At 37.8% G+C, this 288358-nt stretch overlaps 7 protein-coding genes and 1 long non-coding RNA gene across 8 annotated transcripts; 6 read left to right on the plus strand and 2 right to left on the minus strand.

Moving 5' to 3' along the window:
- The first annotated feature begins 11610 nt into the window (after positions 1 to 11610).
- LOC140146101 (cytochrome c oxidase assembly factor 7-like) lies at positions 11611 to 22464 on the plus strand. The gene is made up of 3 exons (XM_072167854.1): positions 11611 to 11819; positions 17725 to 17865; positions 19573 to 22464. Exons 1-3 carry the CDS (start codon positions 11717 to 11719, stop codon positions 20013 to 20015), a joined length of 687 nt encoding a protein of 228 aa, XP_072023955.1. The 5' UTR covers positions 11611 to 11716; the 3' UTR covers positions 20016 to 22464.
- A 2894-nt stretch (positions 22465 to 25358) lies between these two features.
- LOC140146102 (NADH dehydrogenase [ubiquinone] 1 alpha subcomplex subunit 11-like) lies at positions 25359 to 38021 on the minus strand. The gene is made up of 4 exons (XM_072167855.1): positions 37801 to 38021; positions 33820 to 33912; positions 30916 to 31035; positions 25359 to 26750 (listed from the first exon to the last, which is right to left on the minus strand). The coding sequence occupies exons 1-4, from the start codon at positions 37922 to 37924 to the stop codon at positions 26653 to 26655; spliced, it is 435 nt and encodes a 144-aa protein (XP_072023956.1). The 5' UTR covers positions 37925 to 38021; the 3' UTR covers positions 25359 to 26652.
- Positions 38022 to 38676: 655 nt separating this feature from the next.
- On the plus strand, positions 38677 to 50429 carry LOC140171538 (store-operated calcium entry-associated regulatory factor-like). Its single transcript, XM_072194811.1, has 9 exons — positions 38677 to 38695; positions 41735 to 41829; positions 42786 to 42878; positions 43675 to 43785; positions 44337 to 44446; positions 45635 to 45739; positions 47479 to 47712; positions 48302 to 48468; positions 48984 to 50429. The coding sequence occupies exons 1-9, from the start codon at positions 38677 to 38679 to the stop codon at positions 49007 to 49009; spliced, it is 960 nt and encodes a 319-aa protein (XP_072050912.1). The 3' UTR covers positions 49010 to 50429.
- A 26484-nt stretch (positions 50430 to 76913) lies between these two features.
- LOC140140120 (uncharacterized) lies at positions 76914 to 78458 on the plus strand. Its single transcript, XM_072161958.1, has 2 exons — positions 76914 to 77134; positions 77972 to 78458. Exons 1-2 carry the CDS (start codon positions 76914 to 76916, stop codon positions 78456 to 78458), a joined length of 708 nt encoding a protein of 235 aa, XP_072018059.1.
- Positions 78459 to 107730: 29272 nt separating this feature from the next.
- On the plus strand, positions 107731 to 137226 carry LOC140140129 (allatostatin-A receptor-like). The gene is made up of 3 exons (XM_072161969.1): positions 107731 to 108070; positions 133943 to 134244; positions 136666 to 137226. The coding sequence occupies exons 1-3, from the start codon at positions 107731 to 107733 to the stop codon at positions 137224 to 137226; spliced, it is 1203 nt and encodes a 400-aa protein (XP_072018070.1).
- Positions 108563 to 113816, plus strand: LOC140146104 (uncharacterized). Its single transcript, XR_011858188.1, has 3 exons — positions 108563 to 108975; positions 111447 to 111540; positions 113677 to 113816. It is a non-coding gene; the product is annotated as an uncharacterized lncRNA (long non-coding RNA).
- A 6890-nt stretch (positions 137227 to 144116) lies between the features above and the next one.
- On the plus strand, positions 144117 to 166157 carry LOC140140138 (monocarboxylate transporter 12-like). Its single transcript, XM_072161982.1, has 4 exons — positions 144117 to 144153; positions 159127 to 159270; positions 164771 to 165121; positions 166030 to 166157. The coding sequence occupies exons 1-4, from the start codon at positions 144117 to 144119 to the stop codon at positions 166155 to 166157; spliced, it is 660 nt and encodes a 219-aa protein (XP_072018083.1).
- Positions 166158 to 178453: 12296 nt separating this feature from the next.
- On the minus strand, positions 178454 to 200872 carry LOC140146105 (uncharacterized). Its single transcript, XM_072167856.1, has 8 exons — positions 200589 to 200872; positions 196409 to 196499; positions 190179 to 190231; positions 188538 to 188666; positions 186408 to 186604; positions 181852 to 181929; positions 180752 to 180962; positions 178454 to 179023 (listed from the first exon to the last, which is right to left on the minus strand). The coding sequence occupies exons 1-8, from the start codon at positions 200770 to 200772 to the stop codon at positions 178977 to 178979; spliced, it is 990 nt and encodes a 329-aa protein (XP_072023957.1). The 5' UTR covers positions 200773 to 200872; the 3' UTR covers positions 178454 to 178976.
- Between the last annotated feature and the right edge of the window lie 87486 nt (positions 200873 to 288358).

Genomic DNA, 288358 nt, shown 5'->3' on the forward strand with positions numbered 1-288358 from the left:
GAGAGGTTGGGCTGTATATCATTTGTCTGTGAGATGCCTTGCAGTCATAGCGTAAGCTTGGTAACTTAAGCATTTGTGTTATTTGGCCCGATGTCTGAAGTGCACTACATTGCAACAACATTAAAAGCATCCATGTGAATATTTTTTTCTGTATTATTAAGAATTAAAAATGGGCACAATTAATAAAATATAAAATCATGAATGCAGTGAAGTGTTGTTTAGGTGAATCAACCTTGGTTTGTATCGTGTGATGCATTGTAATGCCGTGAAAATGTCTGGCTGAATTTTGTAATGAAATTGTTGGGATGACCCGTTTATGTTAAAGCTTTTGATACTGAAGATCTGTTAAAATTTTATGATACAATATCTCATTCCGTATTATATCAGAGAGGATTTTGTAATGAAATTGGGTCGTTTATGGTAAAGTCTGATATTAAAGATCTGTCGCTCTCCTGAGGCAGTAGGAGAGCTGTTCCAATTCCAGTGATACAGCATACATAATGTCCTGGGTAGGATTGGGCCAATGCTCAATGGAGGGGCATGAAAACGACCACTACAACACTGTTGTATTGATTTTTCAAAGTAAAATGCTAATATATATTTACAATGCATCAAAAGGTCCAGAGAAATTAATGATGTGTCACTGGAGCTGGAATAGATCATAGGAGAATAGCTGTAAACTTAACCCCATTAGCACTACAGACTTTCTTACAAAGCCCCTTATTGGTTAATTATATGATATAGTCATCCGATTAACCAATCAAAACAGAGCTTTCAGATCTCTTAGCAATTTTAAGCTTAGACCCCTTCATCCTTACTGGGCATTCTTATATTATCTCTTATTGGCTCAGTTCATGATATAGCCCCTTTTGTAACCAATCAAAATAGTCCTTACAGATCGGTTGATAGTGCCATGGGGTTAACAATTATTTTGTGTGTGTGCAATATTTGTGTACATTTTCGTATTTTTTGTTAGCCAATCAAAGTCTCACATGTGCGATATAATATTGTAATCTAAACTCAAATAAATGTACAAAGTATTTGTTATAATTCAAATAAATAATAAGCCTTAGATAGCTATTTTGTATTTTGTAAATTTATCTTTTAAGATTACATACAGGGTGTCCCAAAAAAACTTCCATTTTTGAACACCCTAAGCTGCAAGTCTTAAAACGTCTATAGGGTGTCCCAAAATTTGTACACATCTATTCTGACATCCTGTGTGAAGTCTTTTTAATTTACAGGGTGTCCCAAAGACCAATTGAACATGTGATGTCATTCGGACACCCTGAGTAATATATGTTACACAGTACTAAATATACTGCCATTGGTAAACAAAAGTTGTTTGTCTCTCTCTCTCAACCCACGCGTAATTACTACTTAGGAAGTTCAAATCGGACCAAAACTGCCCGTTCTACCTTTGTATGCAAAACATTCACCGTTTTAAGTCTTCAATTTATAGTACCTCTCAGACAGACAAGCTTTATGAGTGGGTCATTTACAAATCTACGACTAGATTAGTAAATCGACATCAAGAAGGATGACTTGACATAATATGTGCCCATCCACCACAAACTGGTCATAAAGTCAGCATTTTCCATTTTGAGATAAATCAAAAACAGTATATGGATTTCTATGTAAAATATATTAGGAATTTGACCTTTGATGAACCATAACTTCACTTCCAAATGTCCGATGAAGCTGGTTGAGGTGTCATTTTAAAGCTGAAAGTGAAATCTTTCAAACATAAACAGAAAATGACCTAGAGCCGACTTTACTACCACTTTGTGGTGGATGGTCACATATATGGTGGTCGTCCAGATGTTGTTGTCGTAAATCTGAATAGGAGACAAGGGTTACAATCACTGTTTCAAGTCTTCAATTTATAAATTGATATTAAAACTCCACCGCCAAGACATCTTTTTTAAGGCTACCGGTCAGAGCTCTGGCTGCTGGTCTCTTGCCAAAGTGGTTTGAAATCCAAGTAGAAACATTGAAATGCTGCATTTTTTTTTTTTTTTCTACAAAATCCAGGTACAATTTTCCAAGTTGTTGGTGTTTGAGTTTGCACTTTGACCTCTTGAACTTTAACACATAGGGCTTCCATTCACCTTTTCATTGAGTCTCAAAAGCCTTTGCAATGTAACCCTCACGTGACATCCAAACGATGCGCACATCGTTTACAACCATTAGCAAGCTGTGCAGTACTGATGTGCAGCGTGGCACACTGGTTAAGGTCTTTGCCTTTGGTGCGAGAGGTCCAGGGTTCAATTCCCGCAGGACCAAAAAAAACCTCCGCTCTCCCCGTGGTTTATCTGGTAATGGCGGGGCAGATGATCCATGATAAAGACCTCGTTTACAGGTGGTTTCGATCAGGGCTATCTACAGCGACCCTTCGCTCACCAGGTCACTTGTGCCTGGCTGAAGTTTCGCCAGCGTTATCACCTAGATTTCAGCTGTTAATGCCTAGATATGCCTGACATAAAAAAATAAAAAATATCGTTAGGTGACATGTGCAAGAGTAAATTGCCAAAGCTTTCGGGATTGACTGAAAAAGGTGAATTATTAAGCGTATCCATCGCTATGTCTTGTCTATCTTTCATACAAAAGCAGTGCTACTTCAATTGGCCAATACCGAGGCTGGTAACAAAACTGGTGCTAATGTCCAATTTGGCGTAATTGTTTTCCTTTCTTTGTTTGAATACTCAAATTGGGCAGTGGAACATTTATATGCAAACTGTGCCTTGACAATGCAGAGAACTTGCGATACTTAATAAAGCACAGCCGATAAACAGGGGGCTTGTATGATCGTACTAGCTGTTGCCACGATCAAGTGCTGGTAGCAATTTGAATGCTCAGTGCCAGAAGTGGGTAAGTGCAATAGCTGCAATGCGTAGCTGCCATGTGTAGATGTGTAAATATACTGTGTGTAAATTGCCAAATGTTCACAGAGCAGCTAATGCACTTACTCACATTTGTTGACCGAGTTCTACTTGTAGTCCTGATTTGACATACCAGCTATATTTCTGATCAATATCAATTTTCAAGTGACTGCTTTTAAATAGGAAAATGTCGTAACTGTAGGAAAGATACACTAAGATTGTGTTGATGTTTGTCAGGAATGGTGCACACAAATATCTGGTATAGGGACTTCACTTCCATCAATTGCTGTAAAATTAGACAAGAAATTGGTTGTTCCATGTGAAATCCATACACCCCTGTGGAGGACATGGTTTAATCTTCCACACAGGGAGTGTGATTACCAGAATGGGTAACTCCATTTGAAAACTAAACTCCCTGTGTGGGAGATAAAGGTAACATCTTCTGCAGGGGGGCGTATGCATTTTAACTGCAATAGCCCAATATGGCTGCCTTGTTTACTAAACACCTCAGGGATAGTTTAGGGTTAAGGTCCCTATGTAGAGAGAATGTCATCTGAGGTCACCAGTAGAGGGAATCTTGCCCAATATTATATGGCCTATCTGTTACAGTATATAGTTTGATGCGGTGCTGTTGGCACATGTAAAATGAATACTACATATTACTTGATTGTAAAATGTATTAGGCTATTCCAGATGAAACCCATACACCCTTATGGAAGATGTGACCTTAATCTCCCACACAGGGGATATATATTTCAAATTGAAGTCGGGTAACACTCCCTGTGTTGGGAGATTAAGGTCATGTCTTCCATAGGGGGTGTATGGGTTTCAACCTAATTATGCGAACGCTGGCTACAAAACAAGGAACTACATACTAACTCTGCCTAAGATGGGGCAAAGATTATCATGCTGAGTACCTCATTTCATAAACACTGCAATATAAATTGCTGTTTCCAGCATGGACTGTTATCGTACGTTGCTTCGACCCATTGCTTCTGAATTTGAATCGACAGTTTTACTGATACGGTAGTCGGTAATCAAATTATGGGAGCACTTTATCTCGCTGTCATTTCGATATCAGATTTTGTATTTAGCAGATTGCTTTCACATTGCTTTCGACTTATTTGCTGCTTAAATTATATATTTATCTCCAGTCAGCGGCACTAGCGTTCAGCGTGTTCTGCGTTAACTACTTATGTACATACCTTTACGCGCACGATCAACATGGCGCATTTGAACGCCAAACCAACGCAGCACACGCTGAACTTCAAAGTTAGTGCTACTGACTGGAAGTAGTGATAGACTACAGTACACCTTTAGTTGTTCCACAAATGCAATGTTTTCTTTCAATACAAGAAAACAAATTAAACTTAAACACAACAACTTCACTTTTTTTTCTGATTCTTTAAAAAAAATGAATTTGAGTATCATTAATGCCAGTGGTGCTATTATATGCCATACATAAAATGCTGCATTCTTATAATGTCCGAGTCCTCAGATATACTCCAATTTGTGTTTGTTTATGAATCTAATAAAGTTGCATAGGTATAGACAAATATTTACAGTACATTGTATGATTGTAATTACCTAATAGTTCAACTTGTTCAAATTTTTTTTAATTAATAGACCTTGTTCTATGTATTAAAAATAACCAATTTTGGTGTAGATATTAGTTTTTTGATAAAACAAACCCTGTCGCCATGGTAACTTCAGTCTGCTATAAAGTTCAATCAATATTTGTCAGATTTTGTCTTGTGTTTTAAGAGAATTGGCTGTTCCAGTTGAAATTCATACACCCTTTGGAAGACAATCCTCTTTGGAAGACAGGACCTTAATTTTCCACACACGACTGAATTTCAAATGGGATTATCTGAATGGGCGACTGACTCCCATGGCTCATTGCCAACCCTTTGTCAGTTTTGGCCTTGATGCCCCAGATCTTTCTCAACTTCAAGGCATTCTTCATCAATTGTTGGTCTTGGTGTCCTACTTTGTTTTTGCCCAATGGCTTTAAAAATGGGTACCCTAAAAAAAAATTAAAATTAGAGGCCTGGTGACTCTATTTGAAATCTACACCCCCTTGTATGGGAGATTAAAGTAATGTCTTCCATAGGGGTGTATGGATTGTAACTGGAATAGCCCAATGGCTGCTGTGAAAATGATTAGCAGTCGTCTGCATGTATGTATCGAAGTATGTGAAAAACATGTTGTTAAGGTGTTGCTAGGGAAGTACTTTGAATTATGGGTAATATTGCATTATGTGACATGATCAAGTAGAGCAGATTTAAACAAGAATCATGGATCAAGTTGTACGTTTATCAAGTGTGCTAGTGTAGATTTCACAGCAACCTTTATTTTTACCTTACTCGATAGTTGCCAAATTATAAAACAGCTTGAATTACAAACGTCCGAATTTGGAATTTAGAGGTAAGCAAGGCTGAAGCCGATAATAGAAATTGCTGTTAGTTTTTTAACACCCCTTGCACTCATCCAAATAATGGTGCTTAATTCTGTATGGTACAAATACTGAATACCATCCCACTGGAATCGGTGTTCATAAAAAACAATTTATTTCTGTAGGAAGTGTTAAGAAATTTAAAATGGAAGTGCTCAAAAGTAATTAAGCAAATAATTTATACAATTTGCCTGTATACTTGTTGTTGTTATGGTGGGTTTACAGACAACTAGTTCGGATGTGAGTGTAGTGGTTGGACTTTCAAGAAATTGGGTTCAAAAAAAGGTTGAGAACCCTGTGACTGGAGAAGATATCTTACCCTTCCCAGAATCCTTTGCAACTCCTGTTGAGAATGGCACTTCATGTTGAGAATAGACTGGCTAAACATTAGTTGATGATAGTCATGAAATAAATATATTTGGCAAGATCTGGATGTGCTCTTGTTTATTTCGACACTTTTTGTCACTAACGACCCATGATGCACTAGATAGCAAATCGGTACAGACAATTGAAATGGAAGAAATGCATTGTGGGAAGTGTTAGATATCTTCTTTGCTCGGTGACTAAGAGGCAAATCAGTCAATTGACCTTTTTGGTCAATCCCATAAGCCTTTGCGAGTACACCTGAGAACTCGTCATTTGACGTCACACCGACTTGCAATGCGCAGTAACGATGCTCGATAAACGATCGGCGCAGATCGGTGTGACGCCAAATGACGAGGTCTCAGGTGTACTCGCAAAGGCTTATGGGATTTACAGAAAAGGTGAATAAAACTTTGGGAAAGTCAAATGAAGAGAAAAGATTTTTCCTTGCACAGTACATCTTTTATTTATTTTTGATTATTTTGGTTAATAAAGTGGTGGTTACATAAGATGCTGCATAAGTGGTCATTATGGGATTTAGATTTAGATGCAAATAATGTAAGAAAACTTTTGTAATTTTCATCAGGATTGTACAATTTGTTAGATATAGTAAATGTTCTTCAGGTAGAATAGTTTAGAATCAGATGTTTTACAGCAAGTGACTGGAACTCTTTTTTGCCTGAAATTGTTATCATGAAAGTTCACTTTCAACACAAATGTATTTTTTTTTGTGATTTGATTCTTTTTCATGCTTTTCACCAGAAAATAAATAAGTCTGAAAAGTGGTAGAAATGTGTTTGAAATTGTGAACCAACCGATCGCCTTTAGTATAACTATGATTATTATACTTGAATGCCAGTAACAGAAGTATGTGTACGTTTACACTGCATGGTGTGAAAGCAAAGACTATTCCATTTGGAGCCTGTCCTACCCCTGTGGTAGATTTAAGAAAAATCTTCCACAGAGGGAGTATGTTTTTCAAATGGAATTGGCTAAGATTAATTATTTTGAAACCCATACTCCCCCTGTATGTGGCTGTACTTATATCATCCACAGCTGGAGTGAATATTTCAAATAGAAGTTACCCAAATTTTATCTATTCTATTTGAACTCATACTCCCTCTGTGGAAGACTAGCAAAATCTTCCACAGGGGTTGTGTGGGTTTAAAATGGAAGATCCGAATGGACAACAGGCTAATTTCACAATATTTCAAGTTACTTTAAGCAAATTTTGTGCCTAGTTTTAGTTGCTTATTGTCTCTCAAATTCAGTGATGGCTTAAAATGTTTGTTTTTTTCTTGTTTTTTTTTTTGTCAAAAAAAAGTTCCATTCACTTACTGTTCCTTAAAACTTTGTAAATGTACTTGTAATATATTATAACCACAAAGTCTTTAATTTATTTTAAGGGTGTAACACAGGTCATGTACAATAGAAAAATGTGTTGATAATTATGTAAAAGAAGATATTGTAAGACAATATAATGAAAAGACTGTACAAACAATGGAATTATTTTATTGTTGGAGTGAAGCTATTTTTTTGAATTTTTTCTTTTTAAATATTACTATTAGTAATAAGAAAAAGATATTTTGGGTCAACATTTTGTAGTGAAAAGGTGTGCTGAAAAATGGTGTATGCATAGTATTTGAACTATGGGTGACAATTACTAATAGGTCGGAGGGAAGGGGTCTCGGTTAGCTCTGGGATAAACAATACTTAATTTGTAATTTGGGGCTGGATCACAGCCATCATGATGATCAGACGGCATGTCCCACTGAATTTAACTTTTACAAAAATCCATTTTAAGGAGATTTCTAAGACTGTACATCTTTTTTCATTCCCTTTTTGGTTTGTGGGCCGCAAGTCCTAGTGGACCAGATCTTATCAGCATGCTGCCAGTTGTGATGTTTGCCATTTGGGATATCCACTAATTGTGATTTCCACCAATTGTTCAAAAGCTGCTTTATTAGGTAGATTATGACTTTGCAGGACCTGATTAAACACTGAGTGAAATAGATAGGAGCCCAGCAAGTCCCTCATGGTACACTGGTATCAAGAGAAACAAAACACTTAGCCTGAAGCTCACCTATAGGGCTTTCGGTACAATTCTGGTTTACCCTGTGTTTTCAATACAATTCTGCTTTACCCTGCATACCCTATTTTTTAGGGTTGAGGTTAGAGTAGGGTTATACTTGTGCGCAGGGTATACCAGAATTATTCTGGGCTTTCTTGGTATTCAAAAAAAGTGAACATCGTGTCAAACTTATTACATTTAAATCCAAGCCAACTAAGCAATGGGCTATCCCTGTTGAAATCCTTACACCCCCTATGGAAGACATGACCTTAATCGCCCATATGGGGTGTTGATTTCAAATGGATTCGCCCATTCAGGTAACCCCATTTGAAATTCACACCCTGTGTGGGAGATTAAGATCATGTCTTCCATAGGGGTGTATGGATTTCAACTGGATTGGTTAGTATTACTTGTCCTAAATTTGTCCATGGCTCTCTAATGGTAATTGTTCAGCAGGCTTCCATTAGCTATAGGTAAGCCAGATGAGTTCTCAATAATAATATCTTAAAATTATGACCTAACCTATCCTCTCTAATGTGCCCTCATTCAACAGACCGATGTTGACAGTTACCTCGTTTGTGATTGGTGGATACACGCCGTGGTCACTGAAAAATTGTAGTCTCAGGGCTTCTGCAATCACAGGACTTATGCCGTCTCATGAGGGGTTTGTTTTCCCGCCACAGCATCTGCCAAGTGTTTCTAGAATTTTAGGGAATTGGGAAAATTTATGTATGGCGTAGGGAGGAGTGTTTTACCTCCAACATCACATGAGTTATTCCGGTTGAAATCCATACATCTCCGTATGGAAGACATAATCTTCCACACACTGAGAACTGAGTGTGAAGTCCAAATGGGGTTTACCTGAATTAAGTGACTTCATTTGAAATGTGAGTGATAAAAGTCATGTCTTCTATAGGGTGTATGGATTTCAACTGGAAAAGCCCAATAAGTGGCAGTTGACCAATATTCGGTCTCAGGATTTTGTAGGCATAGTTAGGGACTGCCTTTTGAGGAGAGTGAGAGCAATCACTCCACTGCTCTCCTTAAATCTGATATAGGAGAGTGATTTTTAGCTCTCCTTAGTTGTCCATTCTCTCCTTACATTCTATTGTAAATGCTCTAAACAGCTCTCCTTGACGGCTCAAGAAGAGCTATTTAATGCTCTCCTGCAAATTCCAAAAGACTATCCCTGCTGATAGTAAGGTTCTTTTTGAAGGAGGACGGTGCCAAAAGACCCTAAACAGGGTCAAAATGGATGAAGTCCAAAACTCACAGATGAATAAATGGAAACCAAATTCCTACCTTTCTGAGACTTTTTGATACAATTTCTGGGAACTATTAATTTTGGTCCAGAAAATAATGCCCTTTCCAGGAAAGAACTGGTTTTGATATCCAGTAATATAAGTGTACTGTCTATTATTGCTACATTTCCCTGCCAAAGTAAACCTGAAGAAATTCCATGACCTACTGCGCTGCTGGACAGTCACTGGCCTGATCAGGACACAATTTCTTTTATTTTCAGCCCGCTTTTAGGGCCAGTCTGGTCATTTTCATGCTGTTTTAATTTTTCGGGCGTTTTGTGAAGTGGACTTGCATCCCTGCCTGATAAATTGGGCAAAAGCAATTACTGTAACCTGTGGAATATAAGCCACCACTTTTATACATTGGACTATTCCAGTTGAAATCCATTCATCGCCTATGGAGGACTTGACCTTATAACCTCCCACACAGCCTGACACAGGGCATCTAGATTTCAAATATGAAATTGACACCCATGTGGAAAATTAAGGTATGGATTTCAACTGGAATTGCCTATAGTACAGGCGGTATCAAAATAATGAGGATGCTATTTCTAAAAGGGGTTAAGTCACATTGAGTGCATTGTACGATAAATGGCAAAGAAGGATGTCATGTCCAGTTTCAATGCATGGTGGTGGTTTTGTCCATGAAGTTTCAGTGCTCTACCACATTATTTCACTATGAAAGTTGTACAGAGGGTGTAGATAAGCCTGTTGTAGCAGAAATTGACACAAACTCCAAACGCCCCCCCCCCAAAAAAAATTGTTCAGGGATAAAAATGGGGACTGCAAAGAGTAATGTGTTCTTAAAATGGGCCAAAAAAGTCTTTGCCCCCTCACACTAAAATCCTGGCTAGGATATGCCACTGATTAGGGACTTATAAAAAAAAGGCTCTACTTGGAGCTGCTCTGGCAGTAAATATTGCTTTTGATGGAGTAGAAATTCCACTTACATGTGGTTGAAGGGTTTGCAATTATGTCTTTTGTGACATATAAATAGACCTAGTCATCAGCTACCTGTCACTGCCATTATAAAATTGTAATGTTATGTGTAGATAGAGTATTCAATTATATGCCAATAGAGGAAATAAAACAACCTATCTTTGTATTGTCACAAGTACTTTATGTGTAAACTGAAGTTTGCCTTTTGTCTATAGAGTTTTGCTGAGGTAAAGTGTGTGAGTGTAGAGTTTGGCTTGAGGTAAAGTGTGTGAATAAACCTCACTCTTAATTTGAATAAAAAATCGGAAGGTTTCCCACCTCATTAAAAGATTAGGCCATACGGTACTCTCTCTGTGTTCTGTCGTTCGTGTGAAAAAAAATCCATCCTAGCCCAAAGCACGGCCCCACCCCCACACACCGCAAACAGCATGCAAGCATGTGTGACATGATCTGCTCCATGGGAGCTAAAGGAGGCATTATTGATTGAGTTACTATAATTATTAACTTATAAAAACTATAAAAACATTAATAGATTATCATACTGAAAATACCCTCCAGTCAGAAAATCTTGCCCCCCCAGTTCCCCACCAGTAAAAACCTAATTCATTCATTGGCATTTCTCAAATGTTTAGCCCCCTCTTGCTTCCATCAGGGGCTGTCCAATAATTATGAGCCCTGGGGGAAAATTGGGGGCGGCAAAGATTTTTTGGCTGGTCGAGACGGGAACAAGCAAATTTCGGCATGCCGAGAGGTGGGGGCAAGCAATTTTGGTACATTTACGGGGCACCATTGAAATAATGCCCTAAGAAGGCTTGGGTAAACAGACCTTGTTCTTATAGCCTATATGCACAATTTCCTGCTCCCTATGCTTGCATGATACATGCAGGGCTGTCAACTCTCACGCATTGGCCGTGAGTCTCACACATTGGGTCACTTTCTCACGGTCTCACGCCAAAGGTAGTATAATCTCACGCCTAGGTAGTAAATGTCACACAAAAAGCTGGAAAATGAGTAAAATCTCACGCATCGTCATTAATAATTTGTTGCTCCTACATTCCCGAGCACCGTGGCTCACATATTCATGGTACAAAATGAACATTGGAGTCGGGCAAATCCCGGTACACCTGTCTCACGCCAAGCAATTCCAAAAAGTTGACAGCCCTGTACATGATAGTGACCATTTAAGGTTTGCAAATTGGGAACCCACTTTGGCATGTGCAAAGGGGAGGTGGAAGCAAATTTTTATAAGCTGAGGGGGGGGGGCAAGCAATTTTGGCACGGCATTTGGAAATTTTACTATGGGGGAGAGGCTCATATTTATTGCACAACCTTATTGCCATAAAAAAGACGAAAAGAGAAGAGGGAAGGAAGCTGAAGGCCGGGGCTGAAGGAGGGGAGAGGAGGTGATGAGGGGGAGGAGAGAAATGATAAAATAATAATAATATGGAATCTCAAAAGAAAGGAGGGAAGAGGAAATAAAGGTGGAATGAAATGAAACTGGAAGGAAAGAAAGCAAAGAAGGAGGATGATTACACAGGGGAAAAAAAGACAAGAAAAGTTTGTTTCCAGTAGATGGCGCTGTTTGTTTGACCTTTGACATTATGTTACATGACATTTTCGTCTGCTTCGTATCAAAATAAATGTGTGTTGGGTAACTGGAACTTGACACTTTTTCGAAGTTTTGCTGCTCATAGACGTCAACAACATGTTTGCCGTTGATTTCAAAAAGGAAGAGGAAGTGAAGGAGTATATCCAAAACCTGGGTACGGAGTATAGTTACCAGTGTTACAAGGAAAAAACGGGTGAAGGTTAGACTCGCTGAGTCTCATGGACGCCGTTCCTATGTCCATCAGACTCGTATTTCCCATTTTGGATGTCAATGGGAAATACACACTTAGCGCTTTGCGCCGGTTAAAAACTTGAAAAAAAATCTTTAAAATTTTATCAATGTATATAAAAGTGGTACCAACCGTATTGTGCTTGCTAATTTAAGACTCGGTTGAAACAAAATTAAGGATCGAAAGCATTTTAGTGTCCAAAAAGGCAAAATTATCGTCAAAGTTCTGCCGAAATCGGCACCCTTGCGAAGGGTTCAGAATTCGAATCGGGAACGAAAATATCCGATCTTTGCGATCAAAAACACAAAATTACAACTTTAAACATACTATTGGCAAAAGACATTATTACCAAACAATACAGAATAGAAAATTTGACATCATTTTCTCAAAATATTGAAAAAATTTGCTCACTAGACATCGAAAAAGTAGGCAATCCAATTCCCGTTCAAACGCGTGGGAAACTGAAAGTGCGATAATCGTGACTAGGTGAAGGTAAGCTTACCGAAATGTCGGACTGGCTTCCGAATTTGGCACCAGCCATACAGCCTCTTATAAACATGTGAATGCAGCCCTTTCTCATGCACGATCGAATGTTAGGTGCTGTGCAATAATTATGAGCCGGGGGGTAAAATTTGCATGGTGTGCTAAAACATAGACCCCCCATCACTGCCCATGCACCCACCTAGTTCACCACGTAAACTTGTATGGCTCAAAATTCGGACCGCTCGCCATAGTTTACTGCTTTCTGTGTTTTGAAATTTGTTGACGCTTTAACGATCCCCGATTCCCGGTCGATTATTTTAGCTGTGTCACGTCACATGCATGATGCTGGGTACCAACCAAACTTCAGAAGAAAAAAACCTCGATCGCCGATAACATCTATGGGACTTACATAGGATTACATAGAGATATTTCTTGTCAAAATTTGACCATTTCTAGGCAAGTTGGCCCTACTTTGTCTGCATTATGTGAAAAGGACAGTTGTAAGTAAGTATAAGTGCAACGCTTTTGATGTTTTGATGTTTCGGGAGACTGGGAGGATCATAATCAAAAGATGATGGAGCCTATTCTTGACTGTGTAATATTCCTTCACCACATTGCCGTACGGTAACAGTCTTATACGATGGACAGATAGTATCAGTTTGTGAATGAGGACATCGTATAAGTTCCTTGTACTAGCACCCACCCCACTTCGCTCGGACAGCTGAGACTGAGTTAAAATAAGCTGCCCTTGAGAAGTAAACCAGGCATATGGCGCGGACGCATCGTTGAATGATCGTCACCGATTTAGTTTACATGATTGAATTCCTACAGTTTTGTCAGAGAAGAACGGCACTTGTTTACATTTTGAGAGCATGCAGAGTGTAAGGAAGTGGGGTTCTGATTGCCATTGGCTGAGTCAATCGTCTGACAATCATAGCAATAGACCGATAATCTAATTGGCCGATTGTGTGTCAAATCGTTTGTTGGCGCAGATTGGTGCCCTTGCCGTGAAAGCTCCCTGTATGTTGCTCATTAATAGGGCACTCGCGTCAATCTGAGCAAGGGACTGCCCTTCTTCTCTGAAACCCAGTGTATAAAATATTCCATCCAGTGCACTTGCACATTTTTCACGTAGACCTGTCAAAAGGGACACCTAGCGAAATCCCTAATTGGTTTGTGGGGCCTTTCAGTTCCAGTGAATTTTCTCTGAGAAAACATATATATGCACAATTTTGCTTTTGTAAATTTTTATTGGGAGTTGATTCCCCTAAAAAGAAATCAAACATTTTTGAATTGTTAAATAGCAAATTGATGATACATTCATATGTGTTTGAATAAATAAAAACTGATACTTTGAGCTTTAAAAAGTTATCGGCCGGGCCTATAGCCGAAGGAATGGCCAGACATGAGCTTTAATACTAAAAAATGCTACACCATGAGAATACATCGCAAGAAATCGTTTAGAATTGTTTAGTCTCGGCAATGTTGGTGATGTGCTGCGGGAGGTCGTTCCAATCATGACTGGTCTGGATGAAGAAAGAGTGCTTGTGGGACTTGATGCTAGTGAAGGGTACCTGAAGGTAGTTTGGTTTTGAACGTCTGGTTATGATTTCTGATTTCCTGGTGACTATTTCTGGAGGCAATTTTACATCCATCTGGCTGTTGATGATCTTGTGAAAGTTGGTGAGGCGTTGAATGTATCTCCTTTCCTCCAGGGTTGGTAGGCCAAGTTGTTGAAGGAGGGCGGTGACAGAAGTTGTATTGTCCCAGCTATAGGTGTTAGTGATGAAGCGTGCTGCTCGGCGCTGGACCATTTCAATCTTGTGTTTATTGGTGGCAGTGAAAGGATCCCAGACTGATCCACAGTAGTCTAGGTGGGGTCGAACCAAGCACTGGTAAGCCTGGAGCTTAACTCTCTTTGGTGCGGATCCTAGGTTGCGCCTGAGAAAACCAAGCATACTGTTGGCTTTAGCAGTGGTTGCATCAATATGAGTATTCCATTTCATGTCCGTGAGATAGGTGGACGCCAAGATACTTGTGGCTCTTCGCACGATTCCAGCACATGACCCGAGAGTGTGTATGAGGACTCAATAATCTTTTTCTTATTTGTAAAGCGGAGGATGTTGCATTTGTCTGGTTTAAATGACATCTGCCAGCGCCGTTCCCACTTCTCCAAGGTGTGCAGGTCTTGCTGGATAGCTTCGCAGTCAGATGGTGATGTAATTTTGCGGTATATAACGCAATCGTCAGCAAATAAGCAGGCGTTTGATGAGAGGCCATCAACGATGTCGTTGATATAAACTAAGAAGAGGAGCGGCCCCAAAACTGTCCCTTGTGGGACTCCTGAAGAAACATGAACTGGTTTAGAGCCAACTCCTTGAATGACAACTGTTTGCTCACGTTGGGTTAAAAAGCTAGCGATCCATTTATGAAGTGAACCATGAATGCCAATGTGACGGAGCTTCAGAAGCAATTTCTGATGTGGTACAGTGTCAAATGCTTTGGCAAAATCAAGCACGATGGCATCCACCTGACCTCGGTTCGTAGCAGAGGAGAGTATATTATGCACAGTGGTAAGAAGTTGGGTCTCACAAGATCTACGTGCCCTGAAGCCATGCTGCACGTCGCTCAGCACATTGTATTTCTGGAGATGTGACATAACATGACTATATATAACATGTTCAAGGATTTTACAGCATACAGAAGTCAACGATACTGGCCTGTAATTTGCGGGATCTGTTCTACTTCCCTTCTTGAACACAGCTGAAATGTTCGCTTTCCTCCAATCTGATGGAAGTGAACCAGTACTGATGCTCTGATTAAAATAGATGTCAATACAGGTGCAATTTGAGCAGCACAGTTCTTCAAAACAAAAGGATGAATACAATCTTGCCCAGGAGCTTTAGATGGTGTGATGTTCTCCAGGAGTTTCAGGATACCATTCATGCCTATCTTTAAGTCAGGAACTTTAGGAAGTGATGTGCTTCCCAGGCTGGGCATGGTTCCTGTGTTCTCATGAGTGAACACAGATTTGTACTGTTTACTCAAGGCTTCGCTTTCTCTGCTGGTGTACTCACTAGTTTACTACCATTAAACAGTGCAGCTATGCCAGAGGCATCCTTCCTTCTACTCTTGATAAAAGTCCAGAACTTCTTGGGGTTAGTGCCCATGGAGTCAAAAACATTTGTAGCAATGTATTCTCTTTCAGCTTTTCTAAGTTCTTTCTGTGTAGAACGCCGTAAAGATCTGTACCTTTGCCAGTGCTTGGTGTTATTACCTTGTTTTGCTTTGTAAAACGATCTGTTCTTCCTCCGAAGGTGCTAGGTGAATTCAAATTTGCCATCAAACTGCATCATTTTACATATCAAATTAAAGCCCTTGAGTTAAGAAAGCCAAAACTGAAAACATTTTTGTCATGTAGCACTTTCCGTAACAAAGTTACATCTTGTCAAAGATTGACTTTCATCAAAAAGATTCTGCTAGCAAAATTCCCCAAAACGGCATTTAGGGGTGTTTCTAGATCTTAGTCTCATGGCGATAGCAGCTTTTTTTTTAATGGAACTGCTATCAAAATCCTCTAAAATTCCATCTGCGACTTGATTATCACCATAAAAAATCATATATTTGGGTCAGGTGAAGTATAGAAAACATATTTATGTAGGTTTCCTTCACCAGCCTATTCTCAAAAAAAATTCAAATTTCTATGTAATATGCATTGTGTTTGGGCCCCGGTCTCGGCGAATTTCGCTGACTAGTAAATGTGTTAACTAAGATTTGCCTGGGATACCTACAATCATACCTCGGTGTTGGACTCCATGAGCGGCTCAGCTGGAAAACACATTGAGTCAGTAGCATCCAAGGCAGGCAGAACACTCGGCTTTCTAACTTGGGGCCAAGTCCATGCCAAAAGTGCCTTTGTAACGTCCGTAACAAAATTTTGGAACATTATTGCTCAAAACAGGAGCATTTATTTCAAACTTGCTAATCATGCCTCCATAGATTGATGTCAGACCTACTTCAAGATAGCAAAGAAAAAAATCTGAGGAAGCACCTTGACATTTTTTTTTTTCATTAATGGAAAAGCGTTACGGACGTTACATTTGAGATAAAATGTAACGTCCGTAACACTAAATCAACAGTGTAGGAATATACAGGAGTATTAATTTCAAACTTGCTTTTCATTTTTACATAGAATGGAGTCAGGGCTTGCTCAATATAGTTAAAGGGGCATTTCGTGATCCACAGCCTCATCCCCCCACTTTTCCCAAAAAAAGTTGAGATTTTTACACCACTGGATACCTCTGGCTACATAATGTTTACGTACCAAATATTTCTTGCAGATAAATTCGCTTAGCAAAAATATCGCTAAATTTGAATTTCGCTCTGGTGCACCAGAACGAAATTACAACACATTGTCTATGGAGCAGTGTAATACACATAATCATGCATAACTCACAAACGCAAAATCGGAATCAACTGAAATTTTGGAAATACGCTTTTTTCGTGGATATCTACTGGAAAATGTCATAAAAAGAGGATGCTAGGATCACAAAATCCTCCTTTAATAGAAAAAAATAAAACACAGAACTGAATGGAGATTTCAGGATATGTACCATCTGTCAAAAAGGCAGGCACTTTCGCGTAACGTCCGTAACGCTCGTTTCTAATTTCTGTAGCTAATTAACTAAGAAAGCCAAAACAAAATTGCTTCATTATATTGAACATTAGAGTGTGTACTAGTAGCATACCAAGAAATAAAGTGTTATCCTAACAGCAAACATGTGTGCTATTCACTTAAAAGTTGCAAGTTGCATGTATCTGTAACGTCCGTAACGGTGGAATTGGCCTTAGGAGGAACCTGGGAAAGTGCTCAACAGAAATAAAAAAGCAAGCCTACACCTCACTCATGTGCTCACAACTGGAATACGCCTCTTTCGCGCGGGATCCCTATAAACAAAACCAAATAGACCAGCTTGAGAAGATCCAAAGAAGGGCTATCCGATTCTGAAGAAGTAGATTGTAATTAGTCAGGAAAGTTACCAGCCCAGCCAAAAAGTTACACACCAATGGCCGTTGGACCGGCGCTATTTTGAATGTTGAACATCACCAAAATCACATTGTCGAGTTAGGGCTCTTTTTGAAATTCCCTTACACAGGAAGGTGTGCGCCATCCTGCAGCTTTCCTGTGCTAGGCTTCTTTTGTTAAAATCCTGTGTGATTATAACACTGCAATTAGCCACTTCACTGACTTAAATTAGGAGCGCGCTTTCCTGACTGAGCTTTCCTAAGGCGCGCTTAGCGAGGGGAATCCTGCCTTCTTTCTGTGTGAAAACGTGGTAGGGTATTTCAATATGAGCCCTTATCCTTTCTCTTCATTCACTTTACATTGCAGGCTGCTATAGACTGGGTGACTTTTTTGCTGCAATGAAAGCTGACTTTAAGCAGGCTGCAGAGGCTTATCGCAAGAGTTGTGATGATCATGACTACGGCAAAGGATGTCAGAAAATTGGGGCTCTACACATGTATGGAAAGGGTAAGTAAGGGCCTTTTTTTTTTTTTTTTAATTTTATTAGTTTGAAGTTAAGGTGGTACTGTGCCTCATGTGGAGATAAGCTCATTGTAGTTATTGCCTTGATAAATTTGTGACTATTTTTGCATTTTTCTCAAAAATAATAACACACTGGTAACAAAAGATATGTATATTATAGGGCAAGGAATCCAGTTACTACACTGGAATTTCAGTGACTCAAGACAAGCGGTACGTTATTTATGATAAGAAAAGAGGTAGGCCTACCGCTAAAATGTCATCATCATCATCATCATCAGTCGGCTGCGGAGCAGGCGACTACAAGCTTTCTCCAACTAATGCGATCTTGGGCAAGCGAAACCATTTTGTTTGGCTGCAGCATTCCTTCAGTATCTCCCAGGAGGTGCTGGACATAGGCCTACTGTAAGTACAGTGTGCGCGGCCGTCCCGGTTTCCTCTTCCCATGTACCTCATTTCTTAACATATATATATAATGAACCACTTGTCTTGAATCATCGAAATGTCTTGCCCCTATAATATACATAACTTTTGTTACCAGACTTGTGTAGTTATTTTTTGAGAAAAATGCAAAATTAGTCATAAAATTTATCAGGGGGTGTAATACCACCTTAAGGTGGTACTGTACCACATGTGGAGATAAGCTCAGTGTAGTTATTGCCTTGATAAATTGGTGACTATTTTTGCATGTTTCTCAAAATATAAGGCCAAATAAAAAAAATAAACATGTTTCACGTCCCCTCCGCTTCCTTTTGGAGGTTTCTTCAATTATTGTTTTATTTTTGAAATTCAGTTATAACTTTTCTTTAAAATATGTCTAGGAAGTAGAGATGCTTTCTATAGCTTTGCTAATATACAAGAAACACTTTTTGAAGGTTTTGATATAATTAGAGGGGGCCTACCTCTCAAAACAACAAATAAAAAGAGGCCTCCTCCTTTTTCCAGGCATTATTGTGTATAAACAGCTCTAATTATGGGTATTTACACCGATTTTGAGATAAAAAATAAAAAATAAAAAGCTCCCTCCTCCTCCTTTTTTTAAAAAATCCGGACGTGAAACATGTTTTTTATTTTACTTGGCCTAATAACACACTGGTAACAAAAAGTTATATTATAGGGCAAGGAATCGAGTTACTACACTGAATTTCAGTGACTCAAGACAAGCGGTACGTTATTTATGATAAGAAAAGAGGTACCGCTAGAATGTACCTCATTTCTTATCATAATGAACCACTTGTCTTGAATCACTTAAATTTCAGTGAACTAATTGTTTTTGGATTCTTGTTTATATTGTGTTTCTTGTTTATATCTCAAAAAAAGTGTTGATGGAATTGGGCCCTTCTTCCACTCAGGTATTCAATTGATTCTGAAAATTTATGAAAGATTTATCCTTCTTTCACTTTTTAGGTACAGTACTGCTACAAGAATATTCTTACTCAGCCCTCAAATTAAAATTTTGAAAGGGCAGCCAATCCAAGGCAATTAGAAAAAAAAAATGAAGGGCACCAAGGCAACACTATAGATAGGGCATCAAAGGCAATTGCCTTCAATGCCTTTGTGATGAGGGCTGTTCTTACTCTTTCAGTGTATTAGATTATAATAACCCATCCCTTCCCACACACTTTGATTTGAAACCTCCAAGTCTGATGAAATGTAACAACATAGATCCTTTTTTAATCTTTCCTGTCATTTTAGGTGTTGAAAAGGACCAAGAGAAAGCGTTAAACTATTTCACAAAAGGCTGCGATGGGGATGCCGCTGAATCCTGCCTAGGTGCCGCCGTCATCCATCAGCAAGGTGTGGGGCCTGACAAAATCAAAAGCATACCAAAAGCGGCCTCGTTTCTAGAAAAAGGCTGCACGAGGGACAACGCAAACTGCTGTTTCCGTCTAAGCACCTTATACCTTCAAGGCACAAAGGGTATACCAAAAGATTTGTCCAAGGCAGGGAAATTATCGGTAAAAAGCTGTGAATTAGGCAATATGTATGGATGTTTCAATGCTAGTAGAATGTATAAGCTTGGAGATGGTGTAGAGAAGAGTGAAGAGACGGCTAAGAAATATGAGAAGATGGGAAGAGCTATACATGACGCACACACTGCTGAAACGCAAACTGTGAAATTTGGAGCAAAGTCGTGATGTAATACATCACCTCAAAAGAACTTGAAATGGACAAAAAGTTTATATCACATAGTAGAGTGGAACCCTCGTTAACACTAAATTGTCAGGGTCTCAGATTTTAGTAATAGGATTTTGTGTTATCAGGGGACCATTTCACTCAACTTTATGAAACTTATCTTAAAATCAATATGAATTACACCAAAATGACTTCCGGGGGGGGGGGGGTACTCAGGTTCGGTTTGGGTAGGGGAGTGCTGCTGATTTTAAAGTACCGGTAATGACAGAGTAAAAATGAGGCAATTCCAGTTGAGTTGATATCCATTTACATGGAAGACATAACAGGTTCCTAAATCTTCCAGACAGGGAGTGTGAATTTCAACTGGGGTTACCTGGATGGGTGACTCCATTCTACACCCACTGTTTGGAAAATTAAGGTCATGTCTTCCATAGGGGTAGGCTTGGGCATTGTCAGTTTTTCGCATATTGCGGCCAAAAACATATCACGATCGATATCGCCATCTGACGATATTTTTATCAATACATGCATGCATGCATGCCATATCAAAAGTTCACTAGTATACGGGTGCAAAAACGGCCCGGCAAACAGTGAAGCAACAAGTATACAAATAAACAAGTACAAAATATACTTATTCAATCCACTGCCATCGTTCAAAACAGCTTCTTTATATCCGAAACGTTATTAAAAACAGTATGAAACCATTTCCCGCCATTATTGTGTGTGGTTTCCGCTATTTTGCATTGCATGAACATTAAACATTTTGTTGGTCGTGGCCTGCTGAGTGGATGGGAGACCAATTATAAGTATATCGCCTGTCACTATTTCTACATATCGTCATCGCGATAAGGATTTAATATTGCGATATATCACAGGGTGTGATATCGCCCAAGTCTACATAGGGGTATATGAATTTCAATTGGAATGGCCCAATGGACACAACACATTTCATATAGATATTAAGGAATCGGAAAGCAAAGTTTTCACAATATTTTTTGTGGGACCTGAGAGCACACCAGACATATCAAATTGCATTTTGAATACGAGGAATGTCCTTCTGATCAGATAATTTTGATTTTTTGAAATTCGCAATATAATACAAATTTTATGGCAAATTATTAACATTTGATATTTTTTATATTTTGATATTTAAAAGTCCTTGAAGTACATGTAAACTTTATACATCTAATGATATATACTTAAAGTGTATGTAGCTGGTATGAAAAGCTGACCATTAATTGAAAATTTTGACCTTTCATATTGAAGATATACAGTTTTTGTCCCAAAAGACCTACATTTTTTGGTGTGTTGGGAAAAAATCTTTATCTTCAATACGAAATGTCAAAATGTTCATTATGATGGAAAGCTTTTCATCCCAACTACATACACTTTAAGTACATATCATTAGATTTATACAATTTACTTCAAGGACTTTAATTTAAAAAACATCAAGTTTTAATCATTTGCCATAAAATGTGTATTGTATCGCAAATTTCAAAAAATCAAGCCAATTTATCTCTTATTTTTAAAGAAAAAACCCTGAATTTAAAGGTTGCAGTAAATTGCATTGATATGAATTCAGCACGAAGATGTAGCAACAGTCAAAACCAAATAACATATACTGGTATCATGTTGGAATACTCTATTATGCTAAAATATGCAATAATGAGAACATGTAATATTTTTGTTTTATTATAATGAATTGCAGTGATTACCCCCCAATTTGCCCCAAATAAAGTTCCTCCAACAAAAGATTGATTCCCAAATTGTTTTTCCTTTGAAGTGACATGCCCCAAGATAATGTTCACTATGTGTAAATTCAGAAGATATCGTACACTTCCCAATACATTTCTTCCCTGTACTGATTTGCTATTCAGTGCAACAGGGTCCCCGGGCATGGTCAATAGTGACAAGAAATACCTGAATTACAAGATCTGGATGAGCTCTTATTTAGGTATTTTTTCACTATTGACCCATATGAGACCGAATAGCAAATCAGTACAGGAAAACATTCCATAGTGGGAAGTACAAGATACTGTATACGCCAATATTTCCGCGTACAGATATTTTTCGCGGTTTCAAGTATTAGTATCACTGACAATATCGCGAGGTGTTGAATATTAATTCGTGAAAATAAAACCACCGCGAAAATTTCAGCGTATACAGTATCTTCTCCGATGTAAATTAATTATTTTAGGTCATTTTTAAAGGTTGCTACATGTTCAGAGATTCCACTTTTCAGGAAATTTCCTTATGTCAGGAAATTTTTAAGAAAATGTACCAATTTCAGGAAATTTTTGCTCTACCCTTCCTGTGCAAAAGGATGGAAAAGTGCATTTTCAGGATTTTTCCATGTTTTTCGGGAAATTTTGACAACACCAACGTGGCATCTCTGCATGTTGCTATTGGTGTAAATATCCATGAAGCACAAAAGAATTCAAATCGATTCTCATATATTACAGAAATTGTGAAAGGTGTGTGGTTTTATCAGTATGTGTAATAAAATATAATACAGGTCTTCCACCATTGACTTACATGTAATTTTGATTTGATTTGTTCAGGTTTGACAACCTTGATAATAGAGAGCTTAGATTTCCAACGTACATAAATCATATGCTTGTGCATCTATTCAAAATCCTGTCATGAGTGATTTTGAATAGATGCACAGGTGTATAATGCGTACGTTTGGAAATAGCAAGCTTTCTATTAACTCAAGAGAGAGACTCTTATGAAGCTTATTTCTGTGGTAGACCTGAAACTGACCATTTGTGAGAAGAGGAAAATGCTTTTAAAAGAGGAAAATAGCTCAAAATCATGCTAAACTCAATTGGGCTGAAAATAACAAATAATGCATAAATTTCAAGAATGAAAAAAGCTGATTCAGCTAAAAAGAGGATTTCAGGTCTGCTGTTGGGATCCATTTGAACACCAGGATGCATATTATGTTGTTCATGAAATGGCAAATACCATAGAAATGATTCCACAATTTAATGAAAAAAATAACACTAACAAATTATTTGAGCAGGGATGCAAGCTGACCTGAAGAAAAAAGCCCGAAAAGCGTGTGCATCTGGGCCAAAAGCCTCCAAAACGGGCTGAAAATAAAGAAAAGTGCAGGAATTTGACTTCATAAGAGCAGAAATTCCTGCAAAAGCAGGAAAACTTGCATTGAGTAACATGGGTTGGGCCCAGGGGAAAGCAGGTTTTTGAAAGGTACTTTTTAATCCGATTCCGGATTATTGGACAATAACACGTTCTAGATATGACACACTTTTCTTGTCATTTCAAATTCAATATTTATTTACACTTCATTCAATCAAAACAACAGTGGGTCTGTCAACTAGTGAAATTCTGTGATATATACTGTACGCAAATCCATTCAGCATTAGCTGGGAGTGATAGAGGACACCTCTCCTTCACATAATTAAGTTAAAAAAAGTTATGTCCCAAAGCCCCTGTGCATGTTTGCTTTTTCTTAGCTGAAACAGTAAATTCATTTTTATTTCTTTTTTTTTTTTTAATAGTTTTTTGCCGTAAAGTCATGAAATTCTGAGAAATATTTTGAGGAAAATTTACTTATTCAATACTTGCAAATTTTCGTAAAATTCAATTTTAAAAAAATCTTAAAAACCAGCAAAACCCTGCATTCTGCATGTTTTTGAAACTGCCATGGGCTTTGAGACATAACTTTAGTTTTAGCCTTAGTTTAGTGTCAAGATTAGCTCCATATAAATGGAAGAATTACATAAAGGAAGAATCCAAGTTGAGCCATCATGCTAAAGCTTAATGAATTTGTGTATATAGTGCTAAATATACAAGCACTCAACAAATGGGGCTACACATAATACTTCATTCATTCTGCAGTATGGCGTTGCCTAACTAAATGCCAATAGCTGAGCGGCACACAAATGTATTATCCAGTAGCTGCTTTCTTGCAATTACTTGTGATATATGCGTTGAGCTTACTCATTCACGCATGTATATGTACAAGGCATATACTGCAATGAGTGAACTCTTGCATTATAAGTCAGGCAATCATACACATAACAGCCAATGGACATATGTCTATCTGCCGCTGAGCCATCACATGTTTCTTTTATGCAAGCTTGTGTTGTCTATCTGCAATAAGCTGTTTAGTTATGATACAGCCCCTAAAGTGCATTAATCACATGTTGACTGTAATTGGAGCAATAAGGGTCAACTAATGCAGTTATATCCAAGCAGCCAATACAGTCAGTCATGTTCATGCTGATCTTCATACAAATTGGACAACCTGTATCCAGGGCTCGATTTAGAGGGGTTTTACATGCACAAATACATGTGACTTTGGCTCTGTGCATGTAGAATTTTGCATTTGCATGCAAAATTTTGTGTTATTCAGCCCATTTTGAGGGAAAAAAGTTGTGCATGTAAATTTTATCTTCTAAATCGACCCCTGCCTGTATCTATTGGGTTTAACAAACCAACTGGATCACAACAAGGTGCAAGGCTCAAAAGGCTTTTTTTCATAGCAAGGACATTATTGACAAAATTCTTCTTCCAGAGATAACACTATGTACTTTTTACCATTTTGAGCCCTAATCAGGTAGGTGCCCATTTGCGCTATTTCAGTTGAAATCCACACATCCCCTATGGAAGACATGTCCTTAAATCTTCCACACAGGGAGTGTGATTTTCAAATGGGGTTACCTGAATGGATGACTCCCATTTAAAATCTACACACCGTTTGGGAAATTAAGGTCATGTCTTCCAGGGACTGTATGGATTTCAACTGGAACAGCCCATTTCATAAAATATATAATATACCACCTATCAGTACCCCCCCCCCCCTCCCCTAATTAGCACCCCTTTGCACTTTTCTGATTGACACCTGTTTAACCCCCTTCAAAGTGCACCTTCAGCATGTAATGGGCTATTCTGGTTGGATTTCCAATTTCAAACCATACAAGGTGTATCAAAATGATTGGTACTTATCAGTTTTCAGTTATTATGGACAAGACTGCTTCATCAAAATGCAACATAAGACCCACAATTTTGGTCAGATTAATGTGGTAAAAGGTTACAAATTATAAATTCTGTCCTTTCCAAGAGGATCTATGTTGCATTTGGAAGAAGCGGGCTTTTCAATAAACACCAAAACCTATGGGTACCAATAATTTTGATATAGCTTAGTTTTTTAATGGCTGCTTATGTGCAACGTCAAGATTTTTAAAGTAAAACTTTGAAGATCACTCTTTCCGAGCTGAACCAGGACATCCATTCTTCCCCAATTTTTATTTATTGAATCCATCCCATGAAATCTTTTTAGAATATTGTGATTCTTTCAATGAAGTCCATTACAAATATCTTGAGAAAATATTTTAATCAGGAATTTCCAACTTGTGGGTCTTGATCTCAAAAGATTACCAAGTTGTAGGTCAATTGTTGTAACCTCAAAAAATTCTAAATTTAGTGTCCAAAGACTGTAAGATGAGATATGCATAGATTGCAGAGGTATAGATAGCGCACCAACAGGCAGAGTCCCTGTGCTTTCTATGCAATTAGATTTCTTGCATATTCATGAGAGATTGTTCTATCAATTGTGACTAACAAATCAAACATTACATCGTGTGCCTTTGCGTTTTAGATGTGAAAAATATGTAGCAATTTCATTTCTTGCACTTCATGGAATGATTGTCCCTCATTAACAGATGATGCTGGACTTTGCCAGTTGGTGAAGCGTCAATTGTCGCTGGGCAGGAAAAACCTCTTATGTGTCATTGGCCCCTGAACATGTTTAAAGCAAACCTCCTGTTTTAAACATGTTCAGGGCCAAAATCACATAGGAGATTTTTCCTATCCAACGACGCAATATTGATCTATGGGGATATGTCATATATGTAACACAATATTCTCACCTTCAGGATCACATGTGGTATGATTTGCAAGAAACGGTGTTGCATCGGGCTATTCCTGTTGAAATTCATACACCCTGACCTCCCCTATGATAATACTCGACTACAGAGGGATACATCTTGCTACAAAGAAGACATGATCTTAATCTCCCTCATAGGGGCGTAGATTTTAAATGGATCGCCCATTCTGGTAACCCCATTTTGAATTAACCCTATGTAGGAGATTAAGGTCATGTCTTCCACAGAGGGTGGATGGATTTCAACTGGAATAGCCCATTCCACAACAAGTTGAGAATCCCTGATCTAAATTGGAATCCGAGTATCTTCTACATTGAGATGAAATTCTTGTCGCATGGACATTAACCCCATGGGCACTACCGCTTTTCTTACAAAGCCCCTGATTGGTTAATTCCATGATATAATCATCTGAGTAACCAATCACAATAGAGCTTTTAGATCTGTTGGTACTGTTAAGCTTTATCCCCTTCATCCCTACTGACCATTCTTACCATATCTCTGATTGGCTAAATGCATGATATTGTCCTCTTTGTAACAAATCAAAGTAGCTCTTAGAGGCTGGTAATTTGGCAGGTAGTGCCCATAGGGTTAACCCATATCTGGCTGTCATCGACTCACTGTCACAGAAACTCTCACGTTGCTCCATTTGAAACATGTACAGTTTTTGTTGTCAACAATCTCATTGCATGCAATAAAAATAACACACTAGTTTAGTTTTTGTCATATTTTATCTGAACTCCCATCCATTTTCATCATAAAATTTCCTTAGTGCTGCAAGTCCACCAAAGAAGACGCATCCCTGGGCTCCGACGGCTATGCTCTTGCCTGTAGTGAAGAAAGTACGGTATATAAAAAACACAAACATTAGAGCATATTTTTGTTTTGACCACTGGGGGAACATACCAGCTATATATGCTATGGTATACTGGTTCATACATTGTAAAACTGTTAAGGGGGTACTACACCCCTGGCCAATTGTGTGCCTATTTTTGCATTTTTCTCAAAAATTATAGCGCATTGGTGACAAGTAAGATATGTATATATTATAGGGGCAAGGACTACAACTACTGCACTGAAAATATTGGTTTTCCCTCATTTTTGACTATAACTCCACAACTTTTGTCTGTGCTGAAATAAAATTTCCAGTGCAGTAGTTGTAGTCCTTGCCCATATAATATGGTCATTTTCACGGTAAAGGGTGTAACTTTGGATTTTTAACATTTTAATCCGTAGTATTCTAATAAAGCCACAGAATTCCATGATTTTTGGCCACATAAGTCATTTAGTTAGCAGCTACCTTGGGTAGCATAATCAGCTTTGGGAGTTACTGCGCTCAGTTTTAGCAGGCTTAATTGTACCTAATATTGCCATTTTGAAAAACTATAAAAAACAGTAACATTTTTGTAAAACCCTGTGTTTTCTTCAGTTAGTTCATGGATATTTTTTCTTATCCTGAAAGTACAGTCATATGTTCAGTAAACACTGCCACATTAGATTTAATTGTGAACAGCCCTGTATTTTTGAGAACCGGACTTCGATATTTGTCGCTTCGAGGCTTCATTTTCCGTTAACAAATGTTAACAAACTTTGTGGGTGTAGCTTTGGTTCATAATTCTTGGTTATTTCTTCACTTCTTCTTGATTCATAACAGTTGTTATCTTAACTTAAAATGGGTAACAAAAATTAGTCGATTTGCAAGCTTTTAAAATTTTTATAAAATCTTGACTTCAAAGAGCCGTTTTTCCGTTAACTTTTTGAAGCCTCCGAAACAAACTGTTCAGCAAGCTTGTGCAAATATAAATAAAAGAGCTCATCCAATCTATTTATCAAAATGTAGCAAAGTAGATCCTCAAGTGACTTGTTTTTAAAGCGTGGAGATATATATCACCGCTTGAAAATGGGACCCAATACAAACTTTCCGTTAACAATTGAAGCCTCCGAAACAAATGAAGCCTCCAAACAACAATAAGATTAATTATCATCTATGCATATCTAAATTGGTGTTTCATACTGATATCTGCATTGTAATCGTTACTTGATATGTGCAGAATGTCATAAATTAAAAATTTTTTTGATATTATGGTTAATGTTTGAAAAATATACTGATACCCAAAAAGCCTGTTTCGGAGGCTTCACATGAAAAAAACACCATACTTAACAAATGGGTGAAAAAGTTAACATGCTATAAATCTACAATATCTGCCGATAGAATCATTGATTCAATACACACAAGAAAATAACAGCTTAGATGATCCCAACAGTGTTGTTTTCAAAAAAACCACTCCTGCAGTGTTTAGCCATTGTTAACATGAAGCCTCCAAACAAAAAAAATGACTTGCTGTGATAATTTAATTTTTGTCACAACTGAAATTCAATACTTAGAAGCAAAGCATGAAAATGGGTAATTGTGATATTTTTACCTATTTTTTATGTCAACTTGTAGTAGTTAGCCAAATATTTTACTTTTATGATCACCTGTGTTGTTAACTGAAGCCTCCGAAACACAAATCGCTTGAATTGCCAATTCTAAAAATAACTCCAATTTCTGTGAAACTTGGCTGGGAGGTTCCTTTCATCAAGTAGTATTTGTACATGAAGTTAGACATTCAAATTATTTTAGGCACCCAATTAAAACTTAAAAAATATGTTTCAGGTTTGGAAATTTCCATTGTAAATGACACTTGATGTTAAAAATTTTCAAAACTGCAATTACAAACATAGCAAAACATGGTATAAAATTTAACTTATATCTGTTGACTTACTTTGGAATGGGATTTCACATGTATTACAGCTTTCTTGTCATAGTTTTCTGACGTTATGTAAAATACATTTTTTCTTAGATTTTAACCAAAATGTTATGGAAATGTCAAATTTTTATTAGAAATCAAAAGGTTTAAGCCTTGAAACATTATTTTACTGGAATTTAAGTTGCTTCTATGCATGATTTCAGTAAACAGAAACATATATAAGTGGTTTGAAATTTTGACTCTAAAAATCAAAAGTTACACCCTTTACTGTGAAAATGACCATATACATATCTTATGTGTCACCAATGGGCTATAATTTTTGAGAAAAATGCAAAAATAGGCACAAAATTGGGCAGGGGTGTAGTACCCCCTTAACACAAAATCTGTTAATGCAAAATTCATGAATCCTAATAAAACAAAGTGCTTTTCAAGCCCAAAGCATATATTTTAAACATTGGGCTATTCCATTTAAAATCCACACTGCCCCTGTGGAAGATTTAGCTAAAGTCTTCCACAGAGGGAGTATGAGTTTTGAATAGAATAGACAGTTTGGTAACTTCGACTTGAAATAGTCACTCCAGTTGTGGAAGATATAGTTGAAGCCATAATACAGAGGGAGTATGGTTTCAAAATGAATAACCCTGACCAATTACATTTGAAATTCATACTCCCCTTTGAATGATATTTCCAAAATCTTCCACAGGGGTAGTGTGGATGTTAAATGGAATAGCCCATTACATATATTAAAGACCTGATAAATCCTGTTTGTTTTCCACTGTAGCTGAAAACATATAGGTTGCAGGAGAGATGTAGCGATGCAGTGTGCTTGGTAGAACACTGTGAATACATGTGGAAGTCTTTTAAGCTGATTTCAACAAAATATTGCATACAATGTATACAAGTGGCTAGAGGTCCTCATCATGGCACTATTTTATAATCGCCAGAATTAGTACTGCACAGTTTTTTATGTATTGTATTATAGTGTACTGAAAGCCAGGTCAAGAAGGGTTCACATGATTATTTTATTCAATTTACAATCAAGCGATACCTTTCTTTCATTGTGTAATAGTACATGGTGTCGATCTTCACCACTCAGTGGCAGGAAGGTAGGTGCCTATTAATTTATATATACGAATGGTGGATACACCCTGAAATGTACAAGTGGATATTCATACGTAGTGGTAGAGAAAATAATTGAGTTTATGAATAAGAGTTAAACCTCAACACTACACCATTTTTTCGCTCACCTGGAACGTTTTCACTAGTTCGATTAGCGTCTTCAGCAGATGGTGATGCTGTGATGATATCTTGTCTATAATCGGGATATCCCTCACTGATGACGTCACATGATTGACAGAATGACGTCATAAGATGTTACAATGTAGTGCTCCCCCCCCCCAAAAAAAACATCCCGGGATAATCTGCTGATGCCCAGGGGGCCGGCACTACATCATAACATCCTATGACATCATTCTGTCAATCATTTGACATCATCAGTGAGGGATATCCCAATTGTAGACAAGATATAATCACAGCATCCACTCACTACCAGAAACTGGAACTCACTACCGGAAGAGACGACAAACACAACCAGCAACAAGCTATTCAAGACAACAATCATCAAGCACTACCTCAAGTAAACACAGAAATCACATCGTACTACCACCGATCCTGTCCAGTTATCTCCGACTTTGGGGCGTGGGACAGTACACCTACAAGACAAGATCGGCTGAAGACGCTAGTCGAACCAGTGAATACGTTCCAGGTGAGCAAAAAATAGTGTAGTGTTGAGGTTAAACTACATGTAAAGTCCGAAGTTCTCCGTTTTGTAAATGTTAAATTCTGTGTTGTCTTCCGTTTTCTAAAAATGACCATTTTTACCCACTCTAGGAAAATCCATTTTTTCATATTAACAACAAAAATGTATGCAGTATGATGTTTCTATCTAAAAACAAATGCGAAATCCGTCGCCGGCATAGCCAAAGAAAAAAGTCATGACAATGCAAATATATGACCTCTAAAGGCAAGTAATGATCAATTTGAAGTAAATTTCAGTGAAATATTTGATCAATTTGTTGAATGAACATTGGAAATTAGATCAAAATAAGTATTGTATTGTATTTTGCCTGTTGTTGCAAAATGCCTTTTCCGTGAAATTTCTCCGTTTTCCGTAAAACGGAGAACTTCGGGCTCTAGGTTAAACTCTTCCATTACACTGAAATGAAATTGAGAATTGCACTTACTTCTTACTCCCAGAAATGTCCCAGCAGTGCAGCCTCCAACGAAATAATTCAGTTTCCTGTCATGTCCTGTTGCACTGGCTAAAGCTGATGTTGTCCCGGCAAATGTGGCACCCATTATTGCTATTGGAACAAAAGAATGAAACAGTTTAGGGACCGTTCACAAATACTTGGTGGGGGTGCTGATGCAAAAGGGGGGGCCTGAAATTTTTTACCCTCTAAGGGGGGGCCTGAAAAAATGACCACAAATTTTCCTGGAAAAATTAAGTGTATATGCTTTTCTATGGGGTTGACCCATAATTTTCATGTCAAAAGGGGGGGCCTGAAATTATTCAGGTCTGTAAAGGAGGGGGGGGGGGGCCCTAAAAATTTTCGCGATGAAAATATTTCACATCAAGCCCCCTTACAAGTGTTTGTGAACGGTCCCTTATAATGCTCTGCATGCTAGCCATAGGCTTCAACATAAAAAGTCCCAAATTTTGAGATATTTTCTCAAAATATCAAGAGCTATCTCAAGAACCACTGAACTGAATTTTGAATACTTTTTACTCTCCTTGCACACATACACAGGTGATGAGTCCATCCTGCTTATAGTACAGGACAATACATTCAAAAACAGTGTAAAGCCATTGCTACGGTAAATAATCCTGTTACATCACTACTTCTACGCAGCGGCGTAGCTGGGATTTTTTTCCAGGAGGGGCAAGACTGTATGGGGCGGGGGTCCAAATCCACCAAATTTCCCACTTGGGGGGGGGCCCAAATAGACAATTTTGCCAGGCTTATTGATAATGATCGCATGGTATTGCATATCATATGGATTCCCCATCTCTCTGCCCCTCCTCTCCTCTTTCCCCTTTCTCTCCTCTCTTTTTCCTCTCTCTTCCTTCTTTTTCCTCATTTTTCGTTGCACTAGGGGGGGGCCCAAATAGGCAATTTTTGCCAGGGGGGCAATTGCCCCCCTGCCCCCTGGCAGCTACGCCACTGCTTCTACGACAAATTGGGTACCCTCACACAAAAAAACTTTTTCACCTCCCTCACAACATTTTAATTTGTATAAAATTATTGGTTGACTAGGATGGCAGTCTCGTTTGTTCATTCAAGTTGGGGGTGAGAAAAAAAAAGCCCTTAACAGTTATTTAAACCCCAAGAGCACTACATGTAATTTGACAATAATAACTGCGCACTATCTATTTTGAGGTCATTCATTACCGTCATATCTGTTATTTTGAACAAATCGCAATGGCATTTTATGTTGTTTTATGCCATAAATGCTGTTAAATTTAAACAGTTTTAATTATTGTTATTTATAACCTACACTACAAAAAAATTGACCAGGTAAACTTGACATCAGCGTCGGCAACAGGGGTAGCTTTAGCCCCCGAACGGGGGTGAATGACCCCCTAAATTTAAAAAATATGAATTTTTCACCCTCTATATTGGGAATATGTGCAAGCTCAGGAGTGAACTCTGACCCTCTACTGTTGGACCTTACTCCTACCCCTGACTACACTGCAAAATATTTTTCACCCCCGAGATTTAATTTTCACCCCATGTATTTGGATTTTCTGCAAGCTCGGGAGTGTAAAACACGGGAAAACAATCCCGGACTTTCGGGCCTTAATGCTACCCCTGGTCGGCAACAAGAGCTACCAATCACAGAAGCGTGACGGCATTGTGTGGCGCTTTGCATTGCCATAAATAATACTTAGCTCATACACACACGTGCGCACAGAAGTTATTGTTTGTAGCGCGTATCTGTGATGAATACCGTGTTCCAGGAGTCATTGTGAGTTATTAATGACTGCGCAATAAGTGCACAGTCAGGCAATCAATTTCTTTTGATTGGATCACAGGCTTCGCGTATATTTATGAGGTTATGAATGCCATTTTCCAGAGCTCTTGATTGGTTGATTACATGATATAGTCATCTTGTGTACCCAATCAAAATGACGCATATATTTAGATCTCTTGGCACTTTTTGGCCTACTAATCCCCTTGAGCTCCATTGACTATGCTTTGACTATATTGACTATGCTTACTATTGGCTCAATATGTTAATATTGTAACACGGTTGTTTGATGGCATTAACAGTGAGTCATTTTAAAGAAAAGTTGGACAATGGTGGCGCTATTTATATAAAATCTTGTTTGCATTTTTACAAGGGGTAGACACTTGTAAAATGGTATTACAACATCAGTAAACAGACTAACAAATGACGAGGGAATTTTCAAACAACTTTTTATCGTGAATCGAACTCTTATTATTTGGCTAATTCAAATTTGAAATATATGTAAATAGCGTCCTCAATTTGAACACAAATTTACAGTTTATACAATTAAAATTACCGCAAAAAGGTGAATAATTTGATAAAGAAACAAATATCTGTGTTAAAAATTGCTATAAAATATACATGACTGTGTATACAGTTTAGTGTGATAGCTGTTGGTATTATTCAGGTCAAGAATTGAACATTGTAATAATGTTTTGTTAGAAAAATTAATAAATGATCACATCAAACAACCGTGATAACTTGATAATTTGGCTGGTAGGGCCAATTGGGGTAACTAATCAATCAATACCTACCAATCAATCAATACCTACCAAAAAGTGCTGTTTTATTGGCTGCACTGAGTAGAGAACAACCTGCCGATTGGCCAAAAAGAAGTTTTCATTATCAATTGGCCCAATCATCAACATTGTTAGAATAATTTCACCACGCAAAAAAATTGGGATGAATTATTTACAAAGCTCCATTCTGATTGGTGAAAGTGAAACTGACCAATCAAATGTAACTGACCAATCAAAGGCATGTTAGATTGGCAGGTAGTGCTCAGGGGGTTAATATTGTAACTTGATAATTTGGCTGGTAGTGCCAATTGGGATAACTGATCAATGAATACCTACCAAACAGTGCTGTTTTATTGGCTGCACTAAGTAGAGCCATTCCTGCTGAGGGTGGATGAATGAAAATACCATGCATTGCTGCCCACACTAACCCTAAAAGAGAGTAAATGACAAAACAATGCATGATTAAATGATACAAACTGTTGTATTGCAATGTACACTTAAATTTATGTAGTGCTGTTGTCGGCAAGACTCTGCTTTTGAGGCCTATAGACTCCTGATGTCGACAAAATCAAAGTTGAAAAGTCACAAAGAGTCTCATCATGATCACATGCTATCCAATTTGAAGTATGCCAAATACAGCAGGTCTGCACACTGTACAGTTCCAATACTCTTCTTGATACATAAACTTCAATATTTTTCAGTGCATAGAAAACTTGCACATTTTCTAGAGCTCTGGAGTAGCTAGAAGGAGCATTAAAATAGCACGAGGAGGATAAAATCCATGCCAAATTGCATGTTTCTAGTTTTATAGATCTTATGTGTCCGGTCTCCTCAGGAAGGCAGAATTCTATGGTGTCCGTAGTAACATCTTGGACCTGACGAGGGACATTCTGCAAGGCCGCATACAACAAGTCTTACTCAAGGCCAGAGTAGTGTAGAATCCAAAGTGACATCTGGTGTGCCGCAGGGAAGTGTCCTTGGTCCGCTGTTATTCTTAATTCTCCATGCTTTTTGCCGACGACAGCTTGTTGTACATACCGGTGCATATATACTCCAAAATGATCTGGATCCTCTTGTAGACTGGGAATCTAGATGGCTAATGAAGTTTAACGCTACCAAGTGCCAGGTCCTGCGTATCACAAACAAGCACAAACCTATCAACGTCAACGGTACTTACACCATCCATGGACATGAGTTGGAACTGGTAGAGTCAGCTAAATACCTTGGTCTACACCTGGACTCCAAACTGAAATTCAACACACATGTGGATGCAGTGTCCAAGAAAGCTAGTTCCACCAAAGCCTTCTTGTGTCGCAACCTCGGTCATTGCAGTAAGAACATCAAAGAAACCAGCTACAAGACTTTCAGAAGACCCATCCTTGAGTATTCCATCTTCTGCATGGGATCCTCATACACAACGTAACACCAACAAGTTGGAGCAGGTACAGCGGAGCTCGGCAAGATTCGTTACTGGAATCTACGACAGAACAGCAAGTGTAACAGCCATGATGGAACGTCTTCAGTGGCCCTCGCTCGCCTATCGTCGCCGATTGAGCAGACTACAGATGATGTACCGAATCAGGTTTGGCCTCATTGACATCGAGTGGTCGAGTTACCTTACTCCATCTACATCCAGAACCAGAGGTCATTCATCTCTTTTCCTGTGCCAACACTGCAACTCAGCTGCCTACTCCAACTCCTTTTTCCCAAGATCAACTAGGGATTGGAACATCTTGGAGAGTGATCCGGCAACCTTCCCAACCCTCAACGCATTCAAATCTGCGCTGAGGGCCCAACAACTGTAGCATCTTGCAGCCAGCTTTTTACTTGCACATGTACATGTATAGGCCTATATTGCACCCGATATTTCAGCACGTGTTGCTCCACGCATGAGCCACCAACGCAGTGTGATTATCCATATGTGGTCTGCACTTTAACGGAAGGAAGGAACTCCAGGCATTGCAATGAGAAAGATCAAAGAATTGAATTTTGAAACTATAGTAAAAATTTTCCGTGTACACTGCAGAATGTACACCAGCGTGTGGGGGTGTGGGGGTGTGGAACGCGGAAGTGGTTCCAACCATTACTCACTTGTGATTGGTTAGTAGAAGTCAAAAATGATTTTGATGCATCAGAACTCCAAAATGATTTAAACACACTCATGAGCTGGGAATCAAAATGGCAGATGCATTTCAACCCAAGCATATGTTTCCTTATGAGACTCACACCCGCACGTTCACCCAAAATATTTAGCTATAAGCTAGGTGAATCAGTGCTAAAGGAAACAACTAGTCATTCATACTTAGGTGTGGAATTTACCAACAACCTAACATGGTCCAAGCATATAAATAACATCACAGCATCAGCAAACAGGTCGCTTGGATTCATTAAAAGGAACTTACACTCTTGTCCTAAAAGCACCAAAGAGCTGGCATATAAGACCATTGTCAGACCACTGGTAGAATATGCTCCATCATGTTGGGATCCACACACTAAGAAAGCCAAAAATCAAATTGAAATGATTCAAAAGAGAGCAGCGAGGTTCATTCAGAGTGATTACCACTCAAGCTCTAAGGATGTGTCACAAAATGACAGATGACCTTGATCTCACTTCACTTGAAACCAGAAGAACCAGTCATCGCCTCACAGTTCTCCATAAAGCTGCATCCGTCACCTATCACTACCCGGCCGGAAATCTGCTTCAGCCTCCTCTGCGCCAATCATGGCTCCACAACCATTCAGCATATCAACAACTCCACGCCAACAAAGACAAATACATGTACACTCGGGGTCACTCCCATTGTGGCCTGTACACCATCCGCGATAATCAACTTTTGAAAAGCACCCTAAACAAGGATTTATCCTTGGCTAAAACGACACCCTAAACAGGGATTTCATTCCTAACATCAAATTTCATACCCTAAATTTCATTTCCGCGTATTAAGAAATTGCAATTTTGCTACCCTTTTTTCCAATTTTTCATGTTTTTGACACCCTAAACGCGATACGCCAAGGATCATGCCTACCCACTTTAAAAACGACCCTTTTTACGCTGCTTTTCATTATCGCGATGGTATACAGGCCACAATGGGAGTGACCCCCCCGGGTGTACACCTTCCTACCCAGTTAGAGAGTGGAACGAGCTACCAAATCATTTGGTTGACATTCTAGACCCCCACTCAATTTAAAACCAGCGTGACAAAACACCTACAAGAAATCAAGAACTAGCAAATAGAGACTAATTTACATGAATGAAGCGCATGCACCTATCTGGCTCCGCAAGGAGTGTTGGAGACAGTATCTACATCAAGATCAAGTATTTTAATGATTGTAAGATTTTGCGTTCACGTTGTAGTCGACCAATCTCTGCACAAGCAAACTTGCACCATTGGCACTGTACAAATAAATTAAGAGAACACACCAGGTACCACCACCATGATGTTCAATTGCCAGGGTTCGAATTCGGCTGTATCGCATAGCAGTTTGCTCCTTATTTTGAAGCAACTGCTACCCAATTTTGCATTTGTATAGCAATTTTTATAGTGCTTTAGTATATGGAAGTATCCTGTTATGATGAATTAGCCAAAAACTGCTACGCAAATTTTTTAAACAAATTCGAACCCTGTCAATTGCACAGTTGGGAAACCACCAACCAACAGTACACACAGAGCTGCTCACATTACAACCCCATGCACTGAACTGACCAATCAGGTGCATGGAATTTCAAGAAAATTTGTTCTGGACTATGAAAAATGCTCATGCATATTATGTTTGTCCATCAACATTTGACTGTCTCCACTTGTACTTTCTACACAAGTAGCTTGAATAAACCTTAAACTTACGTAGAAAAACTTTGAAAATCTCTGAAAAACTTGTAATTTTTTACAAAAAGGCCTTGAAATTTGAGTAATGTTGGTTCCACTTACATGATCAGTTACATGTATTTCAATGGGGTGTAATTTGAGCTGGTGATGTCATTGGGTTATAATGAGCTGAGCCTGTGGTTGATTCATTTGCATAAGTTGAATTTGTACAGAAGTTTGCTTGTGCTCTGACTGAATGGGCCTTTAACAATGTAGGCTAGTTCTTCTCTTTTTCTTCATCTTCTTGTTGAATCCCCTTTTTTTACGTGATCTGATAATCAGACAGAGCAGAAGTACTAAATTTGCTATAAAATAGTATAGAATTAAGAGTAAGTTCAAATTGGAAGTAAATACTGAATTGAATTTGAAAGCATCTCAAGTTCGCTTTATTTTATTTTTTTTGAATTTTATTTTGAGTAAATTATGTTACAACTGAAAAAAAGTTTAAGCTTACCGACATAACCACCGAATCGTGCGTTATCTACCATTTTCGCTGTAGGATTAGTGCCATCCATATTAACAAAATTTGTATGTTTTATTTCTTTGATCCAATCAATGACTGCATTTGTTGTCGCCATGGTTACTAAGGAATTTTGAGAGAAAATCTCTCAGTTTCAAGCAGTCCCAAAATTCAGCGATGGAGCAAGCAACCTTTGACCCTCTGACGCAAACCTTTGACCTGGTACTTCCGCTGAGGTGTACCTTATTCATCCGCTAAATTATGGACTACTTTTTAAAAAATATTGATATTTTGGCTGAAATATTTCCTAAAACATTGTTTTCGATAAAAATATAGAATACCAAAGTTAACATTCATAAATTTTCAAACACTTTAATGGAGATTGTGTTTTCCGATTTGAAATTTACTGTGTAACTATTTTTTCAATTAGCGGCAGAATTTTGTTATTTACAACCTGTTATTAGGCACAGGGAATTCCCGAATCATCCTGTATTGATTTTATGACGAACTCGAGCAGTTTGTTGTTACACGTAATGTTTAAGCTTATATAATTTCTAGAGTTTACAATTCTTGCATCAGAATATCGAAGTGAATATCATTCTTTTTAAGTTGTTGATGGAGGTTAGAGTAGACAAATTTTTAAGCTCGTGATCAGTCACTGCATTCATCAAAGAAAGGAAGTGCAACTAGAAAACTCATGTCATGAACTCTTTTTATTTCATGAACTCAATACAATGAAATTGAAGTTTTGCACCCAATAAGAGAACATTGCAGAACATTTTAATTATTACAATTTATGGTAAATGAGGATGGCAAAGCTTAATATACAAGATATCACTGGTGTGGTGCTACTGTTGGCAACATTTTTCAATGGAGCAAGAGCTTTTTGGTAAGCATTGATAATTGACATTATTTTAGGTATGCCAGGTGAATTCAAATTTGCCATCAAACTGCATCATTTTATATATCAAATTAAAGCCCTTGTGTAAAGAAAGCCAAAACTGAAAACCTTTTTGTCATAGCACTTTCCGTAGCAAAGTAACATCTTGCCAAAGATTACTTTCATCAAAAAGATTCTGCTAGCAAAATTCCCCAAAACTGCATATGTTGGTGGTGTTTCTAGATCTTAGTCTCATGATGATAGCAGCTTTTTTTTAATGGAACTGCTATCAAAATCCCTCTAAAATTCCATGTGCGATTGTCTTATCACCACAAAAATCATATATTTGGGTCAAGTGAAGTATAGAAAACATATTTATGTAGGTTTCCTTGACCAGCCTGTTCTTTTAAATTTCTATGTAAAATACATATTATGTCTAGGCAAATTTGGTTGACTAGCAAATGTGTTAATTAAGGTCATGTTGCCTGGCATACCTACATTATTGTCATTGTGCTGACTAACTGGATTTTAGTATTGTAAAAAATAATATATATGACGTGTCATGTCAAAAGGAGACGCTTTTGGGCAGGGTTGTAATGGAGAAATAGCCAAAAATCTGCCCGGTGATTTTTTTTCACAATTTGTGTTTGTTAAGCTAATTTGTAATAAACGCTTAAAATATTGTCGAATAGTTTCAGACCAGAATATAACTGGCATCTTCTTTTTTTGGAGACATTTTTCAAACTCTCAACATTGTCAATAATATTTTTAAAGGCCGATATCTAAATTTCCAATTTTATAATACCATAATTTACGAACTCAATATGTCCGATTTCATTGTGGAAAACAAATCTACCTTACTTAACTATCCACGACGACACAATAGTTACTGTGTGGATCATAAGGTAGACTGGGGAACCATACCGGCCCAAGTCAGAGATCCGTTGACTGTTTTTTTGACGCTTTAAAACAATTTTTAAATTGTCAAATTTGGTTACAATGTAGCTTGGCTAACATTTATGTATCTTTGAAAGATAATTTGCTTACTTTTAACCGGAAACACAGGTGCCAAGTACAAATTCTGACCATTTAAAAATGGTAATAGGTCCTGTAATTCTGCGATCTTGCTTGATCAAAGTTGTTTTGACGACTGACTGGTTCGCCGGCTTCATGGAGCCTCAAGCTTGCAAGGTACCATGATACGTCACCTGCTTAATTTGTTGAACGGCTGGAATAGCCTAAGTCTCTCGGCCCCGATCTCGAAATAATTAACATTATGCGGAACAAAATGACCGTATGTAGCAGTTGAAGGACTGGTGGATTAACTCTGGGTTTTTTACAGTTAAAAAACTTATAATAAAATAACTTTTGTAAATTCAAACAAAGGGAAAATACCCATGCTATTTTATTCTAGGTTGTTTTGTCTTTTTAACCCTAAATTTTGGATGTTGTTGTACATATTAAACAGTTTTTAACATTTATTTTCCTTGGTTATGTACACTACTTGAATCTTTTTAAGATCCATTCAAAGTTTCCCTGCTGGTCAGTTGGTACTGTTTTAGTTTGCTTTTTTGCTCAATTTTATTCTAATCATATTATTTTTAATATTTATAATCAATTACCTCATAAAACTTGTAAAATATACTGATAAATTATTGATAACACAATTTGGCTGCACATCATCAATTTGGCAGTGTTGCAAGTATATGTATTTAATTACAATATGGCGGCTGCCTCATCTTGTTGATGTCTGACGATTACTCCAGAAAAATGTACACAAAATGACGATTTTAGTACGGTAAGTAAAATAATGACGAACTGATAAATTAGTATAGCACAGTGTGTCACTATAGCCAAAATAATAAATTCTCGATCATTAGGCCTGTTATCGACTGTCGAAAGTGTCGATAGTCGGAAAACTCACAGACTTCCGACATGTTGGAACACTCAATGGTAGTATCGATACACAAACGATGTACTGTCACAACATCAAAAGCCACTAGCCGCTGATAGCTTAAACATTTGAAATATAAATAGCACAAGTTTGTTGACCTTAAGTTCACAGTTCAACAAGTATTATACACCATTATATTAAGACATACCCCCTCAACGAGGAGCATACTCAGCATAGAATTCACAAATTATGTGACATGCAAAAGAAGTCATCACAGTGATGTGAATAATAACATAATAAATGGACAAACACATATACATTGTATGTAACTATCATGTCAGTGACATGGGCACCTTCCAACCAATTACAGCTTTGGAATATCATGACATGACATAATGTTCAGTACTGTTCACTACTGTGCAGATCACGTGAGGTAGAGCAGTAATGCCACACGCAGGATCTTAGTAGAGCATTTGTTTTGATGAATTGGGTAAGCTTAATTGGAGGTCGGTTGGTGATCAATGGGCAAGTTAAGATATTTCCCACGCTGTCAGGTTGTTGACTGTCGATACATGTCGATTGTCGGAAGTATTTTCTTCCGACATGGCGATACACAAAATCTCTATCGATAACACCACGCAGTTATTTGCGCCGATCGCACTACCCAAAGACCAGCGCCTACGGCGCAAACACAGCTTTTGAGAATTGACCAATCACATGGTCGCTTGCTAGGCAAGGTCAAGGTTCGGTCATGCAGGTCACGCGATCGTGTTATTCTATGAAAAGTACGCTGACGCAGAAGGTACATCCTCTCATGATCGAGAATTTGTTATTTTGGCTATAGTAGGGGTGTGATTTTCGGGTAATTTTGTGCCCGGGTACCCAGCGCATTTTTCAGGCGGGTAACCGGGTACCCCGAAATTGCAAATTTTGTTTAGAGCATTTACCATAGAATGTAAGGAGAGAATGGTCAACTTAGATGAGCTAAAATCCACTCCTACATGTACAAATGTATATCAGATTTAAGGAGAGCAGTACGTAGAGAGCGATTGCTCTCGCTCTCCTCAAAAGGCAGTCTCTGCTTCTGTCTCCTTTAAAGATATTGATAAATCATTAATCACTTTCATACATTGTTTTACTGTTCTCATATTCAGGTAGTGGTGATAAAGTGCGTCTGAGCGGTGTCAACACATTGACCCTGTATAATGGGAAAATGACGACAGGTCGCAGGTCAAGTCCTGTTAAACAGGTATGATGTCTGAGGAAGAAGCATGAAATTCTTGAAAGATAAAATGATAAAACTTAAACATTTTCGCTGAAAGATCTGAAGAGCCTCAGAGGTCTACATACATTTGTTAAAGCTTATGGAACAAACTAGTCTGAATAATCAGACCCAGAACAAAATATTAATTTCTGACATGATCCTGTTCTGGGTCTGAACTGTTTCCATATTAAATCTTGATGGCAAATTGGACAATAGAAGCACATGGTTCTACGTGACAGCTTTTTAATCCCTATTCATGTTACGTGAATCACGCTATTGTGGACCATCATTCTGATACTTGAGTGTTTGGACAAGCGGAACGGTCTCTTGTATACCTCTCTGTTTGTACACAAACCAGGAGGTCGAAATCGTCCTCCTCGCCGAATACGAAAGTCAGCGTAATAGTACGGCATTAGGAACAAACCAAAAGTTTGATGATGTTCTATAAATGAAAGTTCTTTCATTTGGGGGAGGGGTCAAAAGGCTGAATATGTTTGTAAAGTCAGAAATAGTTCAAATATTATCTTTTCATCTTTTGAGATTGTAATTTTCAATATTTTACACAGTATACAGTTTATGTGACCATCAATGACAAACCCAGTGTAAAGTCGCAATTTTCAGTTTCTTAGATTATTAAACAGTTGCAATCTCTTTAAAACAAGCTTTAAAATAATATATCACATCTAGGTGCTCAAAAAATGCTCTTGTTCAAAATTCCTTTGTTTTCTATTGATTTTTGTAAGCACTCTGAATAAGCACTGGCTACTTTACCCTGGCTTTGTGGTGGATGGTCAAATATGCTAATAAAAGTAATATCTTAAGAACATTGCTATGCAAAGTAAATCCAACACGGATGGTAGGCCTCAAATGTAAGAGGAACATGATATGAAATGAGTGTGAATGTTTGTACATAAATTGATATATTTTTGTTTTTATGACAGTTGCAATGTGTCGGAGGTAGTGCAGGTTGTTCAGCATTCACACCTCAAGTTGTTCAGTGTTATAACAGAGGCTCAGATGGCTATGATGCCCAGGTAGGTGCAGTGTGTGTGTGGGGTGGGGGGGTGGGGGTGTGTCGGAGGTAGTGCAGGTTGTTCAGCATTTACACCTCAAGTTGTTCAGTGTTATAACAGAGGCTCAGATGGCTATGATGCCCAGGTAGGTGCAGTGTGTGTGTTTGAAGGGGGGAGTGTATGTACACCCCTATGTTTAAACACCACCAACACAAAGTGCTGCATATTCCACAGATTGTTGTGTATGCTATGTAGTGAAATCCATGTATATTTCCATCATAAATCAATTTTGGGTAATAGCACATGCCGGGACTCCCGGATTATTTAAATCTGAATTTAAATCATCTGGAGATCTGACGACCAATCACAAGCCAGATCCATGTAAAGATGCATTACATCATGGCTAATTTTGGTAGTCCAGTTTCTCAATGGGACAAAAAATGAAAGCAAAAATTGCCCCTCTGACAAAAAATGAAAGAGAAAATCAGGAGGGCAAAGGAAAAGAAAGGGAAAAGGAGCCCTTTTTCTACCAAAATTCAGCCTGATCATGGGCCAAAATAGTGTAAGATACAAATTTTTACACACTACGCCGCACACATTGTAAAGGTACAGCCATTTCCATCCTGATAATGGGCGAAAATACTAAAATTTTGTATCGTCCCATTAGAGCCTTTTTTGAAACTCAAAGACTGTAATTATTTTCGTCTGTGCCCCAAAAATTTTATTTTGCCCCCCCCCTGACCAAAAAAGCTGGCTACGCCCCTGGGTGGAAGAAGTATTTTTATATTGTAAACCATCTATGGTTTTTTTTTTTTTTTGGGAGTGTAAATCTGACATGGATAATGCATATCGATTTGGTAGCATTGAAGTCACATGTGAGGGCTATGATCATCCTGATGATGAGTATGTACTCAAAGGATCTTGTGGGGTAAGTATTAAGCTGAATTTATATTTGATCGCTGAGCGATTGTGATGCACCGCTTTTGAAAAGCAAGGGGTAATTGCCGAATTTCGCGATGCATCACTCATCGCTTTTGCATTTATACTTACCATGGCGATAGCCACAAAATACATTTTTAGAACATGCATTGCTGTCAATAATTATTGCTTTGAATTAATTCATCACCAAAAGTTAATGATCGAGTACTCTATATTAATTAGCAAAATAATAGATCTAGTTGATAGGAAATGATTGGTTGATGCATTCATGTGTCATGCGATATTGGTCGAAAGTTGAGATAGTGCTGGGTGGTATTTGGAATTTTTTGTGAACTTGACAATTTTATTGAAAATTGCCTAAATTTGGCCAAATTTGATGTGATTTTGCAATTTTTGACACTTGAGTGCTGGGTGCAAGAGCTTAAATTTTTTATCAGTGATGGGCTCTAAATTTGAGTGCCGGGCTCTGCCGTCTGCCACTGCCCGCCGTACGTAGCTACATCCCTACTCATACATGTCATATCCCTCTATCTTTTCTAGCTGGAGTATACACTAGATTTAACCAAAGAAGGGATGAATAACAACCAGTATAAGAAACAACACAGTTACTATGGTAACGACAACTATGGCAGCAGTCATGATTATTATGGGTAAGTAACACTGCTTGTAAGAATTGTGCTATTCCCCTAAGTTTAAATACACACACACTCTGTGGAAGACATGACCTGAATATCCAACACAGGTGGTATAGTTTTCAAATGGAAGCGCCTTATTCAGGTAACCCCATTTGAAATTCATGCTCCCTGTGTGGAAGATTAAGGTCATGTCTTCCATAGGGGGTGTATGGATTGCAACTGGAATAGCCCATTATAACAGATTTGGCTTCCTCTATGTTGGAGTTACTTCACACATGTGTTCAGTAGACTGTCCCACAGTCTTGGTTCCATCTCTGGGTAAATACTCACGGTGCTTAAACCACCTTCCCCTTTACTCCACAGATTAATACCAACACACCACTAAGCCCTAACTGCCAGCAACAAAGTTATAATGCTCCTGGAGCATTGTGTGTCGACGAAAGCTCAATTAATCTACAGTCCTACTTTTTTTTTTTTATAATAGCTCTCCTAATCTGAGACTTTTTTACATTTTGAATAGAAAAGTCCCTTCCAAATAATTATCAAGCTATGTAACTTGACTGTGGCGTCAATTATGATAGCCCCGCCCCATTGTTAATTCAGATATGGTAGGCACATAACATGCATGACTCAGTTCTATTGTCATTTTGCGCGCGTGTTGGTTATGATCATGGAGCTAGGTTATGATCAATAGACTATCAATGAAAACCACTTCAAATATCGCCTTGCTTGCTGAGATCATTGATTGGTCAGGCTAAGTAGCCGCTTACACAAACGGCAAGACAGTGAGACCACGGACGTGATATATAGAAAACTTGTCTGACCCAGGATCGGTAAAAGTGAATTCCGACAAAATGCTGGGAAGTGGAAGGCAACTTGTCTACAGATTGGGAGGTCCATGTATCGGGTTTATTTAACGTTATATAATCGACATTGCCAGTCGTTCTCCATGGACCCGAGGGAGGGTCTAGTGTTCAGATGTACCACTTTGATCACGTTTGTAAGCAAAAAAGAGAAGATTTTTTGAAAAAAGTGGACCTTTTGTGAATCGTAACTTCAAATAAAGGGGTGATTTTTAATGTTTTTACTGAAAAAGTGGACCTTATTGGATTATGCTAGCTATCGCAGGGGTCATCATCTATGGTATATATCACACATGTTTAGTCCTTATAACTTTGCATCATTTTGTTGTCATTATTTCAGTTCACACAAGCATTCCTCTGGACTAGGAGATTGGATTATGCTAGCTATTGTAGGGGTCATCATCTATGGTATATATCGCACATGTGTAGCTACGTCTCCAACTGAATATCCTTTTGATTAAAAAAAAATAAAAAAAGGTCAAGGGAATGAACTTGTGTTCACAGGCTAAAGTGCCCATCTCTCTTTCAAAGGGATTGAGCCAGACTTCTCCATGTAATGTTGCTGCTGGGGATCACTACACCTCCTCCACAGAGAGTCTGTTACCTTCCCTGCATTGAAAGCCAGTATCCATTTGTGCACCTGGGTGGGGAGCCTGGCCCCCAACTCAACACAAAAGTTGGCAACCATGAGAGTTACCAAATCTTTTAAAGACACCCTTTGCAATGATTTTTCATCAAATTTACCCCCCTTTTTCATGCAAAATCAAGGACAAAATTTGGCCAAAACAACCCCTTTTTGTGGTTTTCAATGACTAGAATTTCCAACACCCCTTTTCAATGACTAGAATTTCAAACACCCCTTTTCAGTGACACTAAATATTGACATAAAATTACCGGATTTTCCCAAGTACCCCTTTTATCCAAATTTCGCGGACAGTGTAAATTAAATACCCCCTATTTTGCTGATTTCACAGTCAAATTTCGCGGACTGTCCGAATAAAATACCCCCTATTTTCCCAATTTCAAGGTCCTCGCTACTGGTAAAAAAATGACCCCTTTTCCGCGCTATTTGGTAACTCTCATGGTTGTCAATCTTTGTGTTGAGATGGGGGCCGGGTGGGGAGAGGCAATAGGGGTGAAGAGCCTTGCATAAGTGCACAACATGTTAATGCTGCAAGGATACGAACCCACAACTTTGAGCTGACGTGGGTAAGTCAGTGATGGGCTTATATAACCTGCAGGAGTCCGAGGTACACATGTTCTGTCATCAAGTAGCATGTATACCACCACCACACACATGGAAACCAGGGTCCAATCGTGAAGTGATTGTCAAATTAGAAAGATGGAGACCTTTATTGGTGATGACTGTTGCTGTGGCACCAAGTCATTCAAACCTTTTTCAACTTACATGCAATATTTAGATTTTCCTCTTAGTAAACTAGTTTTGGCAGAAAGCTGATTCGAAAGTAAAGCAAAATAGGATTTTTTCCATGAAGGGGCATTCTCTCCTAAAAATCCCAATAGAAGTTAAAGTAAAGAAATATTTGCCCTGTGCATTTTTGTTTTTTAACCAAAATAACTTTTGGGGCAAAATAGATTAAGATTGTACATTTTTTTGCACTTTGCGCACACTACATGTAGTCCATCATATACCAAAATGCACCTTCAATTTGATCTAAAATAGCCTGAAATTAAAATAATTTTGTGTGGTGCTTCATATGCAAATGTCCATTTAAAGTAGGCACAAAATATCCTCATTCCCCCTAAAATATAATAGCTTATAATAATAATAAGAAGAAGCTGCACTTATTAAGTGCCTTTAACCCAACAGGGTCTCAAGGCGCTTTACAAACCATGAAAAATACAAACTTAAAGCTACAAATTACTACCGGTACTTAAAATACAGTCTTAAAAACTACACAAAAATAATTTCAAAGAAACAGAAATACTGGAGGGACTGATTTCGCCAGACCGCAGCGCCAACCCAGAAAAAAGAAAGTGCATCACGGAATGACAGGAACCCTCGCTCCAGCATCCCTATACATATTACATACAAGCAATGAGGTATAATCAAATAACTAGTGAGATGCATGCATATTAAAACATACGCTTCTGCCTCCACTGGGCACATGTCATTCAAATTCTGTAGTATTCTGTGTTAACCTCTTTAACTGACCCGCTTACTTCAGACTACCCAGATGACCAAAGTGGTAACTGCTGGGGTCAGGGGCGATGGGTGGGGAGGTGGAGGGGTAATCCCCGCCTCTATTCACCAGGTAATTCAGGGGGATGCTCAGGGACAACAGGGAGCAGTACAGCAGGAATAGGATCAACAGGAGCTGGAGTAGGAGGAGGTGGATTTTGGACAGGAGCTGCTGCTGGAGGACTTCTAGGATATCTCTTTGGAAATAACAGAGGGTGAGTAATGGTAGGGGATGAGCAGCAAAGATATCGAACACTTCCTACAATGCATTTCTTTGGATTCTTCCATTTCAATTTTCTGTACTGATTTGCTATCTAGTGCCGGGTCAATAGTGCAAAAAAAAAGTACCTAGAACACACCAGATCTGGCAAAATATGTTTATTTCTTGACTATTGGCCCATGTTTAGCCAGTCTATTCTCAACCTGAAAACAAAGTAATATGAGTGGCATTTGATGTGGCGAGGTGATGCATTATGTTGCAAAGGATTCTGGGAAGGCTAAGATATCTGCTCTGGTGTGGGAGTATGGGAGGGGAATTTTGGGCAAAAGATAAGGGTGTAGAAGTCAAAATCGTAAAGGATAGTCCAATGATCATGTGTCTATTCACCATAGAAGTAGTGATGTAACAGGATTAATTACCATAGCAATGGGTTTACACTTTTTGAATTTATTGCAAATTGGGGACTTTTAGTGCGTGCGAGTGGGAAAGCACTTTTGGGCATGCCATTTGTGTTCCTGGTCCTTGGGCATATGTATAATAGTTGTACAATTATTACAATTTTTGCATTTTTTTCTTTTTTGCAGATATGGTGGCTACAACAGAGGTTATGGCTACAATCGTCCACGATATGGCTACAGAAGTGGCTACAACTCAGGCTGGGGTGGCTCTGGATTTGGAGGGTTCAGTAGAGGAGGATCCAGCTTTGGGGGTGGAGGCGGAGGGTTCTCTAGCGGAACACGGACTGCATCAGGTAAGTTTCGAAAATTGTGTCGAGCCACTCCAGGTTGCCAAATCCCTTGATTTGGTAGCCCAATTGGATGACTTTTGAAGATTTTCCCTGTAACTTTTGACATTGCCCTGTCCCATAGAAAGACAAATGGTTAAGAGAGAATTTGGCAACTTTACAATTCATTCAATTAAAGTTTGGTAGTGAAGTAGGCATATATTTCTGTAGTTGCATTACCAAATTGTACACATGAACTTAATCATGCAGAGTGTACAGAGTTTGTTGGCACGCTTGCAGCGCAAATGCAAAAAGCATTGACGTCACTACCAAACTTGAGGTGAACCAAAGAATAGTGGTTACATTACTGTCTTGCATCTGGTGCATCCCGGTTTCTATTTGAGGTGTTGAGTTGGGAAAAGAAAAAAAAATCCGAAAAATGGAATTGGATAAATGGACCATGTGAGTACTTTGTTTTTCTAACATGTTGTAATGTTTAAGATATTTTAACACCTGTTTTCTATAATTTTTTCTTGTGACAGGGTTTGGAGGAACAAGACGAAGATGATTTCTGTACAGTGACCATTAGTGCTGCAAGAAATAATGGGGTATTCCATTTAAAATACACACTCCGCTGGTTATAGTTCGTTCACTATAAGATGGCACATGACCTTTAGAAAGTACACAGGGTCCTTAGGGGCGACAAAGTTCAAATGGTATACAAAACTTTTGGAAAATGTGTGGTAGCTTAGTGAATGTTGCCACAACTATTATTTGACTAGAACAAGAACAGGGTCATATGCCATCTTATACTGAATAGACTATAGTGTAGCAGTTTAAAACAGTCCTACTTTACTTGTGACAGGGATTACAGCAGCAAATTTTGCCTATTTTATGATAAATTTGAGTAGAGAATTATGTAAAATCTGTTTGGATTTATACGCTTTTGCCTCAAATTAGAAAATGTTATTTGGAATTCCAAAACCTTTGTCACCCTTTGCACCATTTATGGATGAAAATGGTTGAAGCTGGAACTACTCAAGCTGAAATTTGGTCGGAATTCCACAAATTTTTCTCAGTAGGGGTGTGGAATTCAAATGGAATGTCCCATTGAACAAACCAGACAAAACTAAATATTTTTTCTATATATATATTTGATCTTGTAAAAGTGTGTTTATAACTGTCATTCATTATTGTGCAACACCAGCCATTCCTGTATAATACAACTTTATCACTAAATTACTAAATGTAAAGACCTCATAAAAAGTAACTCAGTCATAAATAAGTTTATTGCTTCATAAATCAGAATTATTAATCATACAACATTTTAACATAGACAGAAATGCAGTTTATTGATGCGCATTTTGATACCCTGTTCACGCAATATCATTCATTATTATTTATATCAGCCTTTTGGGTGATACAATAAATCTGCGTATTGCATATTAAACACAAGCACTGAGCACTACCTGCCGATCTAACATTGCCTCTGATTGGTCAATTACATAATATCTTCACTTTAATCACCAATCAGAATGGAGCTTTGCAAATAATTCACCCCAATTTGGTGAAATTATTCTAACAATGTTGCTGATTGGGCCAATTGATAATGAAAACTTCTTTTTGGCCAATCAGCAGGTAGTTCTCATGGGGTTAAATCAATACAATTCATGAAAATGTGAATTTGTCACCTTCACAATTCTCTGTCAGTTGTAATAAATGATATGTTAAAATGTGCTGTGTTTATAACGGCTGAGTTACTTTTTGTGAGATCTTTACTATATTCGGCAATCAAGCCTTGCACCACCCGTGACATCATACAAGTCATGTAGTAAAGCTGTATACAATCGTTACAGTTGTGTGTAATCAGTGTAGCTAGGGGATCAACAACTTTTCTTGATGATGTCATAGGTGGCATACATGCAATTGCAGTGTATTCAACCTAATTAGTGCCCACCACTGTGAACTTTACAAGTTTTTAATCTGTTAAGGGGTACTACACCCTGTAGTAAATTTGTGACTATTTTGCATTTTTCTCAAAAAATAATAACACACTGGTAACAAAAGTTATGTATATTATTGGGGCAAGGAATCCAATTACTACACTGAAATTTCAGTGACTCAAGACAAGCGGTTCAGTATATATGATAGGAAATGAGGTACATCCTAGCGGTACCTCATTTCTTATCATAAATAACGAACCGCTTGTCTTGGATCACTGAAATTCCATTGTAGTAACTGGAATCCTTGCCCCTATAATATACTTAACTTTTGTTACCAGTGTGTTATTAGTTTTGAGAAAAATGCAAAAATAGACACAAATTTATCGAGGGGTGTAGTACCCCTTAACTTTAACTTATTGGAGGATTTTTGGCAAAGTGGAAGGAAGAAGATGAAGAGAAAAGTTGTTTTCTTGGGTGTGGTTTTGAGCCACGGACCCCTCCTATGCTAGACAAATAAGCGGGGATAGCATGCCATGGGGGTGTACCTTGGCCAGTTTTCCGTACTTATATGTGTGTTTGCATGATGATGCAATCGGATCATGTGGGATGCGTGTGCAGCTGTATGCTTTTGAAACTTTCGGATACTTGCACAGCTGTAGGCTTTTGTAGCTTTTGGGTAGGGTTTCAGTAAGATCGATATTTTGAGATTTTGTTAACATGCTGTTGAGGAAGCTGAGAGTACATCAGACCTATCGAATTACATTCTGAAGACAAGGAATGTCCTTCTGATATCAGAAAAATGCAAGTGACACAATAAAGCGTCACTCTGCTCAGCAGCAAACGGCATGCAGTATGAAAGCAGCATAACATCGCTGTTATGGCAAAACCTTGTAACTCCAATAGCTGCTATGTGTTAAATATGTACAATATAATATAAACATCTCAAAAAAAGTAACTAACCCCCCTTAAATAATGACCATTATTCAAAAACGGGTGATTGTATTACAAATCTGTAAAATGCGTTGGAAGCAGAATTTATTTCTGCACATTTTGAGATCTCATTTGTAGCAATTGACCAAATATTCACGTCACAGCGTACATTTAAATCAATGTAGCCCAAGATTTTAAAGTTGCAGTAAATTCTATTGATTTTGCATTCACTGTAATGGATGGAAATATGTGTAATGATATCTGAGTGTTTTTGTATTGTAAAAATTTGTATGTAAGTGCAACTTTCAAATCTGGACCTCACTACATTAAATTGACCGGTGTTTTATTGTTTTCTGGGCTATCGTATCAAATGAGGTGTCAAAATGCGCAGATATAAATTCTGCTTCCAACGCATTTTACAGATTTGTAATACAATAGCCAGTTTTTGAATAATGGCCATGATTTAAGGGGGGGTAGTTACTTTTTTGAGATGTTTATTATATTGTACATTAACATCTAGCAGCTATTGGAGTTGAATGTTTTGCCACAAAAGTGTCGATATAAAGTGGCCTGGGTGCTAATAAGGTTGAGTACATTAAATAGGGGGGCAACAGTTACTGCTGAATGTATTATACAATATATATACAACATATACAACATATACAGCATAAACAGTGACTCTGTGTGATTAACACACTATTGTATGTGAGTGTATGTTGAATTCAATAAGTTTGCCGGAAAATGTAACAAATAAGTTTTCTCTGTATCAAAGTGCCTGGAAATACATGGTATTACATAATAGCATTGTTATTTGTTTTTCTTCAAAGTACTTGATCAGGCCTGGAAAAATGGGCAAATTATGGAATCTCATTTGTGGGAAATTTGGTAATCTGGAGGGAAATTATGCTTTTTTGTATAATGAAGTACATAAGAAATGGTGGGTAATCCTGATATGTTGGAGGAAAATTTGTCTACATTCCTGGGAAATGAACATTTTTTTCCAGGCCTTTACTTGCTATGCGGGGTAGGCAAGTTCATTCAATCAATTCATGATTAGCATTAATTATAGTAATAATAGAACTGAGAATAAGCTTTATGAATGAAGGGGGCCTTTGATAGTCGTTGAGGCCAAATTATTTACGATAATCTTTTTTAAAGGGACATTGTGAGATTTCACAAGAATTGCACCAATTTTGGTCAAATTCCAGTTTATTAAATTTATGCAATGTTTGTCCATATACTAAATCAGCATGTGAAACAGTTACACTGTTCTTTGTGTAAAAAAAATTATGATTTTGTAATAAAATCCAGAACTTTATTCCAAACACAGTTCAATTGTAGATAAGCTAAACACAATGCTCACAATATGTCTCTTATTTTCAGTATTACAGATTTTTTCTGTAAAGGAGAGTGCTGTAGGCTCTCTGAGTATTCAATATACAAATATGGCAATGTTTCCTCATTTGATTTTTTTTTTACGAAATCTCTCAAGAGCCCCTATAAAGTAATTTTTTAATATATTTTTTATCTCAACACAGTATTCATGCACTTTTTGTTAGTGGTTACACTTCTATGCATTGGACTATTCCAGTTGAATCCATACACCCCCTATGGAAGACATGACCTTAACCTCCCACACAGGGGGTGTAGATTTCAAATGGAGTCACCCAATGAGGTAACCCTTTTGAAATATATACTTCCTGTGTGGAAGCACATATTCTAGAATCTGTGGTGGAAGATTAAAATCATGTCTTCTAATGGAGGTGTATGAATTTCAACAGGAATAGCCCATTTTGGAGCAGACGACCCTAAATGTGAGACTCCATTTGAAATTCACACTCCCTTTGTGGCAAATTAAGGTCATGTCTTTCATAGGGGGTGTATGGATTTCATCTGGAATAGACCATTAGAACCCTGCTTAGGTATTAGGTTTTATTATTATTATCATAAATGTTTTCAAGTCTTGTCTTTCAAGGTGTATGATTACCTAAAATGATCACCAGTTTAAGAATGCGTAAATTTTACTCCATAAGTATGTGATCTCCATTAGGTAGGGTGTTCATGTGTGATGTATGTGTGTGCATGTTATCAGCACTATACACTGTCCTCACAAAACACAAACTGCATTCTTATAATTAGGGATAACCATCAAAATTTCATGTTGACCCTATTGCTACAAAAGATTGTTTTCTGAGTAGAACTAATCAACAGAAGTTGCCAAAAATCATCCAAGATAGCCGATATGGCACAAAATCAAAATTGCACTAAGTAGGTGAACTTTTTTTCACAACCAAGAATTTCAATGTTATTGGGTTTAATATGACCAATTAGTAGGTGTATGTAAACAAAATCTTAAGTTTTGAAGGTCATTGACTCATTCACAACAATAGAGGTTATCCTCATCATGCTCATGTGTATTCCTGTAGTATTCCTCATTCAAACCAAAGTAGCACTCAATACATTATGAGTATCTTTGTTCAAAAATCTATATTCAATATGAAAGGTTAAAATTTTCAATTGACCGTCGGCTTTTCCTCCCTGCTACATACACTTTAAGAATATATCATTAGATTTATATAATTTACTTTTGTCATAAAATTTGTATTATATTGTGATTTTCAAAAAATGAAAATTATTTGATATCAGAAAGACATGCTTTGTATTCAGAATGCAATTCGATAGGTCTGAGGTGCTCTCATGTCCCACAAAAAATACTGTCGAAACGCAATAAACGCTCATTTTAGATCCCTTAAGAAATAAAAAAATATTTCTTTTTCTTTTTTCTTTGAATTGTCCGGAGGAAATTGACCACCCCCTCCCCTGGCATACCACCGTGCATTGCAAAGTAAATCTGTACTCTATTTTATTTACCATGAGTGACATTCTGGGATCAATCTCTTTGGGTTTTTGTCATTTTGCATTGACATTTGTTGTACATACATTTGTGAATATTAAAATATTTTGTATCAATGTTTAGTGGTGTATATAAACAAAGTATACTAGAATACTTTGGTATGAACCAAATAAGATATCTTACACTTCCCACAATGCATTTCTTCCATTTCAATTTTCTGTGGCTAATTTGTTCTGCAACATGGGTCGACAGTGAATGAACAGAGCACATCCAGATCTTGTAAAATATGTTTATTTCTTGACTATCGAGTCGACTTATGTTTAGCCAGTCTATTCTCAAAATGAAACAAAGGGAACCTGTACAAATTAATGGGAGTGTCATTTGATGGAATGAGGCGATGTATCATGTTGCAAAGGATTCTGGGAAGGGTAAGATATCTTCTCTAGATATAAACAGTGTTAGTAAATGGTGCAATTTTTACATCTAAATTTATTCCTTGTAAATCAAATATATTAATAAGGTTGTTTATTATAAAAGTTAAACAATAAACTTGTAATGATAAAAGGGAACTGTAAAAGTACAATATTATCATGATTTGAAGAAAAAAAATTGTGGCATGTCATTTTGCAAAATTCTACACTATTGGAAAAAGAGCATGAACATTTTGTAAAACCATGTCACTCACAAAATTCTAAAAATGTTCATGCATGTAAAGATTTCCTGGTTTACAGCAGCGGTTCTCAAACTGTAGCTTGTGACCTGTTTTTGGGTTGTTAATTTTTTTCCACATCAATATGGTGACTTTGGTGCCGGGCTTTGGTGAAACCAAGATCAAATTTTTGCTCCTCATAAACCACAGCAAAAAGGATTTTGTTAGCCCAAATGTGCTGAAATGTGCATATTATTCACATGGTGTGCTATAAACGGAGTAGGCAAAGCGCTTAGAGAAAAGACAAGAAAAGGAAAAGAACTACACAGTTGGTCTTAGAAGATTTTTTAAGGTGGAGATATTTTCTTGACCATCGATGATGGTGGGCAACTCATTCCAGAAATATAGCCTTGCATTTGAAAATGCATAATCGTCAGCTTGTTTATTGGAACAAGGCTCTTTGAATATGACAGCAGAGCCAGATTGAAGTGCATCTAAGGAAGTTTTGTGGGTCCGGGTTGAAAATATGAAGAGCTATAACAAGGTGGAGTGATTGAGTATGGAAAGCTTTGAATGTCTGGACAATGAGCTTAAGGGTATACGAGGTATTGTTGGTCGAAGCAGCCAAAACAAATCGATTTTCATTATCTGAATCAATATATTATTGAAAAATAATACTTTGGTGTTTTGCAAAAGTTCATTCTACAAATCATATACTTTGAAAACTTGCTTAATTTATTGTTGTTAATGAGTTATGTACGTTTTACAAAAGTGTTGTTGTTTCAGCCCTCTTTACAACATAACTCAAGAACCACAGGACCTACAAAAGTTTATTGTGATATTTGAATTCTTCTACACGCACGCTATGAATTGAGCAATGCAATTTTTGCTAAAGCTCACTGCCATTCGCAAGATGCTGTGCACTAATTTTTTTTCTTGCTGCTTCGACCAACAATACATCGTATACCCTTAATACGTTGGTTGTGAAACTTATATCTCTTTTTGTCAAAAATGGCTGATACGACAGTATATCACCCTATAATATTATTGTACTTACTCTACATTCATGTAAGTCATGTAAAGTGCCTTCAAATATAGATCAATATTTTTTGATTTGGAAATAATGACATATCACCTTTTTCTGTCAGTTGGACATCCAGACTTTAGTTCCATCCATCTCTCTTACTCCCCAGAGCTGGAGTAAAACTTTGCAATGCAGTATAGTGAGTATACACTTTCTGTTCATTTTAAAGTTTCAACTGTTATATGAAACACTGAGGCTGTTGTTTTAAAGACCCATTCAGTGATCCCAGCGCAATTGTAAAAAAATTAAAATTGTTTAAAAGTGAAGGATAAGTCATTCAAATTGTCGTTTGGTATTTTCGAAATGACAAATTTGGCAAAAAAACGAAGAAAACAGCAGTACTGACAAAATTGAAGCCCCATTCAAATACATGTAGCTAATTTAGATACTGTCAGTATCTAAATTACAGATTCGTGTAAAATGTCTTATTTTGTCTTAAATACACAGCTTTCGGCTGAACCACTTGCAGGCTATGTTAATTAGCACACCTATAACAATGACAAAGGTACTAAAATCTGAATTTTGATGATTTTTGCGATCGTCCGGATGAGCAAATCACTGAATGGGTCTTAAAAGTCAGGAAGGTATTTATAGAATAAAAGAAATATATTGTACTTTAGTTGAAGAGCTCTAGGAGCGATTTGTTAGCCTAATCGTAATTACAACAATAAACAAAATTGCTTTGTTTAACTACAAACATAACAAATTTGGACGATTCAAATTAGGTTTAAGTTGGAATATATCCAAAATAAACATTACAAAATATGACTAATATCAAGTTTATGTTAATGCATATTTTAAAAGGGCGTATATTATGACTAAAAGTTCTGTTTTAATAACAAATAAATGTCTGCTGTATCTTACATTATTCTGTATGTATCATTCAATCGCTTTTTGTTTAAAAAATGGTAATAAACTTGGCGTAAGGAAACTTGCTTCAAGAGCAATGCCTGTTCCTTTTTTGTGTGAAAACAAATCATCTTATTGAGGCCTGTCGACTGCATATCCGTTTTTACACGCTTTTCAATACGGAATGAATGCTAACCTCCCGTGACATCATCCAAGCAGCAAAGTTCATTTCCCATTGAAAAGCGTGTAAAGATGGATATGCAGTTTACCATTATGTATTCTGTGTGAACATTCCATGGGGTGTATGGATATCAACTGCAATAGCTTACTAAGCACCACTTGCAAAAAATAAGCCAACTTCAAGGGTGATGCAGGCTCCTAGTCTTAGGTTTAAAATCTACACAGCCTGATCTTTTCTACAGGCCCAAACCCAAATGTTAAATTTGACACATGTTGTAACATTTGCTGAGGAGGATGCTCTCAATGTTCTATGTTTTTCAAAATTCAGATTTTTAAATGATTGTAACCCTACCTGAATAAACTAACATTGCAAAAATGAAGGCTTTAGTTGCTGTATTGATTACAATCAAGATATCTAATCAAATACGGTACAGGGTCGGATTTACACCCGGGGTGTCACTCCCATTGTGGTCTGACCATCCGCGATAATCAACTTTTGAAAAGCACCCTAAACAAGGATTTAACCTTTGGCTAAAACGATACCCTAAACAGGGATTTTATTCCTTCCATCAAATTTCATACCCTAAAATTTCATTTCCGCGTATTAGCAATTGCAATTTTGCTACCCTTTTTTTGTCTCGCCTGAATGTTCAGGGAGAGACTTAGTAATCACTATGGTGTGTGTGTGGGGTGTGTGTGTGTGTGGGGTGTGCGTGCAGGGGGGGTGCGTGTGTGTGTTCGGAAAAAGCTTGTGAACGCGTTATCTTGAGAACCGTAAGTGCTATGATGATGAAACTCTATAGGGGGTAGCATGACCAGAGGGTGTCGACCTGATTAGATTTTGAGCGCAAAATATGGTAATTAAGTACCTAATTTGCATAATTTATGCGTAATAAGCAAAATACCTTGTGAACAGATTATCTGGAGATCCGTATGGGGTACAGTGACGTAACTTGGTGGGGAGTAGCGTGGCCAGATGTTCTCGACCTGATTAGATTTTCAGCGCAAAATATGCTAATTAAGTACCTAATTTGCATAATTTATGCGTATTTGATGCGTATCAAGCAAAAAAACCTTGTGAACAGCTTATCTGGAGATCCGTATGGGATACAGTGACGTAACTTGGTGGGGAGTAGCGTGGGCAGATGTCCTCGACCTGATTAGATTTTCAGCGCAAAATATGCTAATTAAGTACCTCATTTGCATAATTTATGCGTATTTGATGCGTATCAAGCAAAAAACCCTTGTGAACAGCTTATCTGGAGATCCGTATGGGGTACAGTGACGTAACTTGGTGAGGAGTAGCGGGGCCAGAGGTTCTCGACCTGATTAGATTTTGAGCGTAAAATATGGTAATTAAGTACCTAATTTGCATAATATATGCGTAATCAGCAAAATACCTTGTGAACAGATTATCTGGAGATCCGTATGGGGTACAGTGACGTAACTTGGTGAGGAGTTGCGGGGCTAGAGGTTCTCGCCCTGATTAGATTTTGAGCGTAAAATATGGTAATTAAGTACCTAATTTGCATAATATATGCGTAATAAGCAAAATACCTTGTGAACAGATTATCTGGAGATCCGTATGGGGTACAGTGACGTAACTTGGTGGGGAGTTGCGTGGCCAGAGGTACTCGACCTGATTAGATTATCATGAGGTCAAAGGTCACATACAAGGTCAAAGGTCAACTGAGGTCACCAAATCTTTTAATAATTAATTTTCAACTGTGCATCACATATCCCAATAACAGCTTGATCGGTCATGTAATTAAGGAAATATGACGACTTTAAGATAGTCGCTTTCTTTGTAAAGTATAGCAAAGTAGCACTTTCAATGAGTGATAACTCGTAAAGGAAGCATCTTTCTGTTTTGATTTATTTGATGAAATAGTTCTTTGGTATTGCCAAATTTGATTTTTCAGCGCAACATACTTTTTCCAATTTCGTGAGGTCAAAGGTCACATACAAGGTCAACTGAGGTCACCAAATCTTTTAATAATTAATTTTCAACTGTGCATCACATATCCCAATAACAGCTTGATCGGTCATGTAATTAAGGAAATATGACGACTTTAAGATAGTCGCTTTCCATGTAAAGTATAGCAAAGTAGCACTTTCAATGAGTGATAACTCGTAAAGGAAGCATCTTTCTGTTTTGATTTATTACTTTGATGAAATAGTTCTTTGGTTTTGCCAAATTTTTGGATGGTCATTACGGGGTCATCCGAGGTCACTCAGGGGTCATCTGAGGTCAAGTTATTAAAAACTCGTATGGGCATGAAACTTGGTGGGTACAGTCATCATTTAAAGCCAAATTTTTGGAAGGTCATTTTGGGGTCACCAGGGGTCATCTGAGGTCAAATTAGTAAAAACTATCGTATGGACATGAAACTTGGTGGGTACAGTCAACATTTAAAGCCAAAATTTTAGAAGGTCATTTCAGGGCCACCAGGGGTCATCTGAGGTCATATTAGTAAAAACTGTTGCATGGGCATGAAACTTGGTGGGTACAGTTACCATCGGCCAGATAATCGTGCCCAGCCGATAACTGCCAAATTCATTTACCTCTCTACCAACAGTTATCGCAAAAGCAGGCGGTCACAAAAGCAGGCGAGACTCGTGGTTCGAGAACCGCCTTGTTTCTCCAATTTTTCATGTTTTTGACACCCTAAACACGATACGCGCGTATCGTGCTTACCCACGAAAAACTACCCTTTTTACGCGTTTTTATTATCGCGGATGGTGTACAGGCCACAATGGGAGTGACCCCCGGGGGGATTTACCTTTCTGGGGGTCCTGGGCCAGGCCAAAATTTGGAGGCCCCCATTACCGTGAGGCATGTTCACTAAAGTTTTGCTTTAGGTATAGATCGATTGTGTCGGCATGAGCATTACAACATAAAGAGAGAGATGAACAAAGATTTAGCTAGGACATTCCTAATTTCAGACTATTTTAGCACAAAATGAAGGTGAATTTTTCAATACAACTTGCCAGTTTGCACGAAAATTTTTACAATGTTGGCCAAAAACATGGTGTTTTGGGGCTAAAAAGGATGATGCACAGGACAATTTTGGGGGCCTCCAAAATTGTGGGGCCCTGGGCCTGGGCCCAATGGTAAATCCGGCCCTGTATGTGTGCTATCATTATATTCATATCATTATATTCATATTCACAGGCGTAGATCCCGGAGATCTGCATTTGAAATAAGGCGCGTCCTTGCGTCAAATACCCGTGAAAGTAGGCGCGGACCCGCAAATTTCCTCCAAGCAAAGAGCAGAAAATCCTAGTTTAGTTGTTATCTGGTTCGCATAATACGTCCAGCTCCCTGGGTACACTTTCATTTTAGTTTCCCATCAAGTTTTCAACCCAAGTTTTCAATTTTCTTGAAAATTAGTGAGGACCCTTGAAATTTCAAAGGCAAAGGTCCGGTGTACGTGTCGGACCCTTGAAAATTGGTGAGGACCCTTGAATTTTTTTTTCTTATTTCAAGGCCTGCCGGAGATCCCCCCTGGCAGGGGGGATGATCCATACAATCATCCCCCAATGTTGATGGCTGTATGTGGGTTTCTCGGGGGTTTCTGATAAAATTTACATCATATTTGGCCATTTTAGGCCCAAAAGTGCGTACACTTTGCATGGATTTAGGCCTATTCCACATTTGCACCATATTTCAACAGCTTAGCTTCAAAATAGCGCGCATTTAACTTATTTTCCCGCAGGGGGGGGTACTCAATTTTGATTTTGGTAGGGACGTGCCGCTGAGAATTTGAAAGTGGAAACATACCGTAGCTGTTTTCATTTAATCATGTGAATGGGTATGAATAGGTTTTATAGGGTTCACGGGTACCCCGGGTTTGAAAGAGGTTGGTTATGTGGACTAACCCACTTAAAAGTGGGAAGAGTTAAAGGGCCAATCAAAATATGATGTGTTATACATGTTCTACTTTTAATAATAATTTCATCATGACCAAAATAATACTGTTTTATGTGATAGACCTATAAGAAATATTCCAAACTGAGTGTATATGCTTGGAGTACAGGTAAATATAATATCAATATATATCAGCAAAGGAACAAAGCACAAACATGTCTTTGTAATACTAATATCAATAATACATGTATAAAAGGCTTATTGGAAGTTGTTGCGTCCAACTTGGTTTATACGAAAACCATAATGTTTGGTTATTATGGCCTGTCGCCGCCCAGTCGATTTCTATTGGTTGTATGAATGCAATTCCATTCCTCTTACGGTGTATGGAATGACCGAAAAACTTAAATGAGGTGTCAGTTCACTATACGCTGGCGAAGTTACGTAATTAATCGGATTAATTACCATAGCAATAGGTGAAAACAATTTTGTACATATCGCGCTGCACTACAAGCAGGTTACACTCATCAACTGTGTATGTCTGCAATCATAGATTGAATACAATACTGGTCTTTTCAAAGATACTAATCTTACAGGTGCAAGTAATCAGCATGATATGGTTCAATGAAGAGGTACCGAGTGAACGTATCAGTGCTGCGCGGTATATTCAAAAATTGTTTTCACCTATTGCTATGGTAGTTAATCCGATTATTACGTAACTTCGCCAGCGTATAAAGGTACTATAGAGGTTATCCGTGTTCTATTATAAGCTGCATATCCTATCAGCGACTATACCTTGTTTAGGACTTTCAAAAGAAGTACCTGCATGTGCAACCACAACTGTTTCAAAATAGCCCGCCAATGTCATGCAGGTAACTCCGAGGTCATGCATTGAATTGGTTTGAATGGGGAATACTACGGGAACCAGCGCCTTTGGTTAGAAGTCACACATGGGTAAAGTATATATAACCTCTATACGCTGGCGAAGTTACGTAATAATCGGATTAACTACCATAGCAATAGGTGAAAACAATGTTTGAATATACCGCGCTGCACTGATACGTCCACGCGGTACCTCTGCATTGTGTTTTTAAGCAAATAAAATTCCCTATTAATAAGCTTATTTGCATATTTTGTCTACCTTTCCATTAATCCACTCTCCAGCTTAAACGCTATCACCAATCAACTTCAAACTTTGTCTTGTGATAGTATTCTTTATATTTAGGCATACCAACCGTTGTTGTGGGGGGCACCTCAATTACGAACCGCGTAATTCTAGTTTCAAGAACTGAATGTCACCACGTGATGTCACCCGCCACCATAGAAGGTGTGCAAAACAAGCAAACAAGGCCATTAGCAAAATTAAGACAATTGACAATGATTGAAGTCTACTCAATTCCGGATGTTTAGTAATTGCCTTATTGTTCATAAGACGTCAGTGCAGACAATTTTCTTAACATATGGGGACATAAGGCATGATAGTCTATAAATGTACATGTAGAAAATATTAAAAGAATGAGGATAATTATCTTCTCTTCATATGTGCTAAGCACAAGCTGTCGCTGTTTTCATTATTGGTTTGAAAGAGAGACATATAGAGACAAAGGGAGGGGAAGGAGAGAGGAGGGGTGTAGGGAGAGGGGGTGTATAGAGAGAGAGAGGGGGGGGGAGAGATATGTTACTGGTTAAATGGACACTATCGGATACAGGGGTGAAAATTCAAAATTGTTGAAAAACTTTCCAATGTATTCCTCCATTTATAAGGATTCAGAGCAAGTATATATATAGTTTGACCTATTGGCTTAAAGTTTCTTTAGGCAGGGTAGCACCATTCTAGCCCTACTATATACTCCGAGACACCATGCTTTAAACTGAGATTTGCTGAAAACCCAGTGATAGCTCACAACCCACTAACCGCTGTCCCCGAGAAATGTCTCGGGGACAGCGGTTAGTGTGTTAAGCAGTTCTCGGGGTATAGCGTGTCTCTAGTTTTATAGCATGTAAAAAAAGCCCGGGGGCCAATTACATTACGTGATGGACACCATGCTCATGTATGGACTCTTGAAACGCACCCTAAACGAGTATTACTCAGCGCGTGCAAAACATACCCTAAACAAGTATTTTGCCATTTTTTTAACACTAAGGGAGTGATCGTTATTTATGGCAGGGGGGAATGGGTAAATTTAGGGGAACACAAACATTTTTGTGGTCTTGAGGGGGGAACCTGAAATTTTTAGTTGAACCAGGAGGGGGATTGTTAAATTTTAAATGGAGAAAATTGGGAAAACACGGGGAACGCGAAAATTTTGAGCGGACGCGAGGGGGAACGCGAAATTTTTGTCGATATTTTGCCAAAACACCCATTCCCCCCTGCCGTAAATAACGATCGGTCCCTAAGAAAGTAAAAGTTGAGGTTCTTGTTTATTATTAGTAGTTTGATGTTTCTTATATTTTACGCTACGATGTGTTCTGATAGAAGTCAAACATAGCCTCTATTTCACCCTTTTTTACCCTAGCAAGTATTGTGCTTGGAAAAGTATACTCTTTTTCCTAATTTTTGGCATTTTTGACACCCTAAACCGCCTACAGCGCTGTACTTGCCCAATGCTGAAAAACAACCCTTTTTACTTGTTTTTTTTACATGAGCATGGTGTCCACCTTGAAATACAAGTGGCCCCCCGGGAACAAAGAAAGAAAAAAAGGCCCTGTAGTAGGGCTACACCATTCTCCCGTTATAAGCGAATAATACTGATAGTGGATTCATAAATACAGTGCCTGGAAAAACATCTGTTAACATGGTGGGCTCTAATCTAATGTAAGAGTGGAAAAAATCACCCCCAGAAGAGTGAAAATCACTCCAAAAGAGTGAAAATCACTTCCTAAAAGTGAAAAACACTCCTAACAGAGTTGGAACCACTCTTTCAATTTTAAGGTGTGATATATTCATATTGTGTTCTGTGAAATCATTTTTGTTCTTTTTAAACAATCTGTTTCTTGCAAAACATTTAATGAGGTTTTGTTCAAATTTGAAAACCTTGAAAATTAAAGCTTTATTATAGGGGAAACTGGGGTAATTGTGGCCCCTTTTGCATTTTTACCATGTAATTCTTTAAGTATGAACTGGAGAAGTAAAATTTCTGCATGAGTGGATAGAGTTAATGGGTACGTATAAGATGTGATAAATATAATTGGAAAATATATTACAATTTGCATAATAATTAACATATTGATGTTTTAGGGGCCACAATTTCCCCAAGTGGGGTAATTGTGGCCCCTGAACAAAATATAAAATTTAAAGAGTATTGTGAATCCAGTTCTTCCTGATAACTATTAATAACATGTTTTATAGTCATTGCAATAATTCTAGGCCATCTGAACTGGTTTATTTACCAGAAAAAGGTATTTTAAGGCATTTTGTAAAATACTTGTTATTATGCTAATTTTTGCATGCCGAAACTGTGGCCGGATCTGACTGTTCATTATACTTCCTTGTTTTGACTTGAAAACATACTAATTATGTCTTTTTTGTTTCAATAATGACCCCAAATGGCTAATTTGATTAACATATAACAGATTAATGACCAACATAGCTTTTTAGGGGGTCAAATGCAAGTAATTTGCATAAGACATGAACAGGGGCAACATTTACCCCAAGCGGGGTATTACATAATATGCAAATTTAGCTCATTAAATAAACAATTTTTTTATAAAATTGCTATATCAATGGGAACTGTTATGATTACCTTTCATGTCAAACACATACAAAATAGTCAGTGATACAACCAACAAGTACCACCCCTATGAATAAAAAGTGGACTTGTCACTTTTTTAGAGCCATTTGCGATGTCGCTCCACTAATTAGAACCCCCTCATAAAAATGTTAATTACATCACACATATTATTGATTAAAATTATGAACAACAAAGGACCGAGTATACTGCCATGAGGAACACCCGTATTGACAGCTATTGACAGCGAGTGACTCAGAAATGGACTCTTTAAAAGAAACTTGTTGAATCATGTCCGTTAAATAGGATCTAAACCACTTAACAGTGTTCTCGGTAGAACCAATGTCGTGCAATTTATTTAACAAGATATCATGATTGACCGTGTCGAAAACCTTACGAAGATCTATAAAGACGATTCAATTCATCAATTATTCCCACCTTAACGACAGTTATTAACATATCACTAAAGTCTGGCACTTTTCCCAACTCCTTGAAACAAGCTATTGTCACCCCTATCATAAAGAAAGCAACCCTGGATCCTAATGAACTTAAAAATTATAGGCCTGTCTCCAATATTAAATGTTTTTCAAAAATTATGGAAAAATGTGTTATGTCACAGATGTTTTCCCATATGTCTCCAAATTGTTTGCTGGACCCTTACCAATCTGCTTACAAGCCTAATCATGGAACAGAACTGCTCTTCTGAAAGTGAAAAATGATATTCTATGTGCACTGGACAACAAAAAAGCTGTTTATCTTGTATTATTAGATCTAAGTGCAGCTTTTGATACTATTGACTTTGATATTTTGAATGATAGACTTGAAAAATCTCTTGGCATTAATGGAGCCGTGCGATCCTGGATACTCTCCTACCTCAAAGGACGCAATAGCCAAGTTGGTATAGGTGGTGATTTTTCTAAAACTCAAACAATGGAATTTGGCCTACCCCAGGGATCAGTGGTAGGTCCTGGGATGTTTAGCTACTACACATACCCACTTGGAAAAATTATCCAGAAACACAGATTGAACTATCACATATACGCAGATGATACGCAAATAACTGCTCTTTTCAAATTGGAATCATGTATTGCTGAAATCAAGAATTGGATGAATGTAAATAAGCTTAAACTGAATGAAGATAAAACCGAATTCTTTGTTGCTAGCTCTGCATATAATTTGAAATATATATATGAACCAACTCTTAACGTATGTGGAACAATTATCAAACCATCTGATTCTGTACGCAACCTTGGAGTTCTTTTTGATTCAACCATGTCTATGTCATCTCAAATATCTGCTGTCTCTCGCTCTTTAAATTATCATCTTCGTAATATAGGACGCATTCGCTGTTGTATTGATAATGATACTTGCAACCATGCTGTCCGCTCACTTGTTATTTCTCGAATTGATTATTGTAACTCTTTATTATATGGAACAACTGTAAACAAGAAATGTCTTTAAAAAGACAACGCCATGGATGAAGATCATGTTTCATAATTTTGCATTGCAAGTACTTGGAAAGCTAGTAAATTTGAATGTTTGGCACAACTAACCGGGTGCGAAATATTGGCATTTATTGGTAAATACCGCCAATGACATACTAGGAAATACTCAACATTTTCATGTCGAAAGCTGAATTGGAAAATGTGTGCTAAATTGGTCTACATTTAATTCATACTTGTAACAAACGGCTCAATTGAAATCACATCCTCTGAGGTTTACAACAATCCAACAATCTATATTCAGATAACCTTAAGAATGTTTGCTGCTTAATTAAGGGATTTCATATCAACCACATTTCATGACAATCCAATTATCTATTATCAGTAACTGTTAACCTTGATATTGAAGCATGGTAATTAATTTTAGATATATTTATTCGCAATGTATAGTTTACTGGTAGTTACAATCACATCATAAGGCCACTAACAGTCAATTTTGAGTTTCCCGTCACATAATTTCTGAAAACAAGTGAGGTAACTTTTTCATTATTCATTATTTTTCTGCCTTTCGTTATATGACTAACACGAATGTAAATGTGTTGTTATTTGCCACTCACTCACTTGAAGATGGATGTTTAGCCCTAATGAGATTCAAAAGTATATTAAAAATAGTCACAATAATGAATTCAAATGAGGGTCAGAAAATGAAGTGAGGGCGGTGACAGGAAACTCAAAATCGACTTTCATTGGCCTAATCAAAAAGACTGATTACTCAATCCCAGGGATTCCCGGTTGCTCTACACGTACCAAAAATGTATAAAACCAAAGCCACTATCTACCCCAATTACTGGTACCCCCCCCTCGACGACTAGTGTCACTCCCAACATCAATTAGTGTTGGTAGTAGTGCACTATTTATACCCAGCTCTGGTCAGATCAGGGAATGGTCAGATAATGCTCATTATTATTGTTTAATTAGTGGTCACACTTTACTTGTCACTGCTTGTTGACAGCTTATCAGTAGTCAGATCAGCAGGGGTGCAATTGTATCCTTTTTCATAGAGCAAAATTGTTCAAAATGTTCTAAAAACCTTATTTGTGAACGGATTTTAAACGTTAACAAAGCAAAATGTATGTTTAATATATTAATTATTTCATTAATAGCAATTTCCTAAGTTTCCATCCATAAATAACCACAGAGCATTATCTGTTTACAAAATAAGTGTTTATTTTCAATTAGCCATCTTATCAGTAAAACTGATAGGAGGCCAAATTATAGTCAAATCAATTAGCCATCTTATCAGTAAAACGGAGAGGAGGCCAAATTATAGTAAAAAAACAGATTCTTTGTCTGGTAGTCCCGGCAACCCAGTCTATAAGTGGCTCAGTTGTAAACATACACAACACAAACCGACTGTGAAGGAGCCTATATGCACGTAAACAACTTTCTAGTACATGTATATAATAAAATCCGTTTTGAGATAATAAAGAAAGTCATGCATTGGCAACATGAAGGAAATACCTATTGCTAACTTGGTAAAATGCATACTCGTAGCCCAATCTTGTACATCATAGCACCCAGTTTGGGTTTGTAGTTTCGAAATGTTGCAATTAAACATTAGTTCTTTCAAATATGAAACGCTAAAACACAAATCTAGAACAAACAATCATTATATTTAAGATATAGCAAACTTTCCATGATAGAGATTGGACCCAAGACAAAGTACACCCAAATTAGGTGACAATTCGGAATTAAGCCATGGCTGGAAAAACACACAAAAACTACAAAAGATACAAAACAGAGCTGTCAGACTTGTTTTCAAGGCAAACCGTATGGAACACACCACTCCTCTGCTGAAAGAGCTTCACTGGCTTCCAGTAAATGAGCGTATTACCTACAAACTACTCACATTCGCTTATAAAAGTAGACATGAAACAACACCACTGCACATACAAAATCTCCTAAAATCTCGCACATTTTCTGATGATATGTTCCTACGATCACATGCTGATGGCAGTCTGCTTGAATGTAAAAGAACTCACACAACATATGGGAATAATGCCTTCTGTAATTCTGTGCCAGCTCTCTGGAACAAATTACCTGTAAAACTTCTTCACATAGTCTGGCCACTTTTAAATCTAATCTGAAAACCTATTTGTTTCCAAACTAAGTTTTTTATTTTTTATAAAATTGTACATTACATGTAAGTGTAGCCTAAGATGTAGTGTAAGTTGTACTTTTAAGGGATGAGTCTATAGGAATAACGACCAAACAAAGAAATTCTTGTTTAAGCCGTAATATTGTAGTCTTTCAACCCTTTCACAACTTCAGCTGTGTAACTTACAAAAATTCCCGCTAAAAAGTGGTTCTTTTAATTTTAGAAAATACATTAATAATCGCATTGGACTTTTCGTACTGATCGTACTATAGTGACCACCAGCCTATAATGTTCTAATCACACTATAGACTGGGATTACATGTGACGTCATTGCCAGGCAATTGGTCTCTATTGTTCCTTGTCCGGAAATATGCCCACGCAGTCAGGGACCGTGCTTTTAAAACTCCCGCCAGATCACAATAAGGCCATTGAACTGCGTAGTAGCCATACGTACTCATTGAAGTATAACGGTAGCACGTTCCCTTACCGACTCATTATTAATGTGTGGAAAAAGGTCAGGGACGACATTCTGATCATTCTAATCCTTTCTTTTGAGGTCAATAGATAAAAGAAAGGCCTTGAACACAGGTGCCGAGTTGTAGATAATATTTAATCATCAAAGCTGATGGCATAAGAAATTTCGAGGAGGCAGCGCTTATTATTTCTTGTAAACACAATCTAATGTGGTACTCACTACATGTAGAAGGCCAAGGGGTCTGCAAATTAGTGCATGAAGCTAGTAAAGATATAGCTTTATGTTCAGTTTAATCAATTAAAATACTATGGCTGTATATCAAAAAAATCGCGAGGCATTAAGTATTAATTTTATATTATTATGACAAAATCCAGTCCCTTCTCAATTGAATAGGCTCCGAGATTAGACTTTCCTTTCCAAAAATAAATTATATGGCCTAGAGGACATGATATAGGCCTAATCTAAACCCATATTCGGTATCCAGAAACCTTCACAGTCTGAGCGGCGCTTGCACTCGCATCGCATTAAACTACACAAAGTTCGCTAAACTGAGGCCCGCTTCAATAGACCTTTTTCCCTCTTTCCCATCATGCACTATTCCAGGGGGGTATGAGTGTCGCAAACTACATCATCTCCCCCCTGGGGAGTACAGAGTTAAGTTCATTACATTCTGGAATACGGACATTTCGGCTGGTGCCTTCATCACAAAAAAAGGAATCCCCAATAATCACGATAATGGCGCCGCGATCACTAATACCTTTCGGGGGCAAAAAACAACATATTTATGCCTTACGGACATGGTGTCCTCAGCCAAAAAAAGTTTCCTGCTATTGAAACCTAACTTTGTATACATTTTATAGACTTAATGGTGAAAAACTAATGACGGGACACGCAGTGATATTTTGTCGGCGTTCAGAATGTAGTCTCAGGTACCAGTTGGTTTGTGCTCCTCCGTCACCGTTAGTGACGGAGGAGCACAAACCGGCTGGTACCAAGACTAGGTGAAATGGTATTGAACAACGCAAAGCAGCCAAATTTGTCATAAGTTTGAATAGCCATTAGAACAACCGTGAATATAGTGTCAGAAAGTCTTACACATCTTAGTATAACCTTGTCGTTTAGTGTGATACTGAATGCAGCGCCATATTTGGAATATATTCGTACACGGTGTGGGCAAATAGTTGCTCAAATGTAGGCTAAGTAGGCCTAAATCATGAAAATCGCTTAATCGGAATAATACTAACCAGTAACGGACACTGAGACAGCACTACGTTTGAAGTTTGAGGTAAGTAAAGCTTTTCCTTGTTATAAAAAACAAGGAAAAGGCAGTCATTTTATCACAACGCGATATTTTAAAAAGTACATTTTGAGAGGGCCTACGCTGGTTCTTTTGATTCTAGTGTAAAATATGTTCATCACATGTAGTCCGATTTGGTATCTATGGTCTCATCAAAGTCTTGAGAACTCTTTTTTATGTTATGTTGGTTAACAAAAACGATACTGTTAAAAATAGCGGTATTTATGCAAGCGACGTATCTATTGTGTAAAATGCATTGAAAATTGTCGGCTAAAGAGGGCATTAATTAAAATCGCGAAGAGTAATAGCAACAATAACTATCTACATTCCAAGCGGAAACGCTTTTCAAAAACATACCACCTTTTTCGGGCAATCGCTGAAACCGAAATATGAAATTCCAGGCCATCTGTAAAAAGTGCGTGAGCAGAAATGACCATGAACTTGGGTCACCGAAACAAGTGTTTATATTGGTGTCAGGCCTATCATAGTGATACAACAATTAGCCCCCAATAATGGCTTTCATTTGAACCGTTATTGTTAAACTGCGATTTTTACTTTTTGAGAAATCAATGAATGTATCAAAAAAGTTTTCGAAAGTCGATTTAAAATGGCATAACCCGTTAAGATCATTGTAAAGCGCTTTGTTCAAACTTATGCTAAGGCGCTATATAAATTCCGTTTATTGTATTGTTTATTGATTCCAGTCAGTTTACCAGAGTTCATATTAACAAGCCAACCATCAATCATATCAGTGAGAGAAGTTTCAGTGGAGTGAAATGGCCTAAAACTCGATTGATGATGATTAATTAGGTTATGCTCACTGAGATAAGAGTAAACGTGCTTATGAACTGTCTTTTCAATTATCTTACTAACACATGATAAAATGGAAATTGGCCGATAGTTGTTGGTGTTATTCAAATCGCCCTTTATGAAGTGGCACAACTTTTTCAGCCTTCCAAGCATTTGGAAAAATACCTGTACACAAAGACATGTTCATATAAGTTTGACTGTCTACAATGACAGGCCTGGCAAGTTTAAGTAATTTACAACTAATATCATCAAAACCAGTTGCCTTCTTAGTACTCATACTAAGGATTTTATTGTTAACGAACTCACGAGTAATATATGGTAAATTGAGTTTAGGTATTATTACATCAATTCATCACCACCGTTTGAAATATCGGAGTACCTTTAGAATACCCTACCACATCGACGGCGCCGCGAAGCTGCACCTTTTTTGGTAAAACTACACCGACGTCGCGTCGGCGAGAATTACTTATTAATGGGATAGATTAGAGGTATATGAGTCAGGTTTTTAATAAAGTATGTGTCGGCGTTTGACTTAATGAAGTTTGCATTCATCAAGGTAATAAGTGTTAGTACGATTAAATTATTGTGGTTACTTCTAGATAGTAGTAATGTCATATTTGAATTTAATTTAAGCATAATGAAATAACTATATTGCATATAATGACTTAGAAGTATTAATTATGCGTAATAGATTTTAATGTACTCAAGTAATAATGATTGATCGCATCAAAAGATGATGTTAATAAGCATGATATAATTATAATTAGTGTGACGTATAAGAGGCCGATTGTAATTGGTTATGAATGATTATATAATTCTAATTATTATGATGGATTAGAGGGCGATGGTAGTTAATTAATAATTATGACATAATAATGAGTGTGAGGGATAAGAGGGTTGTTGTAAGTAATCAACAATGATTGTTAATAGTGATTAAAGTTATATTGATAAGAGGAATGTTAATTGTTAATGAGTGGTTTGATTAAGAATGAGTAGCATTTATTTCATGGAGTAAATACGTATCATAATATTGAATATTGATGTGATGGTGAATGAAGGTATCGTTGTTGCTGTGCTACAGCGACGCCGCAAAGGTATCGCTGTTGCTGTGCTACAGCGACGGCGCGAAGCTAGACCTTTTATGAGGGGCCTACACCGACGGCGGTAAGGTAGACCTATTTCCGTAAGGCTACACCGACGGTGCAAAGGTGCACCTTATGTAGGCGTAATTGTTAAAGTTGCCATATTAGCAAATGAGTGTGGTGGTGGAAGGTATCGTTGTTGCCGTGCTACAGCGACGGCGCAAAGCTAGACCTTTTTTACAGGGCTACACCGACGGCGCGAAGGTATCGCTGTTGCTGTGCTACAGCGACGGCGCGAAGCTATACCTTTTTAATGGGCTACACCGACGGCGCGAAGGTGTCGTTGTTGCCGTGCTACAGCGACGGCGCAAAGCTAGACTTTTTTGAGGGGCTAAACCGACGGCGCGAAGGTATACCTATTTCCATTATGGTAACACCGACGGCACTGAGGTATACCTTATATGGTCATGTCACCAAATGAATGTAGGGGAGGTAGGTATATCGCTGTTGCCGTGCTACAGCGACGGCGCGAAGCTATACCTTTTTACGGGGCTACACCCATAGACATACCACCTAGACCTATTACTGCCCATCCTTTACCACAGCGGGAGGTGAAGCCCCGTATCCAAGGTGATATTGACGGATTGACGGGGTTACTAGGCGCGGAGAAATATCGCATACATGTTTGACGCGCTCGTTTGCGTGATTACTGCGCCGTTATCGCCGCGTCAAATGTAACATGTTCCATAGACGCGAACATGTCTGCTTGTTTGCGTCCGGTATGCGTCCTTGTCAAATTCGTTGCTAAGCAGTGTCGGCTTCACTACGCGAGTCAAAGTCATTGGTCTAGGTTCTCGTTTGTCTGGGGCTACACCGACGGCGCGAAGGTATCGCTGTTGCCGTGCTGCAGCGACGGCGCGAAGCTAGACCCTTTTTACTGGGCTACACCGACGGCGCGAAGCTATCGTTGTTGCTGTGCTACAGCGACGGCGCGAAGCTATACCTTTTTACTGGGCTACACCGACGGCGCGAAGCTATCGTTGTTGCTGTGCTACAGCGACGGCGCGAAGCTATACCTTTTTACTGGGCTACACCGACGGCGCGAAGCTATCGTTGTTGCTGTGCTACAGCGACGGCGCAAAGCTAGACTTTTTGCGTATTTTGTAATGACTTGAATTGATCATGTTAGCAAATAAATGTAACGAAGAGGAGGAAGGTACCGCTGTTGCCGTGCTACAGCGACGCCGCGAATGATTTTTTTTATTATTTGATTATTTAAAGAATAAAAATTAATGACCTGCTTGGTTTTAGGATTATTAACCAACACATGTTTATTTACGCGTCGCCCGCCCATGCCCGACTATTAAAAAAGCCGTTAAAAAACTAATCCCTATTAATCAACATGCACGTATTGAATCATATATTTGCATATTGATACAAGTGATCGTTGGATTGTAGATGATGATGCTTGGGAGATATACATATGATGCACATGTGAAATGGGGAGTTGCTTGTTTGTTGACAAGAGCAAATATTAAGTTAAGTTGTCATTGGTAAGCGCATAATGCACATAACTTAGTATGCACCTGGTTGTCACTGGTTATGAACGACGTATACACTGGTTTATGTGATTTCATAATTTCCAGATATTATAAATAAAAACAGGACCGTGACCACTGAAAAATTAATTAAGAAGAAACAGAACTTTTGCCCCTGGGTATCACTGGTTGGGGCCTTTTATGAACGACGTATACACTGGTTTATGTGATTTCATACTTTGCAGTTGTTATAAATAAAAACAGGACTGTGACCACTGAAAAGTTAATTAAGAAGAAAATGGTCATTCATCGCTCATACAGTTCCGACTAATTAGGTGAAAAAATAAGCATCATAAGACATTTCTTTTACAAGTTCAACAAAACATTGTGAATGAAACAGAACTTGTAATTATCTTCCATCTTTATTCAGATTTGTATTGAAACGCGGTCAATGTAAAATAAAGCTTGTGAGTGGTAGGAGCGTTTTATGAACGACGTATAATCATGATAATTTTTATCATTTATACTTAGCACGGTCTTTTAAAAAGAAGAAATTTGGTACAAAAATCATGGAAATCGGTAGTAGGGTTGTTGAGAAATTGTCCTTCAAAGTTCACACGGCGATGTCGCTGTAGCCCTGCAACAACGATAACCTTCCTCATAGGCATCGCATTAATGGGTGAATATTTATAAAGTTTGTTTGTTTGTTTGTTTGTTAATTAATTCATTAATTATCAAACGGCGATGTCGCTGTAGCCCTGCAACAACGATAACCTTCCTCATGGGCATAGTATTAATGACTGAATATTGATAAAAGTTAATTGTTTAAGAACGTTAATTAATTGATTAATTATCAAACGGCGAAGTCGCTGTAGCCCTGCAACAACGGTACCGGTAACCTTCCTGGTGTGCATCAGAAAATGTACATATTATAATTAATAACTGACTATTGTTAAAAGTTAATGTTTTTAAGTTAATTAATAATTTTTTATCTCTTCTTTAAATAAGATAATTAATGAATGGAAACTGATCATTATGCAGATTTATGATTCCTGGCTGATTATGGGAAGCAAAGTAATAATTATGAATATTAATTAAATTTAAAATTTACTAATGTTCCTCTTCTTCATTATATAGTGGCATTATTAATTAAATTACTACAATGTTGTTTTGAATCTCTCTCGTTCGTTAATTTGCTGAATTAAGTGATTTATTTATTGCACTGAGTTAATCCATACATCATCAATGTAATCCTATCATCGAGTTTCGCGCCGTCGGTGTAGCAGGGCTAAAACTAGGGTAGCTTCGGCGACGGCCAAATGTGGTAGGGTATAGTAAAGCTTAGCCGAAATATCATCATTACAATTAGGAACATCATCAATATTATTAACACAATAATTTGCATTAATACATCTTTAACTTCAACATTTATAGGTTAATGAACGCGTATTACTTGTTGGAAGAGAAATTAGACAAAATAATGCATGCGCGCTGATGTTGATGCATCTAATGCACGAGCCCCAAAGGGGGGAGTGCATTAGACGCATCAACATCAGCGCAAGTGCATTATTTTGTCTAATTTCTCGAGCAACAAGTAATACAAGTTCATTAACCTATAAATGTTGAAATATCCTTGCCCGCTGTGTACCCTTGCATGCAAGTATGGTCAGAGATGTGTGCAGTGCGATTCCTGTGATGAATGGTATCACACAGAATGCATGAATATGGATACCATTTCTTTCCAAGAGGTTGACAGTCCGGTTGACAGATCGGGATATCTGTGGATTTGTCACAGTTGTGGCGGGCCAAATTACTCCACCTTTAGTTTAGGCTGCGGTAGCCCTTTCGAGCTCAGCAACAGTTTTAGTAGCCTATCATCAATGGACACGAGTGAGTTTGCACCATTTGATACATCATCACCTAAAAGTCATAACAATCCAAAATTGCAAACACCGGAAGGTAACCAGAAGACCTAACGGGCCTTTAAGGACATTGGTTGTAAACTGCCAAAGTAGCTCAAAGTGTAAGAGGCAGGAAAGAGGGTTTGCCACATGTATTGAATCCCACAACGCCCATATTGTGATTGGTACGGAATCCTGATTAAACGGCAACATTTCCAGTAGCGAGGTTTTCCCTGATAACTTTACAAGATTCAGGAAGGACCGCGACTCGAGTGTTGGAGGTGGCAGCGTTTTCATCGCGGTGAGGAATGATCTAATAGGTACGCATGAAGTCGACATGGACACGGATAGTGAAACCATATGGGTTCGAATCCAGTTGATTGGATGTAAAAGCATGCTATTTGGAGTATTCTACCAACAACCGAATGAAAAAGATCCCAGATACCTGGACCAGTTGAGATTAGCGATGGATAGAGTGAAGGCGGATAGTGGTACGGTGATATGTCTTGGTGGAGATTTCAACTTGCCGGACATCGCATGGGACACATTATCGTTGAAACCTGAGTGTAAAAACCCACGGGTCTCCCAGAGGATGCTTGATATGGTGAGCGACTTTGGTCTTGAACAGTTGGTTAAGAAGCCGACAAGGAAGAAGAACATCTTGGACTTGTTTCTAACGTCAAACCCTTCGCTTGTAGAGCACTCAACAGTAGCTCCTGGCATCTCAGAGCATGATGGAATACCAATAATAAGCCCAATCGCCATTCTAACTTCCGGTTTTTGAGAGCAGTTTTAGGACACTTTGACCTCTGACATATCGGGAAAATTGACGTAATTATTATTAATTTTCTTATTATTGTCACAATTTTGATCATTAAAAATACCAAATAATTAATTTATAAAATACTAATATTTTTCATATTTGTTTTAAATATTGTAAAACATTTTAGATTATATTTTGTACGTACAAAAACCCAATATTTCTGAATTTTCTGAAAGGTCAAAGGACAAAGTGTCCTAAAACTGCAAAAACTGTCCTACAATGCATTGCAATCTTCCAATGCCGATTGGGCTTATTGACATGTTAACCAAACCTAAGATCAACAAAACCAAACCCCGTACCATTTACCAGTACCACAAGGCAGATACTGAGAACATCAAGAAGGACTTAGTGACAGAATGATAAACAGAGATAACTCAAATAAAACCACAGAGGAGCTGTGGCAGGAGCTGAAATCTGGCATCACCAAGGCGATGGATGATCACATTCCTACCAAAAACATCACAAAGAAACATCAATCTCCGTGGATCAACAGAGAGATAAGAAGTAAACTTCGGAAGAAACATCGTGCCTACAATAGGAGTCTAATAGGGCAAGGGAGTCGCAAAAAGATGGTGACTGGGAGAAGTTTAGAGAAATTAGGAAAGATGTGAACAAAAGCACAAAGAGATGTTATCTTGATTATGTGCGCAACAAATGCCTTGAGTCTGAGAAACAATTTACAGCTTTATCAAGAAACTCAAAACTGAAACAGTTGGCATACAAAGCCTGAAAGAGAATGGAAGGCTCACATCGGATAGTAAAGGAAAGGCAGACATACTAAATAGACAATTTGAGTCCGTATTCACTAACGAGGATCCAATTGACAGGGTGAAAAACATCACCATACACTCATACCCAGCTATGCCTGACATGGTGATCAACAGTGACGGAGTAGAAAAACTACTAAAGGAGCTGCAGCCAAACAAGGCAGTTGGACCCGATGGAGTTTCAGGGAGAATATTACAAATGGCAGCACAAGAGCTTGCCCCAGGACTCACACTGGTGTTTAACAAATCTTTATCTACTGGTAACCTGCCTCAGGATTGGTTAACAGCTAATATAACACCCATATACAAAAAAAGGTAACAAAACAACACCAGCTAATTATAGACCAGTGTCAATCACATCAATACCATGCAAAATCTTAGAACACATCATCCACAGCAATGCAATGAAACATCTGGACAGACACTCAATACTAACGAGTTGCCAGCACGGTTTTAGGGCTAAACATTCATGTGAGACACAATTACTCCAAACAATGCATGATTTCTCTACTTCACTTGACAAAAACATACAAACAGATGCAATAATAATGGATTTTAGCAAAGCCTTCGACTCGGTACCCCACAATAGGCTATTGCTGAAGATGGACAGATATGGAATAACCGGAAGTGCGCATACTCGGGTAAAAAAATTCTTGACAAAACGTAAACAGAGGGTGGTTGTTGACGGAGAGCATTCAAATTATGTTGACGTGCGTTCGGGCGTGCCACAGGGCACCGTGTTAGGCCCATTACTCTTCCTGCTCTTTATCAACGACCTCCCTCTGAACACAAAGCCAACAATCAGACTTTTTGTTGACGATTGCGTGATGTATAGGAACATTAAAAATGACACAGACGCACAAACACTCCAGAATGATCTTGACACCCTTTCTGTATGGCAAGACAACTGGCAACTCAGGTTCAACCCTGACAAATGTTATGTGCTTAAGTTATCCCGTTCAAAGAAACCAAAGACTCATCAATATAAATTAGGTAACACCATATTAGAACAAACATCATCACACATGTACCTAGGTGTTGAGATATCTGAAGACCTTAAGTGGAATAATCATACCAACAAGATTACCGCTAAGTCTAGTAGGGCTCTCGGTTCATCAAAAGAAACCTGAGATATTATCCAAGCAATTTAAGATCAAAAGCTTTCCAGACACTGGTCCGTCCTCACTTAGAATATTGCTCAACAGTTTGGAATCCTCATACCAAAGAGTTGATTGATAAAATTGAAACCATCCAGAGAAGAGGAGCAAGATTCGTATTCAGTGATTACAGACGTACCAGCAGCGTTACCACCATGCTGGAGAAACTAGACTGGAAACCACTCCACCTGCGGAGGAAAGTCGCATGTGTCTCCATGTTCCACAAGATAGTCAACACTCAGGTAGCCATCCCGGCACACGAATTCGTGCAGCCGGTCCAAACGCGCAAATCTTCACGCCCTGGCCACACTCAATCATACAGCAGACTAACTGATCAATACATGAACTCCTATTTCTCACTTACAACCAAGAGTTGGAACAACCTACCGCAACAAATAGTGGACATTAAACTAACTACACAATTCAAGACAGCCGTAGCTGAATTCATCTACAGCCAGGAAGAAAGCACGCAACGAGATTAAAAAACCGAAAGCACCCCTCATCATCCTCTCGTCTGACCTCCGAAAGAGGTGTTGAGAGTACCTATCAGATTCAGATTCAATCAATTCATCACCACAGTTTGAAATATCATCATTACAATTAGAAACATCATCAATATTATTAACACAATTGGCATTTACATCTTTAACTTCAACATTATCAATCAATTCATTAGCAATACTGGCAATTAAAACCATTACACATGTCATCATTAGAAGACAAAACTTTACCATCTACAATAATAGATGACGGGTTTGCAGATGATTTAGATGGAAGGATATCATTCAATGCTTTCCACAGTTTATTAGAATTTCCAGCACCTTGACTTACAGTATGATTTAAAATACTGCTTTTTTAAAGATCTTAACATTGCAGTTACTTTATTACGGTAAGCCTTATATGCATCCCAGTCTGATTTTTCACCAGACCGTACAGCGTTTCGATGTAAAAAGTCACGTGTCGACATGTGCTTTATAATATTACTGTTAAGCCACTGCGAGGGAGTAGCTCGAACCCGCTTTCTTTGCCATGTGTTTGTCAACCTCATTAAGGGGACTCGATCTTTTGTGCATAATTATAGAGGGCCAGGGGATTCACTCTATCATTAAAAAAATTATTTGAAGAAGTCAAAGAGCCCTAGGAATAAAAACTGTGGTGTAGATACAATTTCTTTATACGACAAAAATTTATTTTTGTAATCGATCAAACAACAAACGTTTTATATCAATTTCAAATTTAGCCTGAATCCGTAAATATGGTACCTCTCGCCCTTTTTTAGGTCAAGGCTATTTTTACCATTATGCAGCGAACCATTGTTGAAGCTATTTCACATACATGTACAAAACATTATAGAGAAAGAATGAGGACATATAGTGTTGAAATATCTTTTGTTGATTTCGAATGATAATGTCAAGAAGTCGTAAATTTTAAGGTCAAATTCCTAAAACCAAAACAAAACATTGCGACGCAGATAATTCCCGACTTACGCAATTTCATCATCACATCAGTGTCTTTATTATTTGTTTGAAACCTTTCCAAAACGTTCGTGCTATTTATGCATAAAACGGCTAATCTATCTTTACACAAAGCGTCTATTTTTAGTAAACAAAAGGCTAAAGATGGCATTATGAGATTTATCTTTTATCATTACACTAATCCTCTCAACTGCCACGGTGGCCGAGCGGTAAAGCGCTAGACGCGTAATCGAAGGAAGTTTATAATCGCTGGTTCGAGTCCCAACGAAGCCTGTGGAAACTTTTTTTTCTTCAAAATTAATGGCGCATTCCGAAATGAGTCACTTGTCGGTAAATCATGTATCGTATCCTTAAACATATATTGTCACAAATCTAAAGCATCATTAACATTATCACAATTCTCAATATGGAACATTTAATAGATCATTAATGAAAACATTCTCCTCGAAACCTTTGTAGGAACGATACTCCATTGTTCTGTGAACACCTTTTATCGGTTTGACTTTTCTAATTCCATATCATAAAATGATCACTTTAGTAGCTGTTTGGATTACGCCGCAATTAGTACAATTCAGGTTTGGAAGTGAATAACAGATCAATTATTGTACTACTATGATCAGTAACCCTGGCTGGAAGATCAATCATCTGCTGCAATAATTGATGCATATCAGAAACAAATTTCAACTCATTTACTTCTCTAGAATTAACATTAATAGTAAAATCACAGTTAAAATCACCAAGGAGAACAATTTCATTGTCTCCTGAAGAAACATTAGATAACATAACAGATAACTTATTAATAAACTTAAAGGAGTATTTCGTGATCCTAGCATCCTCTTTTTATGACATTTTTCAGTACATATCCACGAAAAAGGCATATTCCTAAAATTTCAGTTGATTCCGATTTTGCGTTTGCGAGTTATGCATGATTATGTGTATTACACTGCTCCATAGACAATACGTTGTAATTTCGTTCTGGTGCACCAGAACGAAATTCAAATTTCGCGGTATCTTTGCTAAACGAATTAATCTGCAAGAAATATATTGTACATAAACATTATGTAGCCAGAGTATTCCAGTGATATAAAAATCTCAACTTTTTTTGAGAAAAGTGAGGGGATGAGGCTGTGGATCACGAAATGCCCTTTTAATATCTTTCCCATTTGGATTATATACGGCACAAATTATACTACGTCTATTTATAGGAGGTGATAATTCAACACAAATACATTCAATATCTTTATCAATACATAAATTATCTGTCCTTGTAAAATTAAAAACATCATTAATATACAAAGCAACCCCTCCACCACCTCTGTACCTGTCCCGCCACAGCAAATTATAACCAGGTAGGTGGAATTCATTGTCACTTATCTTAATACTAATTATAGAGAGTTTGTCCGTCTGTCCGCGCGCTATCGCGTGCGCGCGGAGCTATCGCGTGCTCGCAGAGCGGGTACGCGGCGTATCAACGGGCGTGTGCGCGGAGTACCGTGACGGGCGCAGTGCGGGTATCGCAAAGCATTACAGTGTGCATGTGACTAATTTACAGGTGCATCTCATCGGACCAGAACCAGGTAAGGCCTATAGCCCATTATATTGATCACTAAGAGATGCAGGCCTATATCATACATGATGCACTTATGGTCCATTGCAAGCCCGATTCGACCTTTGTGGCATTAAACCCAGTTAACAGGAAATTAATCCAGTAAATCGATTCAATAAAGCAAATAAGCTCATGCATTCGATCACTAACGGCAACCAGCTTCGGTCGATTACCCCAGCTGCAGCGTGTGTAAACTCTAATTTGCATAGAGGCTGTACGTGAAATTATTGATTGGCTCCAAACAAAGGATTTGAACCGGTGCACGTAATCATGGCGCAGTGCAGTCCATTCAATCAAATGTTGTCATCAACCTATTTGATCGCAGTGCATTGTTATGTGTGTGAGACGAACTGTCGCGGTTGATTGCAATCAAACAAACGATGTCTTATGTATTACTTTGTTCCGTGATGAAAATCGTGATGTTTTATTTAATCACTCTCGAAAAATGTATTTCTTTTGTAGGCCTATTACTTTGTTTTGTGATGAAAATCGTGATGTTTTATTTCATCACGCTTTAAAACAAACGATTTCTTATGTATTACTTTGTTTCGTGATGAAAACCGTGATGTTTTATTTCATCATCACGCTCTAAAACAAACGATTTCTTATGCATTATATTTGTTTTGTGATGAAAATCGTGATGTTTTATTTCATCACGCTCTAAACAATAATTATAGTTACATGCATTTCAAGAAAAAAAATCTTATTAAAACGGTAGGCCCTATGTTGTTTAGAAAAAATGTAGAAAGTGATGATGATGATGATGTCGATGATGATGATGATGATGATGATGATGATGATGATGATGATGATGATGATGATGATGATGATGTCTCCAAAAGTGTCCCGGTTTTTTTTCTTGCCCTAAATCGTGCGTATCTATTAATAAGGCACTTCAATAATCAATAATCAGTCCCGTGACGGCCTCCACTAACTAGCTACTAACTTGGGTTATGGGCCCTGATTTTCATGTTCACTGTCACTTACTCATCAGCGAAGTACGACCCTTTGTCAATTACCTACAGTACCAAATTTCGGCATACTATTTAAAAAACTCATCATGATGATCGAACAGAGAGTACTTTAAATGTAGCTTGTACCGTTTTCGTGTGGCATTCTTCAGAAGTGAGCGGTCCGTTTACCAAAATTTTCGGTCAAATCTCCATTCAATTAACACGGGATTTGGCTAGCTATGCCTTGCCCTCACTCACTCTTTTACCAAAGTACGAATATTTCTGAACATCTAACCTAGCTGTAATTTTAGGTCATGTTAGAGAAATATATTTGCTAGAAGTTTTTGAGAGTACTTTTAATATTGGCCGGTTATTTTTCACACATTGACGTTAACTAGGCAAATGCCTATCCTTTTAACGTGGCACGATTTGTAGAGGTCACAGCTCAATGGTGAGAGCACTGTGTATTGTGTATAGGAAAACGGACAGTAACTGCAGTATGAGTAGTTTAAAAGGTCAGGGCGGGTATATGGGTAACGGGTGTTTGGTAATTAGAGATAGGCCTATAATGAGAACCACCCAACCCGAGAACCGCGAAACTAGTTGTATTAGAGTCACGCGGTAGCCGTGACCAGCAAGTTTTTTAAAAAAAAAGACTGATAAAGAAGACTAATAACAGATGCTCCCGCGAGACTATATGTACACCTAACATTAAAACACTTGACTTCTATTGTTCGATGTTATTTTTCGCTGGGTACAAAATGTATCTAAAACCATGCTAAATGTTATTTACAGTCCCAGGTGTAATATCTTGACAACTTATTAATTCCAAAAGGGCCACCAATCCTACAGTCAATCATTGTTCGTAATAAACAAATATTTTTGCTTCCATTTCACGCGGTATTTCATAGCGAAAATTAGTTGCAAATCATACTGATCCAGAATTTTTGGACACTGCTACAGGTCTACCTGGTTATCACCTTCACACTACTTTTTCAGATTCACTTCCAAATATACCCTAGCAGTTTCTGAGATACCCTACATACAAATTCTGAGCCCCATTCGCCAAAAAATCAAATTTTTCACAATTCTTTTGTTCTTATCGGACGACGGATCCATTTATATAATAAATACTGTATTTCGACACAGTAATTTACAGCAGAGGCCCGTGGCCTAATGGTTAGGGCGCTTGACTCCAGATACGCTTTCCCGAGTTCGAAACCCGGTGACCAACTGATTTTTTTTCAATGTTTTATTAAACAATTTATTGTCATTAATCAAGGATAACATAATTTTAAACATCCAGTGCTATTGTGATATTATTTTTATTAAAGCAAGTTGTTTGATTCTCAGGGAAATTGTTTATTGTGTTAAGGGCCTATTTAAAAACACAGCATAGTGTGATACAACACCATCAAGGATCAAAAGAAATCTGAATAACACAAGAAACTAGATCAGGTATTATAGGGTATGCAATACGACGTTACTCATTGTTATTCTCATTTAAATATATTTTGTCCTACCACGGGCAAATTCGCATGATAATAGGACAATAAAACATGATTGTGATGAATGGTTGTTGAATCGATTTAGAGACCTGACTCTCTCATCTTCAGCTATCGTAGAACATGACAATTGTCATACCGTCCCGGTAGGTTGATTACAAACACTCTGCAGGTGTGGAATATTGTTCCGCTAGTATGGAAGGCCAGTAGGAAAAAAATATCCAAATAACATTTATCAAGCATATATAGTACGGAAGCGTCTATGTGACACAACTTGACAAGATAATTATCTTGCCATGTCGACTTATTATCAGCATGTCAACATGACAATATAAAATATCTCACCAAGACAACTGAACAAACAAGTCAACATGGCAAGATAAATTATCATGCTAAGTCGACATACCAAAAATGGATGTCGTCTTCGCGAAATAAATTATTATGCCAAGTCAATTTAGCAACAAATTAATGTCTACATAGCAGGATATTTTGTCACGTCCAGTTGACTTAACAAACAATATAAGTCAACATGGTAAGATAAATTATCATACCAAGGAATAGTAATTTTTGACACCGTATAATTTAAATTATTGACAAGCATCCTCGGGATGTAGAGGAGGGGCGGCCCGAAATTAAAGGGAAAATTAAATCTCAAAAGACCGCCGATATCCAACTAGAGTGCCCCGCAGGGCTACAAAGAACCACAAACCGCGAAATTTGGATATCCAACTAGATTGCCCCGCAGGGCTATAAAGAACCACACACAGCGAAATATGGATGTCCAACAAGTTTTAACTATAAATTAGCCCTCGATAGAGGGCAAGGCTTGAAGGATTAGGGAAATTATAAACACGAACCGCGAAAGTTGCCTTAACAAATAATATAAGTCATCATGGTAAGATAACTTATCTTACTGCAAGATAACTTATCTGTACTGCACTGTGGTACTTTCTCAAATTGATGCCACCAACGTCAAGTTCCAGTAGGAATCAGACGAGGAGTGTGAGTGTTTATCAGTTAGTTTGATATAGTGCTACGGTGTGGTTTGGGGCGTCATTGGGGTGTGCAGGGGATCTTTGTGCAGAGGTGTTCCTGGATTTGTTCGGGGGAACATTTGCAGATTGTGAACTTATCAGTTTACCTACCTTGTGCAATTTCACTAATGTTTATTGAATTATGCGATGTCTTTTGGCAACTCAATTTTAGTATTATATTGTATTTTTAATGTATTTTATAGTGTTTTTTAAACATGTTTATAATTATGTACTGTGTAATTTTAGTTCTTTTATTTTGGTGTGTGTATAAGGGCCCCCATCCAGTGGGCCTTCGTGCCTGTTCGGGGTTGCCCTTTTGCACCACACACCGCTTTTTGATATATAATTGTGCAATAAAGGTATTAAACTATTAAACTAAACTATAAATTATCATACCAAGTAATAGTAATTTTGACACCGTATAATTTAAATTATTGAAAAGCATCCTCGGGATATAGAGGAGGGGGCTGCCCGAAATTAATGGGAAAATATAAACCACAAATCTCAAAAGACCGCCGACAACCGCCGCTCAATAGGGATATCCAACTAGATTGCCCCGCAGGGCTATAAAGAACCACAAACCGCGGAATTTGGATATCCAACTAGATTGCCCCGCAGGGCTATAAAGAACCACACACAGCGAAATATGGATGTCCAACAAGTTTTAACTATAAATTAGCCCTCGATAGAGGGCAAGGCTTGAAGGATTAGGGAAATTATAACCACGAACCGCGAAAGTTGCCTTAACAAACAATATAAGTCAACATGGTCAAGATAAATTATCATACCAAGTAATAGTAATTTTGACACCGTATAATTTAAATTATTGAAAAGCATCTTCGGGATGTAGAGGAGGGGGCTGCCCGAAATTAATGCGAACATTTCAACCACAAATCTTAAAAGACCGCCGACAACCGCCGCTCAATAGGGATATCCAACTAGATTGCCCCGCAGGGCTACAAATAACCACAAACTGCGAAATTTGGATATCCACATAGATTGCCCCGCAGGACTCAGGAACCACAAATCTTGAAATATGGATATCCTACAAATTAAAACCACCGACCGCGAAAAACCGCCAACAACTGCCGCTCAATAGAAATATCCAACTATATTGCCCCGCAGGGCTACAAAGAACCACAAACCGCGAAATTTGGATATCCAACTAGATTGCCCCGCAGGGCTATAAAGAACCACACACCGCGAAATATGGATGTCCAACAAGCTTAAACAATAAATTAGCCCCGATAGAGGACAGGTCTTGAAGAATAAAGGAATACCATGAACCGCGAAAGACCGCCAACAACCGCCTCTCAGTAGAGATATCCAACTAGATTGCCTGCAGGGCTACAAAGAACCACAAACGGCGAAATTTGGATATCCAACTAGATTGCCCCAGGGCTACAAAGAACCACGTAGATTTTAGTTATAGGTATAGCTACATATACTCGTATTTTTTATTGTCATAAATCAAGGATAATATTATTCAAACTTCTATTTTTCGCTTTCTTCGTCTTATGGAGTACTACGTAACCGGATGACTTTTCAAGCTTGGAGCTACTCGGCTTCATTCATAAAAAGAAAGGAAATCTACCAAAAAAACGTTGACAACGTAAAGAAAGCAGCAAGTTTAAAAAGCCCCACCTCGGCTCACTTTTTGAAACTTGGTCCCATTTTGAATATCAACAGCAAATCGGTGTTTTTAAAATAGCATTATTGCCATTAACATGCCTATTTGTTATTCGTTTAATTCAATCGATCATTCAATTGATCATGAACTTAATATTATAAAACAAAACATAATTATATAGGATATTGGCCAAGAACAATAACATTTCTGATCGTTCCAGATTGCTAACAACTTAATATCGCATCGGCACATTAAAGATACATAACACTTTGTGTTTTAAGTTGATAATAATGACAAAGTTTAAATCAGTATCTTTTTCAAATGGGACCAAGTTTCAAAAAGTGAGCCGAGGTGGGGGCTTTTTAAACTTGCTGCTTTCTTTACGTTGTCAACGTTTTTTTGGTAGATATATTATCACACAAGGTCGCACATATTATATCAAAAACATCTGTACACATGTGACGGAATTCGTCAACGATGCTCGGTACTTGTAAATATATTTTTCGTTAATGTTGATATAAATATTGCATAAAGAATTGTTGCATAAAGATTTCCAGCTGGCTTAAACAATTTCTCACACACATTAATGTTTTTGGAATATTTCTAAGAAATTGTAATGTAAAGTTTAAATCTTTTAAAACCTCAACATTAATGTTGCATGGTATCAAAAATCACACATACACGTAAAGCTGTAAGCACTTGATCATTGTCATTCTTGGCTCAAAAATGTTCTCTGGAAAGTTAAAATATAACATATTTGCACAACCTAAAGCAGTAAAGTTGGAAAGCTTCCAATTGCAGAAACCAAAGTTTTCTCGGACAAAATGTTATTCATCTTCAGTAAAAGCATGAATAACATAACACAGTCGGATTATAAAATAGATAATGTGGACTAAATTTAATGAGATACACAGACTTTAAGAAGCGGTGAGCGAGTATAAATAGCGCATGTTGATCAAACTTCATTATTACTTCGCGCATTATGTAATCGTTAATTTCTTCGCAACCAGTCAACCAAATCACATAAAATTTTCGTATGTGATGCACAATAAAATCGGCTATGCGCTACATTTTAATTTTTTTAAATTATAAAGTCTATATTTCGACTTACATCCAACTTTATTCACTCGGTAATTTTTCTGGGACACCCTGTATATCTGATATTTGAATTCTTCTACACACTCGCTATGAAATGATCAATGCAATTTTTGCCAAAGCTTACTACCATTCGCAAGATGCTGTGAACTACCAAATTGCAACCGTTTTAAAATAGTTGCTGTAGTGATTTCTACTCTTATTCTTTTTCGAGTAAAGTCAGTCCCTTACCTTGAAAGAGTAGTTTCCACTCTTTTAAGAGTGATTTTAACTCTTTTGCTAGTAGGTTTGTGGCTCTTATTCGTCAAGATATAGCACCAGTTTTCGTTATGTGATACGGCACACAATTCAAATTCAAGCACCATCATTATTTTCTCAAAACAATGCACTTAATAATAGGCTTATTATACCTATATACCATTTAATACACGCAATTAGGCTATGCAAAATTATATGTTGTATTTTGCATATGTTTGGCGCAAAATGTATTATACTTATCATATAAAAAGGCAACGAATGAGCCAAGCAGCGTTCGAAATAGGGCCGGTCAGCCGGCCATTGGCCTGTAACGTTTTGGCCGGGCCGGTTACTTTCATGATTTGCTGTCTAGTTGCCGGCCAGGCTGGCCGGTAACTTTTTAAAGCTCAAAGTTTTAGTTTTTAAACATGATTCGTGAATAATGCATCGTCTATCTCTCATTATTTATTAAATCACATACGAAGAACGGTACAAAATAAATAGTTTCAATTCGAACAAGAAATGTCTTTAAAAAGACAACGCCATGGATGAAGATCATGTTTCATAATTTTGCATTGCAAGTACTTGGAAAGCTAGTAAATTTTAATGTTTGGCACAACTAACTGGGTGCGAAATATTGGCATTTATTGGTAAATACCACCAATGACATACTAGGAAATACTCAAAATGTTCATGTCGAAAGCTGAATTGGAAAATGTGTGCTAAATTGGTCTACATTTAATTCATACTTGTAACAAACGGCTCAACTGAAATCACATCCCCTGAGTTTTACAACAATCTATATTCAGATAACCTTAAGAATGTTTGCTGCTAAAGAGATTTCAATTTTCATATCAACCAAATTTCATGACAATCCAACTATCTATTATCAGTAGGCCCTAACTGTTAACCTTGATATGACCTTGATGGTTTTGACCCTTAGGGCCTAATTGTGATTACATGCACCACGTTTTATGAAAATCAGACTATCGATGCGCTCACGGTTGTTTGATGTATATAGATTTGGCTTCATTATTAAGAAAATGCAAACTATAGATGGCGCTATTTATCCTAAATCATATTTCATAATTTGGAAGGGATAGGTAATCAATACTGCCAATAAAACAGATGGAATAGGTGAAATAAGTAACAAAGAAATTTTATAAACATATTTCATCAACAAAGAAAAGGAATTATTTGTAATGAAAGCTTGAAAGTGTAATTTCCAGTAACTAAATAGCGCCACCAATCTTGTCATAAATTGATACATTTTATGTCCGCAAAAGCTTTAAAAAATGATATGAACGTGAATAATGTTGTAAATATGTGAAAATTAAAGTTGAAAATGACTCAAAAGCATCTGTATACATTAGCATAATACTGCTTTTAGCTGTTTAAGTCTAAAATTAGGTAGTATATGACGTTTTGTTTGAAAAACTAATAAATGATCACATCAAACAACCGTGCTGTTGACATCAAATGCGCTTGACACCACTTTGAACATTCTGACAATCCACCACAATACTTAGTCGACCTCAAATGACCTTTAACAATTTTGGGCAGAATTGTTATCCACAATCTGACAATCTATACTCAATTCACCTCGGGTGACTTTGACCTGCATGACCTTCAACATTTTCCGCTTACTAACCCACCATGTCCATAACAATCTAACTCCTTCGAATTCCTCTCAAATCTTTTATTCATAATTTCTCTCCTTTATTACCTTTTCTCAGTGTTTTACTATTTACCAATATTTAGTATAAAATCCATTAAAAGCATAGTAATTAATTTTAGATATATTTATTCACAATGTATAGTTTAGTTGACTAAATTATAATTCTATTCAACTGGACTTACTATTTATGATGGCTACGGTATCACGTCATATCCATGACGCATCATCAGGCCGAGTGATCTTGAATTGGCTCTGTATTCTTGACCTGTGACGTCACGATGGTAGAAGTGACGTCACACGAGAGTCGTCGAGGATCTTCCTGATGGTCGGTTCGTAACTCTTGGACAAGTTGTGGCGTAGTCCCCCTCCGCGATTCAAGGTTGGCTCCTCCCTGCGAACATATATCGCTTCTTTCACCCCTCTTTCATACCACCTGTGTTCTTTATCAAGCACAATCACGTCCTTGTCCTCAAAGTTGTGTTTGGCTGCTTTGAGGTGCGTGTATACCGCAGAGTCGTTAAGTCCTGTTGAACTAGGGCGACGATGTTGATACATGCGCTTGTGGAGAGGTTGTTTTGTCTCCCCTATGTAGTAGTTCTCACAGTCCGAATCTACGCCACAACTTGTCCAAGAGTTACGAACCGACCATCAGGAAGATCCCTCGACGACTCTCGTGTGACGTCACTTCTACCATCGTGACGTCACAGGTCAAGAATACAGAGCCAATTCAAGATCACTCGGCCTGATGATGTGTCATGGATATGACGTGATACCGTAGCCATCATAAATAGTAAGTCCAGTTGAATAGAATTATAATTTAGTCAACTATTTGATCTACCTGGATGATTGATAATATTCATAAATACAATGTATAGTTTACTGGCAGTTACAATCACATTATAAGGCCACTAACAGTCAATTTTGAGTTTCCCGTCACATAATTTCTGAAAACAAGTGAGGTAACTTTTTCATTATTCATTATTTTTCTGCCTTTCATTATATGACCAACACGTATGTAAAATGTGTTGTTATTTGCCACTCATTCACTTGAAGATGGATGTTTAGACCTAATGAGATTCAAAAGTATATTAAAAATAGTCACAATAATGAATTCAAGTGAGGGTCAGAAAATGAAGTGAGGGAGGTGACGGGAAACTCAAAATCGACTTTCATTGGCCTAATCAAAAAGACCGATTACTCAATCCCAGGGATTCCCGGTTGCTCTACATGTACCAAAAATGTATAAAACCAAAGCCACTATTATCTACACCAATTACTGGTATCCCCTCCCCCCTCGACGACTAGTGTCACTCCCAACATCAATTTATGTGTTGGTATAGTAGGCACCTGCACTATTTATACCCAGCTCTGGTCAGATCAGGAATGGTCAGATAATGCTCATTATTATTGTTTAATTAGTGGTCACTGCTTGTCAATGCTTGTTGACAGCTTATCAGTAGTCGGATCAGCAGGGGTGCAATTGTATCCTTTTTCATAGAGTAAAATTGTTCAAAATGTTTATTGTCGAATGGTTCCAAAAAACCTTATTTCTGAACGGATTTCCGTCGTTAACAAAGCAAAATGTATGTTTAATATATTAATTATTTCATTAATAGCAATTTCCTAAGTTTCCATCCATAAATAACCACAGAGCATTATCTGTTTACAAAATAAGTGTTTATCTTCAATTAACCATCTTATCAGTAAAACTGATAGGAGGCCAAATTATAGTCAAAAAACAGATTCTTTGTCTGGTAGTCCCGGCAACCCAGTCTGTATGTTGCTCAGTTGTAAACATACACAACAGAAACCGACTGCGAAGGAGCCTATATGCACGTAAACAACTTTCTAGTACATGTATAATAAAATCCGTTTTTGAGTATAATAAAGAAAGTCATGCATTGGCAACATGAAGGAAATACCTATTGCTAACTTGATAAAATGCATACTCGTAGCCCAATCTTGTACATCATAGCACCCAGTTTGAATTTGTAGTTTCGAAATGTTGCAATTAAACATTAGTTCTTTCAAATATGAAACGCTAAAACACAAATCTAGAACAAACAATCATTATATTTAGAAAGATATAGCAAACTTTCCATGATAGAGATTGGACCCAAGACAAAGTACACCCAAATTAGGTGACAATTCAGAATTAAGCCATGGCTGGAAAAAAAAATCAGTCCCGATCTTGCATGAAACATTTCAACGGTTCAACCACCGTTTCTATGTTTATTCTGTGCATTTTATATTATAACGAGATGCCCGTTTTGAACAGCCTTAAGGGAGGTGTAATGAGCGTGAACCTGGTTTGGATGCAGAGGGAGTGTGCCTGTAACAGACACAGCCACCAGAAAAGGACCAGCTCAGATCGCGCGCCAAATAAGTTTGCAGTCCAGAAATTTCTTTTTTTTTCTCAGCCTTGCAAAAAATAGGCAGAGGTGGGAATCGAACCCGGGACCTCGGTGTTGTAAAACCTACTGCGTTACCACTGAGCCAACTGACAATCAGCTATGAGAAGTTTGATAGTAATCCTTGATATTGCTGAATAGAATAAATCAATACTGATAGGTCTATTTATCTAATGTACGATGCTATTCAAATTGGCCTATAAACTAGGAATATAATGTGAAATGACTATCAATCGATCAATCAATCAAGTTGTCAAGTTATCAACAATCAATAATAAACCGACCGACGTAGGCCTATCATGGAATATTACTAACTAGGCCTACTAACTAATATACCAAATAAATAAAATAAATAAATAAGTCAGTAAATAAATAAATAGGCATAGGCCTAAATAAATAAATAAATACATAATGCATAATGCAGTTAGTATTTTAGTTGCAAAATTCCAAACATTCTATTCACACATTCTATTATAATTTTCTGCTATACACGCAAAGGACCTGTGCCTTTAATATGTCCGCACCTAATCAATAATGAGTCTTTCACCATGCTCACTCACCATGTTAAACTATTGTATCCCTGCAAGTATTATCTACTGACCAAGTCCTAACAATGAAATGGATGCTATAACGTACCCAATCAAGCGAACATATCAAGGTCATATCAGGGCGTTATACAAAGAATGGTCAAAGGTCAACGTTTGCAAAGAAGTATAGTAATAGATGTAGACACAAGCTTTCGTGCGGGAAACATAAACACATAGTCGTCAGTCGTGTGGTTTTTATGAGATTTGATACGGCGCTGAAGTCTATTGGCTGTCCCAAAATCAGTACCAGACCCGGTTTCCAGACGGCAATGTGTGTGTTGTTACAAGGAATGCAAACTCATTTTATCAATGAGTGAACCACATAGAGGAATACGACATCTATCGTGAGCCAGTCTGCATTCTGTTGCCTGCAAAAGCCGACGATCAGGTAAAATTCTAAAAGCAGCGTGACTAGATATTTGCGTTAATTTCATGATACGTGTAAAACGCATTGAAAACGCCAAATTGCAGTCATAAAATATATAATATTAGTAAATCACCCAATCGAATGTTAACGTAGGTATGTGGAAAAGAACTGCAATAACAATAACAAACTATGTGCCCAAAGAGTTGTCTTTGGCATGTCGCTTTTTTGAAATATCACCAAAAATATCACATTTTGGAAAAACGCCCCAAAATTTAAAACAAACACGAACCTTCCAAAATAAATATATATTAGCACTCGGCGGCCCAGTCACTACCTGCCGCTGTGATTTGGGGTAACTCATTGCTTCCCCTCTCCAGATACCGGTACTTCAAGGTCGCTCATACCCCAGCCCTTAATCGGACTCTACAGTCTATGACATATCAGTAATATGGATCATAATTTAATTATGTAAGAAGTTTACGGTGGAGGGGGCGTACTTGAATTACATTTTGACAGAGCGTGCCGCTGGAACTCTGAAACTTCTACAGTGTTTACGGATTTTTCAACCTAAAAAATGCGGCTGATTCGACCGTTTTGACCATCTTATTTCCCAAATCTGGACCCATGTTTGATTTTTTACCTAAAAATCGGCTGATTAAACAGTTTTTGACAAAATTTTCTCAAATCAGGACCCTGCATGTTTAGGGATTTTTTTTCTCAAATCGGGACCCATGTTTAAGTTCAGACTCCCAAACTAGCCGTAGTAGCGTACACGTCCCTAAAATACCTATTCAGAATTATAATTATACAATTCATTTTAAATATCATGACAAATAATTCCTTGGTTTAAAACGTCACTACCCAGCAAATACAAAACGTTTTGGACATCATTCGCATAAGGTTAGAATAGGTTGCCAGAAAGCGTTTAAATGTCGAGTTATATAAAGGATATACCTTTTCATGACATTCATAAACATTTTTTGATAACTTGTTTGCAGAAAATATTTCCAATAACATTTTGAAAACATTGTAAAAATATTTTTGTTGTATGTTTTAAAACGTTTCCATGGATTTTATATAACCAACATTTAATGTTATTAAAACGTTTTTACCAAAACAAAAATATAACCTGTTTAAAACGTTTTAAAAACGTTTTTGTGTTTGTTGTGTACTGAACTTGCTATAACTTGACGGAAATATGTTGAAATGTGTCCGGTGGACTCCGGTCCCAGCTTATAATTTCCCGTTTCAAAGCTCTAAAAAGTTTTGACCGGTAACTTTTCACCCGGGTCTGTCACTTTTCAGAGTTACAGAGCCGGCTGGCCTGTAACTTTTCGAGGCATATTTCGAACACTGGAGCCAAGTAGACCATTAAACAATTAGACCACTGGATTGCATAACGGATTGATGTAAATCCATTTAATGATCAAATTGATGGGGAAATCCTACTAATTAATTTGATTAGAATCATCAAATTGACAATCTGATAGAAATTATCATTTTTACCTTTTACCTTGACTTGGGTTTAAGAAAAAGATTTATTGCAAGTATTATTAATCATGTTAATTGGAATTTCACAGACTTATGATGTTATTGTAAATATTATACAGAACTTAACTGATCATTCATTCATTCATTCATTCATTCATTCATTCATTCATTCATTCATTCTTTCATTCATTTATTCATTTCAACAATTCACATAAAAATACCAAATACGCACTAAAATATCATTACATCAAAATACCATCAAAGAATCATGGAGGAGATGGCAGAAAGGCCAGTAAGGCCAGAGGTAGCCACCCCCTTTTACAGAAAAGTTACCAAACAGAACTAACGCAAAAGCAAATGATAAAAATTAAAAACAACAAACAAACATACAAACAAGAACAAAAAAAACTACAATGCTCGTCAATTAATCATATTTTGAAATTAAAGTGTCTTTTGTACACGTTCCGGAAATGTTTCATTGAATAAGACGCTCTTAAAGATTTTTGTAATGAGTTCCATATAGGACCAGCTGTACCATGTGTACGGACAGCGTGATCGGTGAAAACCCTGCTATTGTTAGGCCTATAGTTTAATAATAATTAGCGTTTCTTGTTTGGTAATCATGAATATTAGATCGTAGGGTAATTGGGTAAATAAGCTGTCAAATAAGCTCGGTAATTTCTTTAAAGGGCAGGTCTATTGCAAAAACATCATCATATTATTGGCAAGCTAATATTATGAGGACAATGAAAATGACTTCTTTTTTGAGAAAATAAGACGTTTAAAATTGATATTCCGCAAAAACCAACTTAAGCGATGAGTTCCTTCGAACGAGACAGATTTGGGCTAGAAAAAAGTGACGTCATGAAATGAGACGTGCGTGCCCGCTTTGAGAAAAGGGACTATAAACTCTCTCAATGGACAGAACGTACCGGTATACTGTTGTTGTTCACAGAAAAAAACCTCCAAATTAAGTATAACAAATTTAATGGTTTTTAAACATATGGATAAAATCAGCCGCTTCTTTTTATATATATATTTAGTAAATTGTGATATTATAATTTATATGTATATCAATATCATGAGAAATATTGGGCCTAAAAAATAAATACATAATTTGAGCTTAGAATTTCATCTGAGACTAGCATATAAACCGTTTTAAGTCCACAAACTCATGTATCTGATTTCCCTGTATATTGCACTGCTATAGTTCTTATAGTTTCAGTTGGATGAAATATTACAAAGCAAACGCATAGTAACAATACTGTGTGGGCTTTGTTCCCGAAATGAGAACAATAGTTGTTATTGTTACTAGCGGGACACCCGCGCTACGCGCGGGTCCCCGCTAGATGAGTAAATGGGAGCGTTCACTAAAACAGGAGGAATTACTGAACAGGTAGAATCATTGAAAAGGTAAATTTTATTTATCTGAACCTGACCATCTTTAAGCCTACGTTTCCATTTTAACTTCTTTCTTTCTTTTTAGTTTTTTCTACATGGGCCAATTTTGTTCCATTTAAAAAAAATTCTGCTGCTAAGCTTCCGATTTTCCGTTACCATGTTTTTTTATTTATTCAACCCCGTTCCCGTTATTTTCTAAATCTGTCCTTTCTTACATTTCCATTTTAGCCTCAGTTCTATTTTATTTGCTGCATAGCTTGTGATTTCCCGTTTTCATGTTATTTATTTAATTCTGTCCTCAGTTTAATAGCTTTTTTATTTAAACTTCCTGATTTTATTATAGCTTTTTTTCCCCTTACATTTCCTGAAGAGTTTCTTTCTTTCCTACTTTAGCCTATTTTATTCCCGGTTTCATTTTGTGACTTAGTATAACCCACATACTCGTACAGCCTGTTTGTCCTCATTTTGTTTTCTTTTTTATTTATAGTAGGCCTACCTCTTCATGTTGTTTGTACTTTTTAACACACATCTGTTTCCCGTATTTATTACGCTACGGTCGGTCACCCGTAATATCATTCATTACGTGACTCTGCGTCGTTTACGCGTGCCATGGCGTAGTGCTGCGTTACCCGCGCGGTATCGCTGCGCTACGCGAGCGGCTTGGCATTAGATACGCCCGTGCGACGCGCAGGCCTAGCTTAGTAACTGACTCCTCTTTTGTTTACCTTGGATAGCAACGGACCACATTTTCACTGATTTTGAGGCCAATTCTTGACCGTTTTCAACCAAATAAAGTTTAAACACGTCCCCGTATATTCCTCGATCTCCCGTATGAATTTGGCGACGTTTGCATCGAAACTGACGGAGCCTTTATAGGCATACATAGATAGATAGATACATAGATACATACATACATACATAGATACAACATTCCCCTATTTATAGTAAGACTAGCGGGACACCCGCGCTACGCGCGGGTCCCCGCTAGATGAGTAAATGGGAGCGTTCACTAAAACAGGAGGAATTACTGAACAGGGAGTCATTGAAAAGGTAAATTTTAGTTATCTGAACCTGACCCTCTTTAAGCCCACGTTTCCATTTTAACTTCTTTCTTTCTTTTTAGTTTTTTCTACATGGGCCAATTTTGTTCCATTAAAAAAAAAATTCTGCTGCTAAGCTTCCGATTTTCCGTTACCATGTTTTTTTTTTATTTATTCAACCCCGTTCCCGTTATTTTCTAAATCTGTCCTTTCTTACATTTCCATTTTAGCTTCTATTTTATTTGCTGCATAGCTTGTGATTTCCCGTTTTCATGTTATTTATTTAATTCTGTCCTCAGTTTAATAGCTTTTTTATTTAAACTTCCTGATTTTATTATAGCTTTTTTTTCCCTGACATTTCCTGAAGAGTTTCTTTTTTTCCTTCTTTGGCCTATTTTATTCCCGGTTTCATTTTGTGACTAAGTATAACCCACATACTCGTACAGCCTGTTTGTCCTCATTTTGTTTTCTTTTTTATTTATAGTAGGCCTACCTCTTCATGTTGTTTGTACTTTTTAACACATTGTTTCCCGTATTTATTACGCTACGGTCGTTCACCCGTAATATCATTCATTACGTGACTCTGCGTCGTTTACGCGCCCATTGGCGTAGTGCGCATTACGCACGAGGCGCCGACGCGCTGCCGGCCAGCTGCAGTGACGCGTAGGCTGACAACCGATTTTCATAACAAAAAACCCGTTTTTACCCATATTTTCACTGTTTCTGCAGCCAATTCTTGAACGTTTTCAACCAAATAAAGTTTAAACACGTTCCCGTATATTCATCGATCTCCCGTATGAATTTGGCGACATTTGGATCGAAACTGACGGAGCCTTTATAGTGATACATACATAGATACATACATACATACAACATTCCCCTATTTATAGTAAGACTAGCGGGACACCCGCGCTACGCGCGGGTCCCCGCTAGATGAGTAAATGGGAGCGTTCACTAAAACAGGAGGAATTACTGAACAGGTAGAATCATTGAAAAGGTAAATTTTATTTATCTGAACCTGACCATCCTTAAGCCTACGTTTCCATTTTAACTTCTTTCTTTCTTTTTAGTTTTTTCTACATGGGCCAATTTTGTTCCATTTAAAAAAAAATCTGCTGCTAAGCTTCCGATTTTCCGTTACCATGTTTTTTTATTTATTCAACCCCGTTCCCGTTATTTTCTAAATCTGTCCTTTCTTACATTTCCATTTTAGCTTCTATTTTATTTGCTGCATAGCTTGTGATTTCCCGTTTTCATGTTATTTATTTAATTCTGTCCTCAGTTTAATAGCTTTTTATTTAAACTTCCTGATTTTATTATAGCTTTTTTTCCCCTTACATTTCCTGAAGAGTTTCTTTCTTTCCTTCTTTAGCCTATTTTATTCCCGGTTTCATTTTGTGACTTAGTATAACCCACATACTCGTACAGCCTGTTTGTCCTCATTTTGTTTTCTTTTTTATTTATAGTAGGCCTACCTCTTCATGTTGTTTGTACTTTTAACACACATCTGTTTCCCGTATTTATTACGCTACGGTCGTTCACCCGTAATATCATTCATTACGTGACTCTGCGTCGTTTACGCGTGCCATGGCGTAGTGCTGCGTTACCCGCGCGGTATCGCTGCGCTAGCATTAGATACGCCCGTGCGACGCGCAGGCCTAGCTTAGTAACTGACTCCTCTTTTTGTTTACCTTGGATAGCAACGGACCACATTTTCACTGATTTTGAGGCCAATTCTTGAGCGTTTTCAACCAAATAAAGTTTAAACACGTTCCCGTATATTCATCGATCTCCCGTATGAATTTGGCGACATTTGGATCGAAACTGACGGAGCCTTTATAGGCATACATAGATACATAGATAGATAGATAGATACAACATTTCCCTATTTATAGTAAGACTAGCGGGACACCCGCGCTACGCGCGGGTCCCCGCTAGGTGAGTAAATGGGAGAGCGTTCACTAAAACAGGAGGAATTACTGAACAGGTAGAATCATTGAAATTTTATTTATCTGAACCTGACCCTCCTTAAGCCTACGTTTCCATTTGAACTTTCTTTCTTTTTAGTTTCTTCTACATGGGCCAATTTTGTTCCATTTAAAAAATTCTGCTGCTAAGCTTGCGATTTTCCGTTGACCATTTGTTTTTATTTATTCAATCCCGTTCCCGTTATTTTCTAAATCTGTCCTTTCTTACATTTCCCTTTAAACTTCTTTTTTTATTTGCTGCATAGCTTGTGATTTCCCGTTTTCATGTTATCTATTTAATTCTGTCCTCAGTTTAATAGCCTTTTTATTTAAATTTCCTGATCTTATTATAGCTTTCTTACATTTCCTGAAGAACCCACATACTCGTACAGCCTGTTTGTCCTCATTTTGTTTTCTTTTTTATTTATAGTAGGCCTACCTCTTCATGTTGTTTGTACTTTTTAACACATCTTTTTCCCGTATTTATCCGTATTTATCATGTCCACTGGTCTCTGGCTCGCAAGTCGTGTGGCTCTGCGCCGTTTACGCGTGCTATGGCGTAGTTCGCATTACGCACGCAGCGCCGACGCGCTGCCGGCCAGCTGCAGTGACGCGTAGGCCGACAACCGATTTTCATAACAAACAACCCGTTTTTACCCATATTTTCACTGTTTTTGCAGCCAATTCTTGACCGTTTTCAACCAAATAAAGTTTAAACACGTTCCCGTATATTCATCGATCTCCTGTATGAATTTGGCGACATTTGGATCGAAACTGACGGAGCCTTTATAGCATACATAGATAGATACATAGATACATAGATACATACAACATTCCCCTATTTATAGTAAGACTAGCGGGACACCCGCGCTACGCGCGGGTCCCCGCTAGATGAGTAAATGGGAGCGTTCACTAAAACAGGAGGAATTACTGAACAGGTAGAATCATTGCAAAGGTAAATTATATTTATCTGAACCTGACCCTCTTTAAGCCTACGTTTCCATTTTAACTTCTTTCTTTCTTTTTAGTTTTTTCTACATGGGCCAATTTTGTTCCATTTAAAAAAAAAAAAAAGCTTCTGCTGCTAAGCTTCCGATTTTCCGTTACCATGTTTTTTATTTATTCAACCCCGTTCCCGTTATTTTCTAAATCTGTCCTTTCTTACATTTCCATTTTAGCTTCTATTTTATTTGCTGCATAGCTTGTGATTTCCCGTTTTGATGTTATTTATTTAATTCTGTCCTCAGTTTAATAGCTTTTTTATTTAAACTTCCTGATTTTATTATAGCTTTTTTCCCCTTACATTTCCTGAAGAGTTTCTTTCTTTCCTTCTTTAGCCTATTTTATTCCCGGTTTCATTTTGTGACTAAGTATAACCCACATACTCGTACAGCCTGTTTGTCCTCATTTTGTTTTCTTTTTTATTTATAGTAGGCCTACCTCTTCATGTTGTTTGTACTTTTTAACACACATTCTGTTTCCCGTATTTATTACTCTACGGTCGTTTACCCGTAATATCATTCATTACGTGACTCTGCGTCGTTTACGCGTGCCATGGCGTAGTGCTGCGTTACCCGCGCGGTATCGCTGCGCTACGCGAGCGGCTTGGCATTAGATACGCCCGTGCGACGCGCAGGCCTATAGCTTAGTAACGGACTCCTTTTTTTGTTTACCTTGGATAGCAACGGACCACATTTTCACTGATTTTGAGGCCAATTCTTGACCGTTTTCAACCAAATAAAGTTTAAACACGTTCCCGTATATTCATCGATCGCCCGTATGAATTTGGCGACATTTGGATCGAAACTGACGGAGCCTTTATAGCATACATAGATAGATAGATACATAGATACATACAACATTTCCCTATTTATAGTAAGATGCAGCATTGTTATGGTAAATGATAGTACAACTCATTGTTGCTAATGTCAAACTTGTCAAAGTGATTGTGATTTTGATTGTATGACGAGAACATGATTATTATAGTGTCCGCTTCATTTACCTACGTCATCAGCCAAACGGGGGGAGAACACGTACGCTTAAAACGGAGGAAGAACACGTACGAGTCTGAACTTCACCCACACAATTTCTCCTTTTTCAGGAGAAATACGCATAAAAAAATTGCAGCAAGTGTCAAATTGTAATGTAATAATTATTCTCTTCGCATAGAGATAAACTTGTTTTTGCAATAGACCTGCCCTTTAATACTGTACTTATACATAAAAACTCCCAATTATTTATAGGTGTCATTGTTTGCTTAAATGTTATATTTGGCAAACAAGGGGGCTGTATGACTTCTGTAATGACTATTGGCTACTGTCAGTATCGCCCATTTTTGGAGTTTCACAATTTTATCCAAATATGTTTTGCACGTGATTCCCCAAATCAATATTCCATCTTACTATAAATAGGGAAATGTTGTATGTATCTATCTATGTATGCTATAAAGGCTCTGTCAGTTTCGATCCAAATGTCGCCAAATTCATACGGGAGATCGATGAATATACGGGAACGTGTTTAAACTTTATTTGGTTGAAAACGGTCAAGAATTGGCCTCAAAATCAGTGAAAATGTGGTACGTTGCTATGCTGGGTAAACAAAAAAGGGAGTCAGTTGTCAAGCTAGCCCGTGCGCGTCGTACGGGCGTATCTAATGCCAAGTCGCTCGCGTAGCGCAGCGATAGCGCGCGGGGAACGCAGCACTACGCCATGTCGCGCGTAAACGACGCAGAGTCGCGCAATGAATGATAATACGGGTGAACGACCGACCGTAGGCGTAATAAATACGGGGAAAAGATGTGTGTTAAAAAGTACAAACAACATGAAGAGGTAGGCCTACTGTAATTAAAAAAGAAAACAAAATGAGGACAAACAGGTAGGCCTACGCAGTCGGAGGGCCATCATGCGCGTTTTCCGTTAAAGGTCAAATTATTAACGGACGCGACCTTGGCAAAAATGACCGTCGCACTCTTGGGTATGCTTTTTACTTTTCCCGCGGAAAATTTCGATTTGAAATGTATCGTATTATGTGTAGCCAATCATCTTGGGCAATTAACAAATAAGTTTTATTAGAAAATATCTTCACAATTCTCTACTTGATTTCCATTTTGTCTACTTTTGTCGTTAGAATTCGTGATTTTTGCGTTTGCTTTACCTTCCAATTTATTTTCGTTGCTAAGGACTTCTAACCCGGATATTTTCTGTCTTAACGCTTTAATCATTCTAATTTTTAGCCAGACAAGTAATTTCAACCTTTATCTATCGATTAGTCTTTGTCCCAAATTTTGAACTTAAAATTCTAAATTGTTATAATAGTTTAAATTGGTTACCCAGATTAGGCCCATCGACGAAAATTAAGTAAACAACTTCATAACAATACCGCGTGACTTGACACCATGAACGAGTACACGCGCGTGACTTTGTTGCGCCCAAGCGCGCCATTCATCTGCGTTCAGTGAAATACGCGCGCGCAGTTTAACACTGCTCGCATGAACCTTCTCAATGCTGTTGTCGCATGGCCTACTGTTTACTGGTATTTTTCCGTCTTGTAAAATACCCTTTTCATCCCGGCAGGTTTTTGTCTTAACCAACCAAAAATCTTGATTTTTTAATATGAGGATAATAAGCCATGTTTCTAATCATATGCAAATTCCTGATTTATGAACTCGCACCATTTTTAAAATAACGCAGTTTTTCTTACTCTTTTATCTCAATTCATGACAAAAATGTGTGTTTATGTGCCCATATCATATTCCTTGCAAAGTTACGGTATTTTTTGTGAACATATATGGAATGTTGAAAGCCTTTCTTGTAGTTATATATAAAATATATAGCTATTAGGAGTTGTAGAGAGAAATTTGGAAGCTTTTAAAACTGCAACCCAAACCAAGCAAATTTAAATTTTCGTTGTGTGCGTATTCATAGCGTACAGTTTAATAATAGCGCGTCAAAGTTGAATGGCCCTCCAACTGTACGAGTATGTGGGTTAGCCTATAGTTAGTCACAGTAAGAAAATGAAAACGGGAATAAAATAGGCTAAAGAAGGAAAGAATAATAAAATCTAATAAAATTAGATGATTTAAATAAAAAAAGCTATTAAACTGAGGACAGAACTAAATAAATAACATGAAAACGGGAAATCACAAGCTAAGCAGCAAATAAAAAAATGAAGTCAACAGGGAAATGTAAGAAAGGACAGATTTAGAAAATAATGGGAACGGGATTGAGTAAATAAAAAACATGGTAACGGAAATTTGCAAGCTTAGCAGCAAAATGTTTTTAAAAAATGGAACAAAATTGGCCCATGTAGAAGAAACTAAAAAGAAAGAAAGAAGCTAAAATGGAAACTTAGGCTTAACGAGGGTCAGACTCAGATAAATGAAATTTACCTTTTCAATGATTCTACCTGTTCAGTAATTCCTCCGTTTTAGTGAACGCTCCCATTTACTCACCTAGCGGGGACCCGCGCGTAGCGCGGGTGTCCCGCTAGTCTATAACAAATTACCGAGTTGCAAAACTTTTCGGGATAAAAACTCGAACGGAGGTGACGCAACTGCAAATTTCACTTTTGCAAACCGAATCATTCACCGAGTTACGCTGCATATTCACCTCATTTTTAACAATCTTAGTGATTAAAGTCTAAAAATTAGCAAAAATAAATGAGCAAAAATAGTTTTAAAAATATCCAGGGACCTCAAAATAGTGGGCATCAGTTACCATGTCCGCCTAATAACTACATCGCGTCAAACAAACAAATACTGCGTCGTCCCAAACAACAAAACGTGTATCATTTAATTCGCGTCATCTCGCGACATCGCGTCAACACGCTGCCTCTAAAGCAAGTGGGAATATTAAGCACGGGAAAATCAAAATGAGTGAGGGGAGTGCATGGGTGCCATGGGTTGGTGATATTATTTAACAATCCGCGATGCATGGGTGACCATCAGACTTTGCGAACATGGCAAAAATACAAATTAATAGCCGTTGTAAATTTTTTGAGCATAGGACCCCGTGATAGGACCTACTTATACTGACTTAAAATTGTACATTTTACGTTTCACATTTTTAGCAGTTGACTAGGAAGAAGTACTAAAACCATGATACTAGGGACAGATAAGAGGAGATCGGATAAGAGAGAGAAGAGGGATGTGAGCTAAAGGGGGAACAGTGGAAAGAACGGGAGGATAGGGGACAACACGGGGGGGGGGCAACAGAAGAAGAAGTTGATTAAAATGAATTAAATGAAACGACTGATCAATCGGTGATAAATTAGGGAGCTGGTAAAATTGTTCGCATCAAAACTCGGAGGGTGGTGATGCACTTGGAAAATTGCATTTATTTACGAACCGCGAAAGACGGGTGACCGCTAGTCTATAACAAATTACCGAGTTGCAAAACTTTTCGTGATAAAAACTCGAACGGTGGTGATGCAACTGCAAATTTCACTTTTGCAAACCTAATCATTCACCGAGTTACGCTGCATATTCACCTCATTTTTTTCAAACTTAGTGAGTAAAGTTTAAAAATGAGCAAAAACTGCTTTAAAAAATATCCAGGGACCTCAAAATAGTGAGCTTCAGTTACTATGTCCGCTAACAACTGCATCGCGTCAAACAAAAAATCTTGCGTCTTTGCGTATCAACACGGCGCGTCAAACAAGAAAACGCGTATCTTTTAGTTCGCGTCATCTCGCGACATCGCGTATCAACACGCTGCCTCTGAAGCAAGTAGGAATGATAAACACGAGGAAATTCAAAATGAGTGAGGAGAGTGAATGGGTGCCATGGGTTGACGATATTATTTAACAATCCGCGATGCAAATTAGCCGTTATAATTATAAACTTTCACATTCACAAAGTTTTTAGCAGTCGACTAGGAGAAATAATAAAACAATGATACTATGAACAGATAGGAGGCAGAGCGGATAAAAGGGAGAAGAGGATTTGAGCTAAAGGGGAACAGTGGAAAGAACGGGAGGATACCGATGAACGGTATGGGACAACACGTGGGGGGGAAGTTGATTTAAATGAATTAAATAAAATGACTTATCAATCGGTAATAAATTAGGGAGTTAGTAAAATTGTTCGCAATAAAAACTCGGAGTGCATGGGTGCCATGGGTTGGCGATATTAGGAAGAAGTACTAAAACCATGATACTATGGACAGATAAGAGGCAGAGCGGATAAGAGGGAGAAGAGGGATGTGAGCTAAAGGGGGGAACAGTAGAAAGAACGGGAGGATAGGGGACAACACGGGGGGAAACAAAGAAGAAGTTGATTAAAATGAATTCAATAAAACGACTTATCAATCGGTAATAAATAAGGGAGTTGTTCGCAATAAAATTAAAACTTGGAGGCTGGTGATGCATTTGTAAAATTTTATTTATTTACGAACCGCGAAAGACGGGTGACCGCTAGTAGTTCAAATAAGGTTGAATAAAGGTACAATATATGGTCGAATCCAACCAAAAGTGTCCACGGGCCAAAAATAAAAAGTCCGAAATAAAAATGTCTCCACAATGTTTTCCTTGTGCCCATTGAGTAATGAGATATTGGCCTTATAGGAGCCAAAAGAGCCATTACTAATCTTGAAAAATAAGTCCAGGACGTGTGATAGTAAATGTGATATCAAAACCCAATGTTACCTACGAATACCACTAGGATGCGTTCACTATCGCAATACTAATCAACCTAAAACAAATGGAATATTCCCATTAATGCTTTTTTCGTGTAATGTAGACCACAGGGTGTCAGGAAAATGCTAACTCAACCAGAAAATATTTGTTTTTATTTTTATAACGCGATCAATATGACCTTAGTCAATTTATGCTAGTTTATTTTTGAAAATGAAGTTTAGGTCAGTTTCTGTATTTTATTTATCAAATGAGTATGAATCAATTTACACATTGTATAAGAACGAGTATGATATATGTTTTCAAGAATATTAGGAATTATACGCATACACCTAACGCTTTATACAATGAAAAGGTGAAGAAACCCGGGTATTCGTAGGTAACATGAGCGATTTAACAATATCTATATTGAGTTTATAGGTTTAAATTTTGCTATTATGGTAATGAATTAATAAAATGGTAGTTTTAGATCTCTTTCAGATGGTACGTCCAAATGAATAAATGCTATTACCTTAGATCAAACAATTTTTGATGCTTTTAGCAAGATTTTGACCACTTCATTTTGATATACAAGTAGTTAATCAGCAATTTTACATAGTAAATAATTGTTGAATGAATCCGTATATGGGTAATAATAGTGTCCTGGGGTACCGCTTAAAGTTTTTGACAATTAATTTCCATTGGTAGGGACACTTCATTACACATGTCATGTATTATGCTGTATTCGTAAGTAACATTTCAGTATTTGTAGGTAAGAATTAGACTTTTGGTAGATATCGCAATCAAAGCTTCATTTTATAAAGCACTTTGAATGTATTATTTTCTTTATGTGCGTTTATTGATACTTTAGACCCTATCATGTATTAATAATGTCGGTTCACAGCGGTTGAAAGAGGATTGAAGTAAGAAACAAAGGCACTAAAGTGACTTTAATTTGCTTAATTGCACACAAATCGCTTAAAACCGTTATTGCAGACTTGTGAAGTCCATCTTGGAGTCAGTTACGTCTTGTGGCCTTTCGTTTGAGGGCAACTACAATTAGCTTAATACCAGGGTCCATCAATGTGTTGTCTAGATCATGAGACAATGAGAACAGTCGTTTTTCCATGGTATTCGTAGGTAACCTTAGCGAAAACGTCAAAAGTTACCTTCGAATAAATCAATTTGGACACAAATTACTAAGAAACCAGAAGGTCGGTAAACATTTAAAATGAAGCACATATGACAGTTGACAAATCCAAGTATTTATCCCTTCTAATCTTCTTTGAATCTGATTTTTCTTTCAAATGAGCAGACCGTCGTCTATTTCAGTACATATTTTTCACCAATTAAGCCGTATTCAGTTTTGCATGGTGGGCATGTATGTGAATTCGCAACTTTCATTGACATATGATTTGATAGCAAACATACAGGCCTTCGTTATGTACCAATATGGGCATTGGCATGAATGGCGGTGTTTCACAATACTGTCATGATAAACAAAGTGTATTCGTAGGTAACATTCGGTTACCGAAATTTACCTACGAATACTTGCTTTTATTGTTGACATCTCAGAAATATTTAAACGCAGGTTATTGAAACTTGGTAGAAATAAAGAGTGTATTACCCTGCACCTATTGCTTAACTATTGTTTACTATTCTCTCACTTTGTGGAAATGGCACAGCTTTTAACATGTATTCGGAGGTAATGCATATTTTTTACCAAACGTACCTTTGTGCCATTTAGAATTTCTGGCAGCTAAACACAATAATAAAGATGTCCGAATGCAATGCATTTCAGTATTGGACATATCAAAGCTTGTATCAATTGCGCATTTATTAGTGATTTCCATTTTTAAAGATATATCTAGTGCTATGAAAAATTGTATTCGTATGTAATGTAAAAAAATACCACTCAAAAAATTATCACAAAAATTCATAATTATGTACAAATATGTGAAAAATTGAACAGGCAATCTTTGAATACACACCTTTCAGGAAATCAATTTAGATTCAATCCAATGACTTCGTTTCATAACTGATTTAGATGTTTTTAAAAATACTTTAAGAAATATTTGGGTAAAAATAGCATGTTTTGGGGTCTCTGTGTCTAAGTTATTCACAGAAGGGGGTCTTATTATATATGGCGCGAAGCGTATGATCAAGGCGAATAAACACAATACAAAAACGAATGCCAATTGATTAATACTTTTAAGTTATGGCCCTGAAAATGCCGTGTACACTTTTCGTTGGATTCGACCATATGTGCAATGCAATGATACACTGTACACATGTCACCTACTTATTCTGTGACATTAGAAAGTCCAATTTAAAAAATCTAAAATTCAAAAGAAAGCTAAATATACAGCACTTTAATTCAAAACAATGCCACCAATAGTAATGCTATTCATACCTAAAACAATTCCCATTTCCCGGTATAGATCATTCTGGGACACCCTGTATTTCTGCTATGCCGTTTGTTACATGAGCTATCGCACAAAGGCGTATCAATTATTTTCAATCACAATGAATATTAATTAGTTATATCCGATCATATAACCAGACAAATGATATAACAATGTAAGGTTCAGTTGAATAGATCGTTATAAAAGTTGTGATAGGCACTGGAAAGAGTCATAAGATCAGAGTCCTATTGTGCAACGTTATCATGGCATTAGCAACAACTGATTTCAAACATCTTTCGACTAGTGCCAAAAATACTCCGACTACAACTACAGATTTTTCTGAAAATGAAGTGGTTTCCACCGTCTCAATTTTTGACAAGATCTTGGTTGATGACAAAGATTCATTTTCAACCATCACATCTTCAACTGATTTTGGTGATTCTGATATAAAGATTGCCTGGAATAATGTGGAATTTGAGGTGCCGTTTCTTCTTGCCGTTGCGATTTTAGGAGTTCTTGGTAATGCTCTGGTGTTGGCTGTTTATTTGCAAAAGCGAAATCGGAAATCCAATGCCGCACTTTACATCATCAACTTAGCCATAGGTATGTGAACAAGGTTCCCATAATATTTGTTTCTTTTCCCTTTTTTTCCCTTCTCAAGTTGGTAGCGGTATTATGCCTACTATTCATAACCTCATTAATAAACGCGATGCGTGCGATCCAATCATATTTTATTATTTGCAAAAACGCGAACGCAAATCGAGGTCATTAATATCTCACAATTGACCGCAAAATGCGTAATTGTTCCAATGTCGCACACAATTGACTTCCGCGTTCGCCGTATTGTGCGTCCAACAAACTGCGCGCGCGCTGGCTGCCGTATTTGGATTGCGCGCTACCATATTTGCACAGATTCTGATACGCACTTTTGTTATTGGTCGTTCTGTTTTAGCCTGATCGATTTTTGGAAAGGGAAGATGTAAAAAACATCTATTTTTATAAACTTTTGAGCAAAATTTGGTGTTATTTTGTAAGGTGAAGAGATTAAAGTGACGGTTATGAATGAGGTTAATAACTTTGCATCGGTAATCACCCCTGTCCGAACGCGATTTTTTATATAGCGCCGCCAAATTTGGCGAAATCGTGTGTTCGATTCATTGGGCATGTTGGGCGGATTGTCTCAGATTGTATGCGCCCAATCTAGTCTCTGTTTCATGTCGCAAAAACGTACGTGTATTTGTAGTGAGCAGAATCAAGCCGGTCGCGGAGACTAGGCCATTGTTGTGTTTACATGTTTTTTGATTTTCAATCAGCTGTTTTCGTATTGAAAATGCCTTGGCCAACGAATGGAGCATAAATTTGCTTTGCCTTTGCGGCGGCGGAGATTTATATTACCTACACCGACTGTGTACATTATACACAGTCACAGCTATGACACTTGACAGCGACAGTCACATGTAGATCATCATGATGCCGTCATGTAAACAGTAACATGATGATGAAGGAAAGTAAGCTTAAAATTATTTGTCTTTTCGTCGTGTTGTTACTTAACCCAGTCGCTCATAAATGCAGACACAACACCACACAACATTGAGTTTTTTATCAAACAAAAGAGCAAAAGAGGAACCATATTTTATTTTATGCAGTCCAGTCGACATGTACCTAGCCCTACGGTACTTGAAGTTTGTACATATTTCATATGACAATTTACTTTTAGAATTATTCATTTCATTTCATTTTTATTTATACACAGGAAAGCCCAGATCAGCCCTTGAGCTGATGTCCCTGTAGCCGACACATCATGGCCCTATTGGTTCCTTCCTCGCCATACATGTATAGGGCCATGACTTCCATAGTATTGGAAAAAACGAGGCACTGAGGCAGTTGAACCGTGAACTCATGTCGTAATTTCAAAGGTTCACCCTGCATTCACAAAAGTACTCACATACGTTCAGTTTTGTGATTATAATCCGGGTTATAATCCGTAAAAATACAATGTAACACTATGAAGACTTCCTGCGCATCTCTTTTCATTAAATCTGCATTTCACAGCAAAAAATGAAATTTATTCGCCACCATGGCCACCGTGTTATCTGTAGACTATGAGATATTAATGTTGTTATGGTGACGATCGCTACGGTCACAGTCACAAATTGAAATTTGGTCATTTTACAGTCTTACCTTAAATTTTCACACATGCACCAAATATGTTTTGTTTAAAAGTCTTATTTTCATGTGAGGAGGAAGTGATATTTTGTTAATAAAATTTGATACTGTGTACCCTGGACCAGATAGGCTCAGACCTTTGTACGGAGAAGGACAGTGGAAATCGTAGTGATGGAGGTGCGAGTACCTTGGGCTAGTGTCTCTGGGGCCGTGTTGCAACTTCGAATTTGCTCGAGAAGTCTAGCCAAGAAATTGCTCACCGATACATGTAGCTTCACATTCTAGGCTAGAGACCATTGCATTCAAAATCTAGTCGGATTCGCTGAAGCATGACACCGTGTAAAGCAATGGAAGTTCAGAAGTAAACACAGCCGACTCATCAAAATAACTTTCATTCAAATTTAGACATTCAGAATCAATAACCTCTGGTGAAAAAACTTGCACGCTGTCCGACCGAAAAAGCGATAGCAAAGCACTCTAGCATCGAATGCGTAACTATCCTGTGCAAATACAAAGCTAGAGTTCTCCAGTATCTTCAAATTTGCACACGATAGTTACGTATTCGATGCTACTTGCTAAAGTGCGTTGGTATCGTTTTTCAGTCGGACAACAGTACAATTTTTGCACCAGAAATTTATTTATTCTGTTAATATTGAAGTGGATGAAAGTCATTTCGATTAGTCAACTGTATCTTTTGAGCAAGATTTGCCTGTTTTGGACAATCTAAAATTTTGCTGAGTGAAGTGTAATTTTAGCAACATTTTTGATGCAATATGCTTGGTTTAGGGTTTCTCTAGATACCGAAGTCAATTTGTGCGAAATTCCTTCCCACAATGCAATAAGCGTTTTGCATAACAATAGATACAGTTCGGAGGTTAATCAATATTCTTTGTTATGCAATATGCATATTTTTTGCATTGTTTTTAGTAATTTCGGCACAAATTGACTTCCGGTAGAGAACCCTAACTCCGCATATTGCCTGTCGTAATCGGCTGTGTTTACTTCTGAACTTACATTGCTTTTCACGGCATAATGCTTCACTGCTTCAGCGAATCCGACTACATGTAGATTTTGAATGCAATGGTCTCTACTACTCTCATAGCCTAGTAGAATGTGAAACAAATTTGTATTGAAATTTGGAAAATTTGGAACAAGAACAAGAATTTTGCTCCATTTTTCCAAATTTTCTACTCGATGACCCCTTTTTTGAAATCCGGTGTTGGTCGCATTGCATTCTCTAAATTCACTAAATTTTCATAAATCAACCGTGTAATTGAATGGGATTATTTTGAAATTTTAAAAGCGCTTGAAATATCACAAACAAATAGGCCTATGTAAATAAATAATATAAATACAAGCTAAAACCGTTGGGGTTCGATAATGAACCCCACAAAACTAACCTAGTATATGGAAAATGTCATGCGGCCGGGCGGTTTCACAAGTTCCTGGCTCGATCATGCCATTCGCCGCCTGTTTGAAATCTTACACCCAATGACCATCTTTTTTCAAAATATTATACCCAAATGAACCCCTTTTTAATTTGCTTGTACCCAACAACCCCCTTTTTAAAATAATGTTTTGTACCCGATAGGCCCCTACTTCATGATGCCGATAGGCACATACTCGACACTTCTAAAGTTTAGTGCCCCTCCCCCCCCCGGATTTGAGGCCTACAAAATTTGTTATCTTTAATTTCAGCCGAATATACTAGCTGGTACTAGTATATTCACAACACTGAAATAATAAAACACAAACAAATTGACACCCAGCATTGAGTGACATTGACATACTACGTATGGATTTATTATTTCAGATTTTGAAAACATATACTCTGGTGAACTGGTCCAAATCATAGAAAAGACATGACAGAGAGAAGACCGACACTTGTAAACAAAGATACAATTTAGGTGAGTTATTTCTGCGAATATTTTTGCATTCCATAATTACTTAATTCAGGACCATCACCATGGGGGGCAGGGCTGTCAACTTTTGAAATTGCTTGGCGTGAGACAGAGGCGTGCGGGCTTAGCCGACTCAATGTTCATTTTGTACCACGATTATTTGAGCCACGGTGCTCGATAATGTGAGCGGCGGGGGTTATTAGGAGTAACAAATTATTCATGACGATGTGTGCGATTTTACTCATTATCCAGCTTTTTGCGTGAGATTTACTTCCTAGGCGTGAGATTATACTACCTTGGCGTGAGACCGTGAGAAAGTGACCCAATGCGTGAGACTCACGGCCAATGCGTGAGAGTTGACAGCCCTGATGGGGGGTGGTGTATGAGGTATTTTCAATGACTTGTTGTTTTAAAGCAGGAATAGCGGCATGCCATAGGTTCCAGAGTAGTGCATGATACTCTTTGATTTAAAAAAAAATCAGAAAAATATAAAAAATAAGTTTTTTAACAATTTTGAAGTGTATTTTATGTCTGTTGAAATATTTGAAAACATAAAACATGCCAGGAGATCCTTCCTATACCACTTTCAATGGCCAAAACCAGGGCGTCGCTGAATAATATGATTGGGGGGTGTCTGTGTTTTGCAGACGCAAATATTTTTTGACCAATTTTTAATTAGTAACTACTATAACATTCACAATGTCTATTACGTAACAACAACTATTTCAGTAACACATTAAGGGGTACTACACCCCTGTGGTAAATTTGTGACTATTTTTGCATTTTCTCAAAAATAATAACACACTGGTAAGGCCAAAAAAAAAAAAAAAGTTTGTCTCAAACCTCACGAGAAATTTAAAAACAAATGCACAATGGTTTTTGTTTTGTTTTTATTCCCGACTTTTTCATGGTATTTTGATAAAAAGTCTGATTTTCACCGATTTTTTTCTGGAAAAAACTTTAAAAAAAAAAAAATTTTGAAATAAAAAAAAATTCCGCATTTCTTTTTTGTCAAATCGCATGCGATTTTACAAACGCAGCATAAAGCTTTGAGACAAACCTTTTTTTTTTTTGCCTCATAAAAGTTATGTATATTATTGGGGCAAGGAATCAAATTACTACACTGAAATTTCAATGACTCAAGACAAGCGGTTCAGTATATATGATAGGAAACGAGGTACTACTAGCGGTACCTTAATTCTTATCATAAATAACAAACCGCTTGTCTTGGGTCACTGAAATTCCAGTGTAGTAATTGGATTCCTTGCCCCTATTATATACATAACTTTTACCAGTTAACAGTTACCACTGTGTTATTAGTTTTTAGAAAAATGCAAAAATAGACACAAATTTTCTAGGGTGTAGTACCCCTTAATCTTATGTCTCTTGCAATTTGCCGACAATCACATAGCTTTGACTACATTTGCCGACAATCACATGGTTTTGACGACAACTGCCAATTTTTGCCGACAAAATTGTGTATGGAGGGTGTTGCACCCCCATACCCCCACTAGCGTCACCCCTGGCTAAACCACAAGCTTCCAGGGACCCCGAACCCCACCCATGAGATGCTACGCTATATTTGATTAGTGGCATTGTGCACAATTGTGGTGACACAGTACAACAAAAGCTTTTCATACACTCCTATCAAAGCAGTCAATCAGAAAAACTGTTAGAAAAGTACGCGAAATGCATTGATTGTGTATAATGTGCACTCTGCATACTACGTGCAGCGTTTCGTGCTCGTTCACATCGCTTAGGATTCATTCATTTTTCGGGTGGGTTGATGCATTTATATTTGTTTCTATTTTCCCATATTTTACTGTGATAATTTGTATTTTCAGCAAGAATCTTAGTTTTTTTCTTCTCTTGTATGAAATAGATTAATGTATTTGTTGCTGGATAAATTAGGCAAAATAATGCAATTATGCTGATGTTGGCGCATCTAATGCACGAGCCCCGAATATTAGATGCATCAACATCAGCATGCGTGCATTATTTTGTCTACTTTCTCTCCGAACAAATAATACACATTCATTATTAGTACATGTAAATATCAATATTTATCAATGTCATGTTGGAATATTGTGTACGAATTGAATCACTGAAATAAATTAATTTACAATATTTGTTTTTTTGCAGCTTCATTCCGACTAATAGGGCCAGCCAGGCAGAAGAACAAGATCACCATGTCAGTTACTACCGAAGAGCTGAAAATTACCTTTGCTACCCCAACCCTGTTTGCAAAGAAGAACAAGATCACCATGTCAGTTACTACCGAGAAGTGCGAAGAGTTGAAAATTACCTTTGGTTTAACAGGGTGTTTCTGGTGCTGAATTTGCTATTAGATGATCCTTTGGCAAAAAATAAAACTTGTCCTCGCACTCTCTGTGGAAGACAGGGTCGGGTTGGTCGATTAAAATAAGAAAGCCAAAACATGTTTTACATCTAGGCATATGCTATTTGGGATATTTATCTATGAAATATACACATGCGCAATGTGCACAGGGACAATATATGCAGGTGAGGTATTCACAGGTGCAATCTGCGCATGTGGTTTATGCTTGAGGGGTATCTGCACATCCATGAGGGGAAATCTGTGCAGGTACTGTATGCGCTTGCACTTGCACAGGGGCAATAAGTGCAGTTCATGTATGCACATGGGCAATCGGCGCATGCACAATGTGCGTATGGGCAATCTGTGCAGGTATAGTACAGGAGCAATTTGCGAAGGTAGTATATCTTGAATGTCAGGTTGGAAGTGTGTGAAAAAACTGTTTAAAAAAAAATAACCAAAGAATAAATGTTTTCCAGATTATTAAAATTAGGGTGGGCCTGGTGAGGACAAGCAATTGAAATGAATTATTTTTTTGTCTTATCTATCCAGGTCAGCAGTAAATACAGAGAACTCAGTAATGCCAAGGACATTGGTCTTCCTATCTTAATGTGGAAAGGACACAAGCATTGCATAATGCATTACAAAATACAACATACTACTTTTTCAAATTCTGTTTTATTTTGACTTTAATAGCTTATATTGTACAAATTGTATAGAATATGAACTTATTTTGACTACAGCCATGTATGTACCAATCACAGGTATAAAAGGTTTGGAAAATCAACATTATTAAGCTACTTGCATGGTTCCGCCATAGTGCACAATGTACAGGGAGAGCCTTGAACATACATGAAAGGAAGAATTACATAACCTTACGCAGAATGTTATACAACAATTCCCATTCATGTATGCTGCCAGTTCGAGGCTCTCCCCTGTACATTGTACACTATGGCGGAACCATGCAAGTAGCGAATAATGTTGATTTTCCAAACCTTTTATACCTGTGATTGGTACATACATGGCTTTCTGATCTTGGATCTTTGTACGTAGCATGATAGAACATCTACTTTGTTTGGCTTATAATTTGCAAGAATGACTAGCTTACTTACACTTGTTTATGTGCAACTAGCATAGGTGCTTCGCCCGACCATGTGCATGCCATTCTATATCAATATAAGATGTTTATGCATCTTGTTTTTACCAAGTATAAGCTGAACAAAGTATAGTACAAGGCATTATAGTGCTTCTCTTCTGAAGTTGAGAGTAACAATTTTGCAGTGGCAGCATCAAATTGTGTGTTGTTACCATAATTCCGCAGGCGTATCGTATACACACAGGTAAAGGGCAATTTGTACCCATGCTGACGATGCAGCCGTGCAAACTCACTGACAGTTCGAACTAGTTTCTTCCGGGGTGGGGCACTCACTAATAAATGGGTGACAGGGATGTGCGGCCACATTGACCCCCATTTTTCAACTCCGTCTCACCCAATGAACCCCCTTTTTATTTTACCGAACTCCCTCTCCCCCAATGACCCCCTTTTTTGTTTTCCCGTTACCAAAAGACCCCCTTTTTTCAAAAATTTTGGAGAAATTTCTGATAATCTCTCACAGAATTGTATGTATCCCCATGATCCACCAGTGGATCTTCTGCGACCCCTACGCAGAACTTCCAATAGTGGATTAACTGCACACGGTGGGCGCAAATGCCAATGAATCCACAGTCGGATTTTCTGCAAGCACGTGGCAGAAACTCCCTCCATATATAAACAAATCCAACAAGCCAAGTGATAGTCAGAATTCAGGCGGCCATTACTGGGTCCCGTTTGCACCAAACTGGTGTTGTTACTGCCGAATTGGGTGGATTAAATCCGCTTAAAAATTGGTGTTGAATAGTATTGTGTTGTAAACCTTTATCATTCTTTTGTGTAGGGGTGTATGTGTAACACAGGTGATGGAATGCAGTTTAATATCCCCGCCAAGGCCATGTCATTTCACATTTTAGGTGGAATACACCTAAGGGGACCCAGCTATGGCTGCCATTGAGGTGTAGGAATGCGTGAAAATGGATTCGTCTATAGCGCCGGTGGAATTAATTCTGCGCACAGTCACAGGGAATCCACTGACGGATTTTTGGCGCACGATATAATCTGAGACGATTAGGTCTACCTTAGGATTAAAACATTACTTTCAGTGCATGTACGATGATTATTTATTATACTTTTTTTTTATTTGTTATATTTCTTGTATCTTAATACCCACTGACGGATTCTCGGCGGACGTGCGCAGAAATTCCCCTCCGTATATAATGCCGGTGGAGTTATTCTGTGCGAGGTCGCAGGGAATCCACTGACGGATTTTCGGCGCATGTGCGCTGAAAATCCCCTCCATAGTGTAATGAAGCTGCTTTTTCCCCCTTATTTTAAATATGTCATAGGCTTATTATATTACTATATTAACGTGTGGCATAAATGTGCTGGTATTAACTAAACAATCCTTTAATAAATGTAGACCTTAAAATTCAGCATGATCAGATAATAATTACAAGTAGGCCTTAAATTTCAACATAAACAACTACAATGACGTCCGCACTGCCCTGGCACGATTAGTGCGCCCTCAAATAGGGGCGGAGTCAACCTTGCTGGAAGTTGCCGCGCCTAGCCAATCAGCGTTCAGATATTCCCCAGGATTTTGGCGCCGCGTCCTTTTTGATTCATTCCGTTTGTAGCTGTCTTAAAGTCCAGCAGGAAGAGTTTTTAGCTTAATATATTTTATCTTTTTGGCTTTGGAATCACCGAATTTGGACATTAATATCTGCAGGTGAGACATGTAGTAAGTGTTAGAGAAGCCACTGCCATGCCGGCAGTGGCCCCTGCCAAATCCGGTATTTGGTACTAAATTTTAGGCCTAATTAATGACTAAATCAACTAAATCAAATCTGGACATGTAACTGTTTATGTATTGTAAGCCGGCTCGCTGATGAATGGAGGCTGATGGGCCCCCCTGAGGTTCGTGATGGAGATGTGGTTACTGCAATGGCTGTGCAAAAGGTTTAATTCTTTGCTGTATAATATCTGGTATCTTCAGCCGTGCGACCCATTTATGAGAGCTTCTTTGCTCCAAGGTGTCAATGCACATTTAAGATGACTGATACTGCTGGATGAAGCAAAGGTTAACCAGGGTTTTTAATATTTGGTTTAAGCTTAGCATAGACCGTTTGGCCTATGCAGTGTGCGTGCATCGGTTAAGCTTTTACCTCAGCCATTGTAGTGAACCATATCTCTGTCACAGAACCGAGCCATGTACTTTTAAGCTAAATAACATCCCCCTCATTATTATAAATCAAAATCTTCCTGTGTCAACATTTGAACATCTAAAATAATAAACAACCCGCATTAACGCAAATGGAGTCTTGCCAAATTATCATTAATTCAATATTGTATGCACGCATGTTTAAGGTATGAACCGCGTGAGGATTTATGCGTGTTTTAGTATAGGTGTTTATTGCTTGAGGTCTGCTGGCCTGGTGCTCGTAATTTGGTGTTAAAAATAACACACTCTTTTTAAAGACTCCTTTCTGTTTCTTGCTAGGTTGCACTAAACTTTAGGCATAAATAACAGGTAGGCATTTGTCCTTTGTAAGCTTATGTATAAATGCCTTGTCATTTCTATCCCTCATTCATGTCATTACAGCATGTAAATCCACACCAAAAACATTGTATTAACTTACGGCTTTGACTACAACTATGTATAGACAGCTATTGCTGTTGATGTTATCCAGTGACAAAAGAGAAATATGACTGTGAACATTCTACATCTTGTGTTTCGTCTGCTTTACTAGTAATTAGGCCGTCCATTTACATGTCATTGTGACCCCAGCACGGGTCCGTCCCGTCCGTAAAAATGGTCTACCGCCCTCATATTATTCTCACAATCCCCTACCGGTTTTCCTGTTACACTGGCGTAGCGCGGCAGGATAAATCTTCTTTCCTAAGAAAATTGACCTCAAATTTATTTATTTTTTAATATCTGCAGTAGGAAAATGGAGAGTTTTGTGAGAACGCACCGAACCAGGATATCAACTTTCCAATCTGGTGAAAATGGATACGGAAGAGCGATCTGTCAAAATGTAATGCCCTACCAAAGCTTACGTGCAACTCCGATGGTGGATGGCAAAATTCAGGATGTTCCGTTAAAATGGATAATTGACACGGGGGCATCAGTCTCCATAATTAATAATCATGTGTTTGAACAAATCAATGTAGATAAACGGCCCGTATTAGAGCCTATTCAAAAAGTTTTGGTCCTAATGGAAGGACAACGTGTTCAAACAGTAGGTGTCGGGAAATTTGCTATAAAATTAAATGGAACCGAGTATAAGCAAGAAATATGGATAGCAAATACTCCTATCAATGGTATCTTAGGACAAAATTTCTTGTTTGATCATAACTGTCAGATAAATTTGCAAGATGAAGTAAACAACGGTATGCGGTGTTGTTGTGTCTTGTTATAAAAAGAAAATAATTAAATAAATAAATAAACCCTTCCTGACCCCTAAAGAAACGTGTACATAGATGAAATTTGTTAAATAAGAGAAAATTTAACGTTGAATTTAAAATTAAGCAAATATATTTTACGAAAGGTCTATTCTTTTTTTTTTTAAAGGAAAGTTATCGGCAAAATTGGGAAACATGGAAATTCAAGAAAGTAACGTGACTTTACGATCGGGGAAGCAAGTAGGAGCAGCTAGTAATCAGCCCTCAAATGAACAAATCACAGAGCAAGAAGGTGCGAGCGCTAGCTCTGCAAATGGAGCGACAAATCGTCCCCCAGCCCCTGTCAGGCAAACCCCTGGTCCTTCTAATGACCAAGAAAATAGAGATGGTCTATCTGATGGTTCTGTGCGTAGAAAGAACACAGAGACTGTGAGCCATTCCATTCCTCAGGTTCAAGAGGAGGAAGAGGAAGTCCCTTTTGAAGATGCGAGTGCCCTTCATGAATGGGCTGGTGGTGATCAAGGTAACGATCTTGCTGGTATGGTCAAAGAAATAAGAGAAAGTCTATCTCAGTTAGAGCTCGTCTCCAAAAGAGATCAAAATACCCAGCAGATCTCTAGTAACCCAACTCCACCCAGGCCTTCTGAATCTAGACCAAATCGCAGAAAAACTGAAAGTAAGCCACGAACTTACGATGGTACTTCTTCCTGGCCTGATTACCTGATACAGTTCAGAATGATTGCGAAATTAAATGGGTGGGCTGAGGAGGAAAAATTGTTGCATTTAGGAGGATCTTTGGACGGTGTTGCTCGTGAGATTTTGGGGGATATAGATGTTAGTAAGCGTGATACCTTTGAAGGTCTAGTCCAATGTATGGAAGATCGTTTTGGGCCTAGTAGGAAAGAGGAGATCTTTAAGACACTGTTGTGGAGCAAAGTTCAGAAACCAAACGAAGATTTCCCAGATTTGGCTTATGGTATTCGTCGCATGGTACGAAATGCTTACCCCAATGCTTCATATGACATGTTGGAGCAGATGTCCAAAGATCACTTCATGAAAGCAATTAGAGATCCTCATGTTCAGTATATGGTACAGTTCAAAGAACCTGACACCCTTGATGAAGCAATCCGCACTGCAATTAAACTTGCTGCTCGTGAAGAAAATGGACACCCAAAAATGGGGGGTAAAAAGTCAGCAGCGGTTTGTCGATCTATCCAATCAGAAATCCCGGATGCAACTGCTACCCGTAAACAAGGAGAACTTGAAGCGAGAGTGTCCCACATTCAGAGTCAAATTGATAGACTGGTATTCATGATGAACAAAAATCAGTCATCTGGATTTTCTGGCCAAACCCGTCATGTCAATGGACCATCTCCAGGTCACATCAAACTTAAATGTTACTTTTGCCACGAGGAAGGTCATTTCCAAAGAAACTGCCCACATAGAAATCAGAGAGTAAATTATCAAAAAAACTAGAGCAAGTCGATCTCGAGGGTCAGAGTTCGACACCGGGTAACCATTTGGAAAGACCCTTTGCAATGAATGAAAACATTGAATTGAGAAAAGATGGCGCATATATTTCAGGAAAGGTTCAAGGGGTAGATTTATCTTTGTTAATTGATTCTGGATCGTCAGTTACTATTATGAATCCCAGTATTTATGAACAAATTCCTGTCACACATAAACCTCCGCTTAAATTAGATGACCACATTTCAATGACGACCGCCAACGGTGAAAATTTGAAGTGTAAAGGGAAAGGCATTTTCAAATTAGAGGTAAATAACAAAACCATTGAGCATCCGATATGGGTAGCCGAAATAGATGAAAATGGTATATTGGGCTACGATTTCTTAGCACATCATGGCTGTTGTTTAGATCTAGCCAGTGGTGAGTTACAATTTGGGGAGTTACCCAAATCACCGTATGACGTTGACGAGTTCAATGAAAACCAATGTTGTCGTATAGCTAGCAATCTTGATGTGATATTGCCTCCTGAGAGTGAAATGCTTATTCCCGCGCACTTTGTAGATTTTCTTCCCAATAATACATGCGGAGTTGTTCAGCCTACCTTTGAGTTCACTGAGAAATATGAAGAAGTACTCATGGCTAAAGGAGTTGTAAATACGGGATCAGAAAACGTAGTGATAAGGATGCTTAATCCAAGTGATGAAATTCAGAGAATCTATAAAGATATGATAATTGCTACTTGTGAGCCTATTTCAGAGTCAGACATAATTCAGTTATCAGAAACCAATCAGAATGAAAATGTACATTGTAATTCTATTAAATCTGACCAAGTTGAAAACGCCAAACATGACCAAACTGAAACTATACCTGAGCACCTCCGAGACCTTTACAAAGAGTCGAGCGAAGGTTTAGATACATTTCAGAAAGACAAACTAAAGAAGCTTTTATTAAAGCACGAGTCCATATTTGCCAAAAATAAGCATGATTTAGGATATACCGAAGTGGTGCAGCATAAGATAGATGTAGGTGATGCAAGACCTATAAAACAAGCACCACGTAGGTTACCAATTCATCAACGAGAAATTGAACGACAGCAAGTTAGAGAAATGCTCGAACATGGTATAATTGAAGAAGCTAACAGTCCTTGGGCTTCCAACTGCGTTCTAGTCAAAAAGAAAAGTAAAGACCCCAATAAGACAGAGTACAGATACTGTTGTGACTTCCGGAAAGTCAACGAACTTGTGACACCGGAGGCCATAGCAATGCCTCGTATTGACGAAACTTTAGACTGTTTATCAGGAGCTAAATATTTTTCCACGTTAGACCTTCAGTCTGGATATTGGCAGATGGGTATTGAACCAGAGTCACGCCCCATTACGGCTATAAATACTTCGCTAGGCAGTTTTCAGTTTCGAAAATTGTGTTTCGGATTAAATGGAGCCCCCGCAAGCTTTGTGAAATTAATGACGAAGATCATGTCCAATTTACAGTGGAATATATGTTTGATATATTTGGACGACTTGATTGTATTTTCGAAAACGTTTGACGAAGCGGTGGTGAGACTAGACACTGTCTTTCAAAGACTAGCTAATGCTGGCTTAAAGTTAAACCCTGGCAAGTGCTGCCTATTCCAAAAGAAAGTACAATACCTAGGCTTTGAAGTATCTGAGGATGGCATTCATACATGTCCATCAAAAGTCCAAGCTGTAGTAGATTGGCCAGTCCCTGGAAATTTAACAGAAGTGCGTAGTTTTTTGGGGACTTGCTCTTATTACCGCAAATTCGTGAAAGATTTTGCCCAAATTGCCAAGCCATTATTTCTTCTCACAGAGAAAAACAGACCATTCATATGGAATGAGGAGGCTCAGGAAGCGTTTCAAACCCTGAAGAACGCCCTAACTTCTAGTCCAATATTGGCATACCCAAATGAGACCGACCCTTTTATAATCGATTGTGATGCAAGCGCTGTAGGTCTGGGATGCGTGCTCAGCCAAATTCAAAATGATGAAGAGAAAGTAATAGCTTTTTATAGCAAAACCTTAAACAAATCAGAGAGAAATTACTGTACCACCCGAAGAGAATTACTCGCTATAATTGTAGCTGTGAAACATTTCCGTCATTATTTGCTAGGTAAAAAGTTTTTGATTAGAACTGACCACAGTAGCTTAAGGTGGATTACTCAATTCAAATCCCCGGAAGGCCAATTGGCACGTTGGATTGAAGTACTGGGCCAATATCAATTTGACATAGAGTACCGACCAGGTAGATTTCACGGAAATGCAGATGGTCTCTCTAGAAGACCGTGCGATGGACACAACTGTGTTCAATGTGAAAGGATGGTCAAAAATATGGTCGAAAAACCGGTACATGTAGCCAAAAACAAGAAAGGCAGAAAATCAAAATCTGAGAAATCAAAAACTAGAACAGCCAAACTACCTATATCTGACAAATCCACTGAAAAAGTGAGAAAAGTTAACAAGTCAAATAAAGCCAGAAATAATGACTCATTTATTCAGAGCTTTAGTAACGAGGAACTTAAACAATGTCAATTAGAAGACCCAGAAATTGGGGAAGTGTATAGATGTTTTACCGAGAGTACTCAGAAACCGAAATGGGAAGAAGTGAGTACTCGTAGCCCGATTTTTTTGAAATATTGGGAACATTGGGAGGACTTTATATTAACGGCGGAAGGTCTGTTGTGTCTAGTCCGAGTAAATAGGGATCCCTGGAAAAGAAAGCCATTATTAGTGTTACCTGAAAAATTGCGTAAAGGCGCCTTACGACAATTGCACGATGCGAGATGTTCTGGGCATTTGGGTCAAGACAAAACACTCGAGCGTGTTAAGGAACGGTACTTTTGGGTGGGGCAACATCGGGAGGTCGTTGAGTGGGTCCGAAAATGTCCCAAATGCATACAAAAGCTAAAACCCACAAAATACGTAAAACCCTCCATGACACTCCACAATGTTGATGCCCCGATGGAACGATTAGAAATTGACGTATTGGGCCCGTTGCCCATCACGGATCGTGGTAATCGTTTCGTATTATGTATTGGAGATCATTTCTCCAAGTGGTTGACTTCTATACCCTTGCCAAATCAAGAGGCCAGCACTATTGCCCAAGTACTAATTGACAATGTTATAAGTATATTTGGAGTTCCAAAACAGATACATTCGGATCAAGGCTCCAATTTTGAAAGTAAACTTTTCAGTCATTTATGTGAGATGCTAGGTGTACGTAAGAGTAGAACCACTAGTTTCCACCCGTCAGGGAACGGTTTTGTGGAAAGATGGAACAGAACCTTACAACATTCACTCAAATTATACACTCAGAAAAATCAGAAAGATTGGGACCTTCATCTCCCGTATGTAAATATGGCCTATCGATCGTCGGTGCAAAGTAGCACTGGGTTTACACCCAATGAGGTATTTCTCGGTAGAAATGTGAAGTTGCCCGTAGACTTGATCATTGGTCAGAATAATCACATTAACAGAGAAAATCCAGTAGACCTTAATGAGTATGTCGAACAACAACGTGATTTCATGCACCAAGTACACTGTGCCACGAGACGAAATAACAAAAAGGCCAGTTTAAAACAGAAAAAACATCACGACAAAAAGTGTGCACCTGAAGGTCGACAAGCGATATTCTCTGTTGGTGAAAAAGTCTGGTATTTTAGGCCTGCCAAAAAGAAGGGAGTGTGCCCAAAATTACAATCTTTCTGGGAAGGTCCATACACCATAGTGGAACAAATTAATCACATTTTATACCGTATTGAGTTAAACCCAGGAGGAAGGAACATAGTGGTAAACGTGGGAAAACTCAAACTAGACCTATCTGAATCTAGAAATGAAGAAATCGACGATTTCTTTGATGAGCCTAAAGACATTAGGCCTATGACTGCTAATGTCCCAGAAACCCGGTCAAAAGGGGGACGAGTGATAAAGAAACCCCAGTGGTATGGGATCAGTCAATAGCAGATTACCAGGCCTACTGTATACCTCGTATAAAATTATAAATATGTCGTGTCTTTTACTAGGCCTAAATATGAGCAGGAAGTGACTAAAATAAAGCTTGATAAAAAAAATAAAAAAATAAAACGTCTCAGAAAGGCGTTTGTGTGGTTTTCTCAGCCCCTTGGTATATAAAATAAAAATAAAAATATGAGGGTTTATCCTCATCAAAATAAATATGAGGGATTATCCTCATCTAAATAAAATTGTTGTGTGTGTTTTTTTAGAATGCCGTTACGGTTAGAACCGTCGCCTGTGAATGGTGGTGTACAATATTTGAAGTGCTTCAAATGCGACAAGTTCGAGACGACAGACCGGAAAGCGTTAAGGGCTCATATTAAGAGTCACAAAGTGAACTATCGTTGCTCTTACTGCCCACACTTTACGCATATTAAAGAGCAAAGAGTACGAAGACATGAAAAGGAACATCACCCTCATATGGTTAACTTGACTTATAATCCGGTAGAGCAACTTCCTGACCTGGCAGAAGTGGTGGAGGCAGTATTCCCAGAGGAGGATTTTACCACATCAACTAGCGCATCCTACTATGAGGGATACCAAGCACAAGCAGAACCGTGGCCCATCACACCCGCTACTGAGGTTCTACCAGCTCCGGGCCCGGTAGGCGTTACTACAGAAACCCCAAGCTGGCCAAGCACAAACACCAACGCCCACGGTAATCAACAAATTCGCGCTCCAATTCCCCCCACTCTTCGGGAGATGCCTCCGGCAGGCACGCGGACAGGTGATATAGTCCAAGAAGCTCGGATGGAAGCCGCCCGCGACCCAACTATCCAGAGACTTTGGGAAGACCCAAGTCTGCTGGTCGGGGGCGTGACCTAACGCAAAATAACCGAGAGCGTGACCCTGCCGGACGGTACGAAATATACAAGCGTGGTAGAAGAGATGGAGAAACCTATAGAAGAATATGAGCGTCCCCATAAAAAACACAGATCACATAAGAAATCCCGTTAGTAAAATTTTAGAATTTAAGAGAATGTTCAGACAGTTATCTTGAGGCGTTTTGTTTAATAGGCCAAATAATAAAAATTTCGGTACAATTTCTGTTTCAGCAATTTGTTTTCTTTCATTCACAATTTTTGAAGAAAAAAATAAAAATAAGCCAGTTGGCAATTCAAAGTTTAGGTCTTTTCAATTTCAAATGATTACCAAAAACAAAACAAAAAGTCAAAAATAATATTAATTTTCATTCAGCAAATTTGTATCAACTGACATTCTCTGTTAAACAAATTAATTAAGTCCCTACTATACAATGGTTGTTGATTAACAACCCAATTTTACTTGTGAATAAAATTTCACGATTTTAATATTAATGCGGACAGTAGGTAAAGGTTGTGAGGAAAATAATATTCTGAATACGTGCTGTTTGGCATGTCAACCACCACTGTCTAGCATTAATAATTCCTTTAAAAAAAAAATATATAAACACATTTAAAAATACTGGGTTACCCATTGGTGCCGAGAAAGTTCTTTAAACTTTCGAATACTTGCTGCTTTAGGCAGGTGTACCAGGGAACGTCTAATTTTGGCGATAACCAGTTTTTTTTTGTTGAGATTATGTGGTTTATGCATTACTGTATGTCACTCAAGTTATGGCTGAGAAAAAAAAAAAAATGAATAAAAATGTTTAATATATGCACGAGGATTGTTTAAAATATACTTACCTTTTCACTGCAAAATTGCTTAGACCTTGAATTATAGCTGTTTCACATCAGTTCTGGTTACATATTTAGCCTTTAACAAGATGTCTTTGCGCGAATTTTCATTGAAACAAAAATTTAATATGTCTGATTTTCAAATTTAACCTTGCCAAAATGGCGTTTCCTAAAAATTTTCTGGCGCTGATTTTTATAAAGATCGCGTAATACGCGTTACTGCGCGTGTCTAGACGCAGTTTATAGGTGCGAGACATGTTTATGCTCCCAGTATGTATTGGTAGTTGTGTTTAAAAAAAACAAACATGGGTATCAGCAAAAATTCTTTAAAAAGAAAAGTTTTGACAATTCCAATTTCTATTTGTTGTCAAAGGCCAAATTTCTCTAAACCCTTATAGGTTTTCATTCTTCAGCCATAATAGGTATGACAATTTTTTTATTGCAAAAGATTTGCAATGTTTTGAGAAATCTTGAAGAAATTCAAGTGGTTCAATTGTTGGTTTTAAGAAATAAAAATAAAATTTAGAATGTTCGCATAAAATAAAATGTTTCTATTTTTAAAAATCCGTGTAGATGACCTTTGACCGTATTGCCAATGTAATCAAAGCGGTGTTATGAATTTATGAATGAATGAAACTTCCGAGACAAATTTAAACTTCAGAGACCTTTTGGTAAGTTGGGATATGGTCAGAGTCATCGTAATGTATAGGTACGTCAGTTGACATTTATGGTGGATCTATGAGGATTTTCTACTGTGTGTTTTGAAGAAAATAGGATGCACGAAGGTTAAGCTTCTGTACTAAAACGTACTGGCAGTGGGAAATAAGCTCTGCGTGAGTTAACCTGTGTGTAGTAGAAGTAACCTCATAGATTGCAGTATGGTGTACAGTTGATGTACCTGATATAAGGATTTCATGTGAGTCTTACTGGTTCAGAAAGTCGCTTCATTATTTTTATTTGTTTGTAGTGTGTCAGATTATTTCCCCCTGGAAATAATCTTCCGCCCGGTTGGGAAGAGTGTAATGAAGCTGCTTTTTCCCCCTTATTTTAAATATGTCATAGGCTTATTATATTACTATATTAACGTGTGGCATAAATGTGCTGGTATTAACTAAACAATCCTTTAATAAATGTAGACCTTAAAATTCAGCATGATCAGATAATAATTACAAGTAGGCCTTAAATTTCAACATAAACAACTACAATGACGTCCGCACTGCCCTGGCACGATTAGTGCGCCCTCAAATAGGGGCGGAGTCAACCTTGCTGGAAGTTGCCGCGCCTAGCCAATCAGCGTTCAGATATTCCCCAGGATTTTGGCGCCGCGTCCTTTTTGATTCATTCCGTTTGTAGCTGTCTTAAAGTCCAGCAGGAAGAGTTTTTAGCTTAATATATTTTATCTTTTGGCTTTGGAATCACCGAATTTGGACATTAATATCTGCAGGTGAGACATGTAGTAAGTGTTAGAGAAGCCACTGCCATGCCGGCAGTGGCCCCTGCCAAATCCGGTATTTGGTACTAAATTTTAGGCCTAATTAATGACTAAATCAACTAAATCAAATCTGGACATGGAACTGTTTATGTATTGTAAGCCGGCTCGCTGATGAATGGAGGCTGATGGGCCCCCTGAGGTTCGTGATGGAGATGTGGTTACTGCAATGGCTGTGCAAAAGGTTTAATTCTTTGCTGTATAATATCTGGTATCTTCAGCCGTGCGACCCATTTATGAGAGCTTCTTTGCTCCAAGGTGTCAATGCACATTTAAGATGACTGATACTGCTGGATGAAGCAAAGGTTAACCAGGGTTTTTAATATTTGGTTTAAGCTTAGCATAGACCGTTTGGCCTATGCAGTGTGCGTGCATCGGTTAAGCTTTTACCTCAGCCATTGTAGTGAACCATATCTCTGTCACAGAACCGAGCCATGTACTTTTAAGCTAAATAACATCCCCCTCATTATTATAAATCAAAATCTTCCTGTGTCAACATTTGAACATCTAAAATAATAAACAACCCGCATTAACGCAAATGGAGTCTTGCCAAATTATCATTAATTCAATATTGTATGCACGCATGTTTAAGGTATGAACCGCGTGAGGATTTATGCGTGTTTTAGTATAGGTGTTTATTGCTTGAGGTCTGCTGGCCTGGTGCTCGTAATTTGGTGTTAAAAATAACACACTCTTTTAAAGACTCCCTTTCTGTTTCTTGCTAGGTTGCACTAAACTTTAGGCATAAATAACAGGTAGGCATTTGTCCTTTGTAAGCTTATGTATAAATGCCTTGTCATTTCTATCCCTCATTCATGTCATTACAGCATGTAAATCCACACCAAAAACATTGTATTAACTTACGGCTTTGACTACAACTATGTATAGACAGCTATTGCTGTTGATGTTATCCAGTGACAAAAGAGAAATATGACTGTGAACATTCTACATCTTGTGTTTCGTCTGCTTTACTAGTAATTAGGCCGTCCATTTACATGTCATTGTGACCCCAGCACGGGTCCGTCCCGTCCGTAAAAATGGTCTACCGCCCTCATATTATTCTCACAATCCCCTACCGGTTTTCCTGTTACAATATATAGCACCGGTGGAGTAATTCTGCGCACGGTCTCAGGGAATCCACTGGCGGATTTTCGGCGCACGATGAGACGAATAGGCCTACCCTGGAATTCATATCTCTTATGAAACAAGCTAGCATAATATTAAATCATTGCAATTCATGAGAGGATTAAAACGTGCGCCGAAAATCCGTCAGTGGATACTCTGCGACTGTGCGATGTATGTACTGCATGTACGATGATTATTTATTATACTTTTTTTTTTTTTTTGTTATATTTCTTGTATCTTAATACCCACTGACGGATTCTCGGCGGACGTGCGCAGAAATTCCCCTCCGTATATAATGCCGGTGGAGTTATTCTGTGCGAGGTCGCAGGGAATCCACTGACGGATTTTCGGCGCATGTGCGCTGAAAATCCCCTCCATATATAGCACCGGTGGAGTAATTCTGCGCACGGTCTCAGGGAATCCACTGGCGGATTTTCGGCGCACGATGAGACGAATAGGCCTACCCTGGAATTCATATCTCTTATGAAACAAGCTAGCATAATATTAAATCATTGCAATTCATGAGAGGATTAAAACGTGCGCCGAAAATCTGTCAGTGGATACTCTGCGACTGTGCGCAGAATTACTCCATCCGCACCTATATACGGACGGGAGTTTCAGCGCACGTGCGCCGAGAATCCGTCAGTGGATTCCCTGCGACTGCGCAGAAACACTCCACCGGCGCCTAGTATATACGGAGGGTTGTTTCAGTGCATGTGCGCAGAAAATCCGTCAATGGATTCCTTGCGTCCACCGTGCACAGTTAATCCACTCTCGGAAGTTCTGCGTAGGGGTCGCAGAAGAGCCACTGGTGGAATACATAACTCAGAATTGCCCTATTTTTTATTATTTTTATTCAATTTTGTATAAACTTTTATGTTGCAGGGCCTAGATTTCAATGAGAATCACAGAATCGATTCTCGTAATGACTCTCGTAAGATTCGGTTGCGAGAGTCAACTTCCCTCATTGTATCATACAGTAAGTGCAGTGATTGTGTATTTTGATTCTCGCAAACCAAGACGAAATCTAGGCCCTGTGTTGTCCCAAATTTTCCCAAGTCTCACTGAATGACACGGGTGAATGACCCCTTTTTGGTCAGATTCTCCCCAGTCTCACAAAAAGACCCCTATTTTGAGACCAGACCCCTTTTTTGGTGTCTAGGCTCTCACCGAAAGATCCCTAGTTCGAACTGTTGTCTGCATATTCCCTGTCACTTCCAGAGTCGAGTGCCCCCCTGTTTCTTCTGGTTTCTCTACATTTCTGTGTTTGAAAACAAATTACATGTATTACTGTATTGATTCAATCCATCTGTAAAAGACAGATCATGTACCTTCATTTGTCATTCCTGCACTGAGGATAGACCTGGAAAAAAAGGTTTACTTTATTCTGCTTCTGCTCATATAAAGAAAAACTTAATTGATGGGATTGGGAAATACACTATACAGCAATGTAGGAAGTTTCCCTCCTGAGAATTTCCCATAATTTTCTTTTGCACTTCTTTATCTACAGAAGCAGAATTTCCCTCCAAATCACAAATTATGTGGCAAGCAGCTGCGCCGATTGCCTCCGTTTTTCCAGGCCTGTTCCTGGGTGTTCCTTAAGTGACACATTAAAGTGTTTTTAAACCTTTAACTTGTATGTGCTTGCTTTATTTACGGTACATTATAACTTCCCTTCATGCTGTATACTTAGTACATTATAACTTACCTACATCCTGTCGATAATCAGATGTGATAAATAGCGATTGGCCCTCTCCCACTTGAACAGACTTGAGACTGTCACACACAATTTTTGTCCCTCTCCCACTTGAACGGACTTGAGTGTGTCACACACAATTTTTCAGAAGTACTACATTTACATCAGAATAATACAAAACAGGTGTGGGTCTGCACTGATCGGTCTGAACTGACAAAATTGTGCTCATCTTTAATTTTAGTTTTACGTAAGGCCAAATTAAAAAATAAACATGTTTCATGTCCCCTCCCGCTTCCTTTTTTAAGGTTTCTTCAATTATATTTATTTTTTTTAATTCAGTTGTAACGTTCCAAAAATATGTCTAGGAAGTAGAGATGCTTTCTAATATATTACAGGGGTGTGAGTGACCACAGATAAAAAGAAAGTTTGAAATTGGGAAAGCTCCTTTACTTTTGTACAGAGGAAGTGCAGAAAAATGATAAAATCTAAGATCAAAAAGTCTCATATCTCTGATATAAGAAACACTTTTGGAAGGTCTTGTGATAAATAGAGGGGCCTACCTCTGAGAAAAACAAATAAAAAAGGCGCTCCTGCTTTTCCAGGCATTATTGTACGCTAAAACTGCTCTCTTTAATTAGTCTAATTATGGGTATTTACACCGATTTTACGATAAAAACACCTCTTCCTCCTTTTTTTTCAAAAACCAGGATGTGAAACATGCTTTATTTTTTACTTGGCCTGAAGTTCATAGTCCCATACCATTTGTAAGAAATTTAAGCAACATGCTTGATAAAATATGTGCAATATTAGTATATTATTGTGCGTGGTGTGGTTAAGCCAATCGGGAAAACCATGCAGGACTTTGCAGGTACAGGCAATCTGCTTCTACTTGGATGAGCCTTGAGGGTGCTAGGGATCATGCAGGCATCTACAAGTACTACACTCTGAAATGGAATGTCAGAAAGCAGATAGGGTGAAGAGGAAATAAATCAAAGAGGAATTAATTACACAAACAGAAAAGAAAGCTTATTTACAGACAACAACAGTGAATGACACAGGGTTGCTATTAGCTTTTAAAATGATACAGTACTTGTGAAGTATGAGAAGAAGTTTTGTGAGGCCCGAATCATACTGTTTATACCGTTTCTGGCTAGATTCAAGTGAAAACTTTGGTTTAAATTTCTGTGTACAAATATTTTTTTTTCAAAATACAATTTACAATTAATGCTCCTTCCTTCCATCCCAATTTTCTTCACTAGTCTTGTTCTTTGTACTGTTAGCACAAATTTAGACTATGCTAACTTAGCATGCTTGTCTGGGATCCTCAACGTTTATCCTACAGGAACTAAAATTTAAAAAGATCATCCAAAGCAAATCATGGAAATGGTACGGTACAGTGGCCCTTAAAACTTGATTCTGAGTTTCATGTCTACGCTTGTGTGTGAATTCTTTACTGCGATTTAAAAAAATTGAAATAAAATGTGGTTGAATTCATTTGCATTCCATTTTTTTACTCGGATTGCAATTTGCATAAATTTACTAAACGTACTATACCTGCTGGAATGTGCCTTGGTAAATCTTTCAATTCTTCAATACGCAAACTTGTGCCCGATGTCTGCGTTTGATTTGTTATTCCGCATTTTGACTGTACTAATGAAACTTTGGAAAATAACGAATAATGAAAAGTTACCAGATTATATTTTGGAAAATACATGTAATTATGTGACTGGAAACTTGGAATCAAGTGCCAAGGGCCTGATCTTAACCTTAATCTCATGAATTTGTAATTGTTTGAGCATTGAGATCCAGAGTCGAAAATGTGTAGGCCTACCGTGCGAAGGTTTGGTGAAAGTTGACCAATATTTTAGCATGTTTCTGCACGGAGCAACCGTTTCAACACAGATATCGACTTCTAATGACGACCCGGAGCAACTTTTATCGAATTCAATTCCCAACATTTGCAGTGTAGGCCTATTACAAACACACAATTAAAAGTCGTCTTCATATTGGTTCAATTTGAAGCATGAGCAAGTGATGGCATAATAAAAGTCAAAATATATAAATTCACTATTTGTTTTGAAGTCGACTCAGTCAGTACGCATACCATGCATTGCGATGCGGTATCACAATAAAAATTATACATTTTAAGTTGAATGTGGCAAGCAAGTTGCGTTGAGTTACGGCATAAAGTATCCGGAATGCACCCACCGCAAAACAATTGCGGCGTAGTATGAACGGGCCTGCAGTGCACTACTCTGCTACTATCTGTGGTTCACCTCTTGAAAGTTTGGTAGTGACGTCAACATTTTTTGTGGCTGCGCCGCAAATGTGTGGGCAAACTGCCCTTGGCCTTGCACGCTGCTGGCGTGCTTGTACACTCTGTGCGATTAACGTTACACATGCAGTTCGATAACTGCGCACAGCGAAATACGTAACCATGCATTGCCTACATGTACGTCACTACCGAACTTTGATGTGAACCACAGTCATGACAGTATACTCATCATGTACTAATTTGATATACGTACATGCGTATGGCTGATTCGATCAAATGATGTGTGTTAGTACTGAGTGTTTACATGACATATTAAAAGCTTACCATGTCTGATTTATATCCAATACACGATGTTATCCTGAGACGATTCGTCTCAGATGTGATCGGTCATGTTTAGTAAATTAGTACATGAGTACATGACATGAGCTGTACATTGACAGTATCATCATGACTGTCATCATGCTGTGACTGTGTCATGCATGAGTGTACTGCACATTTTTTGCCGATTGCTCTGACAGTGTACATTACCATGCATAGGCTAGCGGCAGCGCCATTGCCTCGCACAGTACATTGAGTTTATATCATGATGAACAAAACTGAATTGGAAAAGAGAATGACAAAATAAACTGAATTTTGAAAGTGTATTTTGCATTCTCGTATCCCGGCATGCCGGTCTCGTATATATTTTCGTTTTCTTCTCTGGTAATTACGGCGTGTGCTAATTGTGTGCATCATCGGGATCGGTTCAGCCCAAACGGAAAGATCGCGGGCCAGACTTGATAGTCGAATCAATCGATCACAGAATCAGAATCCATCGCATAGTCCATCAGTCCTGGAATTGCTACGCACGATTATTTGCCCCGCCATGTTTATAGTTTCGGGATCGGGGTCGAAATACTTAGGCTACTATCGCGCAAAAAAGTAAATTTGGCGGCGCCCTATAAAAAATCGTAACTCAATAGGGGCCGACACGGGTGTAATATGTCGGGCATTGTGAAAAATCTAAACATTTTGCTTTGGACCTCGGAATATCCCTCGGGGCTACGCCCCTCGGGATATTCCTCGGTTCCAAATGCAATATGGTAGCGCGCAATCCAAATACGGCAGCCAGCGCGCGCGCAGTTTGTTGGACGCACAATACGGCGAACGCGGAAGTCAATTGTGTGCGACATTGGAACAATTACGCATTTTGCGGTCAATTGTGAGATATTAATGACCTCGATTTGCGTTCGCGTTTTTGCAAATAATAAAATATGATTGGATCGCACGCATCGCGTTTATTAATGAGGTTATGAATCCAATTTGGTACTTTGTTACTTAATTCACGTAATTGGATCATTTTCTGCACAATTAGCAGTATTCAAATATTTATTTTTGTAATCAGTGCAAATTTTTGTATACTATAGCACACATCTAGAAAATTATGCTAGGCTAGTTTCATTTTCTGTGTTGTAACAACTCAATAAAGTAAGTGCAAATGAGTGCGACCAACATAATGATATCGAGTCAGCGTTACGCAAAATTGTACGCGCGTTGGCATTACTCGGAAAGTTGACGCAACGACTTACATCAACTTACTGAGTAATGCCAACGAACACTTTCTATGAGTGTGGACTTGAACTGAAAGGCCCTGTACAAACCAATAGGGATTTCGCCGCGAGGGTGTCCTCTTTGACAGACGTGAGAAGTGGGTAAGTGCAAAAGATGGAACAACCCCGACCGAAAGAAAGAATACTCTCCCCCTCTCTCGGAGTCGAACAGTTTGCAAATGTTTTGTCAAAATCTCTTAAAAATTGTTATTTCACATTTTCTCTTTATGATTCTGTGTTGTTAGGTGATCTCTTCATACTACTCGTCGTCGTTGTAATGCACATCACAGAATTCTTCCCCCAGACGTGGCCTTATCTTTGGCGTTATCATGCCCAGTGTTGGCTTCACAGATTTGCAAGATTTCTAGGCTTTAACAGCACTATCTTTACTAGTGTTGCTATTGCTTATGATAGATTTCTTGCCGTTGTAAGACCACTGGAGTTCAGGAGTAAATACATGTACGCCACCAAACGCACCGTACGCATCATTATCATTGTATGGATCGCCGCATTTCTTGCTGCTATTCCATGTGCTTGGAATTTTCGAGTAAGTGCTAACATCAAAATCGCTTTTTCTGTAATAAAGGTGCTATATATAATTACCAAATTTGGTGTGTAGGACATTTGGGTCAATAAAATGAAAAAAAATCACCTAATTTGCCTATTTAATTAGCGGCCATCTTGGATTTGAAGATGTCAAATTTCAAAATATTCTTTGGAACCACAAAAATGAGCTAGAAACTTGGTTTTTATTTTAGATGAAAGAGAAAAATTCCTTTAAAAAGGAATGTGGCGCCCAATGTGAGCTAGACGGGATATGGTGAATTCCATGGTGATTAGATTTGGTATTATAATGATTTTTTTAGGGAAGAGTAGAAGATGATCAAATACGAGAGAAATGCTTCATGGAATGAAGCTTTCGTGTCAATTTCCGATTATGTGGGGTGGGAGTTCTGTTTTGGGGGCCGTTGTAGTGAGGATATTGCTTTGGATATTGAATATTGTTGAATTTCGTTATTCAGGGCCTAGGGTATATGATGGATAACTAGAAGACACAAATAAGTAAGCTTCCCCCTAGTCATCTATACAATCATTCTTGTCACACGACGAATTTCGACAAAGTCATGTAAACGTAATTTCGTTTTTCACCCGACCTCCGTCCAGAAACAATCCTGAAATGTTGAAAACTTGGGGTCGGCGCACTCATGCCAGTTTATAAGGTATAGGCTACTCTGTGTCTTTTGTAGCCAACCATGTGGCTAAGAGAGGCTAGGAAATACTTAAACTAATACAAAACAATCATACCCTCCTTTCATATCAAACAATACCAAGAAATTGACAGGCCTGTTAAATCAAGGGTAAGATCGATCGTTATTCTTCATGAAACGGGCACAGCCCATTTTTATGTTATTAATTCTGCTAAAATTAATTAATAAATAACAAAATTACGTCATAATTATGACTTTAAGTCGGCCATAGAACTCTATTTTAAACAGACAAAATTGCCATTGGGGTTTCTTTCACTTTACCTTGCTAGGAACCCTTCCCAGCAGTTAGGCATATTACAATAAATATTATTTTTGCAAATAAACTTCTGACCTTCAACACAGTCATGTCTTCCAAATTTATTCCTTTCTCTGCTGACCAAGATTGATTTTCGTTAATTAATGTTTTGTTTTTTATCAGAGATAGTCACCACAAAGATACTGAGCTGTATTCAAGCACATAAACCAATTAGTGATTTCATGTTTGGTCAGTGGTTGTGTTGGTCAACTATAATTAATTGGTGTTGGTTTAAGGATTAGGTGCACTGTGTGCAATCACTATGGACCACAATGGCCTCATTTAAACAGTCATAGTGCAAAATTTGACCTTAATTTGCAAAGTATGAGTTTTTGTACTCACATTTTCAAAGGTCATTCAATGAATGCACAAATGTATTGGGGTTAAAGAACTGTGCCCTGATAGATGAGCATGTTGTAGATTCTTCACACTGTAAACAACTAGTTCATGTGCAAACATGTTCAAAACATACATAATTAGAATGGTCAAATGTCACCGTCTATCGGGTTCTAAGAGGCGGTAAACTTGTTTAAACCATACAAAGGTCACGGGTTACTTGGTGTTTTTATAAGTCCATTAATTTTGTATTTTAAACAAAGAATATACACACATCATTTTATCCCGTGCATATCAGAAAACAATAATAAAATAAAATCCTAGCATATTGTGGTTTTATTTCTGAGCTGGGCATAATTTTAGCAAAACAATTAAGGAGTAAATCTAGCAAGAGTGAAATTAGAAGCCTTTCACAAAGTGATGCCTATATGTGGCACTTAATTTATGACAATTTGTTGTGAAGATAACATGATAAAAGTTTATTTGCTTTTTGAGATACAGATTTTTTACTGTAAAATTGTTATAATATCGCCACTTGAAAAACAATAAAATACATACTAAATATCACTGCTTGAAAAACAATAAAATACACAAATAGTATAATACATTTTATTGCGCAAGATGCTTCACTCCAAATTTCTCGGGAACCGTAATTGCGATTTTTGTGGAATAAAAAGTATGTGAAAGAAAAAAGTTACTGGAAGGACAATGAAATACGACTATAAATGGGTGTTTTTGATGAGGGTCTTCCCTTTAACTACCTACTTCAGTGCAATATCAACGTCATTATGATAACAAAGTTGTGATATTCCAAAAGTACCACGATGTCTTTTTGAAAAACAGTTATTGTCAGCTGAGTGATGTTTGGTTTTGAGTTCATAACAGATTTCAGCCCAGATTTGAGGCCATGATAGGGGGTCATAAAAATTGACTCCGGTCCCGACATATTCATGACTCCCCTTCCGAAGAAACTGACAGTCCCTAAGTATAGGTCCCTTGAACTCCATCTTTCTCTTAAAGGATCATTCTGAATATCTCATTTTCTCATTACACGCTTTATCTTTTACAGGCAAAATACGTAGATGATTACTACGAGAATTACCATGGTAAATTACCCTTCGCTTGCTGGCTAGTCGATCTCGGCAAAGTTTTCAACGATTTCAAGATGGTCTACATATCTATTCTGTTATTCTGCGTGCCACTCGCCATCACCTTCATCTTCTATACTCTAATAATTGGTTTTATATGGCGAAATAACACGCAAATGAAAGCTAAGACGACTGTGGAGAAGATTAGGCGTACCCATTGGCAAACAGCACGTACCTTACTGATAGTCTTCATCGCATACGTTGCATGTTACATCCTATTTGCAACCTACACTATAGCCAGCGCCCGGGCCACCATAGCTCAACAACTGTTTCTTAAACCAATGGTGAAAAACGTAGGTTTACTTATGCCATATGTGAACAGTTGCCTAAACCCAATCGTCTATTCGGTCATGCATGGCCCCTTCCGTTCTGCCGTCAAGCAAATGTTTTGTCAGACTGTTGTACAAGATAAGAACAGTAAAGGTAATGACCCAAATAAGGTCCAAGTCCAAGAAACATTAGGAGCAAAGTTGTCAAAATAATGATAAGGAAGCACTTAAGACTGATGGTTGCCAGGTTTAAGGTCATACGATCATATGCAATGCTCAGTTAAGTTCATGTGCACTGGCTGCTCTGGGGAAATATTACATTTTGTTCATCCTACCAACGCAGTGAACTAAGTATAATAACTTTCATTAGTATCTGATGTCAGACACATTATTGGGCATCCATGTACAGGAAAAACAACATTAGTATCTGATATCACACACATTATTTGGCACCCATGTACAGGAAAACAACATTAGTATCTGATGTCAGATACATTATTGGGCACCCATGTACAGGAAAAACAACATTAGTATCTGATATCAGACACATTATTGGGCACCCATGTACAGGAAAAACAACATTAGCATCTGATGTCAGACACATTGAGCACCCATGTACAGGAAAAACAACATTAGGCCTAGTATCTGATATCAGACACATTATTGGGCACCCATGTACAGGAAAAACAACATTAGTATCTGATATCAGACATAATTATTGGGCACCCATGTACAGGGAAAACAACATTAGTATCTGATATCAGACACATTATTGGGCATCCATTTTCAGGAAAAAACCTTAAGTGTCTGATGTCAAACACATTATGGACATCCATGTACAGGAAAAATAATAGTATCTGATATCAGACACATTATTGGGCATCCATTTTCAGGTAAAAACCTTAAGTGTCTGATGTCAAACACATTATTGGGCATCCATGTACAGGAAAAATAACATTAGTATCTGATATCAGACACATTATTGGGCATCCATGTACAGGAAAAACAACATTAGTGTCCGATGTCAGACACACTATTTCGCACCCATGTACAGGAAAAACAACATTAGTATCTGATATCAGACATAATTATTGGGCACCCATGTACAGGGAAAACAACATTAGTATCTGATATCAGACACATTATTGGGCACCCATGTACAAGAAAACAACATTAGTATCTGATATCAGACATAATTATTAGGCACCCATGTACAGGAAAAACAACATTAGTATCTGATATCAGACACATTATTGGGCACCCATGTACAGGAAAAACAACATTAGTATCTGATGTCAGACACATTGAGCACCCATGTACAGGATAAACAACATTAGTATCTGATATCAGACACATTATTGGGCACCCATGTACAGGAAAAACAACATTAGTATCTGATATCAGACATAATTATTGGGCACCCATGTACAGGAAAAACAACATTAGTATCTGATATCAGACACATTATTGGGCATCCATTTTCAGGAAAAAAACCTTAAGTGTCTGATGTCAAACACATTATGGGCATCCATGTACAGGAAAAATAACATTAGTATCTGATATCAGACACATTATTGGGCATCCATTTTCAGGAAAAAACCTTAAGTGTCTGATGTCAAACACATTATTGGGCATCCATGTACAGGAAAAATAACATTAGTATCTGATGTCAGACACATTGGGCATCCATGTACAGAAAAAACAACATTAGTATCTGATGTCAGACACATTATTGGGCATCCATGTACAGGAAAAACAACATTAGTGTCTGATGTCAGACACACTATTTCGCACCCATGTACAGGAAAAACAACATTAGTATCTGATGTCAGACACACTATTTGGCACCCATGTACAGGAAAAACAACATTAGTATCCGATGTCAGCACACTATTTGGCACCCATGTACAGAAAAAACTACATTAGTATCTGATGTCAGACACATTATTGAGCACCCATGTACAGGAAAAACAACATTAGTATCCGATGTCAGCACACTATTTGGCACCCATATACAGGAAAAACAACATTTATAGTATCCGATGTCAGACACACTATTTGGCATCCATGTACAGGAAAAACAACATTAGTATCCGATGTCAGACACACTATTTGGCACCCATGTACAGGAAAAACAACATTAGTATCTGATGTCAAACACATTGGACATCCATGTACAGGAAAAACAACATTAGTATTGGATGTCAGACCACAGAATCAGAGTCAGACACATTATCGGGCACCCATGTACAGGAAAAACAACATTAGTATCTGATATCAGACACATTATCGGGCACCCATGTTATGTACAGGAAAAACAACATTAGTATCTGATATCAGACACACATTATTAGGCATTAATGTATATAGAGGAAAAACGACATTAGTATCTGATGTCAGACACGCTTCTTTTTTATGATACCTATGATCTTGAACTACTATTATGTATAAACATTTTACCAATCAACTTCTAGAAGCCTTTAAAATAATTATTATTTGATATGCAGAGTACTCTGCACAAGTACCACACGAGAAATAATGAAGCTAATCACCCGGGGACCCCAAAAAGTATGTACAAAACAGTCACAATAAGCACTGTTACCAAGGAAACCAAGAGGATATTATTTCTTAAGGCGTTGAATACGTTGTTCGGTGTCCTTCCGAACCTCATCAGGACTACTGCACTGGGCAACACCAGTAACTTTAATACCATCTTTAGTATGATTGTGAGTGAAATGTTGAGCAATTGGAAGGCCAGGCATTTTCAATCTAATAGAGCGCAAGTGTTCTTTAAAGCGATCAGCCATTCTCCTCTTGGGTTTCCCCGATGTAGGCCTAAATCAGATTATATTTGGTACATTTTTTTGCGTATTTTTACGACGTCCGTGTTTTGTAGATATATATTTCGCATTTTGTTCTTATTTTTTTTAGACAAATGGAACACGGGTGTTCGATGTGGCCCCGATTGGTTTCCCTAGCCCCTTGAATTTTACTTTTGATCTTATCAGCAGGGTATCCACGTCTTAAGTGATCTTAGTTGGGCCTCAGAGTCTCAGAGCATATTCTCCTGATCCGTAATGCCTGGCTGTAGATAATACTGCCAAAGGTATGAGGAGGATGACACGATGTAGGGTGCAAATATAACTATAGGAGTCAGTGGGTTTGCAAAAGAGACTGGTGGCCAATTGATGGTTTTCTAGGTATACCATAAAGTATAGGATGGGACTTGTGTCTTGGATTCTTCAAAGGTGAATTTTATTGTTTCATGGTAAGAGTTGAGATGATTCTGAAATTTAATGAGCGATTCCTCGTTGTTTTGCCATATGAAAAACATATAATTAATTGCAGCTTGAGGGTCTTGGGGGCTGCCATGAGCATTTTGGACTCATTATAGTCCATGAAGATAATGGCGAATGGAGGTGCGGTGGCCATTCCCATCGCCGTAGAAAAGAAAAAAAGAAAAGTTAAAATGGATCAGGAGAATATGCTCTAATCCCCAAGACTCTGAGGCCCAACTATAGAAGGTCACTATGAAAGACGTGGATAGGCTAGGGAAACCAATTGGGCCGATCTTCTTCAATATAAGACCAAGAAATCGAACACTCGTGTTCCCTGTGTCAGTACATATTCCCCCCTTCTCAAAACCGTTGGGTCTATCTTTCACAAACACCTCCACATTCTCCATAACTTTGTTCCAATCACATCCAACCTCAAATGAAAATGCTCCTGACTCATTTATTTAATAACGTGCAATAGATGCAAGAAGCAGTATACGTGTCGGCAAGACCAAAGAGCTTTTAATAGAAATAGAGTCGCAATAGATTATATAATGCTTTGTTCGTTTGATGCCGATTAGAAGTTGCGACAGGCTATTCATAAAAGTGGTACCATTGTTTCGAACAAAGGGGTTCCGCCATTAAATTGGTCACTGATCCGGCATCATATTAACGCTCTACACAACAGGCGAGTATCAATAAGTGACCACAATACAGTCATGTGTAAGGGCAGTCATGTGTAAAGTGTTCCCACGTATCCCAAATGTGTGCTTGTGTGGGTCTGAAGTCTATAAGGCTGCGTTCACATATAGAAGTATACTATTCGGGTATACGGTGCACGTTTTGCAGGTGCACGCGTATAGCTCAAATCGAGCAAGGCAATTTCATAGTACCGGGTCACATAAGGCTACGATCGCATAGAAGTATACTATGCACGTTTTGCCGGTGCACGCGTATATAGCTTAAATCGAACAAGGTAATTTCATAGTACCGGGTCACATAAGAGCTATTCGAAAAGGCCGTATACCTGCGTATAGTTTAGTATAGTGGGAATCGCGCGTGTTCGATTTTAGTGCTGCGTATACCGTCCTAATTTTAAAAACCTAAACCATATGTGGGTAAATTCATTTTTTAATAGATGCACTATCTAATTCTGCACATTATGACACCTCATTGAATGCAATGTGACCTCAAGAAGTAAAGTTACAAGCATTTGATAAGACGAAGAAAATGGGTAAACTGACATACTCGCTATCCGCTATACGAAATACGCTCATTCGATCAGGCTGAGTTCACATAGTATACTCCTATATGAACTCAGCCTGATCGAATGAGCGTATTTCGTATAGCGAATACCGTATACTTCTATGTGAACTCAGCCTAAAGGAGGCTTTAGCTGTCGATGCAATCATCTTTACCACCCGCCTGACTTTAGGCGCTTCATTTAAATAAATTGAATGCTCTTGCTGATCGATTACACATTAGAATGTATGAAGGCTGCCATTTCCACATATATATTACACTATATTGGTAATCGCTATACGTAATACATGTAAGTATACATGTAAGCATAAGTATAGGCCTATAAAGGTTGTTTTAAAGAAATTTCCATTTAATTTTATTTTAAGAAGGAGATTGGTATAGAAATAGTGGCGTACCCAATGAGGGGAGGGGGATTGGGAAGGGGCAGATTCACCCCTGTGAGAAGTTTTGGGAGGGGAAGAGGGAGGAAGAGGGGAGGAGGGGATATGGAGAATGAGAGAGTGCTGGAGGAAGGGAGAAATGAAAAGATATAATAAAGACAAGTAGATAAATAGAAATATAAGGAAAATGATGGGAATGAGAGAGAGACGGTGAAAGGGAACAAGGAGAGCGAGGGAGTGATAAAGTGTAGGCCTAGGAAAGAATAAGTACAGAGAAGGGAAAAGAAAGGAATGATGAATACATTTAATAATAATTATTATGCCTAACTATTATAATAACTAAACACATAACAGCACTGGGCAGCCATTCGATGATGTCAATGCCTTTATTCGTTACGTAATTAAAACCCTCAGTCAGATGTATTTCACACCTGCCAAACACAAGTCACCCAATTTCGAAAACTGGACGTTGAATGTACACTCTCATGAATATTGATTGGCAACATTTTCCAATATGTCAGCGCTCTAATCGGAAACAATAGAACAAAAGACCCTGCAGAGCGTTGGGCAAGACAACCACATCTCTATACACCAGGTTCAACAACACAGGCTCAGAAATTAAACACAACTCCAAAGGCGGCAAAAGTCTTCCCTACGTCACCCACTTCAAATCCGGTCAACACTCCGTGCACAAAGGCGGCGATTTTTTTTATATCCGATACTATTACCGACGTAATTTAAGTCCGGTAATAAGTGATTTATGTCCGACTGTGTGAACACGACTATAGTCAGGAATAATGAATGACAATGTATTCAAATTGGGCCGTACCTCGAGAATCCTTGGCCGTACTTGCTTATAGTCGTGTTCACACTGACGGACTTAAGTCACTTAATACCGGTAATAAGTCACTATTACCGGTTATAAGTTGATTATTACCGGTAATAGAGAGAGTGTGATTTCCAAACGTACGTATCGAACGTACGTGGAATCTATTCAAAATCACTCTCCTGTGACGGGATTTAGAATAGATTCCACGTACGTTCGATGCTACGTTTGGAAATCGCAATCTCTCTAGTAACTCACCGTGTAAAAAGACCGTGTAAAAGTGCTCAGGTTATTCGCTGGCGTAGTGCACGTTAGAATATGACCGTTGTCAGGTCAACGGGCTCACGCTTTCTTTGTTACAAACCACTGATCGAAATGATACAACAGTAACAACACAACGCCTACGGCATATCATAATACGGAACAGGTGTATGAGCACAGGCTTGAACCAGCAACAAATGGTTACTATAAATTTTTGTGGTGGAGTGTGCCTGGTGTGAGTGTGAGGTGAGAAATCAAATGTATTATCTTTTTTCCTTTCAGGCTTGGTATATTGTATTTTTTCATTTTGTGTATCTGTATTTATATATTTAGGCTCTTTAAGTGTTTCAGGGGCACAACATTTTACAGGCTTTTGCTTCTAGTTGTGTCTCCTCCATCGTTTTATCATGTTTGTTATTTGTATGTTTTAATTTTTGATGGAAATAAATTTGATTGATTGATTGATTGATATAAACGTGCACTAGACTGCGGAACTCAGTCCTCAATGATAGTCAGTCATTTATCTTTTGGTCGTTATATGACTATCATTTGAGGGACTGAGTTGTTATAATATATCTTCCGAGGTGCAATTTCAGACAATAGCTGGGGATTAGTGGGGCAGAGGTTATCTATTGAATCCTTTCATGACCACTGAAGCATAGTCAAGTCTGCCAAGGACACTCGGCACAAATTGAAAGACCATCACAAAAGAATGCATGCATGTCAGGTCATCGACACCAATTTGGTGTTTGTTATGACACAAATTTTGTGTCTGTTATGCACCTCGAAATATGTACCTTAAAGTCTGTATCTAAACGTGCACTACGATAGCGAATACAACGTGGCTATATAGTCGTTAAAAATTCTTTTGTGGTGATTTTATGTGAAATTGTTGCTGCAAAATAGCTTTGAAGCGTTTGTGCATCAATCAATATGTTAACAAATGAGGCTCACGACGTGGATACGGGCTGGTCATGGATGATAATGACATCTTGTTGCGTAACTCTATTTCTGTATGAAGTTACGCTGAAATCGTTGGCAGTTCTACTCCCTACTTTGAAGGACCAGTTTCAAACTTATACCTGGGTAATCGGCACCATGATATCACTCATGATCTCTGCACGAGACTTAACAGGTAACTAACTGCATGCTTTTTCAAGATTCTCTGTGGAAATATTTGCATTCGCATTCGAATTTCGAATCCCTATCTCTCTACTATTTTAACAAGAATTAACAAGTTCACGGATCAGGTGTATAGTACATGTACTTTGAGCTACTTTGTAACTAACTGCATGCTTTTTCAAGATTCTCTGTGGAAATATTTGCATTCGCATTCGAATTTCGAATCCCTATCTCTCTACTATTTTAACAAGAATTAACAAGTTCACGGATCAGGTGTATAGTACATGTACTTTGAGCTACTTTGGTCTAACATTTAATATTCATATCTAACCTACTCTGTACTTATTCGACAATAAATAAGTGATATGAGGCTTAATAATGATACCTGCGTCTTGACTCTGGAAAACAATATTTTTTAAAAACCTGATTTTGCATTTTTAAAGCCACCTCGCGAGCCACATACAGGATCTCATTTTTGCATTTAGGTTTTTATTGCGTTGCAAAGTAGCAAAACTTTCTTTATATATGGCCCAATTCGTGCCTGGAAAAGGCTATCCCCTCTTACAACCTATCGACAGGTCTGATTTCTATAATGAGGTGTCACCGGGTTTGCAAGAGATAATAATACCAAATCTAAACACCATGAAATTCACCACATCACGACCAAGCTCACATTGAGCGCCCCATTCCTTGTTAAAGGAATTTTTAATTAATATTAAGCCACCTACAAAAACAAATTTGGCTATAACTACGAAGAAAATTGTATTCAAGATGCCTTATCACTAAAGTAAACAAATTACACAGCCATTTGCTCTTGCTAGCTTTTGTCAGGGTCATGGATATTTATGAACACCAATATTATACAGGTTTATACACATGGGTTATTATAATTATACAAGAGTCAATAAACATTCAATTAACTAGTATATATAATGGACTTATAGTTTTGTGCAATGTAGTTATATATTGAACTTTTTCTGAAGTAAATCGCCTGCTGCATAGTTTACTTTGTGATTAGGCCTGGCCATGACCTGCTAGTTTTGATTAACCAATCAGTTATGTGTATTGTCAGCATGTGATAGCTATAAGCCAATTGCAAACATGTTTATAAAAAAGGCTAAAAAATCCTACACTAAACAGACTCTTTGTTAGGTTTAAGGGCTAAATAGCAAGTTGTCATGTGGGGCAAGATTAGATAAAGGCATACAAACTAGGGTATGAGATATTAGGAATTATTTCCTAGCCTCTTAACCACAGGGTTGGTGGGCTATATAGCTATTCAAGACACAGGATATGTAAGGGATTAACTGTGCATATGAGATGTGGGGGCAAGTGGCATCATTTCACTGCCGTGAAAAAATATGCTTGTTATTATCGAAGCCCAGTAGGGGAGAGCGGGGAGTGTTTTCTGACCAGCCTAGCGTTAGGAAGGACCTGATTAGCCCATATGAAAGCCCTATTTCTTGGCTATATGCAACCACAGTCTCAGAACTATAGGCCTTACAATAGCAACAGAGTAAAGGAAACAAAAACATTTTGCAAAGTGGCGAACACGCCCCATTTTGGGGCAGGTTCGCCCCAGTTGTAGTAACTACAAATTTCGAACGTTTGAGGACGTGTTCTCAAGTTGTAGAAGGTGCCATAGGGTGTCTTCAGTGTTAATTGTTTTCATTATAAATGTCGCAAAATATCAATATTGACAATAATTAACAACCTGTTTCACCTTTCCATGAATTCATACATTGCTCATGTGTTTTCATATCATATTTTGTGGTGAAAATGATTAGAAATGTGTAATTTGCAATCATTTTTGGAGCAACGATTTCTTCGCACCAACGGCTATAGTGTGTATGTGAATGCACAATAAACACATATACTGCGCCAATAAAGTATCCTTACTCTTGGAAAAATAATCACAAATTCCAAACTGAACAATATTGGGGTAAATTTGTTTTTTTAAATAGATGAACTATTTAATCCTGCACATTATGACACCACATTGAATCCAATGTGACCTGAAGAAGTAAAGTTACAAGTAATTGAATAGACGAATATCAAGCGACAAACTGGCCTATACAAGGCGCAAAAAGATTCCAACAAGCGCAACACAGAGACAATACAGTTTCTTCAATGAAGCGTTATTTAAAGCAGTTTTAACTTCAGTTTTTACTTCTCTGTACTATTCCTAACTTTCATTTTATTTGTCAGTTCTTTTGTTTCAGCTTTCTTTTGTTCCTTTTGTTTTAAATTAAAGCCAAACGCATAATTTAGCCATTCGCCACTCTCAAACCAGATGTCTAGTCTTTGAAGTTTTGAATAGGCCAGTTTGTCACTTTTAAAACGGGACCTTCGTCTAATCAAATGCTTAACTTTGCTTCTTGAAGTCACATTGGATTCAATGTGGTGTCATAATGTGCAGGATTAAATAATTCATCTTTTATTGGGGGGTACTACACCCCTGCCCAATTTTGTGCCTATTTTTGCATTTTTCTCAACAATTATAGCGCATTGGGGACATGTAAGATATGTATATTATAGGGGCAAGGACTACAACTACTGCACTGGTCATTTTATTTCAGCACAGACAACAGTAGTGGAGTTACAGTCAAAAATGAGGGAAAACCAATATTTGATCAATAAATCAATAACTACTGCATTTGAGTTGCCGAATTTTCAGTGCAGTAGTTGTAGTACTTGCCCCTATCATATGCATATCTTAGGGGCTGTGCAATAATTATGAGCCCTGGGGGAGGGTAAAATTGGGGGGCAAGAAATTTTGGCGAGCCAAAGGGGGGCAAGCATTTTTGGCAAGCCGAGAGGGGGGGCAAGCGATTTTTGGCACGCATTCATGGGGCGCCTTTTTAATAAAACGCTCTAAAAAGGCTTAGGAAAACAGTACGGAAACACTTAAATATGCAAATTTTCCTGCTCGCTGCGCTCGCAACATACATCTAGACCATTTAGGGTTTGCTATTTGGGATCCCAAAAATTTGGCATGTTCAAGGGGGGGGGCAAAGAATTTTTGGCGGGCCGAGAGGGGGGGGCAAGCAATTTTGGCGGGCCGAGAAGGGGGGCAAGCGATTTGGCGAGCCGTTTGGAGTTTACTACCCCGAAGCAGGGGCTCATAATTATTGTACAGCCCTTATACTTGTCACCAATGTGGTATAATTTTTGAGAAAAATGCAAAAATAGACACAAAATTGGCCAGGGGTGTAGTACCCCCTTAACACAACAAATTTACCCCAATATTGTTCAGTTTGGAATTTGTGATTATTTTTCCAAGTGTAAGGATACTTTATTGGCGCAGTATATAAACACATACACAACACCTGTTGGAACTCCCGGTCGGAGCCGGTAGTTTCAATTATTGGAACTGGGTCCGCCCATATTATGGTGAGGTAAGTTCACCCTAATCAAAAAAGGTTAAAATATTGGATAACAATAACATATTCAATGCAAACATTTAGCAAGAGTATATAGGGCATTAATTCTCTTCCGGAGAGTTACTAAATTTATTGGAGGGGTCGGGGTCAGGGTACAGAGCAGGGATTTAAGGGAACAGGCCCTGTCAGCATTGTTCAAAAATTCTAACTTGAACAACCGATACGAGGGGCGGTCAATAAGTTCGTAGAACAAGTTACTTGAAAGAGTACTACACTCAGAGAAATATTCACACGTTATGTAAAAAAAACATGATGTAAATTAAATTATACACAGTATATGTAAAAGTTTGTCAAAAACTTTTACCATGCCAGTTTGTAAATGCTTCAAATTCATATTTGAACTGTAACGAAGCTATTGTCTGTCCAAATAACTTAGACACCCGGTTTTTAGGATATATTTCGAAAAGTTTTTACTTTGGCAAAAAGTCATGAAAGAAAAGTTGCTAAACACGGTCAGACCTAACAGAAATTATTAGTAAAGCGATGAAAAAATATTCTTCCTTGTCTACTTTTATTCAATTTTGACTGATTTACAGCAAGATATCTGGGTCCAGCCGAATATTCCTAATGACTTGACACTTTTGATGGGATAATCTATTTACAGTAAGGGGTTTTTGAACATTGTAATCATGCATATGGATCAGTGATGCCACCCTTTTTCTTTGATCCTTTTACTAATTCACAATAATGGCGGTCTACTCAAATGCATTCAACAAAAGCATGTTTGCAATCTACTGTGGGAGGTCGTCTCACACGCATAACAAGTACACTACGATCAAATAGGTTGATGACAATATTTGATTGAATGGACTGCACTGTGCCATGATTTCGGCGAAGGACACCGGTTCAAATTCTTTGTTTGGAGCCAATCAATAATTTCAGTTGGTGCATTATAAGAAATGATAGGGCAAGTTACTGGAGTGTCTGGAGTGTATTGTGAATTATACTCCTCACCAATAACATCAGAACATTCATAGGGCATACAATTTGTATTTTCTTGGAATTGGGCCAAGCCAAAAGCATGCACAGAATAAGATTCAAATACCGCGCCGAATTGTTGTAATTGGTTGAGGGACAGCTGGGATCACTGAGTTAATACACTAAGAATAAATATGCCAATTAAACACTGTCTGCATTTTATGAACTGAATTATATTTTCATTTTTATAAAATGTTTTTGGTGAGGAGTATAATTAATTTACTATTCATCCATTCACTATCCAAAATCACAATACCTACAAATCTGTATAATGAGACCTTCCAAAATAGTGGTACCCATCTTCTACCGGATTATTTTTAAAGTGTTGAGAAAAACCTTCCAATTTCAATAGAATTTCTGGTAAACTCTCACTCAATGCTTTGGAAACACAAAAATCCCGTTAGGTCTCAGCGAATGTTAACACTTTTCTTTCATGACTTTCTTTGAAAGTGGATATTTTTTCAAATAAGTAACAAAAACTGGGTGTCTAAGTTAATTGGACAGACAATAGTTTACCTAGTTTGTGTAATCATTGCATTAAATGAAGTAAAATGTCAGCCCAAAATACTTCGCTGATTGGAGAAAATCTACCTAACGTGTTATGTACTTCGACACACATGTAGTTTTTACCTATTTCATGTAAGAAATTCCGCAAACCGAAAGCAATGGCGGACACGATGTGTGTGTGATCGTGTAGCGCATACCTGCTGAAACTTCAAATATGTAGGTTTCGGAGTCGTTAAGCTTGAACCAAACTGGAGATTCGTTCGATAAGTTATGCATGGATTTCTTTGATACTTTAAAATGGCTATTTATGGGTTCATTTTGCTAGATTGATCAACATTAGAATTGACATGTACCGGGACATTGCAGCGATCATGTGCTACGAGTAGGACAACCATTACAGTACAATACTGTACTGTATACTGCGCCCGGATACTGCGTGTATCTAGCAATGTGTGTACGTGTTGAGATAGATCACAAATACCACAGAAGATCTTCTCTGGTAATACGGACAGTGTAGCCGTGATATGCATTGAAATGACTTCGATGTAGCCTAGTGTACCAAGTGTCACGAATTATAGGCTTGAAGCCTTGAAGCCTTGAAGTGACAATGCATTAGTGTACTATAGCATTGTATCGTACATGTACACGCGCGAGAGAAACGCTTGTAAACATTGAACATTAACTAGATAGCGGGTTACCATTTACAACAACTGTACATTGTTAAAGTTCATTTGAATTTTCACTACTGTCGGGAGAAATTTCCATGATGTCCCTGTATTCACTTCTGGCAGTACCTGTGAATTCATGGAGGTAGGCTTCCTCTGAAGAGTGCCCTGCCCATATACAGTCCAAGAGAACGCCAAATATGGATCAGGAGTATTACATAATAATACCCTGCTATGACAATAGCTGAACTAGGTTAATCGTATAATCTCCTTATGTGGCTAGCATGGCTGGGCCAGGAAATCCACAAGGTCAGCCAATGTATGTACATGTATTCGGTACATGTGTCATATCTTTTACAATGGGTGATAAATTTCTGGTTTGTTTTATTTCAAAACGCAACATTCGATATTCTAAAGCTTGGTCCAAATCCAAGAGAAGAACCAACTCTAGTAATTTATGTGGTTTCAAATTATATCAGACGTTGCCTTTTTGATATAAATGGTGTTTGTTGATGTGCACAGTTTCCCATTAGATCATAACATGCTGTTGTACATCCAAGGTCAAAGGTCTTTTAATCCATATTTGGCGTTGTTCTGGGACTGATATACAGTGATGCAAAAATCTAATATCTTTGTAGTAATGTTTTGAAGGAACAAGCTTTCAAATGAGACCAAATTCAATACCGTGCGACAAAGTAGCATACCGAGTTCTACGAACTTTATGACAGCCCCTCGTAGCTTCTATCCACACAGTAACTGTCGCACACCGACATCGCCTGGCTAATAATTACTTTCTCTGCAGATATACTAAAATCAATACCCGGGATCGATACACATGAATGTCCTATGCACGAGTTTGATATGAGACGAAAATCTTTGGATACCGGGGTAGAAAATGATGAATAACTCCCATAAATGATTTCGTATAAAGAAACCAGATCTGGTTCCTTGCACTTGAATATATATTTTGAACAGATATGATAGTCGTTAGCTTGCGTCTTGAGAAAGAACCGTGCGTCTTGAGTAAAAAACAATAATTCCGGGCAATAATTCTGATTTATATGTGCCGAATTATATAGCGCAGTGTACAGGCCAATCGTTGAGGTAGTCTAAAAGAATATGACCTATGGCGTACAATGCACGACAGGCACACAGCGAGGTCAGTCACCGGGCTAATCGGGGCTATTGTCAGTAGCCTTAGTCAGATGTCCTTCGGCCCATTATGCGACTCAAAATTATTAAACAGGTCGATACAAAATGGCCATGCGTGGCGGTGGATTCAACCTACCATGGCGATTTCTGCATGAAGATATCGGGGCGATGACACGACATGTCGTGGATAGTAGATAGATTTCTCGATCAATGTCAGCAAAGTTGCCTGGGGCCAGCAGAGAGGTGGATCCAGGGCTTCAAGTTCCACTTGAAAAATTGGAAAACGGATCAAAATTTCAGGGTAGTTGCCCTGGTATTAGATTACTTTTCCAGCGTTTTTTACTACATAAACAGAAAGTACGTCAGCAAGTAAAATTTCAGGAAATAATAATCATGATAATGTATTGTTGTCGTCAATTTCATATGAAAAGATGATTTGAAAAACACATTCACAACTTCGTAACGATCATCCTCTGGGACGTTGCAACACACAGTTAATAGGGTTTACAAAAAGAAACTTCGCAGTCAGGAAATGTTCGATCACTCAACTTTTAAGCGAATCATTTTTTGATCATCATCAATTATACTAGAAAGTTAAAAGTTTCGTTATAAATTCATAAATATCATTATGATAATTTTCGATTGCACGTGCAAGCATTACAAATAAAACTTCCTAAGCTTTTACATTTTTTATGGTTACTTTTGATATTAAACTTTTAATTACTTCATTGATTTTTTTATCATAAACTTTTAATGAATTGGTTGAACATAAGGGGAATTTCAACGTTTCGTTATAACATCATAAAATATTATTTCATTAAGTATGAAGAAAGAACATTAAAATTAACAATTGCAATTATTACCATGAAAATTTAAAAAATATAAAAAATTCGTACGTTTTATATTTTGATGGTTATGTGCATGGAAAAATGACCAAACCAAAATAATATAAAGCTGAATTTATACTCAATCGCTTTTGCAGAAAAGCGATTCTCTCGCATGCTCAGTATTTACTTATATACATTTGCAGAGCGTCGAGCCGATCAATCGATTGAAATCGCTGAGGCAAAAACGACGTCACTTTGCGAGTTGAAGAAATCTCAACTTCCCAGCGATATCGCTTGGCACGTGACACTGACGTGAATGCATCAACCAATCATTTCCAATCAACTGGATCTATTATTTTGCTAATTAATTTCTTTCTCGATTATTAACTTTCGGTGATGAATTAATTAAAGGCAATAATTATTGACAGCAATGGATGTTCTAAAAATGTATTTTGTGACATTTAGAGCATTTTAACCCTATTCTATTACCCCCACAAAAGAAGTATAGACGAATCCAATTTGACGCATTCCTACACCTCTATGGCAGCCATAGCTGGGTCCCCGCTGAGTATATTCCACCAGAAATGTGAAATGATACGTCCTTGGCGGGAATTTTAAGCTGCATTTCATCACCCGTGTTACACATAGACGAAAGAATGCTGAAAGTTTACAACAGAATACAACATAACATCGATTTTTAAGCGGCTTTGCAGTCACAACACCAGTTTGGTGCGCCGGGCACCCAGTCATGGCCGACTAATTTCTGACCATCACTTGGCTCGTTAGATTCGTCTATATTTGAGTGGTGTGGAGGCATGTGCGTATTTTTTTTGGGGGGGGGCTTTGGGGCGCCAGCCCCCGGGGTAAAAGCAGGGGGCGGCCAAAACGAAGGGGCGGCGGAAGAAGAAGGGGCGGCAAACGAAGGGGCGGCAAACGAAGGGGCGGCGGAAGAAGAAGGGGCGGCAAAAAGAATTAGTATAAAGAAAAAAGGGCGGCAAAATTTTGATAAGTAAAAAAAAATTGTTTTTGCTCTTCACTTTTTCAAACGACCGGAAAAAAAATTGGGTCAACCTTTTCGGGCTGTTGAGGAAGGGGCGGCAAAATTGGAATTTCCTTCAGCCCCCCGGGGTAGGAGCGGTAGTTATATTAGGAATAAAAGGGGTCGTTATATTAGAGGTAGTTATATTAGGAATAAAGGTTTTTGTTGATAGAGAAGTGATAAATATTATCAAAAACTGTTCAAAAGACCTTATTTGTGTAAATATTTTTTTACATGCATTATTAAGGGATCTAAAATGAGCGTTTATTGCGTTTCGACAGTATTTTTTGTGGGACATGAGAGCACGTCAGACCTATCGAATTGCATTCTGAATACGAAGCATGTCTTTCTGATATCAAATAATTTTCATTTTTTGAAAATAACAATATAATACAAATTTTATGACAAATTATAAAAATTTGATATTTTTCAAATGTTTGATATATAACAGTCCTCGAAGTAAATTATATAAATCTAATGATATATTCTTAAAGTGTATGTAGCAGGGAGGAAAAGCCGACGGTCAATTGAAAATGTTGACCTTTCATATTGAAGATATGGATTTTTTCCCAAAAAGACCTAATTTTTTTGGTGTTTTGGGAAAAAAATCCGTATCTTCAATACGAAAGGTCAAAATTTTCAATTGATCGTCGGCTTTTCATCCCACCTACATACACTTTAAGTATAAATCATCAGATTTATAAAGTTTACTTCAAGTACTGTTAAATATCAAAAATATCAATTTTAATGATTTGCCATAAAATGTGTATTAAATTGCGAATTTCAAAAATCAAAATTATTTGATATCAGAATGACTTTCTTCGTATTCAGAATGCAATTCGATATGTCTGATGTGCTCTAATGTCCCAAAATAAATACTGTCCAAACGTTCATACCCCAGCCCTTAAGCCATTTCTGCCATATGTCACGAAATTGATGGGGGTAATAGAATAGGGTTTTAATTGTCGTCTGCAATCACTATCGCCGTGGTAAGTATAGATATAATACAAAAGCGACGAGCGATGCATCGCAAAATTCGGCGATTGCCTATCACTTTCCAAAAGCGGTGCATCGCAATCGCTCGGCGATCGAGTATAAATTCAGCTTTATGATCATGATGATGAAAGAAGTGAGTTTGGGTGAAAATTACTGAATGAATTAGATTAAGGGGGTACTACACCCCTGCACAATTGTGTGCCTATTTTTGCATTTTTCTCAAACATTATAGCGCATTGTTGACAAGTAAGATATGTATATTATAGGGGCAAGGACTACAACTACTGCTCTGAAAATTTTATTTCAGCACAGACAACAGTTGTGGAGTTACAGTCAAAAATGAGGGAACACCACTATTTGATCAATAAATCAATAACTACTTGCCTTGAGTTGCTGAATTTTCAGTGCAGTAGTTGTAGTCCTTGCCCCTATAATATACATATTTCACTTGTCACCAATGCGCTATAAATTTTTGAGAAAAATGCCAAAATAGGCAAAAAATTGGCCAGGGGTGTAGTACCCCCTTAAACCCGACAATATGCAGCGTCATTCATATTTTGTAAAGAGAGCATGGCTGCAGAGGGATGTTTAAATACTTGTTTGCAATTATACAATATTTATACACGCCTAGTAATTTACTAACGTTTGCTCTGATTGGTTCTCACTATAGATAGTGAAAACCAATCAGAGCAAACGTTAGTAAAATAGTCCCTATGAATATTGTTTATATAATTCATACAAAGATTCTTATCATTTAATTGGTCAATTACTATTGAATATTTTGCTATTTATAGAAAAAGACTATTGCACTCCGCGCCAGTGTTTTTATTCGTTTAAGGGATCTAAAATGAGCGTTTATTGCGTTTCGACAGTATTTTTTGAGGGACATGAGAGCACCTCAGACCTATCGAATTGCATTCTGAATACGATGCATGTCTTTCTGATATCAAATAATTTTCATTTTTTGAAAATCACAATATAATACAAATTTTATGACAATTATAAAAATTGATATTTTTCAAATTTTTGATATATAACAGTCTTCGAAGTAAATTATATAAATCTAATGATATATTCTTAAAGTGTATGTAGCATGGATGAAAAGCCGACGGTCAATTGAAAATTTTGACCTTTCATATTGAAGATATGGATTTTTTTCCCAAAAAGACCTAATTTTTTTTGGTGTTTTGGGGAAAAAATCCATATCTTCAATACGAAAGGTCAAAATTTTCAATTTATCGTCGACTTTTCATCCCACCTACATACACTTTAAATATAAATCATCAGATTTATAAAGTTTACTTCAAATACTGTTATATATCAAAAATATCAATTTTTAATGATTTGCCATAAAATGTGTATTAAATTGCGAATTTCAAAATTGTCTGATGTGCTCTAATGTCCCAAAATAAATACTGTCCAAACGTTCATACCCCAGCCCTTAATGGAAAGAATATTTTCATTCGGTGAAATACATGTATGAACTGTTCCATTCAACGAGGCTTTGCCAAGTTGAATGGAACTTTTATGTACAAGTATAATACCAATCAGTTACCAAAGGCCTTCAATAGTTATTTTGTTGAGCAGAGGAATCACCTCAGGTATCACACAAGAAACGCTGAAGATTACAAGATCTGTCTTACAAAAACAGAGTTTGCTAACAAAACAATAAGAACCGCCGGGCCAAGAAAATGGCATTCGATTGACAGATGCGCCAAAACGGCTACATCAGTAAAACTCTTTAGATCCCAAATTAAAACAAACCTTATAGAAATGTACACTTAATACCTCTTAGTTTGGATTTACTTATTTTTATTTTTCTCTCTTTTAAAACAAAAAATCGATTAAAATTAACTGATCTCTTAGCATTTATACTATATTCACAAAATGTCAGCTTTCTTGTGCGATATACGTACGTGAGCAAATGTTATGAAATCCTAATTTATATTCTGCATGTTCTTTATTCATCATTTTTTTCCTGCTTAGTTCGTTCTACATGAATGTATGAAAGAGGGTGGGGGGGGGTGTTTGTATGTATGAAATTGTATTTTATTAGACAAATTAAGAAACTTAGGCTAAGGTTAAGGGGGTGCTTGTTCAGGCCTTTTTGGCCTTCTGAGCATCTCCTCATTCAAATGTGTTGTTTTGCTGTTATTGTATTGTTGTATTTTGAATGAAATAAAGATTGATTGATTGAACAGTCCATATTTCACCTCATGAAAATATTCTTACCATTGTACTCATAAACATTGGTAAATATTTGCACAGGCGCGCACTCCGCGTAGTATGCGCAGTGCTTTCGGGCGCGTTCATTTTTTTTGCGGGTTGTTGAATTTAGGTTAATAAACGCGTATCACTTGTTAGGAGTGAAATTGTACAAAATAATGCAAGCAAATATAAATGCATCCTCCCGCAAGAAAAATGAACGCATCTGAAAGTACTTCGCGTACTACGCGGAGTGCGCACCCGTGCAATTATACAATTTGATGCACGGCTAGTAATTTACTAACGTTTGTTCTGATTGGTTCTGTGATGTACCCTGTATAATTGTATTTCATAAAATAGGGGAAGTTACCTTTATAATCATGCAAGAGTTTGTTTATTATGACATCAGGGGGAAAACCCAGATGAATGCAATAACAACATCATTTATGAAGACTATTTATGTCAAGGGGAAAAATCCCCTGAGACAGATTGTGAAATGGACATAATAGTGGGAAAAACCCACAGGAAGTGATGTAAGGTGAAATGTTAATGTCTATTATTAGAACATTGGGAAAATCCCAGATTTGCTACAAAACATCATGTTTGCAATAATTCTAGGCAGACCTGTATCGATGTGATGATATTCAGCATCGAAGTGGTTACGTAATTCTCTTGGTTACCGGATCACGCTATTTTGATATGCCTTCAAGTGCCATATACTTTGTGTGGTGATTGTTTCGATCGTGGTTCATAACTCAAGCGCGTGATCCCGTTGACATAGTAACATTACGTAACTTCGATACTGAATATGGTTGGTGTAGTTACCTCTCAAAAATGAGAGCAATAATAATTAAGCTGGGTACTCAGAGAGTATTACCAAGTGTGGCCATGGAGAATTCCTACAGTGCTACAAGTTCAGCCTTGACTGAAATTATGATTATTATTTCGGAGCTACGAAAATGGACCAAAGTAAGACATAGGGTCTACTGCGGATGGTGTCGGACTTTATGGAAAAGGTTACAATTATTATCATCTGGATACGGATCTGACAGGCTGCAATAGCCTTTATCATTGAGACAGTTTGTAGTGTTGATCTGGGATAGCTAGCTAATGTGCTTACAGTCCAATTCCTTCAAAGAAAGGAAATTGCGAACCAGAATTAATTTAAGTAGTCAATGCACTACTACCTGCCAGTGTTGTCGGAGAAGATCTAGAATACGTCAAAGAACGTACTTCTTCCAAGAAAGGAATATAAATTCTTCTGTCGACTCGCTGAAGTCTGGTTCATGCATAGATGACCCAAATGTGATGATCTATGGTTTTGATACAACACAGCTGTCAAAATAAGTGGGGACAACTGCATCGCAGTCCTGCTTCCTTAAGATATTGTGTGAAAGGTGGAAATAGCACCACAAGTTTAGAGAAAGCAGCGCAAGGAGATAACGGCAAGGAGAAAGCAACACCATTTTTGTGTGAGGATTTCATACGCAAGGATATTTATAAACTCAAGTGTACACTGGACTTCGCCGATTTTCGCAGGACAAGTGAATAAGGCCACGTGTTTTGAACTCGCCACCCTTAGCGTTACATCACAAATATTATGAATTTTTACACCAATCAAGTTTCAAATTAGAATATCTCCACAACTATCATAGTATCAACCCTAAACTAGCAAAAGTATACATTTTTGGAAAGCTGAAGGCAAAAGCAATTTAAATATACACATTTCAACTCACTGTACAGGGTGACCTTGAAGTTATACAGGGTGGAATAAAAAAATCCAAATAAAAATGGGTCATTTAATGCATTGCTTATTACTAACTTGCAGTTATAAACTGAAAGTAAACAACATTGATTTGGTTAGAGGTTAGGGGGAGCCTACTGACTCTGGAAGAAAAAAATCACAGCTGTTTGGTAATCTCGGAATACAGGGTGTCCCAAAATATGTTCAAATTATTTTACAATTCAACATATTTTGAACTGAAACATTTTACCCCTAACCCATACAAAAAAAGTAAGTCCATATTTAGATTCCTCATCAAATTTCCTCTCAGAAAATGTAAACTTTGACTATGATAGGATAAGTAATTAAAAATTTACAGCAACTTTTAGATTTTGAAGACATCCGCATTGCTTACTACAGTGTTTAATATGAAAATGGGTAGTTTTGTACATAAAAGTTTGCGTTTTACAGACTAAACCAATCATAAAGAGTTAAAAGTGATTAAAAACAATTAGCAGAATTAATAATCTTTCAAAAGAGCTCTTAACCATGTCTGTAGCCCATATGGATGCAAAGATATGATCAGTTGATTCAACGCACACACACAAAATCTTTTTATTTCCCATAGACTTTGCACATACCGCCACCGCCTCATCCGCCACCGCCTCATCCACCACCTCGGTCATTCTGAACTCAAACAACTCTAACTCCACTATCTTAGCTGATAAACAATTCTCCTTTGGAGGTCTGTTAGGGCACTTATATAGCTACAAAATGACACCAAACACACTTCAATACCTTTTATTTAAGCAGAGATATAACAATTTGAACGAGTCTCGATTTGGAAAAGCGTAACAACACCACCATTTTTGGGTGGCGAGTTCAAAACGCGTGGCCATAAGGATATATTACATCAGTCGTCCAGAACATTGCAAGAACTTAATATTATCACCAAGAAGAAGAATGCTGGCTAAGTAAAGAGTGATTATATTTGATTATTGTGTATGTGCAGTTGTTGTCATATATTGTACCAATCATAACGTGCGTTCAATTAAAGACTTAGATTTTGTTAGCTTAATTAAACAGTGTATTTGTGTTGTGCATTCGTGTGAGTTCGGGTAAAAGGTGATTTTGGCCTTGAGTCAAGTACGACTCGTAACAGTTCTCACTATCTTAGAGTGTATGAATTTAGATTTTACTTGCAATATCCAAATTTTTAGTGACAATTTTTTTCTCATGTATGAAATAGGTTAATAAATGCGTATCTATCTCTTGTTGGTCGAGAAATTGTACAAAATAATGCACTTGTAGTCAGATGTTGACGCGTCTAATGCACTCCCCCCCTGTTGGGCTCGTACATTACTCGCGTCAACATCTCAGTAAGCGTGCATTATTATGCCTATAAATGCAGAATGCGGAATAACGATATCTTTCAATTCTTTTTATCCCAGCACCAGTTGTTGGAATACTTGCAAGTAACTTCAACAATCGTGTTCTTGGAATGCTTGGTGGCATCGTTATTGGGGTTTCAACTGTGTGTGCGTCATTTGGATACAGTGTTTATGTACTGCTGCTTCTTTTGTCAATTATAAACGGTAAGGACAACAATATGATATCCCGGGGTATGATATACAAATAATGAATGTTTATGAGTGCAATGGTAAGAATATTTTCATGAGTTGAAAAATGGAATGTTCCATTCAACGAAGCGAAGCTGAGTTGAATGGAACATTCCATTTTTCAACTCATGAAAATATTCTTGTATCACCCAAAAATAAGCCATTAAAGGTATTATTTTAAGGGTCTATTATTATTTATACCAGGCATTTGCTACGCAGTAAAATAGAATTTAAGCTTACCTATAGCCACCGGGCCTATCGAATGCGTATTGTAAGCTTACCTTTTCACTTTCTTGTTTTCTACTTTTTCTTTCCCCAAAGAAACAAAAACGGAATATGGCTATTCGAGGCTTTACTTGTAGATGTGGATTATATTTCTTCAAAAAAATATTCATCCAGAATTGCCACAAATTAAGTTTGTTGTTTTAAATATCCCGTAACACGGTAGTGCCTATGTTATATTGTTCACCGATCGGACTGAGCGTGCATTATTTTGTACAATTTCACTCCAAGCAAGTGATGCGCATTATTAACCTTTTATTATTATTACTAAAACAACAACTCCAATTGTGACGTTATTTCACTGTTTCCTGGTTAAGAAAATATTATGAACTATGGCTGACAATAAGGTGTCGTGTGTACGATGTATCTTACAAGTTATATTATATGATCTAAAAGCATATTTGTAAGCGTTCATGGGGATGCGAGGTGTGCCCGAGCGAGTGTAGTAGTGGTGTCCAATAAGGTATGTAGGCGGTGTGGGTTGTCGACAAGACTGTTGTCGACAATAAGCAATGTTCCTGATTGTCGACAAGCATGAACCAATTGTCGACAAAAAAACTAGTCATTTAAAATATTAGAGATAAGCTTAACATCGCCATTATTTACCATGAAATAACTCTATTTTCATTAGCAAGTAGTGCAGATTATTTTTCCATTACAATCCCAATATGCTGATGCTGCGTATGACGTATAACGTGGTTTCTGAACTTATTTTGACTTTATTGATGTATTGCTATGTCGACAAATTGTCGATGTCGGATCTTGAGATTTGACAATAATCGTCGACAATGGAAGTACTACTCGATAACAGTATGCATATGTTCTAGTTCTAGTTGGTTACGACTCAACACCCCTACACTGCAAAAACTCCGGTGTTGAATATATGCAACACCGAGCTGGTGTTGAAGTTTCTGGTGTTAATTTACGGTGTTAGATTGTTAGATTAACACCAATATGGTGTCAATACAAAATCTTAAATGTGCACTGCGTGCACTTTTTGTAGATCTAAGTGATTTATTATTTGGGTGGAAACCAACAGAAGCAACAGAAACAATTCACGCTCATTGATTAAGATGTTAACAATGATTAAAGATGATAATTTCAACACCCGTACCAGTGTCATTTCTACACCAAAGAGTGTGGACCTTTCAGAACACCGCCGCAGTGTTAAATATGTTCCATCAACACCCAGTGGTGTTAAATTTACACCACAGTGGTGTTGAATATAGGAAATTCAGGCAAAAGGATGCTGCTAGGCCTATATAGTTATGAGTGCATGTCCATCTTAATAATAAGTCGGTTCGTACTTTTCATTAACTACTTTTTGAATCATAACTTTCGTGACCGAGGATATCTTGCAACTACGTGAAGCTCGTCATGCAAATTCTAGAAATGAATAGATTCGCTTCACGTAATGAGTAAGTCGTATTTGATTGGTCAGTTTTACCTCCGCGTAATGAAAAACTCTAACATGATTGGTCAATTTGGCTCCGCGGAGCAAAAAGTAAGCTACACGTAGCAGCTCCACGTTGTGGCGGTTGCGGCTTACCATGTGTTCAGGAAATCACGTGGCAACATTTTAAGATTTCAGGCTTGTTTACTAGTTAATTGCCATTTGTACTCTTTATTATTTATCTTTTAAATGCTGATAAATCGTGGTTGGCTGCCCATGATATCTGTTAAATTCAATGTTTTATGAATATAATTCTACTACGCAGAGGGAGTCACGCAGCAGAATTTCATACCACCTGACTTAGCTAGATTTCGAAGCTCTGCTCTTCAAATTCACGTAAAGTATTTAAATATATTAAAATATATTTAATATGATACTAATTGTTTTGTTATAACCATCTGGTACACGAAATATACTAGCTTATTACCTATACAGAAAGATGATTATCAGCCTTCACTCAGGAATTTGACATGCCCGGCATATCCAGCCATTCTCCGTCTGGCTAACATGACTGTCGCCCTCTATAACTCTGGGCACAAATTTCAATAACAATACGCTATTTACATATCAATGCGCCTCATGCTAATTTTTATTGCCGCTTCCATGTATTGTTCTATGCTTTTACTTTGAGTTCCACGCCATATAGGCGATCGTCAGACGACAGGATGAAAATTTAGGCTGAACCACCATCCCTTAGGAATGGGAGAATATACATTCCATGGCATCAACAGCCAAACTATTAAAGAGTCTGACTCCCTTGAAGAGTAATAATTTTATTGACTCCGTCGACGACTCTGAATGTAGACCCAGCAAACACAAAAACGTTTTTAAAAAGTTTTAAATAAGTTATATTTTGGGTTTTGGTTTAGGTAAAAACGTTTTAATAACATTAAAATGTCGGGTTATATAAAGGTCATGAAATCGTTTTAAAACGTTTTGTATGAAAACACACTACAACAATATTTTAAAAATATTTTCGAAATGCAAGAATTTTTGCAAACATTTTTGGCCAAATATTTTGTCAACACTTAAATAACATTATGTTAAAATATTTGCACCCAGCAAACACAAAAATGTTCTTAAAATGTTTTTTACAAAACGTTTTAATAACATTCAAATGTCGGGTTATATAAAGGTCGTGAAAACAATTTAAAAACGTTATTGAAAATATTTTGGGCAAACATTTTTTGGAAAATATTTTGTCAACCCCCCAAAACATTCTGTTTAGAACGATTTGTACCAAACCAAGTTTAAATAAATGTTTTTGGAATGTTATTAAAACGTTTTTATACCCTTTATATATAACCCGACATTTAAATGTTTTCTGTAAACATTTGTGTTTGCTGTGCAATAAATTACCAACAAATGTTATTTAATGTTATGAAAACCTTTTATAACCTTTTGCGAATTATGTCGAAAGCGTTTTGTGTTTGCTGGGGAGTCAATTGACTCCACGGGTAGAGTCAACTGACTCTCTTGTGACAGTCAAGTGACTCCTTTTAAGAGTCAGTGCTAGTTTACTCCACTTTGAGAGTCACTTGACTCCATTCTGGCTATCAGTGCAAGTTAATGAAGAATGCGGCTGGAAATATGATTAATTATGAATCAAAATCAAATGAGAAACATGTAAAAATGACTTAGGCAAATTAGCGTAGCAGGCTGACGACATGTAAAACACTCAAAATTGATAACCTGCCAAAATGTCTCTTTTTGATATACCACGTCAAATATATGTAGCTGGGGTGAGTAGGGATGTGTGTTTTGACTAAAGCTGAATTTATACTAAGTTGAGATTTCTTCAACTCGTAAGCGACGTCATTTTTGCCACAGCGATTCGTATCGATCGATTGATTGGCTTGACGCTCTGAAAACGGAAGTAAACACTGAGCTTGCGTAAAAATCCCGTTGTCACACTTTAGCACGCTTCGTAGCGATCAATAGATGTTTTGGGATTCGCTTCGTAGAGTCGATTACTGTCTGTCCAATTAATGAACCAAATCATGAAATAGTAGAGAGATTGCGATTTTCCTAACGCAGCACGTGGAACGTACGTTTTCACGTACGTTAATACGGTGTTAAATATTGCTAGTCTCGGTTCCAAACTGGATTGTGCTCATTCGTCACGAAGGAGAACAAGTCGGCTGGAATAAAGACTATAATATTTGATCTAATCTAATCTAGGTCGATAGAGGGCATAGTGATTGAAAAACTAACAGTAAGCGTAGGCTTCCGAGTCTCTTGCCTAATTCAAACAGGTTGCTTTTGATTTTGACTTAACATGCTGATTAAACTTAATTGGTTTTTTGTGCTCCCAAAATATTATAGTTGTCCAAAAACATAATATTTTGGTAGATTAAAGATCACTACATCCATACATTATGACTTTACTTTCAAAATGAGACTTTTTCGTCCTGAAAATTGGACGCGTTGCATGAACTTCGATATGAGGTAAAATCAGCATATTTCAACGTAGCATCTGCGTTTTATACTACGTTGGAATCCAAAATGGGAAATCGCAATGTCATTTTTTGTACGCAAAGTATCACACAGATTTCAATGGGCAATCTCTGCGTATGGACATCGCGTATAAATTAAGTCGATTTTCAACACATCGCTGTACCTTTATTATGATTTGTTACAAACAAAAAGGATCATAATAATAATTAGACTTTCCTTCGTATGTTCATTATCAATGACTGTCTTTAACATATTGTAAAATGGACAAATTTTGTGCATTTTCAACGATGTATCTACGTTTATTTCGCACGTGGAAATTCTTCAAAAATGGCTAAATACGTGACTTCGCTTCGATACAGGAGAGTGGTTTTGAATAGATCAACGTACGTCCGATACCTACGTTAGCAAATCGCAATCTCTCTAGTAAGTTTTTTCCAACGCAGCGCCAGAAAGCATTTCGTTAGGTGTGAAGAGGCACGCTTGTTAGGGTCTGAAAAGCTATAGAGTATAAACAGGCCCATAGCCAGGAATTTTGGGGGTTTTGTGGGGGGGGGGGGGGGGAGGAGTTTGACAAAAGTGGACTTTTTACAGGGGGCAGGGGGAAATTTTGTGAAAAGTGGACTTTCTTCCCGAAAATTGTTTTGACCAAAAATTCTGGGACTCTTAATATACCTTTACATTTGGGAGGGGGAGGGGGTGCGTCGCACCGCTACGGCTCTGAGTATAAATTCAGCCAAATACGATGAACTTGTTCAGGTGGCACACCACTAAATAATCGTCCCATTGAAATACACGTGAAAAGTATTTACAAAGTTGAGAAAGTTTCGTATGAATTTTCTTAAAGTATAATGTCAGAAATTTAATAAAGAATTAGGTTTTTTTTACCAATCTAGTCGCACTTTTGAGCTACGGGCCCTCACGATTTTGAACCGACAATCGCACCTAATTACCACTTCCGGCCTTCAAATTATTCTGTCACTAATTCACAAGCGATTTGAAACATTTTTGAACAGATTTTTAATGCTGAGGTCCATTCTACTCTATTGTTTTCATTGAAAAAACAAAACAACAACAACAACAACAACAACAACAACAACAAAATAGTACCCTCGAGAGGCTGATATATTTCGCCCAGGCGCAATTTTTAACCGGGACTGTACGGGGTTACACTAAATGCGGAAGGATTTAGTGTTGTGCCCCCTTCATACAAGTACATGTTGACCTCCTATATTATTTTGATTGTTATTAATATTGGCTTTATTTCCTTTTAATTGTTTTTCACAGGGATTTCATTCGCTCTCTTACTGGTTCCAGGTTATGCTCTTTTGGCTCAGTATTTTGAAAGACACTATTCCTTAGCAATTGGCATTGTTTATGCAAGTGCTTCATTTGGATTAATGGTGGCTGCACCCGTTGCTCAGTTTCTCCTTGACACCTATGGATGGCGAGGAACGCTACTTATTCTCGGTGGCATTAATTTCCATCTACTATTTAGCGGTAGCTTATTACGTCACCAAGCAGTGTATCAACAAAAAGCCGATGCAACCATGAAGACAAAACTTGCAAAGAACTTGCAAAATGCATATTCGTCACTGTGTCAAAATTTGGACGATGTCGATCAAAATGTAGCCTTTGGTTGGCAAAGCAAATCATTAAAATCTTCAAAATTCAATAGAATAGATGCATTTATGAAGTTTTCTGGTTTGGATCTATTTGCAAATTTGTCTTTCTTGGCATGTAGTGTTATTACTACCAGTGTGACCGCCATTTTTACAGGTTGGATTGTATACTTTATACCACATTGTTTGGTTAAAGGACTTGCCCCTTTCGAGGCTGCATTCTTGGCAACCGCTTCTGGATTTTGTAACTTGATTGGACATGTTATCTATGTACCTTTGTTATCAAACAAACTAATAAGTCTTCGAGGGGGTTTATATTCTTCAGGCATTATTGCAACAATTGCGCTCTTGGCAGATAGATATACATCGACTGTTACTACCATTTTTATATCGAATATCATTTTGCTGTTGGCAATAGGCATAGAATACCCACTATGTGATATTTATTTGAGGTCCGTCGTGGAGTCAAATTCGTTGGCGAAAGCACACGGATGGCGAATGGGAATGTCGGGAGTAATTAGAATAATACCTGGATTCGCGCTTGGTAAGCATAATTCTGTCAAGATAATCACCCACCGTAAAGCTGGTTTTCTTTTTTCTTTCTTTCTTTCTTGCTTTCTTTCTTTCTTTCTCTTTCTTTCTTTCTTTCTTTCTTTTTTCCTTTTTTCTTTCGCTCTATCTGTTTATCTGTCTTTCTTGCTTTCTTTTTCCGCCTTTCGTACCTAAATTTCTTCATTTTTAATTCTTTCTTTCTTTCCTTCCTTCTTTCTTTCGTTGTTTGTTCTTCTATCTCTTTATTTATTACTCTTTCTTTCGATAAACTGGATGGTTTATATTTAGTTCGTCATTTTAACCCTTCCCCCTCTGTCACTTTCATAAGTAGCACCACTAATAACAATTCACTGTTTCTTTGTAATTTTCTAGGTTGGATATACGACCACACTGGAAGTTATGACGCTGGTTTTATATTTTTAGGTGTCATTCAAGCCATAGGAGTACTTGCCATTGCAGCAGATCATATGCGACTAAAGATAACTGATGAAAATATTTAAAAGTTAATGAAGAAATGAGCCAAGGAATCCGTAAAAAACAAATTTTGCTCATTACATCCAAAATAATTGCATTATGACTATACTCGCCGTAGAAGTAGTGATGTAACAGGATAGATTACCATAGCAATGGGTTTACACTATTTTTCAATGTATTGTCCCGCACTGGACGTTGTGGCATTGCACATTATACAGCACATAGATTATCAATGAATAGGGATAAAGATCTGGATAAGAATTCTATAGAATTGTCACATCATGTTGATCACTCGCACCTGTAAGGTTAGTGCATTTGAAAAGAGCGGTATCGTAGTAAATCTATCATTGTACACATACACCAGTGGTGACTGCATCCTGCTTAAAGTGTGGGGCAATACATTCAAAAACAGTGTAAACCAATTGCTCTCCCAGCAAACACAAAACGGTTTTAAGACGTTTTATACATGTTATAGTTGGGTTTGGGTTTTGGTATGAAACGATTTTGTAACATTTAATGCCGGGTTATAACGACTGTTTTTATTCGTTTTAAGGTCAATATGAGTTTGTTTCAAATCAAACCACGTGATTCTTGCTTGTAACATATGAGGCATAATTTTGTGATTGCTGGAGTGTTCGTAGCTGAAAACATCAATTTTGAGATGAATGGTTATATTTTTTATGAATCAATTACAGGTATATAAAAGTATACATTGCTGGAAAGCATGAAGAACATAGATTACAATGACCCAAACCTAAAGTCAATATTTAGGATGTACCATAAGATATACAGGGTGTAATAATTAACTTTTTACTGAACATGTGGTATAGTTTGGGAGTGCCTATTTCATTACAGGAGTATATTTTCAATCTGAAGACCACAAAATCAAACAGGACTTGAAAAAGCCCACCAGAAAAATAATACTTTGAAAAGGGTGCGATGCTTCCTTCTGTGTATACAGGGTGATACAATTTTAATCTATTATTCAAAAGGTTTAATTAGTGCTAATTAGCAGATTAGGTACTAGATAACTGCTTCCAGTCATAAATAACCATTCCAAACCAGAAAGAATACATTACAATATCACTTTGTCACCTTTAGACTAATTACTTGCAATTCTGAAAATTGACTGTTTTATTTATTTATTTATTTATTTATTTATTATTTAACCTGGGGTGACCAATCAATGCACTGGCACTGTTCTCCCTTGGTTCCCATAGAAACCTATAGGAAAAGGCATGGGCGAGCCTGTAAAAGATATGTGATCTTTAGTCTAATTAATAATGAGATGAAATTACACAAAGTACATAATAATTTACTTATATAATTACTGACATCAAATCATGGAATCATGGATTTTAGTTTTCACTTAAAAAGAAAAAAAAAGTATGCCATCAAATTGCTACGAACTTTTCTATATACTTTCTATGGTAGCGTGTCCTCACATCCGCCACCCTGCAACCTCGTTAGCTTAATTAATTGGCATCAATGGAAAAATCCTGGTTTTGATGTCAAATTCAAAAGAAAGAACTAAGCTTTAAAAAAGTGTTTGAAAGAATTCTCATTTTAAATTTCCACTAGTGCTATACCGGTATGTAGTTAGTTTCAATCATTTGCTGTAATATATTTATAACGTACTGTTATAGACTTGTCATGATCAGACGGATTCCTCACACCACACCCACCACCCCGAGCACTACACTCATCCCCCACTCGGGCTATTTCACAGCGGTAGAAAAAGGTCAAGATATTTCGAGAATAATAATCGGAGGGGAATAGCAGCTACAATCCAGGAAAAAAAGGTTGGCACAGTTTGCCTGTCTTTTGGTATATCTCTGCCCCCGCTCCCCCAATTCAATGTTGGACCAAGCCATGTTGTCAACAGGCCCGTGAGACCCTCCAACATTGAAAGATGGGGAGTGGGGAAGGGTGAGATATAGGGTAGTCTGTGCTTCACATTATACTGCATGTATGTTTCACTCGCCTAGCTCCAATTTTGATAGGGCACGCATTTCAATTGTTTAGTGCAAGTGTGCCAACTATTTTTTTCCTTGATTGTAGGTCATGGCTGTATGATGCATAAACCACGGCATGCGGTACAAATCAGCCTTTTTCGACGTCTTGCAGGCGTCAGGCGCGCGGTTTTTTTCAAAAATGTTAAATCGCAACCAAATTTTTGCGCGGGACATCTCGATCATACAATGGGTAATGTGTACGTACTTGTATGAACCGCACGTATGAATTAAGTCATATTTTCACACCTCACTGTTGCTTTATTGCAATGATATCTTACAAACAAAATGGATCATATAGTTAGACTTTTTTCAGTTCAGTTCAGTCTATTTCCTTCCAGACTTTCCTTCGTATTGTCTAGAATCATTATATTGTAAAAGGGACCAAAATGATATAGTGCATTTTCTGCTTTTTCCGCGAGTTCATTTCATACTTGCAAATACTGGCTAAAAATGAGCGACCTCGCTTCCTCACAGGAGAGTGGTTTTGAATAGTTAGACGAGTGCACGACCAGGGCAATCACAACAACACTATTAAATTTGGTAAAAGTTTTACAAATCTAATTTTTAGCACATTTGGCCAAAATGAATATTGTTTCCAATTTTGAACCAATCAAGGGTAAACATCATTAATTGATCTCGTACACTGGTATGTAATATGTTGTTTGTACTGTTAACTCTTGACTGCTCATATCCATAAGTACCAGACTTGAGTCCTGTTTATCAGGGACAGTCTGTGAGCTCAGTGGTAGAGCGCTCGCCCGACAAGTGAGAGGTCTGGGGTTCAAGTATGTCCGGAGTTTTTACTCTGGTATATCTGCCTATGCATGCTGTTTCCATTTGTAAATTCGTGTTTAAATGTGCTAGTGTGCGATGCGTAATTCTTCTTTCCTCTGTATATTGATATATATATATATATATTAAGAATAACGATTAAGCATCATTAATTTGATCTCGTGCGCTAGTTTGTAATGTTTGAATGTGTCCATGTTCCAGTGTATGATGCGTAAGCCTGTCTCTGTTTGCAATCAAAGATCATCTGCAAATGCATGTTTCACCATAGATAGTTTAAAGCCAAATCATAATTGGCATTTGAAATGAGCATTTCAAATTATCAACCAATCAGAAATGCTTTTAGATGACAAGTAGTGTCCAAGTGTCCAGGGGGTTAAAGGTACTACCAGTGATTTGCTAAAACTACAATACAATACACTGAAATTGATCAAATTCAGATTTGTCAATTTTTGGTACAAACACCGATTTGCTAATAATATAAACAATATAGACAATCTAACTGTGTATAATTATATAGACTCTTATTCATCTCTGGGTATCTTGAAATTAAGATTTAATTTAAATTTGATCAACCAGACATGCCTATTTTGACGATGAACCGACGTTGTGACTGAAACCTTCAGCTTTCAGCTGGGTTTTGATGCAAATGCGGGAGAGGGACGGCTGCACCGCCCTCACCCAAATGGCCTCTATCACACCTCGCTCAAACCATCGATGCTTACGATCCGGGTAGTTACTGGTACTCAAGGTCATTTGCATCACAACCCAGCTGAAGACCAGATTTAAATTAAATCTAAATAGACAATCAAGTAAAGACAAGTCTGATATTCAAAATGAAGATGGGGAAAAATTACACACTTTTAAAAGGTTGTCAAATTCGGAAACCATGGTTAACGTTCGTACGCAAACAGTCGAATGTTTGGCGTGCTTCCTTATACTTTACTAATATTTACGTAAACAAAACTTGGTGATTAAAATTAACGCTTACTAAGTAAATTCAACCTGCCCATTGCCCAAAAAAACACACATAGTAAATTATTGGACACCATGTAATTGTCATAAAAACATTTATTAACTACCAAATATTAAAAACATTTCAACTCCTACAACCCTGTATACTTTTATTTTTACTACCAAATATTAAAAACATTTCAACTCCTACAACCCTGTATACTTTTATTTTTACATTTCATTTTTTGAAGACTATACATACAATACATAAAAAAATATTACGTATAGCCCCCTCTCGAAAACTAGTGCATTGCATACATACTATACTTCAATTAGCATTTTGTGCAAATTTTATTACACAATTCGATGCCCTTCTTTTTTTTATGGACCTTTTCATTTTACACGTAAACATGGTAAAGTCTATGGAGATTGATATTAGAGAAGGCTGGAAAGGGCGCAAAGGCCCCGGGGGGGGGGGGTTCTCAGTACAAATGACCATACGGGGACGTGCCGCAAATATGGGTAGCATTTTCAGCCTTTTGGTATATCAATGGCCCCTTTTTCAAAGCCTATTTTGGTATATAAATGGGTCCTTTTTTTCAAAATTTTCTCAATTTTTTCGGAAAATATCCCAATTTTTCCTTAATCTAGCCAAAATGTTCAAAATATTCCCAAAATTTTGGGAAAATTTGTAAAAACTAAGACAATTTGGGTTAAATTTGGCCGAAAATTTTGACTTTTGGTATATAAATGGGTCCAAATTTCTTGAAAAATTGGTATATTTATGGGTCCACTTTGAAATTCTCAGCGGCACGTCCCTACCAAAACCAAACTTGAGTACCCCCCCCGGCAAAGGCCACATTTTATGTAGTCTCCTCCGCAGCCAGTTTGGTTACGCTCCCTCCACACAAACAGTCTGCCAATGGCCACTTATAACGCCGTTTCTGATTGTACACAAATGTAGCCGTAGAGCTGTACATACGGGAACTTGATTGACCTCAGGCAGCTGGCGAGATGGCGGGTCAAACTTGCTCATGAATAATAAAGTAGCCGTCTAGCCGATCGACCAATTGAAAGCTTTGTTTGACGTCAAGCTGGATGACGTCGGCAGAAAACCGTTAGCGAATCAAAAAGGACCAGTTCGTGACCATTGGCAGACTGTTTGTGTGGAGGGAGCGGAACCAAACTGGCTGCTGTGGAGACTACATTTTATGCCGTTTTAGGCACTAAAATGCTCATATAAAAAACCGCATCGAATTGTGTAACCGTAATTTGCATCAAATGCTACTTGAGCAACTGTACAAATATAAGTAAATGGGTGATTCTCTGAAAAGAGTAACTTTTAAGTCCCGCGACTTTCGGCGCTCATAAAAGTTTTAAAAGCGGATTTTTTTTTTCTTTTTTTGGCTTAGTCATGGACTTTTGTATGTATAAAAATAGTTAAGAACATCCAAGTAGGGAAAAATTAATTTCTTGGTGTCAAAAATTCTTCAATATCTGACGACCCCCTGAAAACCCCATGTCCCGATGTCACGCACCGAATTTTAGTGATTTTGTAGTATTTTTGTGAGCAAGTGTGGGAAGTGAAAATTACCACTGACTGGGGTAAATATCATGTTTAAGAAGGTTTAAATGCTTAAAACCACTTCTAAAGTCAATATTATGGAATAATTCAAAAATTTGTGTCAAAAAAATTGCTGTCCCTTGGTTTTGCATCATTGCCGTCACATTGGCATCAAAACGACTGGAGGTGAAGACCAAATATCAGAGGTCAATAATTTGACCCTGTACGCTGCCTTTTACAGACGACGAAAAACATCAACCCGGAATAGGTGCACATTGGCACTCTTTTCCTGCCAATTTTGAGGGTATCTTCAAGTATACACGTGCGTACCTTTATTCAACATCATCTCCAAACGTTTCTGATCAATTTGATATAAGTCTTATTGTTGAATTTCCGGAAAATAATGATGGTTGAATATGTCCCACAAGCTGTTGTGGTGATATGTAACACGTGGGTAAGATTAACCCTGCTATTAATCGTAAGCAATGTCTGAACCATTATCTCCGCTACATCAGTTGGCGTCACAATTTGCCGTGGCGGAGATGATTCTCTATAGGAATTCGTGTAGAAATATCATCTCCGTCACATCACCATCATCTCCATCACATCACCAGATCTTGAGATACAGCGAAGTCCAGTTTAGTTTATCAGAAAATGCTTACCAATTCTAGACCTTCTCATCTGTATGAATTTAATTTTCAAGTAGTGTGAAAACATTACTGAAATCAAATGTCTGTGACGGAGATGATTCTCTATAGGAATTTGTGTAGAAATATCATCTCCGTCACATCACTATCATCTCCATCACAGCATTGTCATCTCCATCACAATTGTTGTTGACCTTTATTTGACCTTTGACCCAGACAACATGGAATTTACTATTTGGAAATGTAATTGATATTGTATGTGTTTACTATGTCAATAGAAATTTATTTAGTTATTTCAAGCAAAATTATGAATATACTTAAGTTTGTATAAAAAAATACTAACAGACATGACATTTTCCGTACAGCCTGCCTCTCATTGTCCCAACTAAATGACGAAAGTACTAAATCACATTTTTTTTAAATGAAAAAAGCAAACATGAATCAAGCAACTTACAAGTTATCCATAAAACTCATAATTAAGAGTTTTAACAATTTTTTTTGTCCTTATTTCCTTTTTGGCCTAAATGTGACGGAGATGATGCTCACCTGGCACAACCTGCAGATTACGCCCTCTATAATATAGAGGGCGCCCTAAAGATTGCGCCAAATATTGTTTTCATGCACTAGAGACTTACATCCTTACAGATATGTAAAGGAAACATTTTATAATCATTTTCAAATTCATATTTGCCTATCTTCAAATAGTACACCTTTTCAGAGAAATACCCAAATACTTCTCGAGAGGGGGGGCTATATAGCTAAAACAAAAAACGTCCTATACCTTAGTAGCTCTTAGTGGTTATGAAACAAAGGTGACTTGGTAATATTTGAATGTTTTTATGTTCCCGTGTGCGATGCATAAGCCTCAGTCTTCCCTTGTTTGTATGTTATATGATTATATTTCTAAGTATACACTCTAAGAAATAAAGGTTCTAAAAAAAGTTGTCCTCTCAGGAAAGAACTAAAAATGGTTCCAGAACCAACGAAATGCCCCCAAAATGTAATACAGAACCATTTTCGGTTCTTTAGAGAACCTTTAAGGGTTCTCCAAAATTAAAGAACTTTTTTTATTATTAATCGTTTGAAATACACTTTTTTTTATTAGTGTTTCCCAGAATTTCCCGCCGGGTATTTGCGACTTCAGTCAAGATTCACTCCGTGGTATTTCTTGGTAAACCAGTATTCACCGGCCAACTGACATAATTGACTTTTTCGGTAAATCCCATAATTCCTTGCGGTTAGACCCGAGATGTCGTGATTTGACGTCACGTCGACTTGCAATGCGCAGTAACGATGTTCGCCAAACGATGTGCGCATCGGCGTGACGTCAAATGACGACATCTCGGGTCTAAGGGTCGGTTCATAGTGCATATTCGAAGGCGAATATTCGGCTTCGAATACTTTTTGTGACGTCAAAATATATACGGCAACGAATACACGCCGAGTTGAATCGGATTAAATATCGCGCAACTGATAGCGAGATACTATTGATTTATATGAAAGGCTCGAGGTCACCTGAATATCGTTCGAGGAACGATGATTTCAAAAATCCCCAATGAAAATCAAGGGATCTGGAATGAGCGTTTTGAGCGTTTCGACAGTATTTTTGTGGGACATGAGAGCACATCAAACATATCGAATTACATTATGAATACGAAGAATGTCTTTCTGATATCAAATAATTTTCATTTTTTGAAATTCACGATATAATACAAACTCTATGACAAATTATTAAAATTTGATATTTTTCACATATTGATATAACAGTCCTCGAAGTAAATATTATAAATCTAATGATATTTTCTTAAAGTGTATGTAGCTGGGAGGAAAAGCCGACGATCAATTGAAAATTTGCCCTTTCATATTGAAGATATGGATTTTTTCCTCCAAAAGACCTAATTTTTTTGGTGTTTTGGGGAAAAAATCCATATCTTCAATACGAAAGGTCAAAATTGTCAATTGATTGTCGGCTTTTCATCCCACCTACATACACTATAAGTATAATGCGGACCTATTTTCTCAATAATTATAAAAATGCGACATTTTTGGTGACTCAAATTTATGTATAGGCTTTCCACTTTTATTTAAGCTATAATTCGCCACTCTTTCTGATTAATAAGTCCAGCCCAGCCCAAAATACCTCAAATAGTTTCTGTATTTTACCGGAACTCATTAGGGTTACACAAATGGCGCATTCATTTAGTGGTGTGCCCCTTTATTAGTGCGGTACAAGCGTACCCATTTTTATATGATATAAAAGTAAAGGAAAATGCCTGGCAGGCAATAGCATTCCAATGCTGTAGTGATGGTAAGTAATGTTTTATGCAAATAATATGAAATTTAGGCTTACAAACATAACCTAAAGAATGTTTCCATATTTTAAATCGACTGATGCAGAAAAAAGTCCAAATTCAGATTTATGCCTCCACCCCGGTTTTACATAAATAATGTTTGGCCCCAGTTCTACAATCAAGTGCAAATTTGCTGGGACACTTTCATAGTTCAATGACCCTCCCCGCACCCCTTATTCAATGTTGTATACCAAACGCCTCATTTTTTAAATGGCCTATATTTTTGCTCCAACATTGGTTGGTGGGGAGGAGGATTCGAAATAGGTTGGAAACTATACAAATAAAATATCACATGGTGAACTTCATATGACCGGTTTTATTGAACAGAGGGCGCGAAATATGAACAAGTGTCCCAGGGAAATTTGCACTTGATTGTAGGTCCCCATATCATGGCTATATGCATCTGCCCCTGGCAGACGATGTGTGAGGGTCTGGGGTGGTAAATCATTGGTTATTGATATAAAAATGCGTTTGCCATGGAGGTTCAACCATTTTTGTCATCTTTTCCGCACTAGCGGAATTCTTGACGTTTTTGGCCCCAATAAACGATGTTATTTTGGGCGGAATAAAGATGTAATGCGTTGTTATCAGTCAAATTCATAATTATAATTAATAATTAAGAGGGCAAAATAAGTAATATGTAGGAATGGATATATAGCGCTTTGCAATGAATATCTTCATAAACTATGCAGAACAACCAAAACCACGAGCGTTGGTATCCTATCATTGCGTGTTCTTTTAAAATAAATTCTTGTTTATTTCTATAATTTGTGAATCAGGCATTAAAACACACTTAGGCCCTAGCAATGTAGGCCTACACAAGTTCGGAACGAGACTTTTTATCTTTTGACGCGTATTTCGGTCAAATGCCAAAATTGATTGCTCAATGAATCATGAAATGGGAGCAGTACTACTTTGATGATACCGATCTCAAGTGGGTATCAGCCAATGAAAAAAGTATTCACCGGAAATATATTTGTGGCAGTTGAATTTTGTTGAACTCGACAGATATATATTTGGTGGGTCACCGTGGGTGGTCTCATATATAACACTTGTGAGGGCTGTCATATTAGTCGTCGCTTCAATCATATCTTATGATATTTATATATATTTATTTATTTATTTATTTATTTATTTATTTATTTATTTATTTATTTATTTATTTATTTATTTATTTATTTATTTATTTATTTATTTGTTTATTTATTTATTTATTTATATTTATTTATTTATTTATTTATGAATTTATTGACTTATTTATTGACTTATTTATTGATTTTTTATTGATTTACTTATTTATCTATTGACTCATTCATTTCTTGATTTGCTTTGCAGTTGAAACCTACAAGATGGTATGGGTCAACCTCCGCGCCTGTTACAGGCAGGTCGTAAATGCCCCAAAAAGGCAAATCTTTTTGACTCCTATTCAGGTCAGGGGCGTAACCAGACCTGACCTTCGGGGGGGGGGGCAAGATTGAAAAATTTCCCAATTTCTGATCAAAAGAGGTGGATTCGGTGGGGTCCAGGGGTCCAGGCGGGGATCAAGGGGGCTGAGCGCCATGAAGCTCCTGGTTTTTGGCATATTAGAAAATATCAGTGTTTCAGAGTACAAATTTCACAATGAAAGTAGTAGGCCTATAGATCTTCTCTCTTTCTTTCCTTTTCTCTTCTCCTTGAGTCCCTTCCCTTTCTCTTCTCCTTCCCCTTTTCTTCCCTCTTTTTCTTTTCTTCTTTCCCCTTTCTCTTCCCTCTTTCTTTCCTTTTTTCTTCTCCTTCCCTTTTTCTCTTCTTTCCCTTTCTCTTCCCTCTTTTTCTTCCCTCTTTTCTCCCTTTCCCCTTTTCCCTTCCCAATTTTTTACTCTCCTTCCAGGTTTTTTGTGTCCGGGGGCAGCTTGCACCCCGGCCCCCACTGGTTACGCCACTGCTCCTATTTAGACCCATTTATACAGACATTAAATCATGACAATAGTTCAATGGAGTTTACCTATTATGATTTTATTAACTTCGTTAAAGAAATTCTCTAAATTTTGCTTACCTTGGTCAACGGGCAATACTTGTTAACAGTCGGGCAACGCTGTAAATTGTAGAAATATATCTTTCTCCGGTTCATAGTTTTATATTCGAAGCCGCATATATTTTGACGCCCAAAACGTATTCGAAGCCGAATATTCGGCTTCGAATATTCACTTTGAACCAGCCTTAACTGCAAGGAATTATGAGATTACCGAAAAAGTCAATTGTGGCCATGCCCAGGTGGCCATGCCCAGGTGGCCATGTGGAAGACTAAGACGTTCAAGTTCAAGTTTATTTCACCATCATCATATCATATAGGTAACAAAATATAGAGAAAAGGATGGTAGGACAATCACAAGAGCAAAGCTCGAAAGACGTGATTGCCCTCAGTGCAAAAACGAAAAGACGCCTACAAACAACAGACAAAGACGGGGGTGAAAAACGGCAGACTGACAGTACTAGTGCAGACAGACAAAGACGTTGGCAATGGCATTTAAGGAAAATTATGGACAGGGATAGAAGTATGTATATGTTAACTTAAGTACAACTTACAATATTATGATACAATTCTGAATACAATATATCTATGAGTATGAAGAAATTAAGTAATCTTTATAGTTGCGTTTAAAAGAATAAGGAGACAAAGCCATTTTGATTACGTCGGGGATAGAATTCCAAAGCAATGGACCCTGCCTCCTAATAGTGTTTCTAGCCAAATCATATTTGAATATTGCAGGACGAAAACAATGGGATGAACGAGTGGAATAACTATGGATGGCCATATTTTTAACGAAGTAATTGTAGTGAAAGTAGTGAAACATGTGATTTTCATGTTGTTTTGATTTTTAATCGATTTTCTGCAACTGAATTTTTACTCGGTTCACAAAAATAGCCACCAGCTGGGTCATTGACAATGGTCACATGCCAGTGATTTTACAGTTCTGGGAGGACAATATGTTAATTCATCTGTAGGCCTAAACTCAGGTCATTTGACCAAATACCTTATACTTTTTAATCTAGTGGCATTTTTCAAACTGTTTCCTTTATTTTGATACACCCTGTAAAGGATTTTTTACCTTCAAAAAGGAGAGGCGTGGCCTGTGACGTCATTTACGTGGTTGAATTTTGGGGCATCCCTTTAAAGATTATTTACACCTTAAAGGGGGGTAACCCTATTGGTTTTGGATATGGATTGTCTTTAAAATTACATAATAATATCAAATATCGCCCCCCTTTATGCTGCTTTGTGAAAAAACGAGAGCATTTTCGGCGTAAATGTGAATAAATAGCCAAATTTGCAATCCAATACCTTGGTATACGTGAATTGCATTCTGGGTAGGCAAGCAACAACAACCATTTCCGTTCGTATGACGAATTTAATGCTGACATGCTGTACAATCAATGCCCGGCCCGTAGCCTATTGAACGAAAAATATTTGTTTTTTTCGTACCGTTTCAGAAAAAAAGGAAACAAAATATATTTCCCCTTGCAATATGTACATTTCAAATGAATATAAAAAAGTTTGGGTTAAAAATGGAGAGGAAAAAAAACCCAATCCCACCCCGGATTTTGAACCGGTTACCTCACGGGTAGAAACATGAAGCGCGCGCTAACCGACTGAGCTAATCGGCCCGCTGCCTCTATCGTGGAAATTTTATAATTAAATACGGCACACCGTCTAGACGCGTCTCCTCAGCAGTTAGTGTGGTTCGCTTTTTTCACAGAATGTGTATGACGCGAAACCAAAGTAGCTGTTGAGGCGACTGATATTACGAGCTATTTCGTTCATAATTCCCGGCCCAGAAATCAAAGTATTTACCATTGTTTACAAACTGGTATACCTGTAAAAGCCGCTGTGTTTCATGATTTCTCCGGAAATACATCGACTTGGAGCGTCAAATTTCAGGATAGTAATGAGAAAATAGTATCTATTATGTGAGACTATAGCCTCAAGAACAATGAAAAAAATCGGGGGGATGATGCTGTCGATCGGGTTACGGACCTTTAAGTCCATACCGAGTTCGGTACTTTTATTCAGAAGTGCATCGTTATTTGAGTTATTGACTATACACTATAAATTAAAATTGCCAACACCAGTAAATTATTCTAACTTGGAATATTTTCATTTATCATTTATACAAATATTGACTGCTATGAGGGGTTTTGAGATCACCGCGGGCCTATAATGTTAACCATGCCCCGAATAAAAAACAGTCAATATTTGTTTTATATACCAAATCTTAAGATTCTTGTCATCTGTTTGGTTAAAAGCATAGATTTTGGGAAGAGAAATTAATTTCAATGCGAACGGCACAGATTACAATTTGCGATTTCCGCGTAATTATAGCGCGCGAAAACATTAACACGTGCGTAATATCATTTTACGCTGGGAACAAAGCACACGCAGAACTATGCCCGGGCAATAGGTACTTTTGCGGGCATAGTCAAAACTATGCCCGCGCTTTTAACCAATCAGATGGCGGGAATCTTTAGATGAGGTATATAAAATAATTTATAGACCAATGCAGAAGTCTTCAGGGTCATATCCGGCCTGGTGACCTGTAAAAATAGAACAATGAATACGAAATTGTATTGTATATTATTACAAAATACCCCGCAAAATACATAAATGGTCCCAAATTTGCATAGATATGCAACAAATGTGCGTGTTGGGTGGGGTGGGGTTGGGGTGTGATTGGGTGTGTGTGTGTTGAGGGGGGTGGAGGGTGTATGTGTTGGGGTGGAGCTGATGGCACATCAAAAGGTGAACAATTTTTGATTATCACATAATTATAATTATCCTGAAATGTATCTGCCAGTAAATACGGTATAGTAAATGAAAACTATACTTAAAATAGATGTCAAAATCAATTATCATAATTATTAAAGCCGTGTTTGAAAACAATGCATATGCAAGTTAAGCAATGAACATCGTAATTATGATCATAATTGAAACAAATTGAGTTCATTTTCATTATTCAATAGTTTCATTAAAGGCCCATCCAGTGATTTGCTCATCCGGACGAACGTAAAAATCAGTCATCAAAATTCAGATTTTGGTACCTTTGTCATTGTCATAGATGTGCTAACACAGCCTGCTAGTGGTTCAGCCGAAAGCCGTATATTTAAGTCAAAATAAAGCAGTTACATGATTAGCTACGTGTATTTGGATGGGGCTTCAATTTGGATGTTTTCTTCGTTTACTGCTAATTTTTTCATTTCAAAAATACTATGACAAATTGAATGACTTATCCTTCACTTTTAAGCAATTTATAAACAATTTTGATTTGTTTACACTTGCGCTGGGATCACTGAATTTGCCTTTAAAGCCATTATGTGTGATTTGCTCCACCGCCATCATTTTATCTCCAATTTCTACTTTTTGCATGATTGTAATGCCCAGTGGTGTACTAAAATACCACGTGAAAGACTAAGACTGAAGTGCTCTAATTGCAGTACAATTTAAGTTTTTATATTAAAACTGAAGATCTCCGGTTTTATAATAGAGTTCACCAATCAAGTGCTTGCTAACACGTCCGATCAATGTCAGCTTATGTGTACACACGTATCATTGAATCAGTGACGTATAATATATTGAATGCATATCGCTGTTCGTAGTACGTCTTGACGTATAAACTGTGTGCATATCGCTATATTCGTAATGCACATGTGTTTACATTTGGTGTGTTTACTTTCTAAACAATTTTGATAGTAAACATGTTGAATGTTTAGAATCTAAATAGGCCTACTGTGTTTACTCTGTGTTTATGTGTTTACTTTGTGTTTACTTTGTGTTTACTTTGGTGTTTAGGTGTTAAGGCGTCCTATATGCCTAACTTTACTATGTGAATGAGCAATTAAACATATTGCAGTGTTTAAAAAGTGTTACAGAAACCATAAACACTTGGATTTACAGTATACCAGTTGTAGTCCTACTAATGCATGGCACTTTTGATGGCCCAGGGGAAAGTCAGCCCATATTTGCAAGACTATACACACCTTAAAAGATGAAATAGGCCTAAACCTATTCATGTTATCGTCTGGCCATGGTCTAGTCTGCTGGCTGATCTTTCCCTGGGAAATTAGGTTTTCCAAATTGGGCCTGTAATGAATCTATCCAGCGATCCCCTAATAACCCTAACATGATCGTTGAGCCCTATAGACCTAAGCTTTACCGTGCGTAACACAATCTTTGACCCATAAGCTTTAATATATCGTGCGTAACACGATCTTTGACCCCTATAAGCTTACCGTGCGTGACACGATCTTTAACCCCTATAAGCTTACCGTGCGTAATTTTGACGTCATTACATATCTCATGGTATTCCTTGCTTGCGATCAGTTTAGCTTGGGCTGGATTCCACCAATCGATGAGTTTCGAGTCCAAGCGAGTCATCATAGCGGAGCCGCCGACTGGGCAAGCCTGAAGTCTGTTTGTTATCTCGTCTACATCTGTCCTACCTCTGACATAGGTGGCATCACTAAAAAAAGCGTCGATCTATAGTACACAGGAATAAAATAGGCTCGTGAGTCTGAAAGAACTGTATGATAGACCTACTCTCGAACAAAATATGTAAATGGAAAATTAAAATGTTCCACACACGGAATCGTGTTTGCGCTTTACTAAAGCTTTTAATAGTGCCCTTGTATACCGTACTCTTATAGGCCCTATACTGAAAATAAATAAAAACATTTATTCATTAGGCAAAAAAAAAAGGTTTGTCTCAACGCTTGCACGCGCATTTGTAAAATCGCGCGATTTGAAAAAAAAAGAGAAATGCGGACATTTTGTTTCCCATCAAAATTTTCTTTTCAATTTTTTCCGAAAAAATTCGGCAAAAATCATATTTTTTTTTTATTTTTCCATAAAAATAAAAGTAAAAAAATAAATAAATCGCATATCGCATTTGTTTTCAAACTACTCGTGAGCTTTTTTTGCCTTATATGAGGGGGTATCCAAAAGTTTTTGACATCACCCAGAAGGAAAAGAGCTATATTGATGAAATTTTGTCAGTGTAATCACTGGTCCTTATGTACATTATGGTCCAAAAATGGTCTCATAAGTATGTTTTCTTACTTTACAGGTGGCACTAGATGGGCTTATTCAAAACTGATACTCCCTCTGTGGCTGACTTTAGTTAAATCTTCCACAGGGGTAGTGTGGCTTTCAACTGGAATAGCCCAATTTTACAAAATTTTATACCCAAATCAAGATCTTTACCGAATGTGTGCGCACTTCCGGGGCGCACGTGCGTATTTAAACAGTACCAAAAACAAGGAATATTTATTTTTTATTTTTGTTAGGGGAACCCCCTCCCTGTCAGGCACGCGCGCCACTGCGGGAGAACCCACTCCGGGTCTCGGAATAGCGACTTTATTTTACTCACCGTTTCGTCTACCAGCAAGTCGTAACACTCTTCAAAAGTCGTGCAATGTCGTATGTTTTCTGTTGGAAGTACCGCTCCCTGAAGTAGAACAGAAATACGATAATAATTATCACAAACCCGGAGCTTAATGTATCAGAATCTTGAAAATATCGACAAGTTTTAAGTTAAGTTTGACGCTTTGAGAAAGAAAACGGCACCATGCGAAGTTTGATTTCAATCCCATTTAACATACGCCATATTATAGCATTTGAGGACGCCCTCAAGTTTGGTCACAATTCGTTTTTTTACATGATTGTATTAACCCTAACACCCATAAATACCACAAAATACCACGATGAAAACAAATGCGCATCCGTGAATCCAAGGGTCTGCGATGACGCAATCACCAATTGCTAGCTGCCCGGGCAGCGTTAACCGTGTAGCTACCGGTCCGTGATCGTGTGATTGGCATGTGCGGGGTGTCTAAGGTTCGAATCCCGGGGGTGCCAAGTGACTTCTTTGTTCACCTTCTCTCCTCTTTCGTAACTTCTAACTTCCGATATCAAAAAGCTCGGTCTGGTGTTAGGGTTTAGGAACTAACACACCCTACAAAAATCATGACTTTAGGCGTTGTATTTGTGACAAAATCCGATATTTACGATGTGTCCCGTAATTTAATTCATACGATCGAAATTTAGTCGAACGCAATCGCGACGTTGATAACACTGTACGTACATAACACATCTACAGGATCGACGTCAGTAATGATCGACGGAGTGACATGCATTGGCGACATCTGCGTTGGAATGAAATTGCAGGTTGTTTTGCGTTTACCTCACTTGTTCGGTTCAAATTAAAATATCTGACAGTAAAAACTAACATTTTGTGGGAATAAATAATACAAATCTATTTTAATGGAAATGTTACAATAAGGCTATAAGGTATAACAACGAGTTAAGTTTCGCAACAATTCTTTTTTTATTGTTACCTTGCGATTTCCAGATAGCATCAGTGGCGCGCGGGGGAAATAGGGAAAAGATCAAGAAAATTGGGTAAAAGTGGGCAAGGAGCGGTAAAAGTGTGGAAGTTTGCCTACAATTGGGCAATTTTGGACCCAAATAGTTCAGTTTTCGTTGCTTTAGTTTGCCTCGTGTAATGCTCCCGTGGTATCATCACCGGGTATAGTGCAGTGATACTGTATGGCGCTGTGTAGTGATATTTCAATTAGCATTTTGTCTTGTTATAGATTGGCGGAGCAGAACCAATGTTTTTTGGTATCTTTACACCTCAAATAGAATTGGTTTCATTTTTGGGGCGCCCGCAACGGCGGGCCCCTTATTTGGCATGTCTTTGTAAAAAGCATCTAATTTCACTCTTGCTAGATTTACTTTATATAAAAACAGGGAAAATCTGCTCCAACTGACCGGCGGGTCAGATTTACTTTGTAATTGTTTTGCGTAAAGTATGCGCAGCTTAGAAATAAAACCACAATTTGCTTGGATTTTATTTTATTATTGTTTACTAATATGCACGAGATGAAATCTTGTGCGTATATTCTTTGTTTAAAATACAAAATTAATGGAATTATAAAAACACCAAATAAACCGAGACCTTTGTATGGCTTAAACCAGTTTACCGTCTCTTAGAACCCGATTTGACCAGATCAATAACGAGGCAGTGAAACGCCTCTTAAACCGATGGCCTTGGTTTGTTAATTACCATGCTTCATAGAAATTGAATACATATCTACCCCCTTATTTTCTGTCAATAACTGGAGCCCTATATAATGACAAATTTGGACATTATTATCTCATCTTGCCCTGGTTTTTTTTATTATTTAGTTCAGTAGAAACATAGCAAATTTTCGGACGTTGTGCAGTCCTTCTTCAGGCTGAACCTGGTAGAAACAATATAATACAAGAAAATAATGGTAGACCCTATGATACAAGTGATCTTACAAACTCATGAACATACATTAAGCTGATAGCACTTAGAGAGTACGAGTAGCCAAGAAGCTCAAAAAAATATATTAACTGATGATACACCAGCTAGTGTCTTAATTGTACACAGTGATGAAATATCATATTAAACTTACTCAGAGAGTTGCATACCAAAAATATGTACAGCAAAAAGTAGATGTGGATGTGTGTGTATCGTGTGTGGATGACAACAACAACAAAGACGAAAAAGATGCGAGGGCGCTCGAACATGCAACAAGAACCCGATTTGACCAGATCAATAACGAGGCAGTGAAACGCCTCTTAAACCGATGGCCTTGGTTTGTTAATTACCATGCTTCATAGAAATTGAATACATATCTACCCCCTTATTTTCTGTCAATAACTGGAGCCCTATATAATGACAAATTTGGACATTATTATCTCATCTTGCCCTGGTTTTTTTATTATTTAGTTCAGTAGAAACATAGCAAATTTTCGGACGTTGTGCAGTCCTTCTTCAGGCTGAACCTGGTAGAAACAATATAATACAAGAAAATAATGGAAGACCCTATGATACAAGTGATCTTACAAACTCATGAACATACATTAAGCTGATAGCACTTAGAGAGTACGAATGAGTAGCCAAGAAGCTCAAAAAAATATATTAACTGATGATACACCAGCTAGTGTCTTAATTGTACACAGTGATGAAATATCATATTAAACTTACTCAGAGAGTTGCATACCAAAAATATGTACAGCAAAAAGTAGATGTGGATGTGTGTGTATCGTGTGTGGATGACAACAACAACAAAGACGAAAAAGATGCGAGGGCGCTCGAACATGCAACAAGAGCAGGCGAGGGTGGGTCGGTGGTCACTCGTGAGCATTAATACCATGGGGACGGAGGGTTTGAAGTTTGGCGATCCAGAAAGATTCTCTGTGAAGGATAGCGTTTTGGGATTTCTTGTGAATTTGCTCGATTGGCATGAGACGGATGTCGTGCACGGAATGTTGACCGGAGTTGAAGTGGGTGACGTAGGGAAGACTTTTGCCGCCTTTAGAGTTGTTGTGTTTTATTTCTGAGCGAGTGTTGTTGAACCTAGTGTATAGAGATGTGGTTGTCTTGCCCACATACTGCTTCCTGCATCTATTGCATGTTATTAAATAGATGAGCCAGGAGCATATATATAACCTCTACTATATAGTAACGCATTGTACCCATGTTATCAAATTTACAATGCATGCATAACATGAATTTAATTTTTTATGATTGCAAACACAGGTAGCTAACAAAATGCTACCTATTGCGCTACACTGTGTTAATAGGTCGTACCTATTTTGCTTGTTCTACACGTACTTCATATGACCAAACCATGCACCAGTAGGCCTATAACCAAAGCAATATTATCTATTCCTTCTAATCACATTCATGTTTTGTCATGCATATGACTTATGCATGTACACTTATTTTAATGTTATGTCAACGTAATGACTACTGTGTTTCAAGGCACCACCCTACATAATCACAAATTGACACGAATGATTCATTCCAATTCAATTTATTTCATCCAAAACGGTCCTGTCATATACACCTTCCCCATGCAATCGAACACATTTCTTTTGCATTTGATCATCTTCTACTCTTCCCTAGAAAAAAATCATTATAATACCAAATCTAAACACCATGAAATTCACCATATCACGTCCAAACTCACATTGGGCGCCCCATTCCTTTTTTAAAGAAATTTTTATTAATATGCTCTCTATGCTTCCCACGAGGGATCAAAGCTCATGGGGCCAAAATTAAAAATTGTTGTGTCGTTTCGTATACCTCGAAGTCAATTTTCATCTAGTCCTCAGTTTGGGAGTTACAAAGTAGATCGGGGAAATTGCTTTAATTTATTATTCATTCATTTATTGTTGTAATAATGTTATCATTAAAAATATTTTTAATAATTAATTCATGAAATATCAATAATTGCTCTTTTATTATCTGTTTTTATTTTAGTAAAACATTTACAATATTTTGTACGCACAAAAAAACAATTTTCCCGATAGATCAAAGGGCAAAGTGCCCAAAAGGTGCAAAAACTGTCCCACAATGCATTGTATTTAATGCCGATTTGGCTTATAAAATATAGCCCATGCAATGCACATAATATATCAAATCATATTCACAATGCACCGAGTCAATCGTGACTTGTCTGACTGTCTCAAATTACTCCTCTAGGCAAACGAAATAGGAAACATTTTTGAGAAATATGTATATAACTTCAGAATCGGTTGAAATTAGTAGTGGTCAAAAGTTAAGCATTTAGCCTACATACTTCTATTGGACTTTAGCTGCATTCACTGTGAAGGGGAAAATGACAATAGAAATTGCATGACATTTCTTATGTTTATGTGAGTAATAGCACTCCTAACAGCTCCTAACACACAGCGCCATGTACTGTATCCCCGGGACTGTATCAACCAAAGAGAATAGAACCAAGGAGTACCGACCCCACCATATTTGTGTGTCAATCATGGACGGCAAAATAGTGCACCTTCTTTCGCCATGCGCCACGTTAACTTCGATGTGTGTGCATGTTTACGTTTCCGTTGTGCGAGTAGGCTTTTTACCCCTATACTTACAACAATTTCTTCCGACTTTGCAAGACAATGTTCATCACCGGAGCCTCCGTCGAAGAAACCAATGGTCTTCCCAGTTATATCTTGCCAGTCGAAGCCCCTTGGATTGCCTGGCAGCGTGGCAAATGACTGATGCGGGGATACGGTAAATGGATCGCTAAAGGCGAAGGTACGTTGTCGTTCAGGCTTAACTCGATATCCTAAAACAGTAATATAGAGGTATATTAATTATATAATCATTGATGATGATGATGATGATGATGATGATGATGATGATGATGATGATGATGATGATGACGTTGCAAGTTATTCTCTAGCTAAATTGTACATATGTTACAAATCGTGAACACCTAATTTTGTTTATATGATACATTTTAAGGTTGGTCTGAACCCTGGAATTATGGAAACTTTCGGGTCTCATAACTTCTAAATTGTTGGTCTAAAGTATATAAAGTATACATATTTAGAATGGCAAAGACTTGATAAGTTCATCTGAGAGGTCAAATTTGGGCCAAAATGGCACTTTTGGCCCAAAATCCCAAAAATAACGGTTTTTGGCCCACTTCTTTTTTGTGCACCGTAACAAAAAATTCTTGAGCCAAAAGTTTTTTGAAACTAATTTTTAAAAACTAGATCAAAATATCTGGGACCCGTTTTTTCATTTTTTGAATTTCGACTAACTTTGAGAAATTTGCGCCAAAAATGGTCAAAAAACGCTAATTTTTCAAAAAAATCATAAAAAAGCCCGATTTTGGCACAAATTTCAAATATTTTTGGTGAAATTGGTCAAAATTAAAAAAAATTAAAAAACGGGTCCTAGATATTTTGATCTAGTTTTTAAAAATTAGTTTCAAAACACTTTTGGCCCAAGAATTTTTTTGTTACGGTGCACAAAAAAGAAGTGGGCCAAAAACCGTTATTTTTGGGATTTTGGGCCAAAAGTGCCATTTTGGCCCAAATTTGACCTCACAGATGAACTTATCAAGTCTTTGCCATTCTAAAATGTATATTTTATATACTTTAGACCAACAATTTAGAAGTTATGAGGCCCGAAAGTTTCCATAATTCCAGGGTTCAGACCAACCTTAAGGCATGCGCAATAGAAAGATTAAAATGTAAATATATTACATTTTAAGAAAAATCCGACTTCTGCGCATTTCACTGAAGTGATGATGGTGCTTATTTTGTATATTTAGCAAGGCAGTAATGAGCGCCCTCCGTGTTACATTAAGGTTGCTGTTGGGCAATTTTATACATTAAGGTTACTGTTGGTCAATGTTACATTAAGGTTAGGGTTAGGGATAGTGGATTAGGGTTAGGATTAGTGGGTTAGGGTTAGTGGGTTAGGTTTAGGGTTAGTGGGTTAGGGTTAAGGTCCCAGTATCAACAAAAACATCAGTAGTAGTAGTAGTAGTTCGTAAATCCAGCAATACAGCAGGGTTAGGGCTAGCGTAACCTTAAGGGTGACGGGATGTCTCTACTAGGTGACGGGCTGTCGATAACCGAATGGCAGCCCGTCACCCATTTCATACTTTCAAATTTTTTACAAATTTTTACCCCATAATTTCCCTCATTCTTCAGGCTCTGCCCTCTATCGGTGGCTTATTTACAGTTTAAGCTTGTTTGCTATTGTATTGGGAGCAACTTTGTAGGCCTGCGGCGCAACCTTGAACAATATTGTCTTTGAGCTAACGCCCCGTAGCCACCCCCATACCTCATTTCAGTTTTAACTTAACAAAATTCTGCTTTTTATATTTTATAGTGGCACTGAAAATTCAGCAACTCAAGGAAAGTAGTTATTGATTTTTTGATCAAATATTGGTTTCCCTCATTTTTGACTGTAACTCCACAACTGCTGTCTGTCCTGAAATAAAATTTCCAGTGCATTAGTCCTTGCCCCTATTATATATATTTATCTTACTTATCACCAATGCGCTATAATTTTTGAGAAAAATGCAAAAATATGCACAAAATTGGGCAAGGGTGTAGAGTACCCCTTAATAATACGGCAAGGAACATCGTATTACGGACCAAAATGATGCAGTCGGGAATTCTTATTAAATATTTACCCCTCCCTTTTGACACCTGACCCCTAATACAGCACTGGATTGTACACGTTATAATATATCTTACCACCGCAAGCGTCATACCACCCAGACATCAGCCCCGTCCCACCTCGCGCTGTCTCTCCGGTCACGGTGTCCCAACAATTAGTCCAGATGTCGGCCACCAGCTTACAATTCTTGTTGGCTATTCTGCAAACTGTTATATGTTACAAAAACTAGTCAATTAGCATGGGGATTAGTGGCGTAGATTTATTTTGACATGGGGGGGGGGGAGTATAGTGAATCCCGCACCATTTGGCGACAGAATAAGTTAATGTTACAATTGCGCGCAAAAGACTTTGCATATTGAAGCTAAACTGATGAAATTTGGTGCAAAAGTGGAATAAACCCACGCGAAGCGCGCAAAAATATACACTTTGGGGGCTAAAATGACCAAATATGAGGTTAATTTGGTCAGAAACACACATACATGCGTCAGCATTGGGGGGGGGTGATTGTATGGACTATCCCCCTGACAAAATATTGGGGGGATTTATCCCCCACCCCCGGGATCTACGCCTATGATAGGGATTGTTGCTGGCTACAAGAGCGTATGGGGCGTTACCTTTGTTTCACAACAACTAAAAAATATAGGACATTTTTGTTTTAGCTCTAGCCCCTGGTATAACACCCTCTCCAGAAGTATTTAATTGCATTTGTCCTTGCTCAAGTAGCATTCGATGAGAATTGTGTTACACAATTCGATGCGGTTCTTGTTTTATGAGCATTTAAGCGGGTACTACACCCGGCACCCCTGGCTAGTACTAGTTGATAAAGACAATTTATCGCGTCTGACGTCACCTGTCAATCAAACTCGAGCACGGTTTGTTTACAAGTGTCGTGATGATGACTTGCTGAACGCGGATTTATAACCGGGCGCCTTATTGTTAATTTTGCACCTTTCGACATGCAAACCATCTCAAAAGTTAGGTCTTTATAGTAGGAAACTTTCTTTGGTGAAGGCACCATGTCGACAATGCCTAGAGCTGCTTTTTGCCTTGCAAGTACGTAATTTTTCGCCATTTGCTGCTATTCCTTTTCTCCGATCAGCACCAGATAGATCGGTCTTCCTTTTACGCGCTGATTAACCTATGTGTAAACCAATCAAGGATCGTAATTGACAGTGACATCAGACGCGGTAAACTGTTTTATCTCTGTCTTTCATTATAAAGTAACTAGCCATTTAGCCATCACCTCTCAATTAGGGGCTGTGCAATATTTATGATCTGGGAGGGATACAATTTCCGAACGGCCCGCCAAAAATAAAAATCGCTTGCCCCTCCCCCACCTCGGCCTGCCAAAAATCGCTTGCCGCCCCTCAGCCCGCCAAAAAATCTTTGCCCCCCCTTTACACATGCCAGATTTTTTAGATCCAATTTTGCAAACTTTAAATGGTCTATGTCGCGAGCGCAGCGAGCTGTAAAATTTGCATATAAAGCGTTTCTGTACTATTTTCCCAAGTATTTTTAGAGCGTTTTATTTAAAAGGCGCCCCATGAATGTGTGCCAAAATCGTTTGCCCCCCGCTCGGCTGGCCAAAAATTGCTTCCCCCCTTTTCGGTTCGCCAAAAATTTCTTACCCTCCCCCCCAGGGCTCATAATTATTGCACAGGCTGTGCAGCACAGCCCCTTAGCATTATCTGAGATATGGGTAGCATCGTAGTATATACCTGCATTAATAATGTCCACGTCGAAGCCTTCTATCCTGCCCGTTTTTTCACTTCTGTATATTGGGAAGAAAAAAAGAAGCTGTAAATGAACAGACTCGACGGAACTCAGACTGGAGAGTCTCGGTAAACGGGTATGTGTCCAGGTGTAGGGGTATATTTTCGGTAAAATCAAAATTATTTGATATCAGAAGGGCATTCTTCGTATTCAGAATGCAATTCGATATGTCTGATGTGCTCTAATGTCCCACAATAAATACTGTCCAAACGTTCATACCCATCCCTTAAATAAAGCTGCATTGAAGAAACTGTGTTGTTTCTTTGTTGCGCTTGATGGAATCTTTTTGCGCCTTGTATAGGCCAGTTTGTCACTTTTAAAATTGGACTTTCGCCTATTCAATTGCTTGCAACTTCACTTCTTGAGGTCACGATCATTGGATTCATGTCATAATGTGCAGGATTAGATAGTGCATCTATTAAAAAAAACAAATTTATCCCAATATGTGACCGTACAGCACGAATGAGCCGTAAATGTCCTCAATTGTATTCTGAGTTACAGTGTAAAATGGGCATGAAGGTCGTATTCATAGGTACCTCAATTTGGTGCTACGTGTACCTCATTTAATGAGATACACGTAGCACCAAATTGAAATACCTATGAATATGACCTTCATGCCCATTTTACACTGTAACTCAGAATACAATTGAGGACATTTACGGCTCATTCGTGCTGTACGGTCACATATTGTTCAGTTTTAAAATTGCGAGTATTTTTCCAAGTGTAGGACACTTTTTTGGCGCAGTATAGTTGCATCCTTCTCATTATTAGCTATTATTTGCAGTCACTTACGTGTGTGCTGTCTCGGTGTATTTCTTTGTATCACAGTATGTATACTCGCACGTGTCACAATATTCGCATGTTTTAAAGATACATTCATTTTTCTGCCGAAAGCAGTATGTATTGGAATTGGAACCCAAAACACGACTATTGGGTGGAATAATAGCCGGATTGCCATGACAAATCATTCTGTCAAGTACTCTAAATATTAATAGCGCTCAGGTTTGGGCTACGTTTTCCATGTTGCCACGAAGTTCTTACGGTACAAAATGCTGAATGTGTCTGCATGTCGGGCTAATGAATTATGCATTAGAAAAGAAAATGGCAGGGACGGTCATAAATTCTTTATACGGGGTTGTTGTAAAATATTTGCCTTGAAGAGTGATTATAAAAAATGTTTGACTTGATTCTGGACTTTGAAAAGAATATAAAGCTTTGAATGTGTAAAGTTTTTATTGTTTTAAAGAGGTTAATCTGAAATAGGTATCTGTGAAGGATTTTAGGGATATTTAGAGGGCATGCACCCCCCGTCTTACAAAAATGTCGATTTTTTTGGTGAACGGCACCTAAATAGTTCAGCCTGAGACGAATATTTAGGGGAGACCGGGGCAAAGTGGAACACGGGGCAAAGCGGAATATCCCCATTAACTTTTGTATATGCGGCCCTCATGTAATAAGAACATCACACTCACGCAGTTAACCCTCTCTCTTTTTAGCCAATGCGTTGTAATTTCGTTCTGGTGCACCAGAACGAAATTCAAATTTCACGATATCTTTTTGGAAAAAGTGGGAGGATGAGGCTGTGGATCACGAAATGCCCTTTTAATAGAGCTCGATGGGTTAAGGGGGTACTACACCCATTGATTTTTTTTTTGCATTTTTTTGCATTTTGTTAAGAAATTACAAAAAAAATGGACAAAGTGGTATGCAAAATGAAGGGCAAATCTTCTCGTTTTATTGGTGGCATCGGTATCAACGTAGCTTACATGCTTTTAAAAGTAGAAGCCAAAAGGTGGTACATCACTGATGATTTAAATTCACTTCATTTTGGAAAGCTTACTATCAACGGATTTCGTTAAAATTTTGGATATGTGTTGCTAACACGTTAGGGAAATAAAGTTGATATGTAAAATGGGAATAAGTGGTTCCTGATTTCTTTTATGACTTCATGAACTTGGTGCTCCACAACTATCAAAAAGGAACTGGTTAAAATGCTTCTATTTTCAATGTTGAGCTATATTTTGTATTTTTAACTTGCGACATTATTTCACTGAAACTTAATTAAGCCACAGGTAAAAGGTTACCACAACCATACTACAGCAATGTTGAAAAATATTGTATTTCTTGTAACCTATACCACCATATTAGGTAGTTTTCCGTAAGCTTAACTTTTGTGATTTTGGTAACTATTTTATATTTATTTGTGAAATCCATCTCAACTAGGCATTCTAAATTGTACTCACCATTTACATCCCAAGGTATATTAGTATATCCACCTTGCACTTCTCGATATATATCCAGTTAAAGACAGAATATCAAAATTATTCCTCAGTTTGATACATTTTGTATCACAGACTCTCACATGTGTATTCAAAATTGATGCTTAAATTTGACCTGAACCAATTGACCTATAACCTGACATACGGTGACCTAATAGCCTTTTCTTCTCCTAACAACACATTAAAGTATCAAATTGACTAATGACTATTCATCCATTGTGTAAGTGTTTATTTAATTTATTCAGTGTTATATATTTTGCAAGCACCACTAGATTTTCTATAGAGAGTATAACAAAGGATTTAATGTATTCTATTCATGTACCCTACTTGAACATGTTGAAAAGAATAAATTATGGTTTGTTATGAAACACGCATCTGAGTTACCAGGATACGGTAAACAAAAAACATATAGGGCTAAAATGACTTACTATACAATGGCTTAAAAGCACCTTTTTTATTTATTTATTTATTTTCTTTTTATTTCACGTGATCCGTGCATATATCGCCTCGCTATAAATGAAAAAATATTTTTTTAGACCAATCAAACCAATATATGGGTGTAGTACGCCCTTAAGCTTACTGATTTTCTTTATTTCATTACTAGTATATTGTGAAAAACTAAGTAGCTGTGGTGTTAGCTCAATATGCTAGGAATATATTATAACCGATGACCCCATGTTCACTTTGGCTAAATCAGCTGTATTTTTGCCAGTGTTGTAGTCGAGTCCTCGTCATCCGAGTCCGAGTCCGAGTCCGAGTCCGAGTCCTTGGTGTCCGAGTCCAAGTCCGAGTCCGAGTCCTTGCCAATTTCTGATGTCCGAGTCCGAGTCCTCAATGTTCGAGTCCGAGTCCGAGTCCGAGTCCTTATGTATCAAATTCAAGCCCTGGGGTTTGGACCAATACTTTATCAACGTAGGCCTATATTTAACCGAATTTTAGTTCTATATTATTTTATTATTATTACATAATTTGTTAGTCCCATCTTGCATGCCTATTATAGTTTTGGGGCTGTGCAATAATTATGCGGAGCCCGGGGAGGTGTGAAATTGCAAGAGATGCTTTTTAAGGGATTTTGGCGGCCATTTTGAAAAACGCCCTCTAGCGAGAGTTCCTCACATTTTATTCAACGTCCTTAAATCTATAAATAAAACACCTTTAAAACTTCTTGTACTCGAACCGAGAGCGGGACTTCCATTCTGGACCGTAGTGACGTCAAAATATGACGTCACTACCAAACTTCAGGTGCCAAACGAAAGGGTGTTGGATCTGGCTGTAGGCCTATGCAGTATTATTCCGGGAGTGGAGGGATCACTCACATGTAAAGGTGGTACGGGTAGGCTATGTGCGACGGTCAATGGTCCCTTTTTCATGCTCTCTGGCAGTTCCTTGAGACCCACAGTTTGCATCATGCTCCAGTTCATTGAGCCCAACACTCTGAAAATTGTAGCTCTTTAGCTCAAATTTGGAAACATTTTGAATTTGTTAGCTTTAAAGCCTATAATATGGCCCAATTTTAGTTCACAGACCGCCACAAAAATGTTGAAATTTCAGTTCATCAAGCCCCTATTTTGCCCACAAATTATTATTCATGTAGGCCTATATTCTAGACTTGCGCCTAACCAAGCAGTCATGCTGTGTTGCTGTTACAATGTCCGATTGGGCTTTCCGTAGATTGGACTTTCCGTACAAAACAAACGATTATGATTAAAATCCATTTAACCAATTAAAGATATAACTGAAAGCAATCTTGCTTTTTGGTTGTACTTTTATTTATAAACTGAATTTATTTGCATGTAAAATTACTTAAATTAATCATGTGATGTTATCATTGATCAAGCATAAGCAGAAGTTTACAATGAACGAAAATAAAAGACCTAAAAAGACCCTATTTTGCCGGACTCGAAGAGGACTCGAAGCCGAGTCCCCGAGTCCTTGGGGTCCGAGTCCGAGTCCGAGTCCAAGTCCTTAGCTTCCGAGTCCAAGTCCGAGTCCGAGTCCTTGAAAAAAGGACTCGAGTCCGGACTCGAGTCCGAGTCCGAGTCCCGAGTCCTCCAACACTGATTTTTGCTGATAAGGGTACGTAAAATAGCATTCGACATCCGCCATGTTGGAGAAATTTGCCGTCAATCAAATGGGAATAAGTCTGTTTCACTATTGAAGTAGTCAGGCGGCGAATGGCATGATCGAGCACAACGTTCGCCGTACACACGACGAAATGATTGCAACTTTAAACATTTGTAATCATTTTGATCACAAAATATGATGTGAAAATACAGGTAAGCAATGAGAACAAGTCCTCAAACATTTGAAATTGGTAGCTGAATTCCTACTGAAGACATAAATCATATACACATGTCAGATGTATATTGTATTGGCAAATATCCACAAAAGCGTTCATTATTTTGATAAATTGTCATATTTTATGCCATGTATTATATCCTTAAAACTAAACGGTGGATTTGCGAACAATTTGTCGACATAAATGACGTTATTTTTGGTAATATGCAGACGAATGGCCAAATTAATAGAAAAATACTTGTGATAAATTTATCTTCACAAATTGTCGCACTCCGAGTGACACATGGTATATTTGCAACCCTGCTGTGGATTTGCGAACAATTTATCGACATAAATGACGCTTGCGGAGAAATTATTAGGAAAAAAGGGTGTTTTTTAGCCTAGGTCTGTCCTCCATGCTAGGTATGATCATCAAATTTCCAAGTAGCCTTTTTAGTACTTTTTTTGGTCCTGGTGACAACCCTGCAAGTAGGATATTTCACATTGAAATTGTTTTCTTTAGAAAGGTGATTATTTAACTTAAAAAATGAGGGGTCAACCATGTCTGTAGGAAAAAAATTAGCAAAGTTATCGGCAAATGTATTTTCCAAATTCTGTGACCGTCGACGCGTCATTGACGGTACCGGTACCTTACAATGAATTACTGTACAAAAAAGCAAGTACCCATTATGCAACATTTTTCAGCACAACAATCAATTTTACAGAAAAGAGATTTTATTTGAAAAAATCTTATTATCACTGTATCGTAACTTCTGTATATAAGGTGTACCAATTGACACTTTTGGACTTTCAACCTGAAGTTTCTGGTGTCCAAATTTCATTTTTTTTGTATTTCCTACACAGTTATTAAGCTATTTCTGTGGTCACAAGTTGGGAGTTGAAGGGGGCCCTCTATTATCTATACGCATCCGGGACACATGATACGTGATTATAGCCTAGTTTCCTTGTGTGTCGCCTTCTTCACTCAGTACGAAGGCTACAGCATCAATGTATTGAAAAATGCAGGGTCCATCGATCATGTCAGTAAATGAATATTTTGTTTTGGGACTGATTATTCGGACTACCACCCGGCATGCAGGTATTCCTGCATTTTATACATCAGAATTATTACCATTGCAAGATGGCTTAAAGCTAGCATTTTAAGTATCTCTTATAAGCTAATAACAAATGGTGCCTGCTGGAATCTCTTGAGGCATTGTCTTTTTTAAAGACATTTCTTCAAGTGTTTATTTTGAATTTGTTTCGCTTGTATCAATGATATTCCTGGTGAAGGTCGACTGGACCGAAAGCTTGATTTAAAAGTGATAAAGACTGCAATGTATTGACCCAGTGGTGGCGCCACGGGGGGGGCATGAGTAAAATCCCAAATTACGAAAATTTCACCTTCTTGCGGTAATTTTGCGCAAAATTGGTTGATTCCCCCCCTGAAATTCACTTTGCTCCCTCAATGCCCCCAGGAAAAAAATCCTGGCGCCGCCACTGATTGATCCGGGAGGGTGGGGTGCAGAGAGGGGATATCCGGATATGTGTATATGGTTGTTTACAATATCTGACGATAATAATTGGGATAGAAAGCAAAATTATACTTGGATACTTGCATATATTGAACATTGTATCCGGAGTGTCCATTATGTATCATCCAGACTTTGTCATCGTCATAATCTACAGATGTTAATCCAGCAGCACTACCTACGAATAATAACAGGAATAGACATGTAATGTCATAGTAACAAGGAGGTTGTAATAAACATAGAGATACAGCTAGATTACGTATCGTGTTGTTCCTTCGTGCCCAATTGATTTGGCGACAGGCTATTCAAAAGTGGTACTATATGTTTCGAACAAAAGGGTTCCACCATTAAATTGATAACTGACCCGACAGCATATTAACGCTTTAACTGGCAGGTGACTGTCAAATGAGTGATGAATAGAAAGTTATGTGTAAGCGCACCACTTGAGAAAGTGATACCATTGTTCTCACGTATCCCAAAGTTGTTTGTGCGGATCTCAAGCCTGGCTCTATAGCTGTCAACGTACAATGACTCCTTTATCATCCACGCTTCATTTAAATAAATTGAACGCCCTTGCCGATTTATTACACATCAGAATGTATTAAGAACACTATTTTAAACTGTTGCGATTTGGTAGTTCACAGCATCTTTCGAATGGTAGTGAGCTTTGGCATAAATTTCATTTATCATTTCATAGCGAGCGTGTAGAAGAATTCAAATATCACAGATATACTTTTGTAGGTCCTGTGGTACTTGAGATATGTTGGAAAGAAGCCTGAAACAACAACACTTTTGTAAAACGTTAACGTACATAACTCGTTTACAACAATAAATCAACCAAGTTTTTAAAGTATATGATTTGTAGAATGAACTTTAGTAGAACATCAACGTGTTATTGTTCAATAATATATTGATTTAAATAATGAAATTTGTAGGCTGCTTCGACCACCAACACCTAGATTCTACCCTTAAAGCTCCATGAACGTTTGGACAGTATTTATTGTGGGACATTAGAGCACATCAGACATATCGAATTGCATTCTGGCCTTCTGATATCAAATAATTTTGATTTTTTTAAATTCGCAATGTAATACACATTTTATGGCAAATCATTAAAAATTGATATTTTTGATATTTAACAGTACTCGGAGTAAACTTTATAAATCTGATGATTTCTACCTAAAGTGTATGTAGGTGGGATGAAAAACCGACGATCAATTGAAAATTTTGACCTTTCGTATTGAAGATATGGATTTTTTTCCCAAAACACCAAAAAAATTAAGGTCTTTTTGAAAAAAAAAAACCCATATCTTCAATAAGAAAGGTCAAAATATTCAATTGATCGTCGGCTTTTCCTCCCAGCTACATACACTTTAAGACTATATCATTCAATTTATAAAATTTACTTCGAGGACTGTTATATCTCCAAAATGTGAAAAATATCAAATTTTAATCATTTGTCATAAAATTTGTATTATCTCGTGTATTTCAACAAATGAAAATTATTTGATATCACAAAGACATTCTTCGTATTCAGACTGCAATTCGATAGGTCTGATGTGCTCTCATGTCCCACAAAAAATGCTGTCGAAACGCTCATTCCAGTTCCCAGAAGGTTAGACACTATTTTAAACTGTTGCGATTTGGTAGTTCACAGCATCTTTCGAATGGTAGTGAGCTTTGGCATAAATTGCATTGATCATTTCATAGCGAGCGTGTAGAAGAATTCAAATATCACAGATATACCTTTGTAGGTCCTGTGGTACTTGAGTTATGTTGTAAAGAAGTCTGAAACAAGTGAATAAGTGCAGAGTAGGTTAAATATGAATATTAAATGTTAGACCAAAGTAGCTCAAAGTAGTAAGTACTATACACCTGATCTGTGAACTTGTCTTTTTTAAAGACAAATTCTTGTTGCCCCACATATTGTTTACAGTTGTTAGGTGAGGGCAATTGGCATTGTCAGATCAAGCCATAAAGATTTCCCCTGCAAGATTCACCATAAGGTTGTTATTATTATTATACGCCAACATGATACTAATTTCCATCTTTGTTGTATTTACAGCCGGAAAGTATAAAATAAATGTGTTTCCATATGAAAAAATAGATTAAGAAAAAATAGATTAAGAAAAACAGAATCTCCCATTCGTAGTCCGTGTTACAAAATATGGCAGTAGTTCTAGTGTTAAAGTCATATTATGATTTTAAATACCCCGTTAAAACACCACAGCTAAGCGGCTGAGATAGTAAGTTTTCTTTCATTTTACCTCTAAGTTTGGCTTAAAATGACCAGAAAACTTTCCTGACAGTTGTTACTAATATAAATAATACAGTATAATTTTATGGCAAAGAATGAGCAAATTAAAATTTGACTGAAATCATAATTATAGGCCTATTTAGGCTTTAATAAAGAAACACTACAATTAAAAAAAAAGGTGCACGGTACAAGGAGCCATGCACGCACGAGTGTACTTTTAATACAATTTCAATGTCAAATATTTTCTACAGAAAATTGAACGGACTACGGCCCAGAACAGGCAAATATCTAAATGTCACTGCAATGCATTGACAAATATTATGTCAATTGTTGATAGCGAATGATTCATATCCCCGGGATTTATGTATACATTACTTTTTCAAAGGTATTCATGAGTACCTGATACATGAAAAGAAACTTGAATAATTTCCTTTGTATTTTTCCAACTTAGGATCTACTGACCCGTGAATTCTGCATAGCTAAGAATTATGTTCATTACAGGTAGACTTAGGACTAATAAATTTAGTTACGATGCTAAAAAGTATATATAGAGCGACTTCCTTTTCCAATTTTTGCAGTTATCAATGTTTCAAAATTCATAACCATAAAATTATATAGACCTAAGCAAACATGCAAACATTTATTCAGACAAAATAGTTAGAAAATTAAATGAATTTTGTTTGAAAATCGTATTGAAATGCTCTTAATAGTGAACTTTCAAAATAAAAAATTGTGCAGCCCGCTAGCGCCCTAAAAGCAGCACATTTTGATGTATAGTACCATTTTTTCAATATTTTTTATGCGTTATCAATTTTTTCCGCCCTTTTGTATTTACTCATTCTTTTTGCCGCCCCCTTCGTTTTTGCCGCCCCTGTTTTTGCCGCCCCTTCTTCCGCCGTCCCTTAATTTTGGCCGCCCCCTGCTCTTAACCCGGGGGCTGGCGCCCCAAAGTCCCCCCAAGAAATACACGCATGTTTTATGTGTGATAGTTACGTAATGCATGGTAATAACTGGCTGAAAAATGCTATTCTATTTAAGGGATGAGGTATGAGCGTTTGGACAGTTTTTTTTGTGTGTGTGAGACATGAGAGCACATCAGATATTCTCGATACGAAGAATGGACTTCTGATATCAAATAATATTTTGAAATTCGCGATATAATACACATTTTATGGTAAATGATTAAAAACTGATATACTTTTACAGTCCTAAGTAAACTTTATAAATCTAATGATATGTAGCTGGGATGAAAAGCAGACGATCAATTAAAAATGTTGACCTTTCGTATTGAAGATATCATATTTTTCCCCAAAACACCAAAACAAATTAGGTATTTTTGGGGGAAAATGTCTATCACCGGCTTTTCATCCCAACTACTTTTTACACTTTTTCATTAGATTTATAAAGTTTACTTCGAGGACTGTTATATATCAAGAAAATTGTATTATATCACGAATTTCAAAAACTCAAGATTATTTGATATCAGAAGGACATTCAGAATGCAATTCGATAATGTCTGATGTGCTCTCACATGTCCCACAAAATATACTGTCTAAACGCTCATAACAGAGCCCTTAACAATAACAGCGGTCTTAAAATTCACGTATATTACAGAATCGGGATTAAAGATACATAATTATAGAAAAGTGAGTCTCAAATCGCCATTTGCCAATTTATGACTATACAATCCATATAATTTTGGGCCACTTAGTGTTTTTACCTGCCAGTTGGAAATACTTCCAGCTAGCCCGGAGGCCTCAAAAGTTTTGCCTTTAATTTGAGTCCTGTGATTAGCTCGTAAGTAGGCGACAATTATTCGTTTTTTTGTTACTGCGCGCGCTGCGCGACTCAATTAAGTCCAACATAGGGATGGGGTTAATAAGGAGATGTTAAAAGGGCCCCTGCTCCTTGTCCATGGGCACCCGGGGCTCTTCAGCCCCCGGCTTTAGCCCTGACAGGTACCCTTAATTTCAATGAAATATTTAGCAAACAAATTGAGTCATATCTTACCTACGTTAACCACGCTAGGTGATGCTGATCCAGTCTGCATGGACAAACTGACAATGGCAATAACGAAGGCTGCAAAGGCAAAACATACCGCAGCAACTATCAGCACAAGATACAGTTTACCATTCCCGCCACGCCCAGCGTTGTCTTTTTTGTACAGCTCCTTTTCTGAATTGGCAGATTCCATGATTGCAGATAGGTTTTGTCCTCTTGTATTGTTCTTATGTGCAGTAGTAAAGCAAAATGTTCTGTCGGTCTCTCAACGTGCGTTTAGTATAGTGTGACTGTTATGCAGTCTTCACTGACATTGCATTGGTTGTATGTGACGTTGAGCGTGTTTATAGTGAGCCAGATTATCATACTGCAGTTACTGTCCGGCGACCTATACCGAGATCACAGTGCTCTTTCCCATTGACGCGTGACCTTTACAAATAGCCCTACGTTAACAGTATGGGGATATGACTAGTTAACGTCGCTGTGTGAAAAATAACCGGCCAATATTAAAAGTACTCTTCTAAAGTTCTAGAAAATATAGTTTTTAACATGTCCTAAATTTTTAGCTAATTTAGATGTTTGGAAATATTCGTACTTTGGTGTTTTAGTTAATGTTATAGGTAATAGTACATTGCCTAGTTAACGTCGCTGTGTGAAAAATAACCGGCCAATATTAAAAGTACTCTTCTAAAATTCTAGACAATATAGTTTTGTAACATGTCCTAAATTTTTAGCTAATTTAGGTGTTTGGAGAGGGTCGTACTTTTGTGTTTTAGGAAGGACATGTAAACGACAGATAACACCAAAAATATGAAGAAATTATTTCCAAACCGTGTTAAGTCAAAAATCATTATGTTGCTCATTTTCAAGAATGCTGGTTTACAAAAAGCACGACATTGTCTGATTTCGTGAACAAAGCCACACATAACATTGTTTCCTTTCGTTTCCTTTATAATCGGTTACTCAACTGAAGCTATGAATACCAGCTTTATTGCGATATCGCACATGAAAACAGTCACTTGTGCACAACCAGAGAAGATCCGATTTAATCAGTTGAGCTGTTTCAATGAGTGTTATCTTGGTTTAATAGCTTTTAATGGGGTTAAGTCCTGCAAAGGTCGAGATGAATTCTACTGCAGACATGACTGCATCATGTCCGGTATTTAGCGTATAAGTACATCTTATACGGTATTGGTCGCCACTATAAACAGACCAATAGCGCTATTTGCCGCACATATTATACGGAACTGATATCCTTCGAAATCGATGGATATTGCAGTATATTCATTCCGTATACGGCCACTATAAACAGACAAGGATTAACGATACCGTTATTCAAGGAAGTGGAGTAGGGTCATATAACTCTCCGAGCTCAAATTTGTCACTGTAGTAACACATCAGCTACAAATATGGTACGGTACTGTAGCAATAATGTTAAAAAGTAGGCCGGTATCGTTTCGACGGCACACTATTTGAAACTGGCACCATATTTGTGTCTCCCACATTGCATTGCGGTGACCTCGAACACGCTGAGTTCAACCACCTCGGATTCAGAATAGCGCTATTGGTCGCCACTATAAACAGCCGAGATAACGGATATGTCACATTCCAGCCTAATCCCATATGCGTATAAAGATACCGTATAAATACCGTACACCACTATAAACACGCTCATGACGAGCTGGTAGGCTGCGTTCACATAGAAGTATACTATTCGGGTATACGGTGCACGTTTTACAGGTGCACGCGTATATAGTTAAATCGAGCAAGGCAATTTCATAGTACAGGGTCACATAAGGCTACGATCGCATAGAAGTATACTATTCGGGTATACGATGCACGTTTTGCAGGTGCACGCGTATAGATTAAATCGAGCAAGGTAATTTCATAGTACCGGGTCACATAAGAAGCTATTCGAAAAGGCCGTATACCTGCGTATAGTATAGTATAGTGGGAATCGCGCATGTTCGATTTTAGTGCAGCGTATACCGTCCAAATTTTAAAAACCTAAACCATATGTGGGCAAATTCATTTTTTTAATAGATGCACTATCTAATTCTGCACATTATGACACCTCATTGAATGCAATGTGACCTCAAGAAGTAAAGTTACAAGCATTTAATAAGACGAAGAAAATGGGTAAACTGACATACTCGCTATTCGCTATACGAAATACGCTCATTCGATCAGGCTGAGTTCACATAGTATACTCCTATATGAACTCAGCCTGAACGAATGAGCGTATTTCGTATAGCGAATACCGTATACCGTATACTTCTATGAGCGTGTTTATAGTGGTGTACGGTATTTATACGGTATCATTATACGCATATGGGATTAGAATGGAATGTGACTTATCCGTTATCTCGGCTGTTTATAGTGGCAATCAATAGCGCTTTTCTGAATCCGAGGTGGTTGAACTCAGCGTGTTCGAGGTCACCGCAATGCAATGTGGGAGACACAAATATGGTGCCAGTTTCAAATAGTTTGCCGTCGAAACGATACCGACCATTTATAAAAACATTATTGCTACAGTGCCGTACCATATCTGTAGGTGATGTGTTATTACAGTGACAAATTTGAGCTCGGAGAGTTATATTACCCTGCTCAACTTCCTTGAATAACGGTATCGTTAATCCCTGTCTGTTTATAGTGGCCGTATACGGAAAGAATACACTGCAATATCCATCGATATCGAAGGATATCAGTTCCGTATAATATGTGCGGCAAATAGCGCTATTGGTCTGTTTATAGTGGCGACCAATACCGTATAAGATGTACTTATACGCTAAATACCGGATAATCTGGCTCACTATAAACACGCTCTATGAGCGTGTTTATAGTGAGACAATCTTTCCGTTATTTAGCTAAACTACCGCGCAGTCTATATTTGTTTATGTTTTACTAACCATTGCAAATCTAGACTACGCGGTAGTTTAGCTAAATAACGGAAAGATTGTCTCACTATAAACACACTCTATGTGAACTCAGCCTTATGCAGTCATTCACTGTTGCTTGATAGATTATGAGAAACCAAATTATACCAAACAGTATTGATATTCGCCGTGCTTTTATGCTCGATCGAAGTTTGTTCCTTTGTTATGCTAAATCCTTTCCCTATTTTATGCTGAATCTCGAAGCTTGTTCCTTTGTTTTTTATATGCTAAGTGAGCATCCTCCTTTTTCTCAACTTTCCTGGCCCTTCCTATCACAGACAAAGAGGGTCTGTGTTCCTATAGGGGCCTACAGCTGAATGAGCATGAAAATAGTGTATCCCACATCACACCACTCCACGCCATACATAAATTCTGCCAGTCACATTTCCCCAATATGACATTTTTTAAAAGTAAAATTTTAATTTCAATTTTACTTCATTAAAGTTTGGTGGAGGCGGGGTTCGAACTCAAGGCGGCGGACTGCTTTGGACACACTATGAACCTAGCGCCTTAGACCACTCGACCACTTGTCTTCTTGGAATTCATTTGAAACTTATTTGAAGATATAATCGCAACTTCAACATAGGCCTACCACGTGACAAGCAAAGGCAGAAAACGTACCATATTTTGGAATTTTATTTCAAATAAAAACATTTATGTGTATTATTAGCGCTCAATTGTTGTTAACTGCGTGTTTTATACAAAAAAAATCCAACGATAAGCATGATAACTGGGCGTCTATATGGACAATACATTATATCGATTTTGACACGTGCTTGTGTCTCAGTACATTTCCATGGTCAGTAAAATACTATAGAGGAAAACCTACCATTTTCTTGTATACACGTTCGATGTTTTGATCAAGTATGTGAATATTCGACATTAGACCCAATTTTTTTTTTCAGGAAATAAAAGATTAGATTACCATAAAAACGAAACAGTAATCTTTTGCCGGGTCTAATGTTATTTATACATAGATTTTTCAACGTTTTTTCTATCCTTATTCTTGCTCAATTAAAAAAATATTTTGGCGTATATAAAATTGAAATAAAATTCTCTGCCTCATAAACGACATCAAATATGCCACAATAGGGTATCACGAATCGTTATATATGATGTGCAGTTAATATTCATATTTTCTTTTATACAGAGGATGCTTCAGTTTTGACAGGAAAAATATTTTCTTGAAAACCCTCTCACTCGGTTATTTTAAAAAGGTAACCACGCTGCCCTAGAATGTGCAATAAATTAGCATTAAAATTTTTCTTATTCTAACAGCAAGCGTTTCTAGAATGTATTATGGCGAAATGTGGTGTAATCCCACATAGTGTATCCCACTATCAAGCTACTAGTGAAGACGATTCCACAAAATAATCCTAATCCAGAGGGATAAGCCGATCCGGGAAGCCGATTACGCTATTCAACGCGAGTCATGGGATGACCAGCACAACAGCCCACTCATTTGCATTTGAACATCTTTTGTGTTTACCATGCAGCACTGAACACACACACAATATCAATGGGGTTGTCTATAGTAGACTATAGTCGTGTTCACACAGTCGGACTTAAATCACTTATTACCGGTCTTAAATTACGTCGGTAATAGTATCGGATATAAGTGGCAGTGTGAATGAGCGTCGGATATAAAAAAATTACTATATCCGACGTAATGTGCTTTAAATCCGACAATTTGTTCACACAGTCGGACTTAAATTACGTCGGTAATAGTATCGGGTATAAGTGGCAGTGTGAATGAGCGTCGGATATAACTATATCCGACGTAATGTGCTTTAAATCCGAAAATTTAAGGCTGAAGATGACCAGGGTTAAGAGCTGTTAAGACCGATCGAAACGTTATGTCCGGTAATAGTTATTACGTGTGGACATGCAGCACTATTGGGCTGTCGGATATAACTGTGAGTATATCACTCGCGCAAAATTTTAAGCAGAGTCATAGGCGTAGATCCCGGGGATAGGGGAGGATAAATCCCCAATATTTTGCCAGGGGATGGTCCATACAATCACCCCCCCAAATGTTGACGCCTGATAATGGGTTTCTGACCAAAATTAACCTCATTATTTGCCCATTTTTTGCCCCATAAGTGCAAATTTTCGCGCGCTTCGCGCGCATTTATTCTACTTTTACACCATTATTTCATCAGTTTAGCTTCAAAATAGCAAAATTTTTCACCCGCTTCGCGCACAATTGAACCAAAAACTTATTCTGTCGCCAAAAGGTGCTAGATTGACTATACTTGAATTTTTTTTCCAACTCCATCCCCCCAATGTCAAAAAGAAATCTACGCCACTGAGCAGCGTAATTTACTGCGTGATGTCATCATGGCTGCAGCTGCAAATATTAATATAAATAAACGCAATAGAGGGGTCAATTGGAATGACAAGGGAACATTGGCTATCCTCAAAATTTGGAGAGACATGGAAAGTATTTCTGGGATAAAAAAAAGCTTTGGGAAGAGATAGCCACGCTATTACATGACAAGGGGGATTCCCCATACGGTCGGGGGAGCAGATACATGCTAAGATAAAGGCACTGAAAACTCTCCATCGCACCCTCCATGATCGGGTAAAAAGTTCAGAGCAGGAGCAATTGACCATCCTTATAGGGATGACCTACACGAGTTTCCAGGGGGGGGGGGGTAGCAAATGTAAACACTCCAGAGGGCTCAGTGGGGGGGGCAGTATGGTCATGGAAGTAGATGGAGATGACATTTATTAAGCCATAAGCATGATAACAGAAAGGCATGTAATTGGATTTTATAAGATGATTAGGGGGTCCCAAATATACGGAAAGAAAAATAAGGGGTGTCATAAAATATTTTTGATGACCAAAATGTAGGGAGTCACAACACAACATGACTACAGATAGTGTGTTTATTTTATTCCAAAAGACTGATGCCTGTTTGGGGGGGTGCAAACGGTGGGGGTCATAAAATATTTGCTGACGAAATAGGGGAGGTCGCAATTTTCTTGAAGCCGACTTTTTGTAAATTTGGGAAACAAAAAAAAAAAAAAAAATAGCATGATGATGGGAGTCATTGTTATTTTTTATTTTTGTCATTTTTCAAAGATGTCCACCATGTAGGGCCTACATGTATAAAATGCGATATAGACCTGTAAAAGTCTACTGTAAAATAGGACTACTTTGTCAAACTAAAATAATAATAATAATAACAATAACAATAATAATAATAATAATAATAATAATAATAATAATAATAATAATAATAATAATAATAATAATAATAATAATAATAGAACCTACGTAAATACAAAATTGGTCTGAATTTTGGAACTTTTGAATTTGCATTTTTCTTACATGACATACCTACCGCATTGTCTGTAATTTTTTCTAAAGAGGGGCGTTTATTGAAAGTGAATTTTCAGCGAAAAAATTTAAAATCGGGTTAAATTTTCTGATGATGCTCATGTAGAAATGAGGGATTTATGACCGGTAATAGGCTTATCGGACATAACACGTCGGACATACGATGGCGAAGTTACGCAATTTATCGGATTAATTACCATAGCAATAGGTGAAAACAATTTTGAACATATAGATTGAATACAATACTGGTCTTTTCAAAGATACTTATCTTACAGGTGCAAGCAATCATCATGATTCTCCTATTTCTATGGTAGTTAATCCGATTATTACGTAACTTCGACAGCGTATAGCGCTATTGCCGACAAATGTGGACGCGCTAAGGGATTAGCGGAAATATTTAATTCGATCAGACATAAGCCTAGATAAAATATTACCGGTAATAAGTGCATGTGTGAACACAGCTTATCTAACTGAACTGACCCGTTGCTAAAGAGGCCCTATATGGTGATCTTGGATGGCAAACTATTGCCACAGAGAACCTATTCTTGAGAGGGCACTCTATTCACGTGGTTTCTTTTCCAACGCTAAAAGATCACGAATTTTGGTGGCTTGCAAATGAAAAGTGTGCGCACTATCGATTGATTACGTAACTGTTATGAATAATTTATTAGGTTTTTCAATGCAATCGCCTCGGCCCATTAATACATATTATCTGTATTGATCAAAGTACTTGGAATAGCAATCCGGTGAGTTCACTGAACTACGCCCTAATACTGATGGAGTTTTAATAGCGTTTCTCCTCTCCATACACAGTTGAACAAATACAATAGATGAAGGTCAACACGTATGACCTCCTATGTGACATGTTATACGTGATGTACAAAAACCTGAATATATGATAAAGATCAGTATTGGTTTGTGCATATGAACTGCACGTTTGCGTTGCTAAATATTACTCATTATATATTATGACAAATATTGGTATTATGACAATACGGTGTATACATTGTATATAAAACGACTAATAGATCCTGCTGTCATGGCGTCAGGTCAATGTTCATCATATCCCGTATGTTTACTAAAATTCACTCATATTTGAGACAAATTGCTGTGCCCATTTTATAGGTGCACAGGTAGATCCGTGTTGTTTTTTATGTTCATTTCTTTTTAATGAAAGAATTAAGGTCTTCCACTGCACGGGGGCCACAAGGGTGATACTAATTTTAATGCTATATTTTCAAAACGAATACGTGTTCCCGGTTGGCTCTATAGCGATTTCACAGAAAAGTTATTTCTAGTACAATGCAGCGTCGGACTCTAGCTGAGAGCGTAGCCATAAGTCATTATAGACTCCAATAATGGCTCTCCATACACAAATGAACAAACACAAAAGAGGGTTTTTTTAATTTCCCCCTTTTTTTTTTAATTTCCCTTTTTTTTTAATTTCCCTTTTTTTTTAATTTCCCATTTTTTAAATTTCCCCAAGTAAAATAAAATTTGGCAGAGGCGGGGTTCGAACTCACGGCGCAGGGCTTTGGATACTCTGTGGGCCTAGCGCCTTAGACCACTCGGCCACTTGTCATGTTGTTATGCATATGAAACTTATTTGAACATATGGTCGCAACTTCAACATAGGCCTACCACGTGACAAGCAAAGGCAGAAAATGTACCATATTTTGGAATTTTATTTGCTAAAAACATTAATGTGTATTAATAGCGCTCAATTGTTGAGAAATCCGACAATAATAAACATGATAAAAGGGCAATTATTATACATGCACAATACATTATCGATTTGAACTCGCTAGGCCGTATGGCCGCACCGGCTGCACGTGCTATAATACTCCTATATACCGGGCCCGGGATACCGGGTATATACATGTGGTTCACATTATAGAACCTGCCATTTTTCGTGCATACACGGTCTGGATTTTCGCAATTTATAGGATAATTAAATCCGTGATTTTCCGTGTCCACTGTAAAGCACTAGGCCTATGGCCAGAATCTTGGATCGTAGGCCTAAAATTAATGCTAGAATTGATTGTTTAATGGTTGATTACTGCTAAATAATCACTTTTCTTTGTTTTATTTTACAAATCAACACAAAAGTTAGACATTTTATACAGTTTTTCACTATTTGGTGGCATTTTCAAATTTCCCTGAGCAAACCCCGACATAAGATGAGTTTTTAACATCTTTTTAAACATAGTTACATTTTTAGCAGTTCATTCCATAGACGTGGAGCTGCAATTTCAAATGACTCATGTGCTCTTATTTTGTTTCTTGAAGAAGTTGCATGTTTCCAGATCGAAGAGTAGGCCTACGAGTGGGAACATAATTTGAAAGAAGTTCAGATAAATATGACGGAGCAATAGGCCTATCATTATTACATTTATATACAATCAACATAAGTTAAACAACAATTCATTGGAACACAGGAAGCCAATGCAGTTCTTTACCAGTGTGTTATTAGTTTGTGAGAAAAATGCAAAAAATAGTCACATAGGCCTAATAGTCATAAAATAGCTCTATTAAATAGTACGAATATGCCGTCCCTTCACATGGCAATTTTAATGGCAATTTTAAAACATTTGGCATGTGCAAAGGAGGGGGCGAAGATTTTTTGGCAGGCCGAGAAGGAAGCAAGCAATTTTTTGGCACGCCTTGGGAAAATTACACCCCCCCTCACGGGCCGGGATAAAACCACTGCGATTTATATACTAGTATTCTTATGGTTTTCCCGTGACTTGAAATAAGTCTACGGCCCTAGCACACAGGCTCCGGCACAGGCTATATCAGTGGTGTAAATAATACACACACATGGTCTGACCACTGACTTCTACAGTTGGTCTGTCCATAAACTATATCCATGGTCTGTCACACGTAAAGACTACAGTGCGTAAAGACCAGCCTACGCAGCGGGAAGCGAGCAAATGCTCCTGAAAGGTACTTATTATTGATTAGAAATTTTGGTAAAAGAAGGGCCATGGCAAAATTAAGATGTTCCGATCACCCTCTCAGAATTGAAACTGGCAGGTGGAATAAAATAAACGCCGAGGAGAGGTTTTGCGAATTGTGCAATGATGGTAGTGTTGAAGATGAATATCACTTTGTTTTGGTATGTCCCTTTTTTCGGATTTTAAGAGATAAGTACATTCCTGTTTTTTATAGAGTCAATCCATCATTATATAAGTTTATTTCTTTGATGAAAAATGAAGATATTAATGTTATTCAAACACTTTCAGAGTTTATTTATATTGCTCTCAAACTCAGGTATAATATGCATTCTGATACATAATGTTTCTCTATTAATCTAAATTGTTGATTTTTCTTTCATATGCATGTAAATAATGTCTGTCACCGTGTAATTATTGTTTGCTTTGTACTATGGGCTGGAGGCCTACGTACTTAATAAAATACAATGAATGAATGAATGAATAATACTTGTCCTGACCTTACAAACTACTACGATATACGTCTCTCAATGATTAAGACACAACTTAATCAACTCGTTTTGTAGCTGTGACGCTTACTTCGGAACCCATAATCTGAAAACCTATCGTTCGCCTCTTCCAAGCCCTGTCCTGCTACCACATCGGAGGACCCAAAATACCCCGAAATTCTAGTAGTGTCTGGATGTAGGCCGTCAATTCAATCGGGAGAAATGTGAACGCAAACGGGTTATATAGCCCTTACCATAACCGATGATTTTTATGTTAATCATGTTAGGCCTATTGGTCGGATGAGATGCACCTGTTAGTCACACTGTAATGCTTTCTGATGCACGATGCGGTAATCTGCGCACACCCCATACTCCGCGATAGCACGCCGCGAGCACGCGATATCGCACCGCGAGTACGCGATATCGCACCGCGCGATCGCGATATCGCACCGCGAGAACGCGATAGCGCGCGGACGGACGGACGGACGGACACTGTGTGATTAGTATTATGATAAGTATATCTGTATGACACTGTAAGTGTCTTTTTTTGTAACAATTGATTAAGTTCTTTCTTTCTTTCGTTTTTCTTCTTTCTTTCTTTCTTTCTTTCTTTCTTTCTTTCTTTCTTTCATCCGTTCTCTTTCTTTAGCCCTCTTCCTCACTTTAGATTATTTATATGTACCCTTCATGCCCTTTGCTTGAGTATATTTTTACTTTGTTATGCCATGAGTATATTTTTACTTTGCTATGCCATCTGTAAGATATATGTTAACTGTGCATGAACTTACTGACACCCAATTGGAATCATTAGATCATATGCATACTAATACTGTTAAATCTTTCTTGGGCCTCCCATCTAAAGGTCCAACCCCGGCCTTCATACATAGTCCTGAAGGGCTAGCTTTCCCCCGAATTTCAGATAGTTACTTGGAATCCCATACGTCAGCTTACGCCCGTTGCATGATTAAGGCTGACGATCGCGTGGTGCATGCCCTCAAGTGCAAAATGGGTAGGGAGCCAAATTGGAAAAGGGAGAAAGTGAGATACGGTATAAAACGCTGGGACGATAAATATTCTGAGGCCCAAGAACAATGTGTCAACGTCGGTGAGGTCAAAGAAGGTGAAAATATCAAGTGGCTTGACTTAAAACAGAAAGTCAAAGACCTCATTGACGCTGATCGCATTATGTTCTGGAGGAGTATATCAAACCTCTGATCCAACAAGGTAATCTCCTCAAACTCATGGAGGCTGAAGGAGCGGATCTTACATGGCGTTCAATTATTTTTGATCTTCCAAGAAATGTTTTATCGTTCGCGGTGCGTGCATCAATTGACTATCTGCCCACATTTTGCAATCTCAAAACCTGGGGCAAACGATCAAGCACTAATTGCTATTTATGCGGAAACAAACAAACTCTCATGCATGTTCTCAACTCCTGTTCTGTTTCTTTAAACCAAGGCAGATTTACCTGGCGCCACGATTCCATACTGCACCATATCCTGAGACAACTGAAACTCATCTTGTCCACTTCACTTGATGTTAAAATATTCTCCGACTTGCCTGGGTTCACAACAACAGGAGGGACCCTCCCAGTCAACATTGTCATTTCCAAACTACGTCCCGATATTGTCATGGTCAATGAAAAACAGAAATCTATCCACTTGATTGAGTTAACTGTGCCATTTGAACAAAATATCTCTAGTGCACATGCGCGTAAAACTCTTAAGTATGAGAACTTAGTTTCTGATATTGTTGACAATGGCTATGCATGCAACATCACCTGCATCGAAATCGGATCCCGTGGGTTGGTTACCCCTGAAACCAAAGAGCGTTTGGTTACTATATTTTCTTTTGGTAAGTCAAAACCACCGAGATCTTTGCCAAAAGACCTCAGCAAAATTTCCCTGTTGACCAGCTACACTATTTGGAATGCCCGCCATGATCCTTCCTGGGGCACTGCTGATCAACCCCACCTCCAGCTTTAATCTTCTTTGGCACTCGTCCAGTTTATAGTTTTTCGTTGCTCGCGTCGTTGCATGCATAGCCCCACATGCATTTGTCTACCAACTTGTCCTGGGCGTAAGTCCAGTCTTTGTTTTTCATTACTTTCTTTGTTTGTCTGTTTTGCTGAATAAAGATTGATGATATATATAAATTATAATTCTTAAGCTTTGTTTGTATATTTAATGTCTTGGATGCACCATCAGATAGATGAGTGCCGCTGATGTAAAAGTGAATTCCAAATAAAAACTTGAAACATGGATCTCGCTTGAGTGCACACACAGTCCATCCAGTATTATTATTATCAGGCTGTTTGTAAAGCGCGCTTCAGACTCCGAGTATTGTACGTACAATATTGTATGTACAATATGTACGTTATTTAATCTATTGCCCTTCTATTTCCAGTAATGTTTAAGTTCTAACGAATGTTTGATGACGAAAAATCGATAATATGTTACATACAATATCTAGCAGAAATATATTATCGATTTTACGTCATCAAACATTCGTTAGAACTTAAACAGTACTGGAAATAGAATGGCAATAGATTAAATAACGTACATATTGTACATACAATATTGTACGTACAATAAAAAGTCTGTATACTGCTTCAGATAGGCAAAAACATTCCTAATAATGCACCCCTAAATATCAATCAATATATCAGGTATTAAAAGCGACTGGTATATGTGCAGTACCGCATGCGGTACCATACAGTTAGGACGCTGGACAACCGATTGTTATTGTTCTGCAAGGCTCACTCAGTCATTTAATAAGGCAATACAAACGATCGAATTTGGTATTCAAATGAACAAAATTTTGAGTTACACCTTTTCAGTGTAAATTTTTTTTTCTCGGCCAAATGAAAAGCAATAATTTTCATTTTTTCAGTAAATGTCAGGAAAAACTGTAATGCTTGATACTGTATTTTTTTTCAAATCTTAGTGTTAAACTTAGTCGTGAAATTCAGTCATTTAGTGTAAGATTTTCGATTTTGATAGGCTTCAACTCTGCCCGCGAGCCTTTTTTGGATCAACCTTTTAGCTTTTCAAAGTAATATAGTTCGCTAAAGAAGGATTTTTCCCAACTTTCTAACGCACATCACCGTGAGCGATATATCATAGTTTTGTCAGAATTTCCGTTTTGATTCCATAATTTTTGACTACCAGCTGAAAAATTTTCAAATCCACGCGTGAAATACTAGCATTGTGGATCGATATCTCTGGGTGCCCGGCCTGGATACAGTGTTGCCAGAACTTCAATATAGCAAAGAAATTACCTAGTGTTTCAATTGTCATGAAGGTGACTGGGTATAGTGCCTTTTGTTTGTGTTTGTTTGAAATTGCTTAAACCCACCGAAAGTCATAATGAAGCATCCAAAACAATACAAGGTTAAACATGGAAGTTTATAACAACCTATTATAATGACCTAAAGGAAAAATCATTTATGGCAACAATGAGCCTTGCATTGTAAGTCATGGTTAAAATGTGTTGAGTACCCACCCCACCCCCATAGGTCTACATAATATTACATACCGGTACCTTATAATATTTATATAGCACGGCTATAGCTATACATTTAGAAAGTAGGTCCTATATCGCTAAATCATGACAAATAGGCCTACACAAACCCGAACACAAGTCTGAAGGGTGTAATGGAAAATGCCAACCCGCGATGGGGGGGGGGTCATTCAAAATTCACCTGGAGATAGGGACAGAAAAATAAAATCCCCTCTAATAACACGCGAATTTTTCTAGGTTTGGACAGTGGATTTTCCCATGGACCTCATCCAAGGTAAATAAACAAACAAACAAACAGACAAAATGGTTTTCATAATCATGGAATCCATAGCCCCTGTAAATTGAAATTGCAGGCTATCACGGGAGCAAATTTCCAAAATTCACCTCATTTACCAGAATTGGGGATTTGGGCTACCAAATCGCTGGTCAGGCAATCCTGGTTTTCAATGGAAAAGGGACCCTGGTTGACAACAATTGAAATATCGATTATTTCTGCTGGTTGCTCTCGAGATAAAGTACTGAGTTTGACATTTTCGGAGCATGAAGGGAAAAAGGGTAAGATAAAAACGGAAATTCTGACAAAACTATAATATATATAGACCCACACGATGTGCTTTACAGAGGTGGGAAATATCTTACATTAGCAAACTATATTAGTTTGAGACGCTAAAAATGAATTCCGTAAAAAGCTCGCGGGCGAACTAAAGGCCTATAAAAATCAAAAATATCACACTAAAAGACAAAATCTGATGCTTGAATTTTAATACCAGGATTTAAAAAAAAATGTATATCCAAGCACTATGTCTTTAACTGACATTACTGAAGAAAAAAAATATTGCTTTATATTTGACCGAGAAAATAAATTTCATAGCAAAAGGTGTATCTCTGAATTGTGCTGATTTTAACATGTATCGATCGACTTTTAGCGCGACTATGCATTTCTAAAGAATTGGTTGTCCTGCGTCCTAACTGCATAATTTTTCGTCACAGCTGTAATACGTTTACGGGACCTTTGGACGTCCAACCGATCGATTTGAACGTACCATTGGCCTGCCTGGAGAGGAGCCCGGAGAGGAGGCATCTCTGTAAACGATGAATCAATATGACCTTCATCAAGTGAGGATCAGCCAAGCACGAAAGGTTTCTTGTTTAGCGTAAAAGCATTATCCACCAAAAAACGTTGACAACGTAAAGAAAGCAGCAAGTTTAAAAAGCCCCACCTCGGCTCACTTTTTGAAACTTGGTCCCATTTGTAAAAGATACGGATTTAAACTTTGTCATAATTATCAACTTGAAACACAAAGTGTTATGTATCTTTAATGTGCCGATGCGATATTAAGTTGTTAGCATTCTGGAACGATCAGAAAGGTTATTATGTTGTTCTTGGCCAATATCCTATATAATTATGTTTTATTTTATAATATTAAGTTCATGATCTATTGAATGATCGATTGAATATAACGAATAACAAATAGGCATGTTAGTGACAATGATGCTATTTTAAAAACACCGATTTGTTGTTGATATTCAAAATGGGACCAAGTTTCAAAAAGTGAGCCGAGGTGGGGCTTTTTAAACTTGCTGCTTTCTTTACGTTGTCAACGTTTTTTGGTGGATTTCCTTTCTTTTTATGAATGTAGCCAAGCAGCTCCAAGCTTGGAAAGTCATCGGGTTACGAAGTACTCCATAAAACGAATAAAACGAAAAATAGATGTTTGAAATTATGTTATCCTTGATTTACGACAGTAAATAATTTAACAAAACTTTATCAGCCGTTTGTTTTTAAAACTCGCTGGTCACAGCTACCGCGTGACTGTAATGTTAATAGGGAGACATAATATGATCAATATACATTTTAATATACTTTAATTATTCAAAGGCAACTAAGAAAATGTAAATATGAACAACACATACCCAATGTTTACGATGCAACGAGACACAGAGTCAGTCCGATTTACTGAGAAATACGCATACAATTATGTAGCAAGGCTTATTTATACTACGGAAGCGTCTAAGTGCCACGACTTAGCAAGATAATTATGTTTTAACGATTGTGGTTTTTGTAGTACTGCGGGGCAATCTAGTTGGATATCAAAATTTCGCGGTTGATAGTTCTTTGTAGCCCTGCGGGGCAATCTAGTTGGATTTCCCTATTAAGCGGCGGTTGTTGGCGGTCTTTCGTGGTTTGTAATTTCCCTATTCTTCATGCCCTACCCTCTATCGGGGGTTCATTTATAGTTTAAGCTTGTTGGATAACTATACTTCGCGGTGTGTGGTTCTTTGTAGCCCTGCGGGGCAATCTAGTTGGATATCCAAATTTCGCGGTTGATAGTTATTTAGATTTAGATCTAGTTGGATTTCCCTATTGTTGGCGGTTGTTGGCGGTCTTTCGCGGTTTGGGGTTTTAATTTCCCTCATTCTTCATGCCTACCCTTTATCGGGGGGGGGGGTTACTGTATAGTTTAAGCTTGTTGGATAACTATGCTTCGCGGTGTGTGGCTTTTGAAGCCCTGCGGGGCAATCTAGCTGGATATCTCTATTGAGCGGCGGTTGTTGGTGGTCTTTCGCAGTTTGTGGTTTTAGTTTGTTGGATATCCAAATTTCGCGGTTTGTGGTTCTTTGTAGCCCTGCGGGACAATCTAGCTGGTTATCCCTAGTGAGCGGCGGTTTTTGGCGTTCTTTCGCGGTTTGTGGTTTTAATTTTTTTTTATCAGGCCCTGGCCTCTATCGGTCGCTAATTTGTCTTTTAAACTGGTTGTATATCCATATTTCGCGGTTTGTGGTTCTTTGTAGCCCTGCTAGTTTGACATCCCTATTGAGCGGCGGTTGTTGGCGGTCTTTCGCGATTTGTGGTTTTTAATTTCCCTCATTCTTCAAGCCCTGATCTTTAGGAAGGGGTAATTTATAACTTAAGCTTGTTGGATAACCATACTTCTTTGTAGCCCCGCGGGGCAATTTAGGTGGATATCCAAAATTCGCGGTTTGTGGTTCTTTGTAACCATATGGGGCAATCTAGTTTGACATTCCTATTGAGCGGCGGTTGTTGGCGGTCTTTCGCGGTTTGTGGTTTTAATTTCCCTTATTCTTCAGGCCTTGCTCTTCTATCGAGGGTTAATTAAATAGCTTAAGCTTGTTGGCTATCCAAATTTCGCGGCTTGTGGTTCTTTGCAGCCCTGTGGAAAATCTTGTTGCACATTCCTATAGGCTGTGCCAAGTTGTTCCGTGTGTCTGTGGTGGGGTCAGTCCCTCATTTCAATAGGCCTTTGGGTATTTTTGCCGCTTTGCTAATTTGTCTTTAGGTATGACTTTAATGGCCTTCCATATTTGGTTGTCTCTTTTTGGATACGTTTTTGTCCCTGCTGGCCTTCCATATTAGTGGAACAATTTTTCACACCTATAGAGTGTATGCAATAAACCAACCGGAACGGTATAACAATTGAAATGACAGTCATGTTGGAATACAGTTCTACGATAGCTGAAGATGACCGAGGGACATGTCTCTAGATCGATTCAACAACCATTCATACATATTACATGTTTTATTGTCCTATTATCATGCGAATCGCCCCGTGGTGGGACAGAACTTTATTTAAATGAGAAAAATATTGGTAACCTGTTTGTTTGTTTGTTTACCCAGGTTGGTCCGTGAGGAACACATGCTAATCCATGGGAAAACCATGGACCGTTCCAAGCTCATACAAATGCACAAGCCTGGATAGCCAGTGTAGGCTAATATATGCATGCTGGCCTAGATAGCTTGATAAACAAAGCACGAAATGGAAGAAAATAGCTAGGAAAAAGAGAAAAGAAGAGAAGACCACTCCCAAACACAATTGTACAATTTTACTCTTAGCCCTTACTTTGTGAGAAAGGAAACTGGAATTCCAATCTCAGGCCCCGATGCAAAGGCATCCGATCTTGTTTCTTGTGTTATTCAGATTGTTGTGTTGTTCAGATTTAAATAAAGAAAGAAAGTAATAAAGAGATTTCTTTTATTATTTGTTCTGCTAGCGGCTGCACTATACATAGGTTTTTTTAAATAGGCCCTTAATATAATAAATAATAAACCTGAGAATCAAACATCTTGCTTTGATAAAAAAAATAATATCATAATAGCACTGGATGATTAAAATTGTGTTATCCTTGATTAATGACAATACTATTATTGTTTAATAAAATATTGAAAAAATCAGTTGGTCATCGGATTTCGAACTCGGATCCCCGGATCCGGAGTTAGACTATGGGACATGGGCATTTATCTTTCACTTCCGTAGTCCACTCTTGGGCAGAACATAAAAACATAACAAATCAAGAGTAAATATATGTCTGAATTAATATCCAAAAAGTTCCCACGTTTTACTTTACTCATTTAGGAGTTATTTGGGGTTAAAAATGTGTTTTTCGTGATTTTTTTCCATTTTTGCCCAAAAATGTCAAATATTAAAATAAATTGAGTAGAAATTTCATTTCTATTGTAGATGTTACATATTACATGGATGTCTAACACTGGTGAATAAAAATGTCATAGCACAACTCTAAAATATAAAAAAAAAATGGCAAAAACCATATTTTTGTGCTATTTTGGCCATTTTTGACCTAAAAATGTAATTTTTGCATGGGAAAAAAAATAAATATATATTTTCTTGATTTAAAAAATATGTCATTATATCAACCTAGTTATTCTGAACAAAAAAGTTAATGATGGTGAATGTCTGTGACCTATAGTTTTTGATCTATGGCCCTTTCAAATTCACATATGGACTAAAATAGCATGTTTTTGTCAATTTTTCCAATATTAGGCTGAAAATGGTACTTTTTGTAATTTTAACAAAATTTTCAGTGTTTGGAAAGTGGGAACTTCACATATATTATGGATATATTATAGTACTTTCATTTTAAGCTAGTTGTAGATCCACTGGTAGCTCGGTTTCCATGGCAGAAGCAATTATGTCGTCAATTTTACTACTTTCAATGCAGCAAAATCATTTTAGTCATCATTTTACTGCATTGAAAGTAGATAAAATTGCTGCTACCACGGTAGTGGGCATACTAGTGGATCTTGAAATAGCTTAACATTAAAGTACAATTACATGTTCATATTATTAAGTGAAGTTCCCACTTTCAAAAACTAACAAGTTGGTTAAAATGGCCATAAAGGACCATTTTTGGCGTAATATTGGAAATATTGAACAAAAACATGCTATTTTAGTCCATATATGAATTTGGAAGGGCCATAGATCAAAAACTATAGGTCACAGACATTCACCATCATTAACTTTTTTGTTCAGAATAGCTAGGTTGACATAATGACATATTTTTTAAATCAATAAAATTTATATTTATTTTTTTCCCCAAAAATGGCCGAAATAGCACAAAAATATGGTTTTTGTCATTTTTTTATATTTTAGAGTTGTGCTGTGAAATTTTTATTCACCAGTGTTAGACATCCATGTAATATGTAACATCTACAATAGAAATGAAATTTCTACTCAATTTATTTTTAAAGTTACAGCTATTTTAATATTTGACATTTTTGGCAAAAAAAAAAAAATCACGAAAAACACATTTTTAACCCCAAATAACTCCTAAATTACACAGTAACGTGCAACTTTTGAAAGTGGGAAATGTTATATTATTGATCAGTGATATAATAGCTATATTTTCATGTATAAACCATCCTCTACCCAGAAAGGGAAAATGAAAACTACTTTCTGAAGCACTTAGCAAGCCTTGTCCCATGGTCTAAGTCGAACGCCGAAACCATTGAGCCACGGGACTCTGATGTAAATTGCTGTGTCGAAGTACAGTATTTATTATATGAATGGGTGCATCGTCCGGAAAGAACAAAAGAATTGTTAAAAACTTGATTTTTTGGCGAATGGGGCTTAGAATTTGTATGTAGGGTATCTCAGAAAATGCTGGGGTATAATTGGAAGTAGCCTAAATCTGAAAAAGTAGTGTGTAGGTGATTGCCCGCTAGTGCTGTAGCCTTGTCCAAAAATTCTGGATCGGCAATATTTTCCACTAATTTTCGTTATGAAATACCGCGTGAAATGAAGCGAAATTGTTTGTTTATTATCAAACAATGGTTGACTGTATGATTGGTGTCCCTTTTTGAATTAATGAGTTGTCAAGATATAACAATTGGGACTCTAAATAACATTAAACATAGTTTTAGATACACTTTGTACCCAGCGAAAAATATCATAGAACAATAGAAGTCAAGTGTTTTAATGTTAGGTGTAAATATAGTCTCGCGGGAGCATCTGTTTATTAGTCTTCTTTAAAGGGACCATTGAAAGAAAAACATATTTGGTATCAAAATAAAGCTAATAACATATAGAATCCATTTCTAAAATGATAAACGCAATTTTCCTTTACTTTACCCCCCAAATCAGCAAATAAAGACAAAGCGCCCAATGTCGCATCGTTCCGCCCAATTCATATGTGCAGAGACACGTGGCAACCCCTGTGACGTCAAAGTGGTTATCCTTTCCGCTGCATGGCAACACTGCATAGTCCAGACTTGGTCCGAAACCAACGCATGAACGTGTTTACAGCAATGAACTTTTATGTGCCTTTTAGGCCTAACAAGTATATTAAAAAGGATATTATAATATAAATTACAAAGCTAAAATGACTTCTATGATAGGCCTATATATAAATTCTAGCTAGGCCTACAAAATTGGCCAACAACGGGGAAACATACGAGGGGGTATCCAAAAGTTTTTGACATCACCAAGAAGTGAAAGAGCTATAGCCTACCGATGAAATTTTGTCAGTGTAATCACTGGTCCTTATGTACATTATGGTCCAAAAATGGTCTCATAAGTATGTTTACTTTCATTACAGGTCGTGCTAGATGGACAGTAGGCGCATAACCTGCAAAATGGTGAAAATTGAGGCACGCAGTGTGATTAAGTTCCTGCATTTGAAGGGTTAGGCCTACAATGCTTAGAAAATCTATGATGAAATGAAAGCAATCTACGGTGATGATTGCCCATCATATGGCAATATTGCTTTTTGAAAAAGGAATTTCCAAACTGACCACATGTCCCTCACAGATGAGCCAAGAAGTGGGCGTCCATCACTTACGGATGATGCGGCCACAGTGAAAAAACTCAAGAAAGTGGAGGATCTTATCATGAAAAGGTTATGCGCCTACTTCCCATCTAGCGCCACCTGTGAAGAAAGTAAACATACTTATGAGACCATTTTTGGACCATAATGTACATAAGGACCAGTGATTACACTGACAAAATTTCATCGGTATAGCTCTTTCACTTCTGGATGATGTCAAAAACTTTTGGATACCCCCTCGTAAGTAAGTTACTAATCATATTGACGAAGTCAAAGCTGTCAGTGCTAGCTGCTCGGTGTTTACAAGAGAGTATCATTTGTTTTGACTGATGCATTCTGATATAGCAACTCTTTACTTATATTTCCTCTGAAATATCTGGTGAGGATAGGAAAGAGAAGGCAATGATGTTTCGCGGGTTAGCGTTATGACATGCGACTTAATTTCTTTAGGCCTAATTAGCCTACCTCCCGGGCGTGCGGCCCAGGTTGGGCCGTATAAAATTAATATTTTGGTTCTCGTCCAGAGGATTTTCATGAATTGATGAGGGAGGGAGGTGTTTTTTTTCAGTGTAAAATCAGTATTGTCTGCAGTTTTCGGTCTTTTCCAACAGTGCTCGAGGAAACGATGACGCACTTTTTTTTTCAAATGTGAGATTCTGAGGGATAAACCCCTAGAGTAGGCCCTACCACAAAAAGACTTGGAAGTGGTCCTTTGTTCTCTAATAAACTTATTTATAGGCCTATGTATGAAAAATTCATAAATCATTACAAAGTCTAAAATAAATTGAAAAATCTAAAAAAAATAAAAAATCTTGACAAATCCCAGAAATTGAGGAGGGAGGGGACGAGAACCAAAACATTAATTTTATACGGCCTTAACCGCCAGGCCTAAAACGCAAGCCGATCCTGACTCCGAAGTTTGGAAGCTGAATTGCGAGTGATTAAAGTGTGTTGCTTGTTTCTAAACGGTCGCTCCGTGTACAGAGAAACACTTACGGTAGTTTATCTCGATCCCGCAGATTTTCTTTGGGATCTCCAGTTTCCTCATGCTTTTCAAAAATCGGTGATTAGTTGTTATTTTGGTTATCAAAAACTTCCTTCACCCAATGAAATTTGGGGAGCTGAACAGATAATTGGTGGATGTTGCAATCCAAGTGCGGCTAGATTTGCGACAGGTTCGGCAGCATCCAGCCTAGATGATGCGATCTGATTGTGATAAGTACCATGGCAGCGAAATTACAGCACTTTGAACCCTCCGAGATTTGGGAAAAGGCGTTATTATATAAAAGCCGAAATTTATTTTTATTTATTTTTAAAAGCCTATGAAAAATGAGAAACAAATTTGAAGATAAAGAACCACGAGAGGAACATATAAAGGCCACTCCAAACAATCATATGAACAATATTTACTGTCAGCCTTTAGTTTACGTTATGGAAATGCTTATATGCCTAATCCAATCTCAACTCCCACTGATACTTGGAAGTGCAAAGTGTCCGAGCGTTTTATTAAAGGTATAGGCCTACAGTTACAAAGTTTATGTTGATTGGGTAAATCTTGTAAAATACAGCGCGCCTGGCTGGATATTTCGTTTTTAGAAATGACTGACATCAATTTCGCATAGCCTAGGCCTACCCCGGTCCTAACCATCCATGGATTAAAATAAGTGTAGGTCTATAATATTTCCCATTTGATGTTTGTAGCATAGGCTTTTTGAAGGCCTATGTATGTTTGTAGGCGCTCCTCGTAATTTATTTCAAGAACAGCTTGCATGTCATGTTCTTCTGAACCAACTTCTTCATCTGCCGTTCAGCTACTGCCCCAGTGCCAACGGCTCAAATAATATTGGCAAGTCTCCCGTATAACACATGGTAGGCCTATAATAGGGGAATAAATTTGCAAAATAAAAGGGCCTAGGCCTACTTTGCATTGTTTGGGGTATGAAAATAAGCACTTTTGAAAGTTAACTTATGGAAGAAAAAGCTTTTTTATACCAATTGTCAGGTTTTGGAAAAAATAATCATCTCTTGAATATTTTTTAAGGTAGATCCTACGGAAAAAAATACATAGGCCTATAATAATAATACCCATGGGAGGTGCTCGCGCCGGCACATCATCTGCAATTTATGTGTTGCGACAAATCTTGGCGATATTCCCTTCAACATATAGGCCTATTATAGGCATACTCATAATTAGTTTTATGGTTTTATATATGCCATATAGGGCCTACATAAAGACATCGGAATCATATCTTGTTCATGTTGACCGGGGGGTTGAATTTATGAATAAGTAAAATAGGAAGCTGCATGCTTGATGATGATAAAAAACAAAACAATTGATCGTCCCCGCCCGCTTCGTTTCGCATGGCATTGCAATTGAGGGAGTCTGAAATGTTTAATGCTATTTTCTTTATTATTATAAGGGAAAATTTCTTTTTTTTAAATGTTTCAAAAGTTAATAATATTGTCAATAGTTTAGATTTGCTTCTGTCCAATAAGCATTTCAATTTAGAGGCTTTGTTTTAATCATCCTCTCAGAGAACCATCAAATAACAAGAGCCTCGATCCTATCATCCTCTTCTACAAATTACACAACTAGTAATAATGTCCGGGAATAATAATGATCCATTTGCATTGTAAAATAACTAATAAATGATAAATAAAAGGCCCTTCACTTCCTCTTTTTGATAACATGTGGACAATCAACTGGAATTTTGTTTTTACTTGACCTTTAAATAATTATAAGTGGTTGTATTACCATGATTATTGCATCTGATATTTAGATCGCGATCGCTGTTGTCAAATTATCCCGGCAAAAATGTCAACGCAACACAAAACGCGTAACCACAATGACGTCATCAGGAAAGCGCCCAATTTTTTACTTTTGATAAATGACGCGCGATGTAGCGTCGGAAGGGGTAAATCGAGTACGTTGTTTTCATTGTATTTTTATTTCTAAAATAGTTAGTTCTTCAATTGTTTTAGATATTGATTCTATATTTTATGGGCTTTATTTTGATACCAAATCATATTTTCTTTCAATGGTCCCTTTAACAGTCTTTTTTTAAAAACTTGCTGGTCACGGCTACCGCGTGACTCTAATCTTATAAGTATTTTTACCGTAGGCCTATAATCATAATACAAGCATGTCGCCGAGTGTAATGTTAGACTACTCCGTAGTCCACTTGCCCATTGTCATTTAAGCTTAAAACTCCGATTTAATTAATTTGTGCACAATTGATAGATTTTCACAACTGATCATCTTTTCAGTCACCGTACTCCCTCTGTATGTTAACTTCCCAAGTGGACTACTGACTTTGGATTGCGGTTAACATTTTTAACATGGGACTCTATGGAGAGTTAGGCCAATTTCTGGCATAACTAAAATTGGTCATGATGTAATGCATCTTTAAATGAATCTGGCTTGTGATTGGTCGCCCAGATCTCGTTATTGTTTAAATCCTCCCGACACGTACCATTGCCATTAACTATACATGGTACACATCTATCTTTGTACCACCATGCTTAGTCTTGTGGTTAGATTTGATTGATAAACACGTATGATTGACAGTGTGTTTTAGAGAACGAAGTCCCTGGGTAAAGTTCTGCTTAAAAGTGAAAGTCCATAGTGGATTTTAACTCGTAATAAACGGGCAGATTCTAAAATTAGAATTGTTCAGTATCGAAGTGCCATTATAGTTATGCCATTATGATATGTTGCATTCAATAATATAAGCCTACGTATACTTTACTTTTACTGTCACAAATATAATTACATGTATATAAACTTTATCATAACCATTTTATACTAGTATTTTGATGTAATAAATATCAGTATAATTTCGAGTTCAACTGAATGCGTTCATCATGATTAATAACGTATTTTTATTTATCAAAAATCGACTATGGCATAGTCTAGGATGATTTCTTTGATATTCTTCTTGATTTGATTAATATCTTGTTTTAGTGAAAATGTAGTCTAAAACAAAATGAGATTTCCCTCCACCTTTTCTTTTTCAAAGAAAGTTTTCAAGCTGGAAATAATGTCACAGATATTTTTGTTGCCATGTTTAAAGATACGAAATACCTGTGTGATGGTTGATGAAGGCTCTGATATCAACTATAATAATGGCATGGGAAATATATCAATTGTGTGAAGAATGCATTGTGGGAACAAGTTAATTTTAATGTACTATATGATTCTGATTTACAAAGTATTGGTTAGTACTTTTGTGATTTTTCCAATTGGCGTTAAACATGTTTAATGCACGCCGGCATTTGTAATGATTGTTGGGAAGTAAACAAAATATTCTGTTGGCGTGGCCTGAACTAAAGGTCTGTAGTGCAAATCTGTCTATTTATCCAGCGTTTAGCGAATGTGTACTCAACCGTTGCTGTCAAAAGACCTTTGATTCTGAATACTTGTCTGAGTGTTTAATGACATTGTACCATATGTGACCCCTCGGCACAACTGAGCCCTGAAGTCGCCAATCATCATTTTTGAGATATTCAACCAAAATATTCTGCTTGAAATTAGGTTTAAAATGATGTATATCATGTCTATAGTACTTGACATTTAAGTAGTGAAAAATCAATCAAACAGTCAATAAAACCTTTGTTTCCTATTGTTTATTGTTAAGTTCGATGGAGCATATCTCAATAGTGGCACTGGCGACATCCGGGCTCAGTTGTGCCGAGGGGTCACATATATGCTAGCTCGAGATACTCTAGCTAAAATACAGGTTTACATTTACTATCTTACATTATCTTGCTGTATTTCAGCTAGAGCTCCAAACGACAAGCTTCCGGGTTTTTTTGGAGAACAATACTGTTACGTAAGATGAAGAAGAAACCCGCCTCGGAGCCCGCCCTATTCATTATTTCATTGTACTTATTGCAAGTTGCCTCCACGCATTACGTAATCAACACAAAGCTTTTGTGAGGATTAGTGAGTGGATAAGAAATTGACAGTGGAGGATACGAAGGACACGCCGATTGTTAGTTGTCAATCATGAATTGCCGCAACGTATTAATATTTTACTGCATGGCATTCCGCAAACACCAAGACAAATTATGCCGTATTTTTCCAAAGATCATCTCATATGAAGTAAGCTGAATGCGATCTGTACTTTTGTAACATTCCGATCGCTTTTGATCACCTATTATCGGTGAATTTGCTTGAAAACACGTGAGTTCATGTTGTGTAAACATAATTAGCATAGACACAAATGAAATTACGATGCAATACAATGCAATTTGAATGCGCAGCAGATCTATAAAAATAACGTTGCCCGGTTTAATGCAGAATTAGACCCTGTCTGATATGCCTACTGCGGTGGCATAGCATAATTCTCCACTGACGTACATATAGAACATCATTAAAGCTTACTTCATTTGTGTCTATGCTAATTATGTTTACACAACATGAACTCACGTGTTTTCAAGCAAATTCGCCGATAATAGGTGATCAAAAGCGATCGGAATGTAACAAAAGTACAGATCGCATTCAGCTTACTTCATATTGGTGCTTGCGGAATGCCATGCAGTAAAATACTAAAACGTTGCGGCAATTCATGATTGACGACTAACAATCGGCATGTCCTTCGTATCCTCCGCTGTCAATTTCTTATCCACTCATTAATCCTCATAAAAGCTTTGTGTTGATTACGTAATGTGTGGAGGCAAATTGCAATAAGTACAATGAAATAACAGAGAAGATGTAAGGAAGAGGAGGGTTAACGGAATTATATACTTGAGATAATCCCGTAGGTAATCCGATTGCACCCATTCATAGTCCTTTATTCTCAAGTAGTTAGACGTCCACTTGCAGTAGCCTTTGATGTGATGTGTGAGACCGCTCATGGTCGACCGATTTTCACTCCAGAATTGGAAATATTTCGAATGTTTCTATACACCAATCCGAGAAGCGTTTACTGTATTTGGCCCTCTATTGACGGCAACACAGATGTACCAGAGCGGGAGATTTAATTCGTAATTCAATACTCATGATTGTGTATTGAATATCACTGTTGTGTACAATTCCCGGGTACAATTCTGTATAGCACACAATAAATAATGGATAGAACCCCCGACCTCGGGACACCGCAGTTTTACATCGGGGACACCGCAGTAATGGCGAAGTCGGATAGGTGTATAGAGGGTATTCATTACTACGTCATTGATGTGATTGCTCATGCATAAAATTCCTCCACATAGGTTGTTTAGCTTAATCGGGAGAGTGACCTCTTGAAATGATGATCACAGTTATCTTTGAGTTATTACAGTGAGGCCCACGTACAATGTTCAACACAAAGTGAACAATGCTATAACTTGGAGGACAAACAAACCAACACCGCCAAATTCGACTGACATGTGTACAACGTGGGAAGCTATGGGGAAATTGAACACTTGTTGTCTGATCATGCATGTGTTTATGGTTCGGGTAGCGGTTACTTAGCAACTCTCGTTCCGCTTGGGTTTATTGCATACACTCTATAGAGAGTTTGTTGAAAAGTATGAAACGCGTGTATTAAGGTTACTGCCTCTTTTCGAGGTTTTGAGCAAAAAATGGGATGAATTTGCCACATTAAGTATCAAATTTGGTCCAGAAATAATCATCGGAAAAATAAAAGGTATACCTCATCTTAAAGGTAAAGGTTTATATATTATTATCTTCCCATTGTTATTTTTATAGCCTTAATCAGATTTTCACTAGAAGCCTATGACTTGGGTCCTCGCTTTCACCACTCGCTGTTTTATTTTTGGACCATTGACATTATGTTATACTTCACACCGATTTCTCTACCAAATTGTAGGCATGTGTCAAACATTCCAAAATTACATTCTTGCTATAAAATTTTAATATCTGAGCCTCCGAAATATAATTTACAAGTTCTAGAAAACGTAAATTTTCGACTGAACTTTTGAATCTGCCAAACTGTCTTTAAACTCTCAGGAATTCATAAATTGATTCATTTTTTCCCAAAAATTCAACTTTGCAAGACATCCAGGCATGTTGGTATTCAAGCACATGTAACATTTGACGTAATATTATTGTCCAATTTTTCAGAATTGGGCATTTTAGATGACGGGGAACTCTGAAATAGGCATTTTGCATAACACGTGTGTTTGCTCTTTTTGGGACAAAAGTGTTAATTTGTCGCCAAGTTATTGCACGAAATCAACTAACATGGGAACGTTAATAGTTTCCGTTGGAGCATAATTATTATGCCCAAATGTTTACTTACATTGAGTTTCGCCAAACCAGGTAATTTCCCATTTTAAATATCCTGCCGGTTTTCTCCAAATTGCAATGTTTATGCTGAGATCTTATAATATTCCAACACGCTTGTGCACTGAACACTTTACGGCACCACATAGAGCAGGTCATGAATATTAATGAGCAGCGTGTCGGTTTTGAGTTATTACCACGGAGCACTACTATAACACGCTATTTTATAAATAAATAAATATAAATAAATAAATAAAATAAAATAAATAAAATAAATAAAATAAATAAAATAAATAAAATAAATAAAATAAATAAAATAAATAAAATAAATAAAATAAATAAAATAAAATAAAATAAAATAAAATAAAATAAAAAAATAAAATAAAATAAAATAAAATAAAATAAAATAAAATAAAATAAAATAAAATAAAATAAAATAAAATAAAATAAAATAAAATAAAATAACATAAAATAAAATAAAATAAAATAAACAGAGTATGAAGAAGCGAAAGAAAGAGCGAAAGAAAGAAGCGAAAGAAAGAAGCGAAAGAAAGAGCGAAAGAAAGAGCGAAAGAAAGAGCGAAAGAAAGAGCGAAAGAAAGAAAGAAAGAAAGAAAGAAACGTATAAATACATAAATGAAACGTATTAAAATAAGCTCAATCAAGCAGCAGTTAGTTAACAATGATCAATTTATTAACTAAATTTTGTAAATAAAAAAGGTTTGGACCACTCTGAAGTAATTAAAAATAAGTAAATAATTAAGAACTTGCATATAGTCTTGCAATTATAGTTTGTTAAAAAAAATAGCTTGCCCACCCCCTTACACATGCCAACCACCCTTGGCAAATGGCCAATTATTTAAAACTTGAAAATATCTGTGCCAAAATTCTTTGCCCCCCCCCCCCGGCCTGCCTAAAAATTTTGTCCCCCCTAATTTACCACCGCCCGAGCGGTCTGGGCAAAAAATGGGGGTCAACAATAATAATTTTGGGCAAAAATATTTCCGTTGGTATATTTTAATAAAATGGTGGTGCCCCTAACCTGTTAGAACAGGTTAGGGGCCACCATTTTGTGTCCTTGCCCCAGGCGCCACAACCACTAGGGTCAACACGAATATGTCAGTGACCGGAGTCATTTTTATGACCCCCTATCGTGGGCTAAAAACTATTTATGACCCCATTATCTCGGGCTGAAAATTTTTATGACCACCACCCCTCCCTCCCTTCCACCCACACAAATTCAATCCATTGTCGAAACTAAGGCTGAAAAACTGATTGAAGAAAGAACGTATGCGAAGCGCACAAAATTTGTTGCGTATTATATTATATAAGATTATGAATGCTGTAAGTTTAAGAATGCGCACATAGCCGCGCAAAAAAATTTTGAGTCAACAGCCCTTAATGATTTTATAACACCCTATTGTGTAAAACAATTTATGATCCCCCTATTTTGGCAACAAAATTCTATGATTTTATAACACCCTATTGTGTAAAACAATTTATGATCCCCTATTTTGGCAACAAAATTCTATGACCCCCTTTCGCCCTCCCTCCCCCACCCCACCAGGGCTCATAATTATAATTATTGCACAGTCCCTACTTTATTCGATTCTGTTGAATGGTCTTTCAATATTAATTTTTATTGAACACAAATAATGTACATTTACCAGACTGTGATTCGTTAAATGACTTGAGTAATTCCTTTGCCAAGTTTTTCACTGAGAAGGTTGCTAAAATCAGACGTGAGCTGGAAATGAATGGTAATGATAATGGTAATTTAAGTACTAATGTATGTATGTCCAACTCCGTTCCTCCGATGAGTAAGTTTTCCTTAGTCACTGCAAAAAAAGTTCAAAAAATGGTTGCTTCTGCTGCTAATAAGTTCTGTTCTCTGGACACGATTCCAATGAGTGTTTTAAAGACAACCGTGATATCTTGGTTAATTCACTTACAGCTGTCATTAACAAGTCACTTGACAGTGGTGTTTTTCCCTCTAAACTCAAAGAGGCGGTGGTTAGCCCCATTATTAAGAAACCAACTCTGGACAAAAACGTCCTCAAGAACTTTCGTCCGGTATCTAACATCAACTACTGGTCCAAGTTCATTGAAAAAATTGTTTGCGCTCAAATTAAAGATCACCTTGAGTCAAATTGTCTGGTTGAAGATTTCCAGTCCGCTTACAGAGCATTACACAGCACGGAAACGGCCTTGCTCTGTGTTAAGTCTGACATCTTGAAAGCACTTGATGAAAACCGCGCTGTCGCGTTTGTCATGCTCGATCTATCAGCCGCATTCGATACCGTTGACCACGAAATTTTGTCGAATCGGCTGTTGACCACTTTCAGAATAACTGGCTCTGCCTTGAAGTGGATTAACTCATACCTCAGCAACCGTTCTTTTCGTGTGTGTATTGGAGATGGTTCATCTGCGGTACAAAGCCTCAGCTATGGTCTTCCACAGGGTTCGGTCATCGGCCCGTTGTTCTTTGTTCTGTATACTTATGAAATTGGTGCTATTATTCGTAAACATGACATTAGTTACCACATGTATGCTGACGACATACAACTTTATTTAACATTTGACCCGAAGGTTGATGAGGATAGAGTGAGAGTTGTGGCGAAGTTAGCATCGTGTATCAAAGAAATAAGTGACTGGATGTCTCGTAACAAGTTGAAACTTAATGATGATAAATCGGAATTTTTTATCGCGGCGTCGCCATATAACATGAAGTTAGTTGAAGACATGTATTTGGAAATTGGTGATACCCGTATATTACGCTCTGACAAAATCAAAAACCTAGGTGTCACGTTTGACGCCACCATGTCTATGACGGACCATGTAAAAGCTACCATTAAATCTGTGAATTTCCATCTCAGGAATGTGTACCGTATTCGCCGCTTCATCACCATTGACAGCTGTCACCACCTTGTACGCACACTTATTTTGTCTAGACTCGATTACGCAAATTCTCTTATGTTCGGTATTTCTTCGAAGGACAGGAAAAAGCTTCAGCAACTTCAAAATCGTGCTGCGAGAATTGTCTTCAGGACTGATAGATACCATCCTTCAGCACCTCTCTTAGACAGACTCCATTGGCTTCCCGTTGAGAAACGAGTTGTTTACAAGGTGTTGTTACTCACTTTTAAGTGCCTCAACGGACTCGGTCCTTCATACCTCACTAACACTCTCGCATATTACTCACCTATCAGAACAAATCTCCGGTCTGAAAATAAACAACTCCTCCAAGTTTCACGCACCCTTCGCACCTTTGGCGACAATGCTTTTCGGGTAGCTGCACCCAGACTATGGAACTCTATCCCAACATCATTGCGTAAATGTAACTCTGTGTATGCTTTTAAAAAACAACTCAAAACTTACTTATATCCATCTAAGTAATTCACCGCCTCCTTGCTGATATTTTATTGTGTTTTTGCCTAATTTTTAGAAATGGTTTTTAGCGTATATCAGTTATGTTTCAAATAGTTTTTTTACTTCTGTACATTATATAAGGTTTATGTTTTCATTTTGGTATTTATTTTAGGATGGAAATCATTCCTTGTACATGTATCATGTTTTTAACTGCTTCTTTGATTATGCTATGTGTGTATTTTTAAGGTTTTGATTGTTTTAAAAATGTTTTTGTATTCTTAAGGTTGTTTTGTTTTGTACAGCGCTTTGTCCAATTTGTAAAGGCGCTTTATAAATGCCGTTAATAATAATAATAATAATAATAATAATTAATTACATGCACCCTACATCATCAGTTGAACACAAGGCATTACACATAGGCCTAGTGTTATACTACGCATGACGTCACCTCATTAATATTATCGACCTGCGCTACGTAGTTGAACTTTTAGGCACGGCGTACAATAGGACTGGCTGGGAGTCTAATACTGTATGTGGTTGTCGACGAGTGTTGTTGCCAAACCCGCGATTTGGTAGCCCAATTGGGCGACTTTTGAAGATTTTTCCCGCGACTTTTGACAATTTCCTGTCCCATAGAAACCAATGGTTAAGAAAAAATTTGGGCGACTTTTCAACATTGGCTCCCGCGACTTCCGATAGTTTCCTGCCCCATAGAAACCAATGGTAAAGAGAAAAATTGGGCGACTTTTCGATTATTTTACCCGCGATTCGGGCTGAAATCTTTTGGCAACCATGAATTTAGGAGACTAATTACATCGCTAGCGTCCTTAACAACCATCTACTGTTGTCGAAAAATGTCAAAATTGGACGGTTTCATGATTTTTTTTCATTGTTTTTTTTATTTCACATGATCAATAGTCATATCGCCTTGCTAAAAAATTGAAAATATTTTTTTAGACCAATCAAACCAGTATGCTAGAGTATGTACCCTTAAGGACCTCCTGCTTGGATGGGATACCACAAGTGGATAATACAAGAAAGAAATCGAGTGTTGTAAAATTTCCCCCCAAGTCCGCCTTTTTTTGTTAATATTATACATTTCTAAAGAAGAAATTTTTAGGATTTTTTAGAGAAGTGATGATTGTTGATCATTTCTATTTTTTATGTATTTTCCGGTCATTTCCTGTAAACCTAATAAAGATATTCTGATAATTGACAACATTCTCTATCACAAATGATAGAGGCTGAAAGTGACAACAAGCGACGAAAATTGTAATTTATCATGGAACTTCAGTCATATTTTATCTGAAATCTGACCATGAAGGTAGTAGAGAAGGAGTGAGCTCGAGTTAAGCTCATTACGCAAATCCTATTGTAAACACAATAGAGACAGATCTACCTTTGATCTAATGATCATCGCCGATAATGTCTGGAATGACTCCGTCTCATGGGGGTTCATATTTAGTAACAAGTAAATCACGTATGCGCAAAACATGTATTATGGATGCGCATACATTTACTTAGCTGTTGAACTTGAATATTCATATTTCATTTAATATATGATGTTTTTTTAAGATTATTATGTTGAAACATGTTGTTCCAGAATGTTTCTAAACAGTTTATTATGGAATGGTACAGTTCACACGCATTTTAAGGACGGGTAAAATTGTTTTAACAACTGTTTTAAAAATACGAAGATCTTATTAAAACAAATTGCGTATTGTTAAAGCCTTAATGTACGATCTTTTTAAATTTTTAGATTTTTCTTTTTTTCTTCTAAAATGATAATATGCAATCATTATGAAAGTTCCCAATACATTTGGACGCGAAAAACATTGGGAATTTGCAAAGAAACAACATCATAAACTTCACCTCTATCCGACTCGAAACATCTCGCACTATAGAGTGTATGCAATAAACCAACCGGAACGGTATAACAATTGAGATGGCAGCCATGTTGGAGGACAGTTCTAAAATAGCTTAAGATGACAGAGGGACAGGTCTCTAGATCGATTCCACATCCATTCATACCTATCACCTGTTTTAATGTATTATCATGCGATTTGCCCCGTGGCACCTTATGGAGGACAGCATTTTATTTAAATGAGGATGACTCTGTCATGAGTGACGTCGTATTGCATACCCTCTATTTGGATTAGGACAGCGAGTGCGGCCTCAGAGTTAGTCTCCTACGCGGCCAGTTTGGTTACGCTCCCTCCACATGTGGAGGGAGCGTAACCAAGCTAGTTTTGTAGGAGACTACGGTTTGCGATCGTGGCCGACATAAAGTCATAATCTAAAAAATTATGACTTTATGTCGGACCAACAGAAAATCGTCCCGTTTTACTACAAATAGGACGAATTTGACAGTTTGCTCATAGATTTAAGTTAGAACATGTGTAAGTATTACAAATATGCCAAAAATCGGTTTTGAAAAAATAAAGGTAAATTCTGAAAAAGATCGTACATTATGACTTTAAGTTGAGGAATTCTCCCATCAAACGAGATGTATCTCAGTGTTGCCCGGTACTGCCCGGGTTGGTACGATTTTATTTGTTTACCCAAAACTTTAACAATTGTTCCTCCCCCGAGGTTTCAAAATAAACCGCGTCCTTAGCCCTCTTTTAATCTAGGCAATGAAAGAGATGTAAAGCATAATGTGCATCATTTTCATCAAGTTAGAATGACTTATGCTGTTTCAGCATATTTATAGCGCACACAAGTGTGCGACGATGCATGTATACAACACAAAAGATTATAAGTGATAATCGCGTTACATAATCAAAACGTTGATCTCGAAACCTCAAAGGGCGGTAATTATGATTGTACAATAGAATGCGTGCGAGCTTTCTCCTTCTCTACTACCTCCATGATCTGACTGGATGACAGGGCCTGCTTGTATGGTATGCATGGTACGATGACATGCAATCTATGACCTATCCCTAAAAGTAGTTGCGTGTATCACACCGGTCCGGGTTCAAACCCCATTGAGCGTGTTTATAGTGAGCCAGATTATCCGGTATTTAGCGTATAAGTACATCTTATACGGTATTGGTCGCCACTATAAACAGACCAATAGCGCTATTTGCCGCACATATTATACGGAACTGATATCCTTCGATATCGATGGATATTGCAGTACATTCATTCCGTATACGGCCACTATAAACAGACAGGGATTAACGATACCGTTATTCAAGGAAGTGGAGCAGGGTTATATAACTCTCCGAGCTCAAATTTGTCTCTGTAATAACACATCACCTACAAAATGGTACGGTACTGTAGCAATTATGTTTAAAAAATAGGCCGGTATCGTTTCCACGGCAAACTATTTGAAACTGGCATCATATTTGTGTCTCCCACATTGCATTGCGGTGACCTCGAACACGCTGAGTTCAACCACCTCGGATTCAGAATAGCGCTATTGAGCTCTATTGATTGCCACTATAAACAGTCGAGATAACGGATAAGTCACATTCCATTCTAATCCCGTATGCGTATAAGAATACCGTATAAATACCGTACACCACTATAAACACGCTCTATGTAGTATTCTATTGTTAAGCGGCTAAATAGGGTGATTCATCATTTACTTTGAATGAGCGGTCTCACACATAGTTTGTTTGAGGATAGCTGGATCAACCTCCTCTTCCTTACATCTTCTCTGGAAACAATGAGTAGGGCGGGCTCCGAGGCGGGTTTCTTCTTCGTCTTACGTAATAGTATTGTTCTCCAAAAAAACCCGGAAGATTGTCGTCTGGCGCTCTAGCTGAAATACAGCAAGATAATGTAAGATAGTAAATGTAAACCTGTATTTTAGCTAGAGTATCTCGAGCTACTTACTTTCGTGGATTGGATCAATTCCAGGCTGCCGGCAGTAAGCCGGCTGTACTTCTAATAAAGTCTTCTTTAATATGTGTAGATCCATATTGATGCGTCAATGCCAACTACTTCGCCGCCCAAATCTCGACAGAAATTCTATTTTCAATATTCTTGAATTTTGGAAGTAAAGATTTTATATACCAATTGTCATGATTGTATTGCGTTGAAGCTGGTCAACTCGGGGATTTTATTTACGATCAGCTGATTGAAGATCACAGGCTGTTTTTAACGGCTGTTATCGCTAATGGTTAAAAATGCGCATGCGCTAGACATGCGCATAAAACAAATCGTGTTCCCGTAGTGTTGCCGTCATGCCAGTGTTGGCTGGGATTGCCAGAGAAATACGTCCTACCACCCCCCTGATAGAGGCAAAGTGCGCTATCCTATCACTTGTTCAGTGCATAGTGCAGTTATGCTGCACAGCAAACATGATTCGACCTTTGCAGTACTAGTATACTCAAACCTAGTTAACAGGAAATTACTCTAGCAAAATCAATCGATAAAGTCTAGTCCATCCTCCACATTGAATGGTGGGCTGCACTTATGCCCAAATATGTCACTTGCCAATCAATAATCACCCACTTGAAATCCCCCGACTCTCTCCACTGACCAAAGTTATGGACAGATTTGGGAGTTGTTTCTGCTGTTATTTGTCATTTAAATATTAGGGAGGTACGACCATTTTCAGATGCCCCACCCACTCAGTTTTTAGCCTACATCGTCGGCAGAGTGCTACACTATCGTAAGTGACATTTTTGGCCAAATTGAGATTTTGACAAATTATGGGAGGCCATATAAAAACACATTTTAAACCAGGTTTTAAAGGGGCATTTCGTGATCCACAGCCTCATCCCCACTTTTCTCAAAAAAGTTGAGATTTTTATATCACTGGAAACCTCTGGCTACATAATGTTTATGTACAAAATATTTCTTGCAGATTAATTCGTTTAGCAAAGATATCGTGAAATTTGAATTTCGTTCTGGTGCACCAGAACGAAATTACAACGTATTGTCTATGGAGCAGTGTAATACACATAATCATGCATAACTCGCGAACGCAAAATCGGAATCAACTGAAATTTTGGGAATAGGTTTTTTTCGTGGATATCTAATGAAAAATGACATAAATAGAGGATGCTAGGATCACGAAATACTCCTTTAAGTTTCAAAATTGCTTAATTATTTTTTAATTAATAAAATGAAATATCGTAAGTGCAATGCAATTTTAATTAATACATGCAAGACTATCGTATATGCCACTTACGATAGTCTTGCACGCTAATTTTGTTTTTCATTTCCTGCAAGACCATCGTATGCCCGGGATCGTATGTGCCACATACGCTACTTTATTGGGCCTAAACAACAAAATCACGGAATGCTACAGTTGCTACACCATCGTAAGTGCAAAGAAGTCTCTAAAATAAATTAACACTTGTTAATAAACATAAAATGACAAAATATTGGACATTTGAGCCGAAATTACGCATATCCTAATTTAGCAATGAATGCTGTTGCACTCTACACTTATTGCACTTATTGCTATTTGAGTGCAACACTATCGTATGCGGCATTTACGACATCTAAATCAGTAAATAATGCATCGATTTATTAACGTTAACACCATTTAAATAGTTTATATTATTAAAATCAAATTGCTTTACATACCCATACCCATGTCATTTTATGGCTACTTGGAAACAAACGGCTACGCAAAACACAAATATGCTCCTTCTGTAAAACTGTCCAAACTGCACTTACGACAGTGCCGCACTCTGCCTACGACATGTAATGTATAATACATTATAATACATTATTGTTGATTGACAGCAAGTACAAAAATATCCGTCAAGTGGTTTAGTTTTAATGCCCTTTGGAATAGAGCGGTTCACAAAATGAGTGATAGTCACTAAAAGTTGCATTCGATTTACACAGGGAATTTTGCAGGCCATGCCGTACCCTTCCTTACTAAAGTACGAATATTTTCAAACATCTAAATTAGCTCAAAATTTAGGACATGTTACAAAACTATATTTTCTAGAATTTCAGAGAGTACAAAAATATTGGCCGGTTAGTTTTCACCGTGACAGTGACGTTAACTAAGCAATGCCCTATACCTCTAACATACACTGTTTGTAGAGGTCACACGTCAATGGTGAGAGCACTGTGTATTGCGTATAGGAAAATGACCAGTAACTGCAGTATGGCATAGGGGACCGTGACGGGCCCTCACGGACAATACAAAATTCCTGAACTACTCAATGCAAGCGGCTCGATGGCCGCTTCGCGCACACACCCCCCTCGAGGAACTGGAGCCAGTTCACTGCTATCCCGCATGTGTAGGTCAAACATGAAATACACCACACTGTAGATTGAGGGTCAATCAATCCCTTGACGAGCATCTGTGATTTGAAATGTTGAACTTTTTCTCTATTAGAAAAAGTGCCATTTCTTTATTCCATACATTACTTCAATCTGATATAAGGGTTCTCTAAACAGTTTATTTATGATACATTTAAAAAACCCGCCATTTTGGGTACTTTTGCTCAGATAATAGATATAAACAAGAGTTTAAGGCAGGTGTGGTGCTGTGCCGAAATCACGGGAGTGCCGAACAGACAGTATGCCTAAATCCCAGGATTTTAGTAGAGAGCTTGAGCGTGCCGAAATCCTGGGATTTAGGCACGCGAGATGAGGAGCGAAAAATAATGGGCGTGGGCTGTCACGGCACGGCTGCGTGATGTGATCATTTATTAATTTTTCTTACAAAACATTATTATAATGTTCAATTCTAGACCTGGATTACCAACAGCTGTCACACTAATAAAATATACATACACATTATATTTTGTAGCAATTTTTAACATAGATTTTCGTTTCTATATCAAATTATTCATCTTTTTCTCCATTTTGTGGTAATTTTAATTCTATAAACTATACATTTGTGTGCAAATTGAGGGCGCTAATGTCATATATTCTAAATCTACATTAGCCAAATAATATGAATTATACCTTATACCTTATGTCACGATAAAAAGTTTTTGAAAAGTCCCTTGTCATTTGTTAGTCTGTTTGCTGATGTTCTAATACCATTTTACAAGTGTCTACCCCTTGAAAAGATGCAAACAAGATTTTAGATAAATACCGCCATCATTTTTCAATTTTTCTTTAAAATGACTCAGTTTTGCATGCCATCAAACAACCGTTAGTTAAAGCCATATTATAACATTTTTGTAAAAATAGATTAGTATTTATTTTCCATAAAGTGTTAGCTTTTACTATCAGATATGTCCCCTTTTAATTTTGAGCCGAACAAGTGAGGTAAAACATAGAAAATTAGAATTTTCTACTAGCGGCCATGCATGTTACTCCCGCGGTTGTAATACGGTACGATCCTCTGAGTGTGTGTGTATGTGTATCCCGCACGCCGTGTACGTACTGTGCATACGTGTTCGACTAATATTTCCATTGTAATAATAAAACGCCGGTTCCATCGTCTTATTCAAAATCTCGGATTTGGACAAAACTACAGCACATAGAGTCTTGATATTTGCAGAGTATCTTTATTGACTCAAGTACATTACAATCGTGTAAAAACCAGAATTTACCATTTTTTTGAGGGCGTTCTCCTCAGCAAATGTTATAATATGGCTTTAAATCGCATTTGAGGAACCCCAACATATAGGCCTAGGCCTTGAAACCCCAACATGTATCCTTAAATCCAACATGTAATCCTTAAACCCCAACACTATCCTTAAACTGACTCCAATACATTATATTTATATACAAATGTTGCGAAACTTTGTTTCTACTCTTTTTAATCAAATATTGTGAAAACCAAAATTTTCTGAATTTTAAAGGCCCATTCAGTGATTTGCTCGTCCGGACGATCGTCAAAATCATCAAAATTCAGATTTTGGTGCCTTTGTCATTGTCATAGATGTATTAACATAGCCTGATAGCAGTGGTTCAGCCAAAAGCTGCGTATTTGAGACAAAATAAGGCATTTGACATGAAACTTCGTCAATAATGCTCTTTTCTTCGTCTTTTGGCAATTTTTTTATTTCAAAAATACCAAATAACAATGAAATAACAGGATGAAAGTTTACAACACAATACAATATAGCATCGATTTTTAAGCAGCTTTAATCCACCCAATTGGGCAGTCGCAATACCAGTTTGGTGCGGCGGGTCATGACTTCTCTCTAGTCCGAAGGGTCGCTAGTCCGAAGGTTCTCCAGTCCGAAAGTTCTGTAGTCCGAATATAGAATAAGGGTTAGGGTTTAAGGTTAGGGTTAGGGTTAGGGTTTAAGGTTAGGGTTAGGGTTAGGGTTAGAGTTAGGGTTTAGGGTTAGGGTTTAGGGTTAGGGTTAGAGTTATAGCAAGCCTTGTTCTATATTAAATAAAAATATATAAATTATTTAGGGTTAGAGTTAGCGAGCCTTGTTCTATATTCGGACCAGAGAACCCGATATTCGGACTAGCGAACCTTTTTCAGAATTCAGACTAGCGAATGCTAAATTACGTGTTCGGACTAGCGAACCTTCGGACTAAGGAGCCTTTGGACTAGGAAACCTTCGGACTAGAGAGTTGTCACCCGGCGGGCACCCAGTAATGGCCGAATGAATTCTGATCATGACTTGGCTCGTTGGATTCGCCTATTAGTAAAGATAATTAAGTGTTGGGTTGCAACCAAACCACCTCCTTCGGTAGACGTGTTACAAAACAATGCCTCAGGTAAGTGTCAAAGCATTTCTTGATATTTAACAGTATATTCCACATTCCATTCTAATGCTTGTTCATTCTGAATAAACACTAGCAGGAACACCATATCCCCAGGGTTCACCTTCACACGACATGGCAACGGCAACGAAGTATGGGCGTTTTCAAGAATATCTGCATGTACTTCTAGTAGATAGTGTTTCCTGGAGCACTCCGAGGAGGCCTCTAGGGTCATACCGGATTTTGTTTTCCTTTCATATATGTAAAGACAGTTGTTCATCTCTTGAATGTTACTTTTGTGCCCCCAAACGAGGGTATACCCCGAATGCCAGAATGGAATGTTCTTGTAATCTGGTCTCCTGATTGGCTGAATCAAGGAGCAAACGCAGAGGCTTATGCGAACGCCTTTATCCGCGCATGCCCTGTATTGACCGTAACTGGATACGCGGTAGTAGCTGATCAGACGCATGCTGTGGAGTTTAGTAACATTTGTCTGAACGGTAATATGGAACACCTCGTCGTCTTGACTAGCACACTTGCCACGTGGTAAGTGAATATCTAGTTGGGTAGTTACCATGCCCTGTGTAACGAAAAGAGAAAATGTCATTTATAATAATTAGAAATTCAGGGATTCAATCATGTTTCACCTTTGTTCACCACCGTATATTATTCAGCAAATTACTTCAGCGGTGTCCGTCTGCTCTGTCTGATTACGGCGTAAAAAGAACTAGGTCATAGGTCACGCGATGCTACGCAGCTGGAACAGCGAATGAGGTGCCGATATGATGATGACGTGATTCAATTAGCCAATCAAAACCCCACTGCCGTATACGCCATAAACTGCTGAAGTACTGTGCTGAAAACTATAACAATTAACGATGCGTCTGCCTCGTCTGCGTGGACGCATACGCGCCGGATGCTTTCTGATTAGAAATTATAATTATCGTGTAAACAACATGTCAATTTATTAAAGCCATAATGTGTGGTTTGTGGTTGAATTTATACTTTTTGCATGATTGTAATACCCAATGGTGTACTAAGATATAATGTGCAAGAAAGCTTGATTTGCTTTAATTACGTTTTTATATTAAAACCGTAGATCTCCGGTTTTATTCAGAGTTCACCGATCGAGTGGTGGTTAAACACATCGTGTGCGTGTGTATTATTGAATCATTAAATCAGTGACGTATAAATTATGTGCATATCGCTATTCGTCTTACTTCTTGACGTATAAGCTGTGTACATCTCGCTATTCGTCTTACGTCTGGTTTGTTCGTCCTAGCTGTGTGAACCTACCCAATTTTTATGATAATAAGACGATCGTCGAGCTAATACCCCGGGGCAGGCGGCGGATGACATGATCGAGCCGGCAACTTGTAAAACCGCCCGGCCGTATGGCATTTTCAATTATAGTCGGTTAGTTTTGTGGGGTTCATTATCGAACCCAACGGTTTTAGCTTGTATTTATATTATTTATCAACATAGGCCTATTTGTTTGTGATATTTCAAGCGTTTTAAAATTTCAAAATAATCCCATTCAATTACACGGTTGACGATGAAAATTTACTGAATTTAGAGAATGCAATGCGGCCACCACCTGCCCCGGGGCTAATACACGCATTGTAGGCGCTGGAATGAAATAGCAATTTTCTTCATTTTGCGTCAATTTTTTGGCTCGAAATTAAAAGGGGGACAATGTGATTAGAGAAAACTAACATTTAAATAGGAATTTATTCTTTATACAAATAACACATTATAATTTTAACATTATAATTAGTAAAGCATGCCCCGATCAGTTCCACAGGGTTTAAGGTTGCATAGAAATGAGAACTATAATAGCAGTTATTTCTGGTTTAGTAAAAGAATACTCACTGTGGACGTTTCGAAGTCTTGTAGACTCCTTTTTCTACACTATTGTTGTTGTGACAATCTTCTGATGCTGGTTGCTTAGCAACGCGGTTGTCAGTTCTTTTTCCAAGAAGCGATACACATGACTGGGATTGTATTGCCCCTCGTCTCTGTTCATGATAGTAAAAGAATTAGCAACCGCGTTGCTGAGCAACTAGCATCAGTGGTAAACAGAAGATCGTCACAATAGTGTATGAAAATGAGTCGGAGTGCAAGACTTTGAACTCTCAGAATTTGACCATTAAAAAAAAGCTAAGCCTATGAGCATTCGTATGGCTATGGTTTCTTACCGTACGATACATTTCCTGTACATTACCAAACCATGTTGCTACCAGTCTCTTACACGAACCAAACCCAGTCTCTGCATCAGGATGAGCAGCTCTGAACTGACTCTGTATTGCATTGTTTATCTCTCCCAAAGCAAATTCCGCCACCATCATCTGTCTCGTATCATTGGCAACGTAAGGTTCAAAGCCTTCACATATACAAACATTTGGATATAGCCTTGGGATGGAATCACATGTCCTATTAACATTAATTGGTGCTAAGAGACCCATGGGGTCTATATCATACTGCGCATGCTCCGTTGCTACTTCAATACTGCCCCCTGGAGCCAGTGTTTGTAGAGCATAATGAAGATCAAGTATGCTGACAAGCCGATCCTGGTTAACTGATAATGCCTTCATTTTATCTTCTCCAATTATTTGACGCAAGTTCTTTGAGGCAAGTATCATCAGCATTGGATGGTATTTTTCAACGCGGGCTTCATCTGTTTTTTCAAATAATTGTCCATGAAGATTGCCATGATCTGCCAGTAATACTGTGAGCATATTATCCTGGGTTGATATTGACTGAATGTAATTTGCGAGGTCTTCATCTAAAGTCTGTATCCGACGACCGTCGTCATCGTGCCCAACATTTGTTTCCATAAAGTGAAAAAATGGCTTGCCAGCTTTCGTCAACTGTTTTTGCAATTCAGCTAAGTACGACAAGACATAGTCGTGGTGATATCTTCCGTTGTAACAGATTGCATCTAGACCATGGAATGGATTTTCATGACCACTGGATTTAAGCACTTCACAACTAGTCAGCGTCATATCAATCCTATCAATACCAGCATGTCTTAGAGCTTTTTGTATCTTTTCCCATCTCAAACGAGTCTCCTCTCTAGGCATGTGTACCCCAAGGTTCTTTACTATGCCCCATTCCCAAATCCAACATAAATCGTCTGACCACTGAGTCTCATAACCCCCTCTTTTATATCTTTGAAGCAAAACTTCAATGTTGTTGGGCTCATGCGTCATGTCTTGAAAAGGATTATGTTGATTTAATACAACACCCGAGAATAGCGCTTTTGTCGTTTCATACGTGCTGCCTTTAACCGCTTGCACTAAGTTGTAGCTAAACACATAACCAGTCTCTTGCCTCTGGATAGTCTTTAACGATTCAATAGTAGCTGGCATAGAGCGCATAAAATGACTATGAGAAACTGAATCCAACCAAATCAGATTGATGTTTACTCCTTTATTTGTGTTTATTCTTGGTACGTTAGATGCATCTATCTGTGGCGGTAGAAGTAATAGCTGCTTCACATAAGTTCCATTTTGAACGTTACCATAGTTATCTTGATTAACACAATGCACATCACTTCCTTCCTCCCCGTCTTCCATATCAGGAAGCATACCTCCTAGATCTTTCTCACTCTCCGCTTCCTCTCTTTTATCAATCACCTCCTCCTCTTCGTCAAGATTGCACTTGATAAAACAAAAACCAAAGTTTGGTTTATCTTGGGGCTGTTCCACAAGATTCTGTATGCGGCTCTTTAGATTGACTACGTCTGAAATATGTGTCCATACTATGATTCCTTGGTTCACGTCGATAACACCCAAGCTAATGGAACTCTTGCAGATCGAATGAGAACATGTTACTGATGAAATGCCGTTTAAATTCTATGGGAAGAAAATAAAGAAAAGATAACGATAAACCATTTTGAAAAACAAGACTAGTGCGCCATCTGCTGTTGACGATTTCCTCAAACTGACATCGCTTATGTGAAGAAAATAATAATCATTGTAGAAGAATCTTTATTTCCTTTCATGTCTCAAACATGTAGATCACATTAACGTGACGATAGCTTCATCATTTTTCCGTAACTCTTTAGATACTCAAGAAAAAGGCCAGCATTTTACTATTAAAAGGCAATTTACGGACTAAATTAACCTTTCTTTTATTGTGATCATGATCATACAAAATAAAAATTGACTAAAACCTGGCATGGCTCACCTTTATCGCACAGATGTTATACGTGTATTGGTGAGAGCAGGAGGCTTTGGGCTGTGTGAAAAATAAATCATTTGCAATCTGACATGAGTCCCTCAGTGGTTTCATTCGTTTGCATGCTACATGTGGGTCTGGGATGGTAGAAGAGTCAAAACGTGCTGTCTTGCATTCCCGGTTAGCTGAAATACCCTAAATAAAGACGTCAATGATTAGTTCAGATGTTTATTTGCGGGAATTTCAACATGTTGGTACTCTTCTTATATACTTATAATGAACCTAATCAATGAATAAAATATAATACGGTATAAAACTTAATACACGATGAGTAAATTTCCTGTTTTAATTTGTTTCACGAATGATAATCGGTCGTTTTCAAGTTATGAGTTTCAGGATTGGTTTTGGTTTTGGTCACGTGGGTTCCTATTATCCTGCCTAAGCTCTTGACTGACGTCACTACCGATATTTTTGTCGGCACCCTTTGTTAGAAACTTAAAACGGGTAGAAAGCAGTTTCGGTTTTCATTTCAGTTTGTTACATAATCGTGTAACCGCAGAATATCTTGGTTTGCAATTACCTTCATCAAAGTAGCCATAAGAGGTTTTTAAATTTCGCAGTGCAATATTCACGAGAAGAGAAGTTAAAAAATCTGTCTTAACATATTTATTTATAATAAGCCTGATTGGGCTTAAAAACATCAAGACTGCAAGCCCGGGAGGGCTGAGGCCTGACATTTCATTTTTTATAAAATATTTAAAACAAATTATTGTTCTATTACTGCGCGCACAGTTTGCAACAACAACATCAACTGCTAGATTATGCTCAAATGAAAACCTTGTTTATGATGAAAGACTGAATAAAAGATTTGCGTATGACTATCCTCTTAATCAAATTCCCTACTGTCCGTGAAAGTTTGTATCGCCTAACTAGGGCGGTGCTTTCCTTGGTTACGCGATGCTAACCAATCACGAGTTTGATTGACAGCATGGTCAGATATCAACTGGGGTTATTTCGGGCATTCATTATACTGACTGACTTACGTACTGTCAAATTCAGCTGTTGTATTCTGTCCCTCATATAAACAACATGATCGTCTTCAAATATGGCTCTTGATACTAATGAGCTCTCTCTATAACCATGATAACCATGATATCTGCTTACTAATATGATGAAGAGAATGACGCCCAGGACCAGCACAGTAAACTTAATTAACAACCACCTTCTCTGTCTCATCTTCCTTTTAAGGTCATGTTTTTTATACTGGGCACCTAAAAAGGGTGGCTCTGTTGCATTCTTACTCATCAAGACATGTTTACATGCATGTCGTTTATTTATTTGATGTTTATTATGAGCTTGTCTGGTACTATTTTGTTCCTTAGACATTGGCATTTCAATTTCTGAAACAAAAATTTATGATTTTCATTTGTACTAATTACTGCAACTCGTTAAGTCTAATTAGTCAGGGGTGGCTCATGTGATGGAGGATCATGTGGTGGAGGATCACAATGCTGTACAATGGTGATCCTCCGCCACATGATCTTCAATAAACATTATTGATGGATTTCTATTTTCTACTTGTTTCTGTACTTGATCTCGCTAAATGATATCATGTTTAGCATTCATTGCCTCAGTATTTGTTAATTAGACAATTAAAATTTACTAATTACTTGTTGCTACACTAATAAAGTTCATTGACCTCTATGCATTTGAATAGGGATTTACTGTAGGGAACATTCAAAAGGGTGCTACGGGCAAACAAAACATGATAAAAGGCTCAAATTTCTTAAGCAGACCTTGGTTGTGATCCTCTTTACTTTAGTAAACTAAAAACTAGTAAAACATAGAAGGTTTGCGACAAATCTGAAATAGCGCCCTCACACTCAATTTTGGTCCAAAAAGTCAATTTTCACAAAAACGCTTTGTCGAATTCTCTTTTAACTTTCAAAACTGGATTGTTGAGCTTATTTTACATCTAGTTACATACCTCAATCATGAAAATGTGCATTTCCAGTGCCAAATAAGGTTTGTTTTGAAGAAATTTATATAAAATAATATAGATAGATTTTTGACAACCCTGTATCTACATTTTGAATTACTTGACCGCCATAAGTTCCATATGACTGGGTGGGCAATTAAGTTAGCTATTTTAAACATTTGTCAAATTTTTACATTATCGATGTACGTCGGGGGTGACACCCCTAACTGAATTAATATTTTCATCCTTATTTTGCTTGTTACACCTGTATATTTTATGGGTTACCCTGTATAATGACTCCCATTGTTTCGTTTCTGAAATCATCCGAGTATATGCTCTCAGAATATATACTTTATTTGGGTTCTAATGTAAACTTTTGAAGTTATAGTACCAAACCTGTAAAAACATGTGATTCGCTTGAAAAATACACATGCAACGCAATTGGTGCCCAACATAAACAACATGACCTTTTATAATATCCAAGATAAAAGTGGTTAATACATACATAGCATATTCTACGAAACAAAAGAACTAAAAGGATTTTATGATTTTGTATAATAGCAACTTTTACGAGGGGATATCAACAAGTTTTTGAAATTACCCAGAAATGAAGGAGTTATAATATCGATGCAATTTTGTCATTGTAATCACTGGTCCTTATGAGCATTATGGTCCAAAAATGGTCTCATTAGTGTATTTGGTCGAATCCAACCAAAAGTGTACACGGGCCAAAAATAAAAGTCCAAAATAAAAATGTCTCCTTTTGCCCATTGATTGAAGTCATGTTCGCCTTATAGGAACCAAAAGTGCCATTACTAATCTTGAAAAATAAATCCAGGACGTGTGATAGTAAATGTGACATCAGTATCCAAGAGTGCGCTATTACTGTACTAAAGTATGTGGTATTTTGACAACGGGGCACACCGTGCCCAAACGTATGCCGTAATATCCATCCCAGCACGTCATTTACCGTGCCAATACGACCGTATTGACACAATGTATTACGTGTACATATGTGTGTATCGGGTGCTTCAGAACAAGGTTCGTTGCTGTCCAGGTTTCCTCTTGCCATGAGTTGGGACATACAATGTACACTTTTTTACTGGCTCATCGTTAGGCAATCGGAGTATAGGCCCTACAAATTTCAGTTGACGAGTCCTGGCTTTCTCAGCAAGTGACGCTGTATTTGTCAGATTGTAGATGGTAGTATTTGGTACTCTCTCTACTCTCTTGATGTTCAGCATAATACAGGATGTGCCAAATGAGTTGATTTTATTTTCCATATCCTTAGAGATAACCCACGACTCACATCCGTATAGTAAAACTGTGACTCAGGTTGTGTGAAACAGTTTAACCTTTTCCACAGTTGCTCTGATTTCCAGAAGACGGTCCAAGCAAGAGCTTTTCGTCTCTTCAGGACACTAGCACTGGACCTCATCATGGAGCCTAGGTATCTGAAGTCGGTTACATGCTTAATGGGGTTTCCGTACACTTAGAAGTTAACAAAATAAAAACAAAATGGGGCAAATTGTCTTGACCCTGTACGCTGAAAACATGTGGTGCTTTGACATTAACACGGTGATAAACATTGAACAACTTTCCTGGACAGATTTTGAATTTTTAAATAATTCTGTTTAATTTGTATATAGTATATGAAATGTTCATAATAATCACTGCCGCATACGATACTAGCACTAGATTAGTGATGCTTTCTTTTATGGGAGAGTGAAGATGACCGTATTTGCCGGAAGCCCTAACCCTAACCCTAACCCTAACCCGTTCCGGTAAATACGGTCACTTACTGATGGGGAACAAGGGAAAAAATGCAGCGGAAAAAAGTAGATAAAACCCAACGTCTTGCTTGGGGCTCGAACCCACGCTTTACTGATGCATCTGTAATATTGCTTGTACGATAGGTTCAGCAAAGCATGCCACTTGGTCACTTTTGCTTATTGGAGAGATATTTAATACATTTATACGTTGTAATAAGTGTTTTGAGGCGTATAAGTTTTTAAAAATGGCACGTGCCGGGGAAACAATTGCGGTAAGATACAGACACAGTAGCCGAGCATGACCATGTTTGTAACCAAGGTTGGTGAAACGTTACAACAACATATCACTCATTCATTTTTTTTGGATGAGACACGGACTTAAAAAGAGAGAGAGAGAGAAATATTCAGCCTATTTTAACGTCACAGGTCATCACCATTATTTGCTGTTAGAAAATGACCACAATTCTTACTTTTTCACCCACTGAGCTGCTTTTTTTTCTATAGTTGTCGCTTATTTATTGTTATACAGTAATGATCATCAATGAATTTCTCAATGATTTAGGATGTATTTATTCATAGCCAAATTATGCATATAAATTACACGAGTATTGCACAATAGCTACTTATTTATGCATGAGCCTCATTTAAATGCATGTATGCCTGTGTAGGCACTTGCGCCTAGGCGGGAGTGGGTCGTGAAAATAGTCTAGCATCGAAATATATACTAACCATGTTGTCAAGTTCTATGCAAAGTCGGTTATAGAATTTACCCGTTTGGTAGCCTCAACTTATATTCTAAAACCTTTACTTTAAAAAGTTAATAACACTAGCGGGATACCCGCGCTTCGCGCGGGTCCCCGCTAGATGGGAGCGTTCACCATAACAGGAAGAATTACTGAACAGGTAGAATCATTGAAAAGGTACATTTTATTTTTCTAAGCCTGTCTCTTTCTTACACTTTCTTTTTTAGTTTCTTTTGCTTAGCTTGTGATTTTCCGTTTCCATGTTATTTATTTATTTAACCTCGTTCCCATTATTTTCTAAATCTGTTCTTTCTTACATTTCCCTTTAGCTTCTTTGTTTATTTGCTGCTTGTGATTTCCCGTTTCCATGTTTTTTATTAAATTCTGTTCTCATTATTTTAGATTCTTTTTTCTTACATTTCCTTATTAGTTTTTTCCTTCTTTGTTTCGTTCCCGTTTCATTTAGTTACTACTCATAGCGTGTCTGCGGACGTGTTCACCCGTTATCATAATCCCGTGACCCGTCCATATGTACCTTTTTGTCCTTTATTTTTCCTTCTTTCCGTATTATCATGTCCACTGGGCTCTGGCTCGCAGTCGCGTGGCTCTGCGCCGTTTACGCGCCCATTGGCGTAGTGCGCGTTACGCACGAGGCGCCGACGCGCTGCCGGCCAGCTGCAGTCCCAGACAAACAGATTCAGATTCAGATTTTATTGACATTCATCTTACAACAAGATATGGTCAAAACATATATAATAATACGATACGATATATATAATACAAATAAAGTACAAGAACAATAATTACAGTTTACAACTATAAAGAATATAATATAAATTAACCAGGCATAGGCCTATTATTTAAATCCCGTTTTTCAAATGCAGTATAAATGAAATTAGCAACTGCATTGGTGGTGTCAAAATCATTGGCACCCATGATAAGAAGAAACTTATCATTTTCAGTTGAATTGTTGGTAACAAAAATATCATCTATTAACGTCATAAATCTATTACGGATATCGTTATATAAGGAACATTTCATAATGAAATGAAATTCGTCCTCAATTTCATTGAGATTACAATATTTACAAATTCTCCGTTCTGGAGGCAATTTAGGTGAAACATATCTATCCATTTCAATCCTTAATTTATGACAACTAATTCTTAGTTTACAAAAAGTAGATCTATGCCTACGTTTTAATAATGTAACATAATTTTCTATTGAAAATGAACGTTTGAATTGACAATATGTTCGAAGTTTAGTCTGATGGTTTTTTACAACATTTAACCATGAATTATTATAAACAGTTTTTAGATTATCTACAATTAATGTGTTAAAATTAGCCTTATTAATCATGGTAGGTCTATTCCATATGTCATATTTATCAATCAGTTTCAAAACATTCATAATACCGGTGGACCAAGAAAAGGTGTTTAGTTTCCTGTTATCAATCAGAGCCTTTGTTACAAGAGAGGTTGAACCTAACATGCAGTTTAAATTAAGTTTCCACCAATATTTTATAGCTAAAGCAATCATAGAAATGAGAATGGGGTAACTTCCCAATTCGCCACGTACAGCATTATTTGTAGCTTTCTTATGAACACCCAGTACTGTTTTACAAAATTTTATATGTACATTTTCGCCAGGAGGCTTATCACAAATATTTACAAAATTAGTATCATTAATGTTTTTACATAAATAAGGCGCCCATATTTCACTGCCGTAACTTAAGATTGGTTGAATGAGAGTACGGAATAATGTAGAGCTGCATTTATAAGAGTTGCTATAAAGGTTTTCACGAACTTTAAAATATGCTTTTAAAGCTTTATCTTTCAGCTTAACCATAGCATTTTGAAATGAACCTGATGGTGTGAAAATAACACCCAAGTAGCAGTATTCATTAGTTATTTTAAGATCAGTATTGCCATAAGTAAATGTGAAGTTCCGAATGAGATGACCTTTTTATTAAAAATCATGACGTTAGACTTGTTAATATTTACAGAAAGCTTCCATTTTAAACAATAATTATTTAGATTATCAAGTGCTTGTTGGAGACCTTGAGCACTTTCAGAAAGAATGACAAGATCGTCAGCATACATTATACAAGATAGACGATACTTATCAAGCAATACTGGATCACATGAATTGTCAAATATTTTTGGAATGTCACTGGTAAAAATATTAAAAACATTGGGCTAAGAATACATCCCTGTTTGACTCCAACTGTTGTATAAAACGTGTCAGTTAACTTACTATCATATTTTACAGCAAAACTAACTGAAGAGTACATATCACGGATAATATTGATCAAGTGACCACCTATTCCAGCCTGCATCAGTTTATATAACAGTGCGCTCCTCCATACGGTGTCAAAGGCTTTTGAGAAGTCAATAAAACAAACAAAAAGTTTTGACTTTACTGAGTTCAAGTATTTGTCGATAAGAGATTTAAGAACGAGAATATGATCACTCGTACGGCTACCCTTTCTGAAACCAATTTGTTCAGTTGGAATGGTCTTGTATTTATCTGTAAATAAAACAAGACGATTATGTAAAACTAAGCAAAATAATTTGCAAAGATTACTGGACACTGCTATACCACGATAGTTTCCTGGATCTGTTTTATCACCTTTCTTATGAAGAACGGTCAGTGTACTTAATCTCCATCTTGATGGAAATTTACCGCTAATATAAATTGTGTTAAAAGTATGCATAAAGCAGGTGCGAGAATATGAATACCTTCTTTTAACATTTCGTTTCTTATACCATCAACTCCTGGTGCTTTGTTGTTCTTCAGTTTCAGACCTGCTTTAATGACTTCATCTGGAGTTATGTTAAAATTTAATTCATTATCCGAGAAGTCATAATGATCCCAGAGGCTGTTTAAAGTGGCCTCAAAATCTTTATCATTGTGTACGATATTTCTGTTCATCAGTGTTGAGAAATGATCTAACCATTTTTTGGACTGATAGGATTAGTAGAATCAGTGTGAGAACTACTACATAAATCATCATATAAGTTCCAAAATGCTTTAGGATTATTTTCCTGCATATTATCTAGCATATCAAAAATGTTATCACGGAAATTCTGTTTTTTCATATTAAGCAATTTCTTGTATTGCTTTTTCATATGACGGAACTTATGAATTAAAAACATGTTAGATGGTTGTTTCTTAATATTACGAGCCAAACTTTACAGTTGACGAAATGATAGTTTACATTCCTTATCATACCATTTACCATCTTTGCGTTTACGACATTTATGTAATTTATCAGAAGAACACTTCTTGCCTTTTACTAAGCCCGCTGAATTGCCCATGTTTTCAATAAGATCGTAAAAGTTATCTACGACTGTATTACTACGTAATTCTTCAGAAGTATCTGAAAAATTGTCAATTTGAACGTCTTGAGTGAATGACTTAACAAGTGATTCAGCATCTGGGTTTCTAACAAAATCTTTCCATGCCTGTAAAGCGTGAGTGTTCCATATAAACTGATCAGGAAGCACATGAAGCTCGGAGTTTCTTCAGCAAAGATGTCATTGTAGGTACACCAATTTGACTTTACAGTACAAGATATCATACAATGAATGGAGGATGGTGTTAAATCATGAACACGGAAATATTCAATATCATTTAATATGTTGGAACTACATAATGCATAATCTATCACACTTGGGGTACCTCGATGGTTGAAACAGGTAAAATTACCACAGAGATCACCTAGTTTTCGACCATTAATAATACGTAGTCCACTGCTCTTACATAAATCTAGTAACTTCTTACCAACATTCTTTTCGTCACAGCTTCTCCTAATAATAGGCGTATCACTAACATAAGATGAAGACAGTGACAAAAAATTATTATTATCATTAGTAATATAGTCGGGTTTACAGTTCGTTCGAGCATTGAAGTCACCAATAATGATACAATTACCCTTCACTGATAAACGTATAATGTCTTCTTCAATTAAACTAAAAATATCATCTCGTTGAGAAGAGAAACTAGAGCGAATAGGACTAATATATACATTACAAATATAAATATCTTTGTCCAGACCAAAAAAACGTTTGTTTAATTTGAACCACATGTATTCAGAATGAGTTGATTTTAGGAAGGTAACCCCTTTAATCAAGGTTGTTTTCACCCCTACTGCCAGACCGCCGAAAGCATGAGGAGCATTTTTTTATTTCGGTCTATTATTTTGTACGATGTGGTAACCAGGAACTGAAAGAGAATCAGTGGAGTTACAATGAGTTTCAGTAAGACAGAAGATATCTAGTTTTGATAACATATCAACAACATGTTTAAATGTAAGTTTGGAGGTACGAATATTTGCTATTCTAGTATGCACACCATCGATATTCCATCCTCCAATTTGAATATCAGATTGAGAAAATGTCTGAATGTTGAATTTGATTCAAAAGTGAAAGTTCGTAGGCTAACTTATCTAGAATTAGCAACATACCGTTTTCTTTTATCACGGATATTTAAGGTAACTTCGATCTTGCACCTAATATTACTATATAATAGACTAGAACCATCTTGGGAAAGATGGTATCCATCAGATGCTAACAGGTGGTCTATTACTATACCATTTCTCAAGAAGTTACTGTGGTCACAAAACACAACATTTGGGAAATTAGCAAGTTGAATGGAGTGTTTTAGCATGACATTTACCATATCTGTGGCGAAGTTCAGGTTTTTGAAGTCTTTGCGTGGCAAACCGAGCGAGAGAATGAACTTGGTGTTTGGATATTTTGAGGAGAATTCATTTAAAATACCCATTAGTTGGTGTGCGCAAATTTGCGGTGGCATCCCTTTGAGAGAATTGGTAATCTCGTGGATTACGATGCAGTCAGGAGTGAATGAGAGGTTGGCTAACCTGTCGTAGACTTCTTGAATTGTGTATGCTGGTTCGGACAAGCATACGCGGGCGCGAGGTACCAAACGCGACGCGTCTACGTTGGAGAAGTGCGAGTTACCAATGATGAGAGCTGTCGGACGATAAGGTCGCTGGTGAGCATCATCTCTGTATTCGTGGTAGTAGTCCGGTGGATCAGGTCTATCACGAGTTGCTGATGCGGCAGGTAGGCCTGCTGATGGTGATGAATGATCATGAAGCGGTATGCCATGCTGCGCTGGAGATGATGAAGATGAAGCTGGTGGTTCACTGACGAGAGAAGGAGACTGAGCTGGTGTTTTGCGGGCTGTCTGTGTACGCTTAGCTGGTGTTTGCTGAGACTTTTGGTTTCTGCGGTTTACAGCAACGAAATCATCATCAGGGTAGACGGCTGCCTGCGCCTGTGCATGTTTAGCTGGTGTTTGGTGTGACTTGCGGTTTTTGCTGTTTACAACAACAAAGTCATCAGGACAGACGGCTGTCTGTGTGCGCTTAGCCTCGTAGGCCTCCTCCTTGGCTTTGAAAACTTCAACCGTTGCAACTGCTAGTTGTTCTTGAAGTGTCGTGATCTGCTTGTCTTTCTCCGTAAGAATGCTGTTGTTTTGATGTTGATCAACTTGGCATTTGGTCAGTTGTTTACGTAATTCTGCCTTATCAATTTGGTCTTGTTGTCTGAGGATTTTATAGCATGCTCCGTTTCAGTACGCAACTGATGTAATCCTGCCTTATCAGGAGAAGTAACTGCAGGAGATTTTGACTTTGATTCTGCTAGCAGTTGCTTATGTTCTTTAATTAGGCGTGCATTTTCTTGATTTGCAATATCAAGATCTTTCTTGATTATTTGTAATTTCAAGTCATAGTTTTCCTTCATTGACCCACATAGTCTATCAACAAGGGATGTTTCCAGATCCCGTACTGCCTGGATACATGGATTGTGAAGTTCAGGATCAGGTGTGGGCCTATTTGGTGAAGGGTTTATGGCTTCGGTTTGTACCGAAGTTGTAACGTAACATACCTCACCACTTACGTCAGTCTGTATCGCAGCTGTAGTAGAACTAGAAGAAATAGTAGTAGGCCTATCACTATCACTATCAGCGAGAGTACCGGTATCAGTCTGTGTTGATCTTGAGATAACATTAGTACCAGCAGTAAGATGTTGCACAATATCTTCATCCGGCGATGCACATTTGAGGCAGGTATATTTCCTGTTTGAATTCCGTAGAATTGACAAGAAATAGGGCGGCAGTTTTGTGCATTCATAGTGCAACCGAGATTTGCAATCCCTGCATTGGATCATAAATTTATGATTTATGCCAGAGCAAATCACGCAGGAAGAGTTAGTATTAGTAGAATCCGAAGTTCTTTTCTCTGTAGGCCTATCGTTATCGGAGACTTCCACTGCTTCCGAGGGAATAATGCTGATGTTTGACGCATCATTCACATCGGGATTACCTGATAAAAAGTTCTGAGCATCTGTCTTGTCTTCGAAGGATTTGTGGCGAGCACCGGGATATTTATCAGTGCTGGCATGGGCTTCTGACCAGTCTTCAAATATCCCAAGAGATCTTCCAACAGCCACTGCATAGTATTTCTTCGGTTTCAAAGAAGTCATTTCTGTACCAGCTAACGCTGCGGCTGCTCCGTAACGGAGGACGCGTTATTAAAACGCGCGCCGTGCATGTTCCGGCTGTTATGCTTGTCGATGATGATGATGAGAAACTTGGAGTTTCAAAATGTTAAAGCCAGAAAATATATGATTAATTATAATTATTAATCAAAACCATCATCCCGTCACTATCTATACAGTTGTGGCAACTTATTGTAAAAATTCCAAGTTGATCGGAAGTGTTAAAGAGGCTTTTTTATAGCAATTTCTTGCTGCTATCTTCAGAAGATAGCAAAACCGTGCTTCCGAACAAGTACCTAGACCTAGAACTTTGGTTCGCGTAGTGAAGCCAACACTGCTTAGCAACGACTTTGACAAAGACGCATACCCGGACGCAAGCAAGCAGATTTGTTCGCGTGTATGTAGTCTCCTCCGCAGCCAGTTTGGTTACGCTCCCTCCACACAAACAGTCTGCCAATTGCCACTTATAACGCCGTTTCTGATTGGCTACACGAATGTAGCCGTAGAGCTGTACATACGGGAACTTGATTGACCTCAGTCAGCTGGCGAGATCAGGGCGAGATGGCGGGTCAAACTTGCTCATGAATAATAAAGTAGCCGTCTAGCCGATCGACCAATTGAAAGCTTTGTTTGACGTCAAGCTGGAGGGATCGGAACCAAACTGGCTGCTGTGGAGACTAGCGTGTATGGAACAATGTTGCATTTGACGCGAGCGATAATGGCGCAACAATCACGCAAACGAGTGCGTTTTTCTCTCCAGACATGAACGCTTATTTCTCCGCGTCCGACCACCCGACCAAAATCACCTTGGATACGAGGCTTCACCTGCTGCCATGGTTAGGGATGGGCAGTCATAGGTCTAGGTGGATATGTCTATGGCTGCAGTGACGCGTAGGCCGACAACCGATTTTCATTCTCTCGGTCGGGCTGACGTCACAAAGGGGAAATAGCCTTGTAAAACCAGTGTGCGCATGTGCAGCGCATGTGCAGTTCCCCTTTTTCGAGCTGGTTGCTATGGGCACGCTTGTGCAAAGGGGACGAAGGGGACAATGTTCCCGGATGTCCGACCGAGAGAATAACAAAAAACCCGTTTTTACCCATATTTTCACTGTTTTTGCAGCCAATTCTTGACCGTTTTCAAACAAATAAAGTTTAAACACGTTCCCGTATATTCATCGATCTCCCGTATGAATTTGGCGACATTTGGATCGAAACTGACGGAGCCTTTATAGGCATACATAGATAGATACATACATAGATACATACATAGATACAACTTAAGTGATGCAAAGGTGCATAAGTTGTTGGTAAATTTAATTCGGCAATGTTGTATACTCTTTATTGTAAGTAAACTCACATACAATGATTGCACAATATTAAAAGTATTTAGCATCATCATGGAGAAGAATTGACCAGCAATTAAACATGACTTAATATTAAAAGGCAAGACTCCAGTCCATGATGAGGTACTCTGTCAGTGCTACAGACCGTGTACCTATTACCCATAGGGAGATAAACTACTGAGAACCACACACTCTTGAAAACCTCGCTACGGTCGCTGCTCGCTCCGCTCGCTATTCGTGGGGCATCGCGGGTAGTGACTCACGACTCGTGTCCCCCTAAATCGCGAGTAGTCTTTGACAAAGACTATGATGAGGAACCCAAAAGACCCCTTGATGTGCAAAAACAGGAGAACAAGACATAATCTCTTGCAAGAGAGCCAAGAGTAACAAAAGTCACTTTCAAAGTGACTAAACCTAAGAGCTATGTAAAAACAACACAGCAAAACAGAGATCACACCGAAAGAGACAGGAATTCTGCCCCGTGAACTGAGTCGGCTCAATAGATCAATAAAACCGTCGCTGTTTTGGCATACTGTCGTATGACGATTTTTGGGCAAAATGAGTTATATAAACTTTCAAAATCTTTGAATGAAACTCTATATATTCACAAAGTTTTGACACCTAAATGTAATTAGTTAATGAGATATGGCACTAATTAGTGTGATACGACATGGTTTTTATGTACCCCCCGAAAACGTAATTCTGTATTTTGACATACAGTCGTATCATGATACGTCGCCATAGGCCACCGTGTAACTGTAGTTGCCTATTGTTTTGACATACTCTCGTATCACAATGTCGTATCATTATTAATACATAGGTTTTTAAATTGTGCATATTTGGGCATACTGTCGTATGAGTTTGCAGATTAATTACTACTAATTAGTGAATGAATAAACAGTTTGTATTATGTTGAGAACAAAGACAGACATATTATTGATTATATTCTTTGATAATAATAAACGTATTTTACTTTGGTGCTCTCCAGTGAGTCTTCAAAAATTGGAAAAACTTTAAATGCGATTTTCTCAAAACTGCATTTTTCGTCAAATTGTGCATATTTTGGCATACTGTCGCATGAGTTTGACAGTTTGCCAAAACACCGACGAAACATATGATTACATAATATGTCGTATGACGAAAAAAATCGCATTTTAATTTTTTCCAATATTTGAAGACCCACTGGCAAGCCCCAAAGTAAAATATTTTTATTATAATCAAAGAATATAATCAATAATATATCTGTCTTTGTTCTCAACATAATACTTTTTATTCATTCACTAATTAAAGGTAATTATTCTGCAAACTCATACGACAATATGCCAAAATTATGCACAATTTGACAACCTATGTATTAATAATGATACGACATGTGATACGACAGTACGTCAAAATAATAGGCAACTGCATTTGCACGGTGGCCTATGACGACGTATCATGATACGACTGTTTGTCAAAATGTCAGAACCATGCCGTATCACACTAGTTTAGTGCCATATCTCATTAACTAATTACATTTAGGTCTCAAAACTCTGCGAATATATAGAGTTTCATTCACAGATTTTAAATGTTTAGATAACACATTTTGCCAAAAAATCGTCATACTACAGTATGTCAAAACAGCGACGATATGTAAACAGTCTATAAACATCAATTGCAGCTGAGATTTTTGAAAGGCTCTTTGGAATTTGTTAAAAACTCATTTAAACTGAGATCAGAGATCTTGAGGAAGTTGATCAAAAAAGCCGGATATCAGTTGAAAACATTGAATTTGAAACCATCAATGCGAGCACAGTTGTGGCTAAATTATACCCGCATGCGAAGCATGGACGGGTATATTGTTATCCTGTGGTTTCTTCTCCTCCTCCTTTTCCTTTCTCATCAAACACATCATTCTGTCAAGGCTAGCGCTAAAACTACAAAGGCCCCAGGGCCCATATGTGGTACACTTATGGGCCCTACCCAGTAGATTTATCCTTTACCCATCTTGGCCCCAGAGGTCAATGGTCACGGGCCCAGGGGCCCAAATGTAAAAATACAAAGCATGCCGTTTCTCATCGTATGAAGCAGCCTCAGGGCCCTGAGTTGGTATACTGATAGCCCCATGGTTTATAAACGCAGCCAAATTAAAAGGTCGCCACTAGTTCCATCCCCATTTAACCAGAGTCTGATGAGTTTATGGCAAAAATAATTTATATAATAATTTTCTATACACTTTCCTTCGAAGGTTGATACCAAATTTGATATCAAAAGTTTAATCATCATGAGCATAGGAACCGTTGTTTGGAAATTCGTGTTTTAGATGTTCCAAAAGGATGGAAGAAAGGAAGAAAATTGTTTCCCTAATGGGAGTGATACTCCTCATAAGACATGTAGGACAATGGGTCAATATTCATAATTGAGTCTTTTCATATCTCGAAATGCCAAGAAGCCAGGCCGGTAACCCCTAAGGTGTCAATTGAAAGAGATCAAAGTCACCCCCTCCCCCGAAGCCACATGGTTAGGTTACGGCGCGGTAACCGCTCTAGTATTTTATATAGGCCTAGATTCAAGATAAACACGGGCTACACATGTATTCTAATGCTTCGCCACTTGTGTTTATAATTATGTACGAGCGTATTTTTGTTTTGTTTTTTGTACTTCCTCATTGGTAACATTAATCAGCCGATATGAAAAACCTGGTAATACATTTCAAACAAGTTACTTTTCAAGGCAATTTGTCTTAAAGTTATTTGTCTACTAAAATTAAAATGTGGAGAAAGTAGAAGCCTAAAACAGTGTAAAAAGCATTGTTATTAGACTTCTCCGTAGTCCATTTGCCTATATCTCTATATTTGTATATGCATACTTTACTGTTACTGATTTTATGACCATTTATTGAATGTGATAAACATCTGTAAAATATCGAGTTCAACCGAATGCGTTCATCGTAATTATTATAATAACAAGTTTTTTTTTTATTTATCAAATATCGACTATGGATGCCGTAGTCTATGTTGTCATATACCTGGGGGCAGTGGTAACAAAGTGTTACAACCCCACCCATTAGATTAGGGTAAACGGTAATCTTTTAAAATAAATAGTCGGGCTCTCATTCACGCGCGGATGGGAAATAGTGTTCACTTTATGTTTGATACGGTTCCTAGACTGAAATTTTGCGTAGAACACGCTCCCGTAGTCCACTTTAATTAAAAATGTGCCCAAAGTGCTTTTTCCGGGGGGGTGCCCCTACAATGGGGGTCAAAATTACTAAAAATGTATTCTAAGGCCAATGGTGGTGATTTTGGTGTCTAAATATATGTTTATGGACATGAGAAAGTCATTTAGACAGTTTACGAAATCCAAAATGGCTTCCTTATGTTCCAAAATTCAGGCCGATGGAGGTGATTTGATTTGAGTGTCTATGAATATGTATGTGGACATGAAAAAGTTATTTACATAGTTTATCAAAATCCAAAATGGCTGCCTTATACAAAAAAATTCAAAATGGCCGCCAAAATGCCGAAAATTATTCTAACTTATTTGAACGGCGCTCTCGGTCCGATGGTCGTGATTTGGGTGTAGGTATATGTTTGCGGACATGAAGCAGTCATTTATATTGCTTATAAAAATCCAAAATGGCTGCCCTATGCCCAAAAATTCAAAATGGCGGTCAAAATGTCGAATATTAGTCTATATCATTTGAACGCCATTCTCAGGCCGATGGTGGTGATTTTGGTGTCCAGTTATATGTTAGGGGACATGACAAAGTCATTCAGCTAGTTTACAAAATCCAAAAAGTTGCCCTATGGTCCAGAATTCAAAATGGCGGCTAAAATAGTGAATTTTAGTAAAAATTACTTGAAAGATATTCTTAGGCCGATGGTAGCGATATTGGTGTCTAGGTATATGTTTCTGACATATAGGCCTCTATAGTGTACATGACCAAGTCATTTAGATGATGAAATCTTAAATGACTGCCCTATGCTAAAAAATTCAAGTGGTGGTCAAAATTGCAAATTTTATATTGATTTCACATAATTATCATATAGACACCCCAGCTCTTGGGACTTAATTTTTGTTTTAAATCTAAGGTCGCCGTGTCACAATATAATCACTTGAAATTGGTACATAGATGCCCAAATTATTCAAAATGGCGCCATTAACCAAATAATAACATTTGATGTCCATTGATCTATTATGATTTAAAAAGGTGACCAACTGTTGTATATCCCGTAAAAGGTAAGCGATTTCTATCTTTAAACTGGGGTATTTGAAGATCGGCCATAATAAGAAACATAATAATCATTATAACGCAATTAAGGAAAGTGATTAACCCTAGAACTACGTAGGAGGTTGTACCACCCCTAAGGTTTTCCATCCGCCATATAAAAAAAACACGCGTCTTTACGCCCAAACGACTTAAACTAATCGTAGATCCATCATGTACGCTCTTTTAAGTGATACAATTTTTACCCCAGCACCTTACCCGGGGTATGTCCGACCATCAAAGATGATTGATCATAGAGGGGAGGGAGGCCCACCATAGGTTTCTACAGTAAATACAGTTTCATTTCACTCTTGTAAAATTATTCCAAGATATATTGACTTTTTACTTCTTAGTTAGGTTGAAATAGTCATTTTCTTTTATATTTATGAGACAATTCGGTGAAAATCGCATGTTCGTAGAATTTTTGGAAGAAGATCAATTTTGCCTATACTTTTGTAAATAACCAGAATTGAATACATGAATACAAAACCCACACAAGTCCATCGAAAGTGATTTTGAGAAAACTAAAAAACAAATGTGTATCATACATGCCGGGTATAGGCCATTTTGGATTTCACATGCTAATAGACCCACGTAGAGGGTTGATTTGGGTTCAACTTTTATACATATGATAGGCCAATGTATAAGCAACAATTTTCCATGCTTAATTCAATTTGGCCAAAGTATGGACTTGGGTCGCTTGTTTGGTAATAATATTGACCAAGACCTGATATCCTTCTGATAAAGGCGAGTATCCATTGAGCAAGGATAGATGATAAACAATAGTTGCCACTTTTAGCACATTAATTTCACTCATAACAGATCAAAAGTGGAAACGTGTGTAAGTTTAACCCTAGAACTACTGAGCCATATTTTGTAACACGGACTACAAAGGGGTGGGTGTTGCAACCCCCTAATTTTCAATTACAAACGTCATATGCCGTTATATTTGGTACCAAAGTATAGCTATAGGTCTACTCTCTCCAGTGATTCCAAAAAAGTCCACATTCCTCAGTCATAATATCGCTATGACGTCATAATGTGAGCACACCCTTGTAAAATTGGGAAATTTTGGCTATCTACAAAAGTATAGGCAAAATAGATTCGGCCAAAAAAATCTACGATTTTAAATCTAAAGTGCGATTTTCACCGAATTTGCTCATAAATATAAAAGGAAATGACTATTTCAACCTAATTAACAAGTAAAAAGTCAATATATCTTGGAATCATTTTACAAGAGTGAAATGAAAATCATGATGGGCCTCACCTCCCCCACCCCATGGCCATCTTTGATGGTCGGTCCTACCCCCGGGTAAGATGCTTGGGCAAACATTTTATCACTAAAATGAGCGCAATGGATGGATCAACGATTAGCTTTTTTGGACGTAAATACGCGTGGTTTTTTTTATGGCGGATGAAAAACCTTTGGGGTGGTACAACTCCCTGCTTAGTTCTAGGGTTTGTCACTTTACTTATTGCGTTATAATGATTTCCATAATATGATGTTTCATATTATGGCCGCCAAGGTCTTCAAGTGCCCAGGTTTAGAGACAGAACTAGTTTACATTTTACGGGACATACAACATTTTCAATCGTCTTTGGACTACCTTTTTAAATCATAATAGATCAATGGACATCAAATGTGATCCTTATAGTGTTAGTTAGTATTAACATTTTGTTTAATGACGCCATTTTGAATATTTTGGGCATCTATGTTCCATTTATAAGTGATTATTATTGTAACACGGCGACTTTAGATTTAAAACAAGATAAAATCAATATAAAATTTGCAATTTTGGCCACCATTTGATTTTTTAGCATAGGGCAGCCATTCTAGATTTCATCAACTATCTAAATGACTTGCCGTGGTCATGTACACTATAGGGGCCTATACATGTATGTCACAAACATATACCTAGACACCAATAGCGCTACCATCAGCCTAAGAATATCTTTCAAGTAATATTTACTAAAATTCACTATTTTAGCCGCCATTTTGAATTTTGAAGCATAGGGCAACATTTTTGGATTTTGTAAACTAGCTGAATGACTTTGTCATGTCCCCAAACATATAACTGGACACCAAAATCACCACCAGCGGCCTGAGAATGGCGTTCAAATGATATAGACTAATATTCGACATTTTGACCGCCATTTTGAATTTTTGGGCATAGGGCAGCCATTTTGGATTTTTATAAGCAATATAAATGGCTGTTTCATGTCCACAAACATATACCTACACCCAAATTACGACCATCGGGCCGAGAGTGCCGTTCAAATAAGTTAGAATAATTTTCGGCATTTTGGCGGCCATTTTGAATTTTTTTTGTATAAGGCAGCCATTTGGGATTTTTATAAACTATGTAAATAACTTTTTCATGTCCACAGTCATATTAATAGACACTCCAATCACCACCATCGGCCTGATAAAGCCGTTCAAATAAGTTTGGCTAAAATTCACGATTTTGGCCGCCATTTTGAATTTTGGAACATAAGGAAGCCATTTTGGATTTCATAAACTGTCTAAATGACTTTCTCGTGTCCATAAACATATATTTAGACACCAAAATCACCACCATTGGCCTTAGAATACATTTTTAGTAATTTTGACCCCCATTGTAGGGGCACCCCCGGAAAAAAGCACTTTGGGCACATTTTTAATTAAAGTGGACTACGGGAGCGTGATCTACGCAAAATTTCAGTCTAGAAACCGTATCAAACATAAAGTGAACACTATTTCCCATCCGCGCGTGAATGAGAGCCCGACTAAAACCTTGATTTCATTGCGTATACGAATATGATAAGACTATTATAAAGCATGCAGGGGTAATACTGAGCAACATGCCTGTCACCGCTTCAATAGATGGCCAACATCAATTATAAATTATTATAAAAATAATAATGCCGGGAATAATGCAAAAGTAGAGGAAACTTACTGACTAGGTTGTATCAACGTCCGAGTGGTAGTACCAAACAGGTCTAGCTTTTACATGTACTTCAGTTCCGTCGCACAGGTGAGCTATATAAAACAAGTCCGGGGTCCAAGTCTTAGTAGCACAAACTTTATGTATCGACAACGAGAAAAGAGCTGAGAAGCTGCGAGAGCATACAATTGAAATAATCCACATAGGCTTAGCCTTTTATATAGGCTCCAGGTATTGAAAGCGACTGCTATCTGTGCAGTACCGCGTGCGGTACTGCACACTTCCGCTCACAGTCCCGCATGCGGAACTGCACCTTCCGTCACGCACTTCCGCATGCGGGACTGCACATCCCGACGTGCATTCCCGCATGCGGTGATGCAGGTCGGGATGTGCAGTACCGCATGCGGTGATGCAGGTCGGGATGTGCAGTCCCGCATGGGGAACTGCAATATTTTTGGTGCATTTCCGTTAGGGGATGTGCAATATTTTGGGTTTTTTTCCGCATGGGGAACTGCAATATTTTTGGTGCATTTCCGTTAGGGGATGTGCAATATTTTTGGTGTTTATCCGCATGGGGATGTGCAATATTTCTGGTGCATTTCCGTTAGGGTATGTGCAATATTTTTGGATTTTTTCCGCATGGGGAACTGCAATATTTTGGTGCATTTTCGTTAGGGGATGTGCAATATTTTTGGTGCATTTCCGTTAGGGTATGTGCAATATTTTTGGGTTTTTTTCCGCATGGGGAACTGCAATATTTTTGGTGCATTTCCGTATAGGGGATGTGCAATATTTTTGGTGTTTATCCGCATGGGGATGTGCAATATTTGTGGTGTTTTTCCGCATGGGGAACTGCAATATTTTTGGTGCATTTCCGTTAGGGGATGTGCAATATTTTTGGTGTATTATCCGCATGGGGAACTGCAATATTTTTGGTGTATTTCCGCATGGGGTACTGTAACATTTTGGTGTAGTTCCGCATAATGAACGGTTTTTGTTCGAATGTCCGCGTGCGGAAATGCAATATATTTCGTGCAGCCCTGCATGTGGGGTGAACATGTTTTTTCGCATGTCCTCATGAGAGAATCCGGGGAGGGAATGCAAGACGAGTTGTATGCCCTACAGTTCCGCGTGTGCGGCGGCGAAAAGGTTTTTGTTGTTGTAGTTGTTGTTGTTTGTTTTTGTTTTATTTGTTTTGTTTTTTATTTGTAGGCCCTGCGGCGTAGAAAATATTATCACATGCATATATAAATTTCTTTAATATTACTATCGTTTTACTTTGACTATTGTGAGTTTTGCTTCATTTGCTGTAATTAAAAGAAAGTGTTATAAACTTTAAAGTCTATGATAGTATTATATTTTATTATATTAAAAATATTATCGCACACACGTCGCTTAATGATAAGTGGCTATTGTGATGAATCTATTTAGTGGCCATTGTAATAAACTTGACATTGTGTGCATTTTATTCATGTTAGAAGCTGTCCAAGCGGGACATTTCTCAAGTGGATCAATTTACGCAGATATCAAACGATGCCCATGAATAGTAGCGGCGAGATCAGAGAAGGGTTTTTGATGTTTACGAAAAGGACATCTAAAGCTATCTAAAACTGAGACGAAATAGGTATTTTCGTCTCGGATCTAAAATAGCTAAATTAAGATAAACCTAACAGGGGTCGTACATGCGTCAACATGGGGGGGTTGTATGCCCGGGTTGTATGGAACCCTGGCAAAATATTAGGGGGTTTAGCCTTAGCCCCTCATCCCCGGGATCTACGCTTATGGCAAAAGCTGTTTTTGTTCGCATGTCCGCATGGGGAACTGCAATATATTTGGTGCAGCTTTACATGCGATATCATGATATAGTAAAAGCTATATTAAACAAATCATACACCGGAACATGGAAACATTACAAACATTTCAAATTATTAAATGATGCTTAATCGTTATTCTTTATATAATACTAGCGGGTACCCGCGCTTCGCGCGGGCCCCCGCTAGATGAGTAAATTGGAGCGGTTAGTAAACGGAAGCGGTTAGTATAAACGATGGAAATGGTAATCATGGCATTATTGGTATCGCTTTTAACAGCTCAATTATTACGCTGTTAGTGATGGTAGGCCTACCAGGCCTACCATTTTTTGCCTCTACTTTGCAAACGACTTCCTTAGCATAAAATCTGTTGCGTAATTTTTGTACCAAACACCCTTTTTACTTATTTTTCTTTGTCTTTCCCTTTTTTCTTTCAGTTTCTCTCTCTCTCTCTTTCCTGCGTTCCATTTCTCTTTCTATTTCTTGCTTGTTCACTTTCTTTCTCTCTATCTCTCTCTTCTTTCTTTCTTTCTTTCTTTCTTTCTTTCTGTCTGTCTATTTTTTCTTTGTCTTTCCCTTTCTTTCTTTTCGTTTGTCTCTCTTTCTTGCTTTCCCGATGTTTCTCTTTCTTTCTTTTCTTCTTTCTTTCTTTCTTTCTTTCTTTCTTTCTTTCTTTCTTTCTTTCTTTCTTTCTTTCTTTCTTTCTTTCCCTCTTTCTTTCCCTCTTTCGTTCCCCTTTTTACTTATTTTTTCTTTGTCTTTCCCTTTTTTCTTTCAGTTTCAACTTTCTCTCTCTTTCCTGCGTTCCATTTCTCTCTTTCTTTTTCTTGCTTGTTCACTTTCTTTCTCTCTTTTCTCTTTCTTTCTTTCTTTCTTTCTTTCTTTCTGTCTGTCTTTTTCTTTGTCTTTCCCTTTCTTTCTTTTCGTTTCTCTCTCCCTTTCTCTTTCTTGCTCTTCCGTTGTTTCTCTTTCTTTCCCTTTTTTCTTCCCTCTTTCCTTCCCCTTCTTACTTATTTTTTTCTTTCTGTTTCCCTTTTCTCTTTCAGTTTCTCTCTCTCGCTTTCATGCGTTCAATTTCTCTCTTTCTTTTTCTTGCTTGTTCACTTTCTTTCTCTCTCTCTTCTTTCTTTCTTTCTGTCTGTCTATTTTTTCTTTGTCTTTCCCTATCTTTCTTTGTTTCTCTCCCCCTTTCTCTTTCTTGCTTTCCCGTTGTTTCTCTTTCTTTCTTTCTTTCTTTCTTTCCCTCTTTCTTTCTCTCTTTCCTGCCCTCATTCCTTCCCATTTTTACGTATTTTTTCTTTGTCTTTCTCTTTTTTCTTTCAGTTTCTCTCTCTCTCTCTCTCTCTTTCCTGCGTTCCATTTCTCTCTTTCTGTGTCTTGCTTGTTCACTTTCGTTCTCTCTCTCTCTTCTTTCTTTCTTTCTTTCTTTCTTTCTTTCTTTCTGACTGTCTATTTTTACTTTGTCTTTCCCTTTCTTTCTTTTCATTTCTCTCTCCCTTTCTCTCTCTTGCTTTCCCGTTGTTTCTCTTTCTTTCTTTCGTTCTTAATCCCGGGGTGAGTAATAAATAAATTTCTCAATATTTTGATAAGGGCATGGTCTACTGAATGACCTCCATGTTGACGTATGTATGTGGGTTCATTTTTTTTCGTTCGTTCTTTCTTTTATATTTGTTTCTGGATGTTTCATCAAATAGGCCTATAGCAACATTGGGTTTCAAGAAGGTTGAGTTACATAGGCGTAAATTCCGGTGGTGGGGTGGGGGATACCCCCCCCAATATTTTGATAAGGTCAATGGTCCGTACAATCACCCCCAAGTTGACACATGTATGATAGATGTGGGTTTCTGACAAAATTAACCTCATTTTTTGGCCAAACTAAAAAGTGCCAATTTTTGTGGTCTTCTTGCGCATTTGTTCCACTTTTGCACAATATAATTCACCAGTAGGCCTAATTAGCTTGCCATAAATTATTCTGTCGCCAAGATGTTGGACTCACTGTAGGCCTATTGCAAAAATTGATTTAAACGGACCCATCCCCCATGTCAAAAGAAATCTACGCCATTGTTAATGTTGCCAAAAGATGCCGGATTCACTATTAATAGGCCTATGCCTACTTCACGAAATGTTTTCATCCCTTCCCCCAATGTCAAACAGAAATCTCGCCATTGTTGAGATATTATAGGGGTTGCGGTTACCATGCTAATGATGCTCCACCGGCACCCTCCCCGTCGAAATTCATCACAACATGACAAACGAATAAACTCAAATTACTTTCCAATATAGGCCTACCTTGAATTTGAAATCTTCGGAAAGTCATACAAAAGAAGTTTCCGAAAGTCATCATAGTTGATAGCGGTTGCGGTTACCCCCGGCGGTTACCATGCTATTAATAGGCCTAATGCTCACTCTCCATCGAAAGTCATCACAAACGGATAAACTTCACTTTCAAAATATTAGATCTCTTTTTTTTCCCGAAAATCATCTGTGTAGCGGTTACAGTACTTGCAAACGGTTATATAAGCAATACGAAATGCTGAGCGGTGTTTTCATCTTGAACATGCGCGTATACAGGGCAAAGAAGAATTATGCATCGCACACTAGCACATTTACAAATGGAAACATAACATGCATAGGCAGACATACCAGACTAAAAACTATAAGCCCTCATTAAAGCTCTCATAATCATATAGGCCCAGTCAGTGTGCAGCAATCGTGCTCACAGCGCTGACCTCGCATTTTCTAAACCGCGATCGTAGGATGTCAACCCTGTGAAATACGTCATAGGAAAGGTCTGCCCTATGTCAAATATCTTTCGAGGCTATTTCCGGGTTGGTATGCAGAGATGCGACAAAATGGCGAGGTAAGTTGAAATGTCCAGATTCTTACGAGTATTTTAAGTCCAAATTTGATGAGTTTCGGTGATCGTAAAGTGATGAAATATTGGTTGGAAGTTTCGGGTGGGTTTGAAGAATTGTGTGACATGAGTAGTTTGTAACTATCCGTTTGACCGGGTCAAGAAATTGACGTTAATTTCGGTGTGTTTTTGTTGTAGTTGAGAGATGAAGCTTTTGTTTGATACCAAAATCATTGGGGACCGACAAGTTCCAATAATAAAAATCCGCCGACGAAAATTACCATTTTTCCGGGCCATTTTATACAATTCAATCGGCACTTGCGTACGATTTAACATGGTATTCCCAGATTATATGACGTGTTTTATAAATTTAATTCAGCTCTGGTCTGGACAGTAATGACAGCTCAGGTCAGGAAACTGGTTAAAATTTTGAATTCATCAACTTTTATTTATGGAATCCGAATCTCAAACTATCATGAAGAAGTGTTTATACTGAAATCATGAAGAACTATAGCCTATAATGGATGGATAAATGCATTCATCGTCTCCAACATTGCAACAACAATGACAACAAACGTAACTAGACATGCTAGATCTCTCTTACAATTCATGAATATTGATTGCGGTATCGGTCTCTGATATGTATAAATGTCGATCTCGGTCTCGGACCTCAAAAATCGGTGGTCCCAAGTGTTTTTTAAGTTTGAAACCTGAAAGACGTCGATACGATTTTGTCGGACATTGCATATTTTTAACTCACAATAATATATATGCACCCAACTTAATGTGTAGGGCCTACTGTACTGCCAACTATCATGATAACAGTGGCAGCAAGGGATTTTTTTTTTCTGAGGGGGGGGGGGTAAAGTGATTTTTTTTTGGGGGGTCAAATAAAAAAAAAATTGCAAAAAAATTGCCGCAAAATTGGAAATTTTGTAAAATCCTCGCCGAAAAGTCTTCTAAGAATGATGAATCCGATTTTGTTTTTTGTTTTTATGGGGCTCTAGTATTAATACCTGATATCTTCATTTTTTTATTACAGGTGCTCGCCAGATTAGGGGGCTCTGCAAGTTGTTATCGTTGGGGACTCGCTCACTTAGATTATGGACATGTTTGATATTTACAAAGACGCAGTTGACTGGTCGTACATGTCACTCCATTCTACATGTACAAGCAAGGAGAAATGGTTCAAGCAGATGGCTATTGAATATGATGTCGAAATAGGAATAGGAATTTAGCCAGATATTATTTCTTCATGTCGGATCAAACGCATTAAATTCCGAATTTGTTTCTCGAACTGTCGCAGAATTTACAGAGTTGTGTTCCACAATTAAGACAATATACAAGTACCCTGTTACTCTTAAAGCTTCTCATTAACAATGTCATCCACAGACATGCAGTTCTACTGTTCTGACTTGGACAATTAATGCATCCATAAAATTACTTGACATTCAAATGCAGAATGTTTGTGCAGGCCTGGGCACAAATTATTACTTCACGTTTGCAAGTAAAACACTTTGAAAGCCAGACTGTTCCGAACATGATCTGCTTCATCTGAACAGAGATGAGGGGAACTATAATTTACAGAACAAGTTGCTGATGAAATCCTGCGGTGTTGCAGCATCAAGGATTACCGTGTATACCCCTCAGTTTATGTGTCCTCCTTTGACAAGGCAGAAATGTGCAACAAAAAAAGCTAATAATTATTTAATCATTATGTGCAACAAAAAAAGGCCAGAAAAAGACGGTGTTATTTGCAGCTAATAATTATTTAATCATTATTATTTATAATAATAATTAGGCCTAAAAATTGTTTGATTAGCGTAGCCCAACCTACCCTAAAAGTAGGCCTTGCCCTATTTTTTATGTTACGCCAATCAAACAATTTTTTAGGCCTGATGCCCTTTTTTTTATTTAATAAAAAAGAAAAATATAACAAACTTGGAATTTTCATGTGTATAATTTTTGTTGTATGATTCATTCATCCGTATTGACTAGTAGTATACAAATAGAATTACTTAAACCAGAAAAAATATTCTGGGATTAATGGGTTTTTTTTTTGGAAAAATATTTTTCCTGGATAAATACTTTTTCGGAGCAAAATGTTTTTTCCAGGATAAATATTTTTTTTTGGGATAAATATTTTTTCTGGGAAAAATATTTTGTTCTGGGAAAACTTTTTGTAAGAAAACCAATTTTTTCTGGGAGTAACATTTTTTCTGGGAAAAATATTGGCCCTCGGGCGACGAAAAAAGAAAACCCTGTTCTACGAAAAAATTCCTGTACAAATGAATGCCGACCCAAATTTCGGAAATTTCAGGAATTTTTTTTTGTATTTTCTCAAATTGCAATTTATTTACAGATTTTAGTCATTTTTTGGGTCATTAAAAAACCCGAAAAAAAACACCCCAAAACGACCGACCGACCCTACTTGAAAGGTCCGTCTGCCCGTAGAACAGGGTTTCTTTTTTTCGTTGCCTCATGTTAATTTTGGTCCAAAGTATATAAGGCTAAGTAAAAAATAAAACATGTTTCACGTCCGGGTTTTCGAAAAAAAGGAGGAAGAGGGGGCTTTTTATTTTCTATTTGTTATCGCAAAATTGGTGTAAATAGCCATACTTGGAGCTGTTTTAGCATACAATCCGTACATACAAAAATGCCTGGAAAAAGGAGGAGGCCCTTTTTTATTTGTTGTTCTGAGAGTTACACCCCCTCTAATGATCACAAAACCTTCCTAAAATGTTTCTTGTATCTTAACAAGGCTATAGAAAGCATCCCAACTTCCTAGACATATTTTTTGAAAAGTTATAACTGAATTTCAAAAATAAAAATTTATTTGAGAAAACCTCAAAAAAGGAAGCGGGAGGGGACGTGAAACATGTTTATTTTTTTTATTTGGCCTAATGGATTTTCTGTTTTTGTTTGTGTTTTTGTTTTTATTTTTTTGCTGATGGAGGGGGGGGGGGAATAAAAAAAATGAACCCAGCCCTCTTGCCCTCCCCCACCATAGGCTACTCCTTTTGACCTTTCAAAATTTATCTGGAAAAAATATTTTCCTGGATAAATACTTTTTCGAAGCAAAGTGTTTTTTCTGTGATAAATATTTTTTTTGAATAAATATTTTTCTGAGAACAATTTTGGCCCAAAGTAATGGATTTTCTGTTGTTTTTGTTTGTTTGTTTTTTTGGCTGACGGGGAAGGGTGGGGGGATAAAAAAATTGACCAAGCCCTCTTGCCCTCCCCCCACCATAGGCTACCCTTTGACCTTTCAAAATTGCCCTTCTAACCCCAGCCCCCCCCCGCAGCTCTCTTAGTATTGTCACACATGTTATTATAAGTTTTAAAAAATTATTTATTTTATTTATCCCTTTTTCAAGGGATTTTTATTATTTTACGTGCCACGTGATTATAACCAGCCAATCACTGCGCGTGATTTAGCCCAGTCAAGGTCATGATTTCTGATCAAAACAAACGCGATGATCGGCGGTCTGACAGTCCGGTCTCAAAATGAAAAGTACAAATTATATCTATCCGTTTGACCAGGTAAAATATCTTCATGATATCGGAGTTGAATTTTTCAATGCAAAAGATTACAAATTATGTATTTTGTCAAGTGATATCAAGGACCGGCATTCTGAAAATCAGATATTTGCGTTAAATTTCGTGAGAAAATATCCAAAACCATACTAAATTTTTACCAAAAAACATTGCTTGTATTTCCAACAATGCAATATATTTTGCATGAATCTATGCATATGGATAGATAATATCATCCCTATCCTGGCATATAATGAGCAAATTTCCATCGATTTATGATTCTAAACATTAAAAAACGACGTTTTCCTGGGCCAACTTTTCAGGGTCAAACTCTGCTTCGTAACAGCGTGAGTACTTCCGGGTCAATGGTGTGGGTTAGAAAAGCAACGTAATTGCGTGTGCCTGCATACTGACTGAGGCCTAATGGTATAAATTATAATATGCACACATTAATAGACAAGCGGCTAGGGGACGCAGGGGTAACCTTGTCAATCAAATACTTCATCTATTGTGTCCAATACTTAATCCGATAAGTGATCGATGTATATCGATAAAATAGGATCAAGATCATGGAATTAAGCTGTGGCGGCGCGCTTTAATACTTTACGAGGTGAATATTCAAAAACATTTTTGATATTACTGCAAATATTCTCAAACTTAGGGCTAAACAATTTTTGATAACTTACTGCAAATATTCTCAAACATAGGGTGACAAAATATTTGGCAAAAAATGTTTGCAGAAAATATTTTCAATAACATTTTGAAAACATACAAAACGTTTTAAATGTTTTCATGACCTTTATTTAACCCGACATTTATGTTATTAAAACGTTTTTACCAACACCAAAACCCAAAAATATAGGCCTAACCTGTTTAAAACGTTTTGTGTTTGCCGGGATGGCCTTTCAGACCTTAAAATCTCAGTTAAAATGTAGATTACTTGGTAGCTTTATATTATAAATGGTCAATGATTTAACATAAAAGTTATTATTAAAGGAAGGGGTATGAACGTTTGGACAGTATTTATTGTGGGACATTAGATGAGAGCACATCAGACATATCGAATTGCATTCTGAATACGAGGAATGTCCTGATGATATCAAATAATTTTGATTTTTTTTTTGAAATTCGCAATGTAATACACATTTTATGGCAAATCATTAAAATTGATATTTTTGATATTTAACAGTACTTGAAGTAAACTTTATAAATCTGATGATTTATACTTAAAGTGTATGTAGGTGGGATGAATAGCCGACGATCAATTGAAAATTTTGACCTTTCGTATTGAAGATATGGATTTTTTCCCCAAAACACCAAAAAAAATAGGTCTTTTTGGGAAAAAATCCATATCTTCAATATAAAAGGTCTATAAAAAGGTCATGTTCTCACCCAATGACCCCATATTTTTTTACATTTTGCTCTCACCGAATGCCAAAAATCACCTACGTATCCGGAACTGTGCATCTCGTCTTGCATTCCCTCATCATGCGGACATGCGAAAAAAACATGTACATCCCGCATGCGGACATGAACCAAATATATTACATTCCCGCACGCGGACATTCACATTAAATGCATGCGGAACTACACCAAATATTTGGCAGTTCCGCAGTAGGCCTTCAATCGTGGTGAAAAATACGTCAGGCTCTTAGGTGTTTTTACTTTTTTTAGTAATTAGTTTGACAATCAATGATCGTCGCATGTAATTAATGTCGCATTTTTGTATTTAAAAGAGAGTCTTGGAAAGTCTTGTCCGAAAAGTCGGCATAGTATAGAAACCTAGCTAATAGTTATTGTATAAAATTAATTTTATTAAAATCAATTTCACACGCCTCTTTAATGATGACTATTATATATTCAACTTGACATTGTGACCACTTTCTATTAAAGTTCCAACGGAGAATTTCCTCAAGTGGATCGATTATCAATCAATTTGCGGAGGATAGTAATTTAAATATTGCACATCCCCATGCGGAAAAACACCAAAAATATTGCACATCCCCTAACGGAAATGCACCAAAAATATTGCACATCCCCTAACGGAAATGCACCGAAAATATTGCACATCCCCATGCGGAAAAACACCAAAAATATTGCACATCCCCTGGCGGAAATACACCAAAAATATTGCACATCCCCATGCGGAAAAACACCAAAAATGTTGAAGTTCCCCTAACGGAAATGCACCAAAAATATTGCACATCCCCTAACGGAAATGCACCAAAAATATTGCACATCCCCTAACGGAAATGCACCGAAAATATTGCACATCCCCATGCGGAAAAACACCAAAAATATTGCACATCCCCTGGCGGAAATACACCAAAAATATTGCACATCCCCATGCGGAAAAACACCAAAAATGTTGCAGTTCCCCTAACGGAAATGCACCAAAAATATTGCACATCCCCTGGCGGAAATACACCAAAAATATTGCACATCCCCATGCTGAAAAACACCAAAAATATTGCACATCCCCTGGCGGAAATACACCAAAAATATTGCACATCCCCATGCGGAAAAACACCAAAAAATTGCACATCCCCTAGCGGAAATGCACCAAAAATATTGCAGTTCCCCACGCGGAAATTCACCGAAAATATTGCACATCCCCATGCGGTACTGCACATCCCGACCTGCATTCCCGCATGCGGGAATGCAGGTCGGGATGTGCAGTTCCGCATGCGGGACTGTAAACGGAAGTGTGCAGTACCGCATGCGGTACTGCACAATTCCGCGTCCCAAAAAATAGTTCTAGGCTCAGTTACCACACACTGCAAGTACGCAAATTGTGATGGAACAAGTTAGGGCGTGTCAGCTGGCGTGTCTTCTCAGTCCACGTTGTATAATTGGCCTAGTTGAGTAGTAGTCTCCTTCACATCCGGTTGCTATCGTTCCTGGTAAAACCCGTTACCCGTCTGCAATCGAGCAGAACGACTCCTGTGATTGGCTCCAGCTAAATGACATCAGTTGCGAAATAAATCTAGCAAGACCGAAATTAGAAGCTTTTTACAAAGTCATGCCAAATATAAGGAGCCCCGCCGTAGCGGGCGCCTAAAAAGAAGCTAAAATAGGATGCACGAAATACCATTTAATTGGACTCAGTGAAGCCCGGTAATAATGACATGAATGATTCTATATTTGATAACAAACGCATTGATAACTTCAAGGATTTGGTGTTTTTGAAAAGTCTTATGATCATCATTATCTCTGTTATGAAATCGGCAAGCAAAAATTGGAAATGTAACAAAGCTTACCATCGCAATTATTGAAAACATGGAAACGGTACAAAAGTGGCAAAGTGCAAAATATCAAACAGTAACCCACTCCTCATTTCTTCATCTATTCCCAACATAAAAGGAAATTCAGAGAGTTTCAGTTTAACAAAATGAGCAAGGGTTTAAGGCAGGTGTTATTGATCTTCAAATACAATAATGACGTCATAATACTTTGTCAGGACTAAACTCTACTGCCCTCTATTGTCAACTTTAAAAAATCTTTCTCAATATCGATAATGATAGATGATAGATTGAGATATTCTTTGAGAGTAAAGTCCTCAAAAATATGTGGGATATACCATTTTACCCCTCAACGTATGCCTGGACTATTCCACAATTTGCACCTTTTAGGCTTAATTTAGGCTTTATTTTTTTCATTAAAATTAAAATTTAAGTGATGCACAGACAGTTAATTAATTACGTCTGCTCCTGTTGTATGAGTGTCACCACCGGGTGGAAATACCGTAAAACCCCGTCTACAAGCATATAGTGTGCTTCTGATGAAAGCTACATTAATCCAGTCGCCATTATGTAGTTTGAGCAAATAAATTACGGATCCAAGCATATACAAACAAGTATTATTTTAAGACCGATCTATATTGTATTGGTATATTAACGCTTGCTTCGAATTAATTAAGCTTTTATAAAGAACACTATATATGCTTATAGACGGGGTTTTACGGTATATTCTTTTTTCTCTTTTATTGGACACCACTCGGGGATCATATCATCTTGGCATTTCGATATATGAAAACGACCCAAAATATAAAATTAATATTGACCTGGGTCTTATGATGAGTGTCATAAGACCCAGGTCTTATGATGAGTGGAAAAATATTTTTATTATATTCTTTACTTTTTCACTTTCATATGACATCACTAAGGAGGATTACCTTTTTGACATTTAAGATATGGATATTCTTTATATCTTTCTCTTTCATTTGACACAACTCTACTTGTCTTTTCGAGATATGTCCATTTAAGACCGAAAGGTTGCTGAATAAGTAAGGTAGTAAGTAAGTTAGACTAATTATAGTCTGAGACCATGTCATGGTTCAGCAAAAATGGTGTTTTGTAACATTATCTAAAACCACAGGAGTTTGTTTACGTTGTGGAGCTCATCTCCAAATTTGACGAAATTTAATTGCTTTCCAGTTAAATTCAGAAATATTTTTATGTACTAACAAAACCTGTTTTCATGATTTCTTTACAATTAAAATAAACATTTTCAAATACACAGTAATACACAGCTACGGGCAACTTTGAATGGAGCTAGTCTGGACATCTCAATAAGGCACGCAGAAAAATAAGACGGAAAATACAAGTTCTTCACTGCAATGAAATTCTATTTATTTACGTAGTAAACTTACAGACAGTAAATTTGATCTCAGCCAAGTATAAAGTGTGACGGTATAATGAAGTGCTAACTTGCCAAGACGTACAAGGAGCTGTCACTCTCCTAACTACCAAATCAAATAAGATTGCATTTATACTATATATTATTTATTATACCCTAATTCGCTAAAATAATATTTAAACATTACCAAGTGTATCTCTACTTTTAAAATGATATTGTGTCAGTGGCGTATGAGGCGAAGGATGGGCAGAGTTTTAAGCAATAACTTATACAATAATAGTGAAAACTTGTAAGCGAATGGCTTCAATTGGGCCAATTTTCGGCTTTTTCAAACAAATATTTTACACAATAATAGTTCCAAAATGGTCCACCAAATGGCTTCATTTTGCAAAAGTTTCTCACTTCTCAGTTGTGTAGTTGATTAATTATGCTTTACTTCATGAAAATTTAAGCAGTTCAGGTTTGTTGTTGCCATGCAAGACTAGCGCAAGGTAAGTTGCACGAACAGTAGTCTTGCATTCTTCACTCGTTTGAGTGAAAGACACACGTATGTGCAGTGGAAAAGACTATTGTAACTGCTACTCACGTTACACTTGCAGACAAGAGCAAAACTAAACTGCTTAAACTGCACTTACGATAAGAGATTTAGCGCTTGTCATTGCTACTCAAATCCAAATAGTTTTCATTTTGTAAAACACAAAATTGCCTCTCCTGTAAAAAGATGACAACTGCGCTTACACTATGATAGTCTTGCATTCTTACGACGATATTTTCCTTTTTTTCTCTTTTTCAACATGTATAATATTACAAAGAATATAACACCTTTTTCTGTAATATTATCGAACACCATATAATTATATTATTTAAATTCGTTTTAAGGCAACGAATAACAAACCTTGTTCTACGGGCGGGCGGGCGGATCGGTCGGTCGGGATCTTTTCTAGAAGAGGCTAAATGACTCTTAAAAACTCACAGCAAGCTTGAAACAAATTCGCTTAACAAATTTTGAAGAAAAAAAATCAGTCGAATTTAATCCTCTTCGGTCAGTGTTTTTACTTGAAGCCCCAAAACGTAAAATCTAGGTTGATCGGGCGTATAGAACAGAGTCTGTTTTCGTCGCTTTAAGGAGCGGTTTTTTTTTCACTGACACCATTAATGCCATATTTTTTTTATTATTCCCTTCACCACACACAATAAGCTGAATGCATTACCAAGTGTATCTCTACTAATACATTGAACTTCTATCTTTAAGTAAACTAGCGGGATACCCGCGCTTCGCGTGGGTCCCCGCTAGATGAGTAAATGGGAGCGTTCACTATAACAGGAAGAATTACTGAACAGGTAGAATCATTGAAAAGGTAGGCCTACATTTTATTTATCTAAATCTGTCTCTTCTTACATTTTCTTTTTTAGTTTTTAATTCTTCTGCTTAGCTTGTGATTTTCCGTTTCCATGTTATTTATTTATTTAACCCCGTTCCCATTATTTTCTAAATCTGTTATACATTTCCCTTTCAGCTTCTTTTTTTATTTGCTGCTTGTGATTTCCCGTTTCCATGGTTTTTTTTTATTTAATTCTGTTCTCATTATTTTAGCTTCTTTTTTTCTTACATTTCCTGATTAGTTTCTTTTCTTCTTTGTTTCGTTCCCGTTTCATTTAGTTACTTTAACCCGGTGGCATTATATTACTCGTACCTTTTTTGTCCTCATTTTAATTTAATTTTTCTTTATAGTACCGCTTCATGTTGTTTATACAACACACATCTTTTCCCCGTATTTATTACGTCCTCTCATAGCGTGTCTGCGGACGTGTTCACCCGCTATCATCATAATCCCGTGACCCGTCCATGTACCTTTTTGTTCTTTACTTTTCCTTCTTTCCCGTATTATCATGTCCACTGGTCTCTGGCTCGCAAGTCGCGTGGCTCTGCATCGTTTACGCGCGCATTGGCGTAGTGCGCATTACGCACGCGGCGCCGAAGCGCTGCCGGCCAGCTGCAGCGACGCGTAGGCTGACAACCGATTTTCATATCAAAAAACCCGTTTTTACCCATATTTTCACTGTTTTTGCAGCCAATTCTTGACCGTTTTTAACTAGTCCATACAGGACCAACGCAATATTTAGTACTATAATCAACGCCGTCAGGCGTTGGTCCTTATAGATCCGACATATCCTCCCTTGGAAAGTCAAGGGAAATGTCAAACTGACTAACCACGCCTACTGACAGCTACTGACGATATTTAGCCAATCAGATTAGACTTGCCTTCCACCTGCCAACTACTAGCTTGCAGCTTTGGATCTAACACCACTATTGCGTAACAATATCGATAATCATGTCCATTCATTCATTCAATTTATCCTCTTCAATCGCGATCAATGTTCATCATCGTGAATGAGCATTGATCTGATTTTACTTCTTCACAGGGAGCGTGTTTATAGTGAGACAATCTTTCCGTTATTTAGCTAAACTACCGCGTAGTCTTGATTTGCAATGGTTAGTAAAACATAAACAAATATAGACTGCGTGGCAGTCCAGCTAAATACCGCATAATCTGGCTCACTATAAACACGCTCAGGGTTACTAAACCCGCGAGGTGGTAGGCAATTGGGCAACTATTGAAGATTTTCCCCGGGACTTTTTATAATAGAGCGTGTTTATAGTGAGCCAGATTATCCGGTATTTAGCGTATAAGTACATCTTAGACGGTATTGGTCGCCACTATAAACACACCAATAGCGCTATTTGCCGCACATATTATACGGAACTGATATCCTTCGATATCGATGGATATTGCAGTATATTCTTTCCGTATACGGCCACTATAAACAGACAGGGATTAACGATACCGTTATTCAAGGAAGTGGAGCAGGGTAATATAACTCTCCGAGCTCAAATTTGTCACTGTAATAACACATCACCTACAGATATGGTACGGCACTGTAGCAATAATGATTTTATAAATGGTCGGTATCGTTTCGACGGCAAACTATTTGAAACTGGCACCATATCGTGTCTCCCACATTGCATTGCAGTGACCTCGAACACGCTGAGAGCTGCTGAGTTCAACCACCTCGGATTCAGAATAGCGCTATTGATTGCCACTAGCGTTGTTGCGGCTCCCGTATGCATATGCACCGTAGATTTTGATGAATAGACTTACGGTTAAAAGTCAATCAGCCGTAAAATTTAAAGTAGCTCCACGTGCGTGACGCACCACGAATGTAGGCTGATATCAATCAATAAATCCTACCGTGAAGTCTTTAATGCGACCCTGAAAGTTGTGCCTCATACAATTGAATACCTGAGTGGAAGAAGGGCCCAACTCCATCAAAACTGTTTTTGAGATATTAAGAAAAATTTAATATTTGGAAAAGTTTTATAGACAGAATGTTTTCATCTTCAGAGGACCTTTAATACATGAACATACAATACTACATACATTCGAAATTAAATATGATGTTTCCATGGCAACGGTACAGGTCTTAATACGAGCTGGAGTTGGGCCCTTCTTCCACTAATATACTGCAAGTGCCCGTTCCGTGAGCAGATATGGTATAAATAGCCACAGAAATTTGATAATTATCCATTAATTGCACAAGTAGAAGCATGTAATATGTTAGCAAGAAAGTTTATTGTAGTGAAAAGCAGATTTCTTGGGTGAACAAAATTTCTCTTATATTCCAATATTTGTGGAAGAAGGGCCCAACTACATGGAGTTGGGCCTTTCTTCCATAAAAACCATGATTAAGTGTACATGGAAGACTATTTTTACAGAGTGGAGTTTGACTCATCTTTCACACACAAGGAAGAACAGTCTGTTGGCAATAGAATGTTGGGTCAAACTCATTTTTGTAAAAAATTGGAGTTGGGCCCTTTTTCCACTCAGGTATTCAATTAAAGAGCTGGGTGGGTGCTGTCCACTATATCTGTTAGGTTTCAAGGTTTGATAGACACCGATGTTTGAATTGGTCTAGCGTCCTCATTGCCCATAATAATTTTTTAAATGTTGGATTCGGGGCGAGTTTTTATAAAATAGGGTATTTTGGTGATAGTGATGAAATTGGGAACACCCAATCTGATAACTTTCTTTCCTTTTCCTTCCACTTTCTGCCTCCTGTCGTCTCCCGGCCGGGCCTTTCCCTGCTCCGCTCGCGATTTTTTTTTTTCATACATCATAGGGCCTACATATTTGAAAATTTGTTCCGTTTTTCATAATCAAACACGAAATATTTAAAGCAAACTCAGCCTGAAAAAATTAAATTAAATTGTCTGAAAAATCAACTGATTTTACCACATGCGTTACAAATATATAGGCCTAATTATGATGTACGAAAAAATAATCGCCCCGCTCCTATCCTGTCCTCCTCAGCTGTCCTCGATCTCTTTTCTTCGCCTTTCCTCTCCTCTCATCTCATCTCCACAGATGTCCGCATCATTCTCATACGTTCCTGAAAGTTTAATTTGTTGGGTAGGCCTACACCCTGTCAAACCGAAACACCGTCAGTCCGAACCACTGTCAATCCGAATTTAAAAAAAAATCTAACCCGAACCCTAAACAATTCTGACTGACGGTGGTTCTGACTGACGGTCTTTTAGTGGACTGACGGGGAGACACAGCAGCGTAGCTGTGATTTTTTCCAGGGGGGGCAAGCCTGTATGTTGCGGGGCCCAGATCCACCAAATTTCCCTGCACTTGGGGGGGGCAAATAGACACTTTTGCCAGGCTTATTGATAATAATCGTGTGGTATTGCATATCGTATGGATTCCCCATCTCTCTGTCCCTCCTCTCCCCCCTCTCCTCTCCTCTCTTTTTCCTCTTTCTCCCTCCTTTTTCCTCCTTTTCCTTGCACTAGTGGGCGGGGGCCAAAATAGTTATTATTATCATGAGAGAGAGAGAGAGAGAGATCAGTAGGGTACCGTGGCCGCCCCTACCCCGGGGAGCTGAAGAAAATTAAATTTTGGCGCCCCTTCCTCAACAGCCCGAAAAGGTGGTTTGAAAAAGTAAAGAAAAAAATTTACTAATTCTTTTTGCCGCCCCTTCTTCCTTTTGTCGCCCCTTCTTTTTGGCCGCCCCTACCTTGACCCTCCAAAGCCCCCCCATACTCGCATGGAGAGAGGAGAGAGAGAGGGCGCCTGACCACTTCAATGGCAGTATAATAAGCCCTATATATATATCAGTATTTGGCAGCATGCTGAATTCTATTTAAAAAGATAAATTGATGTGCAAATCTTGTTTAAAGAAGCCAAATTATAAATCAACTCACATAACCCCGTTTGTTTTCGTTTGGTACAATAAGCAACCAGAAAGTGAGATAAAAAAAGACTTTTTGCTCCATTTTTGCGCAAAATGGGTTGATTCTACCCACCCCTGAAATTCACTTTGCCCCCTCCCCCCCCTTGTACCCCCGAAAAATGGCTGTCGCCGCCACTGCCTCCCCCAACATTCCCCACCTCCCCCACCCCACCACTGATATGGTTAATTTGCGTAAGAGATTAGAGAGACTGCTCAGCTGCGCAAGCCCGCTCAGTGTTATGCTAATTCTCTTCATTGTTTTACCGTACAGGTTAGACACCTTAGGTAAAGGTTTACACCCAGTCGCCTTTGGAACAGCGATTTTATTCAATAAAAGTCAATCAATCGTCGCGATAGCGTAGCGACTGAGTTTAAACCTTTACCTAAGGTGAGTAACCTGTTCCGTAACAAACAATGAAGAGAATTAGCATAACAAGCGGCTTGCGCTCTCTAATCCTTTACGGAAACTAACAATGAAGGCACGGAGTAGTCATGGTTCCGGTCATATCCTTTATCCAGAACAATCAAATGTACGGTATCTAACAAAGGAGAATTAGCATATTAACAAAGGACGTACCTAGTAGCCATGGTACCCGTGATACATAACAATGAAGGCACGGAGTAGCCATGGTTCCGGTCATCCTTTATCCAGAACAATCAAAATGTACGGTATCTAACAAAGGAGAATTAGCATGTTAACAAAGGAGGTACCTAGTAGCCATGGTACCCGTGATACATAACAATGAGGTACCGAGTAGTCATGGTTCCGGTCATATCCTTTATCCAGAACAATCAAACGTACGGTAACTAACAAAGGAGAATTAGCATACTAACAAAAGAGGTACCTTAGCGGTCATTCACCTAATCCCAGAGAAGTGGGTGTGTTTACATATTCGTTTAATTTCGAAAGTAACTTGCGAGTGTGTCCACACGAGACGTAGGCCTACTTGTAAGTTCACTCCCGGGAGAGGAGCGAGTGGACGGGGTGGGTGGATTGGGGCCATATGTGGGAGAGAGAAGAAAGGGAGAGAGAGCAGACAAGGAAAGGGGATGGACTGGGAGAGGAGGAAGAATTAATGTTACAGGAGGGAAGCGAACTCTGCCATTGTAGTTGGTAACTTCAATCAAAGGCGGTCAGCCCTGCCCCCGCCTAGAGGGAAAGAGGGGGGGGGGGGTGTATTTCATGGAGTTGTGTGTGGAGAGAGAAGAAAGGGAGGATGGGGTGAGAAAGGGACCGGGAGATGAGGGACAGGTGAAGAGGGGAAGGGGAAAATTGGATCAAGTTCCCAATTGCGGCACCACTTTCACTAAAATACCTTTCAAGTTTTGTTAACTGAACTCATAATATAGAGTTGGTTCAAATAGTGATAATAATAATTATTATTATCATGAGAGAGAGAGAGAGAGAGAGAGAGAGAGAGATCAGTGGCGTACCGTGACCGCCCCTACCCCGGGGAGCTGAAGAAAATTACATTTTGGCGCCCATTCCTCAACAGCCCGAAAAGGTGGTTTGAAAAAGTGAAGAGCAAAAAAAGAAAAAAAAAGGGTTTTAGCGTTAGCGCCCTAAAACAAATGTATAGTACCATTTTTTCCAAGTTTTTTATGTTATTTCCATTTTTTTCGCCCTTTTTTCTTTACTAATTCTTTTTGCCGCCCCTTCTTCCTTTTGCCGCCCCTTCTTCTTCCGCCGCCCCTTCTTTTTGGCCGCCCCTACCTTGACCCCGGGGGCTGGCGCCCAAAGCCCCCCCAAATACTCGCATGGAGAGAGGAGAGAGAGAGGGGCGCCTGACCACTTCCAATGGCAGTATAATAAGCCCAGTATTATCAGTATTTGGCAGCATGCTGAATTCTATTTAAAAAGATAAATTGATGTGCAAATCTTGTTTAAAGAAGCCGAATTATAAATCAACTCACATAACCCCGTTTGTTTTCGTTTGGTACAATAAACAACCAGAAAGTGAGATAAAGACTTTTTGCTCCATTTTTGCGCAAAATGGGTTGATTCTACCCCCCCCCCCTGAAATTCACTTTGCCCCCCCCACCCTTGTACCCCCGAAAAATGGCTGTCGCCGCCACTGCCCCCCCCAACATTCCCCACCTCCCCCACCCCACCACTGATATGGTTAATTTGCGTAAGAGATTAGAGAGACTGCTCAGCTGCGCAAGCCCGCTCAGTGTTATGCTAATTCTCTTCATTGTTTTACCATTCAGGTTAGACACCTTAGGTAAAGGTTTACACCCAGTCGCCTTTGGAACAGCGATTTTATTCAATAAAAGTCAATCAATCGTCGCGATAGCGTAGCGACTGAGTTTAAACCTTTACCTAAGGTGAGTAACCTGTTCCGTAACAAACAATGAAGAGAATTAGCATGACAAGCGGCTTGCGCTCTCTAATCCTTTACGGAAACTAACAATGAAGGCACGGAGTAGTCATGGTTCCGGTCATATCCTTTATCAAATGTACGGTATCTAACAAAGGAGAATTAGCATATTAACAAAGGACGTACCTAGTAGCCATGGTACCCGTGATACATAACAATGAAGGCACGGAGTAGCCATGGTTCCGGTCATCCTTTATCCAGAACAATCAAATGTACGGTATCTAACAAAGGAGAATTAGCATGTTAACAAAGGAGGTACCTAGTAGCCATGGTACCCGTGATACATAACAATGAGGTACCGAGTAGTCATGGTTCCGGTCATATCCTTTATCCAGAACAGTCAAACGTACGGTAACTAACAAAGGAGAATTAGCATACTAACAAAGGAGGTACCTTAGCGGTCATTCACCTAATCCTATAGAAGTGGGTGTGTTTACATGTTCGTTTAATTTCGAAAGTAACTTGCGAGTGTGTCCACACGAGACGTAGGCCTACTTGTAAGTTCGCTCCCAGGAGAGGAGAGAGTGGAGGTGAGAGGGAATGAGAGAGACAGGGTGGGTTGATTGGGGTCGTATGTGGGAGAGAGAAGAAAGGGAGAGAGAGCATTATGATGAGAGAAATAGAGAGGGCTCCTGACCACTTCAAAGGCCAGTATAATCAGCCCTATATCACCCCTTCGGTTTTTATTTAGTACAATATAAATTGAGCTTACAAAATACCTCAATTAAACAAACACATACAGGTGGCGCCGCGGGGTGGGGGTGACATGGGAGAAAATTTGTTGATTTAGCCGCCTCCCCATGCCCCGAAAAAAAAATACTGGCCCGCCATTGTTTAAATTCACTTTGCTCCTATCCCCGAAAGAGAAATTTATGGCGCCGCTACCTCCCCTCTCCTTGAGAGGAGCCTGAGAGAGGGTGAGATAAGGATAAAGCCACCCTTTGCCGGAAATATTTGAGGAGAGAGGTATAGAATTTATTTTGCTTTCCAAGGCCAGGACAAGAACCTACATATATAATCAAATCAACTCCGCAGTGGCCCCGGAATCGGGGGGGGGGGGTGGAGGCAATAATTTTGGTGGGGCCAAGTACCCTAGGCCCCTTCCCATTAATCTAGGGTAAAATTCATAATTTAAGGGTAAAGTTCATAATTTTAAGACCAAATTCACAATTTCAAGGTAAAATTCATAATTTGAACTTGGTATTCAAATTTTTTTTGTATTGTATTGTATTTTAAGGTCAAATTCATAATTTTAGTATAATTTATAATGTAATTGATTTTAGGTTAACATGTATGCATTTCAAAACCCGCCCTCCCGCACCCACCCCCTTCAGCATGTCGCGTCTCGGAACAGGCTCAAAACAATTGCCCCCCACCTCTCCCTATATTCAAAATCTTCCCAGGCCTTCTGCTCCGCGATGACCATGGAGCTTGTTAATCGCAAGTCACCGCCCTCATTGAAGAGGCTTTGAAATATTAAACCTACTATTATATATGCATCGATGCACAAACCCTCTCATTGTTATGTGTATAGACTTTGGATTCGATTTCAAGTGGGATTTATTGATTTATATCAGCACGTTCTTCGTGGTGTGTCACGCAGGTTGAGTACTTCAAATTATACAGCTGATTGACTTTTAACCGTCAGTCTATTCATCAAAATCTACGGTGCATATGCATACGGGAGCCGCAACAACGCTACTATAAACAGCCGAGATAACGGATTAGTCACATTCCATTCTAATCCCATATGCGTATAATGATACCGTATAAATACCGTACACCACTATAAACACGCTCATAGAGGTTATCCACTTCACTTCTAACAAAAGGCACTGGTTCCCGTAGTATTCCTTATTCAAACTAATTCAATGCACGACCTCGGAGTTACCTGCATGACTTTGGCGGGCTATTTTGAAACAGTCATGGTTGTGCATGCAGGTACTTCTTTAGAATGTCCTAAACAAGGTATAGCAGTCGTTGATAGGACATGCAGCTTATAGAACATGGAGCGTGTTTATAGTGAGCCAGATTATGCGGTATTTAGCTGGACTGCCACGCAGTCTATATTTGTTTATGTTTTACTAACCATTGCAAATCTAGACTACGCGGTAGTTTAGCTAAATAACGGAAAGATTGTCTCACTATAAACACGCTCATGGATAACCTCTATTCCTGTCCCATATAAATCAATGGTTAAGAAGATACTTGGCGATTATTTGACCCGTGATTCGGGCTGAAATGTTCTTTTTCAAGTTCTTCACTTTGTAGGTTGCGCACATTATACAGGGTTTTTTGGGGGGGGGGGGTGGCCATCGTTTCAGTTTATCATTAGGCCTCAGTTATTATTATTTGTTTTACAATAATATAAAATGGATGACGCCGCTATTTTGCATGCTTCGAATAAACTAGGAATTCAAGAAGTTACCCGCCAACAGACGAAGGGAGTTACAAGTTTTTTACATGGACATGGTTTTCCGACAGGATATGGGAAGAGCTTTATTTTCCAGTCAGCGCCAATTTGTGTTAATTTTCTTTAAAATGTCAATGTCGACATCGCCATAAAATGTAGTCATTTACTTGATTTGTAGTTTAGTCCAATTCCTATTAAAGTGAAGAAGGCCTATTCACTTTCTTTACTAACACAATATTTCAAGAGTTTGTTTCCAAAAGGCATTAGTTCAATAGCTGCCTTGTGTAACATTTTGCTGGAATATTTTTACATTCTAAAGTTTAAATGACATTAACGATTGGAATGGATATGTTTGCACATCTGGCTTATTCTCTTTCGATAATAGATTTGTCCCTAAAATGGTCAAATCCAAGGTTTTAAAATGGCTGCCATTGCACTTGATGCCTTTTTCTTCTTCGCACGTGGGAAGTTAAAGGGATTTGCAATTATTTGCCAAAATTGTTATTCTACTCCGCGAATGTTATTAGAGTGGCAAGGTTACTGCTACTCAATATTTTCAAATAAAAAATGTATCAGTTTACTAAGATGGATGTTTGGATCAAAAACGTCAATCATAACATTTTTCTGCGACCTATAGTTTTTGACCTATGACCCCTTGGAATTCATAAGTAGGCATAAAACGGGTGTTTTTTTGAAAAAAGGGATCCAAACATTTTGAATCTATAAAAAAAAGTGGTTCTAAAAGTTTAACATAATTATGTAGGGGTCAAAAAAGTTTTGACATACCGAAATCAAAATTTTCCAGCCCCAAGTATTTATGAACGTTCCTTAGCTCTTTAAGTACTGTATCTCTACCAAATATGGCAAATTAGGCCTATAAACATTTAGATTTTGCAGTGTTCCTCTTTTGGACATCGCCTCATACAAACAGACGGCTGCCAAAAATTGAAAAACGATGAAAGCAGTGCACTTTTTTAAATTTTGTCTTGTCTTGTCTTTTCTTGTTTGTAACTTTGAAATAAAACAAAGACCACGAAAGTATTACTATCAACGGAGCGGAGAGCCGTTGCCTCAGCTCCGTCCGTGAATGACGTAGTTAAAAGTGATGAATCCCATGCCCCTCGGTTAAAACGAGAAGACCATGTTGTTTTTTAAAGATTTGATATTAAAATAGTTTAAATCAAAACCCTAAATTCAAATAGTAATCACAGGCCCTTTATACTGTGATTTTTCCGTTCCTTTTTTTTCACATGCATTTGAAATATCAACACATTCAACAGTAGGCCTACTTGCGAGTTGTATCGCCTTTAATTGTGATGCGATCAAGCAAAATCAGTCGGAACTCGGAAATATTAAATTTTCAGTTTCTTATAGGATATTGAAAAACATTTACAAAGCTGCATTTAGCAGAAAACCGCATTGAAATTGAACAACCAGTTCCAAAGATATGAATAGTTAAAGAGTTTCCAAAACAATAGGAAACAAAAGGAAATATCCCCTTTGTTTGGCTATATCTCAGAATCAATATTTCCGAGTTCCGACTGATTTGGCTTGAGCGTAAAATTATTTTATTTTACTCACTCTGTTATTTCCAGTTAGGTGTTAAAG

The sequence above is a fragment of the Amphiura filiformis genome, chromosome 2 (genome assembly GCF_039555335.1).
Source record: "Amphiura filiformis chromosome 2, Afil_fr2py, whole genome shotgun sequence".
Lineage (NCBI taxonomy): Eukaryota > Metazoa > Echinodermata > Ophiuroidea > Amphilepidida > Amphiuridae > Amphiura > Amphiura filiformis.

Bases quoted from the DNA above. Each gene is read 5' to 3' on its own strand.
- LOC140146102 (XM_072167855.1), bottom strand. From the start codon at position 37,924: ATGGCGACAACAAATGCAGTCATTGATTGGATCAAAGAAATAAAACAT. The intron at 31,036-33,819 runs GTAGGTATTCAT...TTGTTCCAATAG, and splicing joins CAATAAAACAGCACTGTTTG to CAATAATGGGTGCCACATTT. The intron at 26,751-30,915 runs GTAAGTGCAATT...TCTTCACTACAG, and splicing joins GACATTTCTGGGAGTAAGAA to GCAAGAGCATAGCCGTCGGA.
- LOC140146105 (XM_072167856.1), bottom strand. From the start codon at position 200,772: ATGGAATCTGCCAATTCAGAAAAGGAGCTGTACAAAAAAGACAACGCT. The intron at 188,667-190,178 runs GTATATACTACG...AACATATAACAG, and splicing joins CGTGGACATTATTAATGCAG to TTTGCAGAATAGCCAACAAG. The intron at 179,024-180,751 runs GTAAGCTTATAG...CTATTTTTACAG, and splicing joins TGACGTCAAAATTACGCACG to GTCACCAGGCCGGATATGAC.
- LOC140140138 (XM_072161982.1), top strand. From the start codon at position 144,117: ATGATATCACTCATGATCTCTGCACGAGACTTAACAG. The intron at 144,154-159,126 runs GTAACTAACTGC...TTTTTATCCCAG, and splicing joins CTCTGCACGAGACTTAACAG to CACCAGTTGTTGGAATACTT. The intron at 159,271-164,770 runs GTAAGGACAACA...TGTTTTTCACAG, and splicing joins TCTTTTGTCAATTATAAACG to GGATTTCATTCGCTCTCTTA.
- LOC140146101 (XM_072167854.1), top strand. From the start codon at position 11,717: ATGTTTGCCGTTGATTTCAAAAAGGAAGAGGAAGTGAAGGAGTATATC. The intron at 11,820-17,724 runs GTTAGACTCGCT...TTTACATTGCAG, and splicing joins CAAGGAAAAAACGGGTGAAG to GCTGCTATAGACTGGGTGAC. The intron at 17,866-19,572 runs GTAAGTAAGGGC...CTGTCATTTTAG, and splicing joins TCTACACATGTATGGAAAGG to GTGTTGAAAAGGACCAAGAG.
- LOC140140129 (XM_072161969.1), top strand. From the start codon at position 107,731: ATGGCATTAGCAACAACTGATTTCAAACATCTTTCGACTAGTGCCAAA. The intron at 108,071-133,942 runs GTATGTGAACAA...CTGTGTTGTTAG, and splicing joins CATCATCAACTTAGCCATAG to GTGATCTCTTCATACTACTC. The intron at 134,245-136,665 runs GTAAGTGCTAAC...TATCTTTTACAG, and splicing joins CATGTGCTTGGAATTTTCGA to GCAAAATACGTAGATGATTA.
- LOC140140120 (XM_072161958.1), top strand. From the start codon at position 76,914: ATGCCTGACATGGTGATCAACAGTGACGGAGTAGAAAAACTACTAAAG. The intron at 77,135-77,971 runs GTAACAAAACAA...AAGCAATTTAAG, and splicing joins ACACCCATATACAAAAAAAG to ATCAAAAGCTTTCCAGACAC.
- LOC140171538 (XM_072194811.1), top strand. The intron at 41,830-42,785 runs GTATGATGTCTG...TTTTTATGACAG, and splicing joins GGTCAAGTCCTGTTAAACAG to TTGCAATGTGTCGGAGGTAG. The intron at 44,447-45,634 runs GTAAGTAACACT...TCATTATTTCAG, and splicing joins AGCAGTCATGATTATTATGG to TTCACACAAGCATTCCTCTG.